The sequence below is a fragment of the Amblyomma mixtum genome, chromosome 5 (genome assembly GCF_055824585.1).
Source record: "Amblyomma mixtum isolate Tamu chromosome 5, ASM5582458v1, whole genome shotgun sequence".
Taxonomy (NCBI): Eukaryota; Metazoa; Arthropoda; class Arachnida; order Ixodida; family Ixodidae; genus Amblyomma; species Amblyomma mixtum.
In genome coordinates, this window is record NC_143016.1 from 54,459,360 (window position 1) to 54,747,717 (window position 288,358).

The 288,358-nt window shown below is 46.2% G+C and overlaps 3 protein-coding genes across 7 annotated transcripts; 1 reads left to right on the forward strand and 2 right to left on the reverse strand.

The window, feature by feature from the left end:
• Positions 1-33,092: 33,092 nt before the first annotated feature.
• On the reverse strand, positions 33,093-108,992 carry PolA1 (DNA polymerase alpha catalytic subunit). 2 transcript variants are annotated; one of them, XM_089544484.1, is made up of 37 exons: positions 108,860-108,992; positions 108,692-108,801; positions 108,489-108,585; positions 108,186-108,266; positions 107,995-108,107; positions 106,517-106,656; positions 105,824-106,062; positions 104,334-104,493; positions 101,575-101,726; positions 100,665-100,777; positions 100,042-100,140; positions 97,571-97,645; positions 97,336-97,474; positions 95,353-95,390; positions 91,897-92,013; positions 91,253-91,337; positions 88,158-88,312; positions 87,521-87,634; positions 86,383-86,552; positions 79,150-79,279; positions 78,221-78,334; positions 77,218-77,326; positions 75,186-75,301; positions 74,957-75,100; positions 73,635-73,757; positions 73,517-73,549; positions 72,663-72,755; positions 70,991-71,196; positions 69,694-69,826; positions 68,071-68,202; positions 65,398-65,473; positions 65,187-65,285; positions 64,300-64,478; positions 63,220-63,345; positions 61,506-61,622; positions 60,958-61,051; positions 33,093-34,237 (listed from the first exon to the last, which is right to left on the reverse strand). In XM_089544484.1, the coding sequence occupies exons 1-37, from the start codon at positions 108,873-108,875 to the stop codon at positions 34,056-34,058; spliced, it is 4,419 nt and encodes a 1,472-aa protein (XP_089400610.1). In that variant the 5' UTR covers positions 108,876-108,992; the 3' UTR covers positions 33,093-34,055. The 2 variants fall into 2 exon arrangements, with proteins under 2 accessions (XP_089400610.1, XP_089400611.1); XM_089544485.1 differs by lacking the exon at positions 63,220-63,345.
• Positions 108,993-109,187: 195 nt separating this feature from the next.
• On the forward strand, positions 109,188-129,683 carry LOC149342203 (uncharacterized). Of its 4 annotated transcripts, none has more exons than XM_089544489.1 (9): positions 109,188-109,335; positions 110,667-110,767; positions 111,479-111,515; positions 112,620-112,728; positions 115,443-115,559; positions 117,973-118,124; positions 120,827-121,048; positions 125,973-126,140; positions 127,869-129,683. In XM_089544489.1, exons 3-9 carry the CDS (start codon positions 111,498-111,500, stop codon positions 129,165-129,167), a joined length of 2,085 nt encoding a protein of 694 aa, XP_089400615.1. In that variant the 5' UTR covers positions 109,188-109,335; positions 110,667-110,767; positions 111,479-111,497; the 3' UTR covers positions 129,168-129,683. The 4 variants fall into 4 exon arrangements, with proteins under 4 accessions (XP_089400615.1, XP_089400614.1, XP_089400613.1 ...); XM_089544488.1 differs by lacking the exon at positions 111,479-111,515 and adding an exon at positions 109,546-109,601 and having other exon boundaries at positions 127,869-129,682; XM_089544487.1 differs by lacking the exon at positions 111,479-111,515 and having other exon boundaries at positions 127,869-129,681.
• Positions 129,684-137,909: 8,226 nt separating this feature from the next.
• tim (timeless) lies at positions 137,910-165,546 on the reverse strand. Its single transcript, XM_089544491.1, has 17 exons — positions 165,406-165,546; positions 161,427-161,459; positions 159,892-160,058; positions 159,725-159,785; positions 158,637-158,690; positions 157,203-157,634; positions 155,939-156,258; positions 151,320-151,389; positions 150,046-150,275; positions 148,730-148,830; positions 148,155-148,338; positions 147,676-147,738; positions 147,294-147,429; positions 144,860-145,159; positions 144,505-144,579; positions 144,079-144,247; positions 137,910-141,649 (listed from the first exon to the last, which is right to left on the reverse strand). The coding sequence occupies exons 1-17, from the start codon at positions 165,544-165,546 to the stop codon at positions 141,300-141,302; spliced, it is 2,886 nt and encodes a 961-aa protein (XP_089400617.1). The 3' UTR covers positions 137,910-141,299.
• Between the last annotated feature and the right edge of the window lie 122,812 nt (positions 165,547-288,358).

The following is a 288,358-nucleotide window of genomic DNA, read 5'->3' on the forward strand; positions in this document are numbered from 1 at the left end:
TAATATTCATCATTAAAATCAAAGGCGCCAAACCACACACACACACACACACACACACAGGAGAAGAAAGAAAGACGAGACAGAGCGCCACTCACAACTGATTTAATGTGCAGAAAGACACGTACATATATGTCACTGTCGGCGCATGCGCAAGGAAGACATTCAGCTTCGTGAAGATAAGCAGCTTCTCCTGTGTGTGTGTGTGTGTGTGTGTGTGTGTGTGTGTGTGTGTGTGTGTGTGTGTGTGTGTGTGTGTGTGTGTGTGTGTGTGTGTGTGTGTGTGTGTGTGTGTGTGTGTGTGTGTGTGTGTGTGTGTGTGTGTGTGTGTGTGTGTGTGTGTGTGTGTGGTTTGGCGCCTTTGATTTTAATGATGAATAACTACCAACTAGCCCAACAACAAGTTCTTCTAAGACGTCTTAATATTCGCGAAGACCTCATTTTTGCTTATTTCGCGAATCGAATTGAACTAGGAAAAAATTTGCCCCGCGAATAGTTTTTGCTGGATAATTTTGCTGAGATTGGCGCACTGTAGTGGTCCCCCATTTTTTTGCTATAATTGAAAACTGCATTTTTTGGCATTGTGTTACCTTTCCGTTCACTACTGCCACGTTGTATGTATGGTGTTATTACTCTGTGTCTTTGATTTTTTTTTTCTATGAGTTTTGATCGCCCCACCCCTCTATAATGTATTTACATCCCTGCCTTTCCCCTCTCTCGGTGTCTGTATAAGCTGAGGGTATTTCAAATAAATAAGTAAATAAATAAATAAATAAATAAATAAATAAATAAATAAATAAATAACTTGAATCTCTTTTCTTGTCAGTGCCATGGCATGGCACTGACAAGAAAAGAGATTCAATATCATGAATAACCATTGACGACATGATGCGACAGGAGGATATCTTCCTCGCCTTCCTTTGGTTTTTTTTTTTGTTTTTGTTTTTTGTATTCCTTTCCGGTATTTATTGCGAGCAATGCAATAAACCATGCAGTTGTAAGTTCAGCGCTGTGTGTGTGCGTGTCTTCTTTCTTCGTCCCATGTAAGCGCGCTGTTTTACGGTGAGAGTTTTCTAAGAACGTTGATATTTAGGTCCTGCACGACTGAAGCTGTAGCATTGGGCTGGAGTTCAGATTACTTCGGAAAATGATAAAATTTTTTTCAGGAACAGTTCTCATTAGTGCGCGTTTTCTCCATCTATGACTTCACTCGACGGTCGCGGCTGCTGTAAAGTGGAAAAAAACCTATGTCTGAGCCGTCCGCAGCGCCTGAAAGTTCGCCCAACAACGGGCATTTCTCGTTCGCGAAATTTAGTGCTCACGAAACATTTTGAAACATCGAATTCAGTCGAACTCACTACATACTGAGCTCGCGAAAAATAACTCGTTTGGGTGTCCATGGCTTCTCTGTATACAGCCAGCGCCTATTTGACGTAGTAATTTAGTGTCATCGCGTTCCCTTCGCAGCACGAGCTTTTGTTCCGACCGTGACTGCTAATTAGTAGATTTCCTTACCGTTTTCTCACGTTTCGCGGTGTTTTCAGTAATCGAAGTGCTCATCTGGCAACAGTTGCAGCGCTTCAATGCACTACGCGTACTTGGAGCATCATGGTGTTGGTCGCGTTGTGAGACATTATTCGTTCGTCTTGATACGCTGGTAGAGCAGATCTAGATCAGGCTTCAGTATCAATAAACTGTAAGACAATGCGAATTTTTAAGATCCTCGTTCTCTCATGTAGTATGCAGTATTTAAAGCTGTCAATGTTTAGGTGAATCCCTCAAGGTGGAGTCGATTTGCAATAAGGGAGTGATTACGCATCGGTATCCACCTAAGCGCAGCCAAACGGCTACACGGGAAAGCTATGCAGCTTTATAGTTAAAGAAAATTCGTCCTGGCCCGGGGTTTGAACCCGGGACCACAGCTTCACCGGAGCAGTCACTCAATAGCTAGCCGGGACGGCTAGCATATGGTAGGAAGAGAGCGAATTGATCAATAACTCGAAGTGGGAACAGGGTTTTTCCGATGTTTAGTTGAAACCCCCAAGGTGGAGCAGATTTGCAATAAGGGAGTAATTGCTCATTGGCATCATCCACAAAAGCGGAGCCATACGGCTACAAAGGAAAGCTGTACAGCTTACACAGAAACTTCGTAGTCAAGGAAAAATTCGTCCATCAGTTCACCGGGCCACCGTGACTGGAGTAGTCACTCTATACCAACTGAGCTAACCGAGACGGCTAGCTACAGAACATTCCCCCGTTTGAGTGGATGTCAATGAGTAATCACTCCCTTATTACAGTATTTAGAGCTATGATACAGCTTCATTCGTCAAGAACGCATTGTACTCACATGTCTCAAAGGACGCCGATTCACGAGTTAGCCTCATTCGGTGTATAACGTGGCCAATGAAAATGGGAGCTTGATTTATAACGCTGCGTACACGTCACATGACCGTCGCATTGTGCACACTCAAGAAACAAAGAAGTGTTGCAGGAAACGCCGATTAGCGGGCATCCATTGTCCAGCACCCATGGAAACAGTGCGGAAGTTGGCCATGGTGTACAACTGTGCGAACCAGAGGGCTTCTTTCCTGCAATGCCGTTCTCGTTTGCCGCTTTAAAATTGCCAGGCAATCCCTTCGATAAGCAGCAACAACAGTGTAAATGCATGCTACAGCATTTGTTGGAGCCGCTTCTCACCACGCATGCACGAGAACTTCCGCGCCGCCGCGGCCCATACATCGCTGACCCACAGACTGCTCATTATCTTCCCGGCAGTCCCTGCGCGCCGCGGCAGAAGCCTTCAGCCGGGCATGCCTTATCGCGGCTCTTTAGCGCGCCCTCTGTCCATCATCATTCGAGGGTGTGGCGAGCGACTCAAGCGGTCTATCAAGCGCTCGCACCTGCATGCTGCGGCCGGCAAGGATTACTTTATGCTTGCTTTCGTCTCAAGCCGGAGCCGTTTCTCTCCTTCTGTATATGCTTTTTTTTTTGTTTCTGCATTGCGAAGGCTAACAGGTCTCACTTTTAATTAGGGCTGCCTTCGATATTTTTGCATACGCACCACCACAGCTAAATTGAGCAATTAAAAATCTAATTACCCCGTCTTTCGCTCTCTCGCGCGCTAATAGGAATTCCCCTGCTTCCCCGATGGTATTGATATTGGACGAAACCGGTACGCAACACAACCAAGCGGGCAAAACCTAATGAGGTTTCGCTCCTTTATCCTGCAAATTTATGCAGTGGAAAAGATTGCCGCATTTACGGTGTAATGCTTTCCCGGGTATTTGTACAACAGGAAATGGTATTGGTTTTGATTGCTTTGCCAGCAATCGCGGGTCTAAACATAGTTTACGAGCCTCGACGCAAACTGCTACTCTTGCGTCGTTCACCCATTGGGGTCGCACTGGCAGAAAGAAGTAGGTATACGCACGGCTCTCAAGACGATGAGAAACAAAAGCGGCCGGGCCCCCGCCTCTTCGTACGCACTGACGCGGCTAAAACGCGCCAACTCCGAGCGCATCCCTCTCGAAGGCGCCTCGGGCGGCAACCGAACCGTTTATGGAGACGCGTCGCTTATGGTCCCGTCGTCAACAGCTCACAAACGGTTTTTTCCTCAAATTGCGGGTGTACTGGAGCCAGGCGAACGCCTGTCCGCTTTGAGCAGTCAGGGCTGGCGCCATTAAGGCATAAGGGCAAACGACGTTCATTGGCGAACTGCTGCACCTGCGTAGGGGGAGGACGGGTGCTCTGGAAGCAGCTCAAAGACCGGAGCCATTTAAGCGAGACAAAAAGGCCATTTAAGGGGAGTAGGCATGCGCGCTCTCGGTTGATCTCTCGCGCGACGCAGCGTCCGCGCGGCGAAGCCGGATCATTAGATTGAACCATTTGTTCCGAGCTCCTGAACCGCGCTTGCAACGGAGCGCGGCTACTTCTTGCGCAGCCAGTGCGGTACTCTCCAAGCGTACTACAGAGCCTCCGCTGCGCGGCGACTACAGAAAAAAAAAAAAAAAATGGGATCGCTTCCACCCTCCTCTTCCTCCGTTGCCCGGCTGTCTTAGGTGCAGAGCAGTGTAGCGTCCAAAAGGGCGGCACTGGCTGGCTCGTCGACACACTCTTCGATACGCAAGCGTGGAGACAAAGCAACCGAGACAGCGCACAATGATCTGTCGGGCAATTTGCCCATTTCGCGCGCGCCGTGCTCCTCCGACAATAGCCGCCGGTGCGGCGCTTTTGTTCGCGGCCCAACGAGCTGGCGCGGAGGAAAAGGAACGCCATTGGTCGTCGGCCGCGTCGCTGCCGCCACCGCCGCTGCCCATTCCCGATTTCCTGGCGCCGCTAGGCAGAGCGAACGGGCGAAGCGCACCCCCTCCCCCCGTTTTCCTCGTGCGCTGCTTGCCGCTTCTCAGCGCGCTTCTGTTTCGTCAGCATGACGCTGTGCGACTCTCTCGAAAGCGATTTTCCCGCCCCCGACCGCACAGACGCACGCAGCAAGCGACGAGCTTCAGTGGATGGACCAAGAGTTGATTGTCGCACACGGGAGAGGCTCGGCTGCTGCGGGCGTTTGCGCTTGACGACGACGACCTCCCGCGTGACCTGCGGCCGCGCTGTGGACGAGGCCGTTTAAGAAGCGGGACGTTTCTGCTTGACCAGCACGCTGTGCTGCGCGAACAAAAGGCTGCACACTCTACGCGGGTTTGTTTTGTGCGCCGGAGACAAAACCCGGAGGCTGAGGAAAAAGTGACCTGATGAAGAAGTAAAAGCGACTCAGGAGCTGGATATGAGTATGCATGGGGAGTTCACGTAGATAGGAGTAGGTGGATGCTAGGGCTAGCCTTGTGTTTTGACTTTTGATAATGATGATGTCTTCTCCACCCGTCATATTTTCTTCCTCATTCAAGGTTCAACTTATATATATTTTTTGTAAGTAAAGAAGTCGATGTTCCTTTTGTTATTGTTTTTCTCTGCCTAAATTCTTGGCAGTAATATCAAACTTTGATTTCTTCTTTGTGTGAACAATGCCCTTCGTGGGTATACATGTGCTAATCTTCTAGGGCACAAAAACAATATAACTCAAGCTAATGCAAATGGTCTGCCCTATCTAAGCGCGCGCTTGGCAATGTATGGGACTTGGAAAGAATATACGTTTTTCATGAGGGCATCTTAACAAATATGAGGTAAGTCAATAAGCTTTCGGCGTGCTATTTCTTGGTAACGATGCTAATTGCTCTTCACCGCATACAGCAGTCGACGCGGCATATGCATCACGTTTTTGGAACAACTTGTATTACGTTACACATTTTCGAGCGTATATTATCAACAGCGCCATGACAACCTAACGATCACCCTATTCATGTATGGTCTATTGTATTAAAGCATACCTAGAGCAGCGGCCTGCCGCAGCACATCTACAATAGGTTGTGAAGCTTCGTGGGTGGACTGATCTGGCTGAAAGCACCCGAATCGATGCTAAAAGCCACTGCCGTCTGAAAACAGTGACTGCAAGCACAGCGAATTGCACGTAAAGAGTGGGGACACGACAACGGCCAGAACAGACACTCCAATGGTAAAGGCCTCGTGATGTCGCTCGTCAAAGACTCGCTGACGATAGATGGCGTCCTGGCATGTCTTTGTGGCAAACAGGAGTCTTGCTGTTCGGGTAAATCGCTCACTTGTTATACAGAAATTATGTTAAGATATATACAAATAAGGAGAAGTAGATTGTGGGGTTAAGAGATCGGAAGCGGGCTGAATGGGTGAGGGAACAAACGCGCGTTAATGACATCCTATAGTCGAAATCAAGAGGAAAAACCAAGAGGCAAGATAACCGGTGGTCCTTAACGGTAACGTAGTGGATTCCAAGAGAAGACAAACGTAGCAGGGGGCGGCAGAAAGTTAGGTGGGCGGATGCGATTAAGAAGTTTAAGGGAATACGGTGGCCGCAACTGGCAAAGGACAGGGTTAATTGGAGAGACATGGAAGAGGCCTTTGGCCTGCAGTGGGCGTAGTCAGGGTGATGATGGTGATGATGAGATTGTGGGGACCAGATTGGTGCGACGCCAGGACCGCCAGAACCTTCCCGCGGCCGAAGTTACAGGAAATAAGATCTCCCACTTACTTATAGACAAGAGCACCCGACGACAAAGGCCCAAGCACCCGACACAATGCTCAGGACAAGCGGCAAAAGAAGCAAGAACTTACATTACAAGCAAGAACATTACAAGAAGCAAGAACATTACAAAAAACAACACATAATTATACAAGGTAAAAGTAGGAGGAAGGTGCATACTTTTGCAATGACATAATTAAAGTAAATAATTACAAGGCACATCACAACAAGAAAAACACGAGAATTCACAGAGTTGACGAAAACACAGGGACATCAAGAATTTCTGCGTGAACAACCCTTTAATCAATCCGGCGAGAAAGGAGGTAAGCTTTAGCATTTCTATTGAAAGACTTTTGGGAAAGATTCCTGAATAATTTCTATGGCCTGTGTATGTTTGTTTAGAAGACTGGGAATTAAATATGAAAGCATTTCGGTTCCATAGTTAGTCCTTACGAATGGTACTCTGTAACTGACGTGTCTTAATTTATAAGGCGCGTCACTACTAGAGTTTAATTAAACATATTTAGTGGGATGATGTTTGAAATCGTTAAACACATAAGAAAGCAGTTTCAACTCAAACAATTCATTGACTTTTAGAATAGAATGCTTAGAGAAGTACAAACCTGTATGATCATTGTATGCAAGGTTTTCGACATATCGTATTGCTTTTTTCTGTAATGTTATCAGCCTCGTGAGGTTAGTTTTCGTTGTAGATCCCCAAGCAAGTAAACAATAATGAAGATGTGATTGAATTAGGGTATAATATAATTGCCACTTCAGCCATTTCGGAACAAGGTCTCGAAGTTTATATAATACACATAATGACCTTGATATGCTGGCATGAATCTTATTAATATGGAGGGTCCAACTCAAGTGTTCTTCAAAGATTATGCCTAAAAATTTGTAGGAAGAAACACGCTCAATTACGCTATTTTTGAATGTAAGCTTGATTTCACTGTTATCAGGCTTGTTACGTGCCTTAAATACAATAAGCTTAGTTTTATTAACATTTAACTCCAGTTTATTTATATTCAACCATAAAGACAATTCTTGTAACCACGCATTTGCCTCAGCCTGAATATTACTAAGATGCATGCCAGAAAAAAATGCACTGGTATCATCTGCATATAAAGCTATGAGCTGGGCATCGTTCGAAGCACGGGAAGCTAAGAGTACAATACTATATGAAGAACGCTTGAGGAAATTGGACGGTAACAGGTGGGCAGCTAAAGTATTTAAATACTTATACATAAAGAGCGTTGACTCACAGTGGCGGAAAAGAACTAGAAAACTAGCCAGTAAGCCACGAGGACGGAGGAAGAAAGAGCATTAAACGACATGCTAAAAACGCGAAGTTAAAAATTGGATTATTCAAATAAAAAAGAAGCATAGTGTAGAGCTATATAGATAATGGAACAGGCAGATCAGAAGGAATTGTTCTATGATAACTCAAGAGGGAGTGCCCTACTCTTTGAAGCTATGTCAGGGTGCATTAGAACGCGCAGTTACAAAAAAAAAAAATAACGAAGAAGAACGACACATGTGCTGTGTGTGGTAGATCTGCAGAAACAATCGAACACCTCATACTCAAATGTGAAGGGCCTGATGGCATCCATCCGGATGTCGATGCAGGCGCAGTCACTCTTCCTGAGGCCCTAGGGTTTAGAGATAACAATGGTCGTGTAAATAAATCTGCGGTGGAAGTTAGCACAGAGCGACTGGAAGATTGCTGCCCCAAAAGCAGAGAGGTGGCATAAGATTAGTAGCGTTGGAAACCGTAGTCAAAGAAAATGACAAATTTTAATGACAATTTACAACACAGTTAAACAAAAACAAAGAAAAAAAAGCCGACCATGGTGGCAACTGCCATCACCCCGTTTCAAAGGGGATGCTTCTATCTTCCAGCCATCCATCGGGTCTATCACCTTTCATCGGCCACTCCTTGAATTGTCGCGCTAGCACGCTTATGAGATTCGGCCGGCGCCTTCGTCATTTCGTGCTTCGTTCTTGCTTCTTTCTTCATTCTTGTATCCGCCTATAATGTTATGGCCGCTATGGCCCAAGAAGAAGTTCTCGCCCGCTGCAGCTCTCAGCAGCGTGACCGTCGTCGCCTCAGAGAAGCTCCTATCGTGCGCGAAAGCAACAAAGAAACGGATGAAGTTGCAACCTATCACCTGTCTTTGCGGCGTACTTACGACAGCATAGCGCGGCTGTGTTCACTGTAGCTGTTCTGCGCCATGACAGCGAAAAGGAACCGGTCCTTTATGCTGCTTAGCGCTACTGTTTTTATATATATATATATATATATGGCTGACCGTTATATTCGCGAAAATTAAGTGGAACTGCATTAATCGGTCTCCTCATCCTCCTTTCTGTTATTAACCGAGATATGTGAGGACGAGACTCACGGGAAGGCTTTGAGCTTTAATATATGGTTTGATCGTAAAAACAGACGGAACAGGGTGCTTTTTGCGAATCCCACCGTGTTTGATAAGTAATAAAAGGGTCCAGGAAGGGTAACACCGGCATTCCAACCGCACTTCCTAACCAAGGACTGTTGCCCGCAGACATTGGTCGAGGTGTAAAAAGGCAAAAGAAAAAAAAAAACAAGTATGTAACGCAAGCGTTTAGCAGCAAATCGGCAGAAAAAAAGTTACTTGGCAACTCATGCCGTTAATGAACCGTAAACGAACTTAAACGAACGCAACGCTGTGCGCACTTAAATTAAAAATAGCGGTGGCTGACGAGCAATCAGAACTTATGATTCGAGGTATTTCTTCGCGCTCCATCTTTTAAGTACCTGAGAGCACCCAAACTTGACTTTGCAAATAAGCTGGATCCAGTCTTCCAACCCAGCGCAATGCCTAAAGCAATGGATTAAAACTTTAATCGGCAAACCGACGTTAATTATAAGTGAAGCTGGCATAGTTTGAATAGTTCTCCGTCGTCTTGGATGCTAATAAAGCGTTCGCGGTAGCAAAAAAACGAAAACACCCAGGCGCAAAAACCCTTGTAGCTTTAATCTCGCAGAACGCGTCTGGGCCGGCGTGAAAGGCGCCGCAACCAGACGGAGCCTCGCGACGAATACGCTAATATGAAGAGACAGAGAAGGGGAAAGAAGAAACAGAAGCTTGCGCTACGCCGCAAAGTAAAGGAGTCAGCACTATGCGCTTACGAGAGGCGGAATATTTGTTTTATGCAATCGCATTTCACGACCTGTGTTCCAAAAAATAATGCGACGTCTGCTACGCGCCCATCTTGAGCACGCGTAAGAGCAGTGCTAACTTAGACAACTGCGCTTTATTTGTTGCGTAGCGCGCCATGGCACCACAGGTGGTTCCAGGCTGTAACCACACGTGAATGGTTATACGATCGATCGTTGAAAGCCCACCTGAAGGTCGTTGCCCGCGTAATGGAATGAACAGCAAGTGCCATTACAAGTTAGTCCAAGTAATCAAGACTTATAAGCCAGCTTTCTTCCAGCGAGCATGCTTCACAGGAGAAAAGGGGCACCTGCTTTTCAGCGTATATAGCAGAGCAGTACTGCAATGTCTTTTAGGCTATACCGACTTTGAACCCCAAACTGAAATCTTCACGTCGATGGCTTCATTTTAAAAGGCAATCTAAAAGGTTTTCGAAATCTACGAGCTTAAAGGCCTCGAATGTGTGAAACTTACAGGTAAAGCGTGCGAAGTCTTTTTGGCATGTAATTAGAAATGGGGACTTAATCGCCGAATACACCGTGGCGGCGTTCAAGCTTTTCTGTAGCGCTCAGCACTATGCGGGGGTGCATGGTGACGTCATCTATAGTGCCGGTACATTTATAGCTCAGTCACGCTTTTTTTTTTAAGGGGGGAACAAAAAAACGCCATCGCATGCAGAGCACAAGGAGCGGTGTTTGGCGGTATCCGGCGACGCGTTTCTTTAGTTGTGGGTGGAGGAAGAGTGAATGTGCAATCTTCCTGTCCCTGACGTCATCACCGAGCTTCTCCGCGCTCCTCCGATGTTGTAGGAGAAGCCCAGAATTTAATTGACGATTATAAACCATTTTACATGATATCTCTCTCTCTCCACACACACACACACGCACACGCATACGCATACGCGCACGCACACGCACACGCACACGCACACGCACGCACTAGTGGCTTAGCGGCTAGTGGCTCAGTGGTTACGGTGCTCGGCTGCTGACCCGAAAGACGCGGGTTCGATCCCGGCCACGGCGGTTGAATTTCTTTGGAGGAAAAATTCTAGAGGCCCGTGTACCGTGCGATGTCAGTGCACGCTAAAGAACCCCAGGTGGTCGAAATTTCCGGAGCCCTCCACTACGGCGTCTCTCATAGCCTTAGTCGCTTCGGGACGTTAAACCCCATAAACCAACCAAACCACACACACACACACAAAACATCGCATGCTTTGCCTATAGCCTATAAAGATTTCTATCCTTGAATATTGTGTAATTATAAAAAAACTTGAGGCCTTCTTATACCACTGTCACAATGAAAATTTAACGAGGGCCTCGGTTCTGGCACTCTTGATGCCATAGGTAGCATAAGAGAGTTCTAGCTTATCTTCCACCCTCACCTTTCGGTGCCTATCGGCAATAGTTAAAAGTTAACTATTAGAATTTAGTTTATCACTTTACTAGTCAACACGACTCGCCAGTTTATTGACGCCCACCAAAACAGGTATCAATATGGCGGAAAAAGCGTGTGTCCTCCTCAAAAACCTATTTATATAAAATTACTTGCGGGATTCCCGCAAACGACCGGTATAATCTAGCGAAGCATTGCGTGGCGCTAAAAAGCGCCTCATTATATAGTGTTACGAAAATACGGGTTGCGGTGTACATTCAAGACACGAAGGGTTTCTTGAACTGCTCAAGAACTAACGCTACAAGTTCAGGAAAGGATAAACGACATCCGACTTTTTTTTCAATGCAAGCGTAGGAGTATAGTAAAAAAAAAGTAAACTTCGACATATCCGCGAGCACTAAAGCGTAGAGAAGTCCGCCTCTTCTTTCCATCTTCCTTTACCAATCTTCTCACGTTTCATTACTCTTCATTTTTCTTTCTAGGCCTCTAGCCGCTCTTCGATAACGCATTCAGCCAATCACTGCTAACCTTCTGGCCGAAACCTATTTCTACATTGTTCTCAATTTTTCCCAAATGACCTCATTTTTTACGCACGAGTGCCGCGCGGCGTGGTTATAAAAGGATCGCAAAATAGGGTCAAACGCGGCATCCCTATTTTGTTTTTCCTTCCTTCGCATATTCCGTATTCATACCACTCTTTCTCGCTTCACCTTTTTCTCTTCTTCCCGACTTTTTTTTTCTCAACCGAGTGCCGTCATGGTTGCATTGCAAATAACTTCTCGCGAATAAGATGAAGAAAACCGCGGTGTTTCGAAAACAGATTAATGTCCTACTGTTGTCCCCTTGAGGCTTCGCCCTTAGAAACTTCTTTAACAGCCTCCCCTTATACGCACAGTCAGCGCTAATTGGAACCGAATTACTCTGCGCGAACGTAGGAGGTGCCGCTTCCAGTAAACTCGAAGAGATAGCATTTAGGTCACGAGACCGCTCGCTCTATTCCCTCCTCCCCCCCCCCCCCCCCCCCCCTCGCCGCCATGCACAACGTTTTTCTCTTCGTTCTTTTCTTTTTATGCGCGCTCGCACGGGCCGTCGGCACACAGTGGAAAGCACAATCGACCGCAATCTGCCCCGCTCATGCGTGCCTAGTTTCCAGTGAACGATTGGCCGATCGCGGACAGAATACCTAGATTTGAGATACACGTGTTCGTGAGCATTTTCTGCGCCGTGCACGTATACATATTGTAAGGGCTAAAAAGGAACGTGTGTCTGAATTACGCGTGGGTTTATCTGATGAATACCGGGCGAACCTTTCACCGACCAGCTACAGAAGAAAACGTACTAAACGTAACCGGGCTGCCTGTCACCTCATTTTGGTCGCCGAGACGAGTTTTTTTTTTTCGTGTGGCGCCCCCGAGAACAAAGACTGTCAAGGTCGCATACCGATGAAATCAATGTAAAGGTGAACACCTTATTCGAATGCAATCGACGAATGCTTATTAGTCGAACATAAGTGTTTGGCGCTGAAGGGGAGGAAGAACAGCGACTTCTGGTCGCCCAGGCGGTTGACATGCTGGGCCTGCAAATTTTGGCCGAATAAAGGTCTTCTACTACTACTACTACTAAGTGCGAAGTATGTTTTTTCTTGGTTGCTCTTTTTATAAGCTTGATTTCATACCAAACAATTGTGGTCGAAAGCAAAGCGGGAAACCGTTAATGAACGTAATTTTTTGATGTAATGTAAGATTTAACTTCAACAATCAATATATTCGCAGATCATCCGACGGCACTCTTTTTTTTTTTCTATTAACGTTTTTGCTGTCGTCAGAAGCATTCCCTATTGGTTTTCTATAGCTGTCTTAAATGTTCAATTCGATCGATGGAAACACTCTATAGGAGAAAGATTCTTGTACATATAAGAAGAATGGATCATTATCTTCAATAATCCAATAAAAGTTTCTTACAGTTCTGCAATTTTTGCAAATGACTCAGGCTATGAGAGACGCCGTAGTGGAGGGCTCCGGAAATTTTCGACCATCTGGGCTCCTTTAACGTGCAACGACGTCGCGCAGTACACGGGCCTCTATAGTACTTCGCCTCCATCAAAAAGTGACCGCCGCGGCCGGAATCGAACCCGCGTCCGCGCTGCGGTGGCTCGGATTAGTCCACTGCACGGGCTCGGGCCAGCCCGAAAGCCCGGGCCCGGCCCGGCCCGCGGGCCGGGTCGGGCTGGGACATGATTTGTTTTGCCGGGCCTGGGCCGGGCCTGGGCCGGGCCCGGGCCTGAAGTAGCGGGCCCGGGCCGGGCTCGGGCTTAAAGCTGCGGGCCCGAGCCGGGCTTGGGTCCGTACAGAAACGGCTTGTGTCCGACTTTTAATTCACTATTCCAGAGTGAAGTACAGAACTACGGCATTGAAGCAGCGACACGAATGAGCTATGGGTTATAGTACGCGCCGAGAAAAAAACTAAGCTTTATTCATTAACTTATTTATTTCCCTATTTCCATGCCGCGGTGCAGAAAGAGTAAAATTCAACCGGCCTTAATTGGCCATTGATCGTTCGTAATCCCAAAACATACCTATACACTATTAGAAATGCATTTGGCAAGAACATATTAGTTTAGGACGCAATACTCAAGCCTTTTAGCTGGTCGTTTCTTCTGAAAGGCGACCAGTTCGGCTATGAGCTCAACCTGTGAGATCGTGTTCACTAAAAAAAAATGTCATCGTGCTGCTTCTTAGGCAGCTGTAATATTTATACTTCGCGGGCGGCAGAATATAACTGATTAAAATCATGGGGGAACGCAAAGTAGACTACTAGACGTGTATGCAGCCCTTTTCATTTAGCTCTCGGAACTTCCGAGTTTATCTTTGCCCACCTACACAAGATCTTTCTCCAAAAGACGGGCCTGGCGAGCACTACTCTTAATAACTTCATTCTGGGTTAAAAAGAACCAACTTTCTGGAAGCCAAACTGCGGTTTCAGAACCTTTGTCGGCCAGTTCCTTATCGGTGTATTAGCAGTCTACTTGCTCAAAGTCAGCAGTATACATCAAGCGTTACTGTGAAACGGGCCGTGCCGGGCCCGGGCTGGGCCTCATTCCGGGATTCACGGGCCGGGCTGGGCTCGCTAGAGGAATAATTTAGCGGGCCCGGGCCGGGCTTGAAGCCGCGGGCCCGGACCGGGCTCGGGCCTCAGATTGAGGCCCGTGCAGTGCTCTAGCTCGGATAACCGCCGAGCCACCGCAGCCGAGCCACCGCAGCGGCTCTTTTTACAAGCATACGACTCCTCTGATACACTCTTAGAAAAAAGGGTGTGAGAAAGGGGTAAAAAGGGCATAGCATAGACTTTTACACCCTTTAGAGGGCCCTAGGAATAACTTTACACCCGTTAAAAACACGCTCCCGATCACTTACCCCCTTTTAGAAAACTTGCACCCTACTTACACTCTCTACCAGTGTTGATAATTACGCGTCCGTTCAGCGGGAAGGCTATAGTTTGCTCGTGTGCCACGACGGGGCGCTCGTGCAGCATTTTGTGCGGAGTGCGTCTTCATAAAGTTGTCGTTTGTGTTCCTCGTTCTCCTGTCTTGTCCCATTCGTGCTTTTCTGCAATGAACCAACTAGGCCACAAGAACGTTCTACTTCATAGAGGGACGGCGAAGAACTTATATAATGGTCGATTTTTATTGTGTGGCAAATACATCAAGTAAAAAGATTAAGCTGAGCAGTCTATGCTGAAAACGGAATGAAAATCCTTAGAGCTCTTTTTCTTATAGGCTATTTCTAGTACGACAAAAAATATTCGATGCTTTAATATGACATGATGCGACGATAAACTCCTACGTTCACGTTCTATGCGCATTTAATCTGTGTCCATTATCAAGAAAATGCAATATTTACATCTCGCGCTCAGCTGCACGTAACAACAAGATCGGCGGGTCTTGATTTAGTGTGATAATTACACTTACATCATAAGCTCACGTTTGTCTGTAGGACATTCGTGGTTTACGTATTGCATCAGTCGATGTTGCGAGTGCTTAAATAACCTAAACGCAGTTTGCACTTGACAACTTTGCTGTTAGGAGGACGGGGGCGGGGGTGAGCCTACGGTAATATTTTACATAGGAACAGAAGAAAAACATGATTTTTGGGAAGCAAGTTGAGTCCTCGGCCACTTTATCCTCCTCCCTAGCAGTGCGAGTTTTTTGTTTATTTCTCCACTAAATCTGAAAAGTTCTTTTGAATACTATGCGCCAGGAGAAAAACAGAGAGCAGAAATACTGCTTGTCATTAATTATTGTGTGATCAATGAATGAATGCTCAAACTTTGTTACATGCCATATTTCTCATGGCACACTCGCAAACAAATTTCTGTAGAAAGGGCTGGGTACGAAAGAGGGAAAGGAAGGCGCCTTCGGCCACGTATGACTGCAGCAAGTAGTCCGAATAGTTTTTTGTCGCGAGTCCACTACTCCGCATTTATAAACGACCTAAGGGGGCAAGAGCGCTTCGCTCGAAAACCGATGAAGCTCGCGGAAGGGCGCGCATTCGTCACTTAACCTGGTTTCCGTGTCTGCTGAATATATCATGATAAGAGCCTTCTGCATGGGCGTGGCTCGCTGTCCAGTGCAGTAGTTCCCTCGATGTCAATGTTGTGGTCACAAGCCTCACTCACAGTGTCCGCCACTGCGCTTCGTTGCCTGTTCATTTGTTTGACATCGTTTTGTTCAGCGAAGTTTTTGGTCTCGCCATGACTGTAATCTCGCCGATGTACGATGCCGATCGCGCCGCCGCAGAAGGCTCTTACTTGAGTCATCAGACACACGCGGCGCAATGTAAACCACTCCCAAGAAACTCTTCCCCCCCTATTACATCCACGGTTTACGTTCAGTGACCCGGCGGATGACTAGCAGAATGCTTAAAAATGCAAGCTACAACTCGCCCACAGTCGCACGTGGTGAAAAAACCGAGTAGGTTCCGAAACGTGTTTTTTTTTTATTTTTTGGCTGGCGTTCTCTCCAATCAATTATATTTCAGTTGGAACCATTTTAATTGTAATCGGTTTGCTATTTTCTGTAAGGTGTACAAGACTGATTTATAACCGAGCTGTGTCAGCTGTGTCCTCATTTTCTGAGTAAGGAATGCGGTTTGTATCACTGTTCATAGTTTTCCTATGTACGAAAGAGGTGGGGGAAAAGGGTAAAAAAAATATTTTTTGTATTCATCTGTCTTTCCTCGGCTGTTCTGGGGGGAAACGGTAGAGGTGAAATACCAAGAAAGCAGACACGAGGGACACGCGGAAACCGGTTCAGAGAACGAAAAGAAGAGAAGAAGCAAGAATCTGCCTGCAGGAGGAGGAAATAGTGAAGGGCATGAAGAAAGGTTGCAAGGGACACGTGGGTTCGCTCATTTGTCCTTCCGCGAATAGAGCGCGACCCGTCATTCAGTACTGGCAGCTGCTGCCGGATGTGGTTTGCACTTGGCGCCTCTGGACCGTGCTTCTCATGTTGTCTGCTATGCGAACTCTGTGGTGTGCAGTCGCCGAAGGAATAACGCGTTTCGATAGCCTGCCAACAGGCTTACTTCGCGACGACGTCATCAATCCTGGTAAGTACTGTCGAACGTTTATCTGCTTGTATTCTGTAGAAGGGTGAGGAATTACTTATGCTCATGTACACTTTCACTAAAATAATTCAATTTCGTCACCGTTTTTCCATGCACCTTAGTATAAATATATGCAGACTAATCGTAATGGTGAAAATTGCACAGTGCTAACCTTATATCTCCAGCAATAAGTTTTGGACGCTCAGCTTTTAAATGTTTTCGACGCAGTTGCCTTTCATGAGCTATTGACGGCGGATGTATGTTGTAAAATGCGCGCAATTTCCAGCATGACTGAAGCTATTAGGCCATTTAAGCTTCAGAGGTTGAGTCCTACTTTCATTTATGAACCTTGATTATTTCTCTGAATGGTTGAAATTAAAAAGAAAATAATTGAACTGGAGACCAACACATTTTTATTATGCGGCTCAGAGCCATTTGGCAATCTTTGTTCCAGACGCACGCGGTTCGGGTGGTCACCGTGATATGTGAGACACTTACTGCGTCATTCATTTCCTTTCCTCAAAACCAATTTTCAGTTCTTTCTCCAAGTCGCTATAGCCGTGCTCAAGCTTCACCCGCAAACATTTTTCTGTCGCTATTTCACGTCAATAAACCCTCACAACAGTTCACAACTTGCAAAATTGCCGCTGACTTAGAAGACATTTTTTAACACAGCAGATTTTTTCCCCAGACTGCATTATCACTTCCTGCTCGGCCCACAAAAGGGGAAATGCGTCAGTCGATCCCGAAATAGATTAGGGGCTTCTCCCACCTTCCTTTTCTAGAAAGAATGCGAGACTGTTCTCTGTGAACGAGTGCTTTTGGTCAGAAACCATCCTTCTTGAGGATCTGACTTATATAATTTTGCAAGTTGTTGCAGAAAGAAACGCAAGATCTCAGTGCGCATGCGCTTTTGTGGAGGCTCTGTGGAGGCTTTGCTTTCGCTTTATTTTGTTTTTAGGTTTCCGTGAATAAATAGTTTCATTCGCAGATGATACATCCGCAAAATAAGGCCGCCGAAATAAAAATACGGGCGGACTGTTTGCTTCTACGGATTACTACGTATTACTCCGCCGATGGCAGAGCGGCAAGCCGCCACGGGACTGGGTGAAAGGCACTCCACGCGTTGGTCGACTCCGCCCACCGTACGGGGGAGAATTAAAAAAAAAAAGTGGGAGCCGGACGTTAATTCGATTTAATTATGGAAATCGGCCACAAAGGGCAATAAATCGAAGTTTCTTAGAATGCTCGGAACGTGTAGATTGAGTTCCCGTGGCAAAAAGACGAGTTCAGATTCCTCTTCACTGCAACTTTAAATACCGTATTTTCCGGTATATAAGACGCACCCTTGTATAAGACGCACCCGCCATATATGAAGGCTCTCATTGAAAAAGTTGGTATATAAGACGCACCCGTGTATAAGACGCACCCCAATTTACCCACTTAGTCTAGTGAGGGTTAATTAAACACGCTTGCTCGACCATCGCGAAATGAACCATGGATGGACTCCTCTGATCGCATAAAAGCTCCGTAGCTCCGTAGGCCCGCAGCCCGATTTCCGTTTTCGGTAGCATACTCGACCGCATATAATTTGAACTTTGCGGTGTAGCTCTTGCGCAACTTCGGTGGCATACTATAGTAAGACCGAGCACGACAGGTGTAGGTAGTGGAAAACACACGCCGAAGTCACCAGTGCAGACGTAAAACGTACACGGTTGCGAAGTTGCAAAGAATGACTAAAAAAGAACGCCGGCTTGGCTTGTTTTGACAATGGCGAGAAGCGCGACTGTCGCCATCTTTTGGAATTTCACATTACGTTTGCTTGCGCCTCCGAAACGACCATGTGTGATTCTAGAAGTCGTCATCCCCGCCGTTTCATGATAAAGTTCATCTAAAAAAAGTTGCGCACGGCGGTCCTCGTATTGAAGTATTAACCGTGTTACTACCGCATCATTGGTAGTGATATTTTTTCGGTGAAAAAAGCTTGAGCACGAACCTGAGTAATTTCTGAATTCGTGAAAAAAAAGAAAAATTCGCATATAAGACGCACCCTTGTATAGGACGCACGAGCAAGATTTTTGACAAAAAACCGCGTCTTATACACCGGAAAATACGGTATGTGTACTTACCGGCATATTTCAACGATCTTTTTTTTTCTCACACAGGTTCGCTTGGAGAATGGATGCCATCACGACGTTGACAGAAGACTGCTAAGAATTATTTTGTTATTTTAAGCTCAATACGAAATAAACCCTGCCGTGCGTACTGGTGTACTGTCACTGGAGTGCAAAACTGCCCTGTGATGTGCTGCACGGCACGCCACAAATTTATCGCACTAACGCAAACATAACCAGGATTGTGGAAGAGAAAAACGTCTGTGAACTGCACGTAAATGAGGTAGTTATCATGTCTTTTCAGCAAGCAGCTTTGCTCTGTAGGTGTATGATAACATACACACTTGCAGGGCAATGATATGCCCACTGATACGGTGCAAAGTTGCGCTTCGGGAGCGTCGTTATGAACTCATTAGGTAGGTTTAACTATAACCCTTGTGAGGGTAAGTTTACACTCTAAAAAAACCAGCCCAGAGGGGAGTAAAGACAATTTGAGTCCTCAAAAGGGCCCGCTAGTCCCTAAATTTGCACACGACACTCTTCTTGCCACAAATGCGCGCTGTGCGCAAACTTAACAGACTAACTGCCGAGAAAGAGACTAACGGGGGGCGAACCGCAGCATAGCAACACGCGAAAATCGCGCGAGAAGACTCCGACTGCAATAGTACTCGATTTTTGAAGCGCAGGGCGTGGTCTAAGGCCAGTGAGAGCACCGCCGTTGCCTGTGACGAAGCGGATAGTCTTTCGCGTGAGAAAAAGGCTTCGTGCAACCGAAACGGCTGGCAGCTGTGCAAGTGCATAAACAAATACTACGAGCTTCAATACGTGTCGAATGTGAGTAGTAAAGGTGTTGTGTCCCCTTATTGCTTTTGTGTGTGTGCGCCCCCGCGTCCTCCTCCTAACGACAGTTCGCATCCTCCTCCTAACGACCACTCAATCCTCCTCCTAACGACCGCTTGCCCCTCGTCGCACGCTGTCGCCGGATGCCCCCCCACGGTGCGCCCCCGCACCCTCCTCCTGTTCTGGGAAGCCACTCCCTGCCGTGGACGCTTCTCCACTCCCTCCTTTCTTCGGGCGGCCAGTTCGGCTCCTGCCTCGGTCGACGCTGGTCGCACCCTCATCAGCTTTAAATAAACGAAGTCTAAAAGTACCGTGTGCGTCTTTCGCTGCATTCAACACAGCGACCGGACACGACAGTGGCGACGAGAAAGTGGATTCGACCCGCGCTACGCAACGCTATTGACAAGCCATGGCTACGCGAGGGTTTCCCAATCAGATACCAGAATTCAACGGCTCATCGTGGTCATCGTGGGTTGGACGCCTTCAGTTCTACTTTGAAGCTAACAACATCACAGACCCAGCCTTGAAGAGGGCCAACCTGCTGACGCTGTGCGGGGAGCAGACCTACGATACTGTCTGCGCCCTTATTCAGCCAAGCACACCAGCGGCAGTGTCTTACGACGACATCGTAAAAGCGCTGCAAAAGCACTACGACCCAAGGCCATCCGAGGTCTACAGCCGGGCTCGCTTCCAACGACGAGATCAACTGGGAGGAGAAACTGTGAGCGCCTACGTAGCCGCGCTCAAGAAGCTCGCTGCCGACTGCAATTTTGGAACGCTGTCGACAACAGCTACCGGGCAGGAGGGAGACGCAGCTTCTTCTGCTAACACCACCATGCTTCCCTTGGACGTGATGTTACGCGACAGATTTGTGTGCGGACTGAGTGACGAGTCACTGCAGCAGCGCCTGTTCGCTGAGAAGGACCTCACATTCAGCAAAGCTTACGACATCGCCGTTCGAGCGGAGAGCGCCGGTCACCAGCAGAGAGGGATTCGCCGGAACACCGAGCCGGTACACCAGACAAGCAACCAGGTGCGCAAGCCTTCTGTTGTTGTAAAATCGGTCAAAAAGGCACAACGCTGCTGGCGGTGTGACGACCAACACAACCCCCAGGGATGTCGATTCCAGTCAGCCACGTGTAATTTTTGCCACAAGCGAGGGCATATCGAAAGAGCATGCATTACGAAACGGAGACTTGCCAAGATAAAGTCACCTTCCCAGCCTAATCACAGCGTCAACGCCTCAGAGAATACGCCGCTATCTGATCTCCATGGAACAACATCAGCAACACCATCTGTGTTGTACGACCTGAACACCATGAATCTCGGCACGCGACCGAAGATTTTTACAGAAGTAAGCGTACATCACCAGCTGATTAAGTTCGAGGTGGACTCCGGCGCAGCCTGTACTCTGATCAGTGAGGACACGTTCCGAACTTCATGGCCATCTGACGCACCCGCCCTGCAACAAGACGACACGCACCTGCGAACGTGGTCAGGACAGAATCTGCCACTATTGGGCTCTGCCAACGTGCAGGTTAACTACAACGGCCAGACCCATACGCTACCTCTGCTTGTTGTGAAGGGCGCAGGATCAAGCCTTCTAGGGAGAAACTGGTTTTCTCCACTAGGCGTGATGATATGCGGCAAACATCAAAACGCCGATGCGCTAAGCCGTCTGCCACTAGACGCAACTGTTGACGAACCATTTCCACCAGGAGACGTTCTGATGTTCGAAGCACTGCCAGAACCTCCGCTTACAGCAGGCACAGTTGCAGCATCTACGCAGAAGTGCGCAGCTCTCCGGCTAGTTTACACAGCTGTTCAACAAGGCAACGTGCATAAACTCAAAGGGGACAACTTCGACGCTTACCGCAGGCGAGCTACAGAGTTGAGCACCCATCGCGGCTGCATCATATTTGGGTCCCGAGTTGTGATGCCGAGAGAACTACGCGCACAAGCTATGTCTCTCATCCACGCCGGACATCGGGGCATCGTTGCAATGAAAAAGTGTGCCAGAAGCTACATGTGGTGGCCTGGCATTGACAACGACATCGAAACAGTGGTGCGAGAATGCAAGCCTTGCCAGAGCAGCCGGAGCGCCCCGCCGAAAGCTCCTGTCCCAGAATGGGAAAAGCCAGACACACCATGGCACACACTGCACATTGATTTTGCAGGACCAATTGAGGGCTGCACTTTCCTTGTGGTCGTAGATGCCTACACAAAGTGGCTTGAGATAAGGCAAATGGGACAGACGACTTCGGCAGCAGTCATTGACAACCTCCGATCACTATTTGCAACGTTCGGCCTGCCGCGCAAGGTAGTGTCGGACAACGGAACACCGTTTGTGTCTGCGGAGATCCTCAAGTTTTATCGCGACAACGGGATCTCATCAGTTACATCGGCCCCCTACCACCCAGCGACAAACGGACAAGCCGAGCGCTACGTAGCCGAGCTAAAACGCGCCCTTGAAAGAGATCAGACAGGCTCGCTGCAGCGCCGCCTTGCGCGCTTTCTCTTCAAGCAGCACACGACGGTTCAGAGCACAACAGGCGAGACCCCCTCGAAAATGATGTTCGAGCGTGAAATGCGAACCCAGCTCACAGCCATCCTCCCCGAGCCAAAGGCAGAGACGTTCCGGGAAGAAAAAGCAATTCCGCGCTGCGGCACGCTTAATGAGGGGCAGCGCGTCCTCGCCCGACAGTTTCTGAAAAAGCCACGCTGGGAGGAAGCTACAATTGTCAGACGCATAGGCCTGCGCTCTTGGCTCGTCAACATACATGGCACAGTAGCACGCCGACATCTCAACCAGCTGCGTAGATTTACGACGCCGTCTGAGAGCTGTCCGCCAGCGGAGAGAACACGTGCACCATTTTCCCACATAGCCTGGCACCTCTTCCCGGAAGAAGAGACTTCGCCCAGGACAGACCCAGGAGACACAGCGAACAACAGCCAGCCTACAAGTGTTTCTCCCCCGAGCGCACAAAGCCAGCGCGCCTCCACGCGTGAGCGCCGACCCCCTGCACGATACCAGGCAACTTTCTAAGGGGGAAGGAAGTGTTGTGTCCCCTTATTGCTTTTGTGTGTGTGCGCCCCCGCGTCCTCCTCCTAACGACAGTTCGCATCCTCCTCCTAACGACCACTCAATCCTCCTCCTAACGACCGCTTGCCCCTCGTCGCACGCTGTCGCCGGATGCCCCCCCACGGTGCGCCCCCGCACCCTCCTCCTGTTCTGGGAAGCCACTCCCTGCCGTGGACGCTTCTCCACTCCCTCCTTTCTTCGGGCGGCCAGTTCGGCTCCTGCCTCGGTCGACGCTGGTCGCACCCTCATCAGCTTTAAATAAACGAAGTCTAAAAGTACCGTGTGCGTCTTTCGCTGCATTCAACACAGCGACCGGACACGACAAAAGGTTAGGGTTGGGCAAGTACACGTAGTTTCATATCGTTGCCGTTTGTTTACGAGCTTATGTGATACTGTGCAAGTATCGGCGACACTTAGCGAACCGGAGAGTGGCAAGCAGTCAATTCCCTGTTACCGCTGTCCGCCAGTAACAAAAAATGAGGTGAACCATAGCCTTCTATATTTGTTTTCAACAGGCTGTAATGTGCAGCTGGCAATTGCTAGAAGTAAGACCACCTTATAAGCAAAAAAAGAAACGAAAAGAAATCAACTGTTGTGGTTGTGAAGTACCGGCCGTAATGTACACACAGTTCAGCACCTCTTCTTTGGCCAAAACACTATTTAGACAGTTGTGCGTGCGCATTAAAGCTTACCGCAGGTTGTTCCAAAAGCATATGACACAAAAATTATCATACTGTGCTCTAAACAGCAATATGTTTGATAACAGCTTGAGCGGTAAAGACAGACAATGTGTGTGTTTCGCATATAAGGCTTTTATTTTCTGCCTCAGACCGTCTGTTGTGGTGGTGTAGTCGTATCCGCGCTCGGCTCGTAATCCAAAGGTTGTCGGTTCGAATCCTGGTGTTTTCATGTATGTTTATTTCTGTTTCCTTTATCGTTGTTATGTGTGTTAAGCTCTGTCGGAAACTCTCCCCCTCTTAATTACACTGGAAGTCACGTGTAGTTTGCTTTCATTAAACGTCTGCTCCCAGGGGACTATATGTATGCAGGGGACTATATATACACCCTTTGCCCCGTGTTAGTCCTTTTTTTACCCTTTCTAACATGGTGTAAATGTGCACCTGAAAAGATCAAAACCATATGCTCTTGCAGAGCAATGTTACGCCCATTGATAAGGTGTAAAGTTGCACTTCAGGAGCGTTGTAGTAAGCTCATTTGATAGGCTTAATTGTAGCCCTTGCGAGGATAAGTTTACGCTTTGGGATAGAGCATAAGCTTATTCCGAGTGGATGCAAACATGCACCAGAAAGTAAAGCATATGTTTGCACTTTCATGGCCTAAGCGTTAGTCTTTCTTAGGAAGGGTAACGTTAGTCATCAAGGGCTTATACTTACACTTGTCCAAACGGAATAACATTAGTCCTATTGCAGCCTAAACATTACACCGTACGCACTTAGTCCCCCGACGAGGGTGCAAATTTGCACCAAAAGGGGCTCGCCACAGCGTCAGTGGATTTACCCCCTTAAAGGACTAAGATCACACCTTTTTTTCTTAGAGTGTACATTTCCATGTTTCCTTGGATCGACATCCTTTCTTCCACACGGTGGGCGGCGCCTGTCCTGTGTGTATCTCCTCTTGTGTGCGTTTTTCGTGTGCGCTTAAATTTCATTTCATTTATAGCTATGCACCATCTAGCCCAAACAGAAGTTTTGTTAAATTATCTCATATACCACACCTAAATGGCATCCGACATAGCGGTGTCGTTTCTTGGCACAGGACAGTCCCTTGGTTTTTTTTGCAATGCACTCTTCGGCAAAGACCTTCCAGCCTATTCGATGCCGACATTGTACGTTACGTTAAGATAGTGTCTAGATAGCTACTGAGGCCGCACACAACACGAAGCGAGGAAAGAGGCGAGGACAGGGAGTCTACCAGGCAGCCTAGTTGCCTACTAGAGTCGCTCCTGATAGAATAAACAACGGGAAGGCAAGGCGTGAACAGCATTTGAAGGCGAAAACTGCTGGATTCCTCTATGTCCACTCCGTGTCCCATTTCATACTGGTGAACAGCGCGAAAAGGCGGGACAACGACAAAACAAGCGCTGACTATCAACTGGGTTTATTGAAGGACGAAAGGGTATATATTGTTAAGAGTGGACAACGTGGTCCTGAGAGCCGGGTGTGTCTCATCGCAAAGCAAGGGATATGACGAGGCCTGGCGCCGGCGGCAGAAGCATAGACGACGACGGCCGGGGCTGTTGCTCTCCAAATCACCTAACCGATCGAAGGACGCTGTCTACCACGGGCCTGGGAGAAATTACTGTCAAACGAGTGTCGTCGTTAGGCAACGATGTGGCGAGAACTTGGGACAGCAGCAGCAACGCTGGAAGCAGAGATGCACACGAAGCACGGCGGACAGCGGTATACGTTGGCCGAGTCGACCTTCGGGTCACCGGACTGGATGATGCTACGCAAGGTCACGCTGAGCGAGGCTGCTAATTGAAAGACGCTGTGTCGAAGGAGTCTCGTGCTTCGGCCATCCGGCGGGGGAGTTCGAGAAGGTTCAACCACCTGCGAGAAGACTGCGGGATTCTGCTTTCCCACGGAGGCAACGCACAGAATACTTGCGGCAGTGGTCAAGGTGACGCATCTGTGTTTGATGACTGTCTTCCCCTTCTCATCCCCCGAGCTGTGAGAGAGCGAGAGCTTCGGCACCGCCCCGTGCCGTGGGTGGTACCGCCAGCGTCATCAATGGCCCATCCGATTGGACAACGTTATTCGAACCAAGTTCCCCAGTCAGGGATCTAGGGAACGCGAACCGTATTTAACGGGATGTTGTTGTGTGATTCGCATTGCATGGCATTCGCATTCGAGTCGATTCTCATCTGTAAATATGTAGAATAAACCCTTCTGTACAGTTTCCTCGATAACGCAGTCCGACATCGTCATTCGGAGCAGGTACCTGCGAGGCTAAACGAGTTAGTCATCTCCAGGACCCCTCCGTCTTCAACTCTGGTTCCAGCGGTGGGATAGAAGCCCCATCTTTAACACTGGTGGCAGCGGTGGGGTGTAGGCCCGTTCTCAACACTGGTGGCAGCGGTGGGATTGTGGCCCGTTCTCAACACAGGCGGCAGCAAGGGGCGTGTGGCCCACTTCAACACTGGTTGGCAGCAGCTGGGATGGACCGTGCGACATCGTACTTTCTCCACGGGTGAGCGTTTTGGCTTTTGCTAAGGGATTCGCCAGGCTTTAAGATTCAGAGAATAATCTTCACTGGGAATCAGGGCTTTGTCGTTTGAGAGGGGTTATTCTCAAGGCATTGTTGTGTTAGCAGAGCCAAAGCAGAGAAAGCGTTGTCATGGACCTAATGAGGTTGTATAAGTCGGACTTGCTGTTGATATGCGAGGAACTGTCGGTTGAAGTGCCTAGCAAACTAACCAAAATTGAATTGGGCGAATTCATTCTTAAACAAGTCAAGCATAACGATCAGTTGCTGGTAGATACGTGGAATTTGGTACAAGGGGAAAAAGCCCGCAAAGTAAAATCCGACCAGGAGGCTAGAGAGAAAGCCGACCAGGAGGCTAAAGAGAAAGCCGATCGGGAGAAACAAAAAGCACGTAAGGAGGAAGCTGATCGGGAGTGGGAAAAAGAGAAAGAAAGGAAAAAATGGGAAGCTGAAAACGCTGAAAGGGATCTAAAGCTTAGACAGCTTGAAAACGAACTGCGAAGAAAAGGCGGTATTGTGAGAGCCGGAACTCCTGAAAGAGCAAGCGATGCTTATGAAATAGGTCCGCAGACAAGACCCGCAAAGTCTGTGACCGTAGCCGAGTTGGTAAATCGCGACACCACGAGGGAAGTGGCAGAGAACGTGTGCAATCGGTACGGTAGTCCAAGGAAAGCCGCAGAATCCGAGACCGTGTCCGGAGAAGTTGGACGTAATGCTAAGAGAGAGCATTCCGAGATAGCGTCTAAACTACACGAGTGCGAGGATTCTCCTCCAAGTGAGGTAGGGGTGGCAACGGACAACTTTGTCGGGACAGTTGCGAGCGCGACACTTTCAGTAGAATCGATAGAGGCGTCAAACCGGCAGAACCGCGAAAAGGGAGGTTTACCTATCGAAAAAGGTTTCGAGGTAGAAACAGCGGAAACCCCCTTTGAGAGTAACAACCGCAGTAGAGAGAATGGCGCGCAGAGCGACAGCCAGGCGGGCTCAGTTGTAGCTGAGCACTGCAGTAGAGAGAATGGCGCGCGGAGCGACAGCCAGGCGGGCTCAGTTGTAGCTGAGCACTGCAGAGTAGAGAATGGCGCGCAGAGCGACAGCCAGGCGGGTTCAGTTGTGGCTGAGCACTGCAATGTAGACAAAGACGCACAGAGCGACAGGCAAGCGGGCTCAGTAGTGGCTCAGCACTGCGATGTAGAGCATGACGCACAGAGCGACAGCCAGGCGGGCTCAGTTGTAGCTGAGCGCAGCAATGCAGAGAATGGCGCGCAGAGCGACAGGCAAGCTGGAGAGGACAACCCCCAAAGGAATGAGCTAGGGATCTCAGGGGTAGTTTCAGGTCCGTCTGTCAGCTGCGTGGAGCTGGCACTCTGCTACAAAGCCGGAAAGGCCAGTTTGGAATCTGAGGAAAATTTCCAAAGTGCGACGGGAAAACTAGAGATAGCTAGTTATGATCAGGAGATGCACGCGGTAGAGTCTAGGCGCAGAAAAAGAAAAAGGGCAAGAACCAAGAGAAAACGAATCAAATTCAAAGCCCTAAATTCGGTTGCGCGCACAGGTGCGAAAGAAAGAAATGCGGTGGAAGGAAAGGCGAAGCCTTCCCGCGTTGCGCCTCATAGACTTGCAACTGCAGTTAATGATCTGGCGACATGTGCAGCTCGTTCGAGGGTTGACTGCAGCAACGGAAAAGGAAGTGCGCGTCTTCCAAGCAAAACAGGCGCGAAGTGCATCAAGGGGCATCGGCCTGCAGGAAAACCTAGACCGCGTCGTCCTGACAAAGGGCCCGTAAGAGAAAGGGCAAGGCGGCCCGACAAAACAGGAGGCGCCAGGTTGCACGGTACTCAGCGCATGCAAACGCAGGCGTCGAACAACCGAGACGACGCAGGCAGGCGGGTTCGGCGGGCGCACTTGAGGGGGATTCGTCCTTCACTTTTGGCACCCCATTCTAGGAATCGCGCAGGACGAAAGGGTGGCCGAGCTTCGTGCTTGTGGCGAGAACAGGGAGCAGTTTCTCGCGCTGGTCACTGCTTGTCGTCCAGAGTCGGTCATCGACATTGCATGCACTGCCAAGGCTTTCCGAGCACGTCGAGGGGGCGCGGATGCGAAAGCGGAAGTCAGGGACGTTTTTTTTCTGCAGCCTTTTGTCACGAGTTGACCGCAGTACAATCAGTCAAAGCGCGACCCCGGCGGGCGCGTCTGAAAGACTAATCCTTTCAACTCGGCGGCGGGGAGTCAGCTTTCCCCCCCGCGTGGCGATTTGAAGTAGCTGTTTTTTTTTTATTCCTCTTTTTTTGTGTGTGTTTGTGAAATCAGGCAGGGAAAGGCTACTCTTGAGTTTAAACGAGTTGATCGGAGGTTACTGTTTTTTTTCCCTTACCTTAGACAAAGGCTATGGTGTCACTGAGTTAGAAATCACAGGTGTCGATTTCACATGCTACCAAGAGATAACGGCACTCACAGGAGTGCAGCTCGAGTAGAACTACGCTTAGAGTCGCGTAGACGGAGCGTTGATCCCTTGACGAAAGGGAGCCCCACTGACGTATACTGAGATGACCTAAGAGAGAACTCTTTAAGGAGCCTGAGAGATGCGCTCGGGTCCAGACCTTTGCTTCGGACCACTTACTATGGTGAAGAGTTAAGTTCAGTGTTACGCCAGTGATGGAGGACTACGTGTTATTTTAAGTCACGTTGGCGACGACCACGAAGAGCACCATGTTCTGTACGTCAGCCGCAGGCTGACCTGTAGAGAAGAAGCGTTCAGCGCTTCAGACAAAGAGCGCGCGTTTGGTTTAGACGGCACAGATGTTGTCGGGTTACCAGAGCTACTTGAACGGCGCAAAGTTCATATTTGAGACTGATCATCGTCTCAAACATGCTTATGACAGTTTTGTCCCCCCCAAAATGGTCGCTTGCTTAGACGGAGTCCTGCTCTCCAAAAACAATTTCTCGATGCGTTTCAGGAACGGAAAACCGCACGGAAATGCTGATGGATTCAGCCGATTGTTGTAGACAGGAGTACTTGGTAGGACCACCTACTGTGTGTGGGTTTTTGTTTTTAACCTTGGTCCAAGCAGTCCGTCTTTGGCGATTTCAAAGGGGATATATTGCGCTTTCTTGGCACCAAAATTACGCCAAAATTCAGTAATGTTTTATTAAACATTTATTGTCATTGTGGGAAGCCTGGTGGGTCTTTGGCAAATTCCGAGCGCTTGCTTGTGGGTCAGTGCCCTGTCTCGTGGAACAGTCCACTGATGCCATTCTTTGTTGAATGTTCGAGCGTGGATGCCATTTCTGGAAACCAGCCCTTCCACCCGACTCCGGCCTCATCTCTTCCTGCCCAGCGGTCGTGAACGCTGGCCATTCGAGATTTTTCGGGCCGCGGACGAGCTGTTAAGAGTGGACAACGTGGTCCTGAGAGCCGGGTGTGTCTCATCGCAAAGCAAGGGATATGACGAGGCCTGGCGCCGGCGGCAGAAGCATAGACGACGACGGCCGGGGCTGTTGCTCTCCAAATCACCTAACCGATCGAAGGACGCTGTCTACCACGGGCCTGGGAGAAATTACTGTCAAACGAGTGTCGTCGTTAGGCAACGATGTGGCGAGAACTTGGGACAGCAGCAGCAACGCTGGAAGCAGAGATGCACACGAAGCACGGCGGACAGCGGTATACGTTGGCCGAGTCGACCTTCGGGTCACCGGACTGGATGATGCTACGCAAGGTCACGCTGAGCGAGGCTGCTAATTGAAAGACGCTGTGTCGAAGGAGTCTCGTGCTTCGGCCATCCGGCGGGGGAGTTCGAGAAGGTTCAACCACCTGCGAGAAGACTGCGGGATTCTGCTTTCCCACGGAGGCAACGCACAGAATACTTGCGGCAGTGGTCAAGGTGACGCATCTGTGTTTGATGACTGTCTTCCCCTTCTCATCCCCCGAGCTGTGAGAGAGCGAGAGCTTCGGCACCGCCCCGTGCCGTGGGTGGTACCGCCAGCGTCATCAATGGCCCATCCGATTGGACAACGTTATTCGAACCAAGTTCCCCAGTCAGGGATCTAGGGAACGCGAACCGTATTTAACGGGATGTTGTTGTGTGATTCGCATTGCATGGCATTCGCATTCGAGTCGATTCTCATCTGTAAATATGTAGAATAAACCCTTCTGTACAGTTTCCTCGATAACGCAGTCCGACATCGTCATTCGGAGCAGGTACCTGCGAGGCTAAACGAGTTAGTCATCTCCAGGACCCCTCCGTCTTCAACTCTGGTTCCAGCGGTGGGATAGAAGCCCCATCTTTAACAATATACGAAAACATAACACAAAGAAGTAAGAAGATAGTGTGAAAAGGGCCGTGAAAATCAAAAACTATGTCACATGGGAAGTGATGTATGCTAATTCCTTGTTGCTAAGTGTCACGGAAGGATTGCTGATGCATTCGTCACCTTGCCTTCCATTATCTTGCGCGTGAGCTTATCTTTATGGCGGAACAGAACTTCGGTTTTCTTGTACTCAGGTGCGCACTTGCACTTTTTGCAGCGGAACTTTGTGCGCGGAAGCCCGCCATTTTGTTCCGATTTCCTTTCTTGCTCCCTTTCATGTTGGCATTTGCACTTTTCACAATGAGCGGCAACGTGGCTAACAGGGTCACTTTTCCTTGTGTTTTTCATGCTCCATGAGCTTTTTGTTTAAGCATCTGCCGGTCTGCCCGACGTAAACAGCACCGCAAGAGAAGGGAATTTGGTACACCACGTTTTCTGCACATGGTACAGAGGGTGAAACATCGCGTACCTGGCAGCCTTTCTTCTTTCCCTCCTTTGCCTGTGCAACCTGCTTGCACATGGAGCTCAGTTTGTGGGGAGCAGAAAACACAACATCGACATCATACCTGCCGGCAACCTTCTTGAGACCGTGAGACAACAGAACAGCGTGGCGCTGTTCACCTGTATGAATGCATACCAACTCGCCCAGATTTCAGCTTTACTACATCTTAGATCAAGACTCTCACCAAGAATTCTTCGACATCTGGAAACACTTTATCATCGACTTCGTCTGAATGTTGCATATACAAACGGCTTACGATACCGTTTTAGACAAATGAACAGTCCGCACTATGACAACTGTGCCTCGATAGAAACTGTGGAACATATCTTGCTTGAGTGCCCTGCGTATGCTAACGAGCGTGCGTACTATGAACATTGCATGCAGAAGCTCTGCCCAGTGCCCCTAACAATGGACAAAGTTTTAGGTCCCTTAGCCTGCCTTAGGCAACAGAGACTGGCAATGAACTTTCTATTCACATATTTAAAAGACATTGGACACCTCGATAAGCTTTAAATTCACTTGCCCGTTACCTTCATGCATTCTTCATGCCGTGAACTTCGTCAGCCCATTTGACGGACTATGCACTCCATCATTCCATAGGTTACATCAATACTCGCCATTGCATCCTTAGTACCCATTTCATGGCCGCATGTTATCTTCGTTTTTTTTTTTACCTCTTCCACACTGCTCTCCTTCTGTCTTTATCTCCCAAATTCCCCTCCCTACGCAGAGTAGCATACCAGCGATTTTTAAACGCCGGCTAAATTCTCTGCTCTTCATTAAAGAGTCTCTCTCTCTCTGAGGAAGGCTGCAACCCTCGCCGGCATCCGGGTTGTTTCTTAACACCGAGCAAGCTAGCTGGCCGGTCTTTTCGAACGGCGAATAGCTAATAAATGCAGAAAGGCAGTTAAGGAGTGGTTAGAGTAATAAAATCAGTCGCCCCAAAAGTAGCCATAAAAACACTTGGCGACATTGATGTCAGTTTTATACTACTTCAGCTTGTATAGACCATTTACAGAGGGCCTTTCAGTGTATGCATAATAAGTGGTAGTAGTAGTAGCAGTAGTGGTGGCAGTATGGTTTAACAAAGAATGCAATATGTTGCCGGGCGCGGCAATTGATATCCAATTTCTTAAGAATCCCAGTTGCGGTCGCAGAAATAAAAGGACAGAGAGAGGATAGCGAGGCGAAGTACAGGGAGCAGCGATAGCGAGAAAGGACAGCGGAGAGCTGTGATGGTGGTTGTGAGAACAAAGGTGGCAAGCTCTTTAGGGCCGTGTGCCCCCGCACGGCCCCACCCGCGATCAAACGTTCATGTGATGGCCTTCCATGACGTTGATGGTGCTGCCGGTGGCGATCTTCTGCCGTGTACACTAAGTACACAAAACAAAAAGATAAACAAGCTGGCGTTGCTCGCGTGCGAGTGTGCGGGCACTGTCCAAGATATAACTGCGTGCGAGCAAGCATTGCCCATATTCGTTGCACTGCCGTCATTTTAGGACTCCTGAGTTGCTGTCCGCTGCTTGTATCGTGTGAGTGCCTTTTACACAGGCAACTCTTAAGGTTTAATGAAAGGTGTTCGGGGATCTCCTTGTATGTTGTCCGTTCTCGGCGTGCGGCACAGGGTTGTGGAATGCAGTATCCAAGAAAAAGTGTTTGGCCCGTCATGTGGCATAAAAAAAAAAGTCTAAAATGAAATACAACGCCTCGCTCCAAGCATCTGGCCTTGTAGACCATTAACGAGTCCTAGCGACGATGAACAGCGCCGCCGTAAACGTTATCGAAAACATAAGTGCAAACTTCGTCCAGGTCCCAAAGTGTGTTCCCGCGAAGCTCAACAAAATGCAGCGAAGACAAGACTCTCTCGCTGCTAGGAAAGCAAAGCCTAGACGAAACACAAACAGTGACACGATCCCGTGTTTCATTATAGAGAAGTAGAAGCTTCCAGGCAAAGGCGACAAGCGGCTCATGGCATCTACGCGTGCATTCGTGTCACACAAATCTTTTGGCTTCTGCACGTACCGTCTGTGACTGACTGTGGGTAACGAAAGGCTGTTCCTTGTGAGTGGGAAGTGAGATATCATGCATATCATAATAATTATCATAGAATAGATAACTACTATAGTCGCCGTTAAAGTTTGCAGCTTCAGGTAATCGACGCACATGATTTTTTTTTTAACCCTGCTTTTGTACGAATTCTAAGATCTCTTCTTAAAGCAATGCACAATGAAGCACAGCCCACTGTTCCTGCGGTTGTATCGGCGGAAAATATGACAAAGCTGCCAACGTATGTGGACGTTCGTGGCTCAGATTGTCGTTTTTCTGCGTTCTGTGAAAACAGCCGATCTACAAGTTTCTGTACCGAAAAAATGCCAGAAATAAACAAACTCTATTCGCCGATTTAATTCGGCGCTGGCTGTATAGCTACGCGAACGAGCTTGTAATTTCAGAGCTGCAATAAATTGCTAGTTGTGCTGTTGTAGCATTGCTATACTGTTTTAAAAAGATTGGCTGGCGGTTTAGCATTGCTGAGCCTGGAATATAGTGCGAGAGCACAGTCAGTTTCTTGCAGGCGGACACCACCGCGACGTACCTGAAAGCGTGATTGAGGTGTCCACTGACCCAGGGAGCCAGTTATGCGCGTCAGCAGTGGCGCAGGGATCACGCGACTAAATATAGCGGCGCACATGCGCCCTCGCTGTAGAGCTTGTATAGGAACCCAGTTAGGAGAATAAAATTTCCTTTATTGAGACGTCAAGAGTGACTGCATGGGCAAACAGCAGGGTACAAGACAATAACACCAACCAATAGTATATTGACATTTTAAGTGTAGAAAAATACAGTATAAAACCACTCGTCAATAAAGTCATATGTTTCAAAATACCTTAAAAGAAAATGAGGCCTAGAAATACATTGAGGAGAAAGAATACCTCACAACATTCACCTGCCAAACGAACAAACGCAGCGACGCAGACGCGACGAACACAGTAAGATATAAAAAAATAGCCACACCACATTATATAAACAATAACGAGATCATTTCAACACTGAAACACTATATGTGGGCCAAGAAAAAAAAACTGCGTTCTATGTAAGCTACAAGTGATTTTAACAGCAACCCGCAGGACACTGCTATCTCTCTGCTATCTATAGCTCTGTTGACAGCGAGGCAAACCGCGTTATGAGAGCTGCCTATAGCCAATTTCAGAGACAAACTCAACGGGAACAAGTGTATCGTCCAGCGAGCATATTTTGAAGTCATCTATCTACATGGTAGATAGTTTTAGTTCGAAGTCCCCACGTTACAGTCACACCATTATACACCGTTATGCTAAGGCGCAGCAAAGAGCCTTAGCGCTAGTGGTGACACCTCATGAAGGTTTTCTCAAACGAAAGCTCACACGAACAGATACGGCGCGGTGTAAATGTTCGCAATAGGAAACCGATGTCGATGGCCAAATTTTTCACGCCAGCATGTGAACATGGAACGGCAGGCAATTTGCAACTACCGTTTGAAGTTAGCCTGATTAAGAAACAACTTCGTGAGAGTGCCATTTGCGTTACGCCATTTAGCTACAGTTCGGCATGACGGTAATAAGGTAGACGTAGAGCTGGAGGCACCATCTGGAAGCATGGCTAAGAGGCAGACGATGCCCCATAATCAGGACCGGCCAGGGTCTGGAACGCTAGTCGAGCAGGGCGCTTTCCTGGGCAGCGCCGCGGCGCAGGTCGAACGGCCGGAAGGCGTCTCGAAAGAAGTCCCGCATAGAGACGACGCTGAAGGCGCTGCGTGACAGGTACCGCTTGGCCACTTGCTGCAGGTGCCGGCAGGTGCGCTCAGTCTCGGCACACGTCACGCACGGCATCCCTGCAGAGATCACACAAGAGGCATGACGTCATCGCGGCGAAATTTCAACGCAAACAATTTTTCGCTGCAAAGAGTACAGTGCACACAATGACCACCTCTAAGCCGGCATTCATTCGACGATGGCACTCGTGTCGAACGAAAACGCTTCTTTCCACTCGTTACGCAGGCTTGACAGCAAAACGCGGCTACTACTCTCCTGCGGTGAGACTATATACTAGAAGAATCGCCGCGCAAACGGATAAACGCAGAGTGACGTGCGGCATTAAATACAAAAGAAACATTTCATTGAAATGACCAACCGGTTTTATTTATGGTTTATTGGGGCTTAACGTCCCAAAGCGACTCAGGCCATGAGGGACGCCGTAGTGAAGGGCTCCGGAAATTCCGACCACCTGGGGTTCTATAACGTGCACTGACATCGCGCAATACACGGGCCTCTAGCATTTGGCCTCCATCGAAATTCGACCGCCGTGGCCGGGATCGAACCCGCGTCTTTCGGGTCAGCAGCCGAGCGCCATAACCACTGGGCCACCGCGGCGACTAAAATGATCAACTCCCAGCATCTACGGTATATAAGTAGACAACCATCGACGAGAAAAGTTATTGGGCCTCCTCCTTTAATCTACGATATAAAAAGCCGCAATCATACTTTTAAAATCTGTGGGTAGGAGGATGCACAGGAATAATTGGATGGCAGCAGGAGAGGCAGTAAAATGCAAGCGCAACAGTTTTTCAAGCACGCTTATTATCGCTTGAGCACGAACACGGCTGTACCCTATTAAGCACCACTCAAGCAAACGCCAACGCCCACACCATTAACAAAAACAGGAAAGAACCCCAGAGCAGGGAATTTTCAAGCTATTAGCCGCGCTCTCACACGACAACTGCAACGCCGCCGCAACGGCAGCCAAAGGCGATTACAGACCACAGCTGCAACGCCGCAAGAGCGTGCACAAGGAGAAATCGGAGTCACTCTCGACACAAAGGGACCGAAGGAGACAACCCGCCGCGACGTTTGACGGCCAGTCGAACATTCGAAGGGCGGACAGGCACGCAACAAGAGCCAGCGCGTGGCGTGACGGAATTCAATTAACGGCCGAAAGGACTTAAGGAAAGTGTCATTAGCGACAGCAGCACAGGGCGGCGCTGTTGGCAACTTGGGTGGAACAAAAGGGAACCGGAGAGCTTGCAAAACACACACACATATACAAAGAGAGAGATCGAACGCGAGCGGCCGGCAAAAAACTTCTCCCTCCCTCCTAGGCACATCTTGTTCTCTCTCCCTCGGTGCCCATCCGGCGCAGGATTATCCGAATCGGTCATCGGTCCCTAATAGAAACGAAGCGGGATTCGTTCCGGCTCGGGAGCTAGTGACCAAACCCTAATTGCCGTGAGCGCAGCTTTCACGGCGACCGCCACGCAGAGCCGAACGAAAACAAAACAAAAGAAAAAGCCGCGCTAGGGGGGGAGGGGGGGGGGGGGGGCGTGGAGAGGAGAGGGACGGACAGACCCACGGCGTTCGTGGCCGAATCCATCACGCTAAGGACAACCGCCAACAAAGATCGCATTAAAAGGAAGCCGGAGATGGATTGTCCGCCGCGGCTGCCCGGGCACTCCGATCGCGTCGAGGAAACGCACCATGGCCGCCGCCGCCAGCCAGTCTGCTCTGCCGTTTGCACGCAGTCGGCTATATAGCCTCGCCGCGTTGGTTGCGTGCGAACACGCGGCGGCGTAGTACGTACACCAACCACTCGCTAGTTCGCTCGCTGGTCACCGGCGCGCGGCTCGGATAGATCAGAAGGCGCGATCGCTGCACGTTGTATACTACACGCCCATGCGGCGGACAAAAGGGGGGGGGGGGGGGGTCTCGTTTTCTCGAGGTCTTCTACTAAGTGACCGCGCGGCGTGCCAACTTCATCGCAGCCCCTCATTTGACGCCGCCTATGTGCGTGCACGTAGGTATGAATATGCGCGCGCTAAACGACCGCGGCCGAGCCTCCTCACAGCCTTGTCCCGTGGCGCTAATTGCCTTTTGTTATTGAGCTTCTTCAATCACGCGTGTAAGTAATATGTCCCGCGCTAAATTATCGACCGCCTTCCCTCTCTCTTTTCTAATGCGTGCGTGCATGCACACGCGTTGTGGGTGAACCTATATTCCCCAGGCGTACCAGTTACACTAAATGCGACCGAAGGTAAACATGAAGCTTGGAGAACCTTAAAGTTTCGGTTTCAACGTGGAACCGCGGAAACGATTGCTGGAAATAGAATATTTTCCGCACCAGCTGCGGTCCTTCCATGTGTTCTGTCAACGAGTGTAAGCGCGAGAGGCGAGTGTGATTTCCCACGCTCCAGTCTGCCACCTGACAAACGTAGCAGGTCGCAGCTGCCCGTTCTGTGTACCATCCGTGGCAGTTGGCACACCACCCCTTGCCACACTTGTAGGTGGAACTTTGCCACCCCTGTAGGCGGCAAAGTGACAGCGGCGGTAAGTGCGGGGACATGGGGCTCTTATGCCATCGCATAAGACGTTATGCGAACGAACTGATCCTGTCTAAAATCCCTCTGCATTTTCAGAGACCTATATATTGAGTGCCGCTTACTTTGCCTACCTCTCGATGAATGCTCAGTGCTCCCTTTCTCTCAGAGCTTTAGGCAAAACAGTTTAATAGAAAGACAGAGGTCGCTCGGGCTGAGTTAAGCTGCCCTGGCCTGCTATTCTGCATTTGGGTAGGAGGAAAAGGGGTAGAAAGAAGAAGCTACGATGGGTGACGGCGAATATACGCAACACATAACCAGAACGTCTGATCACAGCTGCCAGCCGAGACCCGCATCACGAGCCAAGACTGTTTTTCATGCTTTCGCCCGAGGTACCGCGACAATGGTCTTATGTGCAACGGCGCCAAAGAAGAGGTCGACGACAGCATTTCGATGAAAGAAAGGAAAACCGCAGTTAGAGGAAGTCTGCACTTAGTGACATGTATGTAGAGGCGCGTAAAAGCCATGCCGGCCTTCAGTGTATGCGCTGAATGACACGCGACTGTCGAGTACATCATGGTAATCCTATAATGTAGCGCAGTCGCACCGCACAAACGCAAGGGGTGTTCCGTACGTCCCGCTGATGCCATTCTTTGCATTTGCGTCACCATATTCACTCCCATACTGTCCGTAGTGTCCCGGGAGCTTTCCCTGTTACTACACGGGAAACAACACCAAGTTCCTGCCACTAATCGTCATGGCTATTGGCTATAACGACGAGGGAGAAGCGGGGACAACAGGAGTTTACGGGAGCCGCAAGGAGCAGGAGGAGGAGGAACACCATTTATCTAACCAGTGGTAGATTGGTAGTTGGTCGCCACCCCCTTCGGGCGGTGTTCTTAGTCCAGGATTCCATTGGTTACCGCTATCCTGCGCGCCTGCTCGATCAGCCATTGCTGGTCTTGTTGGTCCGTTGCTGGACAGAGCGGTCTCCCAAAAGGAGAAAGTAGGGTGGAGAGGGGGGTTGGGCCATTCCCATAAGGAGAGCAAAAGTGTGGGTGCAAGGCTGCTGCTACATGTGGGGTAGCATCCAGGATATTGTGTGGGGAAGAAGAGGAGTTTGAGGTACAGGTTTGGGAAAGCTGGCGTCATAGTATGGCGTCCTCTCTGTTGAGGGATTTCTTTATGTGTGAAGGGGGGAGTGGGCTTCTCTAGTGTCTGTAGCGTTCAAGGATGAGCGTGTATGTTAAAGGTTCTGTGGGTGCTAATGGTGTTACGTTGTTCCCTTCGTCTGTAAATCCCCGGCCAGATGTCCTGGCCTCTCCCCCAGGCGCCCGGCTGGTCAGGTCTCGGACGAGCGCATGGGCGCGCACGTTGCCAAGCAGGGAAGCGGGGCTTGGTGTCCAGACGATTCGAACGAGGGGAAGTGCGTCCGTGAAACACTGCTGGAGGATATATCGCACCTGTTTTGATATTAGGACAGAGGCGTACGCTCGACATGCCACTTCTGAGCCGGTTATGACGGTCCGGATTTTAAGGTCCCCATTCTCCAGGTCGACAGAGATGCAGCGAGTTGCAAGGGCAACAGCGGCCTCTTCTGCTCTTTTGCTCCAGCACATTAAACCGAACCTGAGATTTGTTTGTCGCTGGTCTAGTTCGTGGTCTGCTCAAGGCTTCCGATTTGTCCGGGTAGCTTGCAGCATAAGTGTAATGGACATATGGATCTTCCCCGAATTGTCGCTCGAGCGCCTCAGCTCGGGCTTTCCTCCTCCCTGCATTGTGTTCGGAGTGCATGTTTCTTCGTATTGGCACCACCTGGATCGCTCGAATCGTATGGTCTAGGACTGCCGGTTCTGATGGTAAGCGGGGTATCGTGGGTGGGTACTGCGGTTTTTCAAGGAGGGTTCTGCCGGTGCGTCTGTTTCGAAACCTGGCTATAGTTGACCTGCCCGTTGGGTTTCGATAAGTTCTTCCACGGTGTTGTGAACACCTGGCTGAAGAAGGCGTTGCGTAGACGCGTGTTGAGGGATCGCCGTCCTGACTGCCGCACGTAGTGAGATGTACAGAAAAGCAAAAGACGCCTGTGTGCTCTGCGATGTCAGTGCACGTTCAAGGTTGGTTTATGGGGTGTGACATACCAAAGCAAAGGGACGCCGCAGTGAAGGGCTCCAAAAATTTCGACCACCTGGGGTTCTTTAACCTGCACTGACAACGCAAAGTACGCACGGTAAAAGTCCCATGCGGTCGAAATTATTCGGAAGCCCTCCATTACAGTGCCTCTCTCTCTCTTCTTTCACTCCCACCTTCCTCCCTTCCCTTACGGCGCGGTTGAGGTGTCCATCGTGAAATGAGACAGTTAGTGCGCCATTTCCTTTCCTAAAAATATCACTGATAATGAACGCAATATATACAGTAACTGAATTACTGGAGGCGTCCCCACCAAATATATGACGGAAAGCTTGTGCACGCTCTAAAAACACACAGATAACAATTCGCATGACCACGTAATAAGGACACGGCATATATATAGAACGGCAAACTCAATTCAGTACAGCGGATGCACCACTAATACAACCGGGATCCTTTTTCTTAGCAAAAACGCTTCCACGAAAAGCAAACGAGCAGCGATAACAATCGTGCGGTAGAATACTAACACCGGGGGACAGATGCACAGAAGAGATGCAGCTTTGCAGGTGCTCCTACAATTCTAAATTCGCACAGGAGCGTTATTTAAGATCACGCAGCTTAATTTTATTCTCTTGGGAAGTTTGCATTCAACGCAGCGGGCAACATAATAGGAGATTGCACTCTTACTTGTAGTAGTGGACACGTTACATTCCAAGGTAAATATAGGCAAACGGGACTATAACTGCACCACTTAGACCTCGCGAGGTAGGTTAGTCGGCGGGGAGACCACCTGCAGCTGATGTATCTCTCTGCAATTAGTTTCTAAGAAAGTAACAGATGGTCTTTAGGGGACTAATCGCTGCGGCAACGTGGTTAGTACAGAAATGGCTAACGTCTACTGCACTGTTAGCCCTATCTGGCTCGGAGCGTACAACGGCCTCAACTCAGACACATAAGATTCAGTGCAAGCATTGGTCCACCTACTAACTACTTGGCGACCTCAATCATAGCGAGGCCCACACAGGAGACCAGAGTTCGCGGCGGCCATCAAAACAAAGGGGTGCATATATACGCCTAAGAGTGTCTACTTTCGCTGCACATTGAGCACTATAAGGTCAGGAGCAAACAGCACAAGCACGCCTGGCATATAGTACCTCCATCCATGGAGAGAAAGCTCTGTCCTCCCCCCCCCCCCCCCCCCCCCACACACACACACACAAAGGAAAAATCTCCAAAGGCTCGCAGCAGCAGGAGCAGCAAAGCAGGAAGGCAGAAACAAAGGACGCCCACCCTCGAGAGCAATCTGCGAGCTTCGCGCTCGGCCAGGCATCAGCAGGAGTGGCCCCAGAGGTCCAAGGAAGACGCGGAGAGAAAGAGAGAGAGGGAGAGAGAAACAGAGCTCGCGGGGCACTGCAGTGCGGTCTGTTGGTGGCCCGCGCCGACTTGACACTCGCGCAGCGGCGGCGCGCACGCCTCGATAGGCCCGTGGCCGAGCGGGCGCCAGATCCACGGCGACTGGCGGCGGCCCACGGCGCTGCAGCCGCCGAAGCCACCGCCGCGGCGAAGGAGGTATGGCTATACGGGTCTACGCGGGGCCGGCTGGCCGCACGGTCGGCCAAAGCCGGCACCACGCAGTCGCTCCTCCTATGTGTGCGCAGGCCGTGCCTTCCTTTACCTGCTCAGCACCCGCGCTCGCTGGCACCGTGTGCGTCCGTCTCTAACCCTCGCCTGCCTTTTCTCCTGTTTTGTCTTCCGCTCCCTTCCCCCCTTCTTCCGGCGTAGATCCACGCGCACCGGAGCCGACCGGAGAGCACCGCGATCCATCATGGGCGCCCCATAGAAATTAGACGGACCCGGTTTATTCATTAAAACGCGCCAACTTTCGGGCCGTGCGTTGCGCACACGCGGAGGAGGAGGAGGAGGAGGAGGAGGAGGGAGCAGCAGCAGCAGAGCGGCGAAGGAATAACAAAAACAAAAGACGCCAAAATGGAGGGACACGGAGGGCGGTGGGCGACCGCTCGAGTCAAGCTTTTAATTGCCCGCCTGACGGCGCCCGTCGCAACGGGACGAGGAGGTAGGATCGGAGCGCCCCTGCAGGCAAGCTGAAGCAGCAACAGCAGCGAGCAGCGCGGGAACGATGCGGCGGCAAACGCCCGCTGGACGGATGCGGTGCCGGGCGTGAGCGGCCTGATCGCGCTTAATTCCCGCCACATTAGCGACAGGGCGAAACGAGAAGGCTCGCGAGAGTCCCCACAGTTCGCCGCGGTGCCACGGCTGTCGCTGAGGTGTTTTAAAACAGCGCCAGATGAGGATGCGAACGCAAAAAAAAAAAAGAAAGAAAAAACTGGACTAGCAGGGCGCTAACTGAACTACTCTAGTAGTTGAGTGGACTTGTCCTTCGCGCTTTTTTAAAACCATATGCACTTGGGAAAGAAATAACCGATTCAGTCTCTACAATTTAAAATGTCCAAGTGGTCCGAAAAAGAGCAGGTTTGCTGGCAGACAGGGAAAAAGCGTAAAGTTCCTTGCGCACGATTGTGTACGCGAGTCCTAAGATAGGCGAGGGCGCAGCTCACGCGGGCGAAATTGCGAAAATTCCTTAATCAGGCCGCTCGGTAAAGTGAAAATAATATGAGCGTTCTCACTATCTAACAGTACGGGTGAGGGAGGACGTAAGAGAAGACTATGTAGAATAACGTAAAACCGCCGCAGAGATAGGGACGAAGAAATTTTCGTTCGGTTAAAGAGGACAGAAAAGTGCGGGCAGATGGAATGGATAGGAATAGTGTATTTTTAGATACTGCGGTCAATTCTAAGTTGGACTACAACGATAGAATACCGCGCTCTAAAGACAAGGACCCTAGCTTCACCGAAAAACGTTTCAGTGCGAAAGCACTACCTCATTTAGCGATCCTGAAAAATCCGATAACTCTTTGAAGCCTCGACTTTTGGCCATTGACTTTCGAGATGAAACTACTTGGATACGGTACGGCTATGGGAAGGTCACGTGGTACGAAAGTTTAAAAGAAATTACCTTGGACGACAATGTAAGGTAATATCTCGGCAAGAGTCAAGCGAATTTGAAGGACAAGTTAGGGCAATGTTTAAGCAACGGTCAAGCTAATGCTTTCTTCAGTTTAATGGCGTTAAAACTGATTTTTTTTTTGTTAGTAGAAAATGGCATACAGGTATCGCCGCTATCGGCCGTTCTCGCAAACATATGAAGGTGACGTCAAAGCAGTTTTTAGGGACCGCCATTCACTTCTTGACGGTGACCACGGAGTTCCTGTCGGTCTTAGCATCACGAGTTTGGATCGAGTGGGGAAAAAAAAAGTTCCACTTTTAAATTGAATTTTCTCAGCAATAACGAGTGTTTTGCTGACAAACAAACATCAACATATCTAGGAAGATGCGTACAATCGATTTTTACTGAGGAAAAAAAATCGCGCAGAGTTGTCCTCACCGTTCTTTTCACGCAAACTCGTACGTTATACCAAAGAAGGCAGCACACCTACTTAAGGAACAGCTTTTAGGCACTGCAAACTACTTTCCCCGTAATCCCTTCCACTTAAGGGGAACATACATGGCAACGACATAGACGGTATGCTTGGTATCCGCTACAGCAACACGCGGAGCCCAGTCGTGAGTTCTGATTCCAAGACCTATACAGTTAGCCGTGGAAAGTGTGCGACCGTTCATTATTCGAAGCGACACTAACATCGGCAAGCACACCCGGCACTTAGCGCTAATAATAACCCCACAGTGTGGCATCTTGTCAACGCTGTGCCTTGTATAGGTACTCCGTAGCTGGAGATGCGAGGAGGGGGAACAAAGATCCGTAATTTCCGGTTACACAAAAAAACCTTCAAGAGAAAAAAAAAAGGCTACTTATAAAAACACAAGGAGTACACGTCACAATCTCGCTGTTTGTTTAAGCTTTGAACAGGCCACAGAGTACATGGAATCCCCCTTCCTCTACTCTGTGACTTTTAGTGTTCAGCCGAGAGCCTGAATTTCCGGCCTAATCTCATCTCTTCTCTGAACAGATCTTCGCACTCTACAGCAGCAACAGCAGCAGCGGCAGCACCGAAAAGAAGCCCACGCATGGACACACACAGAGAGAGCCAACCCTGTTAAAGCGTTTCCCGGAGGAGTAGGTATAATGAACGAGACTTCCAGAACCGCAGACATAAGCGAGTGCCCACAGTATAATACTCGTCCCCAATCTTGTCCAATCTCTGGGAGGCAAATAAGAAACGCGAGGCAGGAATGAATTAAAAAAGAAAAGCCCCCAAATAAGAAGGACGGAAAGGTAATCGCATGTTTTTCTATCCGGCCGAAAATGTACACACACGCAGCCTTGGCGGTGGCTTAACGAGGTTTCGCCTCCCCTCTTCGTCCCCTATAGTGCGCAAAGTATTATAATGGCGCGCGCGCGCGCGAGTCGTCCCACGGCCGCATGCAGCCTCCATACCAGCAGCGGCCGCCGAGTTCCATTAGGCGCACATTGTCCGCGTCGCATTAATTACGCTGTAAATTACGGCCGCCGAGGGGACACGGACGGCAGCGCCATAGCTCATGTCCCAGACGACCCGCTCGTTTAATTGGATTACGCTGCCCGCAGCCACGGTGGGACGCGCGATGAAAAGCGCCAGCGCGACCCGCACAGGACCTACGCACCTAGCAGTGCTGACGCGAGTGCGGGAGCGTTCTCCGCAGGTATCCTGCAGTTGCGCACCAAGCGAACAGGACTCGAGATTCGGCAACGGTTTTGTCGCACCGCCGTTAAACGAAGGTGAACTACTGCGGCCGTGTTGGAAGAAAGTGCAACGAATAGCACGAGGGAAGGCAGAGACATCACAAGCGAAGCCCTTTGTGGTGTGTCTTAGTCTGCCTTCTGTTGTCCTGTCCATTACGCTTTAGTGCACGTTCCTTCTGCTGTCCTGTACGCCTGGCTGGGCTTTGATGCCTTTACCTTCTGTTGTCTTGCTACCCCTTGCGCTGTGCTCAGCTGTCTGCATTCTGTCGTCCTGTTCGACGCTTTGTGGCTTGGGGTCTCTGCTTTCTGTTGTCCTGTCCATCACGCTTTAGTGCATGTCCCTTCTGATGTCCTGTACGCCTAGCTGCGCTTTGATGCCTTTACCTTCTGTTGTCTTCCTGTCCGTTGCGCTGTGATCAGCTGTCTTTGCATTCTGTCGCCCTGTCCAACGCTTTGCGGCTTGGGGTCTCTGCCTTCTGTTGTCCTGTCCATTACGCGTTAGTGCACGTCCCTTCTGCTGTCCTGTACGCCTAGCTGCGCTTTGATGCCTTTACCTTCTGTTATCTTCCTGCCCGTTGCGCTGTGCTCAGCTGTCTTTGCATTCTGTCGCCCTGTCCAACGCTTTGTGGCTTGGAGTCTCTGCCTTCTATTGTCCTGTCCATTACGCTTTAGTGCACGTCCATTACGCTTTAGTGCACGTCCCTTCTGCTGTCCTGTACGCCTAGCTGCGCTTTGATGCCTTTACCCTATGTTGTCTTCCTGCCCGTTGCGCTGTGCTCAGCTGTCTTTTGCATTCTGTCGCCCTGTCCAACGCTTTGTGGCTTGCGGTCTCTGCCTTCTGTTGTCCTGTCCATCACGCTTTAGTGCACGTCCCTTCTGCTGTCCTGTACGCCTAGCTGCGCTTTGATGCCTTTACCCTATGTTGTCTTCCTGCCCGTTGCGCTGTGCTCAGTGTCTTTGCATTCTGTTGCCCTGTCGAACGCTTTGTGGCTTGGTGTCTCTGTCTTATCTGTTGCCTAGTCAATCGCGTCGTGGTTTGGTTTCTAGGTCCTCTATGCTTCGGTCTACAGTGCTTTGCTTTCTGCGTTATGTTGTCCTGTACGTCGTGATTTAGATACTTTCCGACTTCTGTCACATTGAAAGTCGTGCTGCCATTACGTGTGTTTTCCTTCCGTTGTATGTCTTGTGGAGTTTAACGTATGTGAAGCGACACAGGAGTTACTAGGGACGCCTTAGTGGACAGCTGCGGATCAATTTATCGTATACTACTGAGGGTCATTAACGCGAGCTGACATCGCACAGCAAACAGGCGCTTCTGCATTTCGCCTGCATCGACATACGTTCGCCGCGGCCGGCTTCAAACCCGCGCCCTTGGGATCAGCAGCCGAACACCAATCCACTGCGCAGGTCCTACTGTTGCATTGTCCGTAGAGTTCTGTTGAAATGCATTTACATCCGATGGCTACACTGTGCCACTAGGGACGCAGGAGTCGAAGGCTCCGGATTAACTGCAATTGCCTGGGGCTCTTTACCTAGCAATACAACCTCTGCAAGCGATCGTACCGATCTCCCCCCGCCTTCTCGGCATCTGTACACCGCCGCCGCGGCCAGGCATCGAGCCTGCGAACTCGCCGTGACCAGCAGCAGTATGGCGATCCCATTGAAAAACCACCGTTGTGACCCGATGCCGTGACTCGCTCAAGACACACTCACCAACAGAAAGGACGCACATGAAAACGACCAAGGAACAAACAGCAGAAGGAGCATTGCTGGCTAAGCAGTGGGAGCAGTGGAGAGAAAAGAGGAACCAGACATGCCCAGCGTAAAAAAGAATTTGCAAAGGGACGAAGCATCATAAATTGTACTCGGTGTTTCGAACTGCCATAAATCACACAACGCAACACAGCGCACGAAAGACGCAGTTAGGCTGTCGTACAGAACAGCAGCTGGGCCAATTACCCTATTACATACCGCGCTCTCCGCGCAGCCGCTACGTGCGGTATGTAACAACGCGTTTTTAATACCACTGACATTCCTCCAGGCCTGGTCCGCGCAACGTTCGAGCAATATCGAAGCGAAAAAGAGGACACTGCATAGCGGGGCCGTACGCGAGTTCAATTTCTCGGATCACACAGCGCGGGGTGAAAAGGCGCTCAACTCGCAAGCACAGCCTTCTTAAACTACGAGGCCGAAACAACAACGACAACAAAAAACTTGATACGAGCGAGTTGGGAGCGCTCATACGAACTCAAACTCGGCCAATCATCGCGTCAAGCGAGAGACGCGACGAAACGCGGCGGGGCAGGCGGACTATTGGCCCGAATCTGAGCCGGCCCTCCCCTGCAATTATACACGAGGGCAGAGGAACAATGGGCCGCGCATGGCGAGCAGGCGATCGCATCGACCACACAAGGTTCACACACCGGCCGCCGCGCGCATTGAAACGCCGCTTGCCCTCACCGCAGCCGAGCTGGTGTGTGTGGCAGTATGTGTACTGCCACACACACACGCGTGTTCGTAAACCTCCATCCGTGCGCTGCGCGTAGCACCGCACGGATGAGGTTTACGAACACGCGTGCATTTCCCGCGTGCAAGGCGCACACAGGGCAAGCGAGCAGCAGCGAGAGGATCGAGAGGCAGTCTTCTCAATGGAAGGCAGGAGCGCGCGCGCTTCATCACGAGGCCGCAGACTCGCACGGAGGTCCGGAGAGAGACGCTGCTGCTGCTCAATAGGCAGGAGGCCGCCGCCACGGATCGGCCCCCAGAAATCCCCATCGATCACGCGGCCGGGCTAATTAACCTCGCGGCCGGAAAGTGCGACTCTCCTCCCGGACCGGATTATATATCACCGCTCCCACTTCGGAGCCCTATGGCAGGCGCGCGCTCATGTGTGTGCGCGCGCGAGTGCACAGTACGTGCGTGCCCAATACACGGGACGGACTGAGCGTTACGTCTAACGAGTAGAATAAAACAACACCGCCAGAGCACAGCTACCACAGCTCACGCACACACCCTTCTCTCTCTCACTATCTCCCTGCAAGCTAAGAAGCGTTTCCGTTGCTTCAGACACGCGAGAAAGTAGGAAGGAAAAAAAAAACACACATTTATATGCTGTGCTTCGCACAAAGGCAGCGCGACGTGTAGTTGGCGCGGCCCTGTCAATCAGCGGAGGCATTAAATGGGTGTCAAATATATGTACACGAATGGCGTGTATGTGCTCCGCCCGCTGATTAATCAAAACCAGGGGCAAGCGGCCGCATGCAAGTACGCCAACCGTATTATGCGGCGCACGTATATAAGTGTAAGCGCTGTACACACACAGCCCTTAAGAACGCGGCATATGAGTCACATGCACCCGCTATCGGCGGAGCGACAATTATATGTGCGCCATATTCTTTCTCTCAGCGCCTGGCGCAGCACAGACCACTATCGTTAAGAGAACGCCAAGCTAAGCAAAATTTCTGCTTTGTTGTCGGCTATGGTTCGTGAAGGGTACCGCAGTACGCGATGCTGCGCCAGATACCCTAGTGACGTCACTGCGTCCACGCTGAATAGCCTCACAGTAACTGGTCAGGGTGAACTCCAAAGCCACGTCACGCAACCGTGTTTACAGCGGGGAAATTTACCCGACCTGCCTCTGCATCGAAGATAGGATTAGGCACGTACACCCTTTGTCAAAAGTTTAGAGCCCAGAGGGGTTTTCTTCGGGTCCATGCCGCGTGGCTCGTTGCGCATCCCTACTGTTCCAAATATGTTGACGATAAGGGAAACTCTGGTACTCTGCCCCCGAAGGTTAGGACTTCCATAGATGCTGAAAGAACCCCACTGCACGGCTGAGAAGCAAATCCCGACGAGCTCTAAACTTTGACAAAGGCTGTCCATACAAGGACACACACCACGCAGCATTTAGCAACGGTGCAGTGCGGCGTATAATGGAACTGCTTACGGCACTACTTCCGCCTAACGTGCGTGAGTGGTTCACACGTAAGCAATGTCGAGTGTGCCACACTCTAAACAGAAAGGAGTAATAAGGGAGTAAACGATCCTATAGTGCAATCCCTTCTACAAAAGGGAGTGCAATAGAGGGACTACTCCCTTTTTACTCCCATACAGAGTGTAGAGTGCACATATAGTCCTCACCATAAACGTAGTTTTGCTTTTGACTCTCCTGCTCCATTTCGGGGGTAAGTCCATCGTCTTTCGAGCATCCAGAAGCTCGGGTAAGCATCCATGCTTTGCGCACGTACTATCGCGCTCAATATGAGTTGCAACGCGCGGTCATCGACCGGGGCTCGTTCCGTGGTGTGCCTCCTCCAAACAGTCGCTCGGAATTCTGGGAGAAACTTTTTCCTGAGCGGGGGTGCTGTTGTTTCCTGGAAGAGCAGTTTCTCCCAGAATTCCGAGCGACTGTGTGGAGGAGGCACACCACGGAACGAGCCCCGGTCGATGACCGCGCGTTGCAACTCATATTGAGCGCGATAGTACATACGACAGCAGCAGTAGGCACGCGGGAAACGTGCCTGCACGCAACCCAATTTGATGGGCGTTGAGGCGGTTGTATACACAAGAAGCTTCAATAAACTCGTCGAAAATGTTCACACCGAGCACAGTATAGTAAGAGCATTCAATACGTGCAGTCGACGCCTGACGATGGATGAAAAAAGGGCACAGAATTGCAAGGCACTCACCCACTTCGGGAAATGCGATTCACACCCCTTGATAGTGTTAATTTAGCTCTGAGAACGAGCAGTAGATGTTTCGTATAGTTAGGGAAAGAAGTGATCCATTAACATGATGTTCAGCATCTTGGCTATACGGTACTGAATGCTGTACATAAAAGTTCGTGGCCGCTGAGGAAAGCAGAGATCAAGTAAGTGAGTGACTGAGCTCCCTGCCCGGTCAATTTAGTGCAAAGCTGAGGCCGCACGGTGCTGGGAGCCGTAATGAAGAAAAAAAAAACAAAAAGCAAAACAGGGCCGTATATTCATAAAGCCTTGAGTTTCGATTACGGCCGCGTTATGTGTAGCGTAAGAGCTTTGACCAAAAACGTGATGATGGCTCAGTAATGATAGCTATACTAGAAGGTGCCGGCCAACACCAAAACTTACCAAAACGTAGGAACTTATCGTTTAAACCCTGCTCTAGGGTCTGGTGCGCGATGCTTGTGTTTTTTTTTTTTGGGGGGGGGGGGGGGGGGTACTAGTGAAGGGGCGGTAGGGTTATGGTGTACACCAATCACTTCGGTCCTCACAAAAACGAGCCTGAACTTCCAAGCTAGCTCTCACAAAACCGGCGGCTTGAGTCACGATGTGTCCGATACGTCAAGAGCGTCTATTTTACCGCCGATCGACCACAGAAGCATTAGCTCTACTTCCTTGCACATTGCTTCAGAATTACACTTTCCGTCCGTACCAAGCAGATGTGGTAAGGGCTCACTTCGCAGTCGCACACAAGCTGCGAAGCACACAGATGCCGTTAACGGCGGTTACGAAGGCCAGAAATGACGGCCGTCCTAGTGCTGTTCAACGCAAAGCACAGTGCTGCAAACTGTCTATAGGCGGGCATACTTGTCGAGACCTCTGTGGAGCGCCGAACTATAGGAGACTAAAATGACGAAAAGTCATCATGCTTTCACGAAACGTTAACGTCTATGAGCTTGCCTGTGAAGCCATGGCACTACGACAACCAACAACCAACAACCAACAACCAACAACAACAACAACAACAACAACAACAACAACAACAACAACAACAACAATAATAATAATAATAATAATAATAATAATAATAATAATAATAATAATAATAATAATAAACAGTGCGCGTTTCTTCGCGTCACTGCTGCATGAGATTACCCTCCGATCGCAAAGTTCGCCGTGCTGTGCCTCCTTTTCCACAACCAGACAGCGAGTGACTCGAACGTGTTGCTCCGCGCGAAAAAAAAAAAGCAACAGAAAAATGATCGCAATAAACTAACACGGCATATAAGTGCTCAATTTGCGGACGCTTGCGTTGCCTGCATTTCGACGCTGATACAAGCCAGCAGCATCAGCATGCCGCCGACTTCAAGCTGCGCAATACTGGTTCGCGCACACGCCTGTGCACGTTGCGTCAGACGCGGTGGACAAAAACCAGCACGTAACTCCGTGGGCGGGCAGTGCGCGAATTGGCCTCCTCGGCTGTTATAACGCATTTTCTTTCTTTCTTTTTCCTCCTCTAAGACTGCACGAACGTAACCGAACGAGCGTTCCACTGAGCCCCGTTTCATTAAGCCCCGTCTCGGCCCCCGCGCGTATACCTCCTCGGTCCCCGTCGCGTAGGGTGGTCGCTCCGTTAATTACCGAAAAATTGAGGATGGGTGTGATCGACCGACCGCGTGGTCGTTGCGCAATTTCCCGCCGTCCCGCGAAGGAATCCGCGCGGCGCCACACCACGTGACACTGCCGGTACGCACAGCAGCAGCTCTCGGGTACAGAGAGAAAGAAGGCACTTAGTCGTGCCGTCAAATTAACCTGGTGCGCGTTCGCCTGCGCTGCTGCAGGCGCCACGCACGTATGAAAGGAAGTGGGAGAGAGGGGGACGCACACAGACGTGGTCGCTAGCGTAGGCCCGTTCCCTCCTCCTCCTCGCGTTGCGTCTACGGCTGCTTCTCCCACAGCAGCGCGGTAATTAAACGGGCGCCACAATTACCCATCGGGCACCGCTGCGAAACAGCCACAACGCTGGCGGGGGTTAAACGGAGCTACATAGCTGCGCGCGCGCCCGCGCGAGTGTGTGTGTGTGCGTGTGTGTACCGCGTGCGCAAGCTTTATGGCTTTTCCGGGCGGAAGCACCGCCCCCAAAATTGCATTACAGCTAATATGGCCGCTCTAACTCATTCGATTACGGGGATGACGTGTGGGCTCAGGAACGTGGAAGGTTGGGGAGGATTTGGAAGGCGGTGGGGTGGGGGTGGGGTGGGGTGGGGGGGAGGGGGGGGTAGCGGCGGAAGATGAGCATGGGTGTGCGTATGTGTAAGCGCGCGCGTGCCTACGTCAGCCTGCTCCTCGGCGGAGATGGGAAGCCGCCGTAAACCAGAGCTTACGCACCTCCCTCTCCCCCTTCCTCGTCCTCCTTTTTTTTTTCTTTTTTTCACGCAGCTTGACCAATCCCTTGGCAACAGCCTTCGGCTTATAGTCTTGGCGGCGTGCCACACTCGATACCTGCAACAACCATGAACTATTAAGCTGCAGTTTTTTGCGCGATCATTAACTAGGACTGTACGCATAAGGCAAACGCTCGGTTAGGACATATTAGGTGCTAACGAATCGGTTAAAAATGACGCTGTCGGTTCGAATCTTACCTGTGGCGGGAGAGGTATTTTTTTAAATGAAAACTAGATACGTTAGCCTGGTAGTGTATGCCTGGCAAGCTACTCCGATTCAGAATGACAGGATCCCACTTGCGAGAACCTTGAGGAAACTAGCCGATTGCAATCGAGGCACACGCCTTCGGCCTTCAAATGAAATATAGGTGCTTGAACGAGTACAGCGCTTCTTTTTAGGTGCCGAAGAAGTCACCGGCGGTGATGTGCGTCCCCCCTCCCCACACCCCTTCTAAGAGTGACCCATAAAATCCTCCCATGGTGCATTCTAAAGACTTCACGTGCAAATTTCCCGTATTGTTTGCAAACAGCGTGTGGTTTCACGACGTTCCTCTTCTGCTTCGACCCCGTAGTCAGTAGCCCACCAGTAACGCAGTAACCTGCAGCTTTTTTGTTATCTTGTCGAATTCAGTTGAATTCAGTCAGAAACAAGCATTCGTTGTTTACATCGTGTTTTGATGGCGCAATTCCATTGATTCGCTTTGTGTGCACATACTGGCGTACGTTTCTTTTACGACACTAATGTGCTGCAGTGCTGAGAACGCCCGAGCCCCGTCTGGATGAGCGCAAAGCATGCTAGTCCTCGACGCGACCTCTGGCCATTACATTTCCTATACACTCCCGGCTAAAGGATAGGCAGCACAGTTCTTTTCCGCAGCTAAACACCGCCTTAGGCCCTTTAACATACTGCGATTTTCGCCTCCCGAAGCTGCCATGTGCGTCGGTCTGAGACAGGAGAGAGCGCCGGGTTTCCGCCCGGTTGGAATTCGGTCGCAGCGTCGGTATGCTCGTGTGACGTGCGGTCACGTGGGAGGAGTTACCACGACGGGAAGTATGGAAAATCGTTCATTCTAATTTCAGCACACGAAATATTGCCTTACATCTAAAATTACGTTGAGAATTTCGTTGGAGGAGAAATTCTAGAGGCCCGTGTGCTGTGCGATGTCAGTGCACGTTAAAGAACCCCAGGTGGTCGAAATTTCCGGAGCCCTCCACTACGGCGTCTCTCATAGCCTTAGTCGCTTTGGGACGTTAAACCCCATAAACCAATAACATCTCTGCAAACATCAAACAAAACTGCGTAGCGCTACAGCCTTGGTGTCGCTCTGACCGAATTCGCTCGAAAAAAAAGTTGTGCAGCAGAGCACGCCAGCATGACATATATACCTCTCCGGCAGGGTACGTGCGCGTTCCCACCGTCTTTAGTCACTTTCAGTCGTCCCTGGTCGAGCGCCATTCCAACCTTAGGCACGTTTCACATGCTTCGACTATAGCACGAAAGCATTCATCGCAGGCGCTGATGTCGCAGTGCAATTCTCGGTACGCGGACTAAAGACGGTGGGAACGCGCACGTACCCTGCCGGAGAGGTATATATGTCATGCTGGCGTGCTCTGCTGTACAACTTTTTTTGCGAGAAACTCGTGAAACACATCCTGCTACAAAAGCGACGGCATTAAACGTCGCCGTTAAAGTACCGTTCAATCATTCAAATGCTATGAAAATCGTATCGCACAGGAGTGCGTTTCTGGCACATCTCGCTTGATTTCGGGACACCGCTCATCACGCTTTTTCTTTCAGTCCAGGAAACGCACTTGCAGAGGTGAGATAATGGCCGACTAGAGAGAGAGAGAGAGAGATAAAGAGGAAGAGGGAAGGCAGGGATGTTAACCAGAAGGGTGTTCCGGTTGGCTACCCTGCACTGGGGAAGAGGGATGATGGGACTGAGAAGGAAAAGAGAGAAGGGGCGACGGGCACAGTCACAACTGGTCCCTCAAGCCAGACACTCTCGGGAAGCAAAACAGTGCCTTGCAGGCCCTGAGGGGAGCCGATTGTTTTGGCCACGGTCCCAGGGTCTTATCCTCATGTTAAAGGGCGAGTATCGAGGCGGTCAAGAGCCTTTCGGTCGCCAGAGCAGGTCACTCACACAGGAGATGTACAATTAATTGTCCCTTGGCCGACTAAGAAGCCATAAAAGGAGTCCGTTTGATTTTCGTCGCAGCTCGATGGTGGTATGCTATTGGCACACAGGGTTCAACGTCTAGAAGCTGCCCGTGGGCTGTGAAAGACGATGCAGTGGAGGGCTTCGGATTAATTTCGACCAACTGGTGTTTATTAAAACACACTGAAATTTTAGGGCACCCGGGAATGTTTGGCGGTGGAGGTAAACTTTGTTCAGTAAGTACCTTTGTGCCGCCTGAACTGGGAGGGGCCCTTAGTCCAGGGCACCTACGACCTTAACTGTTTGCTGCGCCCGCTGAACCAGCTGTCTTTGGTCCTCTAGAATTGAGCTGGACAGCATGGCCTCCCATTGCTCAGGTTGTGGGTTGATTTCCGGGGCGGCCTGTTGCATTGGCAAGGCTATGTAGTGCAATGCAGTGTAGCGTGTTTCCCGCAATGCGATCATGTGATTGGGTATAATGTGGGGTGTATGTGGTGTAAGAGGCTGATGTGTGGGTATGTGTTCGTCTGTATCTGCCTCCAAGCTACGGCTTCTTCCCGCGTCACCTTCTTGTGTAGTGGAGGGTAGATACGCCGCTTTAGCTAGTGGTCACTGCATCCCACAGCCATAAAAATGCGACCGCTGGAGCCGCGATTAATCCAACCTTCCGACCTTAGGCTCAGCACCCGAACGCCACAGACACAAGTTACCGAGGTAAACGCATTGATAGACGAGCAACTAATGCAGGGACGTATGCAGATCATCAAAGAAGAAGGAAAGAAATGCAGAATAAAGGAGATCTTGGAAGCACTTCCACTTGTACGCACCTCCGTGAGCACCGAGAAACTGTGTGTGATCACGGTGACCAGCGCGTCCGCGACCAAAATTCCACGGAAATCACGGGACAGAAAAAAAAAAAAAAACTGAAAAAACCGTCGGCAACAGCTTTGTGCTGCGAAATAGGCACCAGACAACTGGGCAAAGCCTCAGCGGGCGAAGATTTCAAGGTTCGACGGCAGACGCATCTGCGGAGGCAATAATAAAGGGGTCCATTTTCCACTTTTCCTGTCGAACGCGGTGGCGACCGGCGGTGGTGCGCGGAAGGCGGAGGCACGGGAAAACGAGCCAACGGCATCGGAATTTGTGGCGGTCGTATCAGTTCGTGGTGTGTACACTCCGCTCAACGCAGCCAACCGCAACAAATCAAGGGGAAAGAAAAGAACAAAACAAGAAAAAAAAGAACTAAAAAACTTGCCCGTCGCTTACGCTACCTCACGCACACTGGCACACTGCCTTGTTCGCTCGCTCACCCGTCCCGCCGACCGTATATACAGACAAACGCCTCGCAGAAGCTCTACACACGCTCGGCACGGACGGACCTCACATGACGCTCGTCCGCTACGGGTAAGGCCGAGACGAGGGGACACTTCAGGCAAGGCGAAATGTTTAAACGAGTTCGAGGACAACGACAACAAGAAGAAGAAAGTACGGAGGAAACGCCGCGACAAACTACTCGCTCAGCCTATTCACAGCACAGAGAAGAACGCCCTTTCCTTCCTTCCAACCACCTCCTCTTGCTGGCCAAACGACATTTCGGCGTTGCGAGCGAAACAACGACGAAAGAATAAAGATAAAACAACAGCGAAAACTGGCGCGTATACACTCAAACGCATGCACACGCGAGACACTGCAAAGCTGCTATATGCGCGGTTGCCGCGGTCGCGCCGGCTGAAAAGACCTCCCCGTCATTTCGGTGTTTTTAAAGAAAAAAAAAACACAAAAACAGCCAGCGCGCCCGGCGTCGCCACAGCTCCGCTCAAAAGAGCGGGAGGCAGGGAGGGAGGGACGAAGGAGCAGACGCGACGGCGATATGTGCAGGGCTGTTATCATCGAACTCGGAGCAGTGCGCGACCGCTGCCGCCGTTGCTGCTAAATGCAGGCCACCAGAAGGGCAATAAGGAGGGCGGGTCGAGGCTAAGGTTGCAATCTTCGCTCCTGCAGCCACTCTCGGTCCTTATACATAGCCTCCCTTTTCCCGTCCCTTTCGAGCCCAAATTTGTGTTTTCTTTCTTTTTACGTTGCCGCTTCTTCGTCCACTCGCTGTCACTCAAGCGCGACCGATATAATTAGGCCGGTTCAGAGCGAAATACTCGTGTGCGAGTGAGGAAGAAAGCAAGACGAAACAGAAATGAGCCAGGCGGGCAACCCGCAAAAGCAAAGAGATCTCGAATGTCGCTCAAACGAGCGTCGGTTCGAACGAATTCTCTCAGCGAGCAAACGATCGCCCCGACTCCACATCCTCGACGCGCACAACCGCGCGACAGCGAGCGGCCCTTTAAAAATCTCAACGCCTTGAGCCAGTCAGCCGCCCCGACTGTCCTTGCCACACACAACCGGCAGAGGTCGCGGTCCAAGAGTAGCTTACTACAACAGGAAGGTGTAAAATGGGAGTAAGCTGTCCTCTAGCGCACTGCCACGTTAAGCTTCTTTGTCAAAATGGCTGACAACTACATTACAAGCAGGAATACGCCTATAAAAAGGGAGTAAAAGCTGTCCTCTTACAAGGGACTGCGCTAGAGGACAGTTTACTACCATATAGGTGTACTCGTGTCTAGAGTGTAAGTTGCCTCCATTTAGACAAAGGTGAACATGGGAGTAACATCGATTAACCTTCTTTACACAACACATTTTGATCACCTCGGCAACCATCCCTGTCTTACAAGGAGAGACACATGCTCACAATCCATCTCTCCCCGGCCTATATATTAATATAGGTTTGGTTTAGTTTATGGGGTTTAACGTCCCAAAGCGACTAAGGCTATGAGAGACGCCGTAGTGGAGGGCTCCGGAAATTTCGACCACCTGGGGTTCTCTACGTGCACTGACATCGCACAGTACACGGGCCTCTGGAATTTCTCCTCCAAAGAAATTCAACCGCCGCGGCCGGGATCGAACCCGCGTCTTTCGGGTCAGCAGCCGAGCACCATAACCACTGAGCCAACGCGGCGGCTATATATATATATATATATATATATATATATATATATATATATATATATATATATATATATATATATATATATATATATATATATAATGTCCATCGCTTGTTAGCGTATGTCTATATATTAATATACATACGCTAACAAGCGATGGACATTAACAACGATATACCGAATTCGAGACCGGTTCTCGCTGCCAACCATCCGGCTGCTGTGCCTGGCTTCAACTCGGACATCGGGCAGCTTAACACAACAGCTGACACGAGAGGAGACAAATCTTCAGGACAGCGCGGGAAGGAAGCAGCACCAGATCACAGAGGCGCGACAAGTCGAAGGGTCACTGCAAAAGCGCGCAGCGACACTGCTCCGATTCTCTTCCTCCTTTCCTGGGCAGCGTCGAGCCCCTCGAGGCACGCACCGTCCCGTCTCCGGCGGCAAACCCCGTAATAACGGCCGAAGCGACTTTGACAGATGCGCTCGCGGGCGCGCGACAGATTACCGTGTCTCAACGTCACCGCTTTCAGGAGAGAGCGGCGCGGCTGCGGCGACGCTAAACGAGGGCCTGTTTCATGAGCGACGCTAATGCGAATCTCGCCTCCTCCTCCGAGGAGAGGGGAGGTGGCGCGGGCTTCTCCGAGCCGCCGCGCGTTCGGACCGGGCGAGGAACTTGTCATTACGCAGCTATTCGTGCATCGGCGCCGCGCTACTGTTCACACCGCAAGGCTTCAGGGAGGATGGCGCCAGGGATGGGGACGAGAGCCGCCTCAAACGCCCCACTTGACAAGACGGCGCAGAAGGCGACAAGGAGGGAAGACCGCGCTCAGCGCCGCGCCGCCGTCGGGTCTCCGAAACCTCCTCGTTGTTTACTCTAATTGCTGTGTTTGAAACGCGGAAAAGGGCGCCAACGAGGCCTAACCACTATATACAGGCGGCGGGCTGCCGCGCCGCATCTCACACCCACTGTATCATTCCGGACGAAAGGTAACGCAGGAGCACAACATTGATTTTACCGGGCTAAAACGTTACGAACCGTGGAAACTAGGCCTCGCGAATTCTTTACACATTCACCACGACGCGTGGCTAAAGGATTTTAGCGCGATAGGCAACATGAGGCTGGCAGTAATGGGGGGTGGGGTTCTCGATCGAGTTCGACACCTTGGGGTTCTTTAACGTACACCAAAATATCAGCACAGCAAGCAGGCATATTTGCGAAACGCGGCCTTCGCAGCCGGGATCAAACACGTGACCTCGTGCCATGCAACCAAACGCCGCAACCACTGAGTCTACTTGGCGAATCAGAACGACGAGGTAAAATCGCGTTTTCTTTTAATGTTAGAGCATTAGATTGGCTCATTAGAAAGATTTAGCACACCGGAGACGTATACTAACGGAGACGTATACCGGTATACGCACGCCTGTTGCGCACGAGCAGTAGCCCTATCCGACCACGCATCTGCCACTGCATATACACGTCTTCGAAAACCCAGCGTCGCTCAGTGGCGACGTGACGTCATCAAAGGAGGGAAAATACGAAATTTTAACCAGTAAAAATCAGTATAGTTATTACAATTAACACCATCTACAAAGGAATAGAATACAGTTAGGACAAACTTGGAATGGAATTGGAATATAACTGCAATGGTTTCGCATTACTCGCACGTAAGTTCCTTAGTGCCCCAGGCAATTTTTTTGTTCGCCATTTCTCGAAACAGCATTGCGACTGCTGGGCGAGAAACATGGGCATGACCGTGAGTGCTTCACACGTCTCAACAGCGACCACCTCAGTTCGCGTTTCCCATAAGCTTTGATACAATCGCAAGGACGTCGCACGTCTTTCTGTCGCGGTACGTTCACGTTAGCTTCACTGCAGGCAAGCTGTCGCAGATTGGCTCTTAACGGCAGTGTTTCTACAGATGCTTTCCCTTATATGCTACAGGCGAAACCAAGAGCCTGTTTGTGCATACTTACACTCCAATTAATAGTATTAGCTTACGCGGACGAACCCAAAACAAGGCATGAATTTTTATAGTGGCGGTCCGGTGAAATCTCGTTAATTCGAACTCGTTTAATTCGAATCCCCGGTTTGTTCGAATTTATGCCTCGGTCCCGTCAAAATGCCGCGTATTTCACTGAGAGGAAACACCTGGTGGCTTGAAAAGGCCGCGTAGCCGACCTGCCCGAGCCGGCGAAGCACGAAAACGCGGCGGCTCGCCTCGAGCCCTGCAACATGCAGCCACCTGTCTTCACGCAGCCCAGCATGCGCTATATGCAAGTTGCCCTGCCTCCGACATGGCATGTTGGGGACGTGCCACCTTGGTCAAGTTCGTCCCTTGTGAGTGCACTTTATCAGGATTAGGCACTGTCCTTCGTTTAAAGCAGACGTATCCCAACAGCGGGGTCCTCGTCCTGGCGCATGCGCAGTCTGAATTTTACTCAGTCATCATTTCTCACGTAAACACGAAGCCTCAAACTCCGACTTGTCGTTTATTGTTTATGGGATTGAACGCCCCAAAGCGACTCAGGTTATGAGGGATGCAGTAGTGGAGGGCTCCAGATAATTTCGACCCCCTGGGGATCTTTAGCGCGGACTGACGTTGCACAGTACACGAGTCTCTAGCATTTCGCCTCCATCGAAATGTGGCCAGCGCGGCCGGGATTGAGCCCGCGTCTTTCGGGTCAGCAGCCGAGCACGATAACTACTTAGCCACCTCGGCGGCTCAAACTCCCGACTTCATTGTTTTGCCCTTTAAAATGCAGGGCTTTTTGCAAGTATACGTATGCGAACCACCATTTGCATACACTCTCTTGTCGCCGTTTCGCCGCAGGTTTAATGCACGCATAACACGTCTATGTGCGCAGTTTCATTGTTCAATTTAATGCGGTTTTTGCAACTTTTGCGCAAACCTCTTACGTATTGCTTTACACGCCATGTAATGCCTCCGGGCCTTTAAGGGACAAATAAATGAAATGAAATATCTCGCCATATTTGTTAAATTAGCCGGTCCTTCCCCATGTTCCTACTTCTCATTATTTGTCTTTGCTTACGATTCCAACCATTCAGCTAGCTTGCCTTTTTAAAATTTAATTTACAAATAATCAAGTTTCCTCTAAGCGAGCCTTATATCAACAAAGACAAAAACACACGTTTACACTACCTACGTTGCTCGCAGCGGCAGCAAAGCCAGCGCACGACGGACCATCAGATGCGCGAACGCCGTTTTTCTTAAGTATCGATCACTTTCGCTGCACGAATAGTTCCCTCCCCAAATCAAAACGCGGGTACGATTGGCCGCCGCGCACACAGCAGCGCCACCGCCATCGACGGGACCGGCCAGCCGCAGCGAATGTGGAAACCGGGGCACTGCCTCTCCACGCCAGGGCTAAGCGGCATCCCGCCTCCGGGCCCCGTCGCAGCTCCGCCCTCGGGCACTGCGTCGTCGTCGGCGCCGTCAGCGCACGCGCGCTCTTCGCGGCGGCGTTCGGCACTGGCCCCGCCCCGGAAGAGTGGTGAAAACGGCCGCAATTTGGGAAACGTACGACCACAACAGTCACTTTGTCCGCGCTGTCGCACCAGTGACGGAGAGAGGTGTGTGCGCGCGAAACGAAGGGGGCTCGCTTTGCCGGTTGCCAACCTTATGATACTGTATTCTCTGCTTTCCTTCCCGCTGCTACTTCACGGTTGCAGCTTATTTTTGTTCTTTATCCTCCTTGGCCCCCGAAAAAAGCAAACTCCGTGACAAATTTCACCCATTAGATGAGAGAGAGAGAGATCCGCTCGGTTGGTGGGCTAAATAATAAGCGGGTAGCAGCAAATAGACGCGTTCTCCTTTCCTTGCCGCGCCGGCCGGCTGAAACGGCTTTTGTGTGCTCGAGATTCTAAAGAAGCCTAAGTTCGTGGACTCGCTTGGTCGACGGAGATCGATGAGAAATTTTTCGGAGCAGCAAGAACTTGGGCCGGCGCTGCAAACTGAATATGCGCCAGACAAAGAGAGGAAAACGCGAGTCCGTGATGAGCTAACCAAACTCCACAATCAAGGAGAAACATGAACGTTACTAAGGTGAAAAAAGTCAGCAGCATCCTAACAACTTACCTTTTCTAACATATAAACGACACGTCTTGTTCAGAAGCTAAAAAAAAATATGTGCACATCTCAAAAGTTTTTAGGGTGCACTCACACATGCAGAGACAGCATGCAGCCAGTATTACCCCAGTGGAGAATGAAAGGTAAGTCACTAAGATGCTCTCTGAACTGTCGCAACTTTTGAGGCAAGATTCACCAATAAATGGCGTTTGGTTGACACCTGTGACCTGAAAATTGGCTGTGGTGACTAGCACCAAGGTAAATTAAGTGGTATGTACATCACACCTTGAGAAGCGGCTACAAACTTGATGCAGCAGTGAGGTGCATGTACAACAAACATCTACAGTTGTAGTAGTTGGCATGCATGTCTTGCACAAAACAGCTCAACTGCATTTTGTCGGTGCATTAATGGCCCATACTAAGGCTTGTGACAATCTTAGCACTACTTTTTATCGAATTCACAGGCAGCAAAAAAAACATCACAGCAGTTTTTAATATCTGCAGACAACTGGGAATTGCCTATTAAATTATGCAAAATATCCGAGGGCCATCTAATGCCTCATTTGATCAACAGCAGCTGTCATTAAAAAGATTTCACATCCCTTTTTTTTGCAGACTTCGAACTATTTATTATGTGCTCTTTCCATACTCTAATACTGCGCTTACCTGCAGAATGATGCACTCGCATAATAATGCATCTGCCCTGTTAGCTCTTAAAAAATTTGGAAACTTATAGTGACCAGGGGTAAATTTTAACCTATTTCCCAATAAGCCCCAATCTTTTTTTGACAAAAAGTGCGTTCATTATGGAAGCAAATACGGTGCTTACAGGGGTCTGACGTTTCTACAGCCAGTACAACCGCGATATTCCTACAACTGGAACAACAGGTTACTGGGATATATATGCTCATCACACTTTCAGATGTTACTGTGCATACCAAAGCACTGCAGTAGATAAATGGCAGGACTTACTCTTCTCGATCTCTGACAGTGTTGCCTGTGCCCTGGAGAAGTCAAACAGCTTGCTGAAGTAGGTCAACTGCCTATACAAGTCGGACACCTTGTACTGGAAACAAACCCACACAAACAACAGACTTATATATTATGTGCCCACTGAGCAAAAATGTGAAATGCCGTGCCCTCTTAAGCAATTAAGCAATATAACTTTATTTTTCTTTTAAATGCAGCACTAAAGAAAAAGAGCTGCAATAAGCAATTATAGTCAGTAATGGCTCATGCTAACATGCATTTTTGTATTCCTACAGTCCATAAAAGCAAATAGAAGTTGCCAACAGCAATTAAAACAGGGTTTAGAAATGATTAGCATTAGTGAAATTAATGCTGTACTCAGCAAGGCTGACGACTGGGCGAGTTAGCACTGATTCATCCTTAAAACCAGCCTCTGTCCTGTTTCCTTCTCTTTTCCTGTGTTGTGTCTTTTGGCTGGTTTTAATATGACTGCTGTAGTGTTTGTAATAACACGCGGAAAGCCAAATGGAGTGAAAGCATGCAGCACTTACCTCTGGAAACATGGCAGATCGTCGACATGCGGCACAGATAGGGCCAGATTTTCCAAAACGCAAAGACACTTGCCTTGTCCTGTGCCCACAGGCGGAGTCTTCACATACAAGCCACCCCTGCCAGAAAAAGAAAAAACAAAAGAATCAGTTGCCAATTCTTGATAGCCCTACCAAGCACTCCGAAGCCCACTACTATTAAGACCCAAAACTTCTTCGAAATGATCAAATGTGTAGGGGAATCCCCCAAGGTGGAGCAGATTTGTAATAGGGCAGTAATTACTTACTGGCATCCACCCAAGCACAGCCTTACAGCTACAAAGGAAAGCAATACAGCTTCCACAGAAACTATGCAGTTAAAAAAAAAAATGCTTCCACAGAAACAACTAAGTTTCTGTGGTATGTGTATAGCTTTCCTTTGTAGCCGTAAAGCTGTGCTTGAGTGGACGCCAGTAAGTAATTACTTCCTTACTACTTTTTTGAAATGACTCCAATCAAGTCACATCACAATCTATACCAATATGACGGCAGTCATCCCGATGCACAAGGAAGCAACAGAGTGCCTTTAAAGAGACTGACAACTGAAATTTGTTTTCTAAAGTGCTTTTTGGTTTTTGGTTCAAAGCAAACCGTATTTTTTGCAAATTATTTTGGATACTTCTGACACACAAAAAGAGCTTGAACAGCACCATACTCATCTTCAAGGTCACGTATTTTTCTACCGCACATTACATGAAAGATAGAGAGAGTGCATTGAAGCTTCGTCAACTTTCTGCATAAATGGCCATAGAAAATGGGGGGAGTACACCTACATGCGGGGCCGGTGTATATGTGGGGTGTGAGACCTATCTTTGGGATGTAAGACTGCTGGTCTTAATTAATTGCATTTGTGTTGTTGAACAGCTGTTGCTTTTAAGCGGTGACTCTATGGAAACCTGCTAGGTGTACGCACCATGCACTTGTGCGCCCAGCACCACCCCGTGTCAGACGTGGGAAGGAGCACCCATCTCTACGTGTCTCATGCTAGCTCTCTCTCTTGTGCTCGCACCGTCGGTTAATCAGCAAATTTCAAGTGGAGAAGAGCAGCTGCCGTGAATGCTGCAGTCAGCCAAGTCTCGTCTCACGGAAGTCAAAGGAGCCGCGTGTCCTCTGACTGATGCACGCTGCCATGCCATTCCCGACGTGCGTGCACCACCGGTACCAAGGACACAGACACTTAACAGGTGGAGATCTGGGAGCTATGCTTTAGCCTGCTCGCGTCTGCTGCTGTGGACATGCACACATCGGCTTCAGCATACATAAGGCTTTGGCTGCGCGTGGCACGGTGCCATTCCGAAGGAGGTACGCTACCGAAGCTACACGAAGCAAGTGTTCCAGAAGTGTTATTAACTCGAGACGAATACTTTGAGATTTCGAACATCAAACATTCGAACCGAATCGAATATTGAATGCTATACTGCTTGGCCGAATATTTGAAATGATCGAACATTCGCACAGGCCCATCGAATTGATAGCATAATGATGACCAGCCTATTTATTCCTTTCGCTACATAGATGTCCTACTCAAACCATTCTTTATGTCAGAACTCCCAAAAATGGTTTGCGGGGAAAGGGGGCTTGGTGCAATGAAAGGCTCAAGGATACCCCAGATTTCACAGAACTGCAAGGCATTAAAAGAGTATACACAGACAGGCCTTCTGCAATAAACGGTACTTACCAAATAGAACTTTTGAATGAATGACCGAATGGTCAGAGTCATCTGATTGCAAAGAGCATTGAGATAACCAGACAGGTCTGCTTTACAACCAGGACATGATTCCAGACTAAATTTCAGATTCTTTCCCTGAAAAGAAAAAAGAAACCATTCCTTAAACTTATCTGATATTCTAAGAAAAAAAAAAAAAATTAATTCCTTTAAACAGTCAAGCAGCCAGTTAAAAAAATGAGACACTGTTACAGCAAGTGTCAGGGCTAATATAGACAGACTTATTGAACGGTGGAACTGCGGACAGCAGCTGCAAGATGCCAGGCGGATTAGAGTTATGTTGCCTCTGGATCAAAGCTGCATGCAGTGGAACTTTGATATGCATTCGTACTCCTTCAATGAAAGCCTCAAATCCTACTTATCAAATCCTAATTTAAACCAGTCAGTACCATTACTTAGTCAAATGAAACCTTCACCTCTAATTAAAATGTGTTTTTGCTTCCTTGTGCCTATTCTTTCAGGGACAAACAAACAAAACAAAAAAGGGAATAAACCATTTCATACTGCTTCTTTCACTTACAAAACACGGCTGCCTCAGGCCTTGCAAGACTTGCAAAAACTAGTATTTACTAAAATACAAACACTGCATGAAGAAGCGAGCTATTTGTCACATACATTTTCATGTTGTATACTAGTAAGTTATCCTTGAACACCCATTACTTCATTAAATCCAGCCGGCACTAAAAATAAACCCAACCTTCAGTAAGCAAGTTGTCCGATACACCAGCCATCAAAATGCACAGAAACACATTCCACACATCAAGATGGCATACATCGTCGTTCACAGCTGCTAAGTCTCTGCATTTATACAATGCATGCCTAAATCACATTAATTTGATGTTGAAAACCATAACTTAAATTATTCATACCTCTCAAATTTATGTGGGACAAAACTTATGTGAGTCAAAATGTGAGACAATTACTGCGCCATTTCTTTTCCTCAAATGCCATTTTTTTTTTTTTTCAGCGAAAGTTTTAGTGTCCCACTAAGCAGACGTCACTGAAGTTACACAGGAAGCAGTTGATGCTTACAGTTCCTTCAAAAATGTGTTCAACTTTGATTGTTGAAGTGCAGTCATCAGAAGGACAGTGGAAACTCATTCTTTCGCAGTCCTTGTAGTCATTCAGGTTAAGTGTCTTGGCCATGCTCAGTTTGGCAGCGGTATCTTCATCCCTGTTGCTGTAATTTCGGTACTGGTGAGGGTCCAAACCTTTATAGAGACAAAAACAATATGATTTGTTGGTTAGTACCTTTGTCATTTCCTTAACTTTTGCCCTTTCCATACTCATGACTGTTTGTCAAGCATGAAAGAGTAATGCGTTCCTAAATCCAACTATTCGCAGTTTTGCCGTGAACTTTACTGAAACTCATAGAATATTCCTGTGTTCGACCTACAGGTGTCTACAAAACACTTTACAATACTGCCTATAGATTAAGTGACTCAACCTTCTTGAACTTCTTTTTCACAAAATCTTTTCCATCAAAAAATCGCATGTCAGCCATACAGATGCCAGATTCACCATGCAAGCCATATTTTTTTACACCCATTACTTAGCACACTGGTTACATTAGCAACAAGAAATACAGGAAACATGGTTGAGACTTGCAATGTGGATGCATAGCAAATGGTTTTGAAACATGTGATACTAACCATGTACTTAAAAGGCTAATAAATGCTTATTAGTTTGATATCAGTACTGCAGAATATTACGTATGGCAAAGAAAAGCCTCACACACTAAGTTGACTAAAATATTTAGTTAGTATTCCACATTTTAAACAAAAGATATCTGGCAGCTGTACACATTCTGTCTTTCAAGAAAATGCTTATCAAATTTCATAAGACAAATTTTTGCATTCTAATGAAGCAGCTGCAGCAGCTGTAAACCAGTGAGCACAAGATGAGATAGCAATACTCACCGAGGACTTCAGCAATCATGGCGGCATCCGTTCCCTCGATTGGGGCACATATCCGAGCGACGACAGGGTGGATTTGTTGAGACAGGTAGTAGTGCTTGTCTGGAAACAGCGTTGATCATTTTTTGCATTGTTAGTGGTTGAAAAAAAAATGTTTGAAAGGTGTTTTGAGGTGGATGTTTGAGGTGGTTGAAAGAGATGTTTTGGGACATACCAATAGAAAGGTTTTCATTTGTCTTCATTTCATCTGGGTGATAAGCCCTCTGTGAGGCAGGCAATTGGGTTCCATCCTGTGTGTAAACAGAAGGTATGATCAATACCCCTCACACAAAGCTGTACTAATGTTTATCTCGTCATCACTCTCTGCAATTGAGCAGACAGTAATGATGATAGTGATGATGATAGTGACAAATGCACAGCAGCCCTTCCCTGCAAACTGTGAACCTCTGCTAAATTAGTCTGCTCTTGAAATCCACTTCGTAACTCTGAACGACCATTAGCTACCTGCTCCCAGCATTTGCCTATAACCTTTTTTTCTTCTTGATATTTGCTAGGATTTTTTAAAACTGATGTTTGTTCTCTAAACTGCTCTGCTCTCTTCCCATCTCTTAATATCATCACTATCATTTTCCTCTCCATTAGCTTACTCCACTGTTTTAATGCTATAGCATTTAGGCTGTCATCTCACAAAAAATTTCCAGCTGACATTGCAGGGTAGTGGCGCATTGCTTAACCCCTCAGGGGTGGAAGCAGGCTCCAGCTTTCTGGAGCAGGCACGGGAGCAGCAAAAGTGTCATTTTGGAGCAGCTTTGGAGCAGCAAAAGGCCCATTTTGAAGCAGCTTTGAGCAATTTGTAGGCTATTTCGGAGCACTTTTGGAGCAGACTTGAGACATTCAAATGCGACTGAAAGCAATTTTGTTTGCAACTAGTTCAAAAACTGCATAAATATTGATCATGAATCCTACAGGCCAGAATTCGTTTAAAGGTCTGCAATTGTTTTAAAGATATTTGCTAGAGTTCATAAAAAAAAATAGACACGTGGCAGCTGCTAAAAACAGTAGATGCAGTAAATTAGCTGTTATCAATTTCAGTTCGGAAAAAAAAGAAAACAACATAATGGCGACAGTTCGTCAAAACTGTCAAAAGAGTGCAGCAGAATCTCGAATATACTATGTCAGGACCAAAAAAAAAAAAAAGAATCAATACCTTCCAGCCGGTGGATTTTAAAATTAGGAAAATTGCCGCAGCCAAACCAACAAGAAGGTACTCACATAATTTGCGCCCTCGCGTAAATGCGCACCAAAATTTATTACCCAAGTCTATATGAAAACAAATGCACCAGCGCGCACGCTAGGCAGGCTGTGGAAAATCGGCGCGATCGCGTTGCTGTGTACGGCTGTGAAAGGTGCGAGTAGCGAGGGGACGCCGGCCGCGCCGCTGTGAAGCTGTAACCCCGTAACTGGCCAGGCCAAGCCAAAGCAACGTCAACTGCGTGCGAGGCACGAGCACGACGGTACCTCGCACGACGGGTAGTAAGCCCGGCGTCCATTCCCTGGCAGCTCCACGAGTAAGAAGTTCGTAATTCGTGTTAAATTAGCTCCGGTAAATAAAATTATATTCGCGCGCCGTTTACCCGTCCCCCTCGCGCTGGTGGTCGCTTTCCAGGACAAGGTGTCCGGGATCCTAAACAACCGAACCGTTGTCGGTTCGGTCTGCAGCTAGTCAGCTGGGCCTATCGTGAGGACGCCGTTTTAGCATCGTTTATCTCCATAGGAGGAGGAGGAAGAACATTTATTTCCGCCGAATATGGCACGGCAGCCACCTCCGGGTCCGCACGCAGGCGTCCGGGGAGGCAGTCTGTCGCACCGCGGCCAGAGGACATCCGACCCAGTCTAGGGGAAGAGGTCTTCAGCCTCGGTCGCCTGGCGGACGGCGAAGCGGTGGGTTTTTTCGTCGGAGCTTCTTAGCGCGGTCTCCCGTTCATCGCTAGTTTTAATCGCGTTGCGCCCTGGGGTATGAATGCATCTCCATATTATGTGATCTAATGTTGCCACGTGGCCGCAAAATTTACAAATTTCGGTTTCTGCACCTGCCCCCACAGAGTTTTCCCTTCCTCCAAGAGCGAACCCAACTGTCGATGCCAATGCGGTTGCGTCCATTTCGTAGCGAGCGACCAGTGTTGCCCAGCTGACAACAACACTTGGCTAAATTTGGCCCTGTATACTTGCAATGGGTGTAAAGTGCCGTTTAGGCGCAGCTTGGCGCAGGAGATCAAATTGGCGCAGCATGGCGCAATTGGCGCAGCACTTCCACCCCTGACCACTGCACCACTGCACTAGTAGTGCACTCCCCGCGATCCATGAATGCAACTGAAAACATTCGCAATTTCTGCCGTTGCAGCGATGGCTCGAGTCGCCAGAGCGACGAGGTTCCAACACGTTGGAAATTTTTCGCAGTGCCACTAAATCGCTCAACTTGCTCAGTCACTTACATGTGAACCAGCCTTTAGACACTCATTGTAGACACCATAGAAGGTAACTTAAATACTATCGTATTCTCTTCTTTGAGAATGTGTTTTAAAAGCCCCCCTTCCCCCGGTTTTTTAATTTAATTCATGCCTTTTTAGGCACCAAGCTACAGCCTCATTACTATTACATATTATCCACTCAAAGGACACCAGTAGCTGCTATAGATGACATGAGGCTTCATGCCAAATGCACTGCAACCTATTTTTATTCCCCTAGCTGTTTTATTATACCCTCATGTGCAACAATTAAAAAAGATGACCATAATGCTCAAAGACCATTACATGCTGTAGCCCTTGCCAAAGCAAAGCAAAGATTAACAGGAAGTAGCAAATGCAGCTTGAAAGATGTGTATACGCACGTTGCATATGACGTAAGTGACAGTGTCACCATGGCGGAGCTTCTTGCCACCTTTGCTGTTTAGCCGCAAGGCAACTTGTACGTGGCACAGATTCTTCTTGTCTGGGTAGTCCTCGGGGTTTTTGGTGAGTTGCTAATGAAAAAAAAAAAACAAGAAAAAGGTACATGGTTAGCTTTCTCAGCAGTAGTAGTGGGGGTGGTTTGTTAAGCAAATTAAAAAAGGAAGGAAAAGATGTTGCTGAGATAGGAAGAGGAGAGCAAGGAGTACAGACAAGAGCGACAGTGGGAAAGGGCACGTGGGATCTAAACCCACTATTTACAAAACATAAAAAGTAAACAACTACATTGCTTGCACAGTTACATTTATTTCAAATTAAATGCTCTCATTTCATGCAAGAAAATTTCTGGCCCCTCATAAACCATTTTGCAGAATGTTACAACTCAAAAGTATGCACACCTGTGCCTACTCTTATGCCAATTTGGTCACATGTAGTCAGTCATTAACGGCAACTCTCAAAGTGCATCCTATGAAAGGGCTGAAAGAAACTTCAAATGAGTTATAAACTCGCTATGAAGAGCAAAAGAAAGAAGCTTGCATTCAAGCTATAGTACTGTGTCTTATTCTTTAGTCTTTCAGCATAGAAGGCAAGAGAACTTGTAAGACTAACACAAAGATAAGTAAAAGACGACTTTTAATTGCAAGATTTGAATTGGCACAATTATATTATAAAAGTAGAGGCATGCTCGAAATATTAATACAAATTGAATACGTGTTATGTGGTTCATATTTGATTTGAGAATTGATATTTGAGAATTTTCGAATAGTAGAAATTTCTGATACTCGGCAGTGATTGAACTCTGCACCAGTAAGTCCGACCGTGGCAAAACCACAGTATCTGGGCAAATTACCTGAGGATCGAGTTTAAAGTTTCAGAAAAACAGCACCGAAGTGTCTTTGTTTTCTTCTCTGTTGCTTATCGTGTGGACCGATCACATTTAAATGCTGACAAGTATGGACCTCGTGTGAAATTCTACATGTAGGCTTTCCCACATTTCATATGTGATGAGAACAAGATGACACACCACTCGCTTCAAACATTCACTACACAAAAGCATGTAGTTTTATGTTTGATCCTTCCATAATATGCTGAACGCCTAATGCACACACATGGCACTTGTCCTGTCGTGTGCCACATTGCATTGGTCAACTGTGAAATGTAGGAAAGCCCACTCGTGGAATTTCACATGGTGCTTGGCCGGTGGTTTAAAGGCAGACTTTTTATAGCTTTTTGGGGCCAACACATTTTTGAAGAGGTGGCAGCCATGTCACGAAAGCTAGAAAATGTTCTTTGGTCTCCCCGCTGGTGGGAAGCGCTTGTTTTTCGACTGCAGGCCCAAATTTACAGCTCCTTCTCATTCGCTAACTGAGTTATGCAGTCAAGATCCTTCGTTGCATCTGAGATGGAGTGCCATTGCACTAATACATATTTTGACGGTCGCACCACCGTTGTTCGTAATAAGCGGGCGTTCATTATAACTGCAGCCGTTATAAATGGGCTCGACTGTAGTATGTGTGCATGAACGCCACCGGCAAACAGCTACATGAAAGTTAAGTAAAACCTGCCTTTGTAATGCAGTAATCGGAGAGTGGAAGCAAGTTGTCTTGAATCTTGACAGCGAGCTGCATTAGGAAGGTGTTGATCTTGTCCACTATTTCTTCTCGCAAGCTGTCTGATAATATTTGGTCAATGACAAACCTAGAAAAAATAAAAAGTATTTCAAAGGGTTGAGCACGTGATCAAAGAAGGCTGTATGTATAAGCCCATGCAAATGTCTAGTGACCACCACCAAACATTGCTTGTATAATTTTCATCACATGTAACAAAAGGCACCATGTGAGCAAATTAGGAAGGCAACCTTTTGCAAAATACACACATCAAGACAGGCTTAAGAAGTCTGGAACTTCTTTCCAATCAAATCTTATGTATGTCCATGCATAGCGCTTGCTCTATAAGCCTAAAGTTGCTCTAGTTCATGAACCAGTTGAGAACAAAGAGGACTGCATATCACATCAAAGGATTTCACCCAGAAAGTCAACAACAGTAGTATGAAAGAAATGACAGTACATAAATAGAACAGACATCCTAGAATGGAAGGAAGAACAAGAAGAAAAAAACTAAGTGTATGCATTAAATTTCAGGATTTAGATAAAGGCCTAAAGAGCTTGACCAGCTATCTATATAAAGGCTATGACATGCAAGCGTGACAGTTACAGACAAAACTCCACATGCAACTATGCTGAACCATTTCCTGACTGCTCATACCACAAGCATCTGGATTCAGCCTATGTATTTATTTCTTATTGTCTTTTGATCAAGTCTGAAAATCATGTCTGGTCTCGTGCTTGAATCACATATGCACAAAATATGGCACTAAGTTACGAATGGCCACAGCATATATGTAAATTGGTGACAATTGATTGCAAGTTGGGCGACATTTCAGCTACTGCAGCACTTCTTTTCCCCCCAAGGAGAGCGAGAAGTATCGGTTATTTCTCCCTTTTTTGTTTGCGAGAGACAAGTAAGCAAACTTCTTTGGCATAAGGATCCGCATAGCTGGGCATCATACATACAATAGGAAGTGCCTACTTTACATCTTTCAAGTTCTTCTCCAGAAAAGTAAAGCTGGACTTTAACTCGAACGAACCACTACATCATTCTGCCTGTTTAGATTGACTGGTTTCTTGCTTTTGATATGTCTCAAACACTGATAACTAAGCAGATTTCTGCATTTCGCCATCGCACAGCCATCAGCCCTGAGAGTCAAAATACCGGTTGGAAACAACATGCTTTCAATTAATTGTAGCCACAAAAACTTGTAAATGGGAGTTCCTATGTACAAAGCCAGGATGGTGCACTTACTCTCCAGTCTTCCTGGCGACCTCTGACCAATCACGTCGAACGATGTCCAACCCCTTGAGCTGCCTGCTGAGATTCACTTGGTTGTTGGGTCCCATTGTGATGCAGACTGCCGCATACTTCTTCTTCTTCAAGAGCAACATGGACTTGAAGATGCCATCGATGTCAATCTCCAGCTGCTTGTAGAACCGGTTGATCTCTGCCTTGATCTGTTTTCCCAATGTACACAACAAATGAAGTTGCAGAACTGGTATGTACATTGAACATTATGCAACAATGACGTGCTTCAGTGGGCTAAAGATGATATATACTTACGTGCACAGGCGAACACCTGTCAACATAGTGAGTAGCCTAGTAATTTTGCGCACATGAATACTAAAAGCTTTTCACTGATGTGGGATTACAGCCAAGAAAATTGCTTAGCTGATAGTTGTGAATGCCAATTTAGGAGTTCTCTCTTAAAGCAATAAATGTTCTCTGCCCATCACTCAAAGAATGTCTTTACACTGATACAGCATTCCACAAATTCAAAAAAAAGGAAGCAGAATGGTAACATCATAAAATGTAAGCCAGTAATAATGGTTACAGAAAAAGTAAGAGACAGCTAATTCCATTCTTTCAGAGTCTTTGGGAAGCGAGGTAAAAAAGGATGAAAATGAGTACGTGGGCACCCTGCAAACATGAAAGGAATAGGCCTAGTGAGGGCTTCACCCGGGTGCTATGGCTACAGAGAGTTCAGCAAACAATTCCCCTGACCACTTGCAATGAGTCATCTCCCACAGCTTTTGTATGCATAAGAAAAGGAATAGATAAGCAACTAAACTATACTTGAACAATGTTTTCTCATTCCTGTGCACCTTGTTGAGACTAGCAATATCACACTGCAATGCAAATGTTGTTCTGAACTGAAACTGCCAAAACAACTGCCAAATCAGGGGCAAAAAATGATGTAAAAATTATTTCTACCGTCATTATGTAATAAGCAAGACACAGAAAGATAATAAAATTCTATTAAACTACAGCACAGCCCGGTAGACATCAGGCTCCCTTCTACATGGCGCTTCCACTATGTAATCTAATCTTGACATATTGAATTTGGTGACAAAATTCGTTAACAGGAAACAGACTTCTTTTCACAATGATTCAAACCTCAATACTGCCTCCTTAGCATGACCAGCAACAGATAGGCAGCATATAAAGTATAAAAGGCATATCATTTACTGCACCAGTTGTGCCTAATTAGCGACCAGCACCAAAAATGCGGCTCATAAAAACAAAACAATTTTAAAGACAAATATCTGAAACTAGAACAATGCTTTATGCCTGTATGGAATTAATGGTGATAATACTCTGATGTTACTGGTATACATTACAATGCAATCAATTCACGCAATGTGTTTAAGCTCTGCAAAGAAATGCCTCTAATTTATGTGACGAAGCCTGCATTCTCTCACCATTCAACAAAAGAGAAAAGCGAAAGGAAGCAAAGGAAAACAAATCTTTATCTTGAATCTTTTGACCCAATGACTAGCATGGAATGGAACTACCTTCTTAACTCTGCTACATCTGATCACCTTCATTAATCTGCCCAGTACACATTTATATTTAGTTTTTCACCCACCTCTCTATGTGACACCGACTGGCCCTGAGAGTTAATTAATGAAATGAAACTCACCTTATTTCCCAGCTTTGAGACTTCTTTCAAGTCTCTGGAGTTGGTGTTGATCATGATAGAGTCAGTGTCTCCATAGATTACTTCAAAACCCATCTGTAACAAAGTTGTCATACATTTCAGATTCATGCAGTAAGATGCTGCCAACAGTATGAGCAAATTCAAAAAAGAAAAGGAAAGGATCACGCAGTGTGCTGGCCTCATATTGTTTAACAGTGCTAGATGAAAAGTACAGCAGGCCTGTGTGATGCCAGTTAAACTTGAATACTATTTAAAGCACGTGATTATGTTTGTTGGTTTATAGGGTTCAATAGGTTTCAATGGAGGGCTCCGGATAATTTCGACCACCTGGGGTTCTTTAATGTGCACTGACATCGCACATCACATGGGCCTTTTGAATTTCGCCTCCATCAAAATGCGACCACCATGGCTGGGATCAAACCCGTGTTTTTCGGGTAGCAGCTGAGCACCATAACCATTGAGCCATTGCGGTGGCTCAAGCACATGATTAGTTCTGTTAAATGCCAAAGGTACTAGTACCAATAAGTTTTCAGTGTAATATACTGAAGCCACATTTTGGGTCAGTTTTCTATGCATAGGTATCCATTCAATAAATAGCTATCCAATTTATTTATTTATTTATTCAATCCCATACCTCACAGGCTTCAACTGGAGTAGGTATTATGTGAGGGGGGTTACATCAGAAACTGGGATGTAAACAAAAGCATATCATTTGAAATACTGCACTAGTACTTACAGGAACTGTGTAATGTTTATGCACTGCAAAGTTTCTACACACATATGGTATGTATATGGCCATAGATGGACTAAAATAAGGAAAGGTAAAAAAAGAAAACCTTTTCAACAAGCTCCTTGGATTGCATCAGAATCTGGAAAGAAACACATAGCTTGTAATTAGCACTCTTCATAAACAGTTTTGTACAATGCAGAAGAAAAATGTGCAGCAGGACTAACCTCTCGGCCTCTACTTGTAATGAGTGCTGCCAGGGGCTTTGCATAAAAACGAGAACTTGCGAATCCCAAACAGCCGTACATACTGTTGGCTGTCAGCTTCAATGCCTTTTGCCTGATATCATACTGCAATAGAGTGAGTGAATTTGATTAAAACCCTAAGCAAAAGAATGTCACAGCCCCTTGTGTTTTGACTCAACTGGTGCAAGAAAACTCATGCAGTAGGAATGTGCAGATGAGTTCAACAGCTCTTCCTCATCGGACAGCAGTGTGCACACTTTTCAAGTTAATTCAGTACGAAATAAAGCAAGCGTGTTCTGACAGACAGCATTAAAGACACACAAAACATTAATTTTCCACAACCCTTCTATAGCAAGAAAAGGAGTGAAAATGAAAAAAAAAAAAAGAGAAAAACAATTCACTATTTTTTTTTTTACCATTGACAGAAGAAAGATAAGGAATAACTCATACAGAGTTTTGTGTGCATTGCAAGCTAGGACAGAAATGTGCTATAAAGTGCCATAGTATATATGATTAAATCTGACCATATTAATGAACCATAACTAAGGCCCCCAGTTTCCTGCGACTCCACTGATATTTTGCAGTACTGTGTGTTAGCAGCCACATTGTTTTTTTGATGTTAGTGTTGTTCCAGACACACCAGTACAAACGACACAATGATGGAAATATGATTAATTTGGTCATGTGAACCCTCTTTAAAATACAGTAACGAACGAAGTTCTGCTGATGCCTTGACAAGCTTGCTCCCCCATCCGCTTGAGCAAGCTAGCTTGTCAAGCATGGCTATTCAGGTGGCTTTTTTACTTTTTTATAGAAAGAGTCATGATACTAGCGTTTTTGGAAAGAGACATTAATATAGTAGTGGCAAAAAATGTTTGTAATTTCAAATAACACTTAGCATCCACTCTATGGTCTTTATATTATTACAGCATTAGGGCACAAATGTGAGCAACAAATAGGTGTTAGACTTCTGTAGGGCTGTGTCCTGCTTGAAAGCACAATCACAACAGCAGATGCAGGGCTGCACACCGGGGCATCATTGGAGATATAATTCAGCCGCTGAAGGGCATCGCCAAACATGCGTCATTCTTCAAATGAAGATAATGCCAAGCATTACCTGACACTGAATTGCAACCATCACATTCTATTTCAATAAAGATACATATGCGAAGCATGCGTTGAAAATAAAGTTATTTATTTTATTTCTGTTATGTTTGCCACAAAGTACTGCAGACTTTTTGTTACGAATTTGCGGAATTCAAAATATCCGCTGCAGAAAATTAGAGGTCTTAGCCATCACTCACCTGCTGGTATAACTCAGGGTCTCCTTCAGCACCTTTCATCAGAGACTTGACTTGTTTTCTCCTTTCAACAAGTTTTCGAATCTCAGATGGGAGAACACCCTGTTCTAAGGTGGGGCTGGGCAACTTGGGAATGTAGTCTTCGTCCTATATTTATCAATCAAGAACTTAACAGAGGTCATCACATGCTTCAGTGCCTGTTTTTTCTTAAACAAAAGCTGAAGCCACATACCTTTGCTTCATCGCTGCTGGAGAAGCTGACAGTCGTGAAGCAGATGTTGTACTCTTGAATGATGGAGGGGTACAGGCTGTTAAAGTCCATCAGCAGAATGTAGGAGTCATAGAAACCTGCACAGTGTACAACTGCTTGAAACAGTTCTGCTTGGCATGGTATAATCACTCCACTGCATTAAAGAAACACAGCACGGCTCTGAAACACTTAAAGGTGCACTGAAGAGGAATCTGAACTCGTCTTTTTGCCGCGGGAACTCAATCTACACGGTCTGAGCAATCTTAGAAACTTCGATTTATTGACCTGTGTGACCGATTTCCCTAATTAAATCGAATTAATGTCTGGCTTCCGCCTTTTTTTTTTAATTCTCCCTCGTACAGTGGGTGGAGTCGACCAACGCGCGGAGTGCCTTTCACCCAGTCCCGTGGCAGCTTGCCGCTCTGCCATCGGCGGAGTAATACGTAGTAATCCGCAGAAGCAAATAGTCCGCGCGTATTTTTATTTCTGCGGGCTTATTTTGCGGCTATATTATCTGCGAATGAAACTATTTATTCACGGAAACCTAAAAAACAACATAAAGCGAAAGCAAAGCCTCCACGGAGATGGCTGAAAGGCACTCCACGCGTTGGTCGACTCCGCCCACCGTACGAGGGAGAATTAAAAAATAAAGGCGGGAGCCGGACGTTAATTCGATTTAATTAGAGAAATCGGCCACACAGGGCAATAAGTCGAAGTTTCTAAGAATGCTCAGAACGTGTAGATCGAGTTCCCACGGCAAAAAGGCGAGTTCAGATTCCTCTTCAGTGCACCTTTAAGCTCCTCCTTTGAAATCCTTGACACCTTTCATAACACTTATCATGTCAGGAAGGCTTCTGTTGCACTGATGCCACAACTGGCCAGTGTGTTTTTTCAAGATAAGCCAGGAGAGCATATTCAAAGGTTACACTGACAGGAAAGAAGTAAGAAGAGGCCAAGTATAATTTTGTGTGCACCACAATGGTCTGCCCTTGTACGTTTTAGCATGCCAGCAATGCCATGAGGACAGGAAAACGACCGCTTTGATAAAAGGTGATAAAAAGCAAAGATAGCAAAAGGCTCCTTTGGCCCCCAGTTTCGGGCGTTTTTAGTCATCCTTGTTATTTGCTGCTCACGTTAGAAAAAATCTGCCTAAGCTGTTAGGCTTGCCAAAGACAAGTCATCGTAAGGTTCTTTTAAGCATAACTTTCCATAAGCTATCCCAAGAAAAAAAAAAAGGTTACAATAAAAGCTTATCAATTCGAAATGCATAAGAACTGCACTGAAGTTCAGGTCAATCAAGGTTCGAACTAATAAAAGTGAACAGAAAATGCAGTACACTGTGATCAGGAAACATTCATGTAGTGAGGTTACTCCATTCTTGTTCTAAAAAGTTGTGTAATCCCACCTCTGCTTTTTTTGGCGTTTTTATTTGACGATGATCTGAACTCTTCCAAGTGTTGACTTTACACTAATTTACTGCACTTTTTTTTGTTTGCTTGTCTTCTGCTGACTATTTTGTCATTAAATAGCTTTATAAGCATATCATTAAACCTTGTTGGAACACCACAGATTAGCCTTTCTAAACTAATGGCCTTCAACTTTGGTTGCAGCGTTACATAAGGCTCTCATGTAACCGTAACGAGGAAATCACTCTGAATACAGTGCAGATCCATCAAGTGCACAGCATGCAACACTGCCGGTACAAAATGAGCACAAAACATACTGAACAATGTTAGCAATGTTTACGCAAATAAAAAAAAAATAATGTCATGAGAAACGATAGCAATGTGCATTTCATAGTGATTTCTGCTGAAAGGCGTTCTGTGAAGGTCACAAGTCTGAATTCTTTACTTGCGATCAACTGGCAAAATTGTGAGCAAGCAAGCAAGCATGTTCAATACTCAGACTGGCATTCATTAGAATCCCACAGACTGAACAAAATGTTTATGAGTGTGCTCACAATAAGTCAATGTGTTCCAGCAGAGACAACCACCAATGGATGCACAAACAGTACCTTTCTTTGGTTCCAGGACCAGACCACCGGCATAGGAAGGACCCTTTTTTGTCTTTTTGTTGGTGGTTGATTGCTGGGCTTCATCGTCATCTTCCTCAGCGGGTTGTGCCTTAAGGTGAAAGAGAAACCTTTAAAAGGTTTTACCACATTCATCATGTCCCATATCGACCAGACGGGCTTCCGTCAAACTCTTGACTTCAAATACATTCATACAGAGTTTGAATAAGTACCAGTACCTAGCAGTACTGGTACTTATGAATGATGCTGCCATACCTGTGTACTCTGCAAGTTAGGGTATAACATTTTAAATGACAGCCCTAAACAATATGCATTATGCAGCAAGGAATATATTATGCTGAAAGCAAGAGACTTGGACTAACAGCAAACATCAATGAGCATTCCATATTTTGGAAACAATATAACAAAGATATAGACCAAAAAAAAATACATGAGCAGATACAAAATATTATTTCCTAAAGGGCTGTTGCAAGCTTTTCCACCAATTAGAAGCAGTTATTAACCAGTGCTGTAACTTAAGATTCACAAATACTTCATGTGCTGACATCTGTGTACTGCTATAAAGTGTCATATAAAATTGTGCAAGGGCCGCACTTAAAAAAAAAATTGGGCATTAATACTGAAGGTGCGGCCCATACACAAATAAAAAAAAGTACAGCCGTATCTTTGCTCAACTGCCTAGTTCAAAACAGGGGATGCGGCCCATACCCGGGTGCGGTCCTTACACGAGATTTTACGGTATATGTTGAAAGGAAAACGAACACTGACCGAAGGTTGTTGTTAAAACTGCTAGATATTCCAGCTTCCTTATGCAAGCCATGCTCACTCAACGGAAAGCTCAAGCAAATCTGAAAACTCAGGCTACAGGTAAAATTCAAAGGTATAAACACACTATGCTACACACAAATGGAAAAACTAGTTCAGCTTCTGATCCAAAAGAAAAAAAGATTGAGAAGGTGGGAATGTTATGTTTCAAGTTACATACCTTAGGTCCATGTTTCTTGAAAACTTTATCAGGGCAGATGTAGTTGCGATCACTGAATGCATGCAGCAGGAGGTATTCATTCCTCTGTGACCTGCCTCCGAGCAGTGTTTTGGACTGTGGGCAAGAATAAGTAAGACAGAGGTGGGGACACTTATTCTGTCTTTTGTTTCTGCTAAAGACTCTCAAAGCTGCAAACTAAAGCAAAACCACTAAAGGCAGAAGGCAGGGCTCTGGCATTGCCAAAAGCAAATCAAACTAAACTGCAGTTTGCATACTGAAGATACACCATGTTTTCACAAGCCAGTCACAAAACACACATCACAAGATTCACAAAGTCAACACCAAAATTTATTTCCTTCTTAACAACTATGAAAGCCAATTCCTCCCCTGTCCTCAGATGAACAATGCATGCTTAGACGAAAAAAATTAAAAAGCTAAACAAATTTTCACTACTATGCTCTTCGGCTACAAATCAGGACCACAAAACAGATAGCAAACAGCAAGATACAATAAATTAAAGAGAGGGAAAGAAGACAGGGGAGGTTGCAGGCACGGCAGGAAGATAAAAAGGGATTGTGGGCAGCTTTGTGGTAAAATTTTTCAACCTGCTCTCTAGCTGGAGCAACCTCCAATCCAAAAGGTGATTTTCACTGTTTCTTAAATGTCTTATAGCAGGGCATCATGTTCATAAATCGAGACAGAATAAAACCTGAGGGCAACCATGCATTTCTAATCCAGCTGTCTCAGCCATGGTAGCCGAATTCTGGACGAGCAACTATGCACGTGCAATGTGTTATGTCACTCCACATAAAGCAATCCAAGTGGTTGAAATATTACTGCAGCCCGCCACAATGACAACTTTTTCTCTCCCTCCATTTTTTGCCTTCAGAGACTCGCCTTATAAAATGAAGAACAAGCTTTCTGCTTACCATTAGATTACCAGCAATATTTGTTATTTGCAGTGCCAACGGAAGTGCATTCAGCTCGCTAACGACACGTAGGCAGTACTCAGCATCCAGCATGGTTAGCTCCACCAGTTGTAAGAGCTGGCGAGAATCTCTGCAGACAGAAAAAAACAAAAACAAAACAACAACAGAAGTTTGAAACAGGACTGCACTTGTGCAGGCTATGCATAAACACGGCAGGTGGGTCGAACATGCGCTCACCCACCAAAGCCCAAATGAGAATGGCAATAACACCACAAAGCTAAGAAATAGAATGGGGTAAAAAAAAAAGTCTAACATCCATGTACAGGTGCCCACAAAAGATGTTGGAACACTGAAACTACGAAATGACTTAGTAAATGCTTGGCAGTCTAAGTGTGCACTCAAGAAATGAAGGGAGTGCACTGCACTTCTCCAGCATGGCAGCAGCATGGGAGTGTGCCTTCTCCAGCATGACACCAGGCCCAGATTTGTACCTGCCAATGTTTGCACCTGTGCTCCCACAGAATGAGTCTGATCTGACTGCAGCTGTTGCAGCCTCTCTTCTGTGCGTGAAATTCGCTAATCAAGTGCGATGGCATGAGTGCCAAGGGAGCTAGCATGAGACACATGAAGATGGGTGCTGCTTTCCTAATAGCTGCCGTGAAGCTAATAGGCGTCGTGGAGTGACTGTTTAAGAGCAACAGCTATGCAATGATGCAATTGCAATTAAGAGCAGCAGTCAGAGGTCCCACAGATAGGTAGGCTCAGTTCACTGCAGTCTGCCCAATGAGAGGGCAAAAACTGGCCATGCGATTGCATTAAAACACCTTTCTTAATTTAACATTGTATTTTGCTAGCCATTCAGATAGGCCCATGCACAGTAACAAGTGACAATGCTCCTACGGAGCAAGCACTCGGGCTTGTCACTATTTCCTGTGGTGAAAAAATGACGGCAATGGCTGCGTTTAAGTCAAGCAGGCTAGAGGTTGCACCTTCCACTCAACATTCAAAATTTCAGCCTCGTATGAAACTGTCTCATGCCTGTTGACATTTGAGGCAAATGACACAGAGCAAGAAAGTTGATGGAACACACAGCCTGGTGTAATAAAGGCTGCAAGGCAACAAGGCATTATTAGAAGGGCATTGGATGGTTTGAAGCAAGAACAGGAGGATACAATGCTGACCCCTCACTACATTTGTTATTACCTGCCTCCTGAGTGTTGAACAAGCACACTTAAAAAAATTACAAGCAACTCTTGACAATTTGACTTAAAGGGGGCAAAAACTTGGAATTACGCAGAGTTCAAATTGCAGAAAACCATTCTGATACACTTGATATCTACAGGACCAAAGCATCACTTTGAATGAACAATAAGTTTGAATTAAGACTGTGAGGGCCACGCTGTACCAATGCAAAAAGAAGCAAACAGGCAGTGACACAGAAACGACACAGAAATGACACAGAGAATGTACGAGAAGTCGAACACATCATTTTCTGTCTCATTTCTGTGTCATTCTGCATTAGCTTCTTTGTGCATGAGTACAGTGTGCTTTATACCTTCTCAATACACAACCAACTAGACATTTTTGCAGCCTTACTAAGGCTGATGTTCAAATCAAGAGAGTCTAAAATAACAAAAGTCCACTTCAGGCTTCTCCAGTGACAAGACGGAGTCGTATGCAGGCTGAGGAGATGCTACTGCCACTGATCTGTGCATCACTTTCAGCATATTGTTACGTGGCAGGAGGCGTTCACGCCACGAAGAACACTGGTGCACTCACTCTGAACAGAACACAAGCACAGGGCGCACCGGATGCCAAAACACAGGCCACCGTCCAGGATTCGGAGCCCGAGCACGCGCCAAGCGCCCTCTCACTTCGTCGGCCTCATCTTCTCTGAGTCGACCCGTAGCATGACCCCCGGGCGCAAAAGCACCGTCGCGGTGCTGCTTAGCGAGTGTCAGAAGAAGGTAGGTGGTAGGGCTTGAGGCGCGACACGTGCACAATATCGGAGGGTGGAGTACGGGAAGTGCACTCGGGGAAGGCAGGCTCAATCTCGTATGTGACGGCTGTGACTTGGCGCAGCACACGATACGGGCCCACACATCGAGAAAGAAGCTTTTCCGAGAGCCCTACACGGCGAGAAGGCACCCAGAGCAATACAAGGGACCCAGGCAAGAAGGCACTGTCCAGGTGGCGGCGGTTATAGTGCTGTTGCTGAGAAGCTTGGGAGGCTTGCAAGCGGGAACGGGCGACTTGGCGAGCATGGTCGGCATGGGCAATGGCTTCACGGGCGTATTCAGAATGTGGGGGACGAGATGTTCGATACAATGTGTCAAGCGGCAGTTGAGGCTCGCGGCCGTACAGGAGGTAAAACGGAGAGTAGCCGGCAGTGTCGTGGCGGGATGAATTATATGCAAATGTAACGTATGGGAGTGCGACGTCCCAGTCTCGGTGATCAGAGGAGACGTACATGGCGAGCATGTCGGTAAGCGTGCGATTGAGTCGCTCGGTGAGGCCATTAGTTTGGGGGTGGTAAGCGGTCGTCAACTTGTGCTTAGTTGAGCACGCGCGAAGAATGTCGTTTACCACTGCTGAAAGGAAGGTGCGGCCTCGGTCGGTGAGCAGTTGGTGGGGTGCTCCATGATGAAGAATGACATCCTGAAGAAGAAAGTCGGCGACATCAGCGGCAGTACTCGTGGGGAGCGCACGTGTTATCGCGTACCGGGTGGCATAGTCTGTGGCTACTGCAACCCATCTGTTCCCAGAAGTGGACTCAGGAAAGGGGCCGAGAAGATCCAAGCCGACACGGTAGAACGGCTCCGGAGGGATGTCAATGGGCTGAAGATAGCCAGCGGGAGCAGATGCAGGGCGCTTGCGACGCTGACACTCATCGCAAGAACCAACGTAACGGCGCACTGAGCGGTAGAGGCCAGGCCAGAAGAACCGACGGCGGATGCGGTCGTACGTGCGAGTAACGCCTAGATGGCCAGCAGTCGGGAGGTCATGGAGTTCGTGGAGAACGACTGTTCGTAAGTGCTTCGGGACGACGAGGAGAAGGTCAGGACCAGTTGGTTGAAGATTCCGGCGGTATAAAATACCATCAACGAGAGCAAAGCGGTTCAGTGAAGGGTCGGTGTGGGCGGACGTTAGGCGATCGATGATGGAGAGAAGCTCCGCATCCCGACGCTGTTCATCGCCGATAGTTGTAAACGGCGATAGAGAGAACAGGTCAATAGCGCTTGCGCTCGTCACAGTATTAGTGTGGGCAAAAGGGTAACGAGAGAGGCAGTCGGCATCTTTGTGCAACCGTCCGGACTTGTAGATCACAACGTAGTCATATTCTTGGAGTCGTAGCGCCCAACGACCGAGGCGACCGATAGGATCCTTCAGAGAAGAGAGCCAGCACAGTGCGTGATGATCGGTAACAACTGTGAATGGCCTGCCATATAGGTAGGGTCGAAATTTGCCAACAGCCCAGACGAGGGCCAAGCACTCTCTTTCGGTAATGGAGTAGTTCTTCTCGGAAGGGGATAGGAGGCGGCTAGCATAGGCAATTACGCGATGTGTGCCGGATTGACGCTGGGAAAGGATTGCCCCGATTCCATGGCCACTAGCATCAGTACGGACTTCCGTAGGAGCTGACACATCAAAGTGTGCCAAGACCGGTGCAGTGGCAAGCTTCCTTATAAGGTGGGCAAAGGCGTGGTCTTGAGAGGACCCCCAGGAAAAACTGACATCCTTTTTAAGAAGATCGGTGAGCGGCTGAGTAATGTCGGCAAAATCTTGAATAAATCTACGAAAGTAAGAACAAAGACCCAAAAAACTTCGAACGTCGTTGCTCGTACGGGGTACTGGGAAGTCCTTTACTGCTCGGATCTTGTCTGGATCGGGACGAACCCCTGTAGCATCGACGACATGGCCTAGTATAGTGAGCTGACGACGCGCGAAATGGCATTTTGAAGAGTTGAGCTGCAGCCCGGCATGACGGAAGAGGGAAAGAACTTGTGAGAGGTGGTCCATGTGGGACGAAAACGAGGGAGAAAACACAATTACATCGTCTAAATAGCAGAGGCAAGTGGACCACTTAAATCCTTGCAGCAAGGAGTCCATCATGCGCTCGAAAGTAGCTGGGGCGTTACATAAGCCGAAAGGCATAACCTTAAACTGATATAATCCATCAGGAGTAACAAAAGCAGTCTTCTCCCGATCCTGGTCATCCACAGCAATTTGCCAATAGCCAGAGCGTAGGTCTATGGAGGAGAAGAATTTGGCTCCGTAGAGGCAGTCTGAGGCATCGTCGATTCGAGGAAGCGGATAGACATCTTTTTTAGTGATCTTATTCAGGTGACGGTAATCCACACAGAAGCGCCACGAGCCATCTTTCTTCTTGACCAAGACGACGGGCGAAGCCCAAGGACTGTGAGAGGGCTCAATGATGTTCTTCTCCAGCATTTTTGCCACTTCCGCCTGGATTACTTGTCGTTCTGCATGGGAGACCCGGTATGGTCGGCGGCGGATCGGAGGAGCGTCGCCGGTGTCGATGCGGTGCGTAACGGTAAGAGCTTGGCCAAGGGCGCTGTTATGGAGGTCGAAGATGTCGGAATAGGACTCGAGAAGCGCACGCAACTGACAAGATTGAGCAGGGAGCAAATCGGAGGGCATCATTGCCGTGATCGCGTCAGTCGAAGTAGGAGCGTGAACAGGATCTGCAGGAGCTGATGCATGGGCAGGGTCCAATGGGGCAACTGGGCAGGAGCCAATAGGGGAGAACGTTGCCACGCATATGCCAGGTGGAAGGACTTGGGCTGAATAGCTGAAATTAATTAACGGTAGTGACACGCTGTTTCCCCTGATTGTAGCGACAGTATGGGGCAGTGCAACGTTGCGGTGCAGCAAGACATCTGAAATAGGGGCGACTAAGTAGTCACCATCGGCCACTGATGAAGTAGGACGTAGGGTAACGAATAAGGCGGCTAGTGAGGGCAGAGAAACTTGGTCGGGCGAATACAGTCGGGGAGAATGCAAGGGTTCAGGATCGATGGTTGGGAGATCGAGGTGTAGGACGCCTTGCGAGCAGTCGATCAGGGCGGAGTGTTCTGACAGGAAATCGAGGCCGAGGATGAGGTCATGAGCACAAGGGTTCAAAACAGTGAACTGCACCGGAAGGTCATGGCCAGCAACACTAACGCGTGCAGTGCAGAGTCCGTCAACACTAACTGTTCCACCGTCCGCGACACGCACTCGAGACCGAGCCGGCGTGAGAACTTTACGTAAACGACGACGAAGTTGTGCACTCATGACAGAGATATGCGCACCAGTGTCGATAAGCGCACGCACGGGGACACCATCAACACAAACGTCTAGTTGGTTCAAGTGGGAGGTCTGTAGAGGATTTGTGGGCCTGGTCGTGGATGCAGCGTCACCTCCGGGAGCTACATCAGCTAGTTTTCCAAGTCAGAGCGGTCGTATGAGGCTGCCGAGGATCGAAGGTGCTGCGGGGATCGGAAACGCCGGCCTCGGGGAGATGGAGAGCAGGAAGAACGACGTGGTCGGGAGCTGGCGAGATCATTGGCCGAATCTGATTGGTCATGAGGTGGTCGGGGCGGAAAACGGGGGGGCATATCTGAACGGTTGGCATAGGAAAGCTCGGTGTGAGGAGTCGGAAACCATCTATTGCGGCAGTGCCGGGAAATGTGGCCGACACAGGAACAATTGAAACATATTGGGCGATCATCAGGCGTCCGCCACTCTGCTGGATTACGGTAGCGACGAAAGTACGGAGCCCTTGGACGGAAAACATTCCTGGTTGGTGGTCGGACGCTAGAGTTCCCGATGGAACAGATAGCATGTGAGAGGTCCAAATTTGCGAGTTCCTCTCGCACGACGGCTTGAATGAGGGAGACATCGGGCAAGGGGTGACTGGGGGTGGTAGGTTGAGGGGCCGCAGGTGCACAGGCCTCCATTTCGCGGCGAACGATCCGGGTGACTGCGTCGGTGATATTGAGAGGCGAAGTGGGAGGTGGGCTAGGTGGTGGCTGCTGCAAAACACACGTAGATGTGGCGGCCGTATGGGGAAGTCGTTCAAACTGTGGAAATATGCGCCGGCTCTTGACTTGCTCGAAGAGACGGCACTCCTTAATAACGGCATCCACGGTATCACATCCTTTGCACAGAAGCAAATGGAAAGCGTCGTCCGCGATCCCCTTCAGGATGTGGCCCACCTTTTTGTTTTCCGACATGGAGGTGTCAACCTGGTGGCATAAGGCAACGACGTCTTGTATGTACGTGACGTAACCTTCACTGGAGGACTGAGCACGCGACTCAAGGTGTTTTTGGGTTGCGAGCTTCGAAGCATCCGGAGGTCCGAACAGAGCGTGAAGCTTTTCCTTGAAGATGTCCCAACTCGTTAGTTCGTCCTCGTTGGTGTCGTACCATTGCCTTGCTGTGCCAGATAAATAGAAAATTACGTTTGCCAGCATGACGGTGGGGTCCCACCTGTTATGGGTGCTGACACGTTCGTACATGGAGATCCATCTCTCGACGTTTTCAGTTGAGGCACCGGAAAAGATGTCGGGGTCAGGGGGTGAGCCATGACCATGAATGTAGTGGCAGTGGCACTTGGCGAGTCGCCGGGCTTCGTCATTGTAGCGGTCCCGGTGTAGCGACCGCTGCGAAGCTCCGTGTTGGGATAGTCCAGAACGAGAGGAAGGGGAAAGTCCTCACCTCCACCAAGATGTTACATGGCAGGAGGCGTTCACGCCACGAAGAACATTGGTGCACTCACGCTGAACAGAACACAAGCACAGGGCGCACCGGATGCCAAAACACAGGCCACCGTCCAGGATTCGGAGCCCGAGCACGCGCCAAGCGCCCTCTCACTTCGTCGGCCTCATCTTCTCTGAGTCGACCCGTAGCAATATATTTTCTTTTCACAACATTACTTGGTTGCCAACATGCAGCCATACTCTACACTTCTGCACAAAATTCCTGTGCCTGGGTTTTTCTACTTATATAATGGTTCACAAAAATATGCAATTTACTTCCGATTTTTAAGGAACACAAGGAGTGCTGCAGGTTTCAAGGCGTTTTAAGTGTCCTAGTTGCACATTTACTGAAATCATGAGCATTCGAGGTTTTCAAGGGGCTGCGTGAAGACTGCTGCATTTACAAAGGTGTTTCCCAAGACAAGGAGGACACACTCTCACCTCTCTGTGTCACTAACAGCACACCCACCTGTACATATCCAGGACTTGCTCTGGTGTGATGGGTACCCGCTCTTTCTGCAGCAGTGTCTTGACCAGCTCGGTCAAGTCGTAACTCTTGCACTGCACCAACTCTCTTGCAGACACCTTTGCATCACACACCAGTCGACCAGGCGTGATCTGCTTGTCCGCCGTTTTGCCCTGAACAAAATTGACGAACATGCTTGGCCTCCTGTTCCATCGAATAGTTCCTGCTACAGGTACAAAGCATACCTCTTAGGTAGTGACAGTGGTACCGCTACACACAAACTAATTCAATTGAGAACATGGTTTGCTGCATAGCCCTTCAAACTACACAGCACGTCATATGACATTATGCTGCCCAGCCGCGGTGGCTCAGTGGTTACGGCGCTCGGCTGCTGACCCGAAAGACACGGGTTCGATCCTGGCCGCGGCGGCTGAATTTCTTGAAGGCGAAATTCTAGAGGGCCGTGTGCTTTGCGATGTCAGTGCACGTTAAAGAACCCCAGGTGGTCGAAATTTCCGGAGCCCTTCACTACGGCGTCTCTCATAGCCTCAGTCGCTTTGGGACGTTAAACCCCAATAAACCAAACCAAACCATATGACATTATGTGATAACTAAGTATAACTGTAACCAAGCATACGAAAAGGCCAGCAAAAATAAATGCAAATGACAGAGCAGCAGGTCGAAAGGCAACAGAGCCATGCGTTGCAGCACTGCATTATGGTGTGTCTTTTTCACTACATGCTCAACCAGTATGCAGTACAATGCTTTTCTGCCAATGTGAACCCAGTAAAATGGCAGACACACAAGACAGAGCAAGTAGGAGTTACCACAACCACACACACCATGACTGCTAAAAAATGTAGTGCAAGGTGGGCCTTGTACAAAAGATTCAAGTCCAATAGCCAGTGAATAACGACTTGCTGTGATGAACATGTTTCAAGGTGACACCACTTGTCTGCAAATAAAATGCTCATCATCCTTGACGCTCAGGTCTCAGAACATCTTTCCGTGCTTAACTGCTTTAGCAGTATGCGAGATATGAGCTAAGTTGTACCACCAGTGCCTAGGTTGAACCTGTTATACAACCGAAGCAGTTTTCTGTGAGAAAAATCGGCAAACTAAAACCATCTCCAGAACTCACCAGAGCCCCTGCATTCCCACGCTTTAGCCGGCCCAGCCGGGACCAATTGGGAATTTTGTGTGTCACCATGCGGTGAAGTAGTACATCCAGGTCAAAGCTTTGGATGTCGTGACCCTACAATAATCGGAAAGAGAATAATAATGAAAAAAAAAAAGAAAACAGCTGAAACAACCAAAGTGCTCATACAAGGGCGAGCTTGCAAAAACTTTAAAGTGACAATGACAGCAGCAGCCTAAATTCCTAACTTTGTAAAGGATTTAGATGCCACACACTCGGCGACAACTGCAAGATTAGCTTTACTCTGTTGTGATACACGATACAGCACATGCAATCTCAAATTCATAAAAACAGTTATTACTACATAGTTACTGACTCAGTTAAATTAAGATTTCAAGCCAGTTTTTCAGTCTTCATCATGATTTGACAAGAAAGCTGAAAAGCTTGACTTGAAATTGTCAGCAATGACAGGAACTCAACAGTGCAAGCATTCTCAAATTAAATGTTTAGATCGTCTTGGCTTTTATTATCACTATAATAATAGCTAACAAACAATGAATGCAGGTCTGATAATTCTGACAGCAAGGTATGGAAGCAAAACCAACTTTAGATGTAAAAGCTGCGAGATCCTGGTACATACAATTAGGATGTCAGGGTCCAACCTCTGAAGCTTTGCAATGAAAAAGGTCAGCAGAGAGCGCTCGGAGTCCATCACCTCCAATGAGGTGCTCTTGAAATGAGCCACATCATTCGTAAACCGGCATGGGAACAGTGTGCCAGATGGCTTGGTGAGTGCTGTAATGGAAATAGAGCTGTGGACTTAGCTCAGTCCTCCATACAACAATGAAGAGAGCAAACAAATATGGAGAAACATGCCAGGTTAGAAGCTGACATATTGAAGAACAGTCGGGTGGGCAAAGCTCATTCAAGGTGAGTATATACAAGGTCTGTTCTGAAAGTAGTAGGACTGGTTTTTTCCTGGGCGAACGGGTGGACGAGAGGTGGTCTGCGCGTGCAGGATCGCTGAAGGGGGATATTGGGAATGCTGGGGAAAATCGGCAGTCGGCTCTCGGCCGTTGAAGAGAGGAGGTCGTTTGTACTGTGAACCCCTGTCGAAACGTCTCGTCACGCAGAATCGTCGAGCGTTTACTGGATCAGCGATACGCGATCAAATTTTGAGTAAATCTTGGTAAAACGGGCAGAGAGACTCACAACATGATTAAGGAGGCCTACGGTGACGCCTCCATGGGTAGATCAGGTGTTTTTTGAGTGGCACAAGCTTTTCCGAGAAGGTAAGGAAAGAGTGGAGGATGACGACCGCTCCGGATGCCCTTCTACCAGCAAGACCAACAAAACTGTGTAACTAGTGAAACATTTAGTTAACAGTGATCGTAGAATGAGTATCAGAATGATTGCTGATGACTTGAGCATTCCTCAAACCCAAGTTTTTGAGATTGTGACAGAAAACTTATCCGTGAGGAAAGCGTGCGCGAAGTTGGTGCCGGGAGTGTTGTCAGAGGAGGAAAAGGACAACTGGTAGGATCTTCATTATGTGAATGAGGGCCCCGATTTTTTGCCCAGCACAAGGCGGCAACGCTGCCTCAGCCCCCCTACAGCCTCGACTTGGCCCCGCCAGAATTTTTTCTATTCCCGAGAATAAAATCAACGCTCGAGGGGAAACATCACGGATCGGTAGAGGTGGTTCAACAGCCGTGACGAGGGAGCTAAACAGCATTCCGGTCCAGGCGTTCCTGGAGGCGTACTCATTGGCAGCAGCGTGTAGGTGCGGAAGGGTGCTACCTTGAAAAATTGTAATTGTTGTACTATTCTCTTGAATAAATTTTGTTTAAAAAAATGAGTCCTACTACTTTCAGAACAGACCATGTATATCAGGTGTCCCAAATAAATGTAGCCAAGCTTTTTGGAGTGTCCTAGCCCCAGTGAAATCAACTGCGTTTTTGTTCATAGTCGCACAGCCTAGTCTGCAATATTTTGTTTTATTCTTCAAAGCTAATTAATTAGTTAAAGACTAATTAGCTACAGTTTTAATTATTGGCTTCATAAACAGAGCATCTATATAGAAATTGTAGATTGTCTCAAAAAACAACTAGCACAGCTGTTTCCATCAAGGTGTGATTGACACAGCTTTAATTATTGGCCTTCAAAGAAGGCTATCATGTGACCAACTGCTGGCTCTCATCTCTGCCCCAGTGTGAAAGCAAAGCCCCACCGGAGAGAGTACTCCAGGAAAATGTGGCTTTTATTCTCCGAGACGCATCTCAGGATGTTGAAATGCCATTGTTGTCATGTGGACGCTTTTTTTTTTACTTACTGTGCGAGTTACAGTTTAATGCTGGTAAAAAACTATTTTATGTAAGCGGTAGCTTGGTGCAAACATTTCTGCCAGCTGTTTTTGAAAACTATCTACAACTTCTGTATTAACATTTTGTTCCTTAAGCTAAAAATTAAAAAGTTAGCTAATTAATGTTTACTCATTAAAAACTTTGGAGAATGAAAAAAGCACTGCAGACTATGTGAGGCGACTCTCAACAGATCTCAGTTGGTTTCACTGGGCTAGGACACTCTCATGTTCTCAAACACATGGTTGCAGTTATCTGGGGCACCTGGTATATAAATAGAAGATAATGATACCACTTGTAAAGTTTCATACTGGTATGGTGGAAGAAAAAATTTACTTTGCGTAAATTGCGTAACCACTTAGGCCTTATTAATGCCAGTTTGGCTTAAATTGTGTAGTGTGCATATAATGACTGCTTGTCTCCAGATGTGATTGGCCTGCAAATAGAACATGAACAAAGAGTGCCTTGAACTGACTCTTGGCCCATTGGATGAAAGGAGACATACCAAAAAAAGACAGTTAGCTGGGCAAGCTGGCCAGAGTTCATAATTTATGGCAGCATGAAAGGACAAGAACAAATTCAAAACATACAAAACACAAGCACCAACTTTTTGACTAATTTTATTCACTCAAACAAAAAGTGGTCTATAGTGTTTTAAGAGGGGTGAGTAAAAATCAGCTGAGAGTCGGCACTTGTGCCATTCCTTTTATGTTTGTCCTTGTCTTTCCACAGTGCCATAAATTACAGACATGCCAATTTCCAGTCGTTCACTTATTCAAGGGCTTCCAGCACTTTCAGTTCTGCGCTTGTGCCTGCTTGCAGCAAGTTTCTCTACTACAGCTCGGTACGACAAATTATGGTTTGGAACAGTGCCAGTGATAAACATGTAAGCAACAGCACTCTGCAGGGAAAGAAATGAGACTGTGTTGCCTCCGAGGCAATGTTACCACATTGGCGACAAAGTTACCTGAAGATTCTTACTAAAATCCTGAAATGTTCATTTTGAAGTACTAGTGAGTTCAACATTGCAGCAGCAGGAGAAAAATCCTGAGCAGTGATATGCTGGTCAAACAATACCTTAAGATTATCCCAAGGACTTGTGCATATCCCATGCAGCAGTTTCACTAAACACAGCCAATGAAAAACCCAATAACATGCAATGGCAGTATAAGTACAATGTTTGCCAGAAAACAAACAAAACAAAAACACGCTGCAGCTTTCAGTCCTTTAGTACCACTATCCTCAAAATGAACTCAGTGAGAAAAAGCAGAGCTGCACACCAGTAGGTTCACTTTTATTACCAAATGAAGGCACCATTAAAATTTTAAGCTAAATGAACCTTCTATGAACAAACCAATTTAATCTTAAAGCTTACCACAAAAATGGGTTTGATAAGGAGGCTGAGGTGCCTGCCTATCGATGGGAAAAGCATGGTGAGCCAAGACAGACACAGCAACAATCTGAAATGAGAAAATGCTCGGTTTCTAGAACATGCTGAAATCTGAGCTAGAGTACAGATGCCACTTCTACCTTTTATCTTTTTCACCTTACTTTTTACTTTTTATGCTGGTTGAATGCTACACCTCACATGCGTGACATGGCATTTGGAACCTGGGTGTTTGTTTTCTCTAATGAGCTGGAGAAGCTGACAATGAGCCGAGTATGTGCATTCAATGCAGACAGAAAAGAAGACCATAGCCTCATTGCCGAGTAACTGATGTAGTAACTGATCCTTGCAGGCAGACAAGTCAGCTATTCAGTTATTACTGAACACCCCATGACCATTACCAACAATTCCTAAGCACAACAGTATAAAATGTAGTGGATCCATGGAGACTAGTCAAGGTTTTCCCATTGCTACACACAGAAATATACAAACCAGCTGCATGACTCATGTTGTTCTATCACTCTCCTCAGTATGCGCACAAATGAATGCCCAACTTGTACATCACAGTGACTCGAGCAGCTCAAAAAACCCGTCCGAGAAAAAAAATTGCAAGAGATGTGTAAAGAACCAACCTCGTTTTGACTCGCAATAGGATTGTGGACGGTTCTCACGCTCAGTGTTGCTACAACAAGGGGAGGTGGGGCCTCCGACTTTGCTACCACAGCATCCTCGGGCCTGTTCAGCACAACCTGAAATAAGAGCAGGAAAGGAAAAACACAGGATTCTAAATCCTGCAATCTCAGCTTGACAAAAGGCACCAAGGCTGATTTAAACTGACATGACCCGTCTCAAAGTCAGTGTGAGCACATAATAACAAAAATCACAATAGAGAGGTGCAGAGTAAAAGGGGTGACCAAAAGCCTCGACATCCAGAGCTTGAATAAATTGGGAGAAAAAAATGCTTAATTCTTAAAGGGACACTGAGGAGAAATTGAAGTTGGCTTGTATCGACAGAATACCAGCTCCTGATTACAAAAACGCCACTCATACTGACAACAAAGCTCTTGTAACGTAGAAAAGAGCAAGAACCAAAATACAGGTATCGCCACCAAAGGCCAAACTCGCAAGTACAAGCGTCATGACGTCATATAACAAAACAGTGTTGCTAGAACCAATGGTTCTAGCAACGCTAGGACACGAGAAGCACAAATCACTGAGGCGCAGCCAATGCATGCGCAAATCTCCTTGACGTCGCCAGATGGCGCCACGTGCCGGGCAGCTATGCGCTCGCCTGAAGCATCGGGACCAATCAGCGCCTGCTCCCCAGCGTTAGGCGGGCTCCCGGTATTCCGCTAGCGGTATCAAGGTACATGGTATGCTAAAGGTGTCTATTTGCGAGAACTTCGTTGACGACTTCGAGAACGAGATCCATCGTAACGCTCGCAAAACGCCGGTGCAAACGTAAGCGAAGCGACTGTAGCGACGGCCGCAATAGCCGATAGATGCGTTCAACGTGCGGCCGGCGGTAGCTTTCTTTTCGGCTGCTGCTAGGCCGCACTGCTGGCCGCCAGAAATCACGGAGTCTGCATCACGTCATGTCACGTCATGTTTCACGTCACTTAGTCCTCTGTCGTCATAGCCGAATCCCAAGTTTGAATCACAGCGGCGGGAAAAACCTTTTCAACTTCGAATCCAAATTTCTTAGAAATAAATGCATTTTTCGCTGCCGGCCAAGTGGCAAAAAAGCCATGACATGCCGAACTATCGGATTTCGCTATAAAATATATATTAATAGTGCTCTCCTCAGTGTCCCTTTAAAGCCAATTTTTTCAGCTATAAATGAGCCTGTTGCTGCCAAGAAACAACAGTATTAAAGCAGAGCCACAGGATAGATTTTTACCACGATCAAAAATCAGACGAAGTTGTCCTCAGCATCCCTTTCATGAGAGTGGCTCCCTTCTTTTTCTTCTGAGCATCTGATGGTTGCAGTCAGAAAAGATGTAAAACTGAAAGTTTATTCTGCTCCCTACTGGTTTCGGCTTCCTCCCCAGACATTTTAATACAAGCAGCAAACAGTCAGGAATTGACTGGTGGGCAAGCAGGTGCATAACTTCTTCTTCAAAAAAACAAAACAAAAAACAAAAAAAAAAACAAAAAAAAAACAAAAAACATGTCAACTTAGTGGAACTTAGTGAGAACTGCGACAATCAGCACAGAACAAACCAGCATACACAATACTTGCTTCGTGGATGAGAAAGGACAGATGAAACGAAACTAGGCAGACGAGATGCCATGCCTTATGTGTGTGAAGCGAGATGTTGTGCAAAAATGTGTGCAGACCCCCACGATGGGCACTCCCTGTACCGTCGAAAATCATTACAGACCACCATGTTCATTTCAGTACGTCCTTCACCCTGACTTGGCCAATTTTTTGATGTTATCCCTAACAATTCCCCAATTTCTGCAGGTGCACAAAATTTCCCTGACAATTCCAGGTTTTCCAGGTAGCTAGACACCTTATGAAAACAACTTCATGCATTAGTTACCATATTTACTAGCGTAATTTGCACCCTCAGATAATTTGCGCACCCTTAACTTATTACCTGGGGTTACAAAAAATTTTACTTGTATATTTTATGTTCTCAGCTGTGCCACACCACCAGCATGCATGCGGGTGTGTGCAAAACAGGACTGGCAGCGCGACTGCATCGCCATGTACAGCTGCGAACGGTGTGAGTGGAGAGAAGACACCCCCAGGCCGGCCAAAAAAGTTCAAATTGCGTGTTTACCCAGCTTGCCTGCGTTGGCGGTCGCTTTCTCGGATGAACAGTTGCAAAAGTAGACTTCAAGTAACCTCCGGCACATAATGAAATCTGAAGCTACCGAACTGTTTGCCGTCCGGTTTGGTGCTAGTCAGCCAGGTCGCATGCGAGGGCCTTTTATCTCGATCTTCACCTCACTGCTGGCGATTGTACCGTCGCGCATTTATTGCTTTGAGCTGCACTCACACCATCATGTCATCCACCAGGGAACTACATAACTTGCAGTGTTGCACGGAGGGGGGGGGGGGGGGGGGGGGGTCGGATGTGTTTGCGAAATCTCCACATAATTTGCGCAGCCTTTTTTTGAAGCCATAATTTAAAGAAAAAAGTGCACAAATTACAAGAGTAAATGTGGTGTTTGTTTCCAGCAAGAGAAGTTCAAAGCCCCTGCACCATTTTTAATGTGTGCGTTCATGTTTAGACACATCTTTTAATGAAGAACATGCCATCAATAGAGCTGTTGTAGTTCCCGCACTAACAACATGCTGGCAACATCATCCATGACATCATAGTAATGCTGGCAATGCTGGTTTACCGAACTCATGGGGTGCTGCTGACATACTTAGCTAACACGATGCAATGACAAGTGATGTACCATTACATAAAGTGACTAGGTCACAGTAGTTCTGTTGAAGCTGTCAGCTGTTTTCTCTCTTTGCACATTCTAAAAGCAATAAACAAGTGAATGGTCAGGTCTTTACTAAAGAGCACTAAAGTAGTTCATAATGCTTTTCCTCATGCACACACATACACGCATGTGAGTGTGCATACGTGTGTGTGTGTGTCCACATTAAAATCAAACAAAATTTTTCAGTTTAGGCACCATCCCTAAATAAGCAAGTGCGTCAAGTCTTTATGGTAGTGTCATTTCTTAAAAACCAAATTATCAGTACTGTGCATATCTAATCATTTATTGCAACTGTTAATGGATTTAGTGCAAGCTGCAAGCATCCAGTGACATCTATGGTGAACGACTGAAGTGCAATTCACAATAGAGAGGTGCCATTGCCCCATCCGAGTGGGGTTACATAAGGTTAGGTCAAACTGCTTTGTATTAACAGCTGGAGTAATTTATCCAGTTTATAGCGACGCCATGTGCTTGCAATGGCTCAGTGAAGAGAATGCAGCACAGAAACTTGATTTTAAATTTATGATCAAAGCACCAAACGAATTTTGGTTCATTACATAATGTGCACAACGCCATAGCACTAAACAAGATGGAGTTCACCTACCAAAGCTTGTTTAGGTGAAATGTTTGTGACTCACCTCAACTTTGCACCAGCTGACTGGTACGCTTGGAGAAGCTGAATGTTGCCAGAGAGAGAGAGAGAGAGAGAGAGAGAAAAAAAAACACAGCAGTAGCACCATGAGTGGCAACAATTGTGGGAAATACGTAAACAACAAAGCACTCTTAATGCAGCTATGCTACAATATAGATATGGTCTTCGTAACCAAATACCTGTTTTGAATGAACACGACAAGAAAGTTGCTGCACCAAGAGGTTGTCTAATTGTCTAAAACAATCGCATTTTCAAATTTTCCCCTTTTTCTCCTTCCTCTCATGAATTCTCCAGGTATCTCGGGACTCTTTTGTAGGAATGTGCGAATGGTGGTTCTTTGGTTCGAACCTAATCCGAAGCAAACCTGAACATTTTGAACACTTCTGCCACACAAAAAAGGTTGAACGGCACACTAGGCATTTTCAAATTATGTATTTTTTTAACACAGAAGGCCATTACGTGAAAAAGAGGGAATGCATTGAAGCTTTGTCAACTTTCTGCAAAAATGGCCACTGGAAATTGGGGGAGCTGGCCTACATGTGATGCCAACGTATCTGCCGAATGCGAGACCTAGGTAATGCTCTTAATTGTGATTGCGTCGCTGTGCAGCTGTTGCTTTAAAGGGGGGACATGGGTCTTAGAGCATTTTTTTTATTTACAGACCAAATGCAATGAAACTGCACAGACTTATTAAGTTTTTTCTGCTGATTTCAAATATGCAATTTGTTTAGTTCTAGACCAATTAGTTCCTGAGATATTAATATATATCATGCCATTGTCTGCTGAAACAATAGAAAATAAAAGGGCCACCAGAAATTTAATTTTAATGTGTGGGTAGATACTACAATGTGTGAGGAATGCAACGCAGGAAGCAGTTTTCATTTTTTTGTCCGTGTGGACAAATGGGCTTAATAGTTAAAGTTTTCAAGGGAGTTGACCAGACATACAGTGCCAGAAAACATGACACACATGAAACTAACTATTAAGCCCATTTGTCCACACGGACAAAAAACTGAAAACTGCTTCCAGCGTTGCATTCCTCACACATTGTAGTATCTACCCACACATTAAAATTAAATTTCTGGTGGCCCATTTATTTCTATTGTTTCAGCAGACAATGGCATGATATATATAATATCTAAGGAACTGATTGGCCTAGAAATAAACTAATTGCATATTTGAAATCAGCAGAAAAAACTGAATAAGTCTGTGTAGTTTCATTGCATTTGGTCTGTAAATAAAAAAAATGATCTAAGACCCATGTCCTTAAGTCGTGACTCCGTGACACCTGCTGGCGTATGCACTGCGCTACCAACGCCACCCTGCGTCAGGCATCAGAAAGGGGCACCCATCTTCATGTGTCTTGTGGAAGCTCCCTTTTGTGCTCACACCGTCATGCTTGTTTAGCGAATTTCACGCGGAGAAGAGCGGCTACAGCACTCGCAGTCAGCTCAGACTCGTTCCATGGAAGTCAAGGGAGCCATGCATCATCCAATTAGAGAGATTTAGCATAGTGCAATCCGCTTCCGCGCACAGATTACCTTGATGACGCCACAAGGCGCCAGGCACCGGCTAGCTAGTAGCCGCAGGCTGGCGGCAAACCCCAGAAAAAGAAACTATGCGGCCAGACTCTCTCCTGGCCTATCAACGAGAACCTGCCGACCATCAATACGCCTGCCTTTGCGCGCACATCAGAGAGGCTCAGGAGACATGCAATTCAACCTGCGGACGAATATCTGGACTATTGCCTGTTGAATATCTTCGTCTGAATTAACCGATGTGAGCCCTGCAGTGTGCGAATAAACAAGCTTCCGATGCCATAGACTTGCATGGGCATTTGGCGGAACTCTGGTGGCAGCCCAAATTGTCTGAATTTCCAAATTAACGAGGTTTTACTGGACATCCACAACCTGCCATAAATTAAACTTGCTGTCAATTCAACGACTGCAGGCACCAAAACACTGCTTACTTGGGTTCTTTAGCTCAAGCCAGCAGGGTCCCCTGAGCTTCTGGTTGATCAAAAGAGCTTCTAGACTTGATGTGTTCATCCCAAAGGCAGCACTGAAGGTCTTTCCACTGAGGTCGCTTGGCAGAGCAGGAAAGCGTGCCTTCACATGAAAAAGAGAGAGAGAGAGAGAATGAGAGCAAGTGAAAACAAGGCAATTCGCTTCCAGGGACCACTGCAGGTATAAGTCAATACTTACAGGATAAAGGATCTCAAGGTATCTGGCTTCTGCTGGCACTCCTTCTTTACCAAAAGCATAGAGTTTCGTGGTAACCTGCAGAAAAGGAAAAATTAACACTCAAATTTGGGACACAGGTTTTCTATAATTCGAAGATAAAAATGTCCAACAAGCACAGAATTTTTCATTGCTTTACTTTAATGCAACAGCGTTAAGGCTTCCAATCCACAGAAAATCTGATGGTGGTGGCGTCATCAACAGCGATGTGAGCGAAAAATCCCCAGAGAAGCAACCCAGGTGAGCCATCTTGGTCATGTGACCTTGTGGGGTCATTACAACCTGCCCACAGGTATGTGGACAAAGTGACCATTGTGGCAGGTAGCAGGTAAATTAATGAGTGGTTGCAAAAGGATGCTTGGGGGGAGCAGCCTGGGTTGCACAAACTCCACCAGTAGCAGCACCTGCCATCGCAGGGCAGTGGTGCATCGCTTAACCGCTGCATTACTGCGCCAGGAGTGGTATGACGTGTTGGCAATACATGTCGGCACTGACAACATTGCTGCAGAAACATAAAACTGGAGCATAGGCTGGCGGCGTACTTTTGGGTAAATTGGCACTGATGATAAAAAAGTTGAAGCCACTTATAACTGGCTCCCTGGGACAGTCAACACTTCAATCTCGCTTCCAAGTACATAGCAGTGATGTCCACGGGCAAAAAAAAGACTGCTCTTGCGCAATATTTCATGCTTAGCAATGCTAAATCGTTAGCCAATTTTTTTTTTTTTCAATGCTAAGAAAATATTTGATATTCTAAGGCATTTTTTTCCTCACATTCGTATTTGATTCGTACGTAGAAATTTCCCCAATGACGTGCTTGTTTTTTCTATCCATTCTAGTAATTACCACTGCCATGAAAAATGCAGCTATACTTCCCTTTGAGAGAACTGCATAAGTTCACGCCAGATGTTCTTTTCCTATGCTCACTGCCACTCACATCGTAGAAAGAAAGCAACAAATGACCTTCGGTCTTAGAAGAATAGAGAGCATTTAATAACAGCCTTGTATGGCCAAATATGAAAAATGAGGATTCCGATACCAGGAACAAGAAGCAAACAATAGAAAGAGCCTTCATTAAAAAAAATTGGGAGCAACAGTTAACCTCTGCCTTAAGGGTATGACGTGATAGCAGAATGGGCTAATTTCCATATATATGTAGACGGTAATTACCTACATTAAATTCATAGATCCCTGGGAGTCCCCATGCCCCTCCAAGCGCAGCGGTTCAGCCATTAAGCAACGCGCCACTAACCAGCAATGGAAGGTGCTCCAAGCGGTGGGCCTTGTGCGGCCCTGGTTGCTCTTCCCGAGTGGCCAATCATTACCACCTGTCACGGTGGGAAGTTTGCTCACAATCCAGTATGCACATTGTGATGACGCCGCAAGGTCGCGTGACCTAGGTGGCCCACCTGCCTCCTAGGTTGCTCTCTGGGCTCCCCCTGCCAGATTCATGCTCGTGATTTTTATGCGAAGCATACTACTTTAGCTACCACTTCAGCCCTTCACCGTGGTTATGCGCCTCCAAATCACGTGATACATGACGTCACACCACGTGACACGATGACGTCACGACAGTAGAGAAACGGGGGCCCACCTCGCGCCGTCACTGTGGTTGTGCGCCTCCAAATCACGTGATACATGGCGTCACACCACGTGACACGATGACGTCACGACAGTGGAGAAACGGGGGCCCACCTAGCGCCGTCGCTGTGGTTGTGCACCTCCAAATCACGTGATACATGACGTCACACCACGTGACACGATGACGTCACGACAGTGAAGAAATGGGGGCCCACCTCGCGCCGTCGCTGTGGTTGTGCGCCTCCAAATCACGTGATACATGACGTCACACCACGTCGCACGATGACGTCACGACAGTGGAGAAACGGGGGCCCACCTCGCGCCGTCGCTGTGGTTGTGCGCCTCCAAATCACGTGATACATGACGTCACACCACGTGATACATGACGTCACACCACGTGACACGATGACGTCACGACAGTAGAGAAACGGAGGCCCACCTCGCGCCGTCGCTGTGGTTGTGCGCCTCCAAATCACGTGATACATGACGTCACACCACGTGACACGATGACGTCACGACAGTGGAGAAACGGGGGCCCACCTAGCGCCGTCGCTGTGGTTGTGCGCCTCCAAATCATGTGATACATGATGTCACACCACGTGGCACGACGACGTCACGACAGTGGAGAAATGGGGGCCCACCTCGCGCCGTCGCTGTGGTTGTGCGCCTCCAAATTACGCGACACGATGATGCTTCGCATTCTCCAGGCTTAACCAAGTTAAGCCTCAGCCATTTTTTTGCTTACAACACCGACAACACCGATACCGGATTTCTGGTGAACGGGGCCTTAAACGCTATCGTTTTAAAAGCATTTGCAAGATTTGAGTCAGATTATAAAAGGCATTAGTGAATACCTTTGTCTTGAACTCTTCAATTCGATGCTTCTCAGCAATTTGTGTGAATTCATTGTAGACTGTCTTCATGATGGCCATTTCTTCTTCCTCATCAGATGCCTTGAAACAAGAAAGAGCAGCGCAGCAAATATAAGGAACAAAAAAAAAATTAAGCTGGCAAATTTGTGATGTGAGCTCACCAAAATGAAAAAGTATGTAAGAAATTCTGCATGCTACACAAAAACTGTAGCATTAGTTTGCATCAGTTTGCATACAATTTTCCAATGCACTTTAAGAAATTGAGATGATGAAGCATTTAAAGACTACCTGGCAATGGTCTTTACAAACCTGGTCTTTACCTAATCTTTACAAACAGAAAAAAGCGGGTCGGACCCGAAATGTATAAACTGATAGATATTGCTATGAGACATGATGATAGAACTTTAAATAGTAATTACTGAGGACAGAAAATGATAGTAAGGAAAAAAAATTATAGACTATCGACACTATTGATCTGAAAGAGTATTTGTTAGCATTAATCTCCCTCTCGGATGGAGCAGCCGCTGCCTAGCTCAGACCATGCAAGCGGGTGATGCAATCCAATGCCCCAACCCTTTCCTGTGCATGAGAGCAAAGGCACTCACAGACTCCCTGGGCAGCAAGAACAATCGTCTGGGAATGTTGCGAACCGTTACACAGCAACTAACATGAGCTTCAGAATTTGGAATCTTCACTTTTCCAAACATGTGAACTGTGCCTGCAAAAAGAAAGGGTTTTATTACGTAACATAGCAAGAAAAGGAGTGCGGGATTCCCATTACGTGCCCATCCATGTGAAGGATCTGCTATTAAAGTGCCTTCTATAGCAGCCAGACAATTCCTCCTGCCATAATATCAACACAGCAGTGTACTACCACCCTAGTGACTTATCTGTGTGCGCAAAAAAAAAAAAAAATTAAATGCGATGAAGAGAAAGAAAGTGAAGGGAAGAAAAAAACTGTGCTACTGATTCACTAGCCTTATTGTTCTTAAGCAGTGAAGGCCCTATTCCAGCACCTATTCGGACTGCAGAGAGAATGCAAGTAGCAGTTGTGATGCATAATGGGCAGCTGCAGCAAAATACTATGTGTTAAACGAGAGAGAAGCTCATGAAGGCTATTTAGATACCCTAGTCTCATTACTTACTTAAATGTCTCCTATTTGAGCTTCAACTAATTCTATTCTAATTAGCGCAGCCATGCACCTGGACAACAGTAGCAAAGCTTAATTAAGCTTGCTAATGGTACTTACTAAAGAAAAAAAAAGTGTGAAAGGCTAAAGAATAACGATAAAAAACAAAGGAGCAATCTTAGGCCTATAAGCATGCAAAGACTAGGGCCATTAAAAATTTATGTAACAGAAACTCTGAAAATAATGTGACAGCACAGTTTCGATGCAAGTGCACAACCAATTTCAAAACCTGCAATCTGTAAAGTACCCCAGTCTCAATACAAAGCCATAGAAACAATAACATCATGTGCAAAGTGCTAAGTGTTAAATGTTTTAATTGGCATACCAGGATTTTTGAAGTAGTCTTCGAAGGCGTCCAGCCAGAAGAATTTGATCACACTTTCACCGTTTTCATTTTGCACTGTTGGCAGATCATCTAAGGAAACGTCAGCAGTTGGCACAGCTTCCTCCACACGCACACCATTCCACTGAGGGAAGCTGAAAACAAGGCAGGCAGAATTAGCTTTAAGCATTTTCAGTTGATGACCACTTTTAACTCCCTGTCGCTCTTCAGAAACTTGTTTTTCTAGACATACTAAGTAAAAAAAAGTAAACAACAGAATTAAACTGGGCTGTGTGACAAAGGAAATGGTTTTTGTGGCGTGGCAATGACATCACAAGCATTACTGCTGATACTTTAGCGTGTACCTTGAATGGCTAAACTAGCAGCCATAGAGCAATGACGCCACACACTAAACCTTTCAAGTTGACTGTAAACAACCCTGATATTTTCATACAGCAAATGCCGAGCAAATAGCAGTGGGTGGGGAATGTTTCTTATGTAGCAAACACAGGGCTGCCTAGTGAAATCACGCTACCTACGGTCCCAAAGCGGGCAACTTTGAAATTGATGTGTGCGGAAATGAACTGCTGCACGGATATGAAATTTAGCATAAATGACCAAGCCAAAGACAAGTAGCTACAGTAAAGGTGTAGTGCACTTCGTACCATCATCACTTGCACACTGAGTGCACTTCAAAAAGTTGTATAAAAATTGTGGGGGGGTTGCAAATAATTATGGCATTAATATATGATAAAAAATTTATACTCACACAAACAAAATTACATATGCACTCATTGTCATGGATGTGTGTCCACCATGCTTTAAGTAGGCACGGTACAGAAGAATCTCAATGGTACTAATCTCATAGTCATGAATATTCGTATCAACCGAAATTCTTATTATCCAAAATGAACAAAATCTGTATGTAGAAGCGTGGGAAATGTATCCACTCAGATTTGTTTAGAGCTAACAAGATATATTTACAGTTGCAGGTCGCTGCTAACTGCTAGAGGGTGCAGTCGCTGCTCGTGCATCCAAATCATCTGTTGTGGTGCAGAAGAGTGTTCAAGATACCTGAAGTTCTGCCCATTGTACGTATAAGGCCCTTTGTTTTTGGGCAAAACCTGACTTTTCCTTGAAAATGAGCCTTCTAGAGGATGTTGAGTTTCCAGTTCACAAAGCTGAAGACACCGCAAGAAAATTTGTGGATATCCAGTGCTTATTCCAGAGGGGTGCCTGCAGTCAAATTTCTTATTAAAGCTCGTTTTCATGAGGCGGATCAAATTGAAGATAATGTCGAAAAGGGTGATTTAGATGCATGAGGAAAAACATGGCTACCGATAAAAAGACTTATCGGAGTCACTCTATGAAGTGCTACACATGTAATGACACGCTGATACAAGAAAGAACCTTGCGCATTTAAAATTGTAGCTGTGATGTTAACGTTTTTGCACTGTACAAATCCAGGCAGGCCAATCTTGCTCAGATGTGGGACTACTCCATAGGTGATTGGTAACGTATGCAATGAAAATATTTCTAACAGATTAGGAAAGAAAAAAACGTAATTGGTTAACAATTTTTTGCTGGAACTCGCAATTTCTATGTTGTTTGTGAAATAATAAGCAAAAATATGGCATTTTATGTCTTGGCAGAAAACGAAACTGCTATAGTAAATTGCCTTGTGCTGTAAAAAATTTCCCGAAAAAAAAAAAAAAAACCCTGAAAAAAACCCCCCGAAATACAAGAATTTCATCCCGAATAACCCAATTCTCACCAGAATTAGAGCTCAAAAAATATTGTTAGATTTCTGCACCCCGAATTCCAGAAAAAATAAAACCTGAAAACAAAGGACTCTATGTATAGTGCACGCCAGCCATGCAAGTTTGCTAATTTGTATCATCCCGAAATTCTTTTAAATAGTGGTTGCATCATTGAGAATCTGCTGTACTAGTTTTTCTGCTGTACCATTCATTGCAATGCTTTGTTTTAAAGGAGAGAAAAGGTGAAACCATAAAAAATTGCATGAAAAAAATTGCAATGCACCTAATTTGCTTCCTGAAATACAAAGCAGTTTTGCAAGAGTGGCACAGTTCAAGATGATCGTTGCTCAAGGCCAGGACACTGAAGCCAGCATGAGTAAAAATCTACTTGCCAGTGAGAATTCATGCTTTCACATTCGTTTCTAGCATCTAATAATGTGGAACAATAATCTTTGCAAACTCTGCTGAAAGATATAAAAAGGCAAAGAAGCTAATTTACTTTAATGTTTTTAAATCTGATTGTGAACTTGGCCGCCGCGGTGGCTCAGTGGTTATGGTGCTCGGCTGCTGACCCGAAAGACGCGGGTTCGATTCCGGCCGCGGCGGTTGAATTTCTTTGGCGGAGAAATTCTAGAGGCCCGTGTACTGTGCGATGTCAGTACATGTTAAAGAACCCCAGGTGGTCAAAATTTCCGGAGCCCTCCACTACGGTGTCTCTCATAGCCTTAGTCGCTTTGGGACGTTAAACCCCCATAAACCTGAACGAAACCAATCCGATTGTGAACCTTTCTTTGCAGTTAATGCATTCAAGGCTACACAGTGAAGCATGCACTTTGCAGTTTCTAGAGGGATTCTTAAAAAGAAGATAGAGCGAGCAATAAAAATTATGGCCCTATTACTGAGGGCATGAAACAAAGTCACTGTTCTTTTTAATATTAGAATCATTGCCATAAATCATGCAAGCTTTCAGTAGCAGTAAAGAAGAAAAAAAGAAACAGTCACCCATTCTCCTCTTTCTTCACATCGTGCTTGAGGTTAGCTTTTGATTCTTCCTTGATGCTAACTTTGGATTCCGTCTTTATGGGTTCATTTTCAAACTCTGCCCGGAAGTCATCATCATCTTCATCCGCAAGGCATAACAAGTCTTCATCTGTTGGACAGCCTGAAGGAGAAGGCAGGTGCACAAAAGGAAGGGCAAGCAATAGTTTAGCACGCAATCCACAAACAAATTCCCACCCAGTTTTTGGGACCCATGAAGGACTCACTAAGAGGGGATTCGCTTCTCTGCACAAGCTTTCCTATTTTTCGACGGAGTTGAACATTTTTTGACACGTTTACAATGCTCCCAAAACTAAGTGCGTAAAATTTCAGCACCATATCTCAAGAACTTTTCTTTCTACAATATTTTTTTCCCTTCTACACCTTGTGGAAAGCCCGACGACTTGAAAAATTGTGGTAGAAGACACATTCGCACCACAGTAAGTTTCTGAATGTTGCTAGGTGTCATGACAATCTAGGTTATTTTTTTCTCCAAGATAAATTTTTAGCATTCAGATTTTGTTGTGTAGTTAGCATAGACATGCGCATACTGCGAACTAAATATCCGACCAGGACTTCAGAATCCATCAAACTCAGAAAATAAGATTGACCTTGCATTTAGAGTGGTCCTGGGAGTGCAACAAAACAAATGGGGTCAAAATAGACAAAACAGCCGTGAAAAAATTTGTTCCACGAGGTGAGCAACAGCCCAGAAAAGCAGTATTGAGAAGAAATGGTTTTAATGTCGAGCACCATGTTTACTCCTCTAAAAGACAACAGGGTTCTAGCCCTTGGTGTCCTTTCGAATACAGCATTGTTGTCTGCCTGGCTCTTAGCCTGGTGCACTTCTTTTATGACTTCTTTCTCACATAGTGTCCTTTCCAGCTGCTTGTAGGCTGTTGCATGCTAGCAACAGTGACAAAAGAACTCGGCTGTGCTTCCATGATGTCCGCTGCGCGATTTCCGTCATCTGTGAAGCCACTTTCCACAGAGGCCCTACCAGTAGAGCCTGAAGTGCTCGAACTTTTTGTCTCTGTTTAACTTGTGCAGCAGAAATAAATGCTGGAAAGTCAACAAGTCCAGCAAGCAACTGTTTACTGAACGGTGGCGGTTTATAAATAAAACTGCAAATTCCTGACATTGCTTTGAGGCCTTTTTAACATACTGAACAACATAACAGATCTTATGACTGATCATCTCTTATGTGAAAAATAATGTAGTATGAAACAAAATGGTCCAACCTGAGACGCCTCATTTACGATCTCGGCCGCGGCAGTCGAATTTCGATGGAGGCGAAATTCTAGAGGCCCGTGTACTGTTTGATGTCAGCGCACGTTAAAGAACCCCAGGTGGTCGAAATTTCCGGAGTCCTTCACTACGGCGTCTCTCATAGCCTGAGTCGCTTTGGGACGTTAAACCCCATAAACCAAACCAAACCAAACCAAACCATTTACCTTCATTCTTAACTGCAGCATCAGCAGGGGTGGCCTCGTCAATGTTTGGGCTGTCGTGCATGATGTCTTCAGTGCAGAACTCATCTATGTCCACTGGCTCTTCTTTGATCTGTGGTCGAGGTCTCAGTTCAGTGTAACTGGGGCTGTCCACACGATCGTAATTGATAGTACGAGGCTTCATGACTTCTCTTGCGGGCTGGCTCTTAAAACTCTTCTTGGCAAATGGATTCAAAGGGGACCTGTGCAGTGGTACGTAAATAAAATGTGTGAAGGACATTTGGCCACTCTAACAAAATGCACACAAAAAGTAACTCAGTTATCTCTGATCTGGCACAAAAACTGAAGTTCCTAGTCAAAAGACACAAGCATTAAGTTTACTGAACAACAATCAACAACAAACACTCACTAAGACTGGTTATTTTTACCATCTGGCCAAACCAAATATGTGCATATTAAAACACAGTACCATTAGAGCTGACAATAACTGCATTCTATCAGAATAAAATCTATTCTCTCTTCATTTCAAACCAAATCTACTATATACTGAGCGTCAATAATTGGCAGCAGAAAGAGAAAAAAGTACAAATAAAACAGTGGACTGCAGGGAGCAAATCGAAGCTCTGGCCCATCACTGACACAGCCTCAAGATCTCATTCCTCCAAGCATTTCTCAGTAAGGGCAGCAAGCCTTTACCTTGAAGACGACACTTCTTGAACAGCCCTGTCTTTTGGCCTGAAGGAATGTGCAGCAAGTGAAGTTTCGGCTCTGCTTGTGCTTGTCACTGAGTTGAAAATGCTGTTGACGAGTTCATCATCATTCACGGTAACATCCTTCTGAAAATGAATGTCCATTGAAACATTGTGACGCTGCAACACTACGGCAACTGAATTACTTTTTGAGACACAACAAGAAGCTTTGCAAGCAGCTAGATTCATCTGTTGAAACAAATGATGGTCATGGTTGCAGTCACAAACTCAATCCAGCATATATCTCACACTAACAAACAGAGAAGCAATATCCACAAAAATTTTTACTCATAAACATGAAAGTTTTCAAGCTTTTTCTTGAACTGATCAGAGCATGTGCTGTGCAGATCGTCCAATGTGACAGAAACTATGATTTGAAGATACGATTACCTATGGCATGGGCACAAAAAAATCATGCTTCCTTCCATCCTCCTCATAGCAGCACTTACACGTACTGATCAAAAAGGAGTAGTTGGGCTTTGCTAGTGAACTCTATGATAAGAGAGGTGGACGGAATTGGGGATTGAATAATGGATGCTGGTTGTGCATGCCCAGCTACAAAGCAAGCACACAGGATGCACCAAAAGCTAATTAGTGCAGCTGTTGGAAAGTGCAGCTGCAGCATTACATATACCCACCCCTTAGTGCCTAATGTTCTAATCAGGTGCACATGACGTGTTAAAAGCTTGAAAGGCTTTTATAGCTTATATTAAAAAGTAGCAGTAAGAAAGATGGAATTTAAGGACAACAAAAAAACACAGAGGCAACATGACGAGTGATGAACTACAGGAGTAACTGATTTAAGCATATGCATGCATAGGTCGTTCCATAAGGGAGGGCCAAAGTCACCTGTTCATGTCTTCTGCGCAGCAGGGAACAATATGGGACAAAATATGTTCCCCCTTTTCCCCATGCCTATTAGGGGAGGCCACTTCTCTCCACCTTGTGTGCCACCCAGGAGTTAAATGTAAGTACTGTCGTCTCTGTGCTTCCTTGTCGTCCTTGTACTTCTGAGGCTGCTTTATATTTGACAACAATAAATAAATTAGCCCCAACCATGATTTTAATTGGTAATAAAAACTTTCGCAAACCACATTAGACTTCCGTAATGCAACATTAACTTCTCAGATGCTGCAGAGGTGCACAATCGCAACATTAAACTGCATAATCAACTTCTTTGGATGCAGCAGAAATTCATGCTCTTAATTCTAAATTATTACTGAAATCCAGTGATTCACCACAACCTACACACTGGTCTGTCTGAAAGCCTGATAAACCCAAATTGTAAGAATAAGGTTTCATTCATATTAGACAAATTATTTTGTCCCTGTTGTTTGATCGTGTTTTGCAGGGCCTGCTACTTGGTAAGCGCCATAACAAGATGTCAGAGTTTCTACTGAAAGAAGATGAAAAAACAATAAATACCTCGGACTTTTTCTTTGGCTGTTGCGCACTAAACATAGCTGCAATAGTACCAGCTTTTTCTCCAGGCTTCTTTGCGTTGGGGGGCCTGTAAGGGTTCTTGGTAGCAGTTTTCGCTGCATGATAAAAAAAGAAAGCAGTACTTTCATCGTTCTAATTCAACAGCACAATAAAGAAGCTTTAAGCAGTATTACCTTTCTTGGGTGCCTCAAATTCTTCTTCTCCAATGTCATCATCGAAAATTTCTCTTCCATCTTCCACATAACCAGTCCCATCTGTATAGGAAATCATGACAAGTTCATACCGGCTTACAGCCAACAACTGATCATTTTTCCTGCGGTACTATGTAGCAGTTCACCGTATTCAATTACCGATCGCCTACTTTGTGCTTGAATTCATTAACATTATGTTGTTCTCACACACACCCTGACAATGCGATTGTGAACGATGTGCAGGGCGCTTTCGCAACACAGAGAACACTGAGAAGAATAAGTTACCATCATCAACGATCCAGTCTTTCTCTTGACGCTCCTGTACAAGACGCGAGTACTCGTTCTCGTCCACTTCCTCATACACAGAAGTTTCTTCTTTTAACTGCAACAGGAGGGAGCAAAAATCGTCAGCAGTAGAAAGATGCCCGACTGAACACTGCTGAAAAATGAGCAACTAACATTCTGATTACACACAGTGAAGATCATACCTCGTATTTGCTGCGAGTTCCTTGCTTGACTTGCTTGAGCCTCTCGAGGGCAGCAAACCTACCGGCTTTATCGGGTCTATTCCGTTTAGCTCTGTTTTTGACAAATGAGCCTGAAACAAGAGGCTGCTTGTACTTCACGCACATAACGTACGATAATTGGTGGCTTACCAGAGTCATCGTCCATGACTTCCGCAGAACTCGCGCGGATCAGTTCGAAGTCCGCCCGCGTGAACGAGTAAAATTTGGCGCGAAACAATGTAAACGGGAACCCAGTACTCGTCGACCTTCTGTCAGCTGCACGGTCAGCAGCATCAGCTTCAAGAGCATACTGTGTATTGTTGTAAAATTTTATTCTTCATTAATCAAAAAGTTTAAAATATACAGAATAGTGTTATTTCTGAATTAAAACTATTTTGTTGCTTTGAAGTACTTGCAGTTTTAGTGGCGTCACTATTCATAAAACATTTAGAGATAAAGGAACAATTCTATTCGACGACGAAGTGCGAAGACGGTCACGTGACAAATTTGTTTGGAACGTCTGCGCCAGCCGTTTTTTTTTGTGCTCCGGTATTTTTACTTGAGCGTAAAATAATCACGCGTTTGCGTCTTGGCGCACTCCGGATGTTGCTCGCGTAGCCAATTTCGTAAGTTTATTACATTTTCTTCACGAACCTCCTTTGCTGTTGCCTGTGTTACCGGCGATGCATTGATGATCGCTCTGCTGCTGCGTGCCAGCCTTCTGCACTCGGCTGTGCTTTATTTACTCAGTTTAGGGGCATCTGTACACTGTCGTAGAGTCGGGAGCGGCCGCATATTTTAATTCACTAGCGCGCACGACGTTGACCTTGGTGTAGCGATGCATTCCTGGCGGTGAGTCACCGGCTTCTATTGGCGTCGAAAGAAGGACGAGGTCAGTGCAAGTGGTCTTGTCTGAATGAATGAAAGGTTTCTGTGGAGTTCGTACATTGATTCATCGCGCGTTACTTGATACCCCATTCGCGAGGTGTCGATGTGTGTTTGTCCCCTTGTCCCCTTACACCGTCGCGGAGCAACCGGACCCTGCAATAAATCGCGACGTCCGGCGCGGCGTGCGTATTGCACAGCTTTTTTCAGGGGCGCGATTCGTCAGGCGGCTTAATGTCGCCGTTGGCTGCTGCAACTGACAGCCGCGGCTGAGGAACATCTGTCAATTGCCCAGATGCCCGTTCGCCGACTTTTCTCTTGCAGTGTGTGCGGTGGTTTCATGCGGACGTGGGCCGTTGCGCAATCCCACCGTCCGACGCGTCGCGATCCAGACGGACCTGGCAAGGCGTTGAGTGAGCGAGAGAAAGCGCACGTATGCTAACCGAACGTGCCCGATTGAGAGAGTTGGCAGGAGGCAGCAAGCTGCTGCTTAGACGCGCTTTTGCGCCGGCGCTGTGACGCGTCTGGGTCGTTCGAGTGTCTCGGCGTCGCACTATTGGTTGCAGCTTTCATGCGAGTTTCTCCTCGATTGTTGAACTTTGCTCGTCGTTTTCCAACAGTTGGGGGTAAAGAGCTACTTGCGCCTGCCACCAGGCTGCAAGGGCAGAAACTGACGGAGTGCCCTGCGGAAGAGGGAGAGCTTCTCCTCACCTTATCTGAGCTTTCAAATTGAGTATGAGGCACGCAACTTCCTTGGGGAGATTAGATTAAGTCGAGGGTTCTTGTGGTGTTTTCCGCCGAGCTAGTTTCAGCTTGACTCGGAACCTTGTCGGTGAGGAATACACGTGGCGAAAAAATGGGTATGATGCACATGATTTTCGAAAAACGCGTTTTCCCTTAATATATGCAACAAAAACAAAATGAAAAGAAAGTTTATTTTGGTTTCACATAGCATCCACTTGGCTTTCTAGTTGTCATGTTGGAAAGGAACATTTTCTGGTCACAGGTTATAGCTGCGTGTCAGCTACTTGTCTTTCAAGACGTTAAGCATACTTTTTCACCACCTTTTCAGACCTGAGAAAACCTGTCCACACAAGCATGTCTGGATCCCAAAGGAAAAGGACACGCATAGACAATGCTGTCGCACAGGATGGTCCTGCAACGAAACGCATGGTCAGTTTATCTTGAACTTTTGCTGTCAATACAAAAAAGTTTCATTTAAAGGTACAGTAGGAAAAGCATCTAATGGGGCAGCATTTGTTCTTGCAACATGTGGTAGTCCACTGTGCTTGGAGTGGTATGGGAATGATGTATGATTTATTCATCAGAAGTAGACTCATTCTTCTATTCTTGGTATAGATATTGAAATAGGGTGACTGCATGTGCATTCAGTTTGAGTGATTTGACGTCTAGTAACTATAGAAACGGCAGAATGCGGTGATAGCGCGCGTGCGTATGACTATGAGCACTGTCAGCCCAGCCTTGTCGGACACTATATAGGTTATCATCGGACTGATGGAAGGGCATGTGGCGTGAGCCAAGGGTGACATGCCTAGCCTCTCTCCACTATTATCTAGGAACTGCCTCTGCTGGCTCAGTGCTGATCTTTTCCCTAGGAAGGAAAGCATCGCGTTTTTCAATATCAGCAGGACCGTGTGGCAGACCATGCGTCAGGTACCCACTCTATTCAAATTGAACTAGCTCTTGTTGAATTCAAGCCCTTCTGGATTAGAGGATGACATGCTGTGCTTATATATTTTGTGCCTGTACAAGCACTAATGCTATTGCTACCAAGCATGTTTCTCTGTGTAATTGCTATGGATAAATGGGTTGTTGTGCTTGCATTGCGCGTTCTTAATGTTGTGCATAACTTTTGTGTGGCAGATTCTGTTGTAGAAGGCAAATGGTCATGACTCATACAGTAAGTAGCAAAATGAGACAACTGGTGAAGTTGTCCTGTGTGTGCTTTAATTTTTAGTTGTAGTGGGGTGATTGTACAAACTTATTGCTAACAGCTTTCCATGGAAACTACAAAGCATAAATGTGAGAACAGTGTCATGATATACACCGCAGCAGTGGTCTTGTGGTGGTTTAGCACCAGCCTTGTACGCGGGCAATGTGGGGTTTCAACCCCCAATGCTGCCGGGTACTTACCAGTTTCCACTGGATGCAAGTTTTCCCCTGGCTTGGTGCTTAGCTACTCTGGTGTGAAAGGCTATTACACAAGGTGGGGTGTTTGATCCCAGCATCATCAGTGGCATGATGTGTAAATTGTTCTCTTCTGCTTATAGTGCAACGTAAACGTAATCACTTTAATCTATTAGAATATGTGCAGTAATTGTTGTGCATTTATCTGGAGGCATTATAACAGACTTAACATGCATTTGTTTTCTTCTAGAATCATGCAAGCGGTACATGTAATTAGCATTTGCTGTCCACAACACATGTTCAGCATGTGTTGATGTTGTACAATGCTCTTAATTATACACTAAACAAATAGCTAATGTAATTCGGTGACTTGTACCCTCTGTGTGTACTGTGCAGAATTGCCTCAGTTTGCCTGGTTTAAATTTAAGCATGCCTAATGTATGCTCCTGTCATACACTTTTAAGTTAGTCGCAGCGAGACGCATTGTCATGTCGTGTCTTTACTTTCTTAAATTGAGTTTTGCGCTAGCAGTTTACTGTGTTCGCATCTGAAAAGAAGGAAGCAATGCTGTCTCTTACATTTACTCTGTACAACAGTCCATTTTTGTGGTCATCTGACACAATATAGACTTATTGCATTTTTTTTCTTTTGCAACATTTCGTTTCCAAATGCACACATCTATACCTAGTGGTACATTCTTATTTTTCTAGGTTCTGCTTTGTGTTTTCACACAGTTTGTTCATTTTTCAGTGCACTGTTTTTAGAGTGCTTGTGCATAACGGCACCTCATCTTGGTGCAGTCATTCAGGTGCATCCTGCTTTCAAACAGTAGTGAGGTTAATTTCAAATTTGTTGACACACGCTGCTTCCTCCGCAGACGCTGTGCTCACCAGCCCCGTTCCACGATGAACCCCTCGCTGTGGCAGAGCGGGACAGGTGTGACTACACCATCAAGATTACAAAAGAAATGGCAGCGTCAGGGCAAGGTGTGTTTGGTGGCATGTTTTAAGCTTTCTTCTTCTTTGTTTTCTCCCTTAGCCTTAAGCACATGCTTTTCAGTGTGTGCAAATTTAATTTAAATAGCACCATGTATTGAGTGTGGTGCAAACCTCGTGTAGTGTTGCTAGTGCAACAATAGCTCTGTATTGTATGCAGTCATATTTCTGCTGAGGTGCAAGGCACTTTTGTGGTAACCAGATGGTTCATAATGCTCTGATTAAGGCATTATTACGTATGGAATATTTTCAGAAAGCCATAATAACCACTGTCGAGCTTGGTTGTACGAGATGTGCATGAAAAGGTGTAGACCAGTTTGACGTTTCGTGGCTTCGCTGCCCATTAAACAGCCTGTTAGAATATTGGTCAGGTGAAGCCAGCAGTGGAGTAAAGGCTGAACTCCATGTACGTGAAAACTCACGCGAACGCGACAGCGGCAAGCGACGAGCGACACCGTCGCGCGAAGCGAAATACCCGTGTCGCTTGTCGTGTCGCTCGGATCTGCACTCACAGAAAATTTCGCTCGTCGCCCGGAAGTTGCCAACACAATTAGCCAATAGCAGCTAATCTGGCAGCGTACGTCACTACCGAGCCTCTTGCCGGCTCTGGCAAAGATGGCGCTGGCTCTGGCTGGGAATCTTGCTTCACCACCGATTCGTCGTTGTCGCTACGCTGTGCCCCACGTTCACGGCGAACTAAATTCTCACGAAGCTTTCGCTTTCTCTGAACTTGCGTCAACCACAAAATTTTAGCTATAAAACACCCCAGATTTTCAGATTGCTTGTGTTTACTGTGCTGCTAGGCTTAGCGAGTATGCGTCGTTTGAGGTCAGAAAGCGCGCGAGGTTCAAACAGGTGTGCGCCCCACGTTCAGGCAACATGGCGGCGCCCGTGACAATAACATAAAATGACATGCAATGACATACAATGACAAAGCTGTAAACACGTTTTATTTGACATTTTTCTGCCCAAAATTTTAATGCTTGCAAATAATGTGACTTGTTATAAACGCAAACAGCTTTGTGGTGTATTATGCCAGCAACACTGATCGTCGTCTCCATTTTGCGTTCGCGTTGTCGCTATGCATGGAGCTTGGCCGGTGGGCGAAGGAGCGACAGCCAGCCGTCGTCGCCGTGCCACGCCACCTCGTCGCGTCGCTTACTTTTTCGCGTACATGGAGCTCAGTCTTAAGCGTCTAGACAGCTTGGTAGGAAATTTACTATGTATTCACCCTGACCAGTTGCGTAGGTCATGCTACTTACTGTGATTTGCAACCAAAGTGGGCCTCACTGCTAACGGTGTTGACACTGGCAAGCGTAACCGCCGAGTCAGCATCCCGGAAAACCTTGCCGTATCCGAATCATTGGGATTGATGTTGCCAGCAATGAGTAGCCAGATATAGAACAGAAATGGTTCAGTGGCTGTGCGACTAAAAGATGAGCTGAATTTGAGGGAGATTGGGCAGTGTATGAATGTCACTTTTTGACCAAAGCTATCATTTGTGATTGTGACTTTTTGAAGAGTACAGTTGTGTGACCTCAGTGTCCTGCCAGTGTGAATGCATCTTTAGGTTTTTGTCCTTGACCAGAATGAACTGCATCTTAACTTATTAATTTATTTCTTCTAATAAACTTAGCTGGGTTTGCAATAAGCTCCCTGACTACATTCAAATGGAAAGGAAATTTTGACCTGATGTCCATTCTTTACCTTTTCTTCTAAACTTGAAGCAAATAGGGTCTTTTTGTTCATATTTACTGTGTACATGAAGTGATGAGCAGTATAGCAACTGAAAGGAAATACCAGTAACTGCATGATTCATGTACAGGTCCGGACACAAGTAAATGAAGCACGCGGTTCTGTTCATGGTGCAATAACGGCTGTCACAACGCAAATCATACAAGTGTTGTGTGTGTAGGAGAATCCACACCTCGATTAATACACCCTGCACACTTGTCTTAAGTCACATTTTCCTGTAGGAAATGCGTAATTATGAGCGGAAGGCATAGCACATTATTTACTTCTCTCCGCACCTGGACCTGTCATTGGCAGGCAAGTTATGAAAAGGGCATGACAGGTCTTTTGTTCTGTTGTAAAGTAAGTCTGTCATGGTGACTGAGCAGCTGTGGTGGTTGGGTGCTGAGCATGACTTGGCAGGTTTAAACTTGGCCGTAGCAGCTGCTATTTGATTCATGCGAAGTGCCGAAAGTTCTTGTTCAGATATTTTGGTGCTTGTTAGGGAACCTTATGGGGTTGAAATTAATGCGGAGCTTTCAACCATTGACTGTTTTCCTGCAAATAAGCTTTATTTCATCATCATCATGGAAAAAAAAAATGTCTCCTGACTTATTGCAATGCTTTATTTCTTGCACATTGTTTTGGGATACCACAGTTGCTGAGCACCTAAAAATTCTTAACCTAAATGTGCATGTGAAAGCTGATGGTTCTCTTCAGTAGCTTTACTTTTTGGCTTGTGGAAGCACTCTGCTTTGCTTGCAGCTGAGATGCCTAGCCTCATGGTTGAGTAATATATCAATCCACATTCACTCTTTATTACTCTCACAGTGCTTTTAACTCGTGACTTATTTGTTTTGCTGTGGCATGCATGCAAATGTGCATGTGTGTTTGCAACTTGATCAGGCAATGGAGAGCTCTGTGTGGGGACATTCTACAAAGCCTCATTGTCTTCCTCTCTTTCTCTGTTTCAGCACCCCGGCCAGTTAGGGTATATGCTGACGGCATTTACGACTTGTTCCACCAAGGCCACGCCAGGCAACTAATGCAGGCGAAGTCTGCCTTTCCAAACGTCTATCTCATTGTTGGTGGTATGTGGTGTCCGATGTACTTTATTGCTTATTTCGCTAGTAGGAGATTTCAGCTTATTTTGAAGCACCTCAGATGGTTGAAATTAATCCGTAGCCCTCCACTGTGCTATGCCCCGTAGCCCACATTGTTTCTTTTGCCCAATTTAGATCTACCAAGCAGGGTCACCTCTGTAAGCTGTGCAGTCTTGCTGCTTGGTTTGGTTTATGGGGGTTTAACGCCCCAAAAGGCTCAGGCTATGAGGGACGCCGTAGTGAAGGTCTCCGGAAATTTCGACCACCTGGTTCTTTGGCCTCAGCAGTAGGGTACAGGTGTTCATGCATTTAAATGCGGGCTGTTGTTGCATGCAAGTTAGGATGACCCAGATCTTTCATATTTTGACCTTAGTGTTCATTGTAGCAACAGCTGTATTGTTTTTATGGCATGTTCATTCTGCTGCACCTGCTTGTTATTTAAAAATGAGATCCACCTTTTTGATGGCATTTTGTGGTTTGTGGGAATAATTGCAAATTAGGGTGCTATCAAAAATCAGCTGCTGTTTCATTTAACAAATCTTAGCATAGCTACTGTTTAGTATCAGTACATTTCATGCGCAGTTTACAGATTTGTTAATGAGGTACAGCAGCGAAAGCTATGAGCAAGGAAAGTAGTACAGTCGAAGCCGGATATATATATGTGGAAGCCGTGCCGGTCGTACCTGGATACAGCCTCCCATCGTGAAGCTTCTCAAATTAACCGATGCGAGTTGTGTAGCATCAAACTTAGTGAGCACCCAACGCCATAGACATAAATCGTGCTGGCTGGGATCATGCCTGTTGTTCGAATTATCCAGATTTCTCAATTAAGGGGGTCATATGAACGAACATTTACTGTGTCAATGCACAAGAAGTATACTAAGCCGCCATTTTGTGATGCCGATGACAATAGGGTGTTGCTGGTGTAGTTTCACTTTTGTACTCGATTATACCGTGCATGTCATTTTTAGATGAGTTTTTTTTTTCGGAAAAAGGTGTGCGTTAGAATCGAGTAAATACGGTATACATATTGAGCTATTTAGCAATCCCCTGCAAGTACGATAAATTTGGGTTTGCTGTAGCAGTAATAATAACAAGAACAGCAAATTACTGTATTGTGCTAGATTTTTTAATGCACTAGCATTGGAAGCCTTAGAGGGAAAAAAAAATTGTGATGTCGGTCATAAATTTTACCAATTGACTGGAGGGAGGTGACTTCACCAGACCCTGTACGTTTTGGATAATGTATCTTCATTGCATCCATGTCACCACCTCTAGACACCTTCAGAGAAACATCTGACGACCAGCTAGATGACTCGAAATGTGACTTTTGTGCAGTCAGATGTGTAGAGGTTCACTAACACAACCACGAAGGAATGACACAAAACTATCAACAGCTTTCTGATGCTGCTTCCACTGCCACCATATAATGTTTCTAGGTGCTCCTGTGAATTTCTAATTACTCAATTCAGATGTAATTTTGTATTGTGGCTTGAAGGGAAGCTGTAAGTAAAGCTGTGGTTTAAAACATTGTTACTTGGAAGATACTTATTATGATGTATGGATATTGATAACGCTGTTTTAATGTATCTGCAATAAGAGAAGTGCTGCCTGTTTGCTTCAGTAAAAAAATGTCAGCTGCTTTGTGTGAGGAGCAGTTGAATGTTTCTGCTGTCAAGTGTTTTTGTGTTGGATTCTAGGTAGGCCATAAATGGGGTCAGTTTCGCAGTTTCTCTTGGAAAAAGCCAGAACTTTTTCTTTTGCATGACAAAATGTTGCGTGTTGCTTTGCTGCTCCAAAAATCATTTTATGATATCAAGACATCTTTCCTGCTGCGTTCCGTCAACATGTTATGCCTTATGTTCAGCTGAGCAAGTTTCCATTTTTACTGCACATGTGTTAGATGGATTTAAACTAGTATTTTAAGAAAAGCAGTTGTTGAAGGGCCATCTTAGAAGCATCGATGGTTAGCAGAAAGGTGGCCATTTTACTCATTTGAATCAGACTTGCAGTTAGCTGATCATCAGTTTTCATATCTTTGCGTACTTGAACAGAAAGTGGGCTTGCTTGCAAGCTTCATTTTTATTTTTTTACAGTCTCCACTTGAGATAATCAGACCACTTTAGCTAATCAATCCAGAGTACACTTGTCGTTGGTGATATTGCCAAAAATGATAATGTCAGGTTACCACCCCTGATCTTCGGAAGAAAATAAGTTATTGTTGCTACACTTAAATCATTCAGTGATCATCAATTTGATATGGTGAAGGCACCAAGCACTATTTTGCTTGAAGGGCTTTCCAACATATTGAACTGTATGTTCATGGTGGGTTATTTTTTGTGAGGGGGGAGCTGTTTAGTTTCACGTGATTAGATGTGCTTACTGTATGTTATATTTGCAGTGAACAGCGATCAGCTCACACACACGATGAAAGGAAGAACTGTGATGACTGACCTTGAGCGTTACGAAGCTGTCCGCCACTGCCGGTATGTGGACGAGGTTTTACGGGATGCACCCTGGGTCATAGACGAAGCATTTTTGCAGAAAAACAAGGTAAGTTTGTATTGTTGCTTGCAGCCTCCTAATACTTTAATTGAAGCACCAGGAACTGAGTTTTTTTTTTTTAAGTTTGCCCTTGCTTAGTAATGTTGTGAAGTGTGTTGCAAGCAAGGACCAAAAAAAATAGGCTTAACTCTTGTGGTACATGCTTCAAATTGCTAGTACAGTGTTCTGATACAGCGTAATGATAAAAGGTAATCCACATTTGCACTTTGTTCGGAAGGTGGAATAATTAATTTTCGATATTAGGTAGTTAAGTGAAAATTGTATTGAATTAAACTTGCAAACTGATTTTTCGGGCTCAGTGAGACCTGAAAATTGGTGTGTATACTCAAACAACATGCTGAAGAATTGTGAACTTCAAAAAATGACTACCACGAAAAATCTGCTTGAAAAATTTGATTTCGTCCTGTATCATGTTCTCATTGCGAGCGACAGTATTGCCTTCAGCCAGAGTCATGCTTTCTTCATGACAGCATCGCATGTGTATGTCCCACACCTTACGTAGCCTGTACTGAAATGTATGGCGACACTACCGAAAGGCATGACACTGTAAAGCCTTACGAGCTTGAACTCGCACGTAGCAAAGTATTAGTCATGTCAAAAGTGTTTCTTGTCGCACAGTAAAACTCGATAAATACAGTGCCATGTATTTGTCACTGCCTCTCTCAAAAAGGTTTTTATGATGAAATTCGGATGTCTTGAAATGTGTGGCCTATGAAAGCTGATAATGGTGCCATCAGCCAGCGGTCAGCGAGCCGGCAGGTCACGCTGTGGACCATGCCACAAACGAGTTCTGTGCTAGCACATTGTAGTGCCTGCCCCTCACCCGCATTCTGTGCTTAGTGTGATCCTGACCACCAGGCAAAATGATAACATACAGTTTCTTAGGGCAGTTATAGCTGGGCAGACCAAGAGACAGAACAAGCAGGAAGCTAGTGCCTCAGATGGCCCCTCAAAACCATGGGGACGGGCAGTGTCTGAGCTGTGGCGGGTGCAGTCATTGTCGCGTTGTTGGAGACTTTTAGCATAGCGCATTCCACGTGCTGCCACTGTGCATGTGTAGATTGCCCTGAGGGCACAGTTGCTGGCTAGCTGCATGCATGCTTGCTATGCAGGAACTAATCAGCGCGTGCACACTGGCTGCATGCGGTATAAGTGGCAGTGGTGGCAGTATGCAGTGTGGCAAGTCTCTGTTATTGTGGTTGCACAGCCAAAACTTGTGGACTCTCCTTGTAGGCACATTGAAAGAGATGAGCATGCTATTTTTTTTGAGTGGCTGCAATGAGGCTAGAAAATGTCATTCCTGTCCTGGCAAATCCGTCTGAATCTGTTTTTGAATCCAAGATAGCAGTTTGCGCAATGGTGAAGAGTCACCTTACTATGGTAGCGATGATCGCTTGCATCTAATTTAGTCTGAAACATCGTACAGTTTCGAATTGCCAAAGTCTTCAAATATGACCAGCTACTGTATTCGACTGTTTAATTCTGAGTTTAAACTAAAATTTCACTATCTGCATATATTCCTATTTTTCTTTCTGTTGTGTTGTGGTTTTTGTATGTATTGAACACTTAAGGGTTATGACAAGCGAGAAAATTGCAAGCACTGTGTTATGCTCCAGTAAAATTAAGCCACAAACATCATTGAGCCAAAGCGCCTCTACATTGGTTTGAACCGGACGTCTTAAGTGTTGTGATGGTAGACCACACACAGCTTCTGTGGCTCAGGCCTGGGCAGGTGGTGCCAGGCAGATTATAGACTTCTGCCATGAGCCTGGCTTGCCATTATGGCATCCGTTGTGGCCTCGGTTCAAGCTATCTATACTGAGCTACCTACCATAGCTTTGAAGCCACGGGAGTGATGGGAAAGGTGTTCTAAGTGCAGCTCTGTGTGCTTTTTTGTAGCTCTGCTTGCATTGTCGATGTAAGCATTTGCAGTAATCATAGTACTATAGCATTTTTTGTGGACATGCCAGGACAGTGGAAAGGTAGAGCAAAATGAACGTTGTTCAAAAAAAAAAAAAATTAATCCAGGCATCACAACTTGCTATCAACAGACAGAAGAGCCTGTCTATACATTTTAAAACGTTGCGACGACGTATTAAACCTTAAAAAGTTTTTCTTTTTCCCTTATGTATATTGCCGCGCATCATTGTAGCGTCCGTTCGTTCGCGCAAGGCCGCAGAAAAGGGGTGTTATCATTTTTGTTCGTGACGCGAGAAGCGACCGGACTTATCTCGATTGTTCACAGCCATGAACCGCTGCATCTACGTGTTTCTAGGTTGCTCTAGATGATCTCGACCTGTTATCTCGGAAGTTTCCTTGCCGGCTTTAAATTGAACGATGCCGCGAGCAGCGGGCATTCGTAGATCGACGATTGACGAGCACGCTTGTTGCTTACGCCGCCACCGAGTGATTCAGTTCTTTTGCGGGCGCAAGTCAGCCCTAATAAAGAGCTTCGTTTGCAAGTATTTCTGGTGTCTTCCTGACCGCTGGACTGCCGTCACTAAAACGTGACATCTGCCCTTTTCTGCGGCCTTGCGCGAATGAACGGACGCTACAATGATACATGGCATTATGAATGATTTTTCGTTAAGAGGTGAAAACGCTTGCTTGCTTGTGTACTTTCCCCTCTACATACACGATTTTTCCACCACGTACTATAACCTGGTGGGTGTGTTTTTCTCCTCTTTCAGATTGACTTTGTGGCACACGACGAAATCCCATACTGCAGTGGCAACGAGGAGGATGTTTACAAGTTCATCAAGGAAAAGGGCATGTTTCTTGCCACACAGCGGACCGATGGAATCTCCACGTCAGACCTAGTTGCAAGGATTGTCAAGGACTACGACGTGTACGTCAGGCGAAACCTAGCCAGGGGATACTCTGCAAGGGACATGAACGTCTCCTTCCTGAATGTGAGTCCCGGTCTGCTGCTGTCCGAGTTTTGCCAGAGTGTGTGCAAACACTGATATTGTGCCCTTACTGCTGCCGACATGCAGTAAAATCTCGATCATACGATCCCGGTTTACAGTCAAGCCTACTTATAACAATACTGGTTATAACAATATATCAGATATAACAATGGTCAGTCATGGCACCATCAGCTTTGCCACGTGTTCTATGGTAAAATAAACTGCTTATAGCAATGCTGTCAAGGCACATTATAGGTTATAACAATTAAATCTGGTAATTGAGTGTCAACTATTATAGAAAAAGAAAGAAGGAAATGCTACAACCACACCATGCTTACAACACAAAAGTGCGCACGTGTGGGGCCGACCAATGGACTGAGCTGGCGCAGCAACGCCACGAAAGCAAAAGAGGCAGGCGTCATTGCGTCAGGAGAGCTGCTGCATTGACTACGCACGCCATGCGTATCCCCAATCAGTCGGTGCAGTGTGTGTGCATGCAGCCAGCGCGGTTTTTCTCTTGTCAGCTGTCACTGCACCCTTAGTTCTGCATGCTTCTTGAATTTCCCATAAGAATAACTTCCGGAAAGCCGGCTTGATTCCTGTGACGTGGAGGCACGCGAAGCTTCCGGTGGCGCAGTGATGGCGGTGCTTTGGTCATTGGTGAACATTGTTCCGGTTCCCTGAAGTTTGAATTAATGAGCTTTTACAGGCATTAGAACAATCAAACCCCTCTGGGTATTTACTGTCAATAAATGCTCTGAAGTTTGTCGTCTTTTCTTTTTTTCGGCACAACCCTGTTATAACAATTATTGGTTATAACAATGGTATTTCCATGGCACTTGAATATTGTTATAAGTGGGCTTGACTGTATATGAGTTCATAAAATGCCCTGGCCAGAGTGCACTGTGTGCAATGGGTAGAAATTCGGGTGTAACGAACAACCCTGCCCCACTGGATGACACAAATGCACGAGCCGCGACACCGTGATCATCAGTCGCGCGGTGCATGCTTGTAGTGTGCAGCAGCAGCATGCGACCTGCATTGCTGCCGATCACTGCAGCACTGCTGCTAACTAAGCTGATGTCGCGAGTCAGCGATGGCGTGCGGCCGCAAGTAAACCCCGTCTGCTGGAAACAGATTTGCATAAATTCTGCACATGAATTCTGTTCTTTTTGGATGATACGAATGTTTTTCTTGAGCCTGTGAGACCTGTATGACCGAGATTCTGCTGTTGCAAGAAATGTCAAAAGTGAATGGCTAGTGGGAGTTGATTGAAAGTGTGGGCTTCAATTCTCTGAAGTGTGAAATGTTTAACTGCTGCTTTGCGAGCTCTAAAGTTGATTCTGCCATGGCTAAATCCTCATCAGTGTCTAAACATAAAAGCTCAAGGCCAGCAAAGTGGCACCTAAAATGTTTGGGAGGGTGAATGGAGCTGCTGTTTCTTGAGTTATGCCCACATTGCCGGTAACAAACGAGCCAACACTTGTGCGGCACAAGCTCTTCAAAGCAAACTAGAGAAAGTAAATATATGGAGTAAAGAAAGGATCGAATCGGAGACAAGTTGAATATTTGTATCATTACTACCTACCTGCATGAATATACATACAAAAAATAATATTTATGTTAAAGAGCGATGAGCTGGTTGTAGCGCTGTAACTCGTGGAGAGACACAGCAGTGATCTCCACTATAAGGCACACAGCAGGAACTCAGTATTTTAACTTGGTGACTGTCATTTCATGCGCCTCGAAACATTATCTTTTGCTACTGGTGACAACGGTGAACAAACTAGGGCCACATCTTGGTTGATGAGAGGGACGAAGTTATGAACCATTGCTTCTGATATCGGGCATGAAGGCAGGGTTTGTTGTACCAGACTGTTTGAGTGTCATAAATGCCGCCACACGAGTGGACCACTCCGCGGCACTGGACGTACTGACCAATTGCTGCAGTGTGTTGTGCGAAGTCAGAGTAGGCCCTGTTCTTGAAACTGTCAAAGGAAAGCACGGCGTGCCTGATTCGAATCTTTTGTCTGTTATTCGAAAACTATTTGAACACTTGAGATCGCATTCTGTTCATTTCGAATATCTTTAATCTGAACTATTTGATTCACTCAGCAAATTAAATAGGAGGATATTCTATTAGATACTCGAAAATTTCGAATAATCCCAGCCGCGGCGTCCGAATTTCTATGGAGGCGAAATTCTAGAGGCCCGTATACTGAATGATGTCAGTGCACGTTAAAGAACCCCAGGTGGTCGAAATTTCCGGAGCCCTTCACTACGGCGTCTCTCATAGCCTCAGTCGTTTTGGGACGTTAAACCCCTATGAACAACCAAACAAACAAACAATATTTGCACATTTTTAATGTCCAGGCATCAGCTGTTAATGTTTATTACGGAGTCTTCAAATTGTCACCTGGGGCTGAGACATTGATGGCGTGGGCAGGAAAGGGCAGCTGGCTGCAACAGCTTTTGTTTCACTATCACCTCCAGCCATGTGATCTTGCTTTGTTCAGAGGTATTGCGATGGCGCCTTTGATGTAGCTGTTTTGGTAGGAACTATCTTGTTTTCAGGGCATTCTCTTCAAATCAGCACTCAGAGCCTCTGTTTAGTGAAGGGAGGGCCCAATCATGCGTGTTTCATGTGCACTAACTTCCTCTCTCATTCTGTACATGAGTGGAAGGGGAGTGGAAAGGGGGGGGGGGGGGGTGTTCTGCTTTTGAGATAAAGCAAGCCTGTTACAAGTGCAGTGCTGTCAGTATGCATGTACTCAGGTTTCCATCTGTCTGTTGTGCCTGACCTGTGTAAAATATATTGGGACAAAATGCACTCTCACTTGTGTGTCTATTTCCTGGTCACAGCTCAGGGTGAAGGTCGGGTGTGAGGGTGTTGTATTTTTCTAAAGCCGCTCTCCTTACTTTATTTTAAGATCAGCTTCAAACACTTGACAAGCACTGTGACAAATGATATTCCCTCCTCATGCTTGTTAAAAGCGGTGGACCTTTCTGTTGCTTAGATTGTTTTATTATCACTTTTGCTAGTGGTCAGTTTTTATGGAGCCAGAAAAGTGATATGAAACCAATTCTTCTGACAAGCTCCTGATATTCTGCGGGCTTTGTAGGCTGTCTTAATTTGTAAAAGGGCTTTCTCTCTGCATTATATTAATGCATATCAATTTTTGGTGTGTAGTGCAAGTATATAATGCAGTAAAACAACGTATCATTTGTTAAAGGGCTGCTTAAGATGTTTGTTGACACATGCCTTACTTTTGTCCATCTCTCGCCATTCTGTACAAATTCGGTTGCCTCAGAATTTCTGCTGTGTTACCAACAAAAAAAATTCCACACCTTCTAAAAGTTTACGTACATATTATTTTATTTTATTGATGGGAATACAAATTTTTCTTTCTGTTGATGAATTGGCGACATCAGAACCCTGTAACTCATCTTCTATGTTTGGCAGGGTGATAGCTTTACCCTTATTGCTTAACTTGATGTCAAGGGAAATCAATGGCATGCATTTTAGCGAATTTCCAGCAGCAAAATTTTTTGGATGCCCTCGGTAAAAAGTTGTATAATGTATTACATAAGTGTGCAAGGGCCTGCTTTGCATAAAATTAAATGACATATTTGGAACCAGCGTGCAGAAATAGATGTTTTCTTAAGATTTCATAAATGTGACTTCATTAATTTTTTTTTCTGTGACCCTCTTACCCCTGAGAACTGCAGTCCTTCAAATGCAAGGGAAACTTGCACATAATGTTATCAGTGCTGGTCAGATGTTAACAGAAATGATAGTGGCCTGATTTTCTGTTCTCCTCAGGGAAGAAACCCCCGTTTCATTAGAAGGATAGAAGGATCGTGATCAGGCAGCATTGTCTAAAGATGAACAAAAAATAACTGTGCAGCAGCAGTATAAGATTGGCTGAGGGTTGTGTGAGTTGCACATGGTGTGTGCATGCTGGAAATGCCTTGAGGTTGAGTTTTAGGTCTTTCTAAAAGGGCAACTGTGGGGATTTTTTTTATGGTTTACGCATTTTAATGAGACACTGCCTACACATCCTCTTCTCTAGCCTGGTCATTTATGCCATATTATGCAACCTTGCAGGGTATTTGTGCATATGCAAATATGTTTTAAAGCTGCTGTTTTTGTGACTTCACTGTAGCCAATTTCTAAGGACAATAGTGCACTTGCTATGTCACGAACATTACCCAAACGTTGGTTTTCACTCCCCATTTGCTGAGCAAAAACTGTTGGATTTACATTTGGTCATATATTGCATTTGCATGTTTAGCCACTGGAAGTGTGTGTGGGAATTGTTACAATAATGTTTGTGGCAAGTATCTGTCATTTTACTTGTGAATCAGGTATTTATTCCTTACAAATTATTGAGCATTATATGGTTCCTACACCTGAATCCTTTTTTTATCTCTCAGTGGAGCTCTCCAAGTTTTATCTATCACCAGTGTTCTGTGGTGTTATGAACTTACTCCTAATTCCATTTTTAAATTGTCATTTTGTTGTATTGAATGCATTACATTTTTGCATAATCAGCTGAGTTTTCCGGATGTATCCGATCCTGATTTGTGCATTCATGCACATTCTTTGTTTGTTTAGGTTTAATAGGTGGTAGATGGCAAGAATTGTGGTGACCTTTCACATGTCGATTCTCTGATTTGAAGGATTTGGCATTCAACCTAATTTTCAAGGCCAGCTTTTGAGAGTATATTCCCATTTGGTTGATATGAAAAGCTTCATAGTTCACACTTTGTAGAGCAATGAAGGGTTTCGTAGTGGCATGCAGCATCCAGTCTCAACCTTCGGAAGATGAAGGCTGCAACGGCATATTATTTCCCCTTTGTGTTAAGTATTGTACTAGGTGTTCCTCTTCCCTATGCATAGCTTCTTTTTCTTTTTTACTCGCAGGAAAAAAAGTTCCTGTTACAAAACAAGATGGACGAGTTGAAAGACAAGAGCAAGCAGCTAGTGGAGAACTTCGAAGGAAAGAGGCACGAGCTGATCCAGAAGTGGGAGGAGAAGTCAAGGGAATTCATCTTCAACTTCCTTGAGCTGTTTGGTCGGGAAGGAAGGCTGGTAAGTTTGTGGCATACCCTTTTCTTTGTATCACATTGTGGTCTTGCATGCTTTGAGGGAGAGTATGAAAACTCGTGGAACTCGCGCACATTGAATGAGATCCTTCTGCCGTTTACAGCATCTGTTGCATTTTGAGGCTCTTGGTAGTGTAGTGCAAATGGCTCGTGTTTGCAGATGGTATCTGCAGGGAGAACAGTGAGTTTTTAACTAGCCCTTAAGGGATGTGTAGTGACTTAAACCTGCAGAAATGCAGTATGCTTGAGGTGGTGGGGGCACGTTTAGGAGTACTGTCTGATTGTACTCTTGCTGATCATAAAAATGCTGCCCAGTGGTGCACCAAGTGCCTTCTCCAGTGCTGTGCAACAGTTTTGTTTCTGGTCCTGTAATCGGATAAAGTGACACAGCATTCTTGGCATTGGAATTGGCTTGAACCTTGCATTCTCAGCCTGAAGAGGCTCCATGTGCAAGAATTGACAATGTTAGCCTGCCTTGGAAAAGCATGTAGTTGCCAGGAACATACAAGGATTGATCAGCTTACTGACAAGGACGAATTCGAAAAAAAAAAGAGAGAGAGCGAGAGAGGGAAATTCTTTGCCGTGAGGTCTGAGCACAGGTTACCACTTAGCTACATTACTAAACAAAAGCCTTCAATTACTATAGCCACGGAAAGAAAAATAATTGCTGTTACTTGATTTCAGCACTTAATGGCGCTATTTGTTGTACGCGTCATTTATATTACATTATGCTGGAGTTTTCACTGTCTCTTCTTAGGATGCGGCATCATTTTTTGCTTTACAAGTGAAGCCAATTGGCCCAGTCAGTGCTGCTAGATTTAACAACACCAGAGATGATCCAAGATGACACATATTGCAGGGGCTAGGTATAAACCTGATGCTATTGAATGCTTGGCATTAGATGTCAACTTGAACATGTCATTGCTCTCGAGGCACTCGTACACTGTGGAGTTGCCCTTAGCTTACTTTCCTTGAAAATGCCTGTTAACAATATAATTTCCATTGGCATGCCATCCCTTCATCAGTTTAATCACAGATGGGGCTGCTTTGAGTTGAGGATATAAGGCTCAGGAGAAGGATTTTTGTTGTAGTGTGAACTCACTTGACCGTAGAAGCAAGTGTTAGGTGGTAGTACGGCACTGGAAAGCACAGCAGTGCTCATGGCACCTCAAAGAGAAAAGAAGACACCACTGTTTGATAGACCCTGTGTATTGCACTGCTTGGCTGCTACAGTTTGAAACACTCTGTTTTAATGGCCTACCAAGTTGCAGATACCTGTCCTACCTGATAGTGTGGTTAATTTGCTTGAAATAGCTTGATTTTTGGACATCCTCTTCAAGTACTTGATGAGCACTCTGATAGTTGTTCTGTGGGCATGGCCTCGTGTCCATCTCTTTCTGTTGAGTTTTTGATTTGGTAGCTGTTTGGCCACCGCTTTGTGGTGACTAACGTGAACCTGTTTGTCGGCTTTAGTTCTTTTTTTTCCTTGGTGTCTATCCCAAGAAGAAACTTCCTTTGTACTTGCATCTGCTGGAGTTCGTTTCAAGTTGTAGGCGTTACATTTGGATTGACTGGAAATCGCTCTGAGAGGAAGCAGCATCGCTGCGCTCGTGTTTTCGCTGACAGCGCACAGCAGCAGCGGGAGAGGAGCAGCGAACTGTGGGGGGCCGGTCAACTCGCTGAGAGGGCGCTGTCTCTGTTTTTGCCCTCGTAGGACACAGACCCCAGCGACATTCCCTTGTTGGACCCGGATGCCGAGGGCTTCCCTCCGGGTGCCTCTCTGCATTATATGGAAATTTCCAATTTGTTTCGGCCACCTGCCAAGATGAGATCCAGGCGGCCAATGTCTCGGGATGCTTCGCCATACAGACCGAGCTCACCCACTTACTGCGGAACGCCTCCCCGTTCCACCACGCCGCCACCAATGCTTGCCGAGCTGGAGCTGATCATGAGCGGCAGCAACCAGCACACCGACCGCTCGAGTCCAACTGGCACATCTAGGGCCAAGAGCGACATGGACATCTTCTCTAAGCACAAAACCCCAGATGGTGCCACTAAAGTGGGGAGCAGGTCCTCGGAAAGCGTGCACGCATCTAAGCTGCACATCCTGCCTCGTCCAGCGAAACTGGTGAGCGACCCGATACCAGAGGACACTACTGCAAGATCGGAAGGAAACGCTGATGCTGTTGCCTGTCAGAAACGCACACATCAGGAGCCGACTTCGCATTCATTGCACGACACTACGTCACTTCGCAGTGCGTCCAAGACTCCACCTGAGTCTAATGTCAGAGCTCCCTCGCACAGCATTTTGGATGAAGGGGTTGGTGCCAGCACTGCTCCTACTGAGAGTCACTCTCAAGGGGTCTATTCTGCTGTGCCCATCCACAAGGCTGCCTCCGTGGGCACTCCTGGTTCAAGCCCCATGAGAGTGGATGTAAAGGAGGAAGGCACAGATGGTCCCTTGCTTCCTGGCCATAATGTGAACACTGAGCAAACATGTGCCAGCAGCACAGAGCAGGCATCGCATGGTCTGCAGCAGGGCACAACAGATTTTTATGTTTCATACTCTAACCCCATACCTGTAGAAACTGATAAATCTGGAGTGGTGGCGACCGAAAAGGTCCCAAACGGTTTGGATCATCAGCACACTGAACTTTCAGAGAAGCAGGCTCTACCTGCTGAGGACATCACATCAGTTGGCGTTCAGCCGCTTAACACCTCCAGCCTCACTGATGCTGAAAAGGGGTCTGCTGCTCCAGGACAGGGCGTTACAGAGTTTTACGTTTCATACTCAAATCCCACAGAACTGGAAACAGGGGTTCAAGAAGAGCTTGGCCACGCTGGATCTGTTGATGCCGCAGAGAAACAAGAACCACAAGCGCTGGTTGAGTGGAACTGTCAACCATCGGGGACGCAGATTACTCCCGTACCAGACACAGAGACTGGTGGTGAAACTCAAGGAGCACAAACTTCCTCATCTTCAGTGCCCACTGAAATGAAAGAGAAGAACTGAAGAAACAGCTTGGAGTGTAGTTTAGCCTGGGATTTTGTACTGTACCTGATTTTTTACCATACTGATTCCACTGCTTGATAGACAATACTCAAGAGTGCAATGCAGTGTCTGGGATAACTCCAGAACTATTTCGTGTGGTGTGTTTTGGAGCGCATGTTAGAGGAACATTCTCGACGCTGAACATGCCTTACCAGAACATGCCTTGTCACTGTGATCGGTTCCCTCGTCGTTGCATTGCTACGTTTCTTTACATTTCGCCGAGCGCAATATTCAGGGATTTTTCTTTTCTCACGTTTGGCTAGAATCTTCTTGTTGTCTCTGTTCTGTTTATGGGACATGCTATTCACATAATCTCTTTCACTGCAATCTAGTTGTGGATTAGCTATGGCAGAATTTGAAGGAATGAGATGTGCCCTCATGTGCGTCTTTGACTTTGGGCAAGAATTTTGCGTTTGCATTCTGCGGCCTCAAAATCTAAAATGTGACCTCCTCGAAAGTGTGCCCCCCTCCTTTTGTTTCTTCAAATTCATTGCAGTTAGGTGGCAAGGATGAGCAGAGCAGTGGTCATGAAAAGGCACAGCCATCCACCGTCTTACCGTGATCGAGCTATGCTCAAGTACTCTTTCTTGCGTTGTATGTGGAAATAAAGCCTGCAGTAGTGCATCCTTAGCTCTCTGTTATGGTCTTAATAATTATCTTGAACACATGCTTTGCACAAGGAATTGCTTCCGATTGTACGTGCAGCATATGAAGCAAATTAACGTGCACGGTTTTGTTTTTTCTCTAACTGTGCAGACAGTGATTGGCCTAACCGCGTGTTTGAGCAATAGATCATGGCTAGTCTGACTTAGTGTCTGAGTGCAGTGACTTAACTTGCAGTTTCCGATTTTCTTTTCCGCGTCCTTGTATCATTATTACTGCTCTGAACCTCACTACATTTAGCATGCCACTCAGCCCCTTTGGCACTCGTACAGATGAAGCTTAGCTTTATCTTATGTTCAGCTGCTTTTGCATGTATTTTGGAAGTTCTTATGCTGATGTGTTGCTTTAATCTTTCTTTAGTGTCTTGGTTTTAGGTTTCAGTGATTTCTTGGTATTTTGTTTTTTATGTTTTATTAGCTGGTACTGTTATTCTAATATTTTATGCTTATGTATTGTGCGATGAACACACACTACAAATGAATCTTGCGGCTGTGAAATTGATGTACTACTACTTTTGGTCACCTGTTAATCTGACAGTAATCAGGCTCACAAAACAGGTTTACCTAGCTCTTGAGCCTGTTTTATTCTCAGGACTTTTCCTTGCAGAGCATCTCATCCTGCTTTTTATGTTCAGCTAGCAAACATTTGGTCTTTACGAATAAGATTGAAAATTGGTTATTGAATCAGTAGTCTTGTGTGGGCCAGATGGTTTCAACTGGTATCTAAACATTCTAGTCTGTAGGTAATGTGTGGTTCAGCTCTATGGTGATTCATGAGCCGCAGAAAAAGTAGAAATTCAATAACTTGATGAGTATAGAAATTGCATGGTGCTATTTTCACAGAGGAGCACAGAAAAACGTTGTTTTTTTTTTTAAGAACAAAAAGTTTTTCCACCAGAATATTTAGATTTGTCATTGAAAGGTGGCGCTGTTGCATCACTGTACTAACTGATAGATCTTGCTAGCAGCCCATTTAAATCAGGGTGGTGGCACAACTGAAGTGCCACCTTTCATTACCGTATTTACTCGCATAATAGGCGCACTTTTTTTCCAGAAAATCCGGCTCAAAGTTCGGGGTGCGCCTATTACGCGGGGTAAAATTTCCGGAAATTTTTCGACTCGCAAAATTGAACACACCGCGTAAACGCACTCGTGTACGGGCCGCACCCCGTTTTCGCGAAGAAAATGTTAAAAAAAAAAGGGGTCCGTGTAAGGGCCGCACCGAAACTTTCGGAATGCACGCGCCGAGGCCTCCGCGATCGGCTCCGGCTGCGCGCAACAGGCGCTTGATCGCGGAGGCCACACACACGCGCACAGGAGCTTTCAGACGCCGCCCACGGAGGGCACCCAAGGCCAAGCTCATCATCACCATCGTTTTCCTCCGCCGCGAGCTTTCGCTATCTATCGCCATCAGCATCTCCAGCTCTTTTTTTTGTTGTTGTTGTTGCTGTCAAGCGCCGGGATTTGCGGTAGCGCGATAGTTATCGTGGTTTATGGCTTTGCCGCGGAGCGTTGATGTTTTAGCTCGACGGGCAAGCACCACACGGCTGGGAGTTTGCTCTCGAACACGGCGTGCGGCAGGTCGGAAAATACGACGTGGCCGAGAAGTGCAGCAGTTGCGACTGCGGCGTCCCTAAATTTTCGTACGCGACTCCAAGCGTCGAGGTTTTCGCGGGCCTAAGTCGGGAACGTTTCCGGCTGGAGATGAAGCTTTCCAAACCGACGTTTAAAGTGAGCACCCCTGAAAACTGTGTGCGGCTGTTCTACGCGATGTCGTTGTACGTGCTGTGGGTCCGCAGCAGCTGCGACGGCAGCAGCACTAGTAGGGACTAGTAGTCAGTTCAGCAAAAACTTTGTTAAAATAAAGATTGGGAAGCGGGGGGTGGCGAGGCGTCGGCTTGCAATCGTGTAAATACAGTATTGATCACAGTGCCAAGTTCGGGGTGCGCCTATTATGCGCGGAAATAAAAAAATCTGATTTTTCGCGCCCTAACTAGGGGTGCGCCTATTATGCGAGTGCGCCTATTACGCGAGTAAATACGGTAATAATGTAACTATTCTGGTGAGCAAATTTTTTCGTAGTAAAAATAATTCCCATGTTTTCCTGTGCATATCTGTAAAAACTGCATCTTGCTGCTGTCTGTTCTTTTCTAATTTCTGAATTCTTATTTTCTGTTACTTTTGGATCACCTGGGATATGTTCCTCCACAATTTGTTATTAATGCTGAGTGTACTTCTTCACCCATCCTATATTTGACATGGGAGTTTATGAAGCATAGATTTAAATATTGGACACCTAAGCTGTCTATCTATGGTATAGCTTTAATCTGGGGCTTGAGAGTGGGCTAGTCATTGGAATTTATTTATTCTATATATATTTATTTACTTTGACTCATTTAATAATGTTTTATTTTGATGCCAGCTAAATAAACTGCAGGAATGGATTTTACACTGTATGGAATGCTTTTATTTGGTCGCTTCTCAAAGTTGCAGTATTGTACTCCAGAGGTGAGAACTTCATTACATTATTTCAGGTGCCGAGACCTCGTCAGGCCAATTGGCCTTTTGCCCCGGCTCCCTCTTTCTGTTGAAAAGAAAAAAATAAATAAATTTCAATTGTTTTAAAAGAAAACGTTTTCTCTCTCAGTGGTAATTGGAACCTTTCTTGACAACTTCAGCAGCTAAAATTTGTTATAATTAAAGATGAATTTTTTAAGGATTTTGACAGGCTTTGCTTTCAAGCCATAAATTCAAAGCGCGGTTGATTTTATTGTGCAGTCGATGCCAGATATATCGAATGCAGATATTTAGCGGCGGTGGCTCAGTGGTTACGGCGCTCGGCTACTGACCCGAAAGACGCGGGTTCGATCCCGGCCGTGGCGGCTGAATTTCAATGGAGGCGAAATTCTAGAGGCTTGTGTACTGTGCGATGTCAGTGCACGTTAAAGAACCCCCAGGTGGTCGAAATTTCCGGAGCCCTTCACTACGGCGTTCCTCATACCCTGAGTTGCTTTGGGACGTTAAACCCCAATAAACCAAACCAGAATTATTGCTTATATCAAACTGTCCAAATGTACCCTTGAAAATCCTTTGCATAATTATAGCGGTGTTGTTTTTCATTCAATAAATGCTCCCGTTCGACACTCAGTATTTTGAACTGCACGTCGTACACCTGCAAATGGTGCTTCTCCGAATGTCGCTCCCATGATCACTATTCGTGAACAAAGCCTGTTTGGCTGAACGGTCTTGGGCAGCTGCAAAAGCGGGCGACAAAGTTAATGCGGGGTGTGCTTGAAAGTGGCCTTCAGTCCGGTGTGCTTATTTTTAACGCGATACGGCTGTTGTGCGGGAGAGCCAGTGTTAGGTGCTCTGGTCGTCACGCGGTGAAGCCAGCCTTGCAAACCGAAAACTTGTGGTGGCTTTCGTGCTGTCTGTTTCGCTGCTGAAAGTGACGTAAAGATCAACTGTACCATAACTTTTAATTGAGGTATTATTGCGTTTATAGTGTACTGGTAACAGGATTGAACCTCTCACGGTTGGTGGTACTTCTCCCAAAGCACCATCCACTGTAGCTGCGATGCGGAGTGAGCTAGCTGTTGCGACACCTAGTGAGTGGTGTGCCTACCATTATGCTGATGGGTAGCGCGTCACTGCAGGAAGTGTGCCGCTAGCGTGGGTGCACCATATTCACACTGCTCCTGGGTTACACATAAACTTACCTGTTGCCTTGTTTTATATATGGAGTTATTGATATATATCAAACTGTTTCGTGATGCCTTTTGAGTTTGATATATCCGGGATCGACTGTATTTTCTAAAAAAACTTGATTTCGCCTTCTGTACATTAAGCCATTATCTAACTTCTGTAGCATAGCTGCCTGTGTTTAGTATTTTTCAGCTTCCAATGCAAATCGCAGTTTCAAAATAATTGTCACGGCATTGTCAGCTGCACAGCCATGCACTGCTTATGTTTTGGGACAAGCTGTTTTAGTGAAGTAATAGTCGAGGAATTGATCACTACTTCTGGAGAGCCTCTCTTTCTGTAGCAGTTAGTGTTTAACTGGCATCTTTGACTTGATTTGTCAAAGCAGGGATGGCCACATGCAAAATTTACGCAAGTCTCTTTAGTGGCTTAATTATTATATTGTACCGTTGTCATGAGTAAACGTATTCACCCACTTAGTTGGGTCTCGTATTGATATTTAGGAGAACTCGACACTGTGTAGAGTAAGTGCTGTTACTTGGAGTTAATTATAAATGAGCACTTGCGTCATAAAGAAAATGTGAAAAAAGGGCATGAACCAGAGATGTTGCTTTGTACTTGAACACTTCTCTACTGGTGTCTTTTTTGCCATGTAATTCCATTCAGAAATAATGGCTAGACGATGTTCTACTGCTGGCATGCTTGTCATTTTGTGTTTTTACATTATTTCTTGGAAAACAGATTGCTAAGTAGCTTGAGTTCTTGTGTACATTTAATTTTCCTGTCTGATCCAGCAATTTTATTTGATATTTATGAGCCAGTTTGCTGTGCCTAATTCTGTCATAACTAACTTATTCATTTTGCAACCAAGGAATTTGTGAACTTCCATCATATCTGCCTCTTAGTTCACACCTTTTTTCTGCGTTTCTTCTTCACATTTAAGCATTCAGATGCATGCTCTTCAGAGCTGTGTGAAATCTTTTAACATCCTTCAACAGTTGATGTGTGTCTATACTTTACCTATATTTGCCTCAACTTCATCTCAGGAGTTCTCTGTAAAGCTTTTCAAAAACTACAAGGCTTACTGATATTGCATGCCATTGCATACCAGGTTGTAGCTGACAGAGCATGCACACTTGAATTTCTGCAAGCACTTTTGGAAACAACATAGGTATTGGGCAAAGTAGTGTGGACTGTGAAGTTCTGCCAATCGATGCCATAGACTGGATGACAATGTGTGGATGAACACTTTACAGTGTTGATTTTGCTACTTTCGGTTGAAGGCATCTGTATCTATCACGCTTCTGCAGAAATCTATTGAGATGAAGTGTAGGCAAAGTTTTCATGCAGCTCTGGTGCTTTGAAAGGTTTGCATGACCACTGCATATTTCTGCTGTTTTTGGTTTTTCCTGTTAGCTGCCAAAGCGTGTGCATCCTAGTGTAGAAAGTGAGGTTTTGTACAGCCTCTGGTAGATTTAACCTCTCAGGCCAGCAATTTACTTTGAGCAGGAGATGTAGAGGAAAAGCACTTGGGCTGGAACCGTAATAGTGCATTTGTGTTGATTTTAGTGTTGACGGAGGAACTTTCGAGGGTTCAATTTTGGTAAGGGCAGCTTCTATAAGCTACAAGAGCAGAAGAATTTGGGGCTGTGTTTGCAATTGTAAAAAAATGTTAGGTATTATTTATTGATTGTTGTGATTGGCAAGGGAATTGTCCTGGCCATTGACACCTTCTCAAAGCATCAGAGCAAAGAACCCTAACTTTTTGCTACTGTTTACTCATGAAGCAACTACCAGTTTTCCCTCTGCCTACCAGAGTCCATGACTAACCACCACTGCATGGCTTTCCCTGTGCTTTCTTCTCTGCGCCCGTGCTTCAGAACCACCTGTGGAATGAGGGCAAGGACAGGCTCAAGAATGCCCTGTCCCCTGGGAGCAGCCCGCCACGAAGCCCTTCTCCGTCCTATGCCCAGGAGCGCTCTGACTCCCCACCTGCCAAGGCAGTGCGCCTTGGCGGAGGTGCCTCCGCTTTCTGTCATGATTTCTCCGAGGACGAGGATGATGAGCCAGAGCTGCACAGTGATGGGCCAAGAGACCTGGCCACTCTGATTAGAGCTTAAAAAAATTTGTGGAGCTGCTGCAGTGAGATTTGAAAATCTCGGCTGTTCATAACTTTCTTGCACTGGCAATCTGTGCCTGCTGCCAGCAGGATGCATGTGGCACATCAGCAGCAGCAGCAACAGCAGCAGCAGGCACTCTGTCCTCTTTGTAGAAAAGAGAAGCGCACATAAAGCAATGCCTGCAAAAGTGCACACTTTTGTGTCTTCCTGCTGGGTGCAGCCAAAGTGAGCTTTTACCACTGCCTCTGTCATTGTCCTTTGGCATGGGGGCAGGCACTCTCTCGAATTGTGTGTGCACGTCCAGTTTTATGGCTCAGAAATGGTGTCAGAGCTTTGTTATCTCCCTTCTCAAGTGGGAAGTATCACGGCAGGTGGGAGGTTTCAAGAAGCTTGTAGAATATTATTTTTGGTAGTTAACAGGTGTCCTCAAAAGCAGGATGACATCGCATTGCCAGGTGACTTTAACAGCCATGCAAAAATGGGAGCCCCTCATGCGTCCTCTCTTTTTTTTTTTTCAGCAAATGTACTAGTTATGTTGATGGCATGGATTGCGTCAGCAGTTATCGACTATATTTATGCTTTTTGTGACGGGAGCAGCAATTTTGTGCAGTCATTTCGGCCATGAGGACAGGCTACAAGGGAATGTTCCCACATTACATTGCCTCTGGTCTTTGAGCTGTGAATGGCCGGTGTGTTCGAGGATCGCATGCACTATTTATGTTTGCCTGGGTGTGAAAATATACCTGTTATCAGCAAGGGGTCTTGTTTCTTGCACCGTATTAAGTATTGTTACTTTTGGAAATACATTGAAAGTTTGCAGTGATGAGTGCTTTGTGATTGTGTGTGCATGACTGTGAAAGATGTGTTGGTTATGTGTGTGTAAAGTGTACACCGCAGTTCTCGCGACATTTTTGCGTCTACGGAAACGAGTCAGAGCGAGTTGGAAGGAGCAGCAGAACAAGGGACGTCTTTCTCTGCCGTATATCTTAACGGTAACCACTGCACTAGCTTCAGCATTGAAGGCATTCCAATGTGTGGTCATTAGAAAGAGCCTTAGGAAATCAAAATTACCCTAAACCTATTTCATGTCTGATAGCGTGAGAATTAATTTAATGTAAAAATTCACGATTAAAAAGGAAATAAAATGTACCTTGCACAGACTTGAGTTTGAGATGTCCAGTGGGGCGCCTACGGAAAGGTGCTTGTATTTCGAGCATTTATTGTTGAAGTTAATAGTACTTTCTCTCGATTTTCTGTGCTCTGATACCAGTGAATCCCAAACTGCACTGATATGTTTTTCATACAATGAGGAGTTTGACAGCGCGATTTGAGAAAAGAAGGAAAATTGGCACTGAGTGCAGTTTCCCATTGCTTATAGCAAGTGAGCAAAATGAAACATTTACTTTGGTAGCTAACACGTGGCTGCGTTCATTGTTTGACCAAGGTAGTAAGCAGATATGCACTACATCATTCTTTTAATAAGTATATGTGCTTGGCACTGCCCTTGTTCAGAGTTAATTAAGGTGCAGATAATGGCTTGCGCACTCTTTCATTTTGTGTTTGTTTGCTTAGAGAAAGTTTCTAGGCGCAGCCATTCTTTATTGACGCAGTAGAAAAACAGTGTGCCTTTGAAAACAATATGACTGCCTAGTGTCACATTGTTTCCTGCTATAGTTGCAAAATAATATATTGACAAGTACAATGCGTGCATCCATGTAAATTCAGTCCGAGCAGCTTTTTTTTTTTTTTTGTCTTTGCGTGAAGTCTAAGTTCCTGTGCAATAGCTTCATCTGTACAGTGGCATAGATGCCCTGGAAATCTCTTTGCTGTTTGCTAACGCTATGCATGTATAAACTAGAGAAGGCATTTCTATGAAGTTATGTTATGGCGCATAGGGTGACATGGGCTTTTTGCTTGTGAAGCATTTCAAAACACTGAGCTCGATTGCGCATGCGTGTGCACAGTGTTACTTAGTCACAACTGCTATTTATATTTAGGGGCATTGGATGTGGTTGAAGTATTAGTTTTTTTGTTTTTCAGAAAAAAAATTGTAGATTTTTGTACAAAATTGAAATTTGACATCTTTCTTGCTTTTATCTAAAAGTGCTGAATGTTTTAAAAAGCTGTTTTGTTGAGTGAGATATGAAATTAGAATCATGCTTCTTTTTTTTGTATTTTGCAAACTATTGGAAATAAAGATGTCACACAAATGATCATACACGTCACATGGGTTTTTATTTTTGATCTTGCTTGGGACACTACACAACACCAAACTGTATCAGTATTCACCTGTGGTCCATGTCAACACAAAAACAAAATGAATCATCCGCAATCTGTACCAACACAGAACAAATCAAGCTGTCTGGCTACCCACAAAGATACACTATGCACTTATAGTGGTGTATGACACAACTATCTAACTACACAGTTGTAATGATTATGAGGATACATCATGTTCTGGTTGCATGCAAACAGATGGACGCGACATTATCACCCTGGTTTGTGTTTTATGCTTACTGGTAATTTCTCGAAACACAGGGTATGTGTTTATATTCGCTTACTCCATACAAGAAAAGCTCAGCCTCTACCTGCTGTCTTCTCGAAGGAGGCGTCAGTGATGTGAATAGTGGGGTGTCTAGCTGACGAAAGATGACATGCATACTACTCACATGTGATACAGAGCCACGTAAATTTGAAAGGACGGGGATACAAATATGGTTTTTTTTTACAAACAGGCTAGTGAGGTTTCATAGCTTGTACATGTATTTTAGCGTGCTAGCATTGCTTGGGAACACACTTGGTTTGCATGGTTGCATATACTGTACACATACTTTGTATTTTTGTCGATGGGCCTAGTTTGCATCTTTTGTATTTTTCTCTTTCATATAAATTTATGTAGCTCTATACACCCTGCGAATTTCCACTGTTACACATAATGCAAAACACACACACACATATATATATATGTATATAGCCATAAAAAACTGTGAATAAAAATCACATGCTCACAACATCAGCAGATTCATACTGCAGGTAGAGATGCATGTTACATCGCTCTGCCTAAGGTCATGGGTAGCTTGAGTTGATAGCACGGGACAGATGTACATTAGCTAGTATGTACAAGCATCACGCTGCTCTTGGCACAAATATATTGGCTTGCTCATTTTGCACTGTTCATTCAGAGCAGATGGTCTGCTTGTGTGTCTAGTTCATACCTCAGTGATTTTACTTGATGCAGGCAGCAGAGCACCCGCGATTGTTGTGCTGTTCCTGTGGCTACTGCAAAGTATGCACTTATTGTGCTTGTTATGTTCCAAGTTGTGCTTTCTGCTGTCAGATGACTCTCTTTCACTTCGCAGTCAAAAACATCACAGCGTGCTGAGAATGGACAGTGAGATCAAAAGCAGTGGTAAAGTGGGCCCTGCTTTAAATTAAAACACACTCGTTCAGTTGTTGGAAATTGATCATGCATGGTGGGTGTTGTTTATTGCCTGCAATGAAATAACCTTTTCCAACTGGCCATTTGATGTGTGGGCTGTCAGTAGTGCTGTGCTGCCAGTAACTGGGTGGCCCAATTGAAGGGCATGAATCTCGCGTGCACTTTGTGTGTTTGCTGACCCACATTGGAGGGAGAATCTCCAGCTCTTGCCGGGTGCCATAAATTCTGCGACTCTGTTAGTGGCAGCAGTAGAGAGATCTGTAGTGCATGTATTCACTTGGCAAACTTTGACGATTTGAACAGCCAGCATTGGCAGTTGGTTGTTTTAATCGGAATGTTTTTTAAGTTCCATAAGTTGCAGGAAGCATTTTTGTCAGCACATGAACTCTCATTGCAACTCGCTCGAACGGGCTATGCATGAGAGAGCAATGTAGTAGTAAGCAAGTTTGCCTGATATGTACAGAACAAAAGTTGAAGGTGTCTGAAATTCAGCTGTTTTGTATCCTTGCTATTCTGAAGTGATATGTTCTTCCACATGGCCCCAAAAGGAGAACCAACTGCATTTGTATCTTTTGTAAATAGTTTAGCTTATCTGAGTAAAGTATGGAAGTACCAAGCACAGCAGGAAGTGAATCTGGCATTCAGGGCCACAAATATTGCTTCTGATTTTGATGAACCAACTGATTTGATGAGCCAAACCAACGTATTTGGTGGACACAAGCATTCAAGAAAAATGGGTGCGCAAATGCAGTTTATTACACTGTGTTCACCCACTCACAAAGTTTTTTTTTTCCACAAACTAAGCTAATAATTTGTGCTAGGTTGGCGTCTTCAAATTGTGCTAACATTTTTCACTGAAATTAATCATGCCATCTGGACACCATTCACCAATGTCTTAGCTGTTTGGTGGAAGTCTTGTGAGTACTGCCACTCTTTGGGCAATGCCTTTGGCTCTTTAGTTAATTTTAACACTGCCATTATGAGCTTCGAGGGCTTCTTACAAATCATCTCATCAATAGATAGCTCTAGTTTTCAGTACTAAAGGGACGAACAACTGATTAAAACCTGTTGTAAGGTTATAGTTGAGACAAGGATATCATGTCTTCTACTGATATAACTGTGCATGATGTTATCTGTTGCACTAGGAATGATAATTGTATGTTAGTGTTAGAGCCCTTCAATACGGCGTGTCATAGCCCAAGTTGCTTCGGGACATTAAAACCCCATAAACCATAAACCTTATTTTACACTGACAATTGTGAAAAGTTTGTGAAGCTGCGTTTGGGAAACTGGTATTTATAATGGATGCTCACCATGTTGCTAACATGGGCAAATCAGCACAAATGACTGCAGTTAACCATTCCTCACCCCATTTTTTCTTTCACTGTTGGCTATATTTTATTTACTTTAGAGCTGATTTTGGTGCATTTTTTTGCATCAAGAAAGCCTATGCTTATAAGCACTACTGCCTTTATATCGACGAATGGAAGGGCAAAGCAATGACAGCTCCCATAGTATGGTGGTGCTCTTTAGTAGTGATCTACGTGAGCATGTATACGGCTAATGCGACCATGTGCATATTGCAGTATATACATGCTAATATGTAATATAAACCAAAAGATGAGTGTTCAAAGATACTGTTTCACACCCTGCTCTACTCTAGCCCTAGAAAAATTGTCGGTGCCTTCTGCTGAAGTGCGCTGAATGAGGCTGTTTTCGATAGCGAGATCTTAAACTGCGTTAGGTGAAATCTTGTTACTTGCAGTATATCCACATAAATGCCACTTTTTTCTGTCGATTTCCAAGAGCCGTGCTAGGGCTGCGCATGAGTCTGTATTTAGGTCAGTGGTTATACGTCCCATTTCACTTCTGCTTCTCTGCTGTGCTTGGTAAAACGGGATGAATTTTTACAAGCCGATGTTTCAATGGGCGCAACCGCATCCCCAAGCTCTATGGGGAACACACATTGCGCGCTACGTGTTTCCTCTGGATGCGTTTGACCTTCGAACGCGAATGCAGCGGTACACAATTCCGGTCGCTTGTTCATGCCTGCAACAACAATCGACACAGAGCATGCGTGTTTCGAATTCGGGCGTCACGCAGAAAGAAGCAAGCTATCAGAAGTAGTCCTGTATTGCGGGGGGCGGAATCGTGTTCGAAGCGGGCGCTTTTACGTGCCTTCGGCGTCGTCGGTCGTCGAGCCGCGGGGAGTGGTGACTGCCGCCGCCGCCGCGGCGTTGTTGTCGGTGCCGTGGCAGAGCTTGGCCAGCTTGCGCGACGAGAGCGGCCCCAGCTTTCGCGCCGTGGCGTACAGCTTGTCGGCGGCCCACGAGGCCGGGATGCAGGGGCAGTGTGCCCCGGGGCCCGGCCAGTCGAGGCCGAGCTTGTGCAGCAGCTGCCGGAAGTCGGCGTTCTTGAGTGCGCTCGACTGCATCTCGCTGAAGGCCACGATGGGCACGCTTTGGCCCAGCAGCGTGTAGTGCAGAGCCACGGGCTCGGCGTCCTCCAGCGGCCGGTTTTCTGCGACGGTGAAAGGAAAATGTCGCGTGAGGGTGCTGTTTTTGCAGCTGCGAGGAGTACGAAATTGGGTCATCAAAGCGATGCATGCACTCTGCCACGTGCACTGTTAGCAAAAATAAGCCCGAATGGGAGTAAATGGCTTCACCTTTAGCGAACGCCAGCTAGAGACGCATTCTCGACTTTACATTCGTAGATCCTTGGGAGTGCCCATACCACTCCTGGCTCACTGGTGCAGCGGTTAAGCGATGCGCCACAGCCCTGCGGTGGCAGGTGCTGCCACCGGTGGGCTTATTCAACGTAGCTTAGTGTTACGCGAATGCAGCCTCTTGTATCAGTGCAGGCGCATGCGCTTATCAAGCAGCAGAAACGCGAGGCAGGCCAGCGACGATGGTAATGATAGGGATGTCATCCATCATGACCGCCACGTGACTGAGCAGAGCCAGACGAGACGCTATAGGTGGCGGTGCTGATGGCGCAGGGTGGTATTTTTCGCTACTCCATTTGCGGAGGTAAACGGGAGCTAAAAGATGGGATTCCTCCTTCATGCTCCATCATTCGACGAAGGGAGGAAAATGGCGCATTTTTCTCAGTTTTGCTCCATATTGATTGAGTAATTTAAGCCCCCATTGGGGTTAATTGTTGCTTACGGTGTGGAAGCGCTAACGCAACAACTGCGCTTTCATTTGGACTTTAGAAAAACGCTTTCGAGCAATAATTCCGCGGCAATTTGGGACAAGCTTGCAGGAAACTCGGAATCATCGCATAGCGATTTTAGGCTGCGCTTGCAGGAAAATGCAGAACATTTTTGACAACACCACAGTTCCCATCATACGTCCTCACTTGGTGGCGCATGCTAGCAGACACCAGAGTGCATACTTACGCGCACGCGTTATCAGGACATGGTTACGGCCGCTAAAGGATGAAGGAATAAATTATTTGGAGCACCCCTCTCAATGCTTACAGCCGCATAGACACGGTTGTCAATGCGTCTACCTACCCCGGCATGCCGACAGGGGTGCTGCAAGCCCTGTTACGTAGGCATCTCACTGTGAAGATCAAGAGCCACTTCAAGCAAAATGTGTGTGTGCGTGTCTATACATATAAGACCGATCTTCGATCTTCCGGTCGAAACGTCGAGTCAAATAAATATGTTTCCTTTAATGAAGCGTCAATAAAGGGTAAACCTGCTAAGGCGAAATATTGTGGAGAAGAGAAAGATAAAAATTCCGACATAATAAGTAGATTTACTATAACTATGACAGGAACACTATACGCATTGTTTCGGACGTCCCTCTTCATGTTTGTTGAGCTGACGGCACATATGGAATATGAAGCAATTCATCGGATATCGAACTGTTCAACGCAGAGAGCATAGCTTACGTAACTTGTGAGGATGGTGGTGCAGTTAAAATACCCGTACCGCAGCGATGGCCTACTAGTCTGAACACTTGCCTCGCAAGCGGGATGTGCGGAGTTCGATCCCTAGTGCCGCCGGGTACCCACCAGTGATACAGTGGGTACAGGTTTTCCCTTAGCCAGTTTTTCTGCTTCTCTGGAATGAAACGCTCGGAAAATGGGTCTTTGCACGTACCTTGTGCAAAAATAACAGCCTTGTGGTATATAGTTTTTGGGCCAAACATGCCCTAGCGCCATAAAAAATCATCATTTACAATATTACCAAGGTTGTACTCGGACGGACAGCTAGCTGGCAGAAAACACCTGTGCCTTCTACTATAGAGGAGAGGGTAGCGCAGCTACAGCAATTTGTCTAGTTATAGCGAAGAATAGGGCGATGTTATCAGCCATGATATCAGCGGACAAGAAGGACAGCACGTATTCAAAAGGCTCGTTCCATCTCGTATACCTAGCTCTTTTCAGCCACGCTGGGTATTTGGAGTTCATTGATGTTTTCACGAAAAAAACAAAAAAGGCGCTTGTTAATCGATCCAAAGTTACCTGCCACTGTTGATGGTATTACCGGACATATCGTTTCCGTTTTCTTTGTCTTATATCTTTCTGTTGAACTGTAAAGAACTGTATGCCGCCGTGGTGGCTCAGCGGTTATGGTGCTCGGCTGCTGACCCGAAAGACGCGGGTTCGATCCCGGCCGCTGCGGCTGGAATTTCTTTGGAGGAGAAATTCTAGAGGCCCGTGTACTGTGCGATGTCAGTGCACGTTAAAGATCCCCAGGTGGTCGAAATTTCCGGAGCCCTTCACTACGGCGTCTCTCATAGCCTCAGTCGCTTTGGGACGTTAAACCCCATAAACCAAACCAAACCTAAAGAACTGTATTCTATATTGTGCGCACGTTTCATGGTAGCTGTACTAATACGGAGAGGGTCGTTGGTGAGCAGTCGCCCTTTTCGTTTCGCCACGATCATCGCTCAAGCCATGGAAGCAGCAGTGAGGAGTTCCAGTAGAGCACTTACTTAGTTTGACGTAGCAGACTTCCAAGAACTTCTTTTGAATCCACTGGAGCTGTGGCTCGTACCCCATGCCTTTCAGCTTCAGCACTAAGTCGGTGATCTCTGACCTTTCCTCGTTGTCGATGTCTTGGGTCTCTGGTTGCTCTTTGGGTTTGGAAGAATTTTCAAGAAACTAGGGGAAAAAAAAAACGATAGAAATTTTCTAGGTATAAAGAATCAGTTTACGTATTGTGACAATCATATTTGATAGCGCTTGTTTCGACACGAGGACAGAGTAACACATACGCACAGGACAGACGCTAGTCTGTCTGTCCTGTGCCTATGTGTTACTCTGTCCTTGTGTCGAAACAAGCGCTAGTAAATATGACTGTGAATGATTTCCAATTAGCCCAAATTTCCGCTTTAATGTGTATTGTGACATTAGCTCACCTGTTTTTCTTTTTCTTCCAATTTTTCGCATTGAGTATTTGAGATGACCCGCTTGAACTTGAGCTGATCCAATATCTGGAAATAACACAGGCATTCCAGAAACACGTTTTGACAATGGCAGTGACAACAACCGAATTATCAAACTCTATTTGATTTCGTAACGCGGTGCTCCTGTTTGTAGTAGTCTGCCAGGCAAATGGTTTGGCTAACGTTGCATTCGGCAGAACAAAAACAGACCGTCTTGCTGCAGGATTAGCGCGTGGTAGTTTGCTTGCAGTTTCCCGCCTGCTAAGTCTCGACCTTTGAACTGAAGCGTTTCTCGCAACCCTCCGAGCCAAGAGGATGTGGCGCTGACCTCTCTGCGGGTGCGGCGCACGTCGTTGCGGCGCAGGTGCTCGACAATCTGGCCGACGGGGTCGCTGTCGTACTCGAACTGGAGAAAGCACCAGTAGAGCGCGTTGTCGTCGCCCTCGTCGCTGCAGTCGCTGCTGTCGCTGCTGTCGTCGTCGTAGAAAGGCGGCACCACGAGCGGCTGAGTGCTGGAGGCCGAGCCGCTGCGCCGCATGCCCGGGATGCGCTCCGAGTACAGTTCCGGGTTTCGCCCGGCGAGTTTCAGGTATCGGTTCATCACGTAGCCCACCAGGTCTTCGTACAGCTGCGGCGTGCACATGCAGTAAGGGCTCTGCGCGGACTGAAGCGAGTTCAGACAGTCCTCACCCTGAGGAACACTTATCGGGCTTCACGGCCCTGCGAGGTGAACGCGACACATGCCGTGCACTGCCCAGTGGTCGTCCCTGACCACGGAATGCGGCTAAGGTCTGCGGTCCCGTTCTCAAACTTTTCAGGAGCAAGCTCGCGAGTGCGCAAATCTGACAGCGTTGAGACTTGAGAAGACGGCTTGGCTGCAAACGTCACCCCCTTTATCTATGTTTTTCTTTTCTTCCTAGCACAATTTCTTTTTTTACTTTTCTTCTCAGTGACAGGTTTCGTACGTAAATCGCATACGATAAAAAAGACGGTTGCTTAAAAATTTACAGGCTGCGTGTCGTTTCTGAAACTGGGCGCTAAGCAGCAACTGCACGAAAAAGGGTAGTATACTATACGCTGCCTGACATTAAAAAATGGTAAGAAATTGAGAAATAGAGTGAGAGAGAGAGAGAGAAAAAAAGAGGAAAGCTGGAAAGAAAGGAAAGAATGGACTGCGCAATTTACGTTTAGCGGTACGTTAAATTTTTATATCTCAAAGCCTCTTCAAGGAAGGTAAATGATCATATTCGGTTCCTCTCTTTCCTACATGATACATTTTTTTCTCATGGCGAAGGCACCACGCACAGGATTACGCTTAAACTTCTCAATTTTTGTACACCCTTTCTTTCATACTTCACTCTTTCTGTCTCCTGGTGTCCGCCCTGCTCAACATTACTATGAGGTTAGTTGCTTGGAACTTGTTTTGCATGCGGACGCGGTATTCCGTCACGTCAATTCAATTCAGTTTATTATCTTGGGCTTCACGGTTACCGATCCTTCCGACATTGTGGGACTGAACCATCCTGCTTCAGAATGTTGTGCTTTCACAAAGAAGAAAGAAAAAAAGGAAGAGAGAAGAAAGAAAAAAGAAAAATAAATAAAGAAAGAAAGATGGAAAGAAAGACAGAAAGAAAGATGGATATAAAGAAAGAAGGAAAGGAAGAAAGAAAGAAAGGAAGAGAGAAAAAAAGAAAGAAACTGTTTTATGTTAAACTATGACCTGTGGGACCTTCCTGCCAAACCGTGGCGCTTTTCGAGTCGCTTGCAAAAAGGTGCAAGTCCGCGTGCAAGCAAACCTTCACTTGGTTTGCTTGTAAAGGGTGCACCGCCGCAAGCAGTCTCATTATGCGGAGAAGCAGCTACAACGGCTCAAGTTTTGTTAAGGAAGACATTCATAATTCAAATTCATAAAATTCGATCGGCCGAATTATTCGCCGGTGTTTTCGGTGTTTAGAACAACGAGCAAACGCCACTAATATGTATTAAGGTCGCATGTTCGGTAAAGTTACAGAACGATAAAAATCAAGAAAAACTGGAGGATAGTTTTGACGTTTGTTGTATGTGTGTTGCACGGATTTGCTTTGAGGGGAGGAGGAGGAGGAGTACGAACTTTCTTTTTTTTTAATAAAGTTCCAGCGTTTCTGGCTTTAGGTAATAACCCTTCACATTGCGTTCCGGCATGACAGATCAGGAGGAGCCATTCCGAATATTACAGCGCTCAAAGGAAGGGGGGTAAGATTGGACACTCAGCTTAGATTGGTCGTGCCTAAGTTGCAGCGCCTAATAAAGGCATGCGTGTTGGATTTTGTTGGGAGCTACGCAAGTTTTCAATGGCAGGTGAGGCGTACACCTTGAACAGCTGCCTTTTGACTTGGTGCGCCGCTTCGACCAACGCATTTGATTCCACACTTTTCAAGTTATAATCCGTTAAAGCGGCGTTTGAGGAACTTATACAGCAAAAAATAAGGTTCAGCGTAATGTGTTATTGGGAGTACTCAAACGTCGCTTATGTACAGCACTTGTTACTGCAGACAACAGTTCCTGGTGCTCTCACATCGCAAACCACAGCATGCTCTGACAACTGGATACGGAATGGCGCTCTCTTACTTTGTTGCTTTTGCTAAAACACTTTGGCTGGCAAGTTAGTATATTACTTTGAGTAACACTGCAGCCCTAATGCAGACCAAAATTACTGGTTTTCTCGCAGCAAGTGCGCCAACGTTAGCTTGATAATGTGACTGCCGTGAGTGTTAGAGACCTACCTCGGGGATTTCGGCGCCTTCATTCAAGATGTTGACGAAAGAGGAAAGAATATTCGGATGAAAAAGTGCTTCCGGGCGCTTGAGGTCGCCAGCAACATGATGCATCATTGTGAAAACACAGTCGTTTACGAGGACGCTGTAAGAAAAAAGAAATCGCGCAAAAGTTATATGCGATATTAATTTTATGGTCAAAGCTCACCATAAAGACAACAATGAAAGTAATTAATATCCAACATTGTGATGTAACTAATACTCTGAAGTTCGGCCTCTGCGAATCGATGTTATGTGGGTTGAAAATGTGTTCGCTACCTTAGCAGATATTTCCACAATTATCTACAGCACATCAGAAAAAAATTGTCATCGCTGAAACCTGCGTATTTACCTGTTTGTGCGGTAATCCTTGAGTACGACTCCGTATCTTTCCATCACTTCGACTGTCGCAAACCTAGAAAAAAACACGAAAATGGTACCCTGCTTAATTCCGCCGCACATTTTTGCAGATTCCTGGGCCTTCGCGTAACCGAATCGTTTCTGCATTCACATCCGTTTCAATATTTTTTTCTTGCGAATGATCTCTTACGTTTAGTCTGTGCAAGATTTTTTTTTTTAGATGTGAGGAATGGTTCAAAAGAATCACTACAGAAACTTAAATTATTTTGCATAGTTAAAGATACACTGAGGCTACTTTTGATAACCGGGACATTGTAACGCACATTCAGCAAAAAGGATGAGAGTGTATTAATTTCTAGAACTGAAAGAGATGGAAAACCCAGATAAAATTCTGTTCCCCAGAATGAACACAATTTTCGGTCTTCACTAAGCAGTGCTTGATTGAAAATTCAGGACAACCCCGGTACGTACTGAGACAGGTGTCCGAGGATGTCGATGTCCAAGCCACCCTCGGTCTTCTGGGCATACTCTAGGATGAGCAGCAGCAGGTGGTTGGTGATTATCAGGTCCACCAGGACCTGACTTGGCATGGCGTTCCACTTGCGGATTAACAGCAGAGGGATGTTACGAAGGTCCTCCAGTCGCGCCAGGGAAACTGGAATCAGATGCGACGAGCTGGCTATTATGTTCAGATTCAATTCTGGTTAGTGAATTTCAAATCAGTGGTGCATGCATGGAGAGTGGACAAGAAAAGAGAAAGCGTCACATGACCAGCTTTAAGCCTAACTTTATGAACAGATTTCAATTAAATATGTGCCTCTCACGTGACTATATACTACGTCAGCGCTTATCACGTAACATCACGGCGTTGGTATGGCTGTATCTAAAATTAAGCTTGACAAAAATGACGGATGCAAGTTCTGTGGGTAGGATCGATGCACGAGAGAGGCGCCCATGCAGCATCGGCCGGTGGTCAACGTCAACGTCACGTCAACTGCCAACGTCAACTGCCAACGTCAGCGTGACCAGTGCACTGGACTGCTCACCGCAGAGGCGGCGCATGTCGTCGCCGACGCCCTTGCAGCGGCTGTTGTACGTCCCGATGGCGGCGATGAACTCGCGGAAAGCGCGCACCACCAGGTGGTACCTGAAATAGAAGAAGATTGGTGTCAGGGCGTCGCGTGCTACGCGTGCAAACGACGAATGTGTCTGGAAAGGAAACTGCATGGGATAAACAAGTATGTGTTAGCCAGTGTTCTTATTTCAGCAGTATTGCTAAACAGAGGTCAGAAATAATATAAAATTTGTGAGGTAGTTTCACCTGCCTTCCTTCCTTAGAAAACAAGAGGTCACAGTGTTTTTTTTTTTTTTGTTAATGGCTACTGGCTGCGCTGACATAGTGAGAACCGCTAAAGTATCCAACAACGCAACCTCAGTTTGCGCTAATGAAGCGTATTGTTAAGTTTTTTTTTTAATAAATCAAAGCAGGTCATGTCAGTGAAAGCAATACGTGACATCGCTTGTGTGCAGTTTTGGTGGTGCTCCAAATATTGCATGGCGTAAGTTGAACAGCTGCGCTTGTGCCATAAAAATTCATCATCATCACCAGAATGGTTGCTTTCACAACTGTAAAATTTCACCTAATAATTGGCTGTAACCAGACCGTTAAAAACGAAAAACAAAAAAGACTTTTCGACAGGCATTTCAGAGAAGTTACGAACTGTCGAAAGAGCCCCAAGGATTTCTTAGGGCTGTTCAAGGATTTCAAACTCACAACAATGATCCAGGTCAGGCTTTTCGTTGTATTAAGACTAGCGGTTGGTTCGAAAATTTTCTGATCAAACACATGCCTAACCTTGTTTGCTAACTAATGGTAACTAGGAAAAACAGGCTACCTACAAGCCTTCTGTCCTATGGTCACTTCAGGCATTAAGGGATTGGACTACAAATCTCGTCAAAAAAAAAAAAAATCGAGGTTAAAACTGAACAATAAAATGACAGTGCGTGGTCAGGGAGGGTTTCGTAAATCTCAGAAAATAGCTGTAGGACAACACATTCATACAGTAAAAAGTAGCAAAGAAAAAATGGTGCGAACCAGATTCCGATCACAGCTTGACGCCGATGCCAACACATCTATTCTAAGCGCACGATGTTTCGCGAGGTGCACAAAACCGTCACTGGCTACATCATTAACTTGGGCACTATATATATATATATATATATATATATATATATATATATATATATATATATATATAGTAGACAAAAGGGAATTACATGTGAGGAATTAGATTATAGAGAACATGACAAGTCATAGTAGTCCTCTGCTGCTGCTCAGAGGTAGAGAGAACACATGCAGTACCTCTTCTTCAGCAGCTTGGATCCCTCGGCCGACTGGTGCTGGGCGAGGTCCAGCTCTTGACAGACGGCGATGGCCTCGAAGATGAGCAGGCCCACGACCTCGACTGACAGCACGGGCCTCACGTGGTGCAGAGAGAGGCCGAGAGCTGTGGCCAGCCCCGTGAAGTAGCCGACCACCCACAGAAAGTGGCAGCGGTCGATCAGGCTCGAGCCTTGCTCGTGGTTCACCCTCTGCGCAGGCGTCAGACACGCGCTTCTTTAGAGGCTCATTGAGGACAAATGGACGGTGGATGTCTGTATCGATTGATTTTCCGCGTTTTAATGACAACGAGTTTTCTTCAACTGGAAATGGAGCTTTTGTCAGCCGGAAAAGACAAAATAATAAAATGTAGTCATCTCCGCAGCAGGCCGTTTTCGCAAGCAAGCTGCGGTGACGTCAAGTACGTTTTTTTTCTATGCAGTACTCTCTAAGGCTAGAGTCACTGGATAAGTTTTAAGAGTACCGGGTTGTTTTTCCATACACAAAATTTCTGTACACAAATATTTTTGAACGTAAAAGAGTGCATGAACGTAATTTTTTCATATACTGTAACATTTCACTACAACAATCAATATATCCGCAGATATCCTGTAGACAAACTTGCACTCTTTCGATATTAACGTTTCTGCGATCGCCAAAAACGTTCCCTATTAATATTCTATGGCAGTCTTAACTGCTCCATGCGAGCGACGGAAAAACTTTAAAACAACGATTTTGCTACACACTGGAAGAATGAACCATTAACTTTATATTTCCATAACAGTACCTTACAATTTTTTAAATATTCAAAATTTTTGCCCCAAAATGTTGGACATGTCCGCGCCGCCGGGTTTGGAAGAAATATGGCTACAGTGGTCCAGTGTCGTCATAACAGCTGACGCTATGATTCGCATGGACTTCACATAGAGCGACGGGCTTCCAAAGGATCTGGGCTTTCCTTTAGAGACAGCATACATTCGCAAGATGTTGCTTCAACGAGTTACAAAATTTATTGTTTCTCATCTATTTCGTTCACGTTATCTCTGAAGTTAGATGTGATGTTCTTCTCGACTCTAAACACACAGATTGCCATGCCGCAGAACAGAATAGGTTGACTGTGTAGAAAAAAAAAAGAAAACTAAGAATGTTTTGTTTTGTTCAGCGAACGTAAACAACAAAAAAGAAGCAAATTTTGTTTGCCTCGTTCAAGTAACGCAAACAAAAAAGAAAAAATTACGCCAAACGAGATAGCTCACCATAAGCTCAGTCACCAGCGATCCATATCCGCTATGTAGAAAGCTGATTGTGAAGCTCTGGAGCATGTTGCTGTAGGAAGAAAAGGCGATAAGAAGGTTACGAAATGTCACAAGCTGTTCTGAAATAAAATTAAATGAAAGCCCACATTACTTGACTACACGCATAAGGATAAACACACGTGAAGACAAAATACGAGCAACGTGACAATGACGGACGATCCAAAGAAAGGTTGTTTTCGGGAACAGCGGGTTCTGTTATACGACTATGTTACGGAACGAATCAGCGGGACACCTAAAGGCGTTGTTCGCACGGACTACCCATCGCGACGCCTCAAGCTTCCGAACAGGCTATCACCGACGCAGCGGTGCGACTTAGCAAAATTTGGTTATTCAACAGGTCTTCTGAAAAGAGGTCAAGACGCAAGGTGTTGACTGGTTCCTCATCGCGTGGTTTTTTTTTCCTTCAGCAGTAGATGACCTGCCTGCATCTCGAGATGAAAGTAGAAGAGGTAAGCGGGAAATTCTGTATGACGCAAAGGACATATCTTTAATCACCCCCCCCCCCCTCCCCCAAAGAAAAAAAAACTTGAAGAAGAACTTGGTATTCCAAACCAGTTGTTTTGACGTGTCGTAGTGCTGGTGTGAATACCACTTATGTCGTTGTCAGGGCAACGTCTCATGTCACGACGTAATGAGATACTGCTCAATGAACTACGCTCAAAATTGTTTTGTTAAAAGGCACCAGCCGCCTTGTAAACAAACCTCCTAAATACTAATTCCACTTTCGCTGTCTTATATTTCATTCTTTAATTTGCCGAAATTTTATTCGCGAAGCAGGCGGTCGTGACTATACCGCTGTGTGCGTGTCAAGGTAGATGAGTTACGGCTCCACGATAAATAAGCGACTGAAGTATGGAGGCTAAAAATGACAGCAGAAAATATGTGCTGTCTATTTTTAGTCTGTCCGCACGAGTATAGGTCGGCATAATGGAGGGGCCTGCTGCGGATTGCGCAAGGGCATAATGGACTCTGAAAGAGGCCGAAAGAAGAGCTAACAAAGCCTAACGTATGAGAGGCACTGCTCTTTGCCTAACGGCGCACCGACTTATTAAACGGCAGTCTCGAGCTTTTGTTATCGGGACGAACAAAACAGAGAAAAAACGGGAAAAACAGGGAGAGAAAGAAGAAAGATAATACCAGAAATCCAAGAGCGCAACAAAACAAGCAGCAGACTGCCGAGTTTTGCGTAACCAACTAAACTAGGCGCTTTCAGGGTCATCATGGGCCTTTCCAGACACGGATGGGCACTTCGGGCGATAATGGGGTTTCGTTTCGGCGAGAAGAGCTCGATGTTCACTTAAGTGAGCAGGAGCGAGGCAGGAATTTCGCTCTTTGTGGGCTGAGCACGGTATACGCACATTGCAAGCTTTTTATTACAGAGGAAAGGGACGGATAAAGTTACCAACAAATAGATGGTTTATGTCCCTAATCACGCATACCTTTGCGCCCTCTAAATGTACCTATTCATTGCATTAAACACAGTGTGTTGTAGATTTAGCCTTGCTTTTTCTCGACATAATTGCTCTTCACTGGGTGCCTTGTGTCCTCAAACACTAAAAACATCGTTCTCGCGGTACTTCAAAACTTTCCACCCATTCGCTGCTGTACATTTTCTGTAAATGTACACCTAGCACCCACACTAATTCTTACACTACTAATTCCTAACCAATAACGGCTTGTCCGAGCTAAGTTGACAGGGGAATAAAAACGCTACGTCGCAGGTCTTATCGCCGTAATAAGTATTGCACTCACCGAAGCAGGGCACATAGAAAACCATGCACCAACATCCAACAAGGACGTAAAGGGACAAGGACGTGACGTGACTCACACGCAAACCGACACGGGACGCTCACGGACAACCAACCAAACGCAGACGTGGCCAAAAATACCCTTCCAGAGCGAAGCCCTTCTTCTCTCTCGACTGCTAAGTGAGATCTGTGATAGGCTGAAGCAATGTCATCTTTAACCGAAGTCGTTTCCACGTTAACTGGCTGAAAAAAGCGTATCGTTAAGACTCGACTCTTCGGCTGGGCAAGGAAACGTGATAGTCTGAGATTACACTGCTTCAGCAGATCATAACTCTCACTCGGCAGTCTCGGCAAGCGAAGGGGTGAGAAGAAGACGGCCCGCTAAGGACGGGTAGTGGCGGCGGGACGTCCGAGGACTCCGTCGCGAACTGTGGCCGTGGTCGAGCGACGCCCCGGGGCGCGTTAACCGACAGAAATTCAGCGACTCTGCGCTCCGTCACTTGCTAGTATCGCTGGGGACCGCACTCTGCGTACAACCTCACGGGCTGCAAGACCACAAACCAACCACGGACCTGACTCCTGAACGCTCGGCAGTGATGCTTTTTGCGCTGTCGCCTATACCCTGACTTTTTGCCCCTGACTAACCTTAACCAATGAGTAAGAACAGGTAGAAGAACCCGAGTGGAATGTTTATACCTCGTAGGGTGTGTAGTATGGTAATGCCGCAGCAAAAGCCATGTGCGAGGGTTTACGTAACAAGTTGGAAGTGTTTTGCTTCGCGGCAAAGCTAGCTGGCAAAAAAGCAGTGCCAATCGGCTTGAGAGGAAAAAAGCCCCGATGAAGTACGCAGAAGTCACCAATGACCAAGCGACATCGCTGGATTTTTGTGTACTAACGCACCCCTGGACTGCCGTGGGAACTGTAGGAAACATTGGCAAAGATTCGCGTGCCATAATTGTAGAAGAATGCAAGAGTGAGTATGGGTGGGGGAGTGAAAAAAAAAATGGTTGAGGAAGGAGGAAGGGAGAAAAGCCTGAGCGTAGCAGACTAACGAGGGGCCCAGGGTTGAGAATTTCAGTTTGGGGAAGTAAGGTATGGTAAAAGAACAAAGTGCAGCGGTTTAGGGATCTGCAAATTTTGTCGTCGAGGCCGAAAAAGTAGGTGCGAGCCGCGTCGGCCAGCGGCGAACACCCGGCCGGGGCCCAATGGTGGCTATGAGGCCCCCCGCGGATGCAGTTTACCGTCCACGCCCATTGTAATCTTCCACAACTAGCTTCCACACGAGTCCGGCGCGGCGGTCCAAAGGCACGTCGGTTGCGGTCGTCCTCGATCTGGAAATTTCTTCAAGAGAAGAAGAAAACAGTCTGGAGATTATTAGGGCGCAAGTTGCGAACAGCGAGCGTGTGACCCAACCGACATGTGATGAATGACGAGACACATGCGACATTTTGCAAAAACAACCGTTGATTCTGGTGGGAGCTGCAAAAAAAGAAAGAAGGCACGCGGGGTTGCGAAAGGTTACTTAAAGGGCAACTGCAGCACTTTTTGAGAATTTCGCGATATTCAAGGGTTCCAATCTATATGGGCTGTAGGTAAAGCATGCCAAGTGTTTTTGCACTAGCATTTAAAATAATGACGTAATAGATGATTGAATTTCGCGCTTCTCCTCAATGCACCAGAGTAGTGCAGGGATACTCAGCGTGACGTCACGGAAGGTATGATTTCAAATTACCACCGTCGTCAGCCACACCCTGCCCTGACTCGTTAGACGCTGCCAAATAACTCTCGGCAGAGTTCGCCTTCGGTGGCATTGGTTTTTTTCTTCAAAGCAGGCGTTTGTGCGTTGGAAATGTACTGATACCTTCGATGACGTCATCATGCACCCGCAAACTTGGCGTTGTGCGCTGCGGAGAAGCTTGAAGGGCATCCGGATTTTAATAGGCGATTACTTCACTATTTCAAGTGGTAGACCAAAAAAACTTCGCGTGCTTTACCTGCAGGTTTCACACATTCGACCCTCTTAAGCTCGTTGATTTCTAAATCCTGTGCAGTTTCCCTTTAAGATCAAAACTACCGAAACGCTTGAAAATGACCTGTACAGTACGAGATGCAATATTTGTGCGAGGCTAAATTACTGCTGTGCTATGGCTTTCTTCTACAAGTAGAAACAAATGAATATAATTTCTATTCTTGTGCTACAATCGCGAAGTGACTTCAACATCAGTTCATACAGCAGGCATAGATGCAATATCCTGATGAGGCGACGGGATACCTCAGTCAAATTTGAGAACCACGTTTCCAGTCGGTCTTGATTTACAACTTTCCTAATTGTTTCACATATGAGAGAACAGTGGAGTGGTGCAAAGAGTTCGTGATTGACAAACCTGCGAGAGCTTATAACACTTGGGCAGCTAGGATAAGATGTGTGCATCGGACCTACCTTCTCCTGTCTTTGGGCGATTCTTGGCTGGGAATGTATGTGCTCAAGTACACCCTAGCAACCCTCGTAAATGGTAGAACAAAGGGTCACCAAAGAAGAGAATGATTAGAAAGAAATGAAGCCAAAGATTATTCCAGCATTTTCTGTGTACAAGCATTTCTCATGGCATCGACTACTCTTTCTTTGAAGTTACGTTCACGATTAAAATTGAAGTTTCACAGAATTCAAAGAGATCTGTCTCTATATTCGGTAAGTTGAGTTTTGAGAAGTTCTCTTTCATTCATAGTAGGCGAAAAAGTTTTTCAGAAAGTGAAGGGGTAAATTCAGAAGCGAGGAAAACTGAATCTGCCCTTCAGGGCCAAATCGTTTACCTGATGTCATCGTTGGACGGGACGTGCGCTGAGGCGTCCAAGAGTACCAACGTCTTCTTGCGGTCCCACACGGGATCCCGGAGCGTGGATCGTGACTCGAGCGAGGCCACGGCTGCCTCGAGGCACACCGAAGGCGTGCACTTGCCGCCTTTGAGCTGGCTTTTGCTCTTGCGAGACATGGCCACCAGGTTTCGCTGTTTGGAGCGAGCCAGCAGTTCGTCCTCGTAAGAAGAGTCACTGCCAGAGGGACTGTCGGCAGAGTGCATGGCCCTGTGTTTGGCTGATGCTTTGTGGTGCGGGTCTTTAATGTGCTCCTTCACCTGCCATAGAGAAAGTTGTTCGCAGTCGCTTATTTACACTCGCCTTGCGTTTGACTGCGAAACATTCTTCACTCATAGCACCTTAACCTTAACCCTAACTCATGGCACCTTAATTAACCCTGGCAAAGGACAGGGTTAATTGGAGAGACATGAGAGAGGCCTTTTCTCTGTAGTGGGCGTAGTCAGGCTGATGATGATGATGATGATGATGACTTTACAGCCTGATGCCGCATCTCTGCAGGCGTTATTTCAGGATCTGACAGCTTTGTGTAAGTTTCCTCGGAAGACGCGCTAGACATCTAGCACAACTCAAAAGCGCATGCCCAACAAGACTTCCACGGGGTTTCGACGTGAGTTGCAGCAGAAACTTGCGCCAGTGATACCACGGTGCTTGTTCGGACTGCCTCTGTTGGTCTTTCTTTTGGCATGTTCTGGCCCCTCTTTGCACGAAGGAAACGCGCGTGAAGCGGTTACTTTTTTAATCACCGAGTCTACAATCGCTGTTCAGCAGCCTCAGTGGGCGACAAATGCCAGTCACTTAACCAACGTGCCTACAGGAAAATACCAGTTGCGAGAGTTCGCAGCGAACAGTGGGGGTAATATCGCGTTGATGATCATTACTCATGTGCATGCATGCCGAGCATAACCTCGCCTATATAGACCTTGGCATCGTGCTAGAGAGATGTCGAAACCCCGCCATTCTATGGACTATCGCAAACCGGTTCCTCTGCCGCTTCAACCGCACTAGCGCTAGGTACACATAGCAGTCCAGTGACCATAATAGCTTCACCCAGGTAACCCTCATTGGAAAGGTCTATACGCATTATTTAATTGGCTCCTATCCAAATCCATCTACGTAGTCAACAATGGGTGAAATGTATCGCTGGGTGCAACTACTCTATGGTAGTCCTTGTAACCCACGCGTGAAAAGTGCTGCAACTTGCCTGGTTGTCCTCGTCCGACGATGATGACTGGCCGTTAGAGGATGACGTCATGTTGTCCGCGCTGGCGCGGCCACTGGATGACGACTGGTCCCGGCTCAGTTCTCCCTTGTCGCGGGGCGAGAACGACCGGCTGTTGTTGGAGGAACTGGTAAAGTCCGACTGGCAGTAACCGGAGTCTCCCGCTGTGGAGGCTGGACCGCCGGCAGTGGCCTGTAGGCCGCCGGCGCCGCCTCCACCCATCACGTTGGCGCTGCCGACGCCGCCACTGGCCTTGGTGGCGCCGGGCCCGCCGCACGTCTGCGCCGGCTGCATCGAGTCGTTGCTGCTGGCGTGGTGGACCGAGTGCTTGGACGTATTGCTCTCGATGTCATCCTCCGAGCTCTCCGAGGTCGAGGTTGAGTTCGAGATCAGGTGCTGCAAGTTTCCCACGTCCTGCGGGCGAGGTTTGCGAGCCCCCATGGGCGCCGCGCTCTGCACCGCCAAACCGCACTGCCATGGCTTAAACAGTAAGCTTACTGCAGTTGCAGGCGTCATGCACTTTTCTTCCTTTTTTTACATAAACGTCCGAAATCTAGTTCCACTGCAAAGAAGCAGAGTGTTATTGGGCGTGTACGGGACGAAATATGCTGCCTACTTCTTGCATCGGTGGCATACTTTCTGCCATGAGCTTAAACCTGCTTTCAAGTTCCGTTGTCTTGGAAATGATGAAAACGTCACCTTTTCAACGTTTCTCTACCACCACATGCATATCAGCAGTGCCACGTGATGATGCAGTGGGAAAATAATAAAACGGCTTTGCTGCATGTCACTAGCAAAGCGGATGGACTTTAATGTTCGGGTACATTATTAAAGGGACACTGAGGACAGCTCCATCCACGCTTTTTCGTTCCACTGCTGCGAGGGTTTCTAGTGGTTGGAGGCCTTATGAAGGGTGGGGTAGGTGGGTTAGTGGTGGGTGGCGCTTGTGGAGGGTGGAGGCTTCATTTGACGAGGCTTCACACAGGAGACGCTGGCATTCTCACCAAGTGGCACTGGTACTGCTATCGCAGTAAAATATTCTAGCTACTCCGTTCAAACAAATGACGTCTTTACCGTAAAGGACAGGTTGCCGCCGTACTGAAGTTATTGGCGGTGTGCGGGCTTGGGTGCGAAAAATCTGTGTCAACGTGTCCAGTCTAGTTGCGAAATCGGCCGATGATGGCGGCACCTGTATTTCATTTTGAGGTCATTTCTGGCTTATAAAGGTTTAGTTTACTATGAAGGTGACCTATTTGCAATTAGAACGCGGTAAACTTTCGATACAGGCCAAAGTAAATTCGTCCACGATTTCCCTTCAAACGTTTAGTCATGTCCATAGCATCGAAAACGCCTTCTTTCGTTTAATCAAATCTTTTGACCATGGCTTACAAGAAATACGTTGAAACCTTGGCTCACCTGGTCCTTGTACAGAAGTGCTATTATCTGGACCACGACAACGGCCCAGTTCACCTGCGGGGAGTTGAAAACAGTGCACAATTGGTGATAAGGCTAGTGTGCTAGGGTGGCATCCAGTCTTGAGATTGGATGCCACCAATCGGCTTTAATGACAGTGTCGAAACAGTTTTTGCAATTGACTATAGTTTGAGAAAGCGCGACACGCTGATAGGGAAGACAAGGTACCAAAGACGTGGGGCTTTCTCTTGTCTAAGTGACGAGACAATCCGGGTCGCCTCTTGTTCATAGCAATCGATTGGTCTCACTGCAGCCCCCCCCCCCCCCCCCCCACCCTCATATAAAAACGATATGAACAAATTCTTACGACTAGTTAGTTTCTGTATTCCCTCTATGATCATAGAATTCAAGGCATTATGTTGAGCAGGTAATCCTGCTGCTGCTTTTCTTTTTCAGCGGCAAAGAGAGCAAGCGCATGGCTTGTGTATACCTCTTGTCTCATGCCTATGTTGCGCCTCGAAAATCATGAAATCTGTACACTAACTAGCCTAAGAACAAAGTTCCTCTAATGAAGGATTTGTTGTTGGTTAGTTATTAAAGGCCTAATAGTTAACATGAACACTATTATCACCCACATATGCTGCTAATAAGTTATGAAAGTACTGATACAGGTAATTATTATTTTGACTTTTATATCTTCATTATGGGCGCCGTTTCAGTCGAACTTTTGAGGTCCTCATCTGCTTGTGATTCTTAGGAAATAACTTACTGCGCAGGCAAGAGAAGGAAAATGAGGGGCTCGTTATCACATATATATGAAGGAATCCAGCAGTCACCGAATCAAGTAGCATAAGGGAATGTTCTCTCTTGTTTTATAATGTGTGGGATTAATCAATGGGATAATAACTGCACTATTATCATCAAATTGATTAAAACCCTGTCTTTATAAAACAAGATAAAACGTTTTCTTGTGCTACTCGGTTTCGATGACTGGTGGCTTCTTTCATGTGTGTGACGTTTTATTGCTATCTCAAATTGAAAAAGAGAAAAGGAAAGAGAACAACGTAAGAACGATGCCAAGATAGCCGTACCTTGTAGACGCTGTTCAGCATAAGGATGAGAACTCCGTCGAGACCGTGTACGAAGAGGTTCCTTTAGAAGGGAGGGCAGAGGAAGAAAGAGAGCAGCCAATGGACACACGCATTCTGTCACGAGACGGCGGCTGCGAAAGCGGCTGGGGCTATTGGAATCATCTTACCAAATGAGCTTGTTGTGGACGCTCAACCAGTCCTCGTAGGTGTTCTCGGTGATGCCGAAGCGCGACGACTCGCTCTTGTCCGGCACGTGCAGCAGGTTCCTCATCAGAACTAACGAATTGCTCAGGCCTTCGAGGTCGTTTTCGGTCAGATCTTTTGGCTCCTGATCCTTTCCCGGCAGCGGGACAAAACACAGGACGTTTCGCTTTCGCCTTTGCCCGCGGCACGCACCCCTCTCCACTACACGCCACCATCTTCGACTCATAGATATCACCGGTTCCGCCTCCCGTCACCTCTCTCTCTCTCTTTTCACCCTCACAGTTTACAATAGCGGCACACAACTCATTAACCGTTGTACATTGCACTGCGCAGAAGGGAACACATGTGAATCTCGGCTTACAACGCACACAACTATTCTGGCTGTTTTTTTGTTTTGTCAAAAAGTAACTTTTCACTCGCTAAAGCTCCAGTGTTCTCACTGTCCTACTAAGCTAACCGTGTGATATCGTAGGCATATGGTTCACTCGAATTGTACTGAATCTGCAATGAGAGGACTCGCAAGGGAAGATAGGTGAACCAAGGCGGAATACTTTTTGTTTTGTTCCAGTGCTATATCGATCACAACACAGGCCAAGGCGTCACGGTAGTTATAAGTGCTTTACTTTTCGAAGTCAGTTTTTTTTTTCTGGCTGTGGTAAAATGGTCTGTATTTGGGTTCGTCAACAATCGAGTAGGCTTCGGAAACGTGTTATACATTGCCATATTTAGAGCAGCACTAATTTAGCTGTTTATGAATACGATTTGCTTCATTCACGGCCTGCTACCTTGAAGAATACGTAGCACCGATCGCTGGAGCCATTTGTTGCATTTCGCGAGTAATATCTGACCACACGCATAACGCGTGAATCATTGCGCTTTTATGAATTGCAGTACTGTTGTAGCACAAGCCACCAAATTCACCTCCACTTACACCTAGCTGTGTTTGCTTAATAGTATTAAAGGGCCTTTCAAAGATAGTGCGCTGTTATATCCTTTGGAGAAAACGGCACGTTACCGCAGCTAATTATGCACCATTACTGATAGCTGCACGTGAGGCGCCTTAGTGCTAAATGCGCCAGTTAGATTTTAGTGTGCGCTTGAAACTGTAGGATAGCCGATGTTTTTTTTGTTAAATTTCTGCGGATAACATGAGGATAACGTGTTCATCTTGACCTGTCTTGGAACCTCTGATATCTCTGTATTCCGTAACAATAAATAAAAAAAAAACATGAAGTAACATGCTTGACGTGAGGGCGAATAAAGCGATATAAATGAGCTTATGCAGAACAGTACGCATATAGACAAAAGACAGCATGCATAAGCACTCGTGCATTGACTTTCGCGAACATTTACCGTGTAAATACGGGAGCACTTGAACGCTTGCACATTTGTTGCCCGTGTTGTGCAGTAAACAAAAAGTATGTTCGAGCGAAATTCAAACATCAGAGCACAAAAATCAAGCATCACAATTTGAAACAAATGTTTTGCAGTTACTAACCCATAGGTTCCCAAGCTTTTCCACTAGGCGAACCTGGGTAAAAATGAAAGGGAAGGAAAAATATGAAAAATATCCTGTGAATACTCGATATTCAGGGGCATTATCTTTATATCTAGTGCGAAGCAAGTAGTGGTAACCATATCAGTGCCATGATGAGCCCGTCACAGGAAAAAAAGGTTGACACTGCATTACCGTTTCTTCTCGTTGTTAGGAGTTTGGCGGCTTTTTGTTACTATGTTCAGGACCTGCAGGAAGAACTTTATATCGTCAAAATTTCATGGACATGAAAAATTGATCAAAGTATTTTTTGTTTATGATAATTTTATTATTAATTTTTTGCTCTGAATCTAAATGCCTGCAGTCCGATTCAAAACAGAGAGTCACATGTTTGTAAAAACCAAAACTGTGCAGGGGCAACACACAGGAAAGAAGCAGATGAGACGAGCGCAGACACGCAAATCAATGTCTTCTTTCCTGTATCTGGTCCCTTGTGCAGTTTTGTATTAAAAATGCTGTCATGCCAACTAGCTCACAATCGTGCACTCCTCGAAGAGATTCGCAGTTTTCTCCGCAAAAATATCAACAGATGTCTGTGACTTATCATGCATCCGTCTTAGCTGAGATACTATCTCAAGACAGCAGGGGGAGCTGCACTTTAACCCATACTTTGTGTTGTGTTGTGTTGGGTTTAATGGCACATAGGCAACTAAGGCCATCATGCGCCAAGAACACCCCGTACTTTGTTTTCACCGACACGAAAATCACGACGAGATTTCCTTGCAGCGCTCCGTTTACAATAAAGGGGCATTGCACTCATGCCTGTTCCATTGTCGGCCGATAAAAAATCTTCAATTTTAGCGCCCCGTGTACTGCCACTTCAAAACCGTAACTTTTCATGCACAGTCTTTGTCAAAAATACGCAGTCCAAAAGGAATCGGTTCTGAGCCTTATTGTGCGCCTTCTAGCACACTTGGAAGTCCTAATCTTCGGAGTGGTGAGGACGAGAGCTCGTCCTAAATTTGAGATACTGACGATGCATAGCGCTTCACGCTGCGTGGCCCTCTAGGAGCTGTATATTTTACAATGGCTTTACCTCGCAATTAAAATGTGTAGATTTTGAGAAATCGCTAAGTAAAGGTGGACTTCCGTTCGAAACTCAATATATCAACTTTAATAGCGCAGACAACGCTGTGCTATCCACAGGAATTAACGTGACGTCATTTCAGACAGATCCAATTTCTGTGGCTGTGAAGACAATATTTTTTTTATTTATATGAACACGCTAGTTGGGGTCTGACAGAAGCGCCGGCTACTGTGTTGCATAGGTGAACAAAAACGCACAATGACTGACGGCATAATACACAGCACGACGCAGATACAACACTCAGCACACAATACGATGTAATATGTAATATAAACCACAAATGGGACAGTGCGCGACAAAAATGGTAATAAGACAGGATAGCAGTGTAAAGATCCACCGAGCATAAAGCTAACGAAGCAAACAGCTTTATTGCTGAGGCATTGCCTGAGGTGCGAGGTGGGGAGTGAATTTAGCACTTTCCGTAAATGTTTTTCTATAAGCGCTCCATAAAAGCAGTAACTGCTGTCTACTGAAGGACGTACAGCACAGTTGTATTAGCTGTTTATACTGCATTGCGTTGTTATAGCTTTTGTTGTTGTTGCAGTTGGTGTTTGTAGTTCATAGTTGTGTACAGTTGTTTGTAGTTCTGGCACTATATATAATATCTAAAGTTCCATTCCACGCTACACAAGACCCGTCCAGAATGCTGCCCTTCTTTTCAATAACGCTGCACGTAAGTTGTTTCCTTCAACTCCACTAAAGACCTGCAGCTTTGCTGAAACGAAAACAGCCTACGGGAAGGAATAAGCGAACACGTCTGTGGCGGTGACAATTGCATACAGCCTTGTCTAAAAATGTTGTTTGGTTTTGAGGCGTAGATTGCAGCACTTGCGATGCCAGTAAAGACCAAAAAGTCTTGAACAGTGGAGGGGACGATTCGCCTCATCAATTCGAGGCCCGTGTACTGTGCGATGTCAGTGCATGTTAAAGAACCCCAGGTGGTCGAAATTTCCGGAGCCCTCCACTACGGCGTCTCTCATAGCCTTAGTCGCTTTGGGACGTTAAACCCCATAAACCAACCAACCAACCAAACAGATACTTAGAACTTGACGGCCATAGCTGCTTCGCTGTACGTCTGAGAAGAGAACCGTGTGGCCTGAATGCCTTTGATGGAAGGTGTACATTGCGCAATAGAAATATGCCCGCTTCTTGAAGATGGGGAGATTCTTATTTATATAAGTGAGAACGCCGCACACTCAGAGACGCTTGTTATTTTGAAACCAGAGATCTTCAATCGCTGCGTTTACGAAACTCGGAATGAAAGCAGGGGAATTTCCGGCTGCAATTTTATGTAAGCTAGACGATAGAATCCTTTCAGTTCGCTATTGATGACTCCTTGAAACATTTTTTTCCTGTATTTTTAACAGTCCTGGCCAGCAATTGATTTGACTGTCGTAAATAGCGTGATCTGTGCGCTTTGAATCACTCAGAATGACAGGATGCGACACAGAAGCAGGTGGGGCGTTTCGTAACTTGCGTAATCGAAGTCTTCATTTTCCGTTACATCGCTGGGACCACGTGCCGACTTTGAAAAAAACCATTGATTCAGCAAAAAGCGTCTTTTCGATGTGCGCTCTCGACGGGTGGTTTTGCGCTGGAGCTGTTGGGAAGGCAAGTATCACTGCCGCCGTAGCGTCCTCATAGGCGATTTATTTCGCGGACGAAGAAGGATAAAAAAAATAAAACCAGAGAAAAGACTGCTTTCGTGACAATTTTCTTGTTATACTAGTAAACTATATCGGTGTGACTAGACCGTCTCTTTTACTACTCAAAATTAGGTTTAATTTTCGCCGGCGTGAAATGCACTTTGTTATTTTTTGACATTGAAAGTGGTGAAGCAAGCAATAAATGCAACGCAGAACAAAAAAAAAACGGAGCTGTCGGGAAAACACACGAAACTACCGCTTGTGTTCTGAAGTTCCCTTTCCTGATGCTTGAGGCAGCAAATAAAAGTGTAAGTGAATTTACAAAATTTCCTTCATTTTTCTTTGTGTGAGGTCGTTCCCCTGTTTTCTTTATGGAAGCATCTTTCTTTCCTACCCCGTACTCTCTTTAGTACCCTCCCACGAATAATTTACTTCCCGTATCGCCCACTGCCATGACGTTGCGCTATTGAACACAGAAACCAGCCAGGCCTTTCGGAAACAAAGATATGAATCGGCCCGTAGTGTAGTTTCTTTCTCTCTTAGTGATGATGTTTTGGATTGGTTTTGTTTGTGGTGTTCAACGCTCCAAAGCTACTCAGGATATGAGGGATGCCGTAGTGAAGGGCTCCAGATAGCTTCGATCACACGGGGTTCTTTAACGTGCACTGAAATCGCAAAGTACACGGGCCTCTGAGATTTCGCCTCCATCGGAATTCGACTGCCGCAGCTGGGAGGTGGAGAGGTTTTACTATCGGCTCCCATGGGCACACCGAGACCTTCGCTGCCGTGGCATCGAGGTCATTCACGTGTCACGCTTGAAGCCTCTAACTGATGATGATGATGATGATGTCTTCAGGCTTAATGGTCTCTAATTCGCGACCAGGTTGGCCACTTTCGTTATCGTCGTCTTCTTCGATCACGCCATTCCTGTGGGTGGCAATAATGCTCCGTGTGTTTTCGGTCTCACAGTACTCTCGAATTCAGTCATTTTTACTCGTGTTTTAGACATTTTTTTGCCCGCTTTACGCATTTTAAAACTATTTTTTTTTTGCGATCGGTATTGGCGTTAATTGCATTATAAACTTTCCGAACTACAACGCCTAAGCAACATTCAGTGCAAAAAAAGAAAGTGTTGAAAAAGTGTCGACAAAACGTGCGCTTGCGACGCGAGGCTACAGGGCGAGCTCACCGTCTTCATTTTGGCCTTGAGGACCCTCATGATGGTCTCCGTGGAGCGGACGTCCAGAAAAGAGCGCTTGGTCTCAAGGAGGAGCCTGTGCAGGTTCTGTATGGCCTCCTTGGCCGTCTTGCTCTGGAGCGCCAAGTCCATCGGTATGAGACATTCGACAGGCGTTGTCAACCGGAGCAGTACCCTGCCAAGAGAAAAGAGGCGTACCGCCGCTCCGGTTTAATGCGCCGCAATTTATAGCCCACTCACGCGGTAGTACAATCATGCATTCATCAAGCTTGAAACTCATTATGTAATGCTACAGATAAACAACTTTTGTGTTTAATTTTTAGTTAAGGGTCTCTATGAGCGGGAAAAAAAAGTCTGTTTCGTTTTCACCATTTAACCCAACGCAGCTAAAGGAACATTGCTGAAGCACTTAAACGAGAACGCGCCTACATTTGTGAAGATTATCCTTTGCGCTATTGTGAAAAAAAGAAACAAAACAACGCATGGGAAAACTCTTGAGAATAAGATGGAAGACGATGTGCAAGTGACAAAAAATAAACCCATATACTCGTGCGTGGTGGCTCTAGCGACCGCCCGTGTAAAATAGGTATCGGAATCTTCACAGACGGCATCCTTTAGGATCACCTCCCCTTCCCCCCCCCCCCCCCCCACACACACACACACAGGATCACCTCCTCCTCCCCCCCCCCAAAAAAAAAGAGAAAAAATCTTCAGAGAGGTCTTCAGCGAGAAATGTTGTTTACCCTAACTGGTGTCCAGTTTAGTACCGAGAATACCAGAAAGTTGCGCACGCAAATTAGCATGCGCTGAAATGCCGTTCTGAGCAGTTTGCCAATCAATCGCCGGTTTCTGCCTTTCCCGTGGGTGCCCAGGATAAGGAACGGGAATAGACATTTGGCATGAGCGTAGGATAAAAGACTATGTCTGATCACGTCAAACAGTGACGCCGCCTCTACGATATAGAAAAAAATTCTCGATTTACAGAACAGTGTGCCCGGCTAACGCGCAGCATAGTAAAAAAAAAAAAAAAATTGAACCTATGCGTGCATAACACCACTGTAGGTACCATTTCCGCACCCTTATTTTTTTTTGTCTTTAATTAGGGTGCGCAGAGTACACAAACTTTAATGAACCCATGCACCCTTCAAAGGTGCACAGGTACAAGAGCGGTGCAGCTCCATGGTGAGCAAGTGAGGGTGTACAAGAGTGTATGAGTGCCGTTTAACTTTTTGGATAACTTTTCAGTTGTTCATCAAGCGTGTATATCGAATACGATGTAAGCTATATGAGCGTTCTATTAAACATAATCGCGGCTTTACGCGCACAGCTATGTTCGCGTTTCCCACCGCCACAATTTGAGAATTAGGTTAACTGTCTTAGCTCGAGTGCCACTAACTTCAATTAATGCTTCTCCTGCCTTTATCGTTCTTAATAAATATGTAAATGAATCAATAAGTTATTGTTATTGCATCCCTCCCCGCTCCTCCCTCCTCGCCCCACATCTCTCTTTGCTGGTGTGTCCATCACGTGTTGGTTGTGCAGATGGGATTACTCCGTACCACCGAACAGAACGGCAATGCAAAAAAAAAATGTTGCGGTTATGAATGCACATATGAATCGACCTCGTTTTCCGATCAACAAAGAGAACACAGATATTTAAAAAAAAAATGTTCTTTTTTTTAAATATCTGTGTTCTCTTTGTTGATCGGAAAACGAGGTCGATTCATATGTGCATTCATAACCGCCTCGCGGACTCCGACGCGAAACTATGCGCATCAATCTGAGCGCCAGTATTCTGAGAGAAAAAAAAAGAGAGAGAGGATGGAGAGACAAACGGAGAAAGAAACTCGCGCCTGGAATAGACTCAGCTCATTGTTATTGCTACCGGGCTCATTCACTGGAGCACTGCGAACAAAAGAGGAAAAGCACGGCCGAAGGAAGTGGGTGGAGTGCATGAGAAAATGGCGGCATAGAACGACAGCCGCCGCTGTTCTCAACCCCCGCCAGCCGAGGCCCGTGTCTCGTTTCTCACGTGCTGTGCCTTACACGTGCTAACACCCCACGTGCATGCGAGCCGCTGCTGGCACCGCCGCAGCCTCTTCGCATCGAGGTCGTACATTACGCACGGCGCCGAGCCCTTCATGACCAGGTCGATGCCGAGCCTCCCGTTTCTTTTTTCTTTCCCAACGCCGGCCGCTTTCGTGTGGCTATTTTCCTTTTTTATTTCGTCAGCTAAAAGGGACCTTCCACATGGATGGGAGGAAGAGTGACAAGCTTCTTGTAAAGTAAAGGCAGGGTTTTGGCCAGGACATTCTCATTTTTGGGGCAACCTGTGGCGGCGAATCATTGGCTATGGTTTTGCACTGTTGGGTACGAGTCTGTGCATTCAATTCCAGCTATGCACGGCGAGTGCATTAACGGTGAGGGGAAAAGGCAGAAAAGCTGAGACTTCGGACCGTCATAACACTGTAGTAGGTCGACGTTAACCTCATCCATTACCCTGCGTAGCTCGAGTGTGCCTGTGGAACTGATTTAATTCGGATTTTAATTCTTGAGAATCTTGCTTTTTTGCTGGCTCTTCGCTGTACTTTTTCTCGTTTTGGCAATGGGGTGCCATGCAGTTCCCAAATATATATTGTAACGGCCTGTTTTCTTTAGCGTTGCACATACTTTCACACAACATTCCTCCCAGTAATAGTGCGCACGGATAAAAAGAAAGAAGGCTGAGACAGTAATGTCAAGTGAGAAGGCAGAGGTTACACTGCGCGGAGCGACCCAATGCCCGGCTGATGAACCTCTCAACGCCAAATCATTAAAAGAAAAGAGCCGCCATTGAGGTTCGAACCCAGGCCCTCTGTGGAGGTGGGCAGGGAACAAACATATAGGCCACGGAGGCTTTTTTTTTTTGCATGGAAAAATTGTCGTATAGAAAAATCTGAATATCCTCAAGCCACAAAACAACATGCTGCGTAATACGAGCCCACCATACCTTTGCACGTCCCCACCTTCCCAGACACCAGAATTCTGGGAGACACACATATTGCATCTAGATAAGGGAACCAGCTAGGCGGCTTTTACACGGCAGCATATACTGCTCGCATTAAAGTGCACTGCTCATGGAACAAAGATTTTGATGATCGCGGTGATTCGGCGTTGCGGTCCATCATACGGCTCTTCCAGAGACTCAATAGTCCCATAAACATAAATAGATCACATGGCACAACACTTTGTCTCAACAGGTAAAAAACGGAGTGTGTGATTTCAATTTACTCCTCAAGCGTCCTCTGTTATAGGTCTCAGAAGGACATAACATTGCTGCACAGAATAAAACAATGGTCAGTGGTCTCTGGTGTATTGCACAGGTGGCAACTCATTGTCCGTGGCAAAAGCATCTCTTTAGCAAAAAGCCATGCCTTTACAGGCGGCGTCGATGTTTTCATTTTAAAGAAGAACGTTGTTGCAGCAGATGAAAATCATATTTTCTTAACACGTTTTAAAACAATGGCGTCAAGAAATTTCAGAAAAGTTTGGCGATACAACGGAGTAGGAAACAAATACTCAGTAGGTACCTCAGTCATCTGCCTTCTCGATACGCTATGCAGGTAATCGAAAGAGAAGCTCGCAATGAGGAAATTGAAGGTGCCAGCAACTACCTTAATGAATCCCCATAAAGGTCCCTCAGCAGTGAGTTCATTTGGTGCGAATAGGAAAGGTAAATTAGTACTAAGACGCATAATAAACATAGCTACTAAAAAGGAGAGGTTTGCCACTTTTGAAAAAGAAAACAAGAACGCGAAACAAGTTGATGCACGAAAAAGTGAACAAGGCCTATTCCACCAGACTCTAGAGAAAGAAACAGGTTATCACGACGCGTGGCCTCCCATTGGGGGCATCATACGAAGGTAGCGAATGTTGCGTGCACCAGCTGCTCATTATTCCTCGCACAATGGAGAACCTGCAGTACATAGGCAAGTTTTGCAAATAAAAAAAAAAATGTTGCAGACTTCATCCGGAGCAAACAGTTCCCTACCTACTAAAGCCTTGGTGTGCCTCCTCATGGACATTGTCTCTGAATAACGTAGGCTTCACTGCTGCGAATTTAATGCAGAGGAACCCTTAGGTACTGAAGGGCACCGCAATCCCAGCTTATGCCACCAAAATGACTTGGCCCCGCACCCCAATGACCCAGCCAAGATCCTTTGGATTTATCTAAATGCTGTCTTCAATACCGAACAGTATGAATATTGGTTTGGATACTGCAGCCTCTGATACCACAGGCCTGATGCGAGCCTATTAAGTCAGCGACTACTAGCTGCAGACGAGCACAAAGAACCTTATCAAAAAGTTTGTAATCTACATTGCAGAGGTAAATTTTACGATATCCTTCGACTGTTTTCAACCAATTGGTATCTGTGCTTTTTGTAATTAATATAGTATGCCTGGAATAGAAAGTGGGAGGCGAAAAACCCAATATCATGAGAAGCCTGAAAAGCCTCCACGAAGGGTTTTTGGTTCGAGCGTGTTAGAGGGGCATTTAGCGAAACGAATTGTGGTTTATGGTTTATGGGGTTTAACGTCCCAAAGCGACTAAGGCTATGAGAGACGCCGTAGTGGAGGGCTCCGGAAATTTCGTCCACCTTGGGTTCTTTAACGTGCACTGACATCGCACAGTACACGGGCCTCTAGAATTTCTCCTCCAAAGAAATTCTAGCCGCCGCGGCCGGGATCGAACCCGCGTCTTTCGGGACAGCAGCCGAGCACCATAACAGCTGAGCCACCGCGGCGGCGAAACGAATTGTGTTAGTAACGTGTGTTTGGGATGTGCTCTGATGTTATAGTGTTTAAAAAAAATAAACCAAACATAACTACGCTAATTCGGCGTCAGACTGCGCGGAATGAAAATGAGGTGCTATGGTGCTTCATTGTACTGAAACAAATGGCGTGTATGTTTATGAGTATGCTGTGGCGTAGTATGTCGTGCAGTGTGACCTAGATAATGATTATAATAATAATAATAAATACTTTATTCACACCAAAGAAACAATACAAGACGCGGACGCGCCAAAGCCTCAATTGGGCTTGTAGGGCGCCGTCCAGCAGCAGCAACAACCTCTGTTACCAAATCAATTCTTTGTTTTGTGTACATTAAAACATATGCACTAGAGCTTTTCAAGCTCGGCAATAGCATCACGTAACTGTCTGCGAGTGTTCAAGTTGAAAACATTATCAGGCATCTCATTGAATATACATGGGATATAATATGACCTCATAGACATACCAAAATGAGTTCGCACTGCAGGGACAATATATCGAGAAACTTTTCTTAATGGGATTGGTTTAACGTTGTGGAACCGAAATTCAGAGTTCCAGAAATATCTGAGTACAGTGATTTGTTTGAACACAATGTCAAAGGAAGGCAGACCTGAAGAAAGGAATACACTTTGCTGTTTATGGGGTATTGAATAGATGACACTCTTAGCCATATTCTTGAGAATACGGTTTATCCTATTTTTCCATGTTGCAGAACATTTGAAGAAACAGCACATGCCATATCTCAGCAGAGAATACCCCAAAGACTGTGCAATTAAACGTCTTATGGCAAATGGCAGGTAGGCCCTTAGAGCATAGAGCAAGCATGCGACGCCTCTAATCTTCTTACTGAGGTGTGCCATGTGCGTGTTCCAGGATAAATCACTGTCAAAGTAAATGCCAAGGTATTACACGGACGGAACACATGTAATGGGGTAGCAAGAACATGCAGTGCAACTGGAGCTGTGCAAAAAAACCGCAGCGTTTTTCGGGATTGGCTTGTGTGCATTTCTAAAGCACACTAGATGAGTTTTTTGGGGGTTTATATCAATCAGGTTACATTGAAACCAATCATATAGATTAGTAGCGTCCTCTTGAAGTTGACGGAGTGCGCAAGAAAAATCTGTATTAGATGAGATGATTGATTGATGATGATTGATGATTGATAATCGATGATTGTGATTGGCGATTCGTATTCGGCAATGTGATAGATAATTTTGACTAATAAATGACCATGATTGATAATGTGATTGTGGATTGGTAATCGGCGAGAAATGGAAAAGGGAAGGAATAAAAAAAGAAAAAAGGAGGAGAAGGCGCTATCCCGTTTACTCTTAAGGCGAAACTTAGAGTTCATTTTTTTTCCGGCTGGGTAATGCAGAGAGATATAGAGAAAACAGTGTAGAATAGATACCAAGCACAAGTCAGCAATATCCCAACTGTAATCAAGAGGAGGAAACAGTCTTGGGCAGGATGTGCCCTGCGGGGGAAAGGTAAGCGGCTCTCTTTTAGGCTAGCGCAAACAAAGGGAAGGGAAACAGCCAAGGCATTTGACACTTGGTGGTCTTGAGTGGTGTGTTGTGTTTCCTGCGCTTATGGTTTACGGGGATCTGAGTGTCGCGGAAGACCACTGAGTGTCAAATGCATCGCAAACAATCTCACATCCAACCTAACGTTATTTGACTACACAGCCATGGGACGGCTGAGTGGCAGCTGGAGAAATGATGCCAGGAAATTAGCTGAGATGGTGACAAGTACATATAAACAGCGCTAAACAACAGGACGAGATAGAGGAGTAGACAAACACGCCGTGTTTGTCTACTCTATCTCGTCCTGTTGTTTAGCGCTGTTTATATGTACTTGTCACCATGGAACACCAACTCGCCCAATATGCCGTTCTGCTACAATTAGCTTAGATATGGCGGCCACGGGTGAGGCAGAACATGACTAAATGAAGATGAAAAGGTGAGGTATTTCTCCTTTGATAGTCTTAATTTGCCTGTCTATGATGTGGTGGATTCTGGAAACTGCGAGTTGCGTCGCGGTAGAAGGAACGCCCAACTATACGCTGAAAGGTCAAGCCTGTCGACAACCGTACTTTGGTGCACCTTGACGGCAACACCAAAATTAGTAAAATCTCAGCGTGCAAAATTTTGTGTAATGCTAACGGTGTTTTCATCAGTTGTTTTCATCAGCACCGCACTCCGCAACCTGGCTTACTTACTTTCCCTTCGGCGTCCCCTCCCCCTATTTTTTTTTTTTTTAAAGCATGGAGCAGTCTCTCTGTCAACGCGATCTTGGAAGGTTGCCTCACCGACGAAATCGTAATTTTTTTTCCGAGGAAGAACAGAAAATTGAAGACGAACACGAACGTCCTCAATTACGCATTTACGGCAGAACCCTAACCTTCAGTTCATCTCCACTTCCACATGTCATTGTTCTATGGAGCGATCTTCCCAACTGTATCGCATCTATCCGCAACCACCAATCATTTCAAGACCAGCTACACAAACATATTCTTTAATGACATTGTGTCTTGTTACAGGTTGTTCTGTCTCGTTAGTTCGCTTTTATTTTCGTTGGTATTGTATTAAGTTTTCGTTTCTTGTGCAATTTCAACCATTCGTGTGTTTATTATGGCTACTGCTTTTACTTTAGATATGTATTGAGCACATGCGATGCATTCTTGCTACTATTTTATTTTTTTGTTGCTTGTCGTGATGTATGTCTTGTAGTTACGTTTTTCCCTGTACATTTGTGATTGTTTTTACTTTTTGCCTTGTATTGCGCGTTGTATTTAACTAATTGTTCCTGTTTTGCTTAATCTGTTGTTTTTGCCCCCTTTACTCAATGCCCTACTGGGCCCTTTAAGGTATTTTAACTAACTAACTAACTAACTAACTAACTAACTAACTAACTAACTAACTAACTAACTAACTAACTAACTAACTAACTAACTAACTAACTAACTAACTAACTAACTAACTAACTAACTAACTAACTAACTAAATAAATAAATAAATAAATAGAGAACGGAGTCAACCAGTACTTTACGGAGGTTTCCTTTTTGCAGTATGGCGACCTTTTACGCGATATTGTTCGGCGTGTTGTGAAACGGGGCGTTTCGCATGAACATCAGGCGAATTTGCGCTACTTTATCTCTCTGCACCTAACGCCTTGAGGCATTGTGGAATGTTTCGCATGCTGGAAGCGAAGTTTTCGGCTGACACCGCAGCGAAGCAGCATCACATACTCAGGAATTCTGGACAAGCTCGTATTTTCAACGGAACGTTGCTTATGAACGCATTTTTTTTTCGCCCATCGTAACATTACGCCATAACAATCAATATATCCGTAGGTCCCTCTTGGCGCGCTTGTAGTTTTCTATTCGAAAAAGCGAACCAATTTAGTTTTCTGTGGCATACTTAACTATTGGGTGCGAGCACAGGACAAAGTTTACTATAATGCTCTCGCACTAAAAGCAAGATTTTGCTACGCTTCGAAGGTTAGACTATTCCCATCAGTATGTCCATAATAGTAGTAGCTTTCAGTATTCCACAGTTGCCACTCAAAAATGATCTCCAAGAAAGCTGGACATAACTGAAAACTGTAACCAAGGGTGACTGTGTTGGTTGTAGTTTGTTTTAACGCAAAAGGCTGGTTTAGGGAGCTCACCCACGCCGGAAGTTCGATCCCGTACCCGGCATGCTCTAGCTACGCTGTTCCGCGCGTCTTACTCGCTGAACTGTCAAGTGCGAAAGAGAGGGGACGGACGTCCCTGTAACCGACACCGGACAGGTGCTTCCACCATAAATTAGTCGCAGTCTTGGTATGCTTTCACGCCTTCGTTTCGCACGGGGTTCGAACCCGACAGCAGCGGCCGCATTTTGATGGAGGCGAAACGCAAAAGGCGCCCGAGTGCTGTGCGATGTCAGTGCACGTTAATGATCCTCAGATGAAGGAAAATATTACGGAGCCCTCTACTACGGCACCTCTTTCTCTCCTTCCTCTTTCACTTCCGCCTTCTTCTCTTTCCTGACGGCGCGGCTGAGGTGTACACCGAGATATATGTGAGACAGATACCGCGCCTTTCATTTCCTGTCGTTTCGTTTCGGATCTTCCTTTTGGAGCAAACGGCTAAATCGGGTGGCAAAGGCAGCCTCGGCGAGCAGCCCGAAACATCGTGCGTTGCTCTGCAGATGCTACTGCAGCTCATTTGCGGTCTACTCGCCGACGCCGCTGCCGGCTGGCTTCAAATATGGCGTTTATGTATTTTAAGCCGAAAGCCTTACTAGCCCCCATTGCGAGAAGAGCCGACGGCGTGTGTTAGATTATTAGTGTGTGTGGATGTACTCGCAGACGGCACCGAAAATCCTAGAGATGGCAAGAAAAAAAAATTCAGAGGGCACTTAAGGCTGCTTACGTACTGTGAAGGCGAAAGCATTAGTGCCATCGTGAGCGTTCGACATCGACGCACCTTGCGCACTGCGAAATGAAACGGAAAAGCGCGTCCGAACGCTGATTTTACAAAAATTCGGAGAGAGAGAAAGAGAGAGAGAGAAGTAATTTTGCCACTTGAGGGTTGGGATTTAGGGCAGGATTTAGAGTGTGACCCCCAGGTGGGGGCGACGTCTTGGGTCCACGAGACGAGTGCCAGTTTGTCTTCTTGACTGGTCTTGCGAAAAGTTGATTACGACACTCCGTGGAGGGAGCTGGCAGTAATGTTTGTGGAGGCGGATAGCCCTCGCATCCCTAGAGGATGTGTGCCTGAGTGGCGAACACCCCCTGGTCGCAATTAGGACAGGCGAGGTCGTATTCCACGCCAGTGGTGAGATGGAGTCTATAATTACTGAGAATGGAATAGGTCTGCAGGCTGCGAAGGATGGGGGCTTGCGCTCGATCGAAGTGGGGCTGGGAAGGCGGATACTCGCGTCTTGTCTCCTTGTAGAAGATGGTGATTTCATAATAGGATTGGGGGGCCTTGGCGAAAGCATCCGGGTTCTAGGATCCGGCCGCTCGGTTGGTTAGGCCTCGGGATAAATGGTCACCTTCGTTCCTAGAGTTCTCAGAGTGGGCAGGTATCCATACTAAGCGTGCAGTGCGGTCAAGAATGCAACTGTGGAAGATGTGTGCGGCGGGGAGACAAACTGTGTTTGTCGAGAAATTTTGAATGCCTCGTTTAGAGTTGCTGAGAACTGTGTGTGTTCGGGGATCTGCGGTGGCCAACGCGATCGCGACCTCTTCATGCTAGTGATAGTGGTTATGATAGCTACTGATAGTGATAGTACTAGAGATAAATAGTGGTAGTGATGGTGATAGTATAACGATAGTTAGTAATATCGATGATGATGATAGTGATGATGATACTTAGCGATAGTGATGGTGAAGCGATGGTGATCATAGTAATGGTGATGATATCAATAGTGATAGTCGATGAGAGCGGTGATAATGGTAGGGGCGATACTATTGGTGATTGTACTGATTTTGATAACGATAGCAAAAAGGTCGTGGGTTCGAGTCCCGCAAAGGTCGTGGGTTCGAGTTCTGCGAATGTCGCGTGTTCGAGTCCCGCATAGTTCGTGGTTTCGAGCCCTGCGAAGGTCGCTCGGACGTCACAATAGTTATGAACGTCGACATAGTTTGCCTGTCTCGGAAACACTTCACAATAGCCATATACGTTGACATAGTCAAGCCTACTTTCCATAAGATAAAAATGAAAAAGAGAGGGAGAAAGAAAGGAAAAGGAAAGTCTTTTGCATTTTCGCTCATAAGTAGACAAGTGCAATCCTGTAATTTTTTCGTCTTTATTATTAAAGTTTATCCTCCTCCTCGACAGGCCCGCGCAGTTTCCTCCACTTTATTCCTTCCAACTCAGCATCAGCCAGTTGACAGGAGCAGCAGCGCCGTTGGCTTGCGTTGGCGCAAAGTGTCTCAGTGCGCCACGCTTTGAAATGTTCCTCTGGATAACAGTTATTCGCTTACGGAGGAATTCTTTGTGACTGATGCGTCTTGGCATTATCGGAATGCATGATTTCAGCTGCGCGGAGACCAATATTACACTTATGCGGTGAATGTAAGCAGGTTGTCCAACAAGGCATTCAGACGATACACATTTCAACGAGTATCTGATCTCGCTTCGGCGAGCGCGGCTTCGGCCGCTTATCTGATTTTTTCAGCAGCGTCCGCTCCGGCGGACGCAGTTGTTGCTGCGACGCGCGTCTTTTCTTGCCTTTTTCTCTTTCCTCTGATCTCTTACCTCTCCTCTATCTGCACGTTGGCAGCGGTGGTGGCTTGGCTAGAGCCAGTAGCAGGCCCGTGCATTTTCCTTTTCATCCTTCTCTCAGTCACAACAACATTTCAACGCTGGCTTTAACGGCGTTTTTCGAGGGGCGTAGGTTGTAATGCGCCCCACAAAGGCGCACATGAAAGCTCACTCACAGTGATCTCATCCATCGTTCAGGTTCAGCATATGTATAATGCTTGCTTTTTGAATGCGCCGGAACCAGTACCGGCTGACCACATCATCGACATTCTCGGACGCTGTCTCCACCCAACAACTTGGTGGTGAACGGCACTCGGGCCATGCTCGAGTACAGCGGCATGAGTCGCATGTGTTCCAGGTGCGGGGCAGAGGGCCGCATCGGGGCTGCCTGCAGGGCGGTGCGCTTTGACAGGCGCGGCGACTACGGCCAAGACGGGGCCACTCCACGGCGGACTGCGTCGTGCCGCGGTCCTAAGCAGGGGCTGCGGTCGCCGCGGCTGCGGTTGCCGCGGGCGCCCCAGAGGCCTGGTGCGCAACCCGGATCGGTGGAGACACCTGAGGCGTCTGGCGCCGGTTCCGGCAATGCGGCGGAGCAGATAGCGACGAGCCCCACCGAGTCTGCTGCCCTGCGGGACGATGCCATGGCCAGCCCCGCTGGCGACCAAGAGGGGAAGGAGCTGAGAGGTCTCGTCAGCCCACTCCGAGGCGGAGCAGTCCGAGGGCATCTCCGACGCCGAGAAGTCGGCCTCGCCCGACTCGGACACGTCGCTGGCTGGGTCGTCCCTGGTGGAGTCTCGGAGACTGGAGGTCTCCAACGGCGGCGCAACATGAGGACATTGAGACGGGCAGCGAGTCGCAGGCGACGTCTTCCCTAGCGATGCCCTCACACGCCTGTCAAAGGCAGTCAGGGCAGCGTCAGCGCGAATGAGATGCGCCCGCATCAGGCGCACATCCCGCTAGCCTTGCCTCCGCGCCCCACGTGCGCCGCGAAGGCGGTGCGAGCGGGTGCGCGTAAGGTTTTGGACTTGGAGGACCCCAGGCGTCAGCACTTTTCTGACGGCAGCACTTCGTCTTCGGCCACCCCGACCCCGAAGAAGGTGAAGTCGGCGGACGAGGAGGACGCTCTCATGGACGTCTCCGAAGACGCCTAGCCTTCCCCATGGCGTCGTCGTTCGGGGCATCAGGCAGCAGCGCCCTCCCTCCTCCTCTCCTGCTCGGCGGTGGTACGGGAGCGGCCTTTTCAGCGCTTCCTGGCGCCGCTATCTTATCGGCACGCTGGCTTCGTCGGCGCGGTTTACGAACGATGGACGGTGTCTGTGCGGTGCAATGTGTTGGTGCGCGTGTGACTGCTTGTCCTTTCCGCAGCCGCGCGCATCGACAGGACCCTTCCGTTGCACAGCCGCTTGCACCGCTTGGCATTGTCGTTCCGCTGCTGCGGGGTAACCAGCCAGGACGCCAGCAGGGACCCAGGACGTCTTCCGAGCCCCGCCCCCCAGCGTCGGTCTATCAACGCACCCACAGACTGTACCTGCAGAACTGTACCGTGAGTCCGTCATCGTTCTGATTGTTCACTTGCTTTGCTGTTTGGTTTTGTTGCAATGTTTTTTTTTCTTTGGTTTTAGGATGGCTGTTTCGCTTCGCATCTTTTAACGTGCAGGGTTTTCGCTCTCCCGATGAGCGACGGTAGGTGCTATACCTTGCGCGTTCGTGTCATATTGACGTTTTGTTTTAAAGCGAGAGCTTTACTACAGCATACCTCCGCGAGTTATCTCCAACCGCATATCTCCAACCGGAGTCGACGGGAGTTAACAGGCGACTCTCGGCCACACTCACAGCCGAGTTAAATAGGGTTCAGATTCCCCAGATCCCTGACTGGGGAATAAAGTTCGAAGAACGATGTCCAATCGCATGGGCAGATGTGGACGCCGGTGGTACCACCCACGGCAGGGGCGGTGCTGGGCTGTCCCGCTCTCTCGCAGCTAGGTCGACGAGAAGGGGTAGATGCTGAATAATCAAACACTGCTGGAAATGAATCTCCCGCAGTCTACCAGCAGGTGAACGAACATCCTCGTGCTTCCCCGCCGGATGTCCGAAACACGAGGCATCTGTCGAGGACATGCCGTCTTTCAATTAACGGCAACAGTTTGACCTTGCACCACTCCGTCGTTCGGCGACCCGAGGGTAGACTCAGCCACCTGACGCCGCTGCTTCCGCTGCTTTTTCCGCTGCCAATGCCCTCGCCAGCCCCCTTCGCATCTTCGGCCTTCGCCGGTCTTCGACCTTCGCCGCTTACGCCGTGGTCACCCCGGTCGAAGGAGTCCGCTGCCTTAATCAACTTATTCTAGGGGAGGGGGGGGGGGGGTCATCACAAGCACTACACTAGTCTGCCGCCGTCGCGAGGTTGTCGGCCTTGACAACCGTTCTCGGTTGCTGCTTTCCCGGGCCCACGTGGCCAGAAGTACAACCATAAGGCACTCGCGGTGTTGCGGTGTGGAAGTGTGGGAGTTGTTTTTGTCATGGCGGCGTTCCGTGCGGGTGCACATTGCATGTTTGGATACGATGGTCGCGTGCTGGTGGTGAATATTCTTCTCGACGGGCGGAGGAGGACTCGTTTTGTACGCGTGTACGTGCCAGTCACGCGTGCTCTGACAAACGAGTATTTCCGCTCGCTCACATCCCATCTTTGAATCCGTGCCATATGTCCTGCTGGGGGATTTCAGTTGCGTTTTGGATACGCTGCGCGATATTCAGGGCCCCTGGTCAGGGCACGTCCAATCACGCGAAAGAGCAAGACAAACTGGTTCGCCAGCTACGTCTTACGGATGCGTGGGTTGCGCTACACAGAAACCTTTTCGTGGCCACACGCGCTAGGGGCCGTAGCGCCAGCCGACTCGACCTGGTGTATCTACTTGGAGACCTCGTACTGCAACTAATGTCCTGCGGGGTAGTGCCCTTTCCGCATGGTGCCGGAGCACTCAGTGATCACCTATCTGTCGCGGTATCTCTGAGGTGCGCTTCGAGCCGTGCTGCAAGCTCCTCTGCCTGGAGGATGGACGTCTCCCTCCTGGAGGACGAGGAGCATTCGCGACATCCGCGCATACCTGGCGGACTCCATTGTTCAGGTCGACGAGTTCAGTCCCTCGACTTGGGACTCAAGACACGATGGCGTGACCTTCTCATTCGCGCCGGTAGAGCAAAGCGCGCATGGAGGACTCCGGAGCTCAACAACGTGCTGCGCCGCATGCGTGTGTGAAGCAGGGAGGAGAGCTAACTTTCGCTATGCGCGAGTACCTGGACACGCTTCGCGTCCGGTACGACTGCATCCTGGAGGAAGGGTCCCAGGCCTCTTGCACCGCAGCGAACCGCCGCATGCCGCCGCAGGGACCGGCTGACCTCATGCACGCGAACAACCTCCGCCACAAGAGAGATCGACTGGCCCGTATTGAAAGTGCCAGAAAGTGTAGACCCTGAACAGGCCAAAGACATTGAGTATGTCTTCCACGGATATTTCGCGGAGTTTGTTGCGTCGCAAGGTCTGTGCGAGTGGGTGGGGTTTGACTCTGCGGCAGAAGCCTTTTGCGCCACACTTCCCCGCCCTCCCGACGAGGCGGAACCAGCGCTTTGCACTCGCGCCACAAATGAAGTCTGCGCCGTCCTGTACGCCATGAATCGCGCGTACGCGCCGGGGCCAGATGGACTAGTCGCCGGGTTTTACTACGCTTTTTTTTATGTGCTCGGCGACTTTAACACGGGTTTAGTGAACGCTTTTCTTGAGGAAGGAGGAAAGCCACCTTCCTTTAGTGCAGGCCGAATCGTGCTTGTACCAAAGCAGGGAATTACGTCGTCGTGCCCCGCGGCGTGGCGGCCGATAACCCTGCATGCTTTATTGAATGAGCACAGTGCGTCGTGCTTTCACCCCTGACCGACATATAGGCCCACAAGCCTTCGGCCTTTTATCTGGGAATGGCGGGTTTCAATCAGTCGATAAACACTGACCTGCCGGATGCCGACTTTAGCGAGGCGACATGAGTTGAGAGTGAGCTGATTGCTAGCGTGCCCCTTGACCCCGATGACCAACGGCGCACGTGTTCTGAGTCGCCATCCTTCGAAGGCCCGCGACTGACTGGCGGAGCACAGGGGATGTTATGCCCACGCGGGAACGCCTCACATTGTGGGGTCATGTATCCAATGCCCAGTGCGCACAATGATGAGCGCAAAAAACAGCACGCCACTTTCTTTGAATGTCTTGTTCCTCGGGTAATGTGGCGACTGCTCTTCCAAACATATTCCATTCGTGTCGGGCCAGGCGTCCGGCACCCACGTAGTCATTATGGCAGACTTGTATTTTTATGTGCTATGTTTGTTTTGTGGCGTCGTTGCTGTCTGGCCGAAGCCCGGCGACAGCCGGAGAGGGCAGTGTACCCGGCGTTACAGAGCCTCCGTCTCATCTGGCAATACTTGTCTTACCGGCTTGCAGTGGATGGGGAGGCGCGGTTTCTGCTACGCTAACACACACATATCTTTGTTGTGCGGGGAGCTGACTGGCTATGCCGATGCTACGGTATTAGCTAGGCCGACCCCCCACCCTCCTCTCGACTTTATGTTTGTGAACTTAGATAATTTTGTTTGTTTGTACGTGTACTGACGTATCCTCTTCGGAATGTCCCTCCCCCGTCCTCTCGTTGGAACAGGGAGAGCTGATTCTTTCTCTTTGTAGAGTTCCGCTTTGTTTATGTGGTGCACATTGTGCTAGTATGTCCGGGTCTATTTGGATGACCACACGCTTTGTATGTTATTAGCCTGTTCCGCCAGTCACGAGTATGTATGAACTGTCTTGGTTATTAGGCGTTTTATATAAACTTCTTTTTCTGTAAACTGCTTCGACGGTGCATATTTGTAACATTCCTTGTTAACGAATAAAAAATACTTGGAAAGTACAATATTAAGCACAATGAAAATTTTCGCTTGCACCTGAAAGGCGTGGGTTCGAATCCCACTTAAATTGAGTGAAAAACGAGGCTTAAGCTGGTATATGTTGCGAGCGCACACAGGAAGGGCAGAGAAGGATGGAGGACAGCAGGGTGAAAAGAAAAAAAAATTAGGAGGACGCTCAAGCTTCGCCTTAAGAATAGTGCCTTCTCCTCCTTTCAGTCACAAGTCACTATCCAGGTTACACTGCACGACATACTACGCCACTACATATATACTATTTTTTACAGTACAATGAAGCACCATAAAAAAGCCTTTTCATTCCGCGAAACTTGTCGTGCGTAATTAACATATTTATATTTGGTTTTATTTTTTAATTACTATAACCAGTACACATCCAAAACGCATGGTACTGAGTCATACACACCACAACGCGTTCACTAGGTACCCCTCTAATATGCCTGAACCAACAACCCTTCCCGGTTGATTGTAAATGGTTGTCTCTCACAACCAGTCTGCATTCAGTTCTCTGTGGAACAAGGTTGCCCACTGAAGCATCGATGAGGTTACTCGTTTAACACAAAAAATTGGTTCAGTGTCAGGAGTTCAGGTGAATCGTTCTAAGTGTTGCGGTTGATAGTTTGTAATGTGGGGATCGACACCTGCTGAATATGCTGGTGTGCAATGGACATGTGGGCCACCCAAGTACCTGGTCGTCCCTTTGAGTGCCTGAAAGCGTAGTGCATATTAGTGGAAAGGCCGAGTGCCAACTCTTCAGCGCTATGCTCAGACTTTTGTCCTCCATGGTCTCATAATTTTTAACAGGGGGACCGCATGTAATCTGTTTCTCGTCGCTAAATATTATTATGCACTCCAAATTATTCATTGCACAAAACTGTATCCGACCCGCCTAGGTGGCTCAGTGATTACGGCACTCGGCTGCTGGCCCGAAAGACTCGGGTTCGATCCCGGCCGCGGCGACTGAATTTCGATGGAGGAGAAAATCTAGAGGCCCGTGTACTGTGCGATGTCAGTGCAGGTTAAAGAACTCCAGGTGGTCGAAATTTCCGGAGCCCTTCACCACGGCGTCCCTCATGGCATGAGTCGCTTTGGAACGTTAAACCCTTATAAACCTATAAACCAATAAAACTCTGTATCCAGCGTCTTCATAGTTTTCGCCACTTTTGCTTAGGATGTGTCTTTTGAATCTATGAGGCGTGATAACCTTTTCCGGCATGTAAGCGGCTGGCGGCCTTTGTTTAGTCCACCTACGTGTCCGGCATATAGTTTCACGTTTCATGCTTTTCCATGACACTACACACTCAATAGTGCATGCATTCTTGCAAGTCAATTTAGTTCATGTTTTACCGAACCTTATTGCGTCTTCTAATGTTTCTAATCGCCGGTGTTTGTGGGGCTTCATGCATGAGAAGTATTCGACTGTTCCTTTCCTGCTTATTCGTTTCTCCCCTGAGTTCCTGTTTTCAGCGCCCATGTACCGCTCTGTGTATTTTAGTTTACCGGGACATGACGTACTCAAAAAAGTACGTAAAATGCCCCTCTCGCCGTGTAGCAAGACATTTTTTTATAAAGCTACATAGCGAGAGGTTATCCATTAAAATATGGTTAGAAAAAAAAGCATTTTCGTGTCTACGCTAAACTGCCGCCTTTGTGATTCGCCAGAAATGATTCAGCACTGTTTCATCGATTGCAAAGATGCAATACTGTTTTGGGATGTCTTGTAAACTCAAAAACTGCACGAAGAACGGGACACAAAAAGATAAGCACGCCGAGATATGTGAGATAGATACTACGTCATTTCCTTTCCTCAAATACCAATATACCAATTTACCACACAGGACAAGCGCATACTCACAACTGTAGCGAGGCGCTGGCGCAATAAACTAGATGTTAGTCTGCGATCGACCTGTGTTCTCTTTTTCGACCTTGGGCATTGTATACAGGCATTGGCTTTACGCTTGTACTGAACATAATGAGAGCGATTGCCGATAGATGTTTCACCATACACCCTGATATAAGGCTAACTTTGTGTTTCCGTTTTATTTCAATCATTGGACTTTCGCCGCATACGACCAGAACGCCATCTTTCACCTCAGATGCAGTGGACAACTAGCGTAGTCGTATTTCTTCGTTGAGGGTCCTTTAAATATACATCTGCCCACCGGTTAGGGATCGTTTACGCGCTAAACACTAGAAGAATAACGAATAGTATTGCGTGCCTTACATGGCCCACTTGTACATGCCTTCACTCGGACATGCCTTCACTCGGACATATTTGTGATACGGAGCCGACGGTGTGGGGCAAAATGAATATAGTTGTGTTCAATGTTGCTGACTCATGTATTATCTGCGTAGCCTTTTCCTCTGGTTGATCATCTTGAAAAGTAAAAATCTCGGAAAGGTTGAATTTTTTCTATGCATTGTTTTGCGTCTTCAATACGTTCACAGCGCATGTATTTGTCATTTATTTTATACTATTATGGTAAACTATTGACTACTACCGCTCTCTTGCTTGCTACGTATATTCGGTTTTTTATTAAGCAACGTTTTGTGTTGGGCTAGATGCCTAACCAGAGCATAAAGAGAGGGTCGTCTACGTCTGCGTGGTGTTTCCTATAGGCGTTTTTTTTGGTTGTTGTTGCAGGTTCGCTACCAGGAAGACTCAGCGTTGCACAGGTTGAAAGTAAACTTTGAAATCTGCCAGCTAGAAGCTGTGCTGTCGCGGTGGAGTTTAGGTTTACATGGACGTAATGGCACTCGAAAAGTGCAGCAAGGGAGGGGAAAGCCTCAGTGTGCTTGACAACGTTTCGACAAAAGGACTCGTGTCTGTCTGTGAAGAGCGTTCATCACTGGCAGGGGTTAAATAGGGCCTTCACTCCGAGGAGGAAGGTCCGGCGAAGAGGTGGACGCCGTGAAGTGGTAAGGGTATTAGGATGGGGAGGGTGAATCTTGTCCAGATTCACCCACAGAACACATGAGTTTAGTCTATTCGCCACCACAGGCATTTTCTCACGTTGCAAGAAACCCCACGCACTAGGCAGTGGGGCGAATTTTCTGCTCATCACAGTGCAGTGCTGAGCGTCTGATTTAATCTCAGATGAACTGCTTCCTTCGTACTTGCGTGTCCGTGTTCCCTAACTTACAAACTTTCGCCGTTTAAATGTCATGGTTCTGGAGTGCTTCCGAAAACAAGTTTTTAACTTCGCTGCTTTCATCACTAAGTGGGGCAAAAAATGACAGGGATTTTGATAAACACTTGTATGCGCTATAAGCAATGAAGATAAAATGCTAGAAGTAACTTTAAAGGACGCAAAGGGAAGAGCACAAATGAGAGAATAGGCACTAGTTGATCGTATTCTAGCTGCAGTTAGGAGCAGGGGATAGTGACTTCGGCTTGGCATGTAATGTGCAGAACAGGTGGTCGGTTTTGTGGGTTGTGCCTTACAGAAAAATATTGATACCAAGGCAAGGAAATCGCATGCTCTGTTGTTTGTCTCAGTTTTATGGCGCATGCATCTATTATGCAGGGATACTATACGTCGCACACGTGGTTAAAAACCTGCTTTTTATCAGATTTTGCTCTTAAAATTTTTACCTTATTTCACTATGTTTGCATTTTTAAAACAAAAACATTAAAAACGTGTGAGAATATTAGAAGTGCATCCTCTTCGAGGACTAAGATTAGGAAGGTCGTTGAGGTAGGGTGGGCGCGGATGGCTGACGCCTTATAATAAATAGCATCTTCGTCCAGCAAGAGTCTTGACATGACCGAGGATCATGATGATGATTGAACATGTCAGCTGAGAACTATTAGCAGCCTCTTCAACTGCAATAGCCCCCAGCTACCGGAAGCCGCTTTCGTGCTTCCCGCACACGTCGCATTCGCTCACGGTGTTAGCCTCCATAATATTTTTATTGACTCTTATACGCTTTAGAGATCTTGGGAGGTTTATACAAGTTACCTTGAGGACGCTATTCGTCCTTGCAACTGAGAATTTCAGTGAGCATACAAAAATGATTTAGTTGGAGTCGACTCGATGACGTCTGTGGGCGCCCGGGCAACAACAGACTTTTCACGGTCGCCGCTCGCGTTTCGTAAGAAGAGCTCCATCAATTCTCAGAAGGCGTTACATAACACTCTAGCTTCGTGTCTTCGGTGCCGCGGCGAAGCGATAGGAACCAGTAAGAAGGTAAATATTTCATGGCGCATAAACACATAGACTTTCGCGACGTAGCTATGAGACTCATGACCGGCTTAGTGCAAATCCATGATTCCAGAGTGGTTGCTCGGCAGCGGTGCTGGTGTCAGCTCAGCTCTCTGCTTGCGGTCAAGTATTGCAAATTTTCAACGAAACAACGCAAGCATGCTCTCGTTTCACCTTTCAGACACGAAAAGCGCAACACTGCCTTCAGCTGGTTGCATCGACGGAGTTTCATATGTCAGGGAAAGGTTACGACCTCAACAGTTGATTTGATTGTTACTTGTGGGTTATGCGAAGAAAATCCTTGATCGCAGGTCGAAACATGAGAAAGGCGACCAAGCTGCCAAGGCACGCAGGCTTACAAAGCAATTTTTTCTGGGAGAATTTTCTTTTCGGCTATTTCGAACTTCTTACTTGATCTAGACGTTCAGCGTGCAATGTTCAATAACATAATGCGTCATAATGTTGTGATCACATTCGCGCGAATAAAGACAAGCAGGGTTGACAGGCTACTACAACATCATAAAATGATGCGTTCGTAGTGTCGTGTGGAGGATATTAGCATCATGTAAAACAGGCGTACTAAGGGGACTAATGTTGCGATACCGAATCCTTGTCGCGTAGGCCGCATTTCGCTTGAGGTGATATGCTATGCGATATCAGTGCAAGTTAATTCTTTACTGCCTAGACATTGAAAACGACGGATAAAAACTATGACCTGCCAGGATATCGTCACTATGTGTTCCATGATTGTAAATTGTAAAAAAAAAAGATGTATTAAGCAAAATAATATTTGAGCGTAATGAAAATTTTCTAATTACGATTACTGAATGTCTATGGATGATAAAACACGGGCAAATGCGTAAGCGTATGCAGTACCCAAATGAATAGCAAAGTTCAAAACTGCTCCATCACCCGCAAATGCGGCCTTATCAACACAGAAATTTTGGGCGGTCTTGCAGTTCGGGTTAGCTTTTGCATGCGCTTATCTTTCAGTACGCCTCCTGCGTCTTTGCAATTGAAACTCTGCCGTTCTTTCATAAATGTATTCTAAAAGGCCGTTGCTGTGATTGTGTTAACAATGTATTGAAGTTCTGCGAGCAGGAATGAAGACTATTTAGATTTTTAGCCTCCTTGTCACTGGTGGCACATGGGGATTATAGTATTAAAGAATCTAAAGTGGTTAAAATCAATCCCGAAGCCCTAGTCTACAGCGTCTCTCATAGCTCATGTGCAGTTTTGGGACATTAAGCCCCTGATACGATACGATACCATACCATACCATACCATACCATACCATACCATACCATACCATACCATACCATACCATACCATACCATACCATACCATACCATACCATACCATACCGTACCATACAGCACTATACCGTACCGTAGCACATACTATACCGTACCATACCACATCACATCACACCGTACTGTACTGCACTTACTACACCGCACCGTACCATACCATATCACACCGTACCGTATCGTACTGCACTATGCCATCTTTTGTTTTCGCATGATATGTACGTTCGAGCCATTCAAGAGCATTACTTCTTCCAACGTACTGTTCTGATCGTATGTGGAAATTCTGAGCCGCCATCTTGAGACTCGTTTCATGCGCAACATTTTGATGAACTACCGTCTCCTCTCCGACCTTCCTTTCACCATCCAGGTCTCGTCACGCTGCTTGGTGTAATGTGACGTAGCATCCTACGGCTCCTGACGATATGTCGTACAGTCGGCCATATCATTAGCTATCTCCCGTGACCGCCGACTTTTTTCACCGCCAGCGCCTTATAACAGAGCGGACTTGCGAAACAGTCAGGGCTCTAAACGCATGCTTACAAAACGTGCGCTTATGGGGACATCGTCTGCTATGCTGTACCTTCTTCCGCACGCCGCCGCTTATTAGCACATTTCAGAAAAACCGGCAGCATGAACGTGCGCATCGTAGCAGTCTCGCGTCTCGGAGCAATCTGCCTGGAAGGCAAGTAGGTGGAACGGCTTTGTGTTTTATTGCTGAGAGCTCAAATTACCGCGACCGGTCGAGAAGTTAAATTTTTAAAAATATGTCAAGCACGCTTAAACTTGAGAAAAGTAAGAGCTGGACCTTGCGTTTCTTACTGCGCATGAGCGCTCTATCCGTCCGTAGAAAGATCCGTTATAAACGCTGTCCGCTTCGTCGAGATGCGATCGTTTTTCCTAGATACAGTTTGCCCCGAAGTCTGGAAGGCAGGAAGGGGCTTTGTCGAACCTTGAATATATAACCGCAGCTCTACAGCGCGTGTTCTTAGCTGCTTACAACACCCATCCAAATGGAATCCCATGTTTCTCAGACGACAAGACAAATTATAGGAATACTTTATTTTATGCAAAGTGTAATTGTTCTAGGTACATTATAGCTCTTGAGCGGACTTGCGAGAATGTCAGGGCTATAACTGCATGCTTACAAAACGTGCGCTTATGGGGACATGGTCTGCTGCTCTGTGTATACCTTCTTCCGGACGCCGCCGCTTATTGCCACATTTAAGAAAAACCGCCGACATGTATATGCCCATCTTAGCGGGTATGCGTCTCGCAAAAGGTGCATAAAAATGAATAATTTTTATGCACCTAGTTTTATGCAATGATACATCTATACTTCACTGCAAACCAAAAAATAGCACAGAAGGAGAAATTATGATATTGCGAAGCAAAACAGAAAAGAAGAAAATCAAACTTACAAACAACACTAAACCTCTGCGAAGCTCACTCCACGCTCACTGTTTTACAAGCCGTTGTCGATTCACTTTTAGCCTAAGAAATAACTTTCCAGAACATGAATTCTGATTATGAAGAACAAGCTATCAATTCAATAACTAAAAAAAACAGCATAGGTTATGCCCTATGACAAATTTATGAAATATTAAAGGCGACGGGTAATAACACGATAATATTTTTCAAACATGCTTGTTTTAAAAGAGGTCTCATTTTAAGAAGACGTATGCAGTTTCGAGTGCTTAGAAATTATGAAGAAAGCAGTATTTAACAAATAAATTTAAAAAGTGCATTCCTTAAAAACAACACTACCTCCCTAAATATAGTTTACGGTGATTAGATGCGTGTTTGCGATATAATTAGTGGTTTGGTTTGGTTTATGGGGTTTAACGTCCCAAAGCGGCTCAGACTATGAGGGCCGCCGTAGTGAAGGACTCCGGAAATTTCGACCACCTGGGGTTCTTTAACGTGCACTGACATGGCACAGTACACGGGCCTCTAGAATTTCGCCTCCATTGAAATTCGGCGGTCGAATTTCAATGGAGGCAAAATTCTAGAGTCCTTGTTCTTGTTTCTTATTCTTGTTTCTTGTAGCTTTTTCTTCATAATCAAAATTCATGTTCTGGAAAGTAATTTCTCAGGCTCAAAGTGAATCGACAACGGCTTGTGAGTGTGGAGTAAACTTCGCAGAGGTTTTCCCAATGGGCTGCAAGCGCACGATGCAAGCAAGAGGTCGCATCCTGCTGTGTTCGTGCGCAACCTGCTGATGGTGTGTAAAATGGACGTCTAAAATAAATCTGACAATTAAAAAATAGGTTCAAAAAAGTAGGTTTGAAGTGACTGACAGGCGTACGATTTACAGTGCGATGTGTGCAGAAAAAGTTCCCATAAAGAGAGACGGCCTTCTGTGGGTTTCTGAAAGAAATAAGTTCTTTCGCTGTGACTTACTATTCAAGTCAGCTTAACAATTTGGTTATGTTCAAGTGAAAACTTCCGCAGCCAAATCCAAAGTACAGGCACCCAACAAAAGGCTATGCCTTCTGTGTACTGCAAAATTATTTTGCCAAATTCAAGAATGCAGAGCCAGCCATGCATGCAATAAAAAAGCATCGATGTAGAGGTTCATTATATACATTTTTACAGAGGTACATTTTTTTCCTGTTTAAATCGAAAAGACCTACCGCTAGCTTTTATTGGTTTAAATCGACCGTACTCTTTGCTAAATCACACGCAGTTTTTCTTAGCTAGATGCTATCGCAAAATATTCAGCAAAAATTTTTCAAACGATCTGTAATAACCTTGTACAGTCAGCTTTTTGCTTTCAAGACTTATTGTGCCGGATGCTTTATAAATAAAAACAATCGAAAACCAAACAAAACTAACGAACGCTGTAATGTTTAGCTTTGTACTTGTCTGCGTTCTGGGCGGCCGTCTTCAGTATGATCATGTCATCACTTGAGTCCTAGGACATGCATGTCTCGATGGCAATATTAAGGCAGATGCCCTGGCTCGAGATTATATCAACCGAGCTGAGCATACTGACTCTACTCTCTACTCACTCTCAACCCATTTTTCAACTCGCCTAGAGACCCTCCGCCTAAATAGGCGTATCTACCCTGTTACGTTCTTCTGGCGATAACAGCCTCTGTAGCGCGGAACGTATTGCTGATTGCTTGCTCATCGTGACGCGTATGAAAAACGCTGATATCGCGGGCTATATAAACGCCACGGCAGAGCGCTGCGCCGCTCTTTCCTGCCCGGCTGCCGAGATGGAGTAAAGGCATTCCAGACAACTTTCGGTGTCGCCGCTTGCTCGTCGTTCGTCGAATCGCCCAGAAACGTAACAACCCCCACCACATAGAAACTTTCTCTGGCGGACTCCTACCACCTAAGAACCATCCAAACACTCACTTTTCCCAGTATTCACCACCTACACCGCATTCATCCAACATTATACGCAGATACATGTCCTTGGTGGCGCGATATTCTCACGTTCACACACATTACACAGACATACTCAGCTAAACCGAACCTCTTAAAGCCGTTCAATGCGGCGCTGGAGCAGTGGGAGGCGACACTGGCGAGCGGCACCCTGGAAGACCAGGAGGCGCTAGTAGCCATCACCTGAAGCGTCGGCGGAAGCTACTGGAGTCCTTGACTGAGGACACCACCCACAATCCGCTCTGGTCTCCTTTTTACAAATAAAGGTTTATTCTCTCTCTTAGCTTTGTACTGAGCTATTTTAACGATAAAATACTTCAGGAAATTCTGCACCATTTTCATCTTTAGTCGAACCAAACTGCGCCGTGTTAAGGGAAGCTTTCACAATATTACTGGGCGACAAATTCTGCATGCTTGTCGGCTGTTCCTCCTATTGTGTAAAATATTGAAATATGCGTGAAATTATCTCATTCGCTTTTCTTTCTGTTTTTATAAATTGGCCGAGAAATAAATGCTTTAATTTAATTTTCTTTAGTGATTAATCAGTGCCTAGATTTCTCTGCGTAGAGCACTGTGTGTGTACCTGTGTGCACACTTAGCACCTCCGCGCACTAGCCACCGGATCCATAGCTGGTATAGCCGCAAAAGATGCTGGAGATAGGTGGGACGTCCTGTCAAAACCTACGCGCGCCGAGCAGCTGAGCGGAGAGCATTCATAGCCAGCTGTTCCTCCCGTTGTTGTGGTTCTGCGCCGGCGCTTTCGTAACTTGCAGCCAAAGGGCAGCGGCCTTGAATGTGCCGATGCGATAGCAGCCAAATTCCCGTCTTTTCGTTGTGTGCCTTTACGAAATCGATAGGCTGAGACGAGGTCCCATTGTGTGCACGTTCTACGCAGTGCGCTTGGTTAGGCTCTTTGCTGTTTTTTGGGCGTCCGTACAAGTTAAGGAGTTTAGCTCGAACCTAACTTCGGTTCGCTCAGTTAAACTCACGGGGAACGAATAAACGTAAACGCGCCCGATTCGCAACCGCTGAATTGTGTTCGGTTAAATTGGCTGCGTTTGAAAGAAAAATTTAAACCTTCCTGATCGAGGCGTTTAGCTTTTAGTTTTACAGTGTACAGAAAAAAAAGGCGACAGTTAGATGGTGTGAAGAACTGCAAAATTTTATTTCTGAATCTATGTGGCCTCAAAAAAGAAAAAAAAAACTGAGAAAGGTATATAGTAAACAAGAAGACGTGATATTTTCAGTCTTTTTCGTATAAATTCGAAATGTCACAAATATACATACTTATTCGCTATTTCTGAATCTATTACGGGACAATAATGCCCATTTCTTCCGTCAGGAGTTGTTAGGGACGTAACAGTTTGCGTTCGCACTGTTTTCGATTTTTGTCATTTTGTGGGCGCTTCGAATTGCATTAATTTTCCGTCTGTTCAAATTATTATTAACTTGCTGTGATTTTCAGGTGACATAATATGCGGTCACATCCATACTGCATATTTTTGTAAGCAATGGGAGGAGTATGAGGTTAATATGAAGTCATCAAGACTGTTCAGATGACAACTATCCACGGCCGCAACTCTAGGATGAAACATTATCAGCTTTAAGCGAATTTCAGAGTTGCACAGTCCATGCCTTCAGAAATTTTTGAAGAGATGTAGGTTCAGAAGGGCTTCGGTTTTTTTATCTTCGCAGGAGAAATGCAAGAACGACCAAACAAGTTGTCGAGAAAAACGTATTGCGCGCGAGCCTAAAAACTATAGACTGGCTGTTATCGGCATTTTCGAAAATTTGGTCTTGTTATCAGTCTTTATAGTAAGTTCATGGACTGTGAGATGTCATGTGTCATGTGCTTAACTACAGGACTCCAGCTCCAACCCAGCACACCTGTGATAAAATTGTGTTTCTAGGATGATATAGAGAAAAGAATACCCGGCATGGGTACGTCACGAATGGAAACGAGTGATTTTATTGGATGAATCGAAGTTCTTGCTGTGCAGGAATGGTAGGAGTCGTTGTATAAGTCACCCTAATCGCAATTTGCATCAACCAAGTTATAAACATCCCACGTTAAACCACACAGGCGGGAACAAAATGACACAGCGCTGATTCTCTGCTCGTGGAATTTGTCTCTTTTACTTAATTCAACGTACCTTGAGAGAAGAGGTTGCTCAGTGCATTCTTGAAACGGTTACGCTTCTATAGGCAGGCAAGAATCTCGAATTTGGATATGTGTTTTAGCAGAATTACGACCCGAAGCACTCTTCTACGCTTTTGAAAAATTGTATAAAGAAGAGGACGGTGGAGCTTACGAAGCGACCAAGCCAATATACTGAGTTTATTTCAATTGAATATATTTGGATAAGCATCGCATATCGTCCGAGGGACAAAAAAACAAACAAAAAATCCAGCAGCGCCGAGCAGAAGGTTGAGATGCCGCTGCAGAAGTGGAGAAACATGGACTAGACGTTCACTGACAGCTTCCTGAACTCCATGCTACGGCGGAGTCAAGCAGTGATCGCTAGAAAGGGCTTGTCTCCTGAGTACTGATGCATAAGGTTATTTTTAAAAAGCATTCTTTAAATTGTGCCTAACTTTGTAACAAAAAAAAAAAACATATTATCGCTGATACCTTCACGCAAAGCAGAAAGCAGATCTTCAGTAAATTTGCTGCCACAACAAATTGTCACTTGAAATGATAACAAAAACTGCTCTTGTGTAAAAATTTTGAGATTGTTTCCCATTAACATCGGGCGTAAATTTTAATGCAGGAAAACGTTGAAATTAAAAAAAATGAATTATCATATTTTTTGTTCACTACTGTATTTAATAACCTACGCTGGTTGGAGCGTTTAGAGTGGACTAAATGCAGCTTAAACCAAACGATATTCAAAACCTTGGCTACAAAACATTTCCAAATGTTTTACTTACAAAACAGTTGCACAACATGAAGAAAAATCTGAAAAGTTGTCAATTTTCCTTGTTTCGCCGCCGATGTGGCTCAGTGGTTATGGCGCTCGGCTGCTGACCCGAAAGACGCGGGTTCGGTCCCGCCCGTGGCGGTCGAATTTCTATGGAGGCGAAATTCTAGAGGCCCGTGTACTGTGCGATGTCAGTGCACGTTAAAGAACCCCAGATGGTCGAAATTTCCGGAGCCCTTCACTACGGCGTCCCTCATAGCCTGAGTCGCTTTGGGACGTTAAAGCCCCATGAACCACGAACCACGAATTTTCCTTGTTCTAAACGCTTTTACTGGTCATTGTGAAAAATCCAGGCGCTAACAAAAAACGACACAGAGGAGACACGGCAAAAACGATACAGAGGGAACACAGCGCTGTGTCTCCTCTGTGTCGTTTTTTGTTAGCGCCTGGATTTTTCACAATGAACGTATACCAACTAGCTGAGCTTTCTGCCCTGTTGCAGCTTTTACTGGTATAGGTCAGAGGTTTCGATAACTAGTTTTGTTGCACACATACCGTGATGTTCCAAAATTTTCAAATCAAGTGATTTATTCTTGCAGTTTTTGGAAAGCAACTGGGGCTGTATGCTAAAACAATTGTTTCACCCGACACTGTATGGGTCGAATTTTGGTGTTTTATTTTCAATGGTATATATTTTGATCCAAAACTATTCCGCGGCTGCGAAGAATAACATTGTTTTTCCGTTCCTTCTCCAGAAAGCCTGCAGCGGAAGCTTCCTAACGCCTGGTATTTCCTTCAGTGAGAGGGGGGGGGGGGGGGGGGGGGGGGGGAGCGCCTACCTTCTCATCACAAATCAGTGTAACAGTACCGTGCGTAAAAAAATAGTGCCTGAGTGGCCTATATAGGATAGCGTGTCTTACTCGAAGCCCAAAGGTCATGAGTTCGATTCTCAACTAATCACTTCAGTTTTCTTTGCAGCGTAATTTCATTTACATCTTCCTACGTCGTAATAACACATAAGTCATGCTATGACATCATGCTCAGAATTTAAATTGAATTTTGATCACTTTCATTCCGCAGCGCCACGAGTGACATGACAACCCTGTGACCAATCGTGAATTAGTGTGACAAGGCGCACGGCAAGGCGCACGGCAAGTGTGACAAGGCAACGTCCGCTCGACCACTATCGCGTTAAAACCTAAATGCCAGCGCACCTAATTCGAATTTGGCCTAACCACTCTAAATTCACTCCAAAAAGGGCTACAGCCAAGACCAGCACTGCTTCGACAAGCCTGCACTGACATTCCCTGTCGACTGCCTCGTTTGGTTTTGTGTCCCCTGCCAGCAATAAATTTTCTGCCAAATATCATGTCCCTTATCGAGGCGTTCACCGTACGTCTTCCGACAACTTCACTGTGCCAGTCACGTCTTCGCCGGACCGCTTCCGCTGTGGCGCAAGGTTGTTCACGTTAGCTGCCTTAAAGGACAACTGCATAGGTTTTAGAAATCGACGGCCTTAAAACGGTCGAATGTGGGAAACTTGCAGGTAAAGCTTGCGAAGCCCTTTTGGTCTAGCATGTGAAACGGTGACGTAATCGCGACGGCCTTCAAGCTTCTCCGCTGCGCACAATGCAAAGTGGGAGGCGCATAATGACGTCATCGAAGGTATCGGTACATTTCCAACGCATAAACGCCTGCTTTGAAGGGGGAAAAAAAACCAACGCCGACGAACTCAAAGTCCGCCGAACTTTGTTTACCTTCCGTGACGTCCACCTGAACTTCTCCGCACTCCTTCGGTGCTATGAGAAGAAGCACAAGATTCAATAATCGATTACGTCACTAATTTAAATGCTAGGGCAAAAAAATATTTGAATGCTTTACCTACAGCAGATATAGATTTGATTCCTTGAATATCACGAAATTCTCAAAAAGTGGTGCAGTAGCCCTGTGAGCTCCACGATAACCCTCTGGTCGTCTCTTCGCCGTAAGTCGCCAAGGTTTGTACTCCTTCCCACCGGGGCCATTTAAAGGAAGAAGTTAAGGACCACTGAGCGCTGGCGCTCTTCATCACCAGAAACATAGCAACTCCTATGTAAATTTTTTCTATTTATTTTTATTTTTCTTATTTTCAAAAGTTTATTTTATTATTTTATTTTTTTCTCTTTCAGTCAGTACAAAATTGAACGATTACTTACGTAGCATTCGAATGAGCACATAAAGCCATCGTCCCGTCTTTGATCACCCAGCTAACAGGTCCCCTGTCGTTGAGTCGTCCAATCTGTCAGCATATAACCTTATTACTACTCCTTTTCCTCTATAAATGCTCCTCTTTCCAGCAGTTCACCCTCATATTTTTTTTCTACTGCTAATGGAACCCTTTTGATAGCGGCCCTTTGCAGCTATATCACTTCATATTTATGACAATGACAGCCCGGTGGAAGCCAGAAAAAGAATTGTCAATGACAGACTAAATTAGGCGCTTATAGATTCCTTCCGCATTCAGCGAACCTTTTCGGCATCATTTATTCTGCCTCGCTATATTTAGGCATGCCGTTACCTTCTTCCAATTGCTGGAATGCAGAAGTAGGGATGTGTAAACGCGATGCGCTAGCAGCTTGTTATTTGTTTTACCTGATTTTGCCGTCATATTGCGGGTCACCTTCCCTTGGGTCAATTGCGAGACTGAGGCAGGCGCACCATGTAGGCTTTCGTCAAGATGACACGTTGTAACACAGTTATATAAGCACGCCTACAGTGAAGTGGCGGCCACGTTGCACCATTCCTAATATGAGCCAATTACGGTCACTGGTGCAAAATTATGATGCTGTAAGTGCTCTACATCTTTGCTTTGGTTTTTGTGCCTACAAAATACGAAATTACTGGTTACTGTAGACACCTCTCTTTCCTTAGGTTTACCGTTTTACCATGTTCGCTTTAATTTCTGCCAGTTTTAAACATTTCAAATTTCAGACACTTCATGAAAATTTTCAGTTTCAAAACTGAATATGAAATCCCGGCAACAGCCCTTAAATGCACTATGCATTAAATACTTTAAAAAATGTCCGTAATCTAAGCTCTCACTAAAATTGAAGCAATACACCTACCGGGTCGTAATTTAAATTTCCGGAAAGTTCACTCTAATCACTGTCGAAAGATGTAATCTGCAACTCGCTAATTACACTTGGTTTACTTTGACAACCTAGTGAACACTAGGAGGTAATAGCGAAATTCGAATTTAGAGTTCATTTAGACAATGACTCCTCCATCAGCATCATCGCCATCCCCGAAGGCTGACTAAGGACACTGCTGCCAGCAGCATGCAGCGTTAGTCACAAGAGCTGCATCACGGCATGCTTGCTTTCTCCTCTTCCGTCTTCCTGTCCTTCTTCACGTCTCTTCTCACTCGATAGTTCACGACGCGACCGCTTACAGGGCGCTAGGTACATGATTGGTTGGTTTGCGGGGTTTAACGTCCCAAATCGACTAAGGCTATGAGGGACGCCGTAGTGAAGGGATACGGAAATTTCAACCACCTAGGGTTCTTTAACGTGCGCTGACATCGCACAGCGCATGGGCCTCTAGAATTTCGCTTCCATCGAAATTCGATCGCCGCAGCCGGGATGGAACCCGCGTCTTTCGTGTCAGCAGCCGAGCGCCATAACCACTGAGCCACCGCGGCGGCCGCACTCTCTGTGTAATTATGTGTTAATATTTTTCGAACGAAATATATTCTGCAGTTGACAGATTAAATGGGTGAGTAGCCGGAGTGAATTGGACTGAGTATTTTGTTCTTCACCTTCATAGGCTAGTAGGTATTTCTTTCTCGTTTAACCCTTGTATCAGATTAGGTCTGGACGCTTAGAGGCATATTGGTAGACGGTTGTTGGGGACGTACGGTGTTGTTAACTAAATCAGAGCTTTTGTCTTGCGAGTTTTTCTGTTAAACGAGTTCTGTTGCTTTTCTCTGTAAGTAAGAAGAGCACGCATGCGTCGGTATATTTGCACCCAGATCATGACGAAAACCAGCGGTGGTTCATATCTGTGAGTTGCGGCTCAAACTCCCTTTTAGAGAGGAGTTTGTTCTTTCCAATCTACCTGCTATTCAGGTATTGGTGCTTGGCTGCCGGGGCGTAGAAGGGAAATGAACGGGCCCGTGTCCTCCCGCGCAGCACATCACCAAAAAATTGCTGCTTCTAGTCGAAAGATTGTAACCTCATGTACGAGCGGGCCATAGACAGCAAGCACAAAAGACAGACCCAGGAAGGCATAGACACGGGAAACGTTGCTCCCCTACTACACTTCCTTCACCTCTCTTTCGCATACCTCATCCACCGCGAATCTGCTCCCATTCGAGAAGCACACACTAATTCCTGCCCTATGCCCTTAAGGCCACAGCATACCCAGCTGCTAGGACACTCTCCGCTGTCAGGTATGAGGAGGCTATCCACAGTACACGCATACGATTATGCCCATGCGTGACTCGGTCACCGTACTATTAGATTGCAGAAGAATGAATAGCTGGGCAAGTGGGAAGTAATAGTTCCTTGTGGGTGGTACAGAGCGAAACAAACGAAAGACAAAAGTAGAAGACGACACAGACGAGCGCTGTCTGTGTTGTCTTCTACTTTTTGTTTGTTTCGCGCTGTACTACCCGCAATGAAATACTGCTACATTCTAGCCGCCTCTTCCGTCCCCGATTCAAGGGGAGGTAGGTCTCTCTGGCTGCTCTTGTTGGGCCACATCATCAATGCGTTGTGCAGACACCATACTGTCCTGAACTTCTGCCTCAATCCGCCTATTTATTCCAGCGACCAAGCTCTTATACGTTTTTTAAAGCTTTTCTTTTCTTTCTGTCACCTTCTCTTACTTTTATCCTGGTAATGTGGATTTGCGCGAGGACTTACAGAAATAACTGATATTGAATGCATGCTTGATCCCTCAAAATGTTATCATTGCATAAATTTGACACCTAAAACAGTGAACAAAGTATTCATCTTTTTTTGCGCAAACACGACACACGACACAGAAAGAAAGACAAACACGGGTGCTCCTGTTTTTGTTTCTTTCTGAGTCGTGTGTAGTGTTTGTGTTAAAAAAGATGAATACTTTGTAAGAAAATCAACTAGCCCAACATCTAACTCTTCCAACAGCCTTTCCGTCACCACCGTAGATTATGGATTCTAATAGAATATCAGCCGCCGCGGTGGCTCAGTGGCTATGGTGCTCGGCTGCTGGCCCGAAAGACGCGGGTTCGATCCCGGTCGCGGCGGCTGAATTTCTTTGGAGGAGAAATTCGAGGCCCGTGTACTGTGCGATGTCAGTGCACGTTAAAGAACCCCAGGTGGTCGAAATTTCCGGAGCCCTCCACTACGGCGTCTCTCATAGCCTTAGTCGCTTTGGGACGTTAAACCCCATAAACCAAACCAAACCTAATAGAACAGCATAATATTGTTACATGGAGTCAAGCCAAAGAACACAACAAACGCGTCCGGCAGTGTTCGTAAACGCTGCCTAACGCTTTTGCTCCGCTTGATTAAGAATCGCTCGTCAAAATTCTAGAGTAAAGAGGACGCATTCATATATGGTCCATTTGAAATGCAATTAATTTTTCATGTCATCTGGAGCAATGCAGCCTCATACGAAAGCATCAAGCGGCCAATCAAAGAATACACAAGGTAGTGGGCCCTCAGTGAACATTAATTTTCGCCACTCACAGCATGCTCCAGTTAACCATTGGCTGTGATATGTAACCAATGACGAGGTGCGGTCGACGAAGACCCAACGGTCCGACACATTCTCATGGACGCTTGAAAGCCGCAGCTTGTCACCGAACAACAGTGACCAATGCCAGTGGACCACATGAATCCGCAATTAAAAACACATAATGAATAGCCCCGCCGCGGTGGCTCAGTGGTTACGGCGCTCGGCTGCTGACCCGAAAGACGCGGGTTCGATCCCGGCCGCGGCGGTTGAATTTCTTGAAGGCGAAATTCTAGAGGCCCGTGTGCTGTGCGATGTCAGTGCACGTTAAAGAACCCCAGGTGGTCAAAATTTCCGGAGCCCTTCACTACGGCGTCTCTCATAGCCTCAGTCGCTTTGGGACGGTAAACCACAATAAACTAAACTAAACATAATGAATACTTATAGAATACGACCCTGGGTTAGCTTTCGACGTGACGTCAGGGAAGATTCCGTGCTAGCGCCCAAGACTGTACGGATAATTTCGACATCAGGGGCAATCAATCCTGCCGAGATAAACTTGGCGAACACGCTTAAAAGCTACCGCAACATGCCGAGAAGCGCAGTCTGGCGCGGTGCATGAACCCAGCCTAACACTTCTGTTTGAGATGGGTGGATGGAAGTAGCCTTCTATATGTGTTTTGCTGCGTCTTTAAGTAGGAATTTAGGAATTCTACTCCGCCGGGCTGTACTAATTTTTGCCTACTGAGTCGTCTAGAAATGATGGCTAGTTCGCGTGCTTGAAAGCGATTACGGCTGATAACGAGGACCTCCGTTTGAGAGAAAATAATAATTTTCCGACGTCCCAAAGAAAGAACCTAAACAGCATGTTGCGAGGAAAATCCGTGTTTTATCGTGTATTACACATGCTAATCGTAAGGCACGATTGAAGAAAGCTGGTTATGGGACCGGCTGTTAGCACGAGTACCTCGCAACATACTCTAATCAGCCTTCTTTGGTTGACGTCATGTCGAAGCTTGACATTCTTCTGAGCCTCTTAAATGAGCTTCGAAGAAAATACGAGGAACAACTAGGTAAACACGACACCACAAACGGAGGTCATGAAAAGCAGAGAGGAACAATGCAGAGTATTAAAGAATGACTTGAGTTGCACTGTTCTCAGCATAATGGAATGCTTGAATATGTAGAAGTACAGAAGCAAGGAATAAAGGACTTAAAGAACAAACAACTCATATGGAGGCGCAACTGCTGGCAAAGAACGATCGAGTTTGGACATCCACAGCATGAAGTGCAATGACTGAGAAGACCTGAAAACAGTCACGAAATCAATTGAAAGGGGTCTCCTAGTTCCTACTACTAATTGAGCGCGTTATTAAAGAAAAGGCAGGTGGTTTGACTGCTATATCGGTGCGCATTATCAAGAAGGAAACTGTAGCTTCAGAAGCGAATTGGGGAAACGGTAAAAGACGAGGGTATTTACATGAATGAAAATTTAACCAATTCTTTCGAAGAGGCTTTTATGAAGTGAAAGAAAAAGAGTGCCAATATGTCTACGTGCGAAGCGGTCGTATATTCGTATATTTGTGAGCAAGTTAAAAGGTGCCCCTGTTATTTATATTGACAACGAAGTTGACGTGCACTGGATACTGTAATGATTTAGAGCTTACATTCAGTTCCTGAATGGAATAAATTCCAGATCATTCCTTAGTGAGTTATCATCATATGCATGCAAATTGAAAAGTCTTCACCACTGGAACGCCTCAAGATGTTCTTTGAGAAAGCTTATTGATTAATGCTAGTCTTAGTCTCAGAAAATAATATCAATGAGTACGGTTCCTGCTTTCACATTATGTATAACTTGCAGCTGTTTTCTTTGCGCAGGGAAAATACCACCGGAACAGAGCACCTGCAGGTATGTAAAACTGCTGGTTCTGTGAACACGTATTGGTTGATATTGAGCGCTCAATATTACAAGCCGCGACGAGGAACTATTGTATTTCTTTCTGCTAGCTACAGACAACTTATAAAACTTCGCGCTGGACTAGATGGTAGTCCGTACTTGAAGAGTAAACAGCACAAACACCCACAGGACAACTAAAAAGAGACACGACACATGCCAACAGCGTTCATCTACGCCATGCGGTCTTTTCGTCGTCCTGCGGGTGTTTGTGCTGCGCTATTATACTTTAAAGTGTGACCTCCTAGGAGAAATTTTTGCTGTTTTCACAGAGGATCTCTCTAGCTTCCTTAAGAGGTAAAAAAAAAAGTGTATTTACTAGAAATTTGAATATTGACAATTCGATGGCTAACAAATAAGCTGTAAGTGACCTCTTAACATCGTTGGTCAGTTTTGGTCTTTAAAGTAAAATAAAGGACCTATATTCAAAAACGAAGTTTTGATCAATAAATTAACAAAGACACGTATAGACCACATCAGTACCACACCGCAACGAAACAGTACCCGTTAAGCTGCATTATCAAGAAAAAAAGTTGCTAATTACTGCTCTCTTTCTAAAAACAAAACAAAACGACGGCATATGAGCTCTCTGATGATGGGTGAATAAACTGCAGCCAAACAGTGTATAAGCAAAGCATTTTGGCTGTGATTGGCTGTGGTGCGAAATAATTTAGATGCTCACGCCACAAAAAAATTTGCGGAGTGAGCCTTGTTGAACGAAAAAGTGGCCGGAAAGGCCCGGAATTGGGCATGCCAGATTTTTGAAAACTGTGCAGATTAGTCAACATGACATCTTGGATTAATGCAAGTGTTTATATATTGCATTTGGTTGTTGTTGTTATATTACGCAATGTTTAAGAATTCTTGTGCCATGGATAATTAAAGTACAGTTATTTTCGCAGGAGACTATATATGGGGTGAAACGCAACGTTGTGATGGAACTCAGGCAAATGCAATGGTTCCATTGCTTGCTCTAAAGCTCTACCCATGTTTTCCCTTCCTCTAAAATATTTTGAGCGTACAGAAGGAAAACAATGAGTGCCAACTAGCGTTCGAAAAGCGTAGAGTAAGCGATAGAAAGAAGGAAGCAGCGTCGGTGCCATCAAACGTTTTGCTGCTCTCAAAAGCGCCCACCACCATACCTCGGCAAAATCAAGAGTACTCACTAAAACTCACTCAGTTGGTCAGTTTGGTCAGTTTACGGGCTCACTCAAAATCACACTCACAGAGGCTCGGGCTCACTCGAACTCAAACTAATTTAGACTTGCAACTCGCTTAGGCTCACTCACACTCATAAGATCCAGGTTAAACCATTCATAGCAACTCACGTCTCACTCAGACTCATGACTCATCTAGGCTCACTCACTCATTTCAGCTCACGACTGATTTGCATTCACTGACTAATTTTAACTCACGACTCGTCTCGACTCACAACACATCTGGGCTAACTCATTTTGACTCACGACTCATCTGGGCTCACTCATTTAGACTCACGACTCATCTCCGCTCACTCATTCAGGTTCACTCGCACATTTAAACTCATGACTCACCCAAGCTCACCTTGACTCTGGACTCCTATAAGCTCACACATCGGGCAGCTGAATCGTTTTTACGCCCAACGGCCCTATTTACGCGCCTAAAATTCCAACAAAGATGTTCAAAACATGGTGATTTGATGACCTCTTAACTGCAGCTAGCTTGTAGACAGGCTTGGCTGAGAAGCCTAGAAGCCTAAGGCTGCCATTCGTGGGACGTAAAGATCTAGGGCGCTGCATGTGTTCTGCAACCAATTAAAAAGAACAAAAGAACTAGAGCAACCGCGATACAGCAAGCCGCAGCTAATATCTAACGAGACCAAGCGAGCCGACTAATCAACTTGTCTCACCCTTCAGCAGTGTTCTCTAATGGGGCAACCACAAAAATTACATACCATGAAGCAATGAAATTGCTATACATCACCATCTTGAACAAAAGCGTGTTCAGTATTACGAATGCGCAGGAAACTCGCATTTATGATCATTGCAAATTCGTGCTCAATCAGCATCATTGTTTCACTTGGGATCATGGGATTGTTCGACCTCACATCGTGGACTTGTTTGATTTTATAGGCCCACACTCTACCGGACTGGCCTGGAGGACTCTGATTATGATGTGAACGTCAGCCCACTCTAAAAACGACTCAGATTATGATCTGAATGCGAGTCCGGGCACACTCAAAACTCAGACCATGATCTGAAATGAGCCTGAGTGAGCTCGAGTGAGTCGACTCATGAGTAAGTGCGCCGACCTATGCCCAGCACAGAACAATAAAGAAAACGAGAGAATATGAAAAACAGAAACTACTTAAGAAGTATTGCGAACGTCAGCGTCGCACTATGTCCGGCGGAAATTTACGGCTATTTCTACAACTCATTCTGACAATGGAGCAAGATCCGTTCGGTCTGGCCTACAACCAAATTAAAAACCTCCTGTTTTCGGGCTACAAATCGAACCAAATCGTATGTCTATTCAGCACTGCTGAGAGGAAAAGCAACAACTGTGGCATTAAAATGAAAAAAAAAAAAAAATGTTTCAGTGAGTGCCGCAAAACATAATGGCAATGATTTGCATATTTCTTTCATGTTTTGCCCCACTCTCTCCTATATCGTCGTACCGCAACATGGCACTGTTAGCACCTCGCCGTGATTATTTGTTTTGCGCGAATATTCACACAAGTAGAGAACAGTAAAGATATTCATTTGGGGTTCTAGTGAAACTTTTCGCATTCTATTCTGCCGCAAAGCTACACAATTCATGTTCTATACAATTCATTTGGTAGCCCAGTTACGAGCTGTAATGAAAATGGCAATTACAAAGCCGCGAGGATATCATGGCGTTAGGGTGACCGATTTCATAGTTCGTTTTGACAAACCTTAAACCATATTACTTTTCATTAAATGTTTCGTAATTTGACAAATTTATAGTTACAATTAAAATAAGTGTCTAGGGCCGCTGCATAAAAATGGTCTAGGAAAATCTAGAGCCATCGTGGGCCAAACGCAATCCTGTCTTCCATCGCTTGTAGCATAGAGAAAATCGTGCACTCTTGCCTGACGTCAGTTTTTTAAAAGCACAATCTATGAATGCCGGCTAGTGTAGCTTTTGCAGAAGCAAAAGTACTCTAAGCCTACTAGAGAAATTCGTGATGTGACCTGCAAAGAAACGGATAATAATAATATTATGATTGCTCATATTCATATGGAAAAAGCTTCTTACACTATTATTTAGAGTTTATTATTAGAAAAACTGGCTATTTTTTGTTTTAGGGTTCCCTGCGGTTCGCTTCTTAAAAGCTCTTCTTTTTTTATTGTGCTCACTGTTTCCGAAGAGATTCATGATTTAGTTTCTAGATGAATATTCAAACAGATGTTCCATAGGAATCAGTTTTAGGACATTTGTTAATATGTACAACAAGATTTAACAAGGAGTAATTCCTCGCTGACATCCACCCAAGCGCAGCCATACGGCTACAAAGGAAAGCTATACAGCTGTTGCAGAAACTTCGCAGTTGAAGAAAAATTCTTCCTGGTCCGGGGTTCCAACCCGGGAGCACCGCTTCACCGGAGCAGTCGCTCTACCAAATGAGCTAACCGGGACGGCAAGCTTATCCGGGAGGGCGCTCTCGCCCTACCATAAGTTTTCCGTCCCGGTAGAGCGACTGCTCCGGTGAAGCGGTGGTCCCGGATTCTAACGACGGACCGGGAAGAATTTTTCGTTAACTGCGAAGTTACTGAGAAAGCTGTACAGCTTTCTTTTGTAGCCGTATTGCTGCGCTTGGGTGTATGTCAATGAGTGGTTACTCCCTTATTACAAATTTACTCCACCTTGAGGGATTCCGCTAAACATTCGATCATCAATAATATAACCTGTGAACATCTAAACTCGTAATTATTTTTAAATGCGAATGACACTGTTCCAGCAATTTTATGTGACATGTAAGAAGCAATCAACAGGCAGCAAAGGGTTGTGCATTCCTATCCGATAGGCACAATACTAATCACACTTTCATTGATTTTTCAAAGACCTTTCTTTTTGTTTTCTCAATCCGTACAAAGTGACTAGAGCATCCTTGAAAACTTTTCGTGACTGGAACTACAAACGCTCACCATACATACCTTTAAAATTTGAGAGTAATTTCTAATACCTCTGTATTACATTTGACGAATCATGTTGCGTTAAAATCTCGTATTGAAGAACTGTACTTATAAACATTTACGCCATGTACCACACCCCTTTATAAAGGGAACAAACCACGTACTGCGCAGTATCGCAACCAATCTCGCCTGCAGAACTCGATATCGTGTTGATTCAGGCATAGACACTACGGAACGTTTTGATATGCTACCTGTTCGCAAGCAACTCATTGTTGGCGTATTATACGTGATCTTTTTTCCCTGCGGCTGCTAAAAAACTGAGAGCAATAAAATACGGCCCCTCCGTCAGTCAGAAATATATGTCATACTCCGCACCTTCACTTATTCGCGTAAAAAAGTCATAAAGGACGGTTACCACTGGTTAACGCGAGATTATGCGACAGCTGTTGATGTATTTGCACTGTACGATATTTTGTGGTAGGGAATACGAGAGAAAACACACGTCTGTTTAGTTTTATGGTGCTCTTTTTAGTGTTCTACACACTGTCGTTTTTTGCTTAGGTCTGCTCTCCAGTCCATCGCTTTAGAAGCTCAACGCCGCCGATGATCCTCTCCTCATGCGGCGCGTTTCGCAGCAGCTGTCGCAGATGGACCGTGCTGCATTCCTCAACTGTCGCCATATCTCCCCTCCTGCTTCCATGGTAACCACGTTCCGGATGGTTACCGTGGTACGCCTTCCTACACTCTCGCCATAACTTCCTCCTCTGGTCGTACCCTCCTTCCAAGCCAACCGTGCTAACACTAGGGTAATTACCGTCCGGTTGGTTCCTATGGCAACCCTGTACCGGTTGCGCCTTCTCACGCTCTCGCCATACCCTCCTCCTTCCCCCCTCCTCCAGCTGGGGATTCCTCTGCTCTCCCGATACCCTCCTCCTTGCACGAAAACCACCCTCCGAGTGGTTCCCATGGCAACGCACCCACCGGTTACGACGACAACGACAGGCTACAAAATACTACTGCGACGCGAAACCCAGGAACGGGCGCTTAACAGCTGTCGCTGTAAAAACGAATTTTTCCCCCTTTTCGCTTAAATGAGCTACAAACAGTCCTGAGAATTTCTGGCTTCAAACAACTCAAGAAGCTTGTTAAATCATGGGTGAGCTGTATTGCCATTGAGTAAAATGACTATTTATCATGCCTATTCAGTGTTCTTTCACTACCAGTTCATGGTAGAAAACATTTTTTGGTACTATTAATTTTCGCATCATTTCGTTTCATTTTTCATACAGATGATTCCTGCCTCTTCATATGTTTTTTTTTTGTTATTGTTCAGAGTTGGATCGTTCACTTCACTCCCTGGCTGCCCAGCCTTTCACATCAAAGGTATCGCTTATGCGAACTTAATACGTACAGTTTAAATTTAAGGCAGTAAAACATAATATTGTTATTGTTATTATTATGAGCATCGTTGAAGGAATTATTTAACGACCCACGGGCCTATAGCGTCAGCGCTTCGCCCCGCGCCACAGCACGCTGCCGCCGTCGCCCCGGAACAATATGTTTCCGTCCACGCCACGCGACAAACGCGAATATGTCGCACCTGCCGGTGGCACAGGTGGGGGGAGGACGGTATAGCTTTGCACAACGTGTCTGTTTCGACACGCTGCATCGTTCGTCTGGCTCACGTAACGAGTTTAAATTTTCCCGGACAAGGAAAAAGGAAAACACGGCAGGAAACGGGGCGAACAAAGAACATTAGACGAGGAAGGGGAAGAGGCGAACAGCAGCGAGCATATCGCTTCAGCGACGAGAAAGCGAGCGAGCAGCGGCACATGGCTGCACGAACATTACACAAGCCGCCTAATCTCCTGAGTATAGAAATAACCCCATCGCGGCGGCGGAGGCCGCCGTTCGAACAGCAGGAGACCCGCTTCGTAACAGAGCGCAGCGCCGGGGGTTCCGCTGGCATTGACATTGCGGAGGCTCATCCCGTCCTCGGGAAGAAACCGGCACCGTGAGTTCGCGCATATGCGAGCCCGGGTTTCGAGGCTAACGGGGACAATGATGTCGCAAGCAGCCAGCGGGAGAGCAACTGCAGCGCGTGGCAGTGCTGCGTGGACTATCGCGTATTTTTGCGCCGCCCCCCCACCCCCCTCTTCTTCCCTGGCGGAGCCTCTCGTTGGGGCTCCCTTGTTTACGACTAGGCCGGGAGCGCGTGAGCCTTGCCTCGTAAATGGAACGTGAACACGCACGTTCCTATAGCGTATGTCATGGTCGGCGAATGTCGACCTTGCGCTACTGCGGTGCATCTGATATACTATTGCTTTCCTCCTTGCTGGAGTTCGAAAAACGTGGAGTACCTTGGCTGGCGTTGGACCAACTGGACGACAAACGCGCCCTGGTGAACACTGCCAACATTTTTTGAGCGCCTAATCCGCCGTTTTGTAAAGCGATTTTTCCTTCTCTCTTCGCTGAACGTCGGGTGTACAGGTGCACCCAAAAGTTTTCGGAACGCGGAAGCCACGCATAGAAGCTGAGTTTTTCTTGCGGCATCATCTTTCCGGGTAGTACTGAGAGATTAACATGCAGGCTCAGCAAACTGCACTCCATGTATCCTGGCTGCGCATTGAGGCCGCATTAAAAAAAAAAAAATGATGTGCGCTTTTGCACTTTCTGTGATGCAGAAACCTTTGAAGGGGCAGACGCGTCCTTAAGCGCAGAAACGGGTTAACCGTTATCATTTGGGTACGCTACACGACATCCACAGATTACCAGTTGTTTATCGTGCACCAGGCTCGATACTTTTTGTCGGAATCTAACAACAGTTATAAGGCATTTGTGAAGGGGTTGAAACTTAGGGCAATATTTGTTCCTGTGCGGCCAGACTTTGTTTTAATCCGCCTCATATCGTGTGCCTCTGTGGCAGCTGGCTGCATGAAGAAAATTTCATGCATCAGGACTAGGCTAGTATGTCGTGCTGCACGAGGAATTGTGATCTTGGAGATAGAGTGAATGTGGTCTGTGGGGTTTAACGTGCCGAGGATCCACATTAATTTCGGCCATCTGGGGTTCTTTAAGGAGAGCTGACATCGCATAGAACATGGGAGTTTCTGTATTTCGCCTTCGTCAAAATATGGCCCTCTCCGCACACATTCGAACCCACGAAAATGGGCTCAATCGCCGGAAGCCAAAGCTACCGAGTCACATTTTAATGTTATAATCAATGCGTTCTCACATTGCCAGGCATGAAGCTACTTTAGTACTTATTTTGCTTGGTTTTTCAAAAAATGACGTCTTGCATAAAATATCCTAAGGTGAATTGTTTTATATTATACTTCACCTGCACTTACAAGTTTAGTGCAGGAATAAATGACAAAGCGGCTTGCGCTGTAGACGTCGTAACATCCAGATTATATACATTTAAAAAAGTCACCATGCCCTGATAATTTCTGCACACTTAGACAAATCTGCATAAATAATATGTCTAGAGACGTGCCTTGTGCGCGTTTTATGTCGCATTACATATGGAGCAAATAATCATTCGAACGCAGACGTTCGAGTGCGGCATTTGTCAAGCAAGAACACAAACCTTCTCTTTTTTTCGATATACATCATCATCATCATCAGCCTGATTACGCCCACTGCAGGGCAAAGGCCTCTCTCATGTCTCTCCAATTAACTGTGTCCTACGCAAGTTGCGGCCACCGTATTCCTGCAAATTTCTTAATCTCATCCGCCCACCCAACTTTCTGCCGCCCCCTGCTACGCTTGCCTTCTCTTGGAATCCACTCCGTTACCCTTAAGGACCAGCAGTTATCTTGCCTTCGCATTACATGCCCTGCCCAAGCCCATTTCTTTCTCTTGATTTCGACTAGGATGTCATTAACCAGCGTTTGTTCTCTCACCCACTCCGCCTGCTTCCGATCTCTTAACGTTACACCTATCATTTTTCTTTCCATAGCTCGCTGCGTTGTCCTTAACTTAAACTGAACCCACTTTGTTAGCCTCCACGTTTCTGCCCCATAGGTGAGTACCGGTAAGATACAGCTGCTGCATACTTTTCTCTTGAGGGATATAGAACTTGAGCTTCTTTAGTTAAAGGCTAGAGGAAGAGCAAGAAAGAATAAAAGGGTTAAAAGTTTTCATTTCGCCATTCAAAACCATTCAAAACTATGCTGAACCTCATTTTTCATCTAAAAAATTCAAAGAAATACATGGTTCAATGAGCCCCCACCCCTCTCCCCCAAGCCGCCCCCTCTAAGAGTGACCCACAAGGTCACCTCCTGGAGAAGCCGAGCACAAGGCCCCAGAAAGCTTGCATGCATTGTATTACCGCTATTACCCGGCGGCACTTGGGGTCGAACCCCGCACCTGCGGCATGCGAAGCATTTTCGATATATAGTCCGTGCCAGTCCAGCTTCACGAACAGATAACATGCGTGTTCTGTTTCAGAGTTCTTCATAACGACAGCGCTTTTAGTATTGTAATCAGAGTTACCATCATTGCATTGCCCACGAACAGTTCACGAGCGCCGAAAAAGTCTCCATACACGCAACAAACTGCATGAGCTCCGGTGCCTATATTGTGACACAAAACAGTTTCTTGATATTAGCAAAGCTTCTCGGTAAGGAAGTATTAATTAAAATAATTATGCTTTATAAAGCTAAGTCTGTGCACGAGCACCGCATATCGAAACTTCGCCCTCTGCAACAAGCGCAGTGGAGAGGGAAGAACGTTGTTTCGGTCTTCGCTCGTGACAACACCTCACGAGAGCAGACACGCATCGATTCGAATCCGGCACTCCACGTGCACTCGAACACCTGTACGCGCGGAGGCCGAGTAAAGGGAAAAAAATAACAAGAAAACATAAACGCTCGTGGCTAGCCCGCGCAACAAGCGCATCCATCACGCGCCATGTAGTCGCGGATTGCGGCGACTATTTATAGCCTCTGCCCGACATGGGTCGAAAACGTGCCAATTGATCGCACGCGCGCATCTGCGCACCTGCGTCAGTCGCCGCGTTCACCGTTGTGCAAAAAAGACGGCGGATGGCGGCGCGATCGCTCCGTGGGCTGTCATCATCCAATGAAGAGGCGTGCGACAGGCTTTTAGCCGTCCTCCTTTTTCCACCCTCTTTATTTCCACGCTGTTCTTATAACGCGCATGCCGCGCCGTGCCAAGCTACCGTCGCTATATCTCCACACGCGGTCAGCGGAATGACTTTGCTTATTTACCTACGGGGAACAGCCGTTCACGTGGCAGCGTGAGCTTTGTTAATCGAGCAACCCAGCGGGGTATCGAAGGCGAGAAGGTGTGACAATGGAGCTGAACTATGCGCTGCGGGTAATTGGAAAGATGGAAAAGCGCATTTATAGTATAGACCAGGTGGGTGGTACGCGCCGTACTATTGGAAGGCACGTGTTTTCATTGATAAAGAGGCACGTTAGAGTGCTGACGTGACGGAAAAAGCCTCCCACACGCCATTGTCCTTTTATGACCTTTTTCATTTATACGGCAGAGCTTGTTTCAGTGGTTCCATATTTAGTCACGTTTGCCGTGAATTAATACCGCGGTGCGCAGATGGGTGCCATAATTAGGTTCATGTCGTCACAGGCTATTCGTCAGTGCGTTTCTTTATGCATTTAAAACTTTTTTTTACGCTTTTGCACCAGACGTCATCAGCTTCGACTCATTTTTTGTTCCACAACCAAAAATAACTCTGTAACAGCCCACATGTATCTTGCAAATGATAAATTATTCTTATTATTGTTACAAAGAGCAGACGGACAACTCATATGAAACAGCTAGCCGCCGCGGTGGCTCAGTGGCTATGGTGCTCGGCTGCTGGCCCGAAAGACGCGGGTTCGATCCCGGCCGCGGCGGCTGAATTTCTTTGGAGGAGAAATTCGAGGCCCGTGTACTGTGCGATGTCAGTGCACGTTAAAGAACCCCAGGCGGTCGAAATTTCCGGAGCTCTCCACTAAGGCGTCTCTCATGGCACAATGGCTTCCCGCAGCTCCAATTACCAACATGTAAATATTGAAACGACTCTGCTTCCCACGTTTCATAAGACTGTGTAGAATACAAAACACTAGTTGCCAAAATCAGGAACACAAAACATCTCCCTACCTTCGGACCTGTGGCTGACCGTAGCGAGAACTTTAGAAGAACAGATAATTTAAGATTTAAAAAAAATCATAAAGCACGCATAACAAGTACATCAAGACTAAAAATAAATTGGCCGACTATCGCGCTTATAGGTAATGCAATTTTTGAGCGCAGCTGCTGCAGTATATCAACCATAGGCGGCCGCAGACAGTGCCGAACAGAGGCGAACGTGGGATTAGGCTTCGGCAGCGCACACGGCGATCTGCCGCCGCTGAGCTTATAATCCAGCCTCTCCTCGGGGAATCCCCACTGGAAACATTTGCAAATGTTATTGCAGCTTTAGTCACGTGACGACGATGCAAACAAGAATATCAACTCCGGCTAATGTCATTCGTTGGAAATGTGATTAAATTCGCCGCCTGACAGGAGGATATTGCAGTTGCTTGTAATTCAGTTGGTTCTGTAGCGCAGTTCAGTGCCTTACTCGCCGTCTCCCCTGTTATCCTTCATATTCCTTAAATTTCAAGGGATTGATCACCATTCGCGCGCGTACCTACTCATGGAACGCACCATAGTACATACTGTTCGCTGTTACGCTACACCATTTACCACAAAACGTCACACGTCATTGTTTGAGTAAAAACGGTCGCAGACGGGAGAAGGACGATTCCGCACCTGCTAACTGTAACGGCGCGGCAAAATCCCGAGGAAAGGAACCGGTACAACTGCCCCTAAACATTATAATTTCGATAAGGAGTTCATTCATACAAATTAGGGGGAAGAGGGGGGAGACGATCGCCACGCGCGCCGAAGGCGATAGCACATTAACAAAGCCATCGACGCGCGCGTACGATCCGTATAGCGCTGTCGGAAAACCAAGCACGAAATTTCTGGAAGCCTTAAGGAACGTAACAGCAGGTAACTGGAAGCGGGCGGCGGCCAGAAAGCACACCAGAAAGGGAGTAGGTGCTGTGGCTAGCGTCAGGCTGCGTCTCCCTCCCCTTGACTTCCCGAGAAGGCTCGAGCTATCTAGAACTGTAGGCCCACGCGCACTCTCACTCACTGCTTCTCCAAGGTCACGGAGAGAGACGGACCAGGGACGGGTGGGCATGTACTCAAAATCCCCACCTCCCCCCTTCCCCTACCCCTTCCAGAGAGGCATGGGAGATTGCCCTTCTCAACTGCTCCTCGCTTGAGTCCCAAAGGGCTCTGGTGAAACGGGCTAGAGACGGGGCATTGTCATGCGGTGTCCCGGACTAGGGACGCCGACCATGTAGCGGGGCCACTCTGTGGCTCCCAAACTCTATTTCAGTAATTAAAAGTTTTCACCACCACCACCACCAGGGCCGTGAGCTGAGAGAGAGCCGGAGCCTTGAAGCGCGCTCCAGAACATTTTTTTCCTTCGTTTGTTTTAGTCGCGGGCCACCGCCGCGTGACCTGCCTTCATGTTACCGCTTTCCTCCTGGCGATCTCTTCGATGAAGCCGTCTCTTGGATGGAGCCGTTTTCGTTCTCCTGCGCGCTCTGCGTTCGCTCTCCTCCGATGCGCTCGTTCGCTCGGTTGCGCCGAGGCCGGCTCCAAGGAACTGCGCTCAACGCAGGAACAGGCGCCTAAAACAACGGGACAAGGATCCTGGATCTTTCACAGCGCCTACTATTAAAGTTTTCCACTTCTTCCGCCAAGCAGCCAAGTATCTCGTAGTGCGTTTCAACAAATGGATTTTGTAACTTCTATCATGCCCTTGGATTTCTTTCGAGACCGCGATAGTGCCGGATGCGCACATGAAAGCGGCACTTAGGCCACTGACGTTAATGTATCAATCACTCATGCGTCTGTTATACTAATTAGAAGGGGTTTATGCAAAGCATAAGAGCCTCACCAGACACCGGAAACTAGAAACCGAAAGCCAGAAACACGTTCGTTGCCACACCACCACACAGTTTGACGAATTATGAAGAACTCAAAGCCGATTAATGTAAAATGATGTGTCTTGAAGCGGTTAAAAATGTATAACATCAGTGTACATGGAGTCAAAGACAATAAAATATCAAATCGCAGAGAGTTCAATGCCATGTGTAATATATAATGAGATGCGATGTCTCAAAGCGTCCTCACTCGGAACCATTCGGATCATACTCGGAGCCACTCGGAATCGCTTGGAACCGCTCGGGGCCATTCGGAGCCGCTCGGAACCAATGAGCGCGCGGAGCGCGCCTTGCCAGTCTCTCCTCATATTCTGTGTGTCCGGACGTTTCACGGAACCAGAGCAAACTACGTCGCGGGATCGTACACTAGCGAAGATGCGTGCCGCGGCATCTGAACAAAAGTGACGGTCTCGTCTGAATCCAGCGCTACATGAAAGTGACCCAGCAGCATAGCGCCGAGTTCGACAGTGTGATCCTGAAGTGAATGCGATGAAGGCTGTGTGCAACGGAAGAACTAAGTAGACTACGAGATCCGAAAACGAAAAGCTGAAGCCAAACGCGCGAAGCGTGAGGGCGCAGCGGAGGTACGACGCGCGACTCAGTTGCCGTAACGTTCCTTATGCTTTCGCTAAATATACGCCGGCGGGTTGCCTGGGCATTAATGTAAGTTTTTAAGTCCTCCCCTACGTAATATGGGTCTCGCATAACAAGTGGCGCGTTCTTCAGTAAAGTCAGTCAAAAAAAAAAAAAACATCCATTTCTCTCTATCCTTTCTTTTTTTGTAACACGCTGTGTTCAGGACTAAGCGTGCGCGGCATTATGTGGGTGGCCATGCAAAAGTTTGCGCCGGCGTACGCGTCCTTTTGTCATATTGAAATGCGTGAAGGCGAGAGTACCGATTCATTGAAAGCGAATGCTAACGCCGGACCGTTCCTTACAAAAGTGACGCACAGCTTGAGACCACGCGCTATTTATAGATGCAGGGGGCTCGCTATCAACGCCCCTCGCCACCCGCTGAGATCCATTTACTGACCGCCCCAGTCACGTCGATCGCTCGGACGTCATAAGTAAGAGCCTTCCCGGATCGTTTGCCTTCCGCTCAATAGACGGGCGCGGCGGCAATGCGAACAGCGCGTGGGCAGCTATTGTAATGTGCTGCGTCGCCGCACCGCTGACATTTCTTTACTTAACCGCCGCCCGCACGAGGACCGCTAAGGCGGTCCCAAGGTTGAGATCTCGCGCGATCAGGTGCAGGAAGGCTATGATAAATAAGCTTGCCGAGGCTTTTCCTGTCGAAGTGCGTCATTGATACTCGGGGTGAGCACGTGACCATGCGCGCTTCACCATATGCATGCTACGCGGCTGAGCGTCGAATTTTCTAGTAGCAACGCCCGCAAACCAGCGTGGTCCAAAAATAAACGGCTTTCTTTCCGAAACGCACTGTCTTTGCTCGGTGGCGTCAGAAAAAGAAAAAAAAAAAACAATGTGAGGTGAAGGCTTTTGCCTACGTCAGCTGTCGTCAGCTTTTGAAAAGAAAAGATAACAGCTCTCTGCGGCTCAGCGGTTATTTTTGTGGAGCGTCGTTACGTAACGACGCTTCGAGACAGTTTGCGAAACGACTTCTTCGGCGTCTCCTCTCCACGAGCTACCGGAAAAATCTGCGTGGAGGAGGGCGTCGAGAAAAGCTTACCTGCGTTGAAATGAAAAGAGAAAACCGCGAGACCTTGCAATTTAAACAAGGAGATGTTTTTGTAACTCATGGAAAGCTTAAAACACAATCGAGTGAAATAAACGCCGGTCATAATTTCGTCAAAGACACGTTCGACGAGGAGGCGTTCTTTCGAGGCAGATTCGCTTCTTTCGCTTTGTTTTGTAAGGAGCGAATTTGCGACGTCTGTAGAGGCGAAATGGTCTTTTTCTATTTAGATAGCTTTGAAAATGAAATTGGTTTTTGAGAAAATGAAATGGCGCAGTATCTGTCTCACTTATTTCGATAGACACCTGAATTGCGCCGTAAGGGAAGGGAGGAAGGAGGGACCGAAAGGAGAGAGAGAGAAAGAAGTGCCGTGGTGGAGGGCTCCGGAATAATTTCGACCACATGAGGATCTTTAACTTGCACTGACATCGCACAGCCTACTGGCGCCTTTTGCGTTCCGCCTCCATCAAAACGCTGCCGGGTTCGAACCCGGCTACTCCGGCTCAGTAGACGAGCGCCCTTACCACTGAGCCACCACTAGCTCTATTTTGTGAAAAACAAAATTACGGTGTCAGTGCAGGGTGTTTACCTGACACTAGACACAAAGCTTTTGCAGCATGCTGGCTTTATACTAAAGAGGTATACTCTGAAACTGGACGTAAGCGAGTTGCGTGTAGACGTCTGTATGGGATGCAAAATACGTGAAGCGAAATAGAGCGTTAGCGTTGCAAAAAACGCAAGCCGCGTTCATCTGACTTACACTTGAACGATCGACGTCTATTTGACCCGCCTCCCTCAACATCGTAGCTCCGTGTGTTGTTTGTTGTGATTTCATAAATTTAAATTTTCACCATGTGATGTGGAGGCGCGTTTCGATACTTTCTGTTGGTTGAAAAGTGTTATAGTTTAGCCTGAATATGTCGAACCCGGATATTTCAAATTATTGGCTATATCGAACACACAGTTTGCCTTTTAAAAATCTAGTATAAAAGCGTAGGAAAGCCGCGCAGTATAACAAACTCCAATTTGGCTGGTCGTTCTGCATATCGAACGGCATAAAGTGGCCCTGCAAATGGCACTTCTAATTAAGTTTTCGCAATCATTTTTCGCGCGTTCGAAGACGGGTCGGCTGCGCAGATTTCAGCGCCTGCTGGCTGCGGTCGCTCTCTAAAACCTTGCAAAGGGGTGAATGCTGTATGTGCTTGAGGGTGGCCTTCTAGCTCTTCTACTCAATTTCCGCGCCACATCGCTGTCATGCAGTCAAGCCAGCATAACTATCTAAAGCCTATCGGAAGTCCTCATCTGACGTGCTTCTTTCGCTTTGCTACCGAATGCGTTGCGGAAACCTACTGTACTTTGGTTTTAATGAGCGATTATTCTGTTTATAGCGTACTGATAACAGAATTAGATGTCTTATGATAGGCTAGTTCCGAAGGACCGTCCGCTGCGGCTTCGATGTGAAGCAGGTTCAACGCTGCAGAAAGGACGCCACTAGCGTGGATGCTATATCATCTTGCTTCCAGGTCACAGATAAGCTTGACCATTGCACTTTTTATAGTTTTTATATTTTGAATTATCGATATATCAAACTATTACGCGATCCCTTTCGAGTTCGATATATCCGGCTTCGACTGCATTCCTGCCCCTAAAACAAACTCTACTTTATTCATGCACCCTACAGGAAACCCTAATTTTCGAACATTTCTGAAAGGAGTTCTAAATTTATACTAATAAAACCCAGGACCGAAGTTTAGACGGGTGGTTAGCAAAATATATTCGCGCGAAAAATTTGCAGTACTCTTATTTTTCATAAAGATGGGATGCCTGGCAACACTGAACACCTTCATTATCATGAAAACCAAAGCCCTGTTGAACAATACGCGTTGTATAAGCGCTAAATGTAAGAGCAGGCTCATTTCTTTTTCGGATTGTCATATAATTTGAAGGCAGTCATTCGGCTTCGGTACTTGTATGAATATTTATTGGGGCAAAAAAAAAAAAAAGAAACCGAATGGGTAGCGATAAAATTGCTTTCCGCGCTTTTCTTTTTTTTTTTTTCAAAGTTGGAGAAGTGCAGACTAACTGCTAAAGTTCAGCGGAGGCATATGCACGTCCATAAATATCTCCCCTTGGCAACAGGTAATGTGGAGATCAATAGACGGTCGTCACAGAGCTTAGTGGGCCGGAAAGCGCATTTAGATGGGCGATGAACACGCGACAATAAAAAAAAAAACCAACTCGGTTCTGAGTGGTGTGTGGGCGCCCAAGTAAATCAGCGCGCCACTTTGGCATGGTGTATTAGTTTACCGGTCTCGTTATCCCAAGGCAAGAAGGGCGCCCTTGTAATGCTCTGTTGAGACAGACGTCGCCTAGCATTTAAGTCTGCTGATACTGCGTTGATTGGGTTTTAAGCGCAGTTGTTGCTAGGCGCAGTTGCGTAAAATGCACTTCTTGTCGTATGAAAAAATATTTGCTCCTTGTAATTCGTAAAAAACAGAAACGGACTAGCTGGCACCTTAATGTAAAAGAAGTGATTCGACAAGATTGTGCTGCAAAGCGATACGCGTCTCAAAAAGTGTAGCTGCATTTCATGGTAGCGAACTGGCCACATTTATGTGAAATGCTTACTGACGTCATTTTATGCTTTCGAAAGGGACACCGAAACATGCCTCAAATTCTGCAAGGTTGTAGCCAAAGCTATAGCAGGACGCCTTATTGAAGTCAGACATATAAAACAAACACCGCAATTAAACCAACATAAAAACCACAGCAAAAAATTGACGCGTGATTATGGTAGTCGGTAATGCGAAGTTTGAACGCACCTCTTTAAGTATTGTAGTACTGCCGCCCTTCGGGATCTTCCCGTGACAGCCACCATCCAGCTGTCGTTCCTCCACTTCAGTCGTGACAGGTGGCGTTTTGCTCTGCTGCTACCTGCCACCTGTCACCTGCTATGTCACCTGTGACCTGTCAGGTGGCGTGTTACGCCGACTATGCCGACGCGTAAAGGCAGGCGTCGTGTTACACGTAAGTTCTTGTAATTACCCTTCCTGACTTCTTCTGCAAATGCTGCTTAGGAATCGATCCACTTGGAAATCAGTCTATTTGCAACCGTCTTAACACGCGTTCCGTCAATGGCAGCAGTAGGCCCAACTGTGTCCACTTCTTCGCAACTATGTGACAAGCCGTGTGCGAATTTTATCCAGCTGAATTTCGCAGTATATTTTTTGACGTTGTTCTATGAAGTTGAATATAAATAAAATAACATCAAGAATGCCCATTCTTCGAGAGTGGAAACTTCTGAGGCAGGAGCTCGAATGCGTTGCATTCGCATATGGTAATCACTTGCGCAGCTCATAAGCAGCACAAGTTCAGAGCACTGCAAGGCAGTCACGTGTACAGTGCATGCACGCGTTGTCCATCTGAAGATACGAGCACTGGCCACACGTAGCAGCAGTGACGCACACGTAGCATGTTCTATATAGGTTCATTAAGCATCCGCTAACGCTCAGGTCTTTCCGAGGACAGAGTGTGTGTTGTTTTCTCTAAGGGAATGATTTTTCCAAGATGGCTCCTTTCCATGCCGCTTTCTTTTTTTTTTTTTTGCGGACGATTACAGTTCCGCATGAAGTCCGTGCTTATAATAAAGTATGTTGTAGTAGTTAGCTTCCGAATGTGACCGAATGTGACCAGCCGAATGTGACCAGCACTCTCCAGATTCTGAATGTGACCAGCACTCTCCCTGATACTTCCGCAGCGTCCCAACATTCGCTCTCAGTTCTGAAAATGCAGCTGAATCAGTGCATACGATGCTACAAGGCATGTTCTTATCAAGGGCTCCTGGAGTTGAGGAAATGAAGCAAATAACTCCGGGCAGTACAATGGGAAGCGGCAGATAAAGATATCTGCGTTTCGTGATAGAGCGGAGTCCACAAAGTAAGGTAGAGCGCCGTGAAACTTTTTTTTTTTTTTTGCGACTGCACAACAAACTAGTTCACTCCGCCTATCTGTGCCACAGTCCAGGAGACGGCATGCAACACCGCGACAACTGGAATGCACACTTGTAAGATGTACAGTGTCCAAATAAAGTTTGGCTCGTTTTCAGTACCCAGCGTAAACTATTAGCCTGTTTACGTGGCACATGTGCTCTATGTGACTCTGGCATGCCAATTGCATAGTTTGAAATGCGTTCAGGTACGTAAATGGCTTCTATATGGGTGGATGAACGTCTTTTATAAATGGATTAAATGGATGAAAAAGTGCTATACTTTTTAGGCGCTTTCTTTTAAGTACCGGCATACGTGTGCATAAAATTACTAAGAAGAGCGCGCTAGTGAGCACCATAAAATTGCTGAATGCGTTTCAAGGGGCGATAAGATGAAAGCAGTAATTTCGCTCACAGCAGTGGTCATGCTTAGAATTTGCACAGAACTTACCTGAGAACGGCCCGGAAGATGCAGGGATTTTCTTGAGAATGCATGAGAACCGGCAAGATGTCCTGAAATGTAGTACACATGTAAAATGCAGCGCGTAGGAAGGCAAGACGAGCGTACATGCTGCAGATATACAAGAAGACCGTACACATAAAAGCTTTATTGGAGCGCTCTTCTTTATCAACTAAGTATATCATAAATGAGTTTACATTAAGACCATTTAGGACAGCGTTTGCTCTGCGTTTCATGTTATCTAGCGCGCCAAAACTCTGAGGATGTGAGGTATGGGCATCTCTTATGTCTAAATTACTCGTATTCAGAAACCAGTAGCCTTCGTCTGTTTGTTATGAAGTAATTTGGTAGTATTGCCAATTATTCAAGGCACTCGAAAATGTCTTAGATCACGTTGAGTGTGCTCATAATAATGTCCAGTTAGCGCCGTCGGTACCACATGCTTATCACGTTAACCTGATATTGAAAATCTGGCAGTTAATAAACAAAACACATCCATCGTTTGGTTTTCTGGGATAAAAGTTCAATCCCTTTCACCTTGAGCGAGTTACTTACATTTTGAATTGCTTTTGAGGATGTTATAAGCTTTCTTGTTGTATGAAGAATTGGATCTTCGCATCCCAGCTCCTCCTCTATGGCCTTTAGGAGGTCTGAAACGAACAATAAAACAGAAATATTGTTAAAGAAAGTTTTCATATAAACACTCAGCAAAAAAATAAGATCGAAAAGGTTACTGCAAAAAGTTGAAATTCATGTCACAGAGAGCGCATAAATGCAAAGGGCTGCTTTGTAATAAACGCTGCTCCTTTAAATTACACTTGTGTTCGAGCCGAACAGAAGCCCCCCTGAAAATCTGTGCTTGCTCGTCTTCAGCAGCTGGCAGGAATATTTTCCGCACAGCGTGACTACGAATTACCTGAACGAATGTTCGTACAAGGAAATTTTCCTAGACTCCACACGAAGAAAAAAAGACTGCTACATGGGCCTTCTCTCGCATAAGCCCCATTTTTGCATTCAATAACGCAGTCTCCTTTCCCTACATAAGTGGGCAGAGTGACTGCACTGATTCCGCACGCATGCTGGGCATGACAAATATTTGACCACAAGACGTATCGGGCTTTGCATGCGATGAAATAGAGAGAGCGATCTGTGACTGTTAGGATTATTCTTAAATATCAGACAGTTTTCATGGTTACGATGAGTTAGGTTACAAAAAATGGGAAGAAGCGCCGAAGGAAAGAGGAAACAGAATGTTCTCCTTGCTTCAGGCACACATGCAGAAAAAAACAAAACTTTATTTTCTGAAAAACTGAACTCACCCAGACAGTGGCTCTTGATGTGAAATTTCTCGCCTTCCCACCAGCCGAGTTCGAGGCACAGGTCCTCCTTTGTCCGGCGCTTCATCTCTGCGACAAAACAAGGCGTCACAAACTTAGCTTTGACAACGTGCTTTGACACTGCAAAACTACTGAGCGTGGCCAATGTATAAACGCTTATGCGCATATTTTTCGGACGTTTGCTCCGCCTTCACTTTTCAGGATTTTGTTTATGATTACTCTTTTATGCCTTGAGCAGGCTGTTCTCATGAGCGAGGCAGGAGGGGCGAATTGGGATAAAACGGGCAGCGTTACGCTGAAAAAAAAATGCAGTCAAGATAGTTAATACAAGAAAACATTGTACTGCAAGAAATAAATATAAAGTTAAGCTGACAGCAAAAGATATTCTAATTCTTCCACAGAATTTTTAGACTAAAGCACTGCAGTGTGACTAGTTACGCGGTGACTACTCTGCAGGGAAATAAATCATTTTTTAAAACATTCATCTGGATAAAGATAGATGTCCAAAAACACTTTGGTTATGCTTAGTAGGCGTACTACTTACAGGTTTTGTACATTTAAGGACAACTATATTAAACTTGAGAGACAGGAAGTCCTTCAAAACTGCAAGCTTTGGCTGTTCTAACATTATGACTCTACCACCATTTAAGATGTTAAGAAAAAATGGGGGAGAGGGGACTGTAGCAATGTATAGCACCACATAAGCAAGACAAAAGCGCATATGCAGCACACCACGTGAACAGTACGTCGTGCCAACATGACCGACTTATTGCTTTGGGCCATCGGTCTTATCTAGGTGACAGCATACTGAAGAAATACTGACAACATTCTGCGCGAGCTCTGCTTTCCTTTGCCTTTATTGTCAAAATGAAGCCAACTGCCATTCATTTCACGAGACGAAAATCATTGGTTTACAGTGAACCGCGAGCATTCAAGATACATCGTTCTCGCCACGTTCATAGAAATCTGACTCTAGCTTTAGCCCGGTAGACGGTTGCTCTGAAACGATAGGAGCGACGAGTGTTCTCGATAAAAGGCCGAAATTTGATCTGCCCGACTCCGGCCTATTTTTTTTTTGTGCGTGGAAATAAACGTTGGAACACGCAGTAAAATTTCGGTGCTCTCCTATGTACTTCAAATCGATCTGGCTTGCATATTCGCAGCTTAACTTCTAGCCTGCTCTGCGAAACGAGTTGATCGTCACGAGTATTGGCCGCGCGAAACAAAATAAAAAAAGAACATGTTTATATATAACCGCTGTCGCTCACTTATGCACTCCGCGGCTGCGCAACGCGGGACATCCGGGAAAGACCGCATGACACGATCGCGGACCTTACTGAAGGCTTCACTTACGTAAAGAGGCGATCCGCTCCATTATACTATCACCCACGTCAGTGTCATTCCATGAATCCCTGTTCGATCAACCCCGGCACCCATGCCATGTCGGCGGAGTCATTTTCTGTCTGAGGACCTTACCCCGTTTCGACTCTCGCCCACGTGCATGACTTGATTTTGCGCAACTTTTTTTATCAAATGCAGTCACTCTTGACGCCTACGTTTCGCACCACAAAGTTAATAGCATCCAGTGTATTAGTTTTGTCTTGCTTATGTTGTGCGGAAGGGCCTTCCCCAACTTCGCAAGAGGAGGGCGTGCAGGATAACATTCAAGAGTTCTCGGAAAGAAACGATTATTTATGGAAGAGATTCATGAAATATTATCTTGTTTGTGAAATGTGTGTGAAATGTTATCGTGTTATCTTGTTTACATAACTGAATATGGTGAATTGATAATTGATGTGAAACCGGAATATGCCGATAAGCAAAATTAAACTTTTTGGCTTTCAAGCACATGGCTTCGTTTTCCATATTTTTCTTGCAGGAACATGGTATCGTTTTCTTAAACTCTTCCACATGCTGCCATAGACAATAGCATGATGTCAAGAAGCGCTGCCGCAAAGCCCACAATTGAAGCACACTTTTATTATCGACATAACTATTTCAGCACTCCGGCCGGGAATTTGCTTCCGCCCGTGATACCTGCACTTTCAAACAATTCTGTGCAGGTTGAGTTGAGTGACTCTAAATGCATGCGGAGTTCAATAACACCGGATCAACTCTGCGTTTCGCCGCTTAGGGAGCTATCGGATACATGAAATGAGGCCTCAGTATTTTCTTCAACCACATGCCTATTGCGACACATGTGTTGGTGTCTAATACCATCAGACAGCAGAGGTTACATGGTAGTTAAGCCTCGCAGCTTGACATTTCTTTTGATAGCTGACCGTGGTTCATGGAATACTGTCCGCCTCTTTAAAAATGGTCTCGCTTTTTTGAAGTAAAAAAAAAAGTTTTCCACAAATGTAAATGTTTAACCTCGATAGTTATCTTGGTAATGAAGCACTAATATCTACACATGGAATACACTTTTTTAAACTACCGGCTGAATATCCTTGTGAGTGAGTCGAATGTGTCTGACTGTGAACCTTTTCTTGGAGGAATATCCTGTGTTTTTTTTTTATATGTAATGGTTCATTTCCGCCAGTCTGTTCTCAATGGCGGAAAGAAGAACGATACGAGAAAGCAAATTAACAATGCTAGTAGATTTAGCTATTTCAGCATCCGAGAGATTGTACAGCTGACAGAAGAACACTCAGTTTCACTAATTGTCTTTGTGACAATATCTGTGCCTGCCAATAGTCGTGGATCACAGCACAACTGCGAACTGTGTAAATTCTCGGTTTCCATAACAACTTATTTCGAAAATCAAAGCGTTTATTGTAAAGGTCATTCCAATAACTGCATGGTCTTTGTGGAAGGTTATCCGCAGAAAGGTGAACATCTAAAAGTAAAAAGAGGTGGCATATCTCAACGCTAAGCAGGTGCAAAAGAGATTCCCCGAGCTTAACGCCTGGTTTTCCGCACCGAAGGGGCCGCCAGCGGATGCAACAGACAAGGTTTTCTCAGAGACAGACACCTGCCATTTGACCGGCCCTTTTACCCTTTCGCGTGAAATCATTGATTCTTGTCGCATCCCGGAGATTACCTTAATGGTGTGCCGACCAATTCCCCAGACACCTACTCAAGGGCTTCTTTTGTAACACCTTGCTCTGGTATAGAGCGGAAAAGAAGCATGAAAGAAGCGTTTTCAACATCGCACGAAAGTCCTGTCCAAGCCGTTACGAAAGCGTCGGCGAAGAGGCACACGGCATCGAGTGGGAAGCCGTTGGGGACGGCAATAAGGTCGGTTACTTGACACGTTTAGTGTCGCCGCCACCTCCGGATGATCAGAAACGGCGGCGTCAGGTGTCTCCCTAGGTGTGAAGACGCTTCAAGTCGTTGCTTGTGCTGATCGAAAGCTTGGACATATCGATCGAATTTGAAGCAGTTTTGATTCTGAATAATCGTTGTTCTAAGACTAGGTATGTGCTATGTATTTCCTTATTTACATTGCCGTTAGGCTTATAGTTTTGAAGAGCTGGAAAAGAAAACAGGGACACAAGGACATTTATTCGCAGAGGAGAAAATGGTTGAATATATATGATGCGTTAGTTAGTGACTTAGTTAAGATAACATAACCAGTAGTGGTTCCGGTATTTACGGCAAAGTATAAATGCAATTTAAATATGTACGAGACAAAGGACTGTGTGTCATTTCTTAACATTTTTTTAAATGCTCCTCACGATCAAAATCCCGCGAATGTTAGACTTTGGGTTGTGTTCTAAGTTAGGAACAGGCAATGTGAAGAGATTGCCTCTACCTTTGCATCATTCCTGTAGGCCGATCAGTGAGTTTTGTAACGAACGTCTCACTACGAATTCGCACTAATCATTTCTGTGGAATGATTTGGTTTCGCGTTCCTATCTTTTAAAACACCAACTCAGAAGGTCTCTTAATGCACATCCACGCAAAGGGTTTAAACCTGTGCTGTCTATTAGCTCATATCGTATGCCTAGAAGTTCTTGAAGAGTGGGGTGCGGGGTTCAATTCCCAGTGCCACCGAGTACCCACCAGTTTTCCAATGTATGCAAGCTTTCTCATAACCTGCTGCTCAGCACGTAGGGTTAAATACTTGAAAAATTGTCCTCTGAGTATAAGCTAAGCATGTTAGCCATGAAACTCTTTAGCCAAGCTGCTATTGTACCATTAAAATGAAATCGTCATCTAAAGCTCTTAATTGGGCTAGTTGGTTTGCAGATTCTGACATGGTAACTAGCGCTAAAAATACACGGACATAGAATTGCAGATTCTGACATGGTAACTAGCGCTAAAAATACACGGACATAGAATTGCAGATTCTCACATGGTAACTAGCGCTAAAAATACACGGACATAGAATTGCAGATTCTGACATGGTAACTAGCGCTAAAAATACACGGACATAGAATTGCAGATTCTGACATGGTAACTAGCGCTAAAAATACGCGGACATAGAATTGCAGATTCTGACATGGTAACTAGCGCTAAAAGTACACGGACATAGAAAGAAGCAACAGGACACACGTTAGCGACTGTCCTGGTGCTTCTATGTCCGTGTATTTTTAGCGGTAGTTACCGTATCGAAATCGTCACCATTATTTATCAAAGGCAAACTATGCTAAAGTTTCTGGCGCTCAGCTGGAGCAGGAAGCTAGAAGAACTGAAAGGAGATCTTGGCCACATTTGTTACCTTAAAATTGGCCACATTGAAAGGCCCAGTCCACCGAGTGTAGGGATGAAGCGCGAACGGCCATTTACATAACAGTCGTGGAACGCGAGCTTTGTACGTTGCACAACGCACTCCGCAACAGGTCATATGACACGTGAGGACAAAAATCAAGTCCTTGAAAAGAGCAAGGCGCAGATGTACTTGAGCGCCATTTCCTGCCCTTCAATGATTTATCAGACTGCTGAACATTCCACCGGATTTCGTACTGTGTGGAGCGCACACCAGCTGCAAGTCAAGGCCGCCTATACCTTAAGGTCAGGTAATCGGCCTCCTTTTCAGCCACAAAGCGCCGATGTCCAACTTTCTCGGACGAAAATTTGGAAAATTGAAAAATTGTGAGACAGTGTTATGGAAATATTGAAGGTAATGGTTCATTCTTCTGATATGTAGCACAACCTTCCTTTTAAGGTGTTTACATCGATGGCATCGAACAGTTAAAACAGCCCTAGAAAACCAATGGGGGGCGGTTTTGGCGATAGCAAAAACTTTTATAAAATTTGCTAGACTGCAGTCCGGTGATCTGGGGATATTTTGATTGTTATAGTGAAATCTTACATTGTATGAAAAAATTGCGTTCATGAACCGTTTCCTAATAAAAAAATGCTTTTGTCCAGAATTGTTAGGTATGTATAAGCCATGCTTTTTGTTCTGCTCGTCCGGGCTCAAGCTTGTAAATGAATTAATGGATAGGCATTTGTATTTTTGTGCAATACCGATGAAAAAAATTGGATGGGACACTTAAGCACCCCCTTAAAGATATGACGCGATAGCTTAATGACCTGTTAATGCCCATATATGTAGAAATGAATATATTGTGTACTTAACATTCATAGATACCTGGGGCTCCTCGTACCCCTCCTGGCGCAGTGGTGCAGTGGTGAAGCGATGCGCCACTGCCTTGCGATGGCAGATGCTGCCACAGGTGGGGCTTGTGCAGCCGTGGGTATTTTGGATATTTTTTGTGGATTTTTCTTTCGCGGTCAACGGCGACGACGACGCTGACTATTTCATGCGGCGAGCTCCTTAATGCTATTGAGTTAATTCTGCACCAGACGCGTAGCCAGACATCGGGAGGTGCCCAAGGAAGCTTTGTGCCTCAAAGAGATGAAGGATGCCGGGACACTTTTAAGCGCTTTTCGCGAAATGTTGTGTTGACAGCCTAATTCTCAATTTTTGATACACCTGACAGGACCATCAGAAAACGTCTAATTTACCTTAATTGCACGAATATAGCATGAAAAGGAGTTTGTGGCCTCAAAAAAATTTTAAACAAATATTATTACGATTATAACGAAGTCCCAAACTGTTCGAATCAACCGTAGCCAAAGGAGGATCGGCTGCAGGTGAGGTTCATGTGCAACATTCTGCAACAACAGTTTTGAATATTAAAAAAATGTAAGATAATGTTACGGAAATACTCAAGGTAATGGTAAATACTTCTGGTGTGTAACAAAATATTCTTTTAACATGTTTCCATCGATCGCATCGAACAGTTAAGACTGCCATAGGAAACCAATGCGGTTTTACTGGGAGGAAAAACACGGAATCGTTCAGCACTTTCGCTGATTCCTTTGATCGTTTAGTTGCACAAGAGGCTGTCCTAGACGCCCTGCCGTGTTTTGCTTATTTCAATATTTACGTTACGCGATATACGATTGCTGTCGGTCGGTTGGTGAACAGCACTGATTTCTATGTATACAAAATTAAGAAAAGCGTGCGGTCTTAACCTAACGATTCTGCAAACTAGACTAGACTTTGTACGGATTGGAGTTACTGCGCAGCTATGCCTTTTCGGTGCCGCAGCAAAGTTGCCGCTTCCAGCCACATTTCAACGAAATCTTTCGACGAGGAAAAACAAAACAACCAGCCGTCTTTAACATGGCATCTTACGAAGCAGATATGTCCTCTTGCGTGCACATATCTCAGTTCGAGATGAGGTCGAACCAACATGCACGAAAAAAAAAATACAAAAACAAAACCTTTCCTGAAAGCAACTATGCGTGTTTCAATGTGATTTGAACGCTCCTCAGACTGTGTGTGACAAGTACGGTAATCGCCAAAGTGCAGTATAGAAACCGTGGCTCACACGTGTATTAACAAAATGAATTGGCGTGTGCGAGACTAGAGGCGAACAGTCGGTGACTAGAAGACAAATACGCAGTGTTGGTGGGATCTCTAGCGTGAGGCGACTCGACGTAGGGCCAATAGCTCCGCTTAAGTCGCGTACGTCTCAGTACTTGTACTTTTATTTATTTTATAGTACTACATTAGCATCACACGTGGCATGCATATTTGAAACGAAAAGGAAAGAAAAAGAAGAAACTTCGCAGAGCGAAAACAAAACAGGAGTTAAAAGAAAAATACAGAATACATGAATAACACTTTTGTTCTCTGCAGTCACGGTTGATGGGTGGGTTCTCCATTCCAAGCAGCCATCCGACTCCCCTGTCGCCAGGGCTCTCGCCACGAACCCTCGTTGATGCGTAAGGTCATGGGTTAGACAGCGCGCCCTGCCACTGCTCATGTGTCGGGTTCCTGATTGTCTATTATTGCCTATTATTGGATTGTGTTGGCAGGCCCATGTGATGCGAATGAAAATGCAACGCACTGAGAACTGGACTATGCTGAAAATAGGAGTGAGTTCGAAATCGAGTATTCTCGCGGACACCGTCATCACAGAACAATTTAGAGACGCCGATATGGAGTTGTTTAATAGCCTGCGTTGTAGTATATCACTGGGAGTGTTGTTATTGTCCTGAATCTGAAAGTTATTTCCACCCAATTTCGATGGAGGCGAAATTCTAGAGGTCAGTGTACTGTGCGATGTCTGTGCACGTTAGATAAACCCAGGTGGTCGAAATTTCCGGGGTCCTTCTCTACGGCGTCTCTCATAATCTGAGTGCGAAAAAACCGTCACGTGAGAGCAGGCGCTCGTGTTTTGTAGCCACTTGGGTATCACGCCATGGTCATGTTCGTCGCTAGTAAGATTAAGCGCTAAATCTATTGCAAGTGCCAACATTCGAGATAATCCCCTTTCTGTGAAACCTTTGGTCAGGAGCTCTCCACCTGACCCGCGGGCGGTGGCTCAGTGGTTAAGGCGCTCGTCTATCGAGCCGGAGTACCCGAGTTCGAACCCGACTGCAGCGGCCGCGTTTCGATGGAGGCGAAACGCAAAAGACGCCCGTGAGCTACGCGATGTCATTGCACGTTAAAGATCCCCAGGTGGTCGAAATCATTCCGGAGCCCTCAACTACAGCCTCTTTCTTCCTTTTTTCTTTCACTCCTTTCTTTATTCCTTCCCTCACGGCGCAGTTCGGATGTTCACCGAGATATGTGAGACAGTTACTACATCATTTCCTTTCCTCAAAAACCAATCTTCCAATCTCCACCTGCCGAAAGTCGGTTTGGATAAGCGATGCGATGCGAGTTTGCGTCGAAAATAGTTATCGCTTTTTTGTGGCTTTTCTACTCGGGGATCGCGCTATAAAGGGCTCCTGCTGTAGATTTGCTGTCCAGCGAGTTCCTCTTGCGAAACAGCGCCACTTGCTTTATATCAAGTGCAGCGCTCGTCTGCTACGCGTAGTGTTGTCTAGGTTCAATGCTGCCAGTTAGCGTCCTCTCACAGTTGTTTTGTAACTGCTAAGAAACCGCACACGAGGCGGGGTACCGAGAACAGGACAGCGTTTGCTAAGCTACGAAAAAAAAAGCAAATAGCATTGACTGGCTGGTATCGATCTGTTCTCTCTCGCTTAGCAACCAATCTGGCAGGTGCGCTGTGCCCGTGTGGGAGCCCATTGACAATGAACTACAACGTTAGAAATAAGAAGTAAAACAAGGAAAACGGCCTGCGTTAAGGATGTGGGAAAGAGTGACTAGAAATTGTGCTGCTGTCGCTGTCTTCACCTGCAGCGGTGTTGCTACCAACTGCACCCGTGCGTATTGTTCGCCAACAAACGTATCTCATAAAAGCAAGGACGAACTGTTTCCCCGCTTCATCAGTCAGGGTGTGCAAAGAACTGCGTTGTCTTTTCCTTCTTTATTTCTGTGTACACTAAAAACTGAAAATTGATTTTTGAGGGAAGGAAATAGAGCAGTAATTGTCTCACATCTCGGCGGACACCCGAACCACGCCTTAAGGTAGGGGAGGAAGGTGGAAGTGAAAGGAAGACTGAAAGAGGTGCGCTAGTGGCGGGCTCCGGAGCAATTTCGACCACCTGCGGATTTTGTGCTTTCATCGCACAAACACCAGCGCCTTTGCGTTTCACCTCAACTGATTGATTGATTGATTGATTGATTGATTGATTGATTGATTGATTGATTGATTGATTGATTGAAATAAACTTTATTATTCCAACAGATAAAGGAGGCTCCCTAATTCTCGCTCCCGGCGCGCAGGCCTCGGTACACGGCCGCTGCAGCCGGGTTCGACTTCGGGAACTTCTCAAAAGTTTGATTTCGGAACACCATGCTGCAGGAAATTCTGCGGCTGGGGTTTTCAGTCTATTCAATCCTTTCCATCTTCACACCAACGACTATTCTTGATTTTAGTTAAGAGATTATAATTTCGCACGCTAGGTCTGTTAAATCATAGATTATACTCTGTTTCTACATCACAACTTTACCCCCATCCTTTCTTTTCCAAAGCATGCTGTGCTCCCCAAATCTGACTTTAACCTTCCACAGCGCCAGCTGTATAACGAAACATGTCACTCCTTCGCGACTCTCGGTATTCAGTTTGATTCCTACGCCAAAGGGCCGCGGCTCAAGTCTCGTGGGGCGTGACTTCTGTAGCACTCAGTCTTCACGCAGTCGCTCGCTTCTGTGGCAGACACGGCCCCTCGCCTCAAACAGTGTCCAGTAGAAGTGTGAATAACAGCGTATGTTTAGAATTAAAGAACAAACAGTTGCTCAATGTTTACGCTATAAAGCTTTGTACACTCAGTGCAAGCGTGCAGCGCCCACTGATGTCTACGGCGTTTCACACCATCCCATATATCCTTGTGACGTCACTACTATGTCGTACAGACACCGCTGAGTTCGTGCAGCGCGCACCAGAGTGTGCGGGCGCGCCTAATCTTTCATTTAAAGGTTTGTCGTCGGTATGAAGCAGGGGCATATGTGCATACTCATTGGTGCACAGAGCGCTGGCGCATACGCTTTTCACACCTCCTCTTACCTACCACTGCAAATTTCGCAATGCAAGCGCGGCACCAAGGAAACTCCTCCTCCTCCTTCTCACCTTCTAGCTTGACGCCACCCGCCCTTCGTCAAGCATGGCACAAGCGCACGCAGTCTGGCTAGGAGTATAACGAACCCGTCCGTCTGCGCTCTCGGAACCGACCACTTCATTCAACTACGACGGACATAGGCGTATAAGACGCGACTGAGCGTAATAGGTACACAACTCAGTTGTGTACAAAGGCTTTGGTAGCTTCTTAAAGTCAGCTCCGTGTATGCCTGTTCTATTGCGCAGTGCGCTATTTTCGGGACATTTCAGTGAACCCTGGGCGAAAACTTAGCAGTAACATCATCGATAAATTGAGCTTGTGCTCGTCCTAAAACAGTGCAGACAGGACAAGGACGGCGGAAAGAAATGCTCAACACACGAGCTCGGCGCTCGTGTTGTACGTTTATCTCCGTCCTCCTTGTCTTGTCTGCGCTGTTTTAGGATGAGCAACTACCAACTCGCTCAGGCTTCTACTTTGGCAAATTGAGCAGGTTCTGTTTTCAGGTGACACGTGTGTCACGGGGTCACGCTGATACCAGCGGAATGCATGTCGTGGTACTATTATAATTAGTTTAGTGCTCGTAGGAGCGTTTTAAAAGCAACCGGAAAGCTTCGGTTATTTAGAGGGACGCTGTTACACTTACTTAATGTGGGAAAGGATAGAGAATACTGTCATATAGATTCTGGGTGGGAAATTTTTCTATTTCAGGGCCATGGTCTCTTTGAAAATCGACTGTGGTCGATTTCAAGTAAAGGCGATGGACATTGTGAACTTGTTTACAGAGTATGTCGTTAAAAAGGGTCAAAATAAGGGATGCGCGACTCACCTCAGGGGAGCACCAGACCAGGCGCTTTCTATACAGGCTTACGCTGGCGTCGTAGCCAGGGGAGTTCGAAACGAAAGGCGCTGCCTTATTTTGAATGCGTTCATGTTCCTAAACGGGAGTTTCAGATGCGATACGTGTTTTCAAAATAGGGTGTGCGCATTCAAAACGCACGGGACATTTTTACGTTTCGAGGTAAGCTACTCAAACTTCTTTAATTTAAGTTGAGCGCGTGACCATCATAAATTATTATGCGATCAATATCCTTAGTACTATTAAAAAAATAAGATACTTCTAATATAAGATACCTTGAATATTTGCTACCTGGTTACTTTCTACGAAGTAGTCACGTAAGATATGGACCAGAGTACTTTGTTAGCAAAAGAATTGAGACTCTGTACCTACGTTTCGCGCGATAAAACGAATCTAGCTGCATTTCTTACGGTTGGGAAGCATGCTGTTGGTTTAGCATCATGTTAACATACAGTTTATGTCCGTTTACGAAACAGTTGAAACTACCTTAGAAGATAAAAAAAAATATATTAGATTTTTCGACGTTTCACCAAAACGGTTATAACCTGCAAGCACAGAAAATGCAGAAACTGTCGTAGGGTGGATCCTTGTAGAACGGCGTATGTGACAGAGAATGAATTGCGTTTTCTTTCTTCCACGACCGTGAATTAGCCAGGGCACAGTGAAGATATCCTTCGTCTTTTTGACGCAGCGTGGAGATGGTTTTAGTCAGCAGATATAAGTGCAGTATGTTTCAGATACGCTGCCATTTCGTTAGTGCCTTCGGCCGTGCTTTCATTGTCGAGCCAGTAACCGCTCATATGTGGGAGGAATGGCCGACGCTCAGTGCCCCAACTAGGTTTCCAGAAAGAAGCTTATGTTTCGCTTTAACTGCATTTTTCTTGAGGTATGTGATGACTTAACGCGGATCCCAATATTAGGGTTAGAAAAAATTCAATGAACTGAATTATAATTGATTCAGAAACCTTCAGTCGGGGACAAAAGTCTCTGGACTACGTGTTCCTCTAACGAAGCCGATAGCTCTGCTATTAGTCGGCGGCTAGAGACCACACTTGTGGAGGTAAAAGTTAAATTTTTGTTCCTTCATCTCCACAAGTGCAGTCTCCAGCCACTGTCTGATAGTAGAGCTATAAGCTTTGTTTGAGGAACACGTGGTCTGGAGACTTTTGTCCCTGACTGTTCGTTCCTAGTAAGACGTTCCTGTTACTCCTGCAGTGGCTGCTATTCAATCGCGGTACGCAAATGGCAACCTTAATAATCATGGCCACGCAAGCGTTCACTTTATGCCACGTTTTTCACGCTTCTGTCTCCTTCTCTCTATTATTACTGAAAAACAAACAAACAGATAAATGCAAAGAAAACCCGCAAACATTTCGCAGTTTCCTTCATTCATTTCTACCCTACTGTGACGAAAGAGACCTTAAAAGGGCAGTCCGGTCTCATAACAAACATATTAGAAGGTCATTGTTAGGGCCCTTTTTGCACCGAAATAGTCGTTATGCCGACATACAAGGGCACCACTTGCATGACATAAGGGTCTACGGAAGAAACGCGTACCTTCGCCCTGCCTATTATTGTGCGGCGTAATCGCTGTAGCTTGCGGGTGGGGAGATATGTAATTTGACATGGCGCCATCGCGTGTGTTTGTAAGGTGCATGTACCGTTCTCATCCCCCCCCCCCTTCCCTTTCGACCGCAGCAGAATGACCACAGTCACAGAGCCTTTGTGTGACAGGCAAGCACTCAGTACCGCCTACTGTGAGCCTTTGTGCGGGAAGTCATCCGCGGAAACCGCCTTCATTCATTGCCGACCCTTCAGAATCTACTGAATGGCGTCTTGGGATTTCATTCATAATAGAGAGAGTTTTCAAAATTTTGAGTTTCCCAGTTTTTTTTTTCAAATTGACATTTTGGAGATGTCTTAAATGACAGTGAATGCTAGAAGGTTTCTCAATTTACAATTCTGTCAGCCTATAGTTGTGAAGTACTAAACCTTAAAATTTTGAAGTTTCTCAAACTGAACTTTAGAAGTGTTGCTATATTTGGAGTTTTTAAACTAACTGAACTGGGAATATTAGACCTTGTTCGTGTAGCACTGGCGTCATTTTCATCAGGCACAGGTTTGTCACTGCGGTGAGAGGCCGATAATAAAACATCGATCAGAGCGAAAAAAAAAAAGCGCGGAAGATTGCATTCTGCACCTGCAGAAAGAAAGGGGCGAACATGGTACTCTAGTAGTATGAGGCGATTCACGAACTTTCGCTCACGATGACAAGATAACCGGGAGGTTCTATGAGGATGTCAAATTGACAATGGAATAAAGCTGCAGTAACCTTATATGGACGACTGAGATGCGAGCACTAAGAAATGCCATCACATAAAAGCCTCGAACCTCGACCGTAAAGCATGTTAAGAATTGTCAAAATCACACAGTAAGCGAAAGCAAACGACGTCCGGAAGTAGAACACAGGGATGGTAAGGGAAGCGTTATAGCAAGGAGGAATTCCGAAAGCAGCATTTGTAGAAATGCGATGAACGCAGCAAGGAACAAAGAATGTATTGTCATCAGCTATCAAGCAAAGACGCTTACAGTAGCAGAAGTTTTAAATGCTGAATATTGATGGAATTAAACCAACAAAACAATCTTGAAAAAGGGATGCTGAATAGTTTGATGTTTTGGTTGTAAGTACGTAACCAAGGAAATCATTAAAACAATTAAAATGGGAAGATAGAGATTGGGAGAATGCGAAAGCATTGACTCCTCTTCCACACTTGTCACCTCTCAGACAACGAGATACCGCACCACTCGACTCATACCCAAGGAAAGCGCGCACTCGTCGGCGGCAAGACAATGAGTGACGCAAGTCGGAAGCGCCCGAAGCGGAGGCGACGCGCACGAACTTTCTAGAAGGTTCTTCCATCGTGCCACTGCTCACCCCATCGCGCCACCGCCCTCTCCTCTCACAACACGCTGACCCATTTCAACGAGGCGGCATGACGTCACGTGTTACCATGACAACCACGTTGGCTCGCCGTCGTCGCATTTACAGCCTATGTATCACTTGGCTCTAATTACGTCTCTCTAATTACTCCCCATCAACCAAAGCTTTCTGTTCGAATAATCAACATTGATTAATAACTTTTTAATGTATTTCAAACCTGCATTCGGCTCGGTTGCGTATTTTCCCACAATTTCGAAGACCACGGTTGTTTTGATGTCCACCCACTATATCGCCGTCCGGGACTATTTCCACGTCTAATCGACTTTTTCGCCTCTAATTAATTAAATAATTACTCCACATCAACCTAATTTGACGCGCAGCGACATTATATCATCCTCTATCATTTACATAATTCTTTTACTCCTCACTCTTCCTCGAACGACGCAAGGGCTGCGGGCATGTTTTGCGTCCACTTTCTGCGGGCACGAAACAGCGAACATAGCCAAGAAATGCCTTTGCATCAATAAAATACAATTTCATCGCCCTCATTTTATGCAGTATTGAACAGATATATCTTGCCTAATTGTGATTTTGTGAGTTACACAGGGCACCAATAAATATCGACCGTTATGCTTTGTATTCAAATATTTTAAATTGTTTCGAAAGAGTCGCCTTCCATTTACTTGTGACGACGGGTGTACACATAGCGGATGCATCGCTCTTAGAGTAAAGATGAATTTGACACTATTTAGCAGAGCTACAGAAAAAGCGAGGCCTGCCCTCTACCCAACAACCCGAACACTATCACTACTTCAGAACCCGTCGGTTGCAGCATGCTATTAAGAACAGAGGTAATCTAAATGTAGTCAAGAGGAGAGTAGGCGTAAGACGAAATCAGATGTACGCACTAAGAGGCAAGGAGGTCAGTGTCAGCACCGTTATGGGTAATATAGTTAAAGCAGCTGACGAATACTTGACTGATTTTCACAGTAGCCGAAATAATCATAGCGCTTATTATAAAGCTAGTGGTGCTGAGCAATTGGATATCCCGTCACTAGCGAAAGAGGAAGTAAGAACGCGTTTACAAGAAATGTAAATGCTAAAAGCGGCAAGTGAGTATCAAGTAACTGACGATGTTTTGAAGCGAGGCGAGGACATCCTGATCGGAAGATTTGCCACACTGTGTACGCAATGCTTAACGCCTTCGAGAGTACCGGAAATTTGGAAGAACGCTAACATTACCTTAACCCATAAGAAAGGGGTTGTCAAGGACATGAAAAATTACAGACCGATGAGGTCACTGTCTGTTTCTTGCAAGGTATTTATTAAGGTAATAGCTGATGGGACCACAACTTTCGACTTCAGTCAACCAAAGGACCAGGCAGGTTTTCAGAAGAGTTAGTCAAAAATAGTCCATATTCACATCACCAGTCAGTGATGGAGAAATGCGCAGAATATAGAAACTCCCTATATATAACCTTCGTAGATAACGAGAAAACATTAGGCTAAGCGGAAATCTCAGCAGGCATGCACGCATTGCGTAACAAGCGTGTGGAAGAGGCGTATGTAAAGGAAATAGAAAATATCTACTGTGGTTACGTTACACAACGACCACAGCCCTCTAAAGTGAAAGTGATAATATACCAAGCAGGAAGGTTGTCACGTAAGGAGACATGATCTCTCCACTACTATCACCGCATGTTCACAGGAGGTATTGAGAAAATTGGTTTTGAGAGAGTTAGGGATAAAAGTTAATGGAGGATACCTTAGTAACTTCCGGTTCGCTGATGACATTGTTTTGCTTAGTTCCAAAGGGAAAGAATTACAGAGCATCATTTAAGACCTAGCCAGGCGAAGCGGAATTCTTGGTGTGGAAATTTATTTGCCACAAAATAATGTTCGACAGCCCCGGAAGGAAACAGATTTACAATAGTAAGCAGAGCATTGGGAGTGGGAAGGGAATACTGCATCCACTTAGGTAGGGTAGGTAGTGCCCTAAGACCCGGACCCGGATCAAGAGAGTGAAATAACTACGTGAATAAGATTGAGGGAGAGTGCATTTGGTAGGTACTCACAGAAGAGCATCTCTCAAGAGAAAAAAAAAAACAGTGGTATCTCGCCAATCCCCACGCATGAGGCACAAACGTGAAGGCCAACGAAAAAGCCTTGAGTTATTGAATTGAGCCCATTGCAGCGAGCTATAAATAGAAAAATTATAAGTTTAACTTTAGTAGTCAGGAAGAGAGCAGAGTGAGTCAGGAAGCAAACACAATTTAACGCCATCCTAGCCGAAATCGAGATGTGGAGATGGGCTTGGGCATGACACGTAATGCGAAGGCAAGATGACCCATTGTGCATGTGGGTAACAGAGTGGACTGTAAGGGAAAGCAAGCGTAGCAAGGGATGTCAGAGAGTCAGATGGTCGGATGAAATTAGGGAGTTTGCCGGGTTAAGATTGCCGCAGTCGACGCAGGGAAATTGGAGGTCACTGGGAAAGCCCTTTGTTCTGCAGTGGGCGTAGCTAAGTTTTCGTTGATGATGATGATGACGATGCGTCGTTAGTGGCATTTGCAGGGCTGCTACCTAGAATTGAATATACAAGCTTCTCACATGCAGTGCAGATTCGGCGTGCTCCTTTACATGCGTTAGGTTAAACCCACGGTCACCTTCACAACAGTCTACAGAGAAACGCCAGAGGCAGCTTAAGGGGTGCGAAGAGTAGATCCATAAAGGCCTGCTTGGCAGTGTGAACCTGCTGGCCGAGCATACTAAGTATTAAAGGCGATATCGTTAATATATATTAAATTTATAGTGCCCAAGCAGTTGTCATGAGCTCCTCCCGACCGTGACTTTGCAAAAAAAAAGATACTATCTTTCTCACACAGCATTTTTCGCACCTGTCTTGATCTTGTAATAATATACTTAGTCATTTGACTACGAAAGATTTCGCTTAGAATAGGTTACTATGCTAAGATTACTGTTCAAGTTCAAGGTATTAAACTCCATAAAAATTAAAGACAGCGTTTGAGCGGACAAGGTTATGCAGCGCTGAAGTTATCTTAGCTCGTAAAGAAAAACGCGATAGTTTCAGAGCTGAAATTATAAGTTCTTTGTCCAAACCATAGCCATTGCTATGGGTAAGAGTTCGCACCAGTGCAATTGCAAATATAGCATGGGAATGGTAGGGACCTCCTTATTTTACAATTAATTAACAGGGCAGAAGATTCCTACAGGAAAACTTTAATTCTGCGCAACAATGCCAATAATTTTTTTTTCACGCACTGTGGTTGCACCTTGCATAAGGCAATTTTCAACAACACACTGCCAAGGTGTGAAGCGTTACTGCTGTAGTTTCCAGTAAGTCATCATTTTGGGCCTTAGAACACTATCGGCAGACCCCTGTTGTCCCAAAGTCTGGGGGTCAAACTCTGACAACTTTCTTAATAAGTGACTTTTTTTTTAGCCATTATATTTACAGATTTTTTAGGGCCACCGTTTTTGTTATGACCTCAAGCAGCAACCTTGGATGTCCGAGGGCTGACATCGTATTGTTTAGTAATTTATCTGTGTATGTACACAGGGTCTCCACGACGCCCAGGGAGTGAGATAAACTTTTTTATTCCTTCGACAGAACTTTTTTGACTGATAATTTTAATTGGCGCGCTTTGGGTAAGATGTGAATGAAATATCTTTTGAGACAGAAATGGCAATAGCGCTACAGCAAGACGTACACAAGAAAGACTGACACAGGACATGCGCTTTCAGTCTTTCTTGTGTACGTCTTGCTGTAGCGCTAATACCATTTCTGTCTCAAATAATGCACCATCTAGCCCAAACTGACGTTCTTCCAAAAGAAATACCTTTAACTGATCAATGAACATTATTGTACACTGACCTTCGTAAAATAGTTGTCAACAACTGACTTTTATGATATATTTCTAGCACACTGCACTTGTAGAATTTGGTAAAACTTGGATTTCCATTTCCTGGAGTATTTCAGATTTACGCGAAATATTTAATGGCTGTTTTTCTATTTTTATTCCAATGAACTGCAGAAAAAATTAACTGGATTTTAAAAAATTCGCACGTTGCAACGAGTTGGATGCGTTCTTTACTTTTCGCTGTGTGTATCTTCGGGTTTGTTTGTCGCATGGCTGTAAAATATTTGGTCAAGTTGCTCTGAACTTTGCGTTTGGTTGCCCGTGGCACACTGTTCAGAAACTTTGCACGCTGTACATTATGAGACGATAGAAAACTGTACTCATCAGTTCTGTAGCAGAGCGGCATAAAGTTAATGAAACTGTCACATCAAGGTTAATAGTACCGTGCACGATCTGAAATTTCAGTGTGCTGTACTTCGGCTTTCGGAGCAATATAATTGTCGAGAACTCAAAAATTTCAAAAAAAAAAAAATAGCGTAGTTGATGTGATGCGGCAAATACTTACACGGGGCAGTGTGCATAATAATTTTAGCAGAAGTTCTCACATTTGAAACTGCTGGCAGGGTTCATAGGTTGTGCACGTTCGGAGAAAACTGCGTGCACAAAGTTTAATCTGGTAGATAATAGTATACAGCGTAGCGTCCACAGGTGAGGTGCTAGTTCTGCATATCTGCCGTTATATGAATCGCGTTGTAGTGCCTCCCGTGATGACTTGTTTCCGGATTCGTATAAATGCAGGGATGCATGTAGCGGCTACATTATCCCCGCTCTTTGTCCGTTCGGTGGTGGTGGTTGCGACTGAGAGAAAGATGAAAAGGAAAAGTGCACGGGCCTGCCAACTGGCTCAAGCCGAGCCACCACCGCTGCCACGTGCAGATAGAAGAGCGTTGAAAGATAAGAGGAAAGAGAAAAAGAGAGATTAAAAACGCGCGTCGCAACAACTGTGTCCGCCAAAGCGGACGCTGGCTGAAAAAACAGATAAGCGGCCGTAGCCCGAAGGCTGCAACCCTTGTCCGTTCGGTTTGCGTCCATCGGTTTGCGTCCATCCGTCCAAAGCTCTAGGGCGGATATAAGGTGCTGCGTAAACGTGGCTCTAAACTTCTTGTTTCCTGTTTCTTGCAAGTGTTAGTTCATAATATCGTCGATTTCAGCTGGGTAAACAAAGCAAGGTTTTAAATTAAAAGCGTACGTTGTTGGGCTAGTCGGTCAATCATGGTGAATACAAGGGGGGTACTGCGCACAAAAAGACAAGGACAAGAAGATAACACAACAAGCGCAGACTGCGCTTGTTGTGTTATCTTCTTGTCCTTGTCTTTTTGTGCGCAGTACCCCCCTTGTATTCACCAAGGTTTTAAATCATCGCCTACAATAACAACGTTGCGAAGGCAGATACTCACGACGTCCCGGAAGAAAATATGACATCAGGCAGCGGAACTCGGAAAGAGCTTCCACTGCGTGCGCACAGGCTACGAGAGTTACAGTATTAGTAGCGACGTGTTTGTTTTTTCTGCGCCACTCTTGCCTCTATTGGCTAAGCGTGATCACATGGTTGGAGAACATCCATGCATTGTGGAGCAGCCAACTCCACTGCATCGTCTAGCACTAGACCTTTGCTACACTCCACTCGCACACCTACTGGTCTCGTGGTCTAAAGCATTTTATTTTGTCCGGGTGCACAAGTTCAATTGAAACGAGCTTGTCTTCCCAATAACACGCAATTTTATCACAAGTGTTGGCCGATTGTTGAAAAGAAAACGTTTGTGATTAATAGTGTTTACAACAGATCACGCCACCCATCCACCGCATGGCGAGTATTTTGCTCGTAACTAATTGAGATAGGACTTAGTGCAGCCGATGTGTCATTCAATGCAACAGTGATCCGCCTTGAATAAGGAGATTTCGGCAGCAAGAATCAAGTGGATTGAGCTTGCAATTGCTCTAGGCACTGCAACAACTACACAAAGTCGGCCTCCTCCATGCAACAGTTGCGGCTTCCCCTCATAATTTGGATGCTTAGGGGCGCAATATGGCGGACCTACGAGCAATATTAGGTCCCATAAACTCTAAGGCTGCGTGCGGTACGCGACCCTCCGCAAAAGAATCGCCGTGAAGGCGCCAGATGGCGCCACATGTAGGCGAGGTCAGCGAGGTGGGCGCACGTCTGCTGCGGTGGGGCCAATCAGCGGGTGCCCACTGGCGGCGCGGAACCCTCTCTCACCCGGAGCTCGAGATGGAACGAAAAATCCTCACGAATCTGAAAACTTTCAGCTTAATGTAAGTGTTCCTAATTACTAACTCATCTACAGAAGCATTTCAATAGAGTGTACTGGCAGCTTGTGCAGAAGCCATTTGTACAATAGCCAGTAAAAACCGTTGTCAGCACTCGAAGCGATGAGGCATCCCGAAAAGTATCATAGCGGCATCATACGGCTTTGAATTTCTTGTACATACAGCCTGTCTCACATGTGGTCATATAAGTGCCTGCGGCCAGAGTCGAAATGCTCACTTCTCTAGGCACGACTGCAACTCTTATCCAGGAAGCTCGGAAGCGGTGAAGGATCGATCTGCGCCTTCTTTGCTGCTAAATGCACAGATTCACAACCTGGAACACTGAGCAGGAGCTGCCTGTAAACTTCTGACGAAGGCTATCTTTACTTTGTAGTTACCCTACCGTAACGCTTAACTTCACATTAGTCTTTTGGATACCTTGAGTAGAAAACGTGTTCTTCGGAGTGTCCTCTTCCTTGGAACCAGAAGATTCTCAGCGCGGAAAGAACTATAGGTGAGGTAAGCAGAGGGTTGTTATTGCCTTTATATCAATGACTGCTTGCGCATGTAGAGTGAGAGCTAACAGCTAACATCCAATGCCACTTGCCGGCTCTGGTACCAAAGTCCAAATGGCCAAAGAGCAAATAGACTTTGGAATGGCCCGGGAAATAAAATCAGTGTTGAAAAATACTGATACAAGTTCTCGTCATAATCACTCGGTTTCAAGTGTTCTCTCTGATCGTGATCCTTCTCGCGCAGACTGGAGCGAATATGGTCGTTCATTTGGTAACGAAGCCGGGAAAAAGGAATTAATGCACCTGTGGTCGATCCGGGCATCGGGGCGTCGTCTGAAAGTGCGGACTATAGCCGTGTCGTATGTTTATCAGTGCCGCAATAAAGGATTATCTAATGATGCCTGCGTAGCGCGCAGTGCTTGCGGAAGGAAGAACAACTTTCAGGACATCGCAGTGAGAAAGGCGTCGAAGGTGACCATGAGTGAGCACCCCTCTGCGTTCCTGTCTGACAGGCGCCCGCTTTGGACAGCTGCCAGTGCTGAAGCACATCATGTCATCATGGTTACTCTTATATTATGTTTTCGTACACATGAAGTACGTGTGGAATATGGGTCAATAACTTCCTCACTATAAATTTCTACCTTCACAGAACTGGGTGCTCACCCACAGCCTTGTGTTCTTTCCGTAACGAAATGACATGTATTTCATTTCCTACCTATATATCGCCGATTTGCCTTCCTCCACAAACTTGTCTTTTAAATTCCTCTCTGACTAAAGTGGCTGGCTTTATTAGTAAACAACTTACTTTCGTTTGGTGCTGCTCAGCTGGACTACAGCCGTGGTGCTATTCGCTCTGGTATTCACAAGGACATCGCTGACTCTGTAAATATTTGCTGCTAAAGTGGCATTCACGCTCCAGTATTTTCTTTGCACCACTTCTGCTTTCTCTATCCTAAGCTCATACTTACTGTGATTGTTTCGGTTTTATTCTCCTAATTCGCACTTCTTGTTTACTTTTGCTTACCAAAATCTGGCTAATAATGTTAGGCTTTTAATTATTTACTGTGTGGCCAATCACCGTCGTGGGTATCTACCTTTTCTTTCAGAGCATGCCAGATGTACAGAGATCGTTACACTTGTGTACAGCTCTTGAGGGGTGTGCCACAATCAATAGAAGTGAAACCTCCCCACAACTAGTAAGCCGGAGGTAAGGTGTTAGTGCACAGCTGGCTTATGAGTCCATGCGGATTAACTTTCAAGTAAACATTTTCTTTAAAATTGAGAATTTGTGGCCAGACGTCTCCTTCTTAGCTGCTCAGTGCGCCTTTCGAGAGCTGTGCACTTCAGTGACGCGCACTGTACGTTGAAGGAAAACTTTTTGCTCTACAAGACAGCCATCCCGCTTGTAGTTTATGGGGGTAAATGGCGATGTTTAGAACCAAGGTTTGATGTAGAGCCAGAAAAACTCGATCATATTGTTATAAGTCCAAACCAGTATGGTACGGTATTCCATACAAATTATTTTTTTCCTGCAGGTGTCTCTTTTTCTTACAAATACGCATACTAAATTTCTTTCTGAAATTTACTTCCGTTATTTCTTTTTGCGTAAAAGAAAGAAACTTTCGCATTTTTGAACAGCTCACCATGCGTAGTTGCTGTCTCCTTGTTGCGAAAATTGGTTCTTAATGTTGTCGGTGATATGAATGCGAGGAGAACGACCTGCCGATGAGGTTCTGTGGAAGCATTGAACGACTGACCCGCAGTTCGAGCTTTAAGAGTTCAGGATGAAGTGCGTGGATTTAGATGCTGGTTCAATCTCAGCGGCCATTGCCTCAGACCGCTTTTTTACTAAGATTTAAGGTAATTTATCAGGATGTCTTGAAGACATACCGATAATTCGTGTTCCCACACCAAAAAGCCCCACAGCACGTTCATTTGATAGTGTGCGTTCGGTTGGCGGTAGGACATGATTGGACAACACAAGTGATTCGTGAATGACATATAACTCTACTTTGCCCGGTTACAGAAACAATGTACATAATGCTGCTCTGCGGCTCATATCGACAGCCACGATGATGGCGTTATAAAAGGTACATTATTATCGCGCCTTTTGAGCGAAGCAACAATTTATTTTAGAGTTATAATGGGCACACGAAAGCTAAATCAAGTGTATTAAAATCATCAAGAAGTTTGTGATTGACATTTTGCCGATAGCATACAATAGAACCATTTAATCGGCCTTACCAAGTCGGAGTCATGCTAATCTAACGTTGTATAACAGCATCTGCGAGTTAAGCAGTGAACTTGACTCCCCCCTCCCGAATCTTAACACTGCCAACAAATGAAGGCAATAAAGTTTCAAGTTTACGGTCAAGAAAGACCACTTTTCCTGCACGCACTTTTCACAGCGTAATGAAGAATCTAATTTAACTCTTCCTCACGACTTCCCCGTGTATTCTCTCGGTGTAGAATACAATGCCTAAACTTAATTTAAGTGTTGTGTATCGCGTTGTTATGAACGCACGAACTGTGAAGTACTATTTGGGTACCCCCATCAAACAGCAGTTATTGAGAGGCCATAGTGCTGAAGCTACCAGACAGGTCCGTGAAGCGAAAGTGAAACTCACCTGAGTGTAGATTCCAAGAGAAGTCCACGGCGTTTTGGCAGATGCTTTGTTGACGCTGAGCCGCAGTTGTTCCATGAACTGGTGAGGGACTTCCTCCACGAGCAAATTCGGCCTGCCTGAATTCTCGCGTGTTTCAGCTAACGGGCTTGCCTCAGGGATTTGCGAAAAAACGGCAAACAGAAAACCCTCCCAAAAACTAAAATACGTAAACGGGCCAATACAGTATCCACGAGTGCGGACACACGTTTGCTCCTTCAGTGACCCCCTGTGGGCTTTTTAGCCAGTGCACGCCGAGGGCCAGATGACTTGCACAAAACACAGCCCGGTGTCGAGGTGCTGAGGCGAGAGGCGCGCCTGTCCCTGTCTCATGTCGATCAGCAACTGGTAGCACCTGAGCCCGAGGGACGAGCTACAGAACCTTTTCTTCCTCTTTCCCTCGCGCGCACACCCTCTCCTAATCTCTCGCGTCTCGGCGTGCTCCCCGCGTTTCACGTGGAAGCTTCGGGAGCGGAACCCACGTGACGCTACGCGTCTCCATGGCAACCGCCGAGCGCGGAGGAGGCTGCTCCCGCAACGGCTCACAGGTGTCGCTTTCTGCGTAGAACTGGAATGTTCGAGGGAATTAGGTCTAATAGAAGGACGAAGCAAGGGCAAGCAGCGGGATGCCAAGCTCGGGGAGAGGACGGCACAGTTGTGGCTGCGGTTGATTGAGAAGAGCTTGCTCTGCGCCGGTGTTCCGGCCGGCGGAGGTTGCGTAAGGGGTACGCCGAAAGGGAAATATGATGCACGCGCTGAGAACGTTTTGATCCGTGCGCTTACCCTGTGTTGTTGACTGTCGTAGACGGCTAAGTAGCTGGCGCCAGAGTTACTGCCGCGACGGCCGGGGAACAGTTCAAAGCAAAATACAAATCCACATTTGTTTACTTTTGCAAGGACATTGTGTGCAACACTAAGCACTAAGCGAAACAGCCACTACTCGTCACACATACCTGCACACATACATACATACATACATACATACATACATACATACATACATACATACATACATACATACATACATACATACATACATACATACATACGCACATACGCACATACATACATACGCACATACACACATACGCACATACATACATGCATGCATACATGCATACGTACGTACATACGTACGTACAGTCTTTGTCAAAAGTAACCAGGCTGCATGGTTTGCTTCTCCTTCGTATAACAGAGCCCTCACGGTTTACCTAAAGGTCAAAAAGTATTTGAAGGTGAGAACAGGGGTTCTTCTTACCATACGCAGATTTAGAGCTTGAGGGCTGGCATAATAGCTTTAATATGCGACTGAGAAGGAAAATCTGCAGCCTGGTTACTTTTGACAAAGGCTGTACATACACACATACGTACGTACGTACGTGCATACATACATACATACATACATACATACATACATACATACATACATACATACATACATACATACATACATACATACATACATACATACATACATACGCACGCATGCCCGCACGCACGCACGCACGCACGCGCACAAGCACAGACGTGTATACACGCACTCAAAAATGGCTGCGTTCGTAGCTCTATTTGAAAAAGTTTAGGTGTGGCAACAGGGATGGGACAACAGGAAAAAAAGATTTCGCAGAGCGCCTGACGTGTTTTTATTCCGTTTTCTCATCCCTGTTGTCGCCCCGAAGCACCTTTTCAAATGGATCACCAACCGGCCCGCAACACAACCCTGCTAGGCATGATGCTACGTTACCGTAGAAAGGCGCCTTACGTTAATAAACTTTCGACTTTAGACATCCACCCTGAGCGATATCGCTGAGTGAAAATTACCGGTAAGCAGGGGTATCATTGGCTTCTTATGGAGTGAAGAGAAGCTTTATGGTTAAATGAATATTACAGTGTAATTGACTTATTGGGTTAGACATATAAGGCAGCACTAGGAAATGTCTAAACGGGTGTTAAGTTTTAATGAGCTTTCTTGGAAGATAGTCATCACCAGCATGGGCGTAAACCTTGAGGACTTTGTTGTTCTGGCGACATCTGCACGTGCCCTGTGGTAATTTAGATAGTCGTCAGCAACGCCACACAAACAATTTCAGAGTTTTTAATCATCATCCGTAAAGTTCATATCAAGATAAAGGTCACTGCAGGTGATATACAAATGACTTCTCTATCTCGTCAGCTGCTGGCATACTATGCCAGCAAATTTTGTGCCCTCAGTCAACTTGATCCTCACGCTGTAATAAAAAATCAACCAGATGTGGTAGCATTGTTGTTATTGCAATCCGAAATTCTCTAAAGATTACAAGAGAGCTTAAATTTTTTCAAACGACCACAAATGCTATCATCGACATTAGTCCCATTGATGGCTGCGCAAGCTTTGAGTATGGTCAAAATAAATAAATATCGAGAAGTTTCACAATGAGAAACGACTTCATCTGACAATTGTTTACTCTATTAGAATGAACGTGTCTTTAATTAGAAAATTTTTCATTGAATTCAGATGTTACTGGTGTATTCGATGCTTTGTTTTCCACAAATTCAGTTACAGCATGTTGTTTACAAATGGCGGCGGCAAAGCTGCGCTTAAGTGCACCAAACAGCGCCAAATACTTCTATGGGGGCGCGCTTCGAGTGACGCGTTTTGATCGTTGACCACTGTACTTCTCGTCTACTTTCGAAGAGAGAGAAATGCGTGTGAAGTGCGTGTTAAAGGCGCGTTAAAAACATGTTAAAAGTAGCGTTTATTGCGTAGGTTGAACACCAAAGAACGAATTTTCTTCTTTATACGCCAACATGTTAACGGCTGTTCCGGTCTGCATGTCTAACTCATTAATCATGCTTTGCAGGTAATCTCTTGAGTGACTTACAACGCAATGTCACCGGCGAATTGCAAATGACTTAAGTATTCTACATTAACTCTTACCTCGAACTGCTCCCAATCCAGGCCTCGGAACACCTCCTGTAAACGAGCGGTAAAAGCATGTAAGCTATACGCAACGAGAAATCGTATGACGCCGCCCAGAACTCTGTACGACAAACGGATGCTCACAGTTTTTGTACTAATGAAGTCTGGAAAGCAGTCGCCATATTGAGGTCATCCAAAGACGCCGGTATTGCGCATTTGATGGAACACTCAGAATAAAGCAAGAGAACTTCAGTGTCGCTCACTGTTTGTCCTGTTAGAACTGTCAAACTCAGTTGAACGCCTTTTCTTAAAATGAAAGATGTGAGGATACTTTGTATTCGGGAACTTTGTTGGGCATCTGTCACCTCGCTAGATTTACAATCGCTACACGTTAGCGATCCTCCGCAGAGCGATGCGCAGCGAGCGAACGCAGTGGAAAGAGTGCAGTCTTCTCGTAGCGCTGGAGAAGATCGAAACCACGAGCGAAATTCGCCAACCATCTGTTTCATCACTATCAGCATCAGCCTGACTACGCCCACTCTAGGAAAAAACCGACCAAAGCCAGTGTTGCTAACCAGGAACACGGCTCCGCCTAAAAGCGGGCCATTTTCCTGAGAGCTCGAAAATTGTGAGACGCTGCTCATGAATGCTTTTCGGTACTAATTTTTTTTTCACTTTGTCCGCCTTTCGATTGTTAGCAAAATCTGAGCAGCGCGCAAAAAAAGCATGCCTATCATAAATTAAGCATTGAGAAATATAGGGAAGGAAAATACAGGCTTAGAAAGTATGGTAGCAACGAATAGAATATGTATCATTGCATAATAACATGGCAACCATCGGATCTCAGTTTCTGTCCATCTTTTTTGAAGAGCACGCGGTTTCTGAGAACATTTGCCAGCGGATGGGTGCAAAGGAAAGTTGCAGCAGACAGAAGTCACTCAGCTAGGCTCTCGTTGTCATGTAAGCAGGACCCTTATATAAATGTCAATTGCGGTTTCGAGTATACTACATTAGGTTACGAATACAACCTCTGAGACAAGGTCTTTTCTTGGCGTGCACACAGCTCGAGTAGCCGATTGTTCGATTTCCGGTTGCGTAGCCCTGCTTCTGCATTGCGACCCTGGCTGAGAGGGTGTTATTCACACTGTATTCGGGAAATATTGTCACGTGCTTCCACAGAGCCTCGACGGAAGAAGCAAGAGATGAAGGACTGACCAGCAGAGAGAAAGAAAAAGAAAGAACTGAAGGACGCTGCTAGGCTTCCTGCTTCCATCCTGCTCCGACCGATCCCCTCTGTGAATAAACCCCCGTGCGTGCTAAGCACGTAACAATATGTTTTTTTTGTGTGTGTGTATGTATTCTTTCTAAGTCGCATAGCACATGAGGAAACATTAGTAAAAAAAATATGGATTAGAGACAATGCTTCAAAGTGATAAGACATTCCGAGTTTCTGGGCTCGCGATGTAGTAGTACAACGAATTAAAAAGTAGATCTAGTAATTTTGCCTTACGTAAGCTGAGGTAAGTAGATTGGGTAATGAATGTCGTGCGCTAATGCGGTCCAGCTTTCCTCCTGTCTCTTAATGTTAACATCTGTTACTTTCCTTTACGTACCTCGCTGAGCTGTTTTGAATTTAATTATGAGCGTTTTCGTCAGGCTCTTAAGTTTCAGCCCCGTAGGTGAGTATACCGGTATGGTATGGTATGGTATGGTATGGTATGGTATGGTATGGTATGGTATGGTATGGTATGGTATGGTATGGTGTGGTATGGTATGGTATGGTATGGTATGGTGTGGTATGGTAAGGTATGGGAACGTATGGTATGGTATTGTATGGCATGACATGGTAAGGTATGGGAAGGTATGGTATGGTATTGTATGGCATGGCATGCCATACCATACCATACCATACCATACCATACCATACCATACCATACCATACCATACCATACCTTCCCATACCATACCATGCCATACCATACCATACCATACCAGTATGCATGGCATTACGGTATGGTTATGTTTGGTATGGTATGGTACGGTACATGTGGTTTAACGTCCCAAAGCTGCACATGACCTGTGAGAAACGTAGTATAGTATAGGGTTCCTGATAACACAGGCACTTTTCCATTTCGTCTCCATCGAAATGCGGCTGCGGCGCTGCTGAGATTAAATTCAACTATCTTGAGCTCAGCAGCTGAACTCTACAGCCTCTAAGCCACAGCGTCTTGTCGGAAGGGCAGAAAATAAGAGGAAAGCGCAAAATGCGTGCACCAAAAAGTATTTGCATGGCTTGCTGTTGTGTGTGGAGAAAAGGCGTTTGAAATAATGTGAGGCTATGTGCGCTTTCCTTCACGCATGCGCCTCTGCTTTTTCTTCTTTTTTAGTTTTTACTTACCTGGCATAGAAGGCCGAGCAGGGCTAAAGGGAAGAAGAGAAAGGCGAATACATTCGACGGCCTTTTTTAAGAAGCTTATCTTATCTTACGGGTACTTACCTATGGGGCAGAAACGTGGAGGCTAACAAAGATGGTTCAGCTTAGATTAAGGACAACGCAGCGAGCTATGGAAAGAAGAATGATAGGTGTAACGTTAAGAGATCGGAAGCGGGCAGAGTGGGTGAGAGAACAAACGCGGGTTAATGACAGTCTAGTTGAAATCAAGAGGAAGAAGTGGGCTTGGGCAGGGCATGTAAGGCGAAGGCAAGATAACCGCTGGTCCTTAAGAGTAACGGAGTGGATTCCAAGAGAAGGCAAGCGTAGCAGGGAGCGGCAGAAAGTTAGGTGGGCGGATGAGATTACGAAATTTGCGGGAATATGGTGGCCGCAACTGGCGCAGGACAGGGTTACCGTATTTTCCGGTGTACAAGACGCACCCTTGTATAAGACGCACCCGCCATATATGCAGCCTGTCATTGAAAAAATTGGTATATAAGACGCACCCGTGTATAAGACGCACCCCAATTTACTCAGTTAGGCTAGTGAGGCTTAATTAAACATGCTTATGCGACCATCGCAAAATGCACCGTACGTGTGGGAACTTCTTAAGCAACGCTAAGTGATCGAAAAAGGCAACACTCACGCCATACCAGCCCACGTTTTAGCACAAAAGAAAAAAAAAGCGAAAGGACTCTCTTTATGTCCATAACAATTTATTTTTACATAAAACCTTCAAAGTCTTCATCTTCGGATGCGCTATCGAAAAGGCAACACGTCTGAAGCATTCTCTTCGCACTTCGTACTTGCAAAGGGTGACTAAAAAAAAAATATCGGCTTCTCTTGGCTTGTCTTGACAATGGCGAGAAGCGCGACTATCGCCATCTTTTGGCATTTCACATTACCTTTGCTTGGGGCCTCCGAAACGGCCCCGTGTTTAAGATCCCGGAAGTGGTCGACCCCGCCGTTTCATGATAAAGTTCACCTAAAAAAGTTGCGCACGGCGGTCTCCGTATTGAAGTATTAACCATGTTACAACCGCGTTATTGGTAGTAATATTTTTTTGGTGAAAAAAGCTTGAACACGAACCTGAGTAATTTCTGAACTCGCAAAGAAAACCCCGAAAATTCGCATATAAGACGCACCCTTGTATAGGACGCACCAGGAGGATTTTTGAAGAAAAAAAAAAACCGCGTCTTATACACCGGAAAATACGTAATTGGAGAGACATAAGAGAGGCCTTTGTCCTGCAGTGGGCGTAGTCAGGCTGATGATGAAGATGATAAAGAAGCTCTCGAGACCCCCAAATTCTTTCGTTATGCACGTCACTTCGTAGTAAAGGTAACGCTTCGTGTCACATGCAATAGAGCAACCTATAGAGCACGCTCATCAGCCGCCGTGGTGGCTCATCGGTTATACTGCTCAGCTGCTGGCCCGAAAGACGCGGGTTCGATCCCGGCCGCGGCGGTCGCATTTCGATGGAGGCGAAATGCTACAGACATGTGTACAGTGCGATGTCAGTGCACATGAATGAACTCCAAGTGGTTCTTTAAGCTCCTCTTGCTTACCGTCGAATGTTTTATACAGGGTGTTCAAAGCTAAGCGTTACAGATTTCTTATCCACCTCTGAACACAAGTTATGTGGCCACTGCTACACAAAGTGAAATGATAATTGCCATTTTCTGGCTCCTAATGAAATAAAATTGATTAGTAAGCATTTTAGTAACTCCAATAAGCGGGCATGCTCATACTGGAAACTAAAAAGCAGTCTTACTCCTTTACAATTCCACTTTGTAGAATTAGCAGTCCTGTGTTCAGAAATAACTGCATTCAAATTTTCAGCTTGATCCGCGCAATGGTGCTTGTAAAGCGATGAGGATCAGTGTGAAACTCCTGCCGGCGTGACGCGGCTTTTCGTTCTCCAGCGGCGTAGAGCGACCAGGGAAGCTCATACCTGTTTCTTTATTACTTTCGCCTATCAAACTTGAATAAAAGCCTTCCGCAACAGCTTCATTACATTAACGAGGAGTTTCGTGTTGAATGACACCGCCTTGCATGCGTAATTACGCGTGGAAACTTTGGGGGAGAGTATCTCTGAACACGCGTGCTCTAGAAGAATTATACCAATTGGAGTAATATAGAAATGCGACCGCCTCCGTACTTCCATTATACAAGGTGTTTCAAGGAAGACTTTAGGTAATTTTCAAAAAATAGGTTTTTTGGGGTAAAATTATGGCTTTTGCGGCATAGTATTGGCAGGGCTGGCGGACTCCAGAAAGCCGGTGGATCATCGTAACTAGTAAGCTGGTTAACTAATTTCTAATAATTAACTTTTCAACTGTTAGAGTTAGGCGCCTGGTTGCGATTAAAGATCTGTAGCCGGTGGTTAGTAATAGCAATATTAGTTTTGAAAAATTGCGAAAACGCGATTGTCCTCGGCGCTGTGGCCCAATAAATTTTGGCTGCATTGTGTCAAAATACGTTCGCATTTGGAGAGCATGCTCGCAAAGCAACCCCTCCAGTGCAATAACTGGTTGGTTTATGGTTTGGTTTATTTTGTCGAGCCACAGCGCCGAGGGTAATCGCGTTTTTGAAATTCTCAAAATTTGTATGGCGGTGACTACAAATCTCTGTTTCCAACCAGGCGTCGATCTCTAATACTTAAAAAAGTTAATTATTATAACCAGTTTACTCGTTAAGATGACTCACCGGTTTTCTGGTGTCCGCGAACCCTGGAAATACTATGCCGCAAAAGCGATATTTTTACCTAAAAAATCCTCTTTTTAAAATTGCTTAAACACCTGGTATAGACTCACGCTAGCCGCAGTGGCTAAAAAGCTCATTAACATATCTTAGTTAAATAAGTGCCTGACTGTGACAACTATCTCACTTTAAGTCCACCTGGTCGCATAACTTACATGCAGAGGCGGTTTTCACGCGCCCCTCAACGCCGAATTTCAAGGAATCTGCAAAGCTAATTTCGAACCCCCTTTAAAAGAAGCGAGTTCTGTGCGGGGCGAATATGCTCCCTTTGCGTATTTATTTTCATGGGGTGGAGGACCGTTATAAACGGACAATTTTGGATCACCTCAGACTTTTCGGCACAGGCAGAACGTGGATTCACGTGGGGGTGGGTGGAAATAGATTGTATTTTGCAATGAAATGTCAGAGCGTCACAACGTTTTTTTTTATTAGACGCATGGATCGACTACATCACTATTTATTTATCCATTCACTCATTTTTGCTGATGTTGTTTCTGAAGATTATCCTTACAAGCCGTGGCACCCACGAGCCACCACCATCTTTGGTTTACAAAACTGCAGGAAGCCAGCCAAGTGATCCGCGCTGTTGAGTCAAACACAAAGACGGACCACGACTGGAAAACCCACGCAAATGCACGCAACGAACTAGATGTTAGAGGCTGGTATCACACGGCGCCCTAGCAATTTTGACCCCCCCACGCCCGGGTGCGCCCGATAGCAATAAGACTGCGGCGAGGAGCGCTTTACATAACGGAAGTAGGCGGCGAAGCAGTGACCTATGCTTCTACAACGCATGGGCCGTTTCATCAGAGAAGCCTGTCACGGTCGATGCCAAGCCGTTACGTTCACAGAATCCGACTCCACTAAGGCGCTAAGGGGCAACGACTGTATGCTTGGAGAAAACTCTTTGTACATGAGCCCTTGATGCGAAATAAAATACAACTTCAGCTACAGCATTAGCTTGTGCTCATCAAACATGTTGATTCGACCATGCGGCCCTTATAGTTCACAGCTCCGAACTGTACAGAACTAAAATTCGGTACTCAACCGGAAAATGTATTTCGTTGCGCGCAGGCGTAAAAGAGCCGACGGGCGAGAACAAGAAACAATAGGCAAACCCTGACTGGCAACTGAACTTTATGGCCGGTAAGTGAGAAAGAGGGAAGCGTCTAAACTGATTTCACGTGACAAAAGGTGCTGCGTCAAGAGAACCAAGAAAATCAACGAAATTATAAAAGAATGAGATGGAGCTCAACGATGGCACCAAGTCAAGAAGAATGAACTAGTGTGCAGTATTTACGCATGCGCGCGATCAAAACGAAATATGCAAACAAGGTCAGCAGGGGAGAACAGACTAAAGTACCAAAGAAGTAAAAAGAAACAGAAATGAATTAAAAACCCGCCGCAATGGCTCACTGGTCAAGGCGCTCTTCTACTGAGCCTGGGTACCCGAGTTGGAATCCGCCCGCGGCGGCCGCTTGTCGATGGAGGCGATACGGAAAAGGCGCCCGTGTGCTATGCGATGTAAGTGCGCGTTAAAAGTCCCCAGACGGCCTAATTATTCCGAAGACCTCTCCACTACGGCACCTTTCTTTCTTTCTTGCTCGGCTGCTGTCCCGAAAGACGCGGGTTCGATCCCGGCCGCGGCGGTTGAATTTCTTTGGAGGAGAAATTCGAGGCCCGTGTACTGTGCGATGTCAGTGCACGTTAAAGAACCCCAGGTGGTCGAAATTTCCGGAGCCCTCCACTACGGCGTCTCTCATAGCCTTAGTCGCTTTGGGACGTTAAACCCCATAAAACCAAAACCAAACCTTTCTTTCTTTCTTTCTTTCTTTCTTTCTTTCTTTCTTTCTTTCTTTCTTTCTTTCTTTCTTTCTTTCTTTCTTTCTTTCTTTCTTTCTTTCTTTCTTTCTTTCTTTCTTTCTTTCTTTCTTTCTTTCTTTCTTTCTTTCTTTCTTTCTTTCTTTCTTTCTTTCTTTCTTTCTTTCTTTCTTTCTTTCTTTCTTCTTTTCTTCCTTCCTTTCTTTCTTTATTTCTTACTTTCTTTCTTTTTTTCTTTCTTTCCTTCTTTCTTTCCTTCTTTCTTTCCTTCTTTATTTCTTTCTTTCTTTCTTTCTTTGTCCCCTCCCTTACGGCACGGTTCAGGTGTCCACCGAGATATTTCAGTCAGTTACTGCGTCATTCCCTTTCCTCAAAATCAACTCTCAATTTCTGAATTAAAAGCGCGCACCAACGTCATCACCCAGAATATAACAATATAATAGAATGAAAAACCTACTATCAGTAGCCCGAGGAGTGACACTGAAAGAGAAACCAAAACCGGGCAGTAGTAGCTAAAGATAAAGGAATTTATAATAAAAAACGGACGCCACAACAAACATCAAAAGGAAAGGAAAAGATTATGGAAGCTAAAATACAAGTAATATTGCAGCTATTGCTAACAGAAAAAAAAAATAATGAAGTAGACCAATGACGGCAAACTAACAAAAGAAATATATAATGTGTGCGATGAAAGGACCGTCTTTTGCAGAATATTATTGACAAGATCACCGAAAATATTATTGACGAGGGACGGAGGATTTTCTAGATTTCATTATGCACAATGTTTTTCATATACCTGTGTCTTTCTACTCTTTTTTTCGGTGTGCCCTATTGCTCCACTTTTAATTTTTGTTCTTTTAGGATCAGGGGTGCCACTGCTAGCTTGAAATTTTTCTTTCCGCCATGTTACTGTTTCCTGTTGTTCATCGAAACTTATTTCTCGGTTATAACTTATTGCTATTACAAATCCTCTGGCGGTCGAATTTCGATAGAGGCAATATTTTTGTGGCCCGTGCACCGATGTCATTGCACATTAAAGAACCCCAGCTGGTCGAAATTTCCGGAGCCCTTCACTACGGCGTCTCTAATAGCCTGAGTCGGTTTTGGACGTTAAACCTCATAAACCAACCAACCCTAGTGCAAATCGCGCAAGCATAGCTATCCTCATGGACAGTTTATTACCCCATCCTTTTATGCCATTTGTGGTTATACTCTTTTCGAGTGCTTATTGCGTCGATTTTATTCTTTTTGTGCTTTTGCCGGTTTATCCTGGTCAGTCTCGTTCTCAGATTTTTTCTGATTAGGTGCACCTCTCAGTTGAGCGCATTAGTTTGTTCTTCTCAGCGCAATGTCGTTGTCAAGTTTTCATTTAATAACTTTATTGTTTTGTTGATTGCTTTGTGTCTCTTTACGTGACAGCCGTTAACTTATGGCACTCTCCTTGCCTTCCCTTTTCCTTTGCGTTAAAATTTGATCACCAGTCAGTGGTTGTCTTGCGTATCTAGTTGCGGTCCGTCGCCTCTAGCTCTGTTCCCAACAACATGATGTGTCACCAACTAGCCCAAGTTGCTACTCTAACTCATATACTCTCATCTCTCTTCTCACCACATCGTCACACATCACATTTATCTGTCAGTCTAACCAACCAGCGAAAACATTTCGAAATGTACGCCGAACAATGCACGTCTTTAGGAAGTACAGCGCCACGAGCTTTTCTATTGGGTTCATTTCCTCGTCAGGCACTCGCGTTTCGCCGTCCGTGCACGGCAATATTATTTTTAGCTTCGATCGTTTCTAAAGGCGAATCATCTATCCTCACCAAGTCTTTTCTCTCCCTAGCCTTATGTTCCAACAACGCAACGAGTCTTTCAGCGAAAGATCGCCACTACGCACATGTCCGCAGTTATTCTCTACTGCTCTTACGATGCATCCTTGTTATCGATAGAGTTCTCCGTCACGTTTAGGTAGAGAGCAGCGGGAGGCCATGGTCGTTTTGATTCCGACGACTGGCAAGAGCACGTGTCACGTTCGCCGCTTCCGAGCGTTCCTTTTAATGCAGGGGACCAGTATGCCCTATGAATAGCATGCTTCGCAAGCCTTCCCCCGCCTTTCTGTCGGTTCGCCGTCGTCACTATCTGAGAGAACAAAGGAACGCCGGGCGATTCCGCGCATGTATTGTGTTCGCCACCTACCGATCTGAAACGGAAGAAAGAAAAAAAAAAGGCCTCAATCGAAAACAGGTTATTGCATTCATGTGACGTGGCGCGGACGCAGGGCAAAGATACGCGAGTGGGTGCGATGACAACGGAAGAGCCCTGCCGGCAAACGTTGGCGCCTTGCGAGCGATAATCAGTTTCGAATCTGTACAATGAATTGTTGTTGCTCCCACTGGAAATGTAGCTACAAATAATTTTCACACCCTTCACGGATGACCTAGAGCTTATTTGCTTTGACTCATCAATCTATTGTATCATTTTGAGGGTCTTCGAAGGTTCACACGACTGCTATGGGTGTCTCCTCGCGATAATTGCCTCCAGTTTCATTTGTGCGAGTGCAGATCGACAAAGCTGTGCGCTGGCTCCGCTCGCCACGCTCCTATGGTGTTAATGATCCTGCAACCAGCCAGAATAACCTCTATCGAGAATGATGACTTTGAGCGGGCACGTTATTTTGCTTGAGAAACAGCGCAGAGAGACAGCAGACTAAAAAAAAAAGGAGACAACGCAGGACTAATGGTGTGGTCCACAGCCAATAGCTGACGAGAAGATAATGATAGAAGTAGCACAGTCGTAGATTGTTGAAGTTTACCTGTTCCGAATTTTAATTAAGCAACACGTTTCTGCGTTACTATACATATTGATTTGGGCTACAGAGCACCATTTCTATTAGCTTATTCCAAAATTGCTATAAAGCATTCAAGTTTATTTTTCGTTGCAAAATAATCATGCCCGGATTCAATGGCGATCCATGAGAATGGCCGGCAACACGTACTCTAAAAAATGTATTGAATTCATTGTTAGGCCTGGTTTAGAACATATCAGACCAGGAATTGAAGATAAAATGAACAGGAAAGGCCAGTAAAAGTCAAATTTCATGTCAGATGTTCATCATCAGTCACTGAGAAGAAAAAAAAAGGAGTTATCGGTTAACTAGTAGAGCCCCTGCCAATGTTTCAGCGATGTGGTCACGTGAAGAAAATTGTTTCACTCCCTAGCCGATGAGCTGTGTTATCTCTGCGCCACAGCGCGATGTGGCGTCGGATGCGCGCACACCACATGCACTCGAAGGTAAGCGTATGCAGCCGCATTTTGAGCTAGATGGATATTATTGTCTGCAAAACGAAACTGCCAAAGAAATAGACTGATAGAGAGAGCAGAAAGTTGGGCTAGTTGGTTGATATGCATACTGAAAAAATTTCGCAGAAACACGAGGACAAAGCAGGGACAAGACAAGGACGAGCGCTACTCACCACTGAAGATTGATTCCAAAAACGTGCACATATAAATAGCAAAAACATAACAAACCACCAAGCTATCATCAAGAACATCACATGTCACCCCCTGTATACCCAGGTGATTTCGCCAAAATGCGGAACTTCCTATCAGAGAAGCGGGTGGAAGTCTGGCTGATGCATTTATCTCCACTGATACGCTATGAAACACTTCCATGAGCTCCCGCACAAGTTGATCCCTACGTCTGAACAGAATTGTTGTTTTGTCAAAGAGCGGTTTACATTGTATCTTCTTATTCAGGTATTTACTAAGGTGATCGCCAATATGGTCAGGGCAACCTTAGACTTCAATCAACCAAATAATCAGGCAGGCTTTCGTGAAGGATACTCGACAATAGACCATGTTCACGCAATCAATCAGGCGATACAGAAATGAGCAGAATATAACCAGCCCCTATACTATATAGCGTTCATTCACTACGAGAAAGCATTCGACTCAGTAGAAACCTCAGCATTTATGCAGGCATTGCGGAATCAGAGGGTAGAAGGGTGTTTTGAAAATATCGGAAGATATTTATAACGACAGTTCTCCATAAAGTCAGCAGTAAAATTCCAATAAGAAAAGGTGTCAGGCAGAGAGACAGGATCTCGCCAATGCTCTTCACGGCCTGCTTACAGGAGGTATTCCGGGGTCTGGAATGGGAACAGTTGGGGATAAGAGTTAATGGAGAATGCCTGAGTAATTTGCGATTCGCTGATGACATTGCCTTGCTAAGCCACTCAGGACAAGAACTGCAAAGCATGATCAATCAGTTAGACAGGCAGAGCAGAACAGTGGGGCTAAGAATTAACATGCAGAAAACCAAAGTAATGTTCAACAGCCTAGCAAGGGAACAGCAGTTCGCAGTTGGTAGCCAGGTGCTCGAAGCAGTAAGAGAATATGTCTATTTAGGGCAGGTAGTGATAGCTGATCCAGATCATGAGAGGGAAATAACTTGAAGAATAAAAATGGGGTGGAGCGCATGTGGGAGGTTCTCTCAGATCATGAATGGCAGTTTACCAATATCCCTCAAGAGAAAAGTGTACAATAGCTGTATCTTACCGGTGCTCACCTATGGGGCAGAAACGTGGAGGCTAACAAAGAGGGTTCAGCTTAAGTTAAGGACAACGCAGCGAGCAATGGAGCGAAAAATGATAGGTGTAACGTTGAGAGATCGGAAGCGGGCGGAGTGGGCGAGAGAACAAACGCGCGTTAATGATATCCTAGTAGAAATCAAGAGGAAGAAGTGGGCTTGGGCAGGGCATGTAATGCGAAGGCAAGATAACCGCTGCCCTGCAGTGGGCGTAGTCAGGCCCACTCCACGGCGTAGTCCACGTTTTTGGAATAAATGTTCAGTTGTGAGTAGCGCTCGTCCTTGTGTTTGTCGATGATAGAGAGAGAGAGGGTGTGAGCAAATGATAAGCTTGACGCGTTAGCTAAAAAGATGCCGAGCTGTACCCCTGCTAGTATCATGTTTGAGCTATTAGCACTATGGCAGCTACCGCGCTTACTCGCACAATGAAGGCACTTAAAAAAAATGGCGCTGATTTGGGAGGTGCGTTTATTACGCCGGATCGAAGTTACATTGCGTTCAATTGAATTTCTTTGAAATTTTTACTTTCGTCGATTTGCAAGCGGTATATGGCGTTCACTGCTAAGCACCTATTGAACGGTGATGAGCCTAGTATACGAGACGCTTCGCGGAAACTGGAAAATCGAGTTAGACCTTAATCCAAACCTGTGAGAGAGAATTATTTTTACTAGAGGACACAAATTAATGGTTCGAAATGTCCATGGCTTAAGGTACCAAGACCAGGTGGTCCTCCACTTGGACCGACGTTAGTCTAGGCACTTAAAAGCAGAGCAAGAAGGATTATGAAGGAAAAAGGTCTTAATCTGTACCAGTTTTAAGCATTTTTTAGAGCGCAGCTCTTTGGCGTCCGTTCCTGGGTTTCGCGTCGTCGTCGGCCTCGTAACCAGCTCCGCCCCCCTTTCATCCCCCCAGCGCTAGCAGCGACCGACTGATACCGCTGGATGCCGCTGACGCCGCTAGAGAGTCAGGATAACGTGACTGCATAGAACACCGTCGCCGCCATGCAGAAAGAGGAGGAAAGGGTCCCCCCCCCCTTTGTTCTTGTGTGGCGGATAGGGTGCTCTTCAGTTGCCGACGCGCCGGTTATTTCACGTAGGCCCCGGCACGTCGACGAATACGTGACCACCTTCCCACGGCTAGACCTGGTTCTTAGCGCTGCGTGCACTTCCTGCAACTCGCATTAACCGTCCATCGATCCACACCGATGTTAGTAGTGGGGGACTTTAATGTTGACATAAAGACAAACAGCAATTTCCTAACACTTATGCGGGAGAACATCCCGTTCCTCTCGCTCGTAACGCGTCCCACGGCTGTGACAACCTCGCGAGGCACTTGTATAGATCTCGTCTTTGAGAATCAAGCATTGGTGTACCAAGTCGAACATATATCAGTCTATTTCTCCAACCACAAAGCTTCCTTCATGACTGTCAAGAACTGTTAGTGGAGTCTTTGTTAAAGGAATACGTGTGAAAAATAAAAAAAAAATTCTGTGATAGCGCATACATGTGTTGCTCGATTTCTTTGCCTCAATCTATCGAAAAGGTGAAACAGCTTATTTGCTGCGCTCAAATTTCGCATTAGGAAGTAACATAATCGTCGGTAATTTTTTTTTCCTAGATTGATTCTGCCTCTACTGTTTTGGGGAGCCGTGCATTTGATAACGAAACACATCACTGAAATTGCTTGCTAGCTATCAGCCATGACATCACTGCCTGCTGTCACCAGTGCTGTAGGCTGTAGGCGCGGATAGAAAAAGTCGGTTAAAAGGAGCGTATTAAACAACAGCCTCCTGAGCATACGCTTGTTGGGTACTACAGAGGCATTTAAGGCACCTATTTCTGGATACGGGTAAAATTTGTCTGACCGAGCACTCCAGTTGTTTTACCGGAAACACTTGGCCGATAAATGGAGCTGCTTATAGCATATGGGTGATGTGTAATCTATGATTGCCTATTACATTTGAAGCCATTTAGCCTTGTTGTACACTTGAGAGCGAGGCTACGTAGTAATTTTGTGAAATTTTCATAGAAACACTCTCTTACACACGCAGTCCGATCCCGACGGCATCACGTAAAGAAATGGAAATTAGTGAAAAAGCTTATATTGCATTTGTGACACTAGTTAACGCTGTCTTCAGTGGATGTAAGAACAGAGGTTATTGACGAGACTTACGGCGGAATAACCGGCAGTCGTACATGAGCCTTACTTTTTTTTATTTAACGCTGCGTACATCGTTCTTAGAACATTATTCGATTCAGGCATAAAGCGAACACATGTAATTACAACACTTTTGAAGTTTTGTTTTGGACTTAGTATTTCTAACATATTCACTTCGTGACCTTGGCAAGCACTGTAAATTATAGTACGCCTTTCAACCAAAACAGAAGAGGCTGTCTGATCAGCGCGCTGTCCTGGTTGGAATCTCTCATAGCTTGCTACGTTAAAGCTGTATAATAGCACTCCTTTCAAGAGCAACAAATGCTGCAGGTGGCGTGAAAATATTTCGACTAAGGAATGGTTTCCATCCGCTCCGCGAAAGGAAAAGAAGGAAAGAGGTGTGCACGGTTCTGTGTACTCTCCGCAAAGCAAGAATCAGCTTTCTATGCAAGGCGGGTTAGTAGATGCGGAGCAGTAGAGGTATCTGCTGCCAGAATGGGTTTCTGTAGGGATTTACAGTTCTGGCGCGTCATTGAAAATTAATTTGTTCAGCCGTGCCAAAGACCCGTGGCAGCACCGTATATACAAAGCTTTCACTGGCACGAAAGGCAAGCTTTCACATCAATAAAAATTTGCCTGTGCTTGCACCTATTTCTTACTGAGGGATCAGAAGTTGCTGCCGCGGAATTATTCCGCGTTTCAGATGTGTTCTCCATGTCGATAGCTTTTGCTTGCTTTGCAGGGTAAGGGTTCGCGTGCCGACACTCTAACAACCATGGTCGGCATAGTGAACGCGACAACGCATGGCAACGCGCGGCCAGCAAGCAACAGTAATGGAAAATATTACAATCTCAGCAGTGCTACTTTTTCAAAAATAAAACACAGGCGCGTCATTATTCATGTTCAGTACACGATTAATATCTGCCACAACTGCGTCATACATACTGCGTCAGACCCACAAGCGGCGCCCATGGTAAAGGTTGTTTTGAGCATTCCTCGTTTCCTGTTAGCACGCAAAGCAGGTGCGTTAAAGACAAATATTTTAAGTTACCGACCACTTCTAAAAAAAAGAAAACGAAAACTCGCGTCACACACACAAAAAAATGTCTTTTGTAGAACATACGGTTCTTTTCTCACTGCTAACCCCGATCAGTGTTACTAGCGGGTCCAATCTGATACCAGACGAAGGCGTACGTCAGCATGCAACTGAAGACGGAAAACGCCGCCTTGAGCGTCAGCTTGTAGAACCCCGCGATGGTGAAGGCCAGCGATATCTCCTTGACGTCTTCCTTCAGCAACGCCAATTCCCCGGTGCCGTCGGCCGCGCGCTCGACCGGCGGGAGCCGAAGACTCGCCTCCTGGAGGATTGCCCACGTCTTGCGCGCTTCGGCGTACACGCAGCTCGCCGTCAGCGAGACGCCCCAAAAGGTGACCCAGCTGTGGGCGCAGCTGAGGATCTTGTAGTAGCGCTGCACCCACGAGTCGGCCTGACGGGTGAAGGCGGTCAGCTCGACGCAGAAGCCCAAGAAGGTCAGGCCGTACCAGAAGAACAGGCAGGGCGCGTACAGGCTGCGGCACTCGCGGAATACCTTGTGGATTCTGTCTCGACGGAGCCTGGCTGCTCTGAGCTGATGGGACAGCGGGGGAATCGAAGAGGCTGCACCCAGAGGCCTGGTGAAGAGCTTGGGAAGCGAGTCGTTGAACGCTGACAGGAGCTCGCAGATGGTGTGACTGATGAGGGCGAACAGCGAAGGCAGGAAACAGAGCTGGTACCATATTGACACCACAAACAGCAGGTCTTCGGTGTAGATGACGCAGCGCCTCAAAAACGGGGCCTTGGTTCTGTCATTGGTGAAGAACGTGATGTAAGTCGGTGGTGTGAAGAAACCCAAGACGGTGGTTACGGAAACTCCGGTCAATATGCGCGATAGTCTTCGGATTCTCGAAACGCGTCTTTGGGGCAGACAGCTCAGCGCTTCGTCTGTCAGGACCTTGATGACTTTCCGGTGCTTTTCGTTCCCGAAAGCGGTGACAATGCAACTGGCGCTCGCGACCACAATACGGATGCCGTAGAGAACGAAGTCGAGCGTCTCGTAGCCGATGGCACACTTCAGCAAATATACTTGTGAGGTCATTAAAGATATAATAACGAAAGCATTGAGAGACCGCTTGAGGCATCCGTCGTTTTCCCAAAGAAATCCGCTCATTTTCAGTGCTGTTTCGACTTCGCAAAATATTCCCTTTTGGTTCGTGACCTTCGCCGTGAAGGACTTGATATTTGTTCGTCTGGTCATGTTAGCGGCGAGCAGGCCGTCTTTGGAGGCGTTCAGAGGCGACACCGGCCGTAATAGTGGCGAGAGAATGATCACGTTGTGACGCCGAGAGGACATGGTCTTGATGATGCAGTCATTGAAAGTGTTTGCGCACCTACGCGCGATTACCGTTTGTTTTTACACACATTGCCATGGAAACGCATTGGGACGTTCCTGTCAACTTTCCTGACCGGATGTGGGAGTTTCATTGCAGCCGGCGGCAAGGTATAGGTTTTGCATGCAAGAAAAAGAAGCGAGGGCCCATGGCCGCGGCATAACTTTGACAATTAAACTTTTAAGGCTCCTAAGTTCGTGCGATGTGTGGCGTGCTGCGAAACTTACATTTTTGTTTTTATTTCAAGTGTTTTTGAGCACTGAGGAGTCTGCTGAGTGCAGAAACTTTCGAGATAGAAAAAAAAGAAAAAGCTTTAGGTCTTTTTATTTCTTTTTCGAGTGCATTGTTTTTATTCGCAGTAGAAACATCGGTGTTTTGCGTAGTTATCCAGGGCAAATTTTTGTGCAAGTTTCTTAATGTTTAATATCAAACGGTGATCAAAATAGGACTGGGACGCAAAGAAAAAATGGACACACCAGGCTCTTGATGCTTCTGCCTTTTTTCTTGTTCTTGCTTGTTCTTGAGAGCTATTTTGTTTTAGCAATGTGCAGACAACTATCCCACACTTTATTGCTTTGCATGGTAGCGGCATTTTAGTACAGGAGGAATACCAAACTTCGAAGGAAACGCTTTGTAAATAAACTAGAGACAAGATGTTTCGAGAATTTAGAAATAAGACATTCCAGCAAATGTTTCTCAGCGAAGCCAGTTGATTTAAAGCAAAAATTGATACAAAATGCTCCGCGTGGAAGCCTGAGTAACTAAAAACTGCAAGTCACAGCTCTCGTCTTTACAAAAAGGAGCAAAGAAAGAATGTGCGTAACATTGGGCACTAAAACTCATATATTACCACAAAATAATAAATTTTGCTCCAGAAGGGGATATTTTTTCTCTACGATTCAACGTTTTCTGTTCTTTCGTTGCATATTTCTGTAATTGAAGCAATATCATATACGTTCCCTCCTGTTAACTATCGCAGGAATATTATTGTTGTGCCCATAGAGATATGTTGCTGAATCAACTACTTTCTCTTTCTTTCTCTGCGACAAAATATATTTTGATTTCATCATGCCTTTTTCCCAATTTTTACTGAATGAAACCTTCAAAGAGGTGACACATATCTTCGTCTGTCACTGCAGAGCTCCTAACTCGCCGACACAGCCGCAACAACAGCTTCCTAACAAATCAAGAACAGCCGCTCCAACGACCAGGAATGTGCAAAAAGACCGCGACGTAGGCGAAGTCGTATGTATAAATGGAAACAGCTTTTCGGCCTTGTCGTAGACGCCGTATGTCTATGACTTCGGTTGTCCTCTTCGGGGTCTTTACGCCGAGGCGTGGATGCTAAAACTGTAGAAAAAAAAAGAAAACGTCGTATGCCCACCCAGAATCCGAGACGAATCGCGGCGATCGAAAAGACCCGCAGTTCTGCGTCTATCGTTTTAAAGGGCGGCAAACTTGTGTAACGCGTTTTCTTTCGCATGATATCGCCGATATGCTTCTTCTGGACCGTGGCCTATTCACAGCGTGACGCCGAAGGGAATTCGGGAAGACTTAGGTCACGAGACAATCTTTTTAGTATCTCATATTAGATTTCGCCTTGTTCTGGATAGCGCTCGCTGAGAACCAATAAAGAGCTGTGAATATCGAACCTAGCGCACGCGCTATGCATTTCCTTCAACGGGGATACACCTCTGACGCAGAGAAACTAATCAGATTTCAGCTGCTGACGTTAGGTCAAGACTGCGAGGAATGGTGCGGTTCTAGTAAATTCATACGACACTTCGGTTTCATCGTATTCAGGTAGTCTTTAATTTTTTTAGTGTCATAGGTATTAGAAGGAGCTTCCTTCAATACTTATGAGCGCTCATTATAAGAGTGCTACACTGTCGTCATTTTAGCTCCTCCTAATCATATTCTCAAAGGCAATCATAACAGCTCTCATGGGTGAAAAATTGTCTTAGGCACTAGCTCTTTCAATCTCAGTCTTTTTCTTTTCCTTATGTCAAAGCTGAAAGTTTATCAGCGGTGACATCTTGTTAAATTAGTCACATTTTTTCGCCGTAGAAACTTTATCCTTTGTTTTTCCTAAATAAAACGAAAACGTTGAGACGAAGAAACGTTGAGACACATTGTTGAGACGCGCAGCTGATAACAAGCGCTGCAGATATCCTATTGCAGAAATAGATTCGTGCAGCATTCTGACGTTATCAAAGCGTCGGTAACTCTATTACGGGGCTAAAGTTTCATATATGCTTTTATTTCCTCATCTCATTTTTGTTATATTTACAAGCGTCTACACGACACTCGCCATGTCCATCCTTATTTCGATCTATAGCGTTTTGGAGAAAATTCTCAATATTTTGACACGGGACAACAAGGTAAATGTTCAAAAACTTCGAAAACGAAAACTTCTGAGAGAAAGCGGCGCACGGCTTTTGCATTTGGTTTTAAAGACCTCAAAAAATGTTACTGGTTTGTCTTAACGAAATCTCTAAAATTAATCACCTTACTTTAACGGGTTAGCTAATATTGGATAAAGCTAGCTATTAGGTGTATCTCGGCATCCTTCTCGCTTTAATGTTTCCAACTGGAAAATTTCTGAAATGAGCGCAGCGCTGTGCATTTTACCGTTTGATTCTTGCGTCTTGTCTAAGAGTTTAGCGACCTCTTGCTTGTTGCGTAGCTGCGGTGCCTAGCTTGGCAGCACTATAAAATTGGGCTCCGATTTTTCGCTGACTGTATTCACATTTTCTATTTCACTTGCGCATCGTAAACTGCATTTCAGACTCGTGCACTTCTACGTCGATATTCAATAAAAACATACAACGAGGAAATCAGGAAACAGAACGAGATGGAACTTTACATTGTTGTCATAACAATACTTCTTAAGAAAGAAAGACGTCAGGCGCCATATATTTTGAGCTGAATATAACTTTTAAAGAAGTCGACCATTTCCCGCGTACTCAACACATCCTATAGCTAGCAGCTGTTATGTACTGGAGAGTAAGGCTCCAGGATAAAGTGTCTGGAAGCGCAGAATTGAGTTCGAGGTGATCTCGATCAAAGTGCATTGCAAAACGATGGCCCTAAGGGTTACGAAATTGGCGCTAGGAAGAGAATAAACGGAGAGTTGGGGCTAGTTGGTACCGCATTTTTTCAATGGAAGCGCTAGCTTCGAAAGAACGACCTGCTACAGAGAGATCGTTCTGTTCGCCGTTTCTCTGCCCCAGGTCGTTCTGTCAAAGCTAGCGCTTCCATTGGAAAAATGAGACGACACCTGTCAACTGAGGAACTGAAATTCGATGCGAGAGCTCTTCTGACGTTATAAAATTCACTCAATGCAAAACACATGCGTTGTTTATAAACATTCGCAGCCTCCTTGTTTGCTTAAGTTTCGTCTAACTGTTACTTTTAGCTCTCCGGCATGGTATAGCCAAGCAACTTAAAGAAACGGAGCTTGGTAGCCGTCACTAATGACAATAAGACTGATGGACAGTAGCATATGACAGTAGTGAGCATATCCGCCGATGCAAAGTCCGCAATCGAGGGAACGCACCTTTTCTAGCAGAAAAAACAAACAAAAAAACTCTTAAGCGCCATTGCGGCAGGCAGTTTCGTTCATCGGCACTGCATAGACGCAGATATTTTCATAACACATCGTTATGAACATGTATTTACTTCTTATGTGATATATGCTTTAGTGATATATGCTCTTATGTGATATATGCTGAAGCAAATATTTGCTTGAAGTATTGATGGGCTGAGTGGGGAACAACGTGGTTGTGAATAACCGTCTCCATAGCAGGGAGGAAAAGAGGCCAAGCAACCAAAATAAATCCCTTCAAACTTTTATAAGCAATGTTACTGAAAGAAAAAGATCTACTTTGTGTACGCGTGCTCTATAGGCCATTGCATTTTTTCTGTCTGCCCGGATATTGAACTTACAGGTTTACTTATTGCCTAAAATGGCAGTAACGCTTACTTCAAAGTTATGGCGATCTGCAGGGAATGTGGATTAAATTTTAAACGCTAATGCGAGAAGTTGGGCTAGTTGGTTACGAGCGAGGAAAAACAAACCAGACAAAATTCTGTGCTTAATTCTTCAGGTCGTAGTTTAAGAACAAAATTGAAGTTACAAAAGCGGTTAAAAAATATGGAATCCAAATAAAGACACGAGAAGCCGAAGAAAACAGAACGCGCATTTGGACCGACCTGAAGTTTGAGGGATGCGGATTCGTTGAAAAAAATTTATTGCGAAGCGGCTAGGCGCAACAGGTCAGTGAAAAGCATGGAAGCGTGATGAGAAATGCGTGTTCCATCTATTAGAAGAATACCATCTGTCTGGCTAGCGAGGCAACGCAGAAATTAATTTTTTCCGCGAATTCGCATCCCGCAAACTTCTGTCCATTACGGTACCTGTGAAGGGGTTTCAGAAAAAAACGTCCAGAGAAAAATGTCCCCCGAAGAAATGGCCCCTTGTACAAAGGAGGCAAAAAAATTGCCCCAAATGTTACAAGGCATCAGAAGGCATTACAAGGCTATGTAGTAAACATCGCTTCGATGGTTCCAGGCATCATAACCCGTGGTTCCGATGACCGGAGTTACCATCGAAACTCCAGCCATAGCAACCCCCATTGCCTCAATAGGTGTTGGCAATGTAGTTCCGGCTGCTCCATAGCTGGTCCCATGGCTGGAAATCAAGTCCCATTGCTGAACTCGAAACCTTAAATAATACGGGCTGGTTACATAAGAAAATATTGCTTTTGAAATTGAAAGGTAGAGGTATGAAAACCGGAACCCTTGCGTGTGGGGGCTTTGTAAGCGCCGTGGCGCTGCCAGGCAGCCCAGCGCCGAGCGCACAACTGCCGCCGACGCTCCCGCCTAGGGCGCACAAGCTTCTTGGCTCTCTTCCAAATTCGTCTAGCGCGCCACCGCCGCTGGAGCTCCCGTCGAAGCAAATACACGCCATGATGTTATCGGAGCGCAACACCTTGGCACGCTGCCAAGGTCTGCACTGCTGACGCCAACAAGGGCGCGAAGGAGCGAGCTAAGAATAGCTAGCGCTTTTTGAAATATATGGTGATCTCTTGTATGAAAGTGTATCGTGAAACTAAATATATTTGAGTGTGGCTGAATTCAGTGCAGCAGTTGCAGTGCAGCAGTTGCAGTGCAGCAGCTATCAACTTCTAGCTGCAAGTTGTAAAAATGCTTCGCGGTATTTTAAGCGGTCGCTTCTGGGATAATTGGATGGATTTTTGCGTTTGTAGAAGGAACTAATGCCAGCAGATGCACGACTTATACAATGGGCTATTTTGATTCACCTTACGTTACCGGAAGCAATAGAGGAGTAAACCGAGTCAATGGCATGATAACTTTGTGGGGACCGCCTTCCACCTACCCTCCTGCGATGTGGAATTTCCATCGCGCAAAAGCCCAGCGCTACTGAGACAGGACGAAAGAAGTAGGCAGACACATAATTGTGCCTTTCTGCTTCTTTCGTCCTCTCAGTCGTGTGGTGCCTTACAGGCGGTTTCCTCAAAGCCCTTCCTTTCCGGGCCACTTTTGCAGGTCTTCCCTCCGTCAGCATTTCCTTCGTATGTATGCATGTATGCATGTTTGTTTGTTTGTTTGAACGCATGCACGCTTGCATGCATGCATGCATGCATGCATATATGCGTTTGTGCATGTGTGTGTGTGCGTATGTGTGTATGTATGTATGTTTGGTTTTGGTTTTATGGGGTTTAACGTCCCAAAGCGACTAAGGCTATGAGAGACGCCGTAGTGGAGGGCTCCAGAAATTTCGACCACCTGGGGTTCTTTAACGTGCACTGACATCGCACAGTACACGGGCCTCGAATTTCTCCTCCAAAGAAATTCAGCCGCCGCGGCCGGGATCGAACCCGCGTCTTTCGGGCCAGCAGCCGAGCACCATAGCCACTAAGCCACCGCGGCGGCCAAATATGTATGTATGTATGTATGTATGTATGTATGTATGTATGTATGTATGTATGTATGTATGTATGTATGTATGTATGTATGTATGTATGTATGTATGTATGTACGCATGTATGTATGTATGTCTGTAGGTATGTATGTACGTACGTATGTACGTATGTATGTATGTATGTATGTATGTATGTATGTATGTATGTATGTATGTATGTATGCGTGTGTGTCTGTGTGCGCGCGCGTGTGTGTGTGTGTGTGTACGCCCAGGAAGAGAATTGCATTCTCTAAAAGAGGGGCCACTGCAATTGCTTTTCATAACGGTCTCTAGGATCCCGTAGCGCTTTCAACCCACGTATGCGCTGCCCACGGCATCACAACGTTGCGCAATAAACTTTTCCCGGCCAACGTCACGGCCGCACGTGCGCCCATTCAGTTTGGTTGCGCTAAGCGTCCAGCTCTCACAGCGTAGCGCAGCAGGCACTGCACGTGCGGAGGCTGCCCTGATCGTGAGCGCCAAGGCGCCGGAGAAACGCGTAAGGACACGAACTAGGCACGTGGGAGAGCAAATGCGGCTTCTCTATCTTGAGAAGACAGGGACGTATTTTTTCCGCTCGGCTTCCGCCGTAAATCCCCTTGCCCATGACTATGTGAGGGCACCCCCTAAAGGGGTCAGTACTTGTCAACGCATATAACAAAAGTGAGAAGCTGTTCCATTACTGTGCTACTTTTCTATAACCAGTTCTTATATAAGTGTTTATTCTTCCCATTGTGTAATAATCTGTGCACTCGCTCATATGATCGGATACAACGCGGACATGTCTTGCACATGAGCGGAATTTCTGACCCTTTTCCGATAGAAAATGAAAATAATGGCAACTTGTGCGATTCATCGGATGCCTATTGGCAAGTTACAGAAGCGAGCGAGAGGGAAAAAAATCTCGGAGGACGCTTAGAGTTCTCCTTTAAGAGTATAACGCGATAGAATTATCGGCCCACCACTGCTTATCGGCAACCGCGTGCGGGAAGAGGGGGGGGGGGGGGGGGAGCAGCTGCACAAGGCCTCCGCCGCTGGTGCTACCGGGATTTTTCAAGCACGGACGACGCGACGGAGCCGTGCAGCCATGGCATAGAGGCTGTGACGACGACGACGCCGGCTTTTCCGCCTCACAAGCTCCTTAACGGTCTCGCGTTAATAGAATCTCAGTGTAATACGGAACCTAACATAAAGTTTGGCTGCACGACGGCAGCACCGCGCTCCTTCCCTAGCGGTGAAATTTTGAGGCGTTGATCGGTTGCGACGCCGCCGCGGCGCTTTGATCGCAGTGTTCGTAGGGTGTCAGCGCTGGCATCGAGGCACCCTAAGTGTTCGCGTGCGGCGCGCTCTTTCTATCTCCGCTCGCGCCCGTTTGCCCGTCTCCTTGAGGGCGTGGCGGGGGCGAGCAGAGGCACGACTGCTGCAGCGACCGCCGATGATATTCATCAAGGGGAAGTTTTAGCGATGACCGAAGGGGCGCCGTGTTTGCATCAAGGGGGTGAAACGTCTTGCATTCGCTCGCAGGCGTATATGTTGTCATAAATCTGCGCAGGTGGTAGGAATCGTTTAAGTGGTGCAGTGTCGGTGCAGTATCGGGCACTGCGGTAGTGATTAGGAAATAATACTTATTATCCACCGCATGTGACAACAGGAGAGGGCATGTCGGCAGGCCCTCAATACGCTTATGCGTGCACTGACTCGACGCCGTGTAAATTTGCAGTGCGTACAACTGCGAAGACGAAGGGGGCAGACGCCATTGCACATATTGATACATGCATTTGAAGAGACAGAAGTAGTGCATACACTAGAAGAGGAAGAAGTTAGTTGGCTCTCTCGCGCGCGCTTGACCACTGAGGGACCGCCGCAGTTTTGTCGTCTCTGCTCCGGTGTTATATTTCGCGTTGCACGCTACAGTTCGGTGGAGGTGCCGGGTACGCTCCAGCGACCTCTGGAGGCAAGGCCGCTGACGTCGGGACGTGTCAGGATCCTCCATCGCGAAACCCTCGGGCCGACGATACCTGGACAGAGAGAGGCAGCGACAGTATCAGATACGCTGCATCCGATTTGCGTGTGACAATTGATGGCGCTGAGATTACCGCGCTGCTCGATACCGGTGCTGATTATTCTGTTATGAGTCGTGTCTTTGCTGGAGAACTTACGAAAGTTCTGCCACCGTGAACGGGGACCCCCATTCGCACCGCTGGTGGCCACCTAATTTCCCCTGTGGGCAAGTGCACGGCCAGAGTTGGGATTAGTGGTTTCACGTACGTTGGTGAATTTGTCGTACTCCCCGAGTGTTCCAGAGACTTGATTCTGGGATCGACTTCCTGCAGTCGAACGGCGCTGTGATTGACTTTCAGGAGGCACGTGTCACGTTCCGTGGCGCGCTTTGACTCCCGCGATCCCTGCAGCAACGATCTGCGCATTGTCGAGAACGACGTTACGGTGCCGCCGCGGTGCAGTGTTCTGGTGCTCGTGCGGAACGACCTCTTTCATGACTACGATGGCCTCGCGGACAGCCGTAGTTCACTGCTGCTTAAGCGGGGACTTGTTGCAAGAGGTCTCGTTCAACTACGTGAAGGCCGCACCAAAGTCCTCCTGACTAACTTTGCCAACGAATATCAGCACCTGGCCAAAGGCACGACTATTGCCTTCCTCCACGACGTTGCTGAGGTTCCAGGTTTGTGCACCGTGGGAGAACCCACTCCGGAGTATGCTGGCCCACATAACGTTCTTCAGTCAGTCAGAATAAATCCTGCCCTGCCGTCGGTTCAGAGGGATCTTCTGTCGGACCTCTTGGTAGACTTTGCGGACGGTTTCGCTACGTGCTCGAAGGTCGGCCGAACTCCAGTCGCCAAGCATCGTATCATCTCTGATGAGACTACGCGACCCGTCTGCCAGCGCCCATATCGTGTTTCCCCGGTGGAGATAGAAGCCATTCAGAATCAGGTTGCCGAGATGCTTGCAGACGATGTCATTCAGCCGTCCACCAGTCCGTGGGCATCGCCTGTGGTTCTTGTCAAAAAAAAAGACAATACTCTGCGTTTCTGCGTGGACTACAAGAAACTTAACAACGTGACCAAAAAGGATGTCTACCCGCTGCCCAGGATGGATGACGCGCTCGACCGATTGCGGAATGCCCGATACTTCTCGTCATTAGATCTTAAAAGCGGGTACTGGCAAATCTAAGTGGACGAGAGAGACCGGGAGAAGACGGCTTTCGTGACGCCTGACGGCCTCTGAGTTTAAAGTGCTTCCATTTGGTCTGTGCTCAGCATCGGCCACGTTCCAACGCATGATGGACACTGTTCTCTCCGGCTTGAAATGGCAGTCCTGCTTGGTGTACCTGGACGATGTCGTTATATTTTCGACCATCTGTGACCAACACTTGGAGCGGTTGCGCATTGTGCTACAAGCGATCAAATCCGTGCAACTCACCCTCAAAGCCGAGAAATGTAATTTTGGCTCTGAGGAACTTCGCTTTCTTGGTCACGTTGTCAGCGCACCGTTGTTCGCCCGGACCCTGACAAGACCGCTGCCGTCTCAGGTTTTCCACGCACAACTGACAAGAAGGCCGTTAGCCGGTTTTTGGGCCTGTGCTCTTATTATATGCGCTTTATTCAAGATTTCTCGAAAATCGCGGAACCGCTGAACGCACTGACCCGTGACGACACGCCCTTCCTGTGGGGGACCGACGAAGAGGCTGCATTTGTCGAGCTTCGCAGCCGCCTGCAAAACACTCCGATACTCGGCCATTTCGACGAGCATGCTGCCACGGACATCCACACATGACGCCAGCAATGTTGGCCTTGGTGCAGTACTGATCCAGTGGCAAGACGGTGCAGAACGGGTCATCAGTTATGCTAGTCGAACACTTTCGCGCTCCGAGACCAATTATTCTACGACGGAGAAAGAATGTCTTGCAGTGATATGGGTCATCTGCAAGTTCCGACCGTATCTCTACGGACGACCCTTCCGTGTGGTAAGCGACCACCACTCCTTATGCTGGCTGGCAAGCCTCAAAGACCCCTCAGGACGCTTGGCTAGATGGAGCTTACGCTTGCAAGAATACGACTTAACAGTAGTTTACAAGTCTGGCCGTAAGTATCAGGATGCGGATTGTCTATCGCGAGCGCCTATCCCAATCAATACCAAAGAAACCACCGATGATTTTCCTTTCCTGGGCTCTGTTAGTACCACCCAAATGGCGCAGCTTCAGAGGGCGGACTCGGAGTTGGCGCCGCTCATCGATTACCTCGAAGGCAGTGAAGCTCCCATTCCACGTGTTCTTCTTCGAGGGCTTCACACCTTCACGTTACGGTCTGGTGTTCTCTACAAGCGCAACTTTGCCAACAGTGAAGAAGTGTTCCTACTTGTCGTACCATCACAGCTGCGGTCTGAGATCTTGAGTGCCTGTCATGCTGCACCATCCGCCGGCCACCTTGGAGTCAGCCGTACACTCGCGCGGATTAGACAAAAGTATTATTGGTCCAGGTTACTCCCATCGGTGCGGGCCTACGTAAAAACATGCCGTGAATGCCAACGTCGGAAGACTCCTTCATTGAAACCAGCCGGATTTCTTCACCCCGTCGATCCACCGAAGACCCCTTTCCATCAAGTGGGCATGGACCTCCTTGGTCCATTTCCGAAGTCTTCGTCTGGAAAGCGTTGGATAGTCGTTGCGACTGACTACCTGACACGGTACGCTGAGACCACGTCTCTTGCCAAAGGCACTGCTGCTGAAGTGGCGCAGTTCTTCGTCCACAACATTGTCTTGCGTCATAGAGCACCCGCTGTTGTTGTTACTGACCGGGGAACTGCTTTCACGGCCCGCTTAACCCAGTCCGTGATGACCCTGACGCACACGAGCCATCGACGTGCTACGGCGTATCACCCGCAGACAAACGGGTTGGTAGAGCGACTCAACCGCACACTAGCCGACATGCTATCAATGTACGTTGACGTCGAGCATCGAACTTAGGACACCATTCTGCCGTACGTAACGTTTGCGTACAACACTGCCCTGCAGGAAACAACCCGACTGACCCCCTTTCAGCTTGTCTTCGGTCGCCAGGTGACCACTCCGTTGGATGCTATGTTGCCCGTCGACCCTCACTGCGACTCTGACGCTGACCTCGACGTAGATACCTTCGTTCAGCGTGCTGAGGAAGCGCGTCAACTGGCCCGCCTGCGAATCCACCGTCAACAGGAGACTGACGCCGCTAGGTACGACTTTGGGCGCCGTTTCGTCAGTTATGCGCCCGGCGACCTTGTGTGGATTTGGATACCTGTTCGTCGCCGCGGGCTCTCTGAAAAGCTGCTGCGCCGATACTTCGGCCCTTACGAAGTAGTACGCCGCATCAGTGATGTGACTTATGCAGTTGATCCCGCCCCGACAGCTTGTTCATCGCGCCGGTCGCACCGAACTGAAGTCCTACACGTTGTTCGCATGAAGCCTTACCACGACCGGCTACCTGACTGAACTGCGGTCCACTGCAGCTGGGTTCTACCCTTTCGCTGACTTTTCTCTCCTAGCCGCATCGTGTCGATGCTGCAGAAGAGGGGGGCAGTGATACATGCATTCGAAGAGACAGAAGTAGTGCATGCACTAGAAGAGGAAGAAGTTAGTTGGCTCTCTCTCGCGCGCTTGACCACTGAGGGTCCGCCGCAGTTTTGTCGTCTCTGCTCCGGTTTTCTATTTCGTGTTGCACGCTACAATATGAACTGGCCTTGTGCCGTACACACGCGGCAGCAGTACGGCTCTACAGATTATAAAACATAGAGTGCAGACGCCGGCGCGGCCACGCAGTAGTTGCACATGCCCCATCGAAACACATCAAAGCTGTGGTGGGATAGTGGATTGTGAGTTTAACGTGTCAAAGCTGTACGTAGAATATGGGCAACGCCGGGCGGGCTCCGGCTTAATAGAGATTTTTTAGGTATATGTAAGGTAAATACCCAATCTGCGGTAACTACGACTATACGAGGGGGTACCCAAAAGAAACCGGACTAATTTTTTGAATCGGCAGCGCTTCTGTGGTACCGCGTTTTGCCGCTAGGAGCGCATATAATGAACATTTCAGAGTAAGTAAGCCGAGTGCCGTCGCTGAAGGAGGTCAGACTAGTTTAGGAAGAGTTTTAGAGTGACGACTGTTTTGTGTGAGTGTCGTTTTTTCAATGGCTGATTTTCGCGAACAGCGTGCTCCGGTGAAATTCTGATTTTTTTCCCGGAAAAAAGTGGAACGGAAACTCTTGAAATATTCAGAAAGACGTTCAAGGACGATGCTATGGGGACAACTCAAGTGTTCCTGAATTAAATCCTGAATCAAAGCAACAGTCATGCCAATGGAAAACTCCAAATTCACCTCGTCTCAAGAAAGCTCGTCAGGTGAAACCAAACCTAAAAACAATGCTGATTTGTTTTTTCGACGTGAGAGGAGTCGTCCATTCAGAATTTGTTCCGCAGGGTCAGACAGTTAACCAGGCTTTCTGCTTGGATGTTTTGAAAGATTGGGCAACAGTGTTTGGTGGAAGCGGCCTGATTTGTGGCAGATGGGTGACTGGTTTTTCCACCATGGCAATGCCTCTGCGCACACAGCCCTGTCTCTACGACAAATTCGGAGCAAAAATGGCATGACCTCTGTTCCTCAACCCTCATACTCACTCGGCGTTGCCACGTGCTACTTTCTTTATTTCGTAGAATGAAAAGCCAGGTGAATGGAAAGCGTTTCGCTGATGTTGCTGAGGTGAAGAAAAAAACGACGGAGGGACTGTCAAACATCACAAAAGATGAATTTAAACAATGTTTTGAAAAAATTACCGACGATTACGTTACTTCCTAATGCGAAATTTGAGCGCAGCAAATAAGCTGTTTCACCTTTTCGATAGTGAGTCAACCCCAGCTGCGGAGTTGGTTTCAGGGACAACGCCGCCGATGCCGACACAAACAATATGATACCCTCGCTTCCGCAGCGCTAAGAACCAGGTCTAGCCGTGGGAAGGTGGTCACGTATTCGTCGACGTGCCGGGGCCTACGTGAAATAACCGGCGCGTCGGCAACTGAAGAGCACCCTATCCGCCACACAAGAACAGGGGGGGGGGGGGGGGGGGGGACCCTTTCCTCCTCTTTCTGCATGGCGGCGACGGTGTTCTATGCAGTCACGTTATCTTGACTCTCTAGCGGCGTCAGCGGCATCCAGCGGTATCAGTCGGTCGTTATCAGTCGGTCGCTGCTAGCGCTGGGGGGATGAAATGGGGGCGGAGCTGGTTACGCGGCCGACGACAACGCCGACGACGACGCGAAACACAGGAACGGACGCCAAAGAGCTGCGCTCTAAAATGAAATGAAAGATTCGACAAACGTATCATTGTAAGTGGAGAGTACTTTGAAGGATATTGAAGGTCTGTGCTGAAAATGTTAGCAAATGAGTTCAAACAAAAATAAGTTCGGTTTCTTTTGGGTACCCCCTCGTATAGCAGTACCGTGGGCAAGCACGATAACGTTAGGAACGGCAGCGCGTAACCAGATTGATGATCCAGCCGTACGCCCATGTTAAAACTCCAACTTCAGCCGCCTGTGATTCATTAAATCGCAGCGACATCGCGAGATGCGCTTTGGTATTTCGCCCAAATCGAAATGCCGTGAAATTCGACCCGCGACTCTCGGGTCAGCAGCCTAGCAACAAAGCCACTGAAACACAGCGGAAATAAAGAAGAGCAAAGTAACAGAATGGTGTGACCAGCACACACGGCGGAAGATATCAGAGCGAGCTAAGCAAGCACAATATAAAAACGTGCGAAGAAAAAAAAACACGAAGCGCATTCATGCCCCAGTTTTGTTTGAAGGTAGCTTTTAAATTAAGTTTGCACTTCATATATCTCCTGGTACTGTCGGCACAAAACTAGGTTTGACGAGAAAAGCAGGTATTTGCGTGGTTCGCTCAACGCCGCGCACATGGTCTTCTCTTTTACACAAGCACGAGCGCTCGCACAAATCACATTTCTTTCACAACGGCGTCCAAGCGTGAGCGCGCGCCCGCAAAACAAGTTTTTCTCGCAACGGCGTCGAAGCAGGAGCAAAAAAGAAGGAGCGCGCGCGCAAATCAAGTTTCGTTTGCGTGCAGGCGAGTGGACCCACACAAGTCAGCAGGAGAGCTAGTCGGCGTGCCCGATCATTCACTGCAGTTCACTGACGTCCGCAGCGCACTCTGCCACAGGTTGTCTCACCTATATATGGTGAGAGCAACAGCGGCAACATAAAACAACAGCGTTACATTCTAAGCGTAAATGTGCGTGCACACACTTCAATTGACGGGGCAGCAACGGTGACAAATGAGCACATTTTATGCAGGTGATTTATACAGCCACCTCTGAAAGTCTGGCGGTGTTCTTGTGGCCAAAATAAATACAAGAAAATGAATGTGCACGGGCCGGCCGACTGGCCCCAATTGTGTCCCTTTCATTTCCGCATGTAGGCAGCAGGGAAATGAAAGAAAGAGAAATGCGGTCAATATAAAAGAACCGCTTTCGCCTAGGGGGCAGTAATTGTTGCTTTCAACTGAAATTTTGACGCTATGCATGCAACCTATAGCAGGCACAATCGAACGTGTTTAAGTGCACAACTCTGTTAACATAACAGTATCATTACTCAAAAAGCAGTAGAAAAAACTGGGGGCATAACTTCTGAAACATACTGGTACTATTTCGTGGCCCATTTTATCGAATACTTGCATTATTAGCCGTGAATACAGGGTAAAGCAGAACCACTGAGAAAGCCTATTTCATTCAGGCAGTACTGGCACGTTTGTGGCGTCCGAGCTTTATGACACGAAATACTGGAGGCAACATCCTCAAGCACGTTTTGCAACCCCCGCCGGAAAAGCCGGCTAAGTTCCCCGTGTTGCAGAAAACAGCTGTTGTGCCCCTACTACATACAGGTTAGTTATGATGACCGACCAAAGCTGGTAGTATTCTGTATTTCATTGTAAAACGTTTGCTCCGCGATGGACCACCACTAAAGCGACAGGAAGCTTGTAACACTACAGTTCCAAAGTCAGCACTTCTCATGCCCGCCTCTTATTTCTCCAGCCTTATAAATGGGAGGAAATATAGCCACGTAGGCAATTAATTAATGTATTCTACCGATGAGTTACAAGACCGGAACTAGAGTCGGCGACTGTCATGCTTCTTCCTATTCCAGAAATGTTAACGTAGAGAACCCCTGTTGGGGTGTGGCTGCACGTGGCCGTATGAGGTGGAGGTGGGTCGAAATACTTGTTCAGAAGTGAGTAGTTATCATACCTTTCTATGCTAGGCCTGTGAAGGGTTGAGGGCACTTGGCGCATATTAATGAATGCATCCTACAGTACATGATCTATAGGTGGGTTCTATGTCTGGCACCACTGCAAGCAGTTCTCACCGTTCTTTCTTATTCTAGACCTTTTAAAGATATGGACGAGCTGTCCATGTGAAGGAGGACTTTGTCGGGGTGCATATTCTACAAAGGAGTTGAAGGACGGGCACCAAAGGCGACACCTCTTCCTGTTGTTGTAGGCATCATTAACGTGGGGAACACTTCACGATCCCTGATGGAGATGGCCACGCTGCAGAGCATGCGCTTCGGGTAAGTCACAAGAGTGACACTGAGAGTCGCCACCTGTCGTGCCTCTCGTGTAGGTTGTCCTGTGTAGCACAGAGACGTACGTACTTGGCCTGGTAACTATGCTGCAGTCTGAGAAGTGGTACTTTGGGTGGTTGGCGCTCTCTTGCAGCATTTTGCCTTCTTTATCATCTAGATGTCCATTCTACAAACCAGCCATTCAATGTCCATTCAATAAACGGTGCAGGGAATTGATGGTGAAGAATTTTTTTTTATGACGCAAGGGCATCTGAGGCCAAAGAGTGCCATGGAACAAGGTATGTCTTCTACTCAAGATGGGTTCAAAGACCCATTTCCCATGGAATTCACCCTAAAGAAGTCGAGCACCAGACCTGGGTAATGATAGTACCATTGTACCACCGGTGGGTAGCCGGCGGCGCTGGAGGTCGAACCCCGCATCTCCCGCATCGGAGGCGGATGCTCAAACCACTAGGCCACCGCCACCGGTCGCGTTGAAGGCAATTATTCCTCTGGAAAGCGCTGTCTTCCTTTGTGATGCTTTCTCAATTGCATTCGATAAGTTCGTAGCCTCCCTCGCATATGTTCTTGCCGGCACTCGCACGTGCTTGTAGTGCTTACTATTTTCTATTCGAGTGTTATAGTTTTCGTGTGTCCGATTGGCTCGTCGCGTGCGTAAAAATATCTATAAATATGCTTGTGTCAGCGTTAGCGTCCTTCTTATGTTCGCCACATCGACCTCAACTGGAACGCATGCCACAATTGGAAAGTAAATGAAATTAAAAATTCATCTTTGCGATGGTTCTATGCAGACATGTTGTATGCGCTGCGTCATATCGCTGGGTGCATACTAGTGACGTAACGAAATAAGTGCGTACAGGTTTCCTTAATGACAACCTTCCTTGTGTTACTGCTTGTGGATGCATGAGATTAAGCACTAACATCCAGCATGCATTCATGCAGTGAGGTAGTATAGGCGTAACATGTTTTATGGAACTGATTTTTCACTAATGTTTTTAATGTTGTCAAGAGCTCTGCATTTTGATGTAGCCTTCGCATCTAATCTTTCTATTTTTCTGTTTCTGTGAGAAAATGTCACCTAGCTGCGACTTGATTATCCTTGATCAGTCGATGTTCAGAAAATTTTATAATTGTGATCCAAGTCCTGCGCTGATATACATAAACCAAAATAAAATACAAAGCCTGGTATATTTACTTTATTTATTTATTGGTATCTGCAGCAGCGCTATTGGGCTACTGCAGGACTTGGTGATGGTGACCTCTAGTTTAAGATGGTTTATCAGGAATTATATACTTAATTGTGCTCTATTTTTTGTGTTACGGCAGGGAAGAAAGCACGCATGCATCAAGATACGAATATCCAAGATAGATCGGCTAACGGCTTTCAGGTCAACACGTCAAATGGATGTAACAAAAATGTATGAACGTCTGTCGCAAGTCCTACGGACGTCCACCAGGTGTTCGTCGATATTTGTGAGCGTCCGAAACATCCCAAACAGGAATTCGTCGGAGGTACGATAGTTATCTGGGGTTTCTCTGGTAAATCTGACGACGTCAGTGGCACAAGGAGCTATGACGACAAGAAAAGTAACAATAGAGGAACTCCTAAGGCTTCAATTTCTATTCGTGCGCGGTGTCTCAGTGCTTGTGGCGCCATGAAGCGCCGGCTAGGAGAACTGAGGTAGTCTTTTCATCGGCGTAAAGGTGGCGCCCCACTGCAATGCCCAACGGCATTTTTCTCCAAGCTTCGTCGTCCATTACGCAGTGCCCTCTGCTCGCTGCTCGTTTAATGCGCCAGCAGAGGGCTCGAGCTCCGACCTGCCTTGGGCGGTCCTATTATCTTTCGATAATAAACGACCTGTCACTTGCCGGCGTATTGATAGCCCCTAGACGAAAGGCACAACCTTGTATGCAGCCCCTCTCTTTGACGTCGAGGCTAACTCCAGGCTTCTTCAACGAAGTCAGACACGCATATCTTACCCCTTCTCCTTTTTTTTGCTTCATCAGAGAGAAGATGCTCACGTTGCTTAAGAGCTTCTCTCATGGCTGCAGCTGCGTAACCTGATAAATGAGATGACAAACCTGAGAAGAAATGACGGAGAAGTCGCAGTGTGGTATGTATGATAGCTTAACTGGGGTCATTGTTTTCTTCTCTCTGTCGCAAGTGTGAATGCTTCTCGAGGTTCAGTGTACTTGCACGAAGTTTCGCGTATCACTAAGTTCTCAGTCACCATGGCGTAATCGCTCGAAGGTGCTTTTAATCCTAATGAGTTGCTTCAGGTGCCTGCAATTCTGGAGCATTAAACACTTATTACGTTTACAAGCCTAAAAGGTGGAAAAGAAAACAAGCAAAAAGCGGCCACTTGAATTTGCATACGATGCATATATGAGTATTGCTTCACTGCGGTGTCGCAACAGGGACGCATGTGTGATATCCTTGGCAAATATGCGCACTAATTGTTTTCGTAAAAAGTAACTGGAATTGTCTTGAATACGTAATGTGAAATTGCGCGATTTGTTAATGGTGTGCGAATCTAAATTTTTTCAAATAACACTTACTGAATACGGACTGTTCATTTCGCGTATGGAATAAAGAAGCTCAGATGCATTTATTCAGAACATCACTTTAAATTTCTCACATTGGAGGGTTATACTTTGTTGAAAAATGTACTAGTAAGACTTAAACAGACAATGAGGACAAATGGAAGTTAACGTATGTATCGATAGGTTACCGCGTTCTAATCACGAACAGACCATCCGTGAAAACGGAGTTTTATAGGCTAGAAAATAAAAAGAAGAGATGTCACCACTGGCCCATTTCGCACCGATTCCATCGAATGGTCGGTATTTCTTTAAATGCACTTATCTGAGCTACAAATGCATCTCTTGTTGCCGAACAAAGGCACGCATGGCCAGGAAAAGCCAGAGAATCAATTTTTACTAAGAACAATATTTGGATGGAGCTGTCGTCAGTGTCCCTGTAAGGCTTAAAGCATGGATTAGATGAGCAGGGGGAACCTCAACCTTTGTTTAGAAAAGCAACACAACTCGTATTATAATCGAAAAAGTCCCTGCATGATTTAACAGGGGAAAAAATATTCCGTGCTGGAACATTGGAATTATGCCTACAATATCAAGAGATCCTAGTTTACCCCGAAGAAGTAGGGCTCACAATATCATGCGCTGTCATGTTTATGTCACGTCCTGTATCACATCTCGCCTTTGTAGTGGTGCATCGAGTTTCCATGTTGATACGACGCTTTAGTTACAATCGCTTTGCGTGGCCCACGAATTAATGAAAAAGGAAGTGCTTGTGATATGAATGTATTTCCAGATTTTCGATCTGTCTTGAAAAGTTGTGCTCTTTCACTTTTTTTTTGAAATTTTTGAAAATACATAGGAGACTGAGATACATTTAAGGCAGAAAGCTGGGCTAGTTGGTGTTTAGATTGAGAGGACATAGTAGTAGCGCTAAAAAACAGGGACGACAGGATAGAAGAACAACTGACGACAGGATAGAAGAACAACTAGCGCCTGTGTTGTCTTCTTCTATCCTGTCGTCCCTGTTTTTTAGCGCTACTACTATGGACTGAGGTACAGAATTGAGCATCATATCGAACATTTTTGGGAAAAAAAAATTTAATTGGAAAGTTGTAAGCTGCTGCTACAGAGATATTGAATATAATGGTCCGTTGTTTTGATGTCTGAGAAAATCTTTCTTCTAAAGTTTTCCATCGCTCGCATGGAGCACTTCAGACTGCCTTAGAAAACCAATGGGAAACCCTTTTGACAGTCACCAAAGCGTTAATAGCAAAAAAAAAAAAAGCCTGTTGACGGGAGATCTGAGAAGGTACTGGTTGTTATAGTGAAACCTTAGAATAGACGAAAAAAATGCGTTCATAAACTTTTTCCTGTTCAAAATGCTTTTGTCCAGAATTGTCGGGTGTGGAGTATTCAGTGTATATATTACATTTGTATCTATAATTTTTGAGTATTCACATACCTCTCATTACCTCTCATGTTAGTATAATTGAAAATATACCAAATATAGTTTGGCTGAAGTAATCAGTACAAGTATTTCTCTCTTGTGCGAGGCGACCTTGGACAACATCATATTAACGGCGTGCGCTATATGTTTATATGTAGGGCTTTGTTCATCACACTCGCATGCAATTGCCTGTTTTACTTATTGTTTACAAATGCTGCTAACCTGTTTGAAGAGGTTGTGGCAGGTCTCGGGAGTCAGCCATACACTAAAAAAATGCCTCTTCACAATAAGAAGAAAAACAACAATGCACTTTGACACATCCGGGACATAAACTGGGGGCAAAGATTTCGACTTGATAAAGGCATGATCACAAGAGTCATAAAACAACGAAGTAAATTTTACTCAACCAAAAAAACGCATAGCCACACTGCATCTTTGTGAAAGGATCGTTACACGAAATACAAGAGGGATTAAAGGCGTTTTTCGAAACGATATACTCGTCCGGTAGGTGGGACTCTATCAGAAATCACACCCTCTTGGTATGTTTTAAGGCTGTTGTAATTTATTACCTACACCGCGCAATTGTATGACACCTCGCATGGTAAAAGGAGACACTAAACGTGCACTTCACTTATTCCTTGGTTACATTACCGTGCTTCGAACAGAATATCGTCTAAGAAGGACCGATGTTTCAAAACGTGGTTTTCTGCGGTGTTCTTTGTCTGGAAAACCTCTCACAAAATAGACCTTGAAAACCTAGAAGTGGAGAGGGAAAGTTCGCGCTTCGCATAAAAGAATAGAAGGAAGAAAGAAAAACGGCACTGATGCTCTGAACACAGCTCTTTGGATCATCTAGGTTTACACCGCCATGAAAAAGGAATTGCGAAGACGTCATTTCAGGCAAAAAATAAAACAAAAATCAAAGAAACTTGCACTCTGGATGGAGTGATAAAGTCTACATTAGAAGTAAATAAATGTACTTAGGATAAACATAGAAAACAGAAAGACAAATAATTCCGAGGAGAGGAAATGAAATCGCCATCATCATCGTCAGAAATGCGCATTCCGCGCAGCATCTTCACTAAATCATCACATCCTTCCTAGACCTCGTTTCTATGCCAGCCAAACTCAGCCCCTGTTGCTTATTTTAAGGCCTCAACTTGCGCAACCTGTCCTTTTGAGCCCTCACTCCCATCCAGCAGAGGCAAAACGCAGTCTTCTTTCTGTTCTGAAAAGAAGGACATGTATATTCCGAAAGCAGCTTTGCTAGCTTGCGCTTTTTAGGGCTTTTCACTTGTCTTGAGACCGGGACGCGGTTGCTGTAGAGAGAGTATGGATTACTTTTCTTCGTCTCTCTCTCCCTTAAGACCTACAAACAAACATTCGACTTTACTGAGCCAACGTCGAGACAAAGCGTGCTGACAGTCGAATCCCTTGTGCTGGCCAGTCGTCTGCCGCCTCCCCCACCCCGACCACCGCGCCCCTTGCTTCCTTTCCGTTCTTTTTCTGCCTGTCCATGTCATCTAATTGAACCAAATCGCGTTGCACGTCAAATCCTGCGAAGAATTGAAGTCCGCTTGCTTTTCTTTTCTTTTTGCCCCAAAGGACCGGCACGGAGGCTGTAGCAACAGAGCTTCTTATACGGGTCGCTAGACGCTGGGAGTAAAAACAAAAAAAAAAAACAAATCGGCAACAAGCTTATAGAGCCGCGTGGCGCCAGCAATTCCCATCGGCTACGCACTAACGAAAACACGCCGGGCAAAGCTGCTTTTCCAAGCGAGCCTCTGTATAGCTTTGCTTGAAGGCGGCGGCGAAAGCAGCACAACCATCAGGCCGAGGGGGCGAGGGCCCGAAAATCCGTGCCTCCCGAGCTGAGTCTTCTTTGTGTCTCTGGCCGAGCGCTTTCGATAATTGGAGGCGGCCAAATTCGGCTTAGGAGCCGGGAAAAGATCATCCCACGTTGGAAATCGAAGACAGGCTCCGCGTCGTGGGAAGGGAAGCTACAGGGAAGAGTCCCTGCTATGAGAGGGAGCCTACCGGAGACGGAGGATGGGGAGTTGGGGTCAGGCAGGGGTCCCATTCTGTACGGCTGGACAGAAGGGCCGCCGAGAGATAAATCGACATCGATTCCTCAGCTCGCCTCCGGCCTTTCGGACGAGCGTGCGCTGTATACTGCGCGCTGATTAAGCGCACAGCTCGTCATAATCCCTGGGATGCGATACTTTGCGTCGCTGGGGCGGCTACGTGTGGCGTGGCAACGAAACGGACGTCCTCCGTACGGTTCTGTGCGGTACAGGAAAGCACAAGGGACAGGTGGCAAGGTTGACGAAAGCCTAACACCTGGTGCCAAGAAACAGAGCTAAGTAGGCAACTTGGCTGTGCCACCGTGGCTGGACGAATACTGAGAATCAGCGACAGTGAACGAGCGGTCACTCAGCAGCCAAGTTCAAAGGATGGAGGTATACGAATGACACGAGAGACCGCTGTGCCGCGGTGCCTATCCTAACAGCAAGAAAACTAAAGCTACACCGAATATTTGCTTCTTTTTTTTTTCTCTTTGCGTAGGAACGGTCCACGCTTATGGGAAAAAAGAGAACGATGCAAGAGAATTGATTGATTGGATGGCCGGGAGTTGAGCCAGGAGTACGCCCTCGTGCCCGGACAGGGTTTGAGCTGGCGCCGTCCTCCACGCACCAAGCTGGGGAGATTTAAGACATACGTGAAAGTCTCTAGGGTCCTTTGAGGCTCAGCTGACAGCTCCGAATCGAAAGAAGCAAGGGGCGGAGAGCAAGTAATAAATGAATCTCTTCCATGCGCTTCGCATCAAGCAAGAGGCTGAGGCATGTTCTGGGTGAGAAAAAAGAAAGATGGATAGAGCTGGGTACGATCTACTTTCTCTTATTTCACCAATTCCTACACCACTTTAATCACCCTCTTATTTCACCCAGGGCTTCGATTCGAAGCGATTCGTCACCATAGGGACACATTCAAATGGCGCTACTTGGCTTTTGATATAGATTCTAATCTTTAACATTCTGACTTCTTCCGTAGGAATCCTTGCGCAAGCTCAGCTGTTCATACTGCGTATAAACACGCGTCTGTTCCGAAGCGCTGCTAGTCTATGCAACCCACGTTAAGCTTTCGAACTTCTCTAACCAAGATTACGCTGGTCCAGATGCGCGGACTCTGTTTGTTTAATCTCCTAATGGATTGAGTCTGAAGAGGAACGCAAAGAAATAGGCGTCGATCTTTCTCTCTCTCTTTATTTTTACAATTGTCGTCTACAACTAGGCTCTGCGGAACGTGCGCGTCCTCCTTTCCTTCTTGATGTCCACGCAGCTGTAAAAAGCCGGAAAGTGTTTTCGCGTCACGTTCCACGTTATCTCGCATGCCTGTGCCGAATTTGCACACCTCTTACTACTATACTAGCTTGTTGACGGCACGAACAAACGAGCTCCTATTTATGGCCTTTTTCTCTCACACCCGGTTGGAGCCAGAATAAGTTATCGAGAAGGAAATGACTGATACGAGGAAGAAGCTAAAAGTAACGAACGAAAAATGCGTAGGCAATGTACAAATGGAGCAGCTATAGCTACCGTAAATTGTCTCTCGCGCTGCCCGCTTCTTGCCGTTATTGTTATTCTTTTTTTTTTGTTTTGCGACTGAATCCAGCCACTGGACACGGCTCTTTGGTGCAACAACAAAGAAATAGGCTGGAATATGTGGAGCTAACACAACAAGGAGCTTGCCGGTCATTCTCAAGACGTGAGGTCGTTGGTGCCGGACGTGCGGGGACAGAGTTGGCTGTCGTACTGAGTACGGTGCCGCCTGGTCTTTTCTTTTTTCTTTTTCTTTTCTTCTTGCCTCAACACATCTAGCGAGAACAACTGGCTAAACAGTTGTGATACAGTGATGCAACTTTAGGATTGGATCAGATAGGTTTATAGGCGTTCGTGTTGCAGATGAAATGTACGCATACAGCTTCGCTGCGTATTAGGCAACTTAATTTAGTGCTTGAACCCGCCGGGGAAAAAAAAATATAAAAAGAATGATCTTCTGTATCATCATCTTTTAGCTTAAATCTTGAAATAGTGGGTAAGCTCCAGCTAGACACCTTACAGGGCGGTTTTATTAAGGGAACACAGGTTTATTATAAAGTGACTGTGGTCGCACACAAGTGCCGTGTTTAGAGCCCCATCTATTGGTGAAACGGATATCTAACGCATGGAGGAATGCCATAAATATATTGTTAATTAGCTAAAACCCATTAGAACATGCTTTAAAGCGCATTAGAAGTTGGTAGAAGGCAAGTATCGAAGAGCAACATTTTATAGGAGAATCTTTCGAAGACAGCAGGCTTCAAAGATGCCTGCCGCTAATGTTCCGCCTTAGAAGACGTTAGAAAAAGTTCAAAAGGTTAACGTAGTTCTGCCTTCAGTTTCGCGGAGAGGTGGGACAGGAGAGTGGATCCCCACCCATTAGTCAGCACTGTCTGAGCCTGTGGGCAGATAAACCGCTTCCAGTTCCGGCGGGTCGCAGCGCGTCATCATGCCCCGACATTAGCATGCCGCCGCATCGCATCAGCGCGGGAGTTTGTCTAGCGAGCCTGCTTGCGTAATGAGCCAGGTTCATGGCCAGTTTGGACTCTAGACGTTTCGAAGCATTTGCCCGGCTACGAGAGCTTTGCTCAGAAGGGCGATCAAGGTAATTATCGCCGTCCACATTTCAGAGCAAAACTTGGGCGTTCAAGTAGGCGTACATCAAAGGGGATTATGGTGCAGCTTAGCTAGTCGATAACATCTCAGTGTCATTGCTTCTGTTAACTCAGGTGACCGGCAGGGAAGTAACCTGTGGACCAGACATAGATATTGTTAACCTTCGTGAGTTGGTATCTTGTTTCACATTTCTCAAGACCGCTACGAGGGCAGACACCGTCATTAAAGCAATATGTTGCCGCACCACCACTTTCAGTACACAATGCTGGCTAAGCAAAAAGAAGGAACCGTACTTAAATTTGTTAGTTTATCCTTATATTGTATACCAGGACACAATGAAAATGAGCGAACTTGATCGTAGGTGTCCATTTTATTGGAGAAAATGTGTGACTTTGTCTTCCAATAATTTGATTCGTTCAATGCCACATTCGGCCCGTCTGCTTAAAGCCGCATTTGCTCCAACAAACGGTGGTCATAACTAAATTACTGTGTTTGGCGTTAATGACAACTGTAGCTCCTGGTAAGGACGCCGTGTCGCAAAGGAAACAGGCTAGTCCTAATGTCGTCTTCAGAATGGGAAATGCGTGAAAATTATCACGATTGAAATGGACGTCCCGTGTACATTTACGTTCTGTTTACTCCTAAACGTTTTTTTTTTTACATTGACGACTAACCGGTAACATTAGCTGCTGTACAGTCAGACAGCCATCATCACTACCGTAAGCTCAGGAAAACGATAACCGCTTATACGCAGTGTAACGTGAGCTATCTTAGTAATCGTAAAGCATTATATGTCGAATCAGCAACGAAACACGGCACTGTCGTCGTGGACCACCAATAACCCCCGATGACGTCACCGTGGTGGCACAGAAAAATATATCTTCCGAAGGTGCGGGGAATTTAAGCCAGGACTCAGATTGTGAGGCGAGCGCGTGCATAGTCCGCAAAGTCGTATTGTTTCTTGGTGAACAAAGACGAACCTAGTGTTTACGTTGCCTTACGACTGTATGCTAATTACCAGGTGTGTCATTAGAAAGGAAAAAAAAGTAAAAATAAATTAAACAAAAATACTTAAGAAATAGAGAAAATGCTTTCGCATTTAAAGCACATAAGTAGTCTTAAGTGGCCCACGTATTTGTTATGGAAGCCTCACTACTTTGTTGGAAAAAAATTGCGTACATGCAGTCAGAAGAATGGGTTTAAGTTTCCACAAGAAAACACTGGTGTGCTTGCAAGTCATACCTTCCATCGACTATGCCACTGCC

Excerpts from the sequence above, each read along its gene's own strand:
- tim (XM_089544491.1), bottom strand. The coding sequence starts at position 165,546 with ATGGACTTGGCGCTCCAGAGCAAGACGGCCAAGGAGGCCATACAGAAC. Across the intron at positions 161,460-165,405 it reads TCAAGGCCAAAATGAAGACG|GTTCGCCTAGTGGAAAAGCT; the intron begins GTGAGCTCGCCC and ends ATTTTTACCCAG. Across the intron at positions 147,430-147,675 it reads AAGGATTACCGCACAAACAG|CGTCCTCGTAAACGACTGTG; the intron begins GTAAATACGCAG and ends TTTTTCTTACAG.
- LOC149342203 (XM_089544486.1), top strand. Across the intron at positions 110,768-112,619 it reads GTCCTGCAACGAAACGCATG|ACGCTGTGCTCACCAGCCCC; the intron begins GTCAGTTTATCT and ends CTTCCTCCGCAG. Across the intron at positions 121,049-125,972 it reads TGAACGTCTCCTTCCTGAAT|GAAAAAAAGTTCCTGTTACA; the intron begins GTGAGTCCCGGT and ends TTTTACTCGCAG.
- PolA1 (XM_089544484.1), bottom strand. Across the intron at positions 91,338-91,896 it reads CTATTGCGAGTCAAAACGAG|ATTGTTGCTGTGTCTGTCTT; the intron begins GTTGGTTCTTTA and ends TTCTCATTTCAG. Across the intron at positions 68,203-69,693 it reads CCGATTACTGCATTACAAAG|CAACTCACCAAAAACCCCGA; the intron begins GCAGGTTTTACT and ends TTTTTTCATTAG.